A 288,358-nucleotide genomic window follows, 5' to 3' on the forward strand; every position below is an offset into this window, starting at 1 on the left:
CATATTATTTGATTTACATGTTTACATACCTATTCTGATCAGCTATCAAACTGATATTCCTATAACTCAGATCTATCCATGTCACATATATGTGGATATATATTTGTACATATACATGTATATATAGATACTGTGTGTGTGTATAGTATCTAGGTGGCATTGGTACCATAGACAATTGAGTGTTAAACTGGGAACCAGAAAGACCTAAGTCTGAATCCTGTCTTGGACATTTACTAGTTTTTGACCCTGTGTAAGCCATTAAACAGTCTCCATGTTTTCATCTATGAAATGGGAATCATAATAGCAACTACCTCAGAGAGTTATAATATGGATCGAATGAGATAGCACGTGTAAAAGATGGTTTTCAAACCTTAAAGCACTATATAAATGCTTTCCATTATGAATATTTCTGAGTAGGGATTATTGCATTCTTTGTACTTGTATCCCTACTGATTAATCTGACATATCGAAGGCACTTACTAAGTACTTTTTGAGTGATTAATGTAAACCCATGTGCATGTGTGTATCTATGTGTTCCTATAAACACATACATGTGTCTAGATGAGAGTCAGCAAGGAGTAAAGGATACTCAGTTGATCTTGGAATCAAGTTCCATTTCTGATAAACACTGGCTATGAGACCACAGACATGCCCCTTAACTTCTCAATGTCCTCTCTGGGCAACTTTCTAAGATTCTAAGTTACAGAGAAGATTTTGTCTGTCTTGTGAGGGGATATTGATCATGAGGATTCTTAAAAGTGATGAAATCCCAGGACTGTGAGCAAAGGGAAATAGACAGGTGGACAGATGAGTAGCACCACAGAGAGATGACAGAAATAGATTCCTCTCCACATTACATTCCAGATTTCCTCTACCTTGACCCCTCAGTCCATACACTGGAATTTACACATTGCCAGAACCCTCCCACCCTTTGAATTCTCCTTATGATTGGATAGCTCTTTCTAGAACTTTCATATGAGGAAGGCACCTCAACAGACCATTGCTCATCCTTTCCAGGTTGTACTCCAGACTCTTTTTACCACAACTCCACCCCAATACCTTTGTCTTCCTTTCCCTTGTCAATAATGCCTTTGTGTGCTATCTTTCCCAATTTGAATGGAAGTTCCTTGAGGGCTGGAACCATCATTCTTTCTATCTGTATTTGTATTACCAGACTTAGCAAAATTCTTGGCACCTAGCAAGTACTTAATAAATATTTGTCCACTGATAGAGACAGACAGACAGACAGATAGAATAGATAGATAGATAGATAGATAGATAGATAGATAGATAGATAGATAGACAGACAGAGAGAGAGATACATGGATACATAGATATATACATAGATTCATAGATAAGACAGACAAATAGACATAGATAGATAGACAGATAGATAGACAGAGAGATACATAGTTACATAGATATATACATAGATTCATAGATAAGACAGACAAATAGACAGACAGACAGACATAGATAGACAGATAGATAGACAGAGAACATAGATACATAGATACATAGATAGTTGGTTGGTAGATAGATAGATAGATAGATAGATAGATAGATAGATATAGATACATACATACATATATCCATACATTGATACATAAATAGATACATAGATAATACAGACAGACAGACAGATAGATAGATAGATAGATAGATAGATAGATAGATAGATAGATAGATAGATAGATAGATAGATAGACAGATAGTGTGACAAGGAAATCACTTTAAAAGATTGATATATATTAATTTAAGGTCGCCAAGGAATTCAGCTATGTAATTCCTAAATGAAAACTCAAGTCAGCAGTCAACCTTTTATGGAGTTTTTAATTACAAACAGGAGGAAGAAAGGTATTAGAGAGAGAGAGAGAGAGAAAGAGAGAGAGAGAGAGAGAGAGAGAGAGAGAGAGAGAGAGAGAGAGAGAGAGAGAGAGAGAGAGAGAGAGAAGGAATAGGGCTTAAATACCCCCTCTGTTTAGGCTGGGCCAAAAGGCCCAAGTCCTTAGATAGCTGAGGCAAAGAAAAGAGATCAGTCCCTATCACTCACGTGACCAAAATGGAGAAACAGTCTCAGGGGCCTCCACCTCCAGCCTCCTTCAGAGCAAGCTTCTCAGAGCACAACCTCTCAGAGCAAAACCTCTCGACCCCCCCAGTCGTCAGACCCTGCTATCTTTAAGGAAAAAAATCTAAGTTCCCTCCCCTCAGTTCTCACATCTACCAAGCACTGTCCATATCTTCCCTGTCCCAATGGTGGCTCTAGCTTATACTGCCCAGAGGTCTGTGGTTTTGCATATGTATGTTGAAGGTCATATTCTCAAATAATTAAATCTTGATCCTTTGCTGCAGCCCTTCCTAAATCCTTTTACTCTGAGTAGGGTGGAGATTGTATTTTCCAAGACCTGGTTCTGTCATTCCAAGTATCTCTATTGTATTAATTCTAAAATCAATCATGACTCAAAGAATTTCCTGTTCCATGCTTAAGCATAGGTCAAAGCCCTTTCCATTGTTCAGCAAAAGGTTTCTGTCCTAAAGCAGTCCCAAGTAGGGAGGAGAAGGATCCTCCCATGCCAAGGGGGTTCACATTCCAATAGAGTTCTTACTATCAGTAGGAAATTTTTTCCAAGTATGAAACTTTCCAATGGTGAAATTTCCAACATTCACAAGTCTAAGAAATTTCAAGGTTTACAATAGATAGAAACACACAGAAAGATAGGCACAATTTGTAGAGAGAATAGCGAGATTTGTGCTGTATTAAACTCAAAATAAAAATAATTTTATACAAATAAAGTCCTATATGAATAAATAGAGAAGTATTCATTGTTCATGGGTGGACAGAGAAAATTTAAATGATAGTCCTACCCAAACTAATCTACTTATTCAACATGATTCCAATTAAATTACCAAAAAAAATAGTTCTTGAGCTAGAAAAAATAATAAAATTCATTTGAAAAAACAAAAGGCCAAGAATATCAAAGGAATTCATAAGAAATAGAAAGGAAGGGGTTTTATCTGTACCAGATTTTTAACTCTATTTTAAAGCAGTAGTTATCAGAACTATCTGTTCCTGGCTAAGAGATAGAAAGGGAAATTAGTGCAAAGAACAGGTACAGCAAATAGTTGTAAAAGATTTTAGTAAACTTGTATTTGACAAAAGCAAAGATTCAGTTTTTGCAATAAGGATTTACTATTTGGTAAAAATTATTGGAAAAACTGGAAAGCAATCTGGCAAAAACTAGATATAGACCAGTATCTTACACTATTTATCAAGATAAGATCAAAATGTATACGTGACTTATACAAAAAGGGAGATAAGCAAATTAGAACAGGAAACATATTACCTATCATATTTATAGAAAGGAGAATAATTTATGAATAAATAAGATATAGAAAGCTTTGTGAAATATTTAATGGATCATTTTTAATATGTTAAACTGAAGTTTTTGTATAAATAAAGCCAATATAGCCAAGATTGGAAGGAGAGCAGTAAATTGAAGAGAAATTACATAGACAATTTCTCAGATAGAGGTCTTATATGTAAAATATATAGAAGGTGTAGCTAGGTGGATTAGTGGATAAAGATCCAGGGCTAGAGACAGGAGGTCCTGGGTTTAAATCTGGCCTCAGATATTCCTAGCTGGGTGACACTTGGCAAATCACTTGATTCCCATTGCTGATCCTTTACTACTCTTCTGCCTTGGAATTGATAGGACATGAGATAAGAGTTTTTAAAAAATAAAATAGAGAGAACTTTATCAAATGTATAAAAACAGATCTAGTTTTTAGATGAAGAAATGAAAAGTATATGTAACTATATGAAAAATGATCAAAATCATCATTCACTAGAGAAATGCAAATCAAAACAACTCTAAGAAATCATTTCATACCTATCAAATTTGCTAAAAGGATAAAGGGCAAATGACAAATGTTGGAGGGGATGTGGAAAAATGTCAACACTATTATACTCCTGGAGGAACTATGAACTGATCCAACCATTCTGAAGAGCAAACTGGAATTATGTGCTTGTGTATCTTTTGACCCAGAAATATCACTATTAGGTTTATTTCCAAAGGTAATCATGGAAAAAAGGAAAGAACATATATGTTCTAAAATATTTTTAGCAGTTCTCTTTGTGATGGGAAAGAGCCAAAACTTGAAGGGATGCCCATCAATTAGGAACTGACTAACCAAGTCATGGTATTTGATTATGGTACACCATAAAAAATAAAAAATGACAAACCAGTTAATTTTAGAAAAACCTACATGAAATATGAAGAGTGAAACAAGTAGAGCATGAAAAATATTGTTTGAAGAATGACTTGTTTATGTCCACCTCCAGAGAAAAAACTGAAAATAGAAATAAATAAGACACTTTTATGCATACATACATATATCCTTTTTATCAAATGACTTGTCTAATGGGAGCACTGGAAGTAGGAAGAGAATTAACTGGACGTTGAAATGTAGCAAATAAAGAAATAATTTTAAAAATCAATGATAGGAATGTAATCAAGGGCAAGAATGTGAAGCAAGGGTAGAAACCAATGACTACATCTGTTTCACCTAGCCTTTTGCTCTTTAAGCTTTATTTGCATGTTAACCAGGGAGATCTTGGGAATAGGGAAAGCCTCATACCCGCCCCCCCATCCCACTGAATTCCTGTGGGGTTTTAGAGGACAGAGTACAAAATGTTTGGGGGATACACAGTGTAAGTCACATTTAAGAAGAGTTAAAAAGGAATGTATTAAGCCCAACTCAAATTGTTTTCTGGGTCATGAAGTCAGCAGCAAGAGGAAGGTATATCAAAATGCAAGTGTTAACCTTAGTGGACAGCATTTGGTGGTCTTGCTGGCTATTTGGCTAGAAATGTGGCAAATTGTTCTCAGCTTTGCAGTAATAGGACTGTAACTCTTTCAAAGAGAAGCTTTCTCACCACTGCACCCATTAGATGATCATGAAGAGTAGCATTATCAATTAATTGTCCAATCACTGAGTATTTGTGAAGTGTTTACAATATGCCAGATGTCATAATAATAATAATAATGAAAATAACTAGCACTTAGTTAATGCTTTAAAACTTGAAAAGTATTTTACAAATATATCACTTATATTTACAATATATATTATACAATTACTATATATGTATATATATGTGTATATATATATATATATATGCAACACAATATATACAACAAGCCAGGGAAATAAGTGTTATCATTATCCCCATTTTATAGATGAGGAAACTGAATCAGACAGAGAGGTTTAGGGCTTTGCTCAAAATCACATAGCTGGTAAGTGTCTGGATCAGTATTTGAACTTGAGTCTTGATTCTAGATTTAGATCTCTATCCACTATCCCACTTAACTGCCTCTATCCCCAAAACAAGGAGTTTAGATTCTAATAATTATGGCTTTGATGAAGGTAAATGTTCCTGAAAGGACTGAATCTAATTATAAGATAAAGCAGATTTTCTGTAACCATGAGGCACCAGCAGAGACTTCTCCTAAAGATTATGCAGCAGAAATATGATGCCTGGAAGATAGAAGCATAACTACCATAGGGATCTGTTTCCTCTATAGTATCAGCAATGTACCTTATTCTAGCTTTGCATGTGCCAAATGTTTTTAGTTATATGTTTATCCTCTGCATGATCAAATATATCCTTTACATGGGAACCTTCTCCCTCTTGTGTAAATTGTAGGAGGACGGGGTACATGGAAGATCTTTTCTTGCCATTTTATTTACTATGTTCCATGATCAAATACCATTTGTTTTCAACTATCCCATCCTTTAACTGGAAAAAGTAAACATATTAGTGGGAACCCATGATGTATACTTTCCAGTGAATATTAACTAATTGTTTCTTTTTTAACCTATCTACCTAGTCATTCTCCCCATTAGTTGTCCCCTGAATCATGGTCTAGCTCTATAGATCATTCTGTGCTAGGGGTAGGGATGAGTATACCCACTTTACTCTATACCTTGATGCCAGTTCATACCAGGTCATAAGAGCTGATTGCTAAATTTTCAGCAAGATTCTCTTTATAAATTTGCAAATAGTAAAAACAAAGATTTGATTTATCATTTTATTTATTGCCTAGACTTAAGAAATCGATGGAGGAAACACTACAAATCATATAAAATAAAGTATATCATGCAGGGGTAACCAGGTGACTCATGGATAGAGAGTCAGGCTTGAAGTTAGGAGGGTCCTCTGTTCAAATCTGACCTCAGATACTTACTATCTGTGTGACCCTGGGCAAGTCATTTAACTCCAGTTGCCTAGCCTTAATGCTCTTCTGCCTTGGAACCAACACTTAATATTGATTCTAAGACAGAAGATGTTTTTAAAGTAAATCATATGTGCATTTATTTTTTTCACAGAGAAAGTTATTATATATCTGCTAGCATACCATTGACTTCACTTTATGGATGTAGTTACTTGGGAACACTGTTCCTTGGGTTGCTTGAAAATTGGACAAATTTTCACAGAACCTGGAATATAGACGTAGGAATGACCTTAAGTCTGAAATCATAAGCCTCAGAAGGAAGGTGCTTTAAAAGTCATCTAGGAAGACATAGACTAGTGGATCAAAGGAATAGATTAGATAAATAATATACATAGCTAAAGCACCTTAGCAATCTAGCATTTAATAAATCCAAAGACCCCAGCTTTGGGGATAAGAATTCTCTATTTTACAAAAACTACTCAGAAAATTGGGAAAAAGTATTGCAGAAACTAGGTATATAGAACAATATTTCATATCCTATACCAAAATAAGGTAAAAAAGATATATGATTTAGACATAAAGGGTGATATATAAGCAAATTGGGGGAGCATAGAATCGTTTTCCTGTCAGACCTATGGAGAAGGGAAGAATTCATGATCAAACAAGAGATAGAAAACATTATGAGATGTAAAATGAATAACTTTGATTATTAAATTAAAAATATATCATGCAACAAAATCAATATAACCATGTTTAGAAGGAAAACAACAAACTGAAAAAGATTGCAGCAAATTTCTCTAAGTTCTCATTTTTCAAATATATAGAGAATTAAGTAGAATATAAAGAATACAAGTCATTTTGCAATAGACAAATGGTCAGAGGATATAAACAAGCAGCTTTCAGATGAAGAAACCAAAGCCATCAATAATCATATGAAAAAATATTCTAAATCATTCTTGAACCTATCAGATTGGTCAATATGACAGTAAAGGAATATTATAAATGTTGGAAGTGATGTGGAAAAATTGAGATACAAATACATTGTTGGTGGAGTTGTGAATTGATCCCACTATTCTGAAGGGCAATTTAGAACTATGCCCAAAGAGGTATAAAACTGTGCATATCCTTTAATTGAATAATATCATGACTATGTTTGTATCTCAAAGAGATAACAAAGTGGGGGGAGAATTTACCTGTTCAAAAATATTTAGTCACCCTTTTTGTGGTGGCAAAGAATTGGAAATTGAGGGGATGTCCACCAATTGAGCAACAGCTGAACAAATTGTGGTATATGATAGTGGTGTAATACTATTGTGCTTTAAGAAATCATAAGTAGAATGATTTCAGAAAAAGCTGGAAAGACCTACATGAACCGATGCAGAATGAAATAAGCAGAACCAGGAGAACATTAATGGCAGTAACAGCAACATGGTGGAATGATCAACCTCGACAGACTTAGCCATTCTCAGCAATATAATAATGATCCAGGACAATTCTGAGGAACTTATGATAAAGAATGTTGTAACACCAGGGAAAGAACTATTGGTGTCAGAATACAGATCAAAGCATATTATTTCTCACTTTAGCTTATTTGTGTTTTTATTTGGGGGGTTTGATTTTATAAGAGTATTTTATTGCAATAGTGACCAATATGGAAATAAGTTAAGTTTTGCATGATAATACATGTAGAACTCAGATCAAATTGCTTACTATTGCTGGGAGCAGGGAGGGAAGGAAGGTAAAGAGACAATTTGGATTTTATAATTTGGGGAAATGCATGCTGAAAATTGTTACTACAAGAAATGGGGAAAAGAAAATATTTTAAAAGTCATCTAGGTCACCTGAAATTTACAGATGAAGCTAAGAGAAAGGAAGTAACTTGCCCAACACCCCACAGGTGATAGCCTCAAGATTAAAACCCAGACATTTTCTCTCCAAACTTATTCATCTATCACCATGCCATTTTGTGGTTACTACAACACTTTACCAATAGAGGAAATTCTAAGAAACAGATAGTCTCATCACATGCAACTCTTAGCAAAGTTACAAAGGAAAAAAATCTTCCCAGATTTGCTTATATGATTTTTGGAAACACAGTGGAGTTAGGGATTTCTCTATAATATTTTTATTCTCGTAGTCCCAGATTCCCTGAAAATAAAAGTACCCTTGAAAAAAAGATGAAAACCTGTAAAGGAGGAGATGATTTTTCATCTTTCCTGACTTAGGGAGAAAATCTTGTATTCTAGCTATTTCAGATACATATCTACCTCCTATGATACTGTAAGTTCTTTGAAGGCAAGTAACTATGTCTCACTGATTTTTACATCTCCTCAATTTTACTCTGCTACAGCTGATCCTATCAAAGGGTTTGTACTATATCTCCTGAGCAAATAGAATGAGTACCTTTTTGCTACAAGATGGAATCCAGGAAAAGGAAACCATTGTAAAGGGTTTAGATGGATGCATTTGAAATGTTCTCACTCTTCATTTTCAGGTACAAAATGAGATGGTAAATTTGCTTGTCTGAGCATTCCCAAATAGTCTTATGATAATCAAAGAATCTGACAACTTCTTAAGAGGAGGGGAGGATACCTGAATCTGCCCAATTTTACATTTACTCTTCCAGTCTATGAATGGTATTACTGTTAAAAAGCATTAGAATATTATCTTCATAGAAGTAAACTATGTCTGGGGAAAGATGGAATTCATTGCTTGTAAAATACAAATATGTATGATGAAACATAGAGATATCTCTCCTAAAGAGAATTCTCTTTAAAAATGTAATTAAGTGAACACACAATGGTTTGTATTCATTTACTCAGTTGACAAATATTTATCAAGGACTTAGTGTCCTAAGAAATCGAGGGGGTGTAAAAATCAGTGAGACATAGTTCCTTGCCCTCAAAGAGCTTAAAATATCATCGGAGGAAATACAAGATTTTCTTCCTGTTAGATTTTCCTATCATGAAGGATGAAAATTCATCTGCTCCTTTAATATTCAGTGGAATCCCAAATAACTCCATTGCTTACCAGACATGAAAGTATTTGGTAAATTGCGACTCACTGGAAAAAAATTAGGGATTGTTTGAATAATAATGATAATGATTGTCCCAAGATAGGGATGGGGATATTGTTTGTCCCTCATTTCAAAGATAACCAGTACCATCATGGGGTGATGTATTGACTTGCATGTGAACTGGATTTAAGTGAGGAAGACTTGCACAAAGATGACAGCCTCCAACTGTCAAAAAGTCATAGGAGTAAATTCCTTGAATGTAGTGATTAGTTCTTTGTATCTATCCCTAGTTTCTTGCATATGCCAGGGATTTAATAAGTATTTGTTGTTTGATTCAGTGGGAGATGATACTATTAGGAATATTCCAATATCCTTGTCCACAAGTTTCTCCAAATAAGTTTGTGTTTTCTAAGCTATGTTTTCTCTTGGCTTTTTGGTCTCTCATAATTGTAAGACAACTAATTGTTTTCTGAATGTGGCAGGTTGTGTTCTTTTACTGTCCTTTGTGTCATGATGGCTTTGCAGTAGCTGAACTATAGAAAACAAGAGAAATCAGTAAAGGTTCATTCCTTTTTACTATATCCTATTCTTTATCATTATTATCTTTTCTGTAACATGTAGGATATATGGTTTTGTAAAAGTCTTCACTCTCTTCACTTTCATCATTCATATTTGTATTCAGTTTGACTTTCGGTGTATCAAGTTGATGATTTAACTGAACTTATATAGTTGATTTGAAAATTATTCTAATGTTGATAGCTAGCCAATCTTCTTTGTTAAAATATAATTAACTTCATTTTTGTGCTCTTTGATGCTCATTCTATCCAATGGCCTTTTGATTCTCTTCTGGAAGAAATGTTACATAGTCCAGCAGAAAGAATGTTCAATTTGGAGTCAGAGAACCTGAGGACTCAAAGATGATTAACATCTTAAATCTAACTGACTGGGAGAATACTGGTTCTATTAACAAAGAGTTGATTAAGGGGGGTGATGATTACTGATTGTTTCAGTTTCACATGAACATTTAAATAGGAAAAAAAACATACAAAATGCATCAGCCTGACTTTTGGAAAAAATTCAGGGCAAGGATGCTCTCTGGTTCTCTAGGAGTTGTGAAACCTCTACCTCAAGATATGGTGGAGTGGTGACCTGGAATAGAAGATAGTGCACTGTTGTGTTTGGTCAACAAGCAGTAGAAGACTCAGTTGCCTTATTTCTGGTCTATCAGACCTTAGTTGGTAAATTATGAGGATGTCTACTCCAGGCATGTGAAGATTTCTCCCTGCAGAAAGGATTAATGAAAATATTTTGTTCCAAAGTTCATAAAGGCATCAGCCAGTGGATGCAAGCTTTGTGGAACAACTTAAAGCTTGGTTAGCCATAGAAGAAGTCAAGGTCATTCATTGAATCCCAAGCCATCACCATGGATTTTGACTTTTGTCTAGCCATTAGACTTTGATGACTTTGGAAGAGAGAGTAAGGCTTATGACTTCATGCAATTCTGCCTCACTTGAACTCAGTTTATTCATAAGGCAAAAGACATCATCATAGATTTTTTGGTCCTCTGCAAGTATGAAGGACAACAGCCAATCAACCAGGCAAGCACAACCAAAGCAACATGGTTTGATAGAAAGAGGGTTGGGTTTGGAGTTTGAGCATCTGGATTTGAACCTTTATTCCACCAGTTGCTACCTATGGAGGAGAATCACAAAATTTGAAAGTTGGAATGGACCTCACTGTATTGGCCCAAATATAGTGTGACATTCCCCCCCCCCAATATGTACCTTTGATAGTTGCATTCACACTATATTTGAGTACTTCCAGCTTTGAAACCATAAGTTGGAATATGTAACCTTGGCATATGTAAAAAAGTATGTCTATCTCCTGGGACAAATGGGAAATGCCAACCAAACACCTGTTTATTTTGATATTCCATCAAATGTCACCACTAATACTAAAGGCGCCAAATTAATGTTGATTAAAACTACTGGAAATGAGAAAACTAGAATGACTGTGATGCTTGCAATCACAGTTAACAGATGAAAACTGACTCCTTATGTAATTTTAAGCCATAAAACATTACCTAAGGAAAAGTTGCCATGAGGAGTGATCTTTCATGTGCAGGAAAAGGGATGGGTAACTGAAGAACTTGTGTTAGATTGGTTGAATGTCATCTGGGGTAGGCTTCTGGGTGCATTACTGCATCAGGGGAATGTTTGTACTAGATGCATTCAAGGGTCACCTGACTGAAAATGTGAAGAAGGGAATTGCTGAAATGCACAGGGACCTAGTTGTTATTCCGGGAGGAATGATGTCGCAATTACAAGTGTTAGATGTAGTAATTAATAAACCATTCAAAGATCATTTGAGGAAAGAATATAACAAGTGGATGTCATCCAGAAAACCATGAATTTACTCCATTGGGAAAAATAAAGAAAATATCAGTCCCTGTGTTAGGGAATTGGATCAAGACTGCTTGGGACAAAATCTCCACCAAATCCATTGTGTTTGGATTTAAAAAATGTTGTAAGTCAAACAGTATGGATGGTAGTGAAGACGGTGTTTTGTGGGAAGAAGGTGACAGCGATGACTTGAATGATGTTTCCACTTAGGGAGATGAGGAACTAGAAGAGGAAGGAGTATATGATTAAATATTGGAAGGTAGTTTCTCACAAATACCTATAAAAGTAATACGTATTTAATAAAAGTTTTGCTATTAAAAGTTCTTTAACTTTTTTTCAGGACTTTGAAAAAAACTTCAAATATAAAGTGCCTGCATTCTTCACAAGTTAAGAGAAAGTTGTAATTTAAACGGAGAAAATAAAATGGGTGTTTCCTCTTTCTGAGTTATCTTCCAAAATACTTGAGATCACACTAAATTCAGGGTCCTCTTGTTTTTCGGCTAATAAAGCCAGAAACCACTTAGTCCAAGCCATAAATGAAAAAGATGCTTACTTTAATCTATGTGACAAGTGGTCATCCAACCCTCGTTGGAAAATTCCAGTGGTCAACTAGGTGGCTCAGTGAATTGAGAGCCAGACCCAGAGATGGGAGGTCCTGGGTTCAAATCTGGCCTCAGAAACTTCCTAGCTGTGTGATCCTGGGCAAGTCACTTGACCCCCATTGCCTAACCCTTAATGCTCTTCTGCCTTGGAACCAATACATAATATTGATTCTAAGATGGAAGGTAAGGGTTAAAAAAAAAAAGAAAGAAAGAAAACTCCAAAGTTGGTAAACACACCACCTTTCATAGTAACTCATTCCATAGCTCAAATCAATAGAAATATTTTCATGGTAAGTCATAATTTGCTCACTTGGACAATTCATGTGAAAATGAAACAATTAGTAATCATCATACCCCTAAGTCAACTCTTTCCACCATTCATAAATTTAAATGGTTGGACTAGATGGCCTCTAAGGTCCCTTCTAGCCCTAAATTCCTGATCTTAAGGACCTATGGGAATAAACTGTGGAGGAAAACTCTGCTTTTCACCCTACCCTGGCCTCCTGGACCTAGAAGACAATGATCAAAGCTGCCTCACTTAACATGCATCATTGTCATCCCTGATCCTAAACGCCTAAAAGCCATTGCTTGAAGAAAGATAGATTTTTTTTTTTAGAGATAGGATTTACTTTATTAGAAGTTTTTAGCTTTTTTTTTTTGAAAGATAGATTTTTTAATAAATGGACCACACCATTCAACCCTAGTCAGCAGGACAATTTCTGCAGAAGACCAAATCCTGCTACAGAGAGAGAATGCAGAATTAGGGCATTTAACTTTTTACTTTAAAGCAGAGCTTTCCCACACAATCTGGACATGTGTAATCCGATAAAAAGGGCTTAAAATTTCTACAGTGTATTCTGAGGGAACCACTTTACTGTGACAGGCTGGTGTATTACACGCATGAAGCCCTGAAGGTGCTCACCACTACGGATTAGGCAGCTCTTTTGCTAGCTCACTAAACTTTCCTTTTTTTCCCCCCCAAGGTGTCTAGGGGAGGGTGGGGTGCATAAAGACAGATCTAATGGAGTCAAATCATATCCAATCAAATGCTGTGACAGATTGAGGATAGGGAAAAAAAGACAGGGCTAAGAGATTCCAAATCCTTTTTTTTTTTCTTTTTAAATAAGAGAATTCCCTGCTGGAATATAATGTTAAAAATCTCAAATCATGTGAAAACTCCTAAACTGGCATAAGTATGATTTAATATGAGCTGAGCTTCCCGGGTCCCTTTTCTAGGTAAAAGCACTTAAAAGCCAGGAACTAATTAATCTTTACAGGCTTTCCCACGCCACTCCCCCAATCAATTAAGTAAGGATGGGGATTCAGATAAGAGAACGGGGTTTTCAGGTTCTATGCCTCTCTGGGTCTCATTGTTGGGCAAGTAATAAATAGGATTGTAAAGTGCTTTGTAAAAAGGGCCATATAAATGTCAGAAGCCAGTAGGACTTTGGGTGGTAATGATTGAGATAATCATAATAATGATGATAATAAATAGTCCTCTTCTTCCTACCCCTAGCTCTTAAGATGTTGCCTTTCTGCTGAGAGAGTGAAGATAAAAACCACCCAAGGGTGAAATAGGACTGCCCTGAGCCCTTGAAGCTCTGAATTAAGAGACCATTGAGGTTGTACTGATCATGCACACAGAGAAGCAGACAGCCCAGGGGCCCTATTGAGTATCTGGTGAAAAGTTCCCACTGCTACCACTCTTGTTCAGGTCCCTATGACCTCCTACCAAGATGATTGCAATAGTCTCCCAATTGGGCTCCTTGCCTCCAGGCTCATCACCACCACCACTCCAACTGTCATCCATCCAGAACACTAACGTTGATGTCATCTTTCTAAATTCAGCTCTGATTTAATGATCTGCCCAATCCCAGATTTTTAATATCTTTCCAATATCGACAGCATATATTCCAAATCTGACCTCCATAAAAAAAAGGGACCATCATCATAAATGGCTTCAAAATCATCCCATAAGAAGATTGCTTAAAAGAATTAGGAATTATTACCCTGAAGAAGACATAAGGGAGATGTGATGGCTTTTATCAAATATTTGAAGGGTTTCCCTGCCCAAGAATGATTAGAATGACTCTGCTTGGGTCCAGAAGGCAGATTAAGCAGATAGATTTGGGTTTGATATATAGAATTCTAATCATTAGAGCCCTTCAAAAATAGAATGGACTGGTGTACAGTGGGAAAATCTTGAACCCCTAAAACTACATTACCCAGAATGCTTTCCCTTTGTGCACATTTGTGTCTTCATGTAATTGTTTATAAAATCTGTAGCTCCAGCCCCTCTGCTCTCTTCTCTCACGACTGGGCTGGGTTTAGGTAGTTCTTTACTTTGGTTATTATTAATTAATTTTTAAAAATATAATCTTTTTTCTATTAATTTTAATCTTTACACTGGGAAGTCTTTAAGCAAAGGTTAACTATCTGAAGGGGATTTTATATAGATGGTTGCTTGTAGTGTATTTTATTGGTCCTAAGACTTTGGCTATGACATTTCAAGTTTTGTGCATTTAGGTGTTTTCTTCAGGAGGAGACCTGTGGGTTCTTCCTATTTTCACTTTGCCTTCTGGGCTGTTTTCTTATAATATATTCAAATGGGATATTCAAGCTGGACTGGATAGTCTCTAAGGTTCTTTCCAATTCTGTGATTCCACAATATATATGTCTCTATAATATTTAAGTTATGTGTAAATGCTAGGTGGTATTGTGGGAGTATAAAATTAACTGCCTGGTTTTACAGGATTCAGCTGTGATTATTCACTGGTTCTGCCCCTTATTTTATAGCTTCTAGTTTCTTAAATCATCTAGAGTAGGGGTTCTTAAGTTTTGTTTTGTTTTTGTCATTGACCCTTTTCGGAGGTCTGGTGAAGCCAATGGACTCCTCAAAATGTTTTAAAATATAATTCTTATTTTATATAATTTAATTTTATTTATATAATTATTTATATAAGTTTATAAAATATTTATATAAATTTATACAAATAAATTATTTATATAATTTTATGCTTAAAATATAATTCATTAATTACAAAGAAAACCAAAGCACACTAAAATACAGTTACCAAAACATTTTTTAAGCAAGTTTAAGAACTCCAGATTAAAACCCCTGATCTAGAGGTAAGTTGTGAATTGATTTCTCAATTCCACCTCTCCCTACTGGTCATCTTCCTTCCTTTCATGGGTACTGTCATTAAAATGCCAGTAGGCACACATTATTGCCTTAGTAAGCAGTTTGCATTTACTATAAGAGTATAATAAAATATAATCAAAAGACATGTTTATTTCCAAAGTAGATGCACTGGGAGCACCTCACTCTCACTGGATTCCTAATTGAGATATTCTAGATTGAGTTCAGGTATTTAGTGCAAAACTCTCTACTTGCATGAGTATTATCAGCCTGAACTAGAACACAAAATTCTCATTCATCACTATAAAGCTGGCACAAACCTGTCCTCCCTCTCCTCATTGTCTTTCCACTCTGCTCACTAATAAGCCAGGCTGGATGGGATTTTTTTTTCACCTGTATATATCAGGGTCCTGGTCATTCTGTCTTACCTCAATGATGGTAGAGAAAAAAAGGTTTTAACCAGATGAAGAAGCAAATCACTGAGATCTAGAAAGAGACCATCCATGGTACTGGGCTGCCTCATCACTGGCTCACTATCTCTTTCACAGTTACTATATTTATTTTTATTCTCAGTGCTTTCAAATATGACCCACACAACAAGGCTCTATGCCTGCTTCCAGTGGACCATCCTAGTTAAGTACACAAAGACTTGTCACTGGTAGGCTGACCAGAGGATAAAGAATTCTTTTGCCTTGAAAGCCCATGAAACAAAGAAGCATATCAATGACCCTTGGTCCCTCACAGTTAGGAAGGAGCAATAGCAAGTAGAAGGAAAAAAATACAAAGGATATTAATAAATAGGTAGTTTTTAGATAGTCTATAAGTATTAAGAAATAGCAAGTTTCTCCCTCTTCTTCCTTATTCATTTCTAAGTGTATTCTTTTTTACCCTTCCTTTTCTTTATATTATACTCTTAAATCAAACAGAATTAAATCAAATCAAATCAGACTTGATTTCAAAATCAAAACCGAATCTTAAATCAAACAAAACAAAAATCAAAAATACTCTACCAAGGCCCTGAATCAGTCTTTATTTGCACCCTCTTTGACAGGAGAATAGGATTTTGAAGGGCTAATGCTCTATTCTCCCTCTATTAGCATGTAAATATTTGATAATCATTCATTCATTTCACATATTCAAATGTCAAATGTACTTAATTTTGTAGATTCCTCCTGCTTGGTTATATATGTTTATAAGATTCTAATGAGTTTTGTATTTTTCAACACACATTCAAAAAAATCAACAATTTTGTTAAATTCCATAATTTTCCTTTTAAAATTGTACTCACTTTTATGGAATAGATTTTTGAACACCTTTTTCTTTTGCCTTTTGATATGTTATATTCTGAGCTTTTATTCCTTTAAAGTAATTGCTGCAGGATTTTATATGAGCCTGACTAGTTCCTTGGTCCTTGATTTCTTTTTCCCTAGTTACTTATAGCACACTTTGTTTGACCTAGAAGATCTAGACTTTGAAAATGACATTTCTAGGTATGTTCAATTATGTGTTTCCTTCAGGAGGTGACCTATGGATTGTTTTCACTTTGCCTTCTCTTTCTAAATTGTGGGTTGTTTTATTATAGCCTGTGGGGATATTCACCACAAATATGTGAAGAGGTATGAATATTTTTCTGGCCATTTTTTCCTATACAATTTAATTAAATGCCTTTGACTTTAGACTAAAATATTCTCAGATTGGTATAGTAAAAATAAGTCAATGGGCTAAGATGTTGAGTAGCTCTTTACCCACAGGATACTGTCAACCTGGAGAAACTTTTCTGAAGTCCCTTAGGAGTCAGGGGGAGAGAAGAGGAGGAAGTGCAATTCAATGATAGTAAGCATAAGAAAACAACAGGATAATACTCCTATAGCTGGAAGGATCCTTAGATGCCATTTAGTTCAAATCTCTTATTTTCCAGATGAGGAAACTGAGGCATAGGGTGGCTAAGTGATTTATCCAAAGTCACACAAGTAAATGGCTTGCTTCTTCTGTGTGTTATGAGGCTATTCAGGATTGAATCCAATTTTATGTCACAAGGTTGAAAGTCATAAATTTAGCACCTAGTACTGTCCCATGATACCCTTCCTAGAAATCTAAGTCTCAAATGCCTTCTTCTTTATAAGCAGAGACAGATTTTCTCATGACAATGTGTTTCCTTGACTAAATTAAATCTCTAGCATGGGGATGGACGTGAGGTTGCAGGAGGAGGGTCATGTCTTTTTGGACTGTGAGCATCATCATTTCTGCCACATCCTCCCTGTAGCTAGTTCCCTTCCACCATGCACTCCTGTTTTAAGTCTAACTTCTCTGTCATCCACCTGGGATATAACCCAGAATACTGTGTAAAATCTGCCAACTACCTGTTTAACTGAATGCTAAACATTTGTCCCACTCTACTAAAGCAATCTATGAAAATGACCTCAGTAAGGAAACCCCTTGACCTGGAAAGTGATCAGACAAGAAGAATGCCTTTCCTCCTCTAAAGAGCCAGTAGCAAACTCACCTCAAGAAATTTTCTGTGACTTTCTTTTCCTGATTTTTAAACAAATAGTTTTTGACAGCGAAGTTAGTTGATGTTTCCCACCTGAAGTCCATGCCAAAAAAATATTTAACACCTGCGGGGAGAAAGGATGACACAATGAGGCTCTAGACACAAGGTGTCAAAGGATGAGCAACCCTGATTCAGATTCTCCACACCTGTCTCCCCTGGAAAGGGGAACTCTGTGATGGCTTTGGTCTCGGTAAAGGTGAGAGAGCTGACCCTGGAGGGCAGTCTTGTGCTAACCTACCGGACAGCCAAGGTCTTGTTCCATTCAAAGTAATCTCCACTGAGCTCTCCAAGCCTGACTGACTAGAGGGAGCTCAATCCAATTTAATGGATGATTTGACAGTGGAAAATTGAGGGAAGCAAGAAATGATACATGCTAGATCTTGGCCCTGGAGAAACAGAAAGGGTCTGGTGCCAGTCAGTCATTTAATGGGTGGGAAGTGTTCCAATGGAGAAGACTGGATTCATTCCTTCAATTCAATCCAATTTAACTGACAGTTATTCAGCATCTCTTATATCCAAGGCATTAGGATTTTAAAGACAACAAATCAACACATATTTTACTAAAGGAACACATCATGCACAAGAATTATTGATCATGTATTTTCCTGCATGTACTCTACATTCTAGACAATCTGGCCCATTCCATGCAGCAAGGTAGTGCCATAGTGCACAGAGCCCTACATCTGGAGTCAGAAAGACTTTAGTTCATATACTAACTGTGTGATCCTGGGTGAGTCACTTAACTTCTCTCTGCTTCAGGTTCCATATCTGAAAAATGGAGATGATAGCACCTGTGTCAGAGGGTTGTTGTGAGGATCAAATATATAATGTGCTTTGAAAGCCTTAAAGCGCTATATAAAAACTAGCTATCATCCTCATCGTCATCAATCTTTGTACGTGCTATTGAAGTCAATTAATGTCTCTCACTGAACTTCAAGTGGAGGCAGCCAGGTGTGTCACAGTGGACAGTGTTTCAGACATGGTGTCAGGAAAACTTAAGTCTAAATTCTACCTCAGACACCATCTCAGCCTCAGTTTCTTCATCTGTAAAATGGAGATAATATCAACAGCTACCTTCCCTGATCATTGTGAGTATAAAATGGGATAAAAAAAGGGATTTGTACATCTTAAAGTAATTTATAAATGTTAGTTATTATTATTATTGTCATTGTTTTGGTTAATCCTACTCATGTGTCAATGGGTCAATAATTATATTCTTCCTACCTGATGAGAAAACACTTTTTAGTTTTTAACATGCAATAGAAATAGAAGCTGCTGTTATTTAGTCGAGTCTTCTTTTTTTATATACACTTATGTTTAGTAACAAATTAAAAAATCTCAAATTTTAAAATCAACAAATTTAAAACAGATTCCCAAAACCTGTAGGTTACCATTGAATATTGCTCTTTAAAAAAAAATGCTCTCAAACCAGATACCAATTAAAAATAAATAAATAAAACCTCTTAGTTAATAAGACTCCTTTTATAATCACACATCTTTCCTCTTGCTTTCTATCTTCATGCCCTAAAGCAAAAGCTTAGACCTTGGGGGGAGGAGGAGTGCAGGAAACTCAGCCAAATTTCCCCTCCTCCAGATGGTCCACTGTGGTGGTCTTTCTTGCATCCCAAGTAAATTGGCTCCTCGGGATCTTCTCGTACTTAAGTTTTTTATTTGTCATTTGCTTCTTTGGCCATGGAAGGATATTCTGAGACTCTGAGAGACCTGATGAACCTTTGTCAGAGGTGGTAAAAAGACCATGCCCTGACAGCACCCAAAGGGAAGAAGGGAGGTAGCAAGTAGGAAACCTTCCTCTTCACCTCCTACATTCTCAAGCCTGAGGAAATATTCCTAGCGAAGAGGCCAGCCATCAGTGGGTGTTGGCAGCAATGTTGCTTCGAGGCCCCCATAGTTGTGATCTTTATTTCCCTTCATCCTCTTTGGGTAGGTACAAAAGGGATGAGGCCACATTGAGTGGAAAAGACTCTGCATCCCCCACTGAGCTGCAGGCACACCATGCCAGCTTTCTCTAGTCAGTTACTCAGCAGAGGGGTGACAAGACTGAATGTGCGATGGGGCTGCGTTAAAACTGGAGAGGAAAACCAAATGCAGGAAAGTAACCTGCCTCAGGCTGGAGAGAGAGCAAGCATTCCAAAGGAGGGAGAGATTTTGTGATCTCTCCCAGCCTTCTGGACTGCCCTACCCCAATTCCTTCCACAAACCAGAAGTCACATCCCCTTCCTTGAAATTCTCATCACAGTTTGGCTCTGAACTGTATACTTTGGATAATAGGATATGGAACTAGACAGGTTCTCCTACAGATCTCCCAATTCAAACCCTCATTTGTAAAAGTAGCCTAGAGAGGTTAAGTCACTTATCTAATGTCACATAGCAAGTTGCAACTAGTACAGATAAGATTTGAACTCAGGGGTATTTGACTCCCTATCTAACCTTCTTTACACTGTAATAGGTTCTTACCACCTGTTCTATTCTTGTTTTGTTTTTTAAATTCATCTCCTCCATCTTATAATCAATACTGTTTATTGGTTTCAAAGCAAAAGAGAGGTAAAAGCTAGGCAATTGGGGTCAAGTGATTTGCCTAGGGTCCCACAGCCAGGAAGTGATTGTCAAATTTGAATTCAGTTCCTCCTGACTCCAGGATTGGTTCTATATCCACTGAGTCACCTAGCTGCCCCTCACCTACCATATTTTAATTTGTAGTATAGGTATTGTATGAACTCTTGAAGGGAAGAGATTTTCTATGTATCTTTGTATTCTTCACTAGCTTGCAAATCATAGGCATTTCATTTTTTTTTTCATAGAGGGGATTGAATTGATGAATGACAAAGATCCACTCTGGTAGCCATTAGTAGAATCTCAGAATTATAGGATCATAGTTGTCAAGATTCAAAAGACCTTAGAAGCTATCTAGTCTAGCCCTTTCATTTCACAGATGAGAAATCCCGGGTCCAAGAAGGATAAGTGATTTGCTCAAGATCATATAGTATTAAGAGTCAGAACCCAGTTCCTAGTAGATTTACTTGGATGAAGAAAAATGATAAGTTCTGACTTATTTTGGAGTATGGTACTTCTCTATATGACCATAGCACTGGGGAAAGGCACATGAAAGCATGTTTAGGCAGAGTGGCTATCAATGATCTCTACTTGCTGCACAGAGCTTGCTCATGTTCATTTTGGGCCAATATAGAGAAATCTTTTTCTCCAGAAACAGCACAGCCAGAATCTCTTGTAATGGGAGAGAGGACACCATCCAAATCTCATACAATATTAAACCAGAGGGCAGTGAAAGAGAACAGAGGTATGAAAGGAAGCAAACTCTGGACATGGTTGTGTTTTGCTAAAATCTCACTCTTTATTCCACTTGCTAAAGAATGCACACAAAGAGGTGCTTAACAAAGAAAGGAAAATGATAAGGAAGATAATGATCTATATAATGATCTGCCTTCCTTTTTATAGTGATATCTAACATTTAATATTGTGCTTGGCACATGTTGTTATTGTAAACCTTAAAATTTCTTAGACTTATGAATGTTGGAAATTTCACCATTGGGAAATTTCATACTGGAAAAAATTTCCTACTGATAGTAAGAACTCTATTGGAATGTGAAACCCCTTGGCATGGGAGGATCCTTCTCCTCCCTACTTAAGACTACTTTAGGACAGAAACCTTTTACTAAACAATGGAAAGGGCTTTGACCTATGCTTAAGCATAGAACAGGAAGTTCTTTGAGTCATGACTGATTTTAGAATTGATACAATAGAGATACTTGGAATGACAGAACCAGGTCTTGGAAAATACAATCTCCACCCTACTTAGAGTAACAGGATTTAGGAAGGGCTGCAGCAAAGATCAAGATTTAATTATTTGAGAATATGACCTTCAACAGACATGTGCAAAGCCACAGACCTCTAGGCGGTCCTGGGTTAAACTAGAGCCACCATGGGCACAGGGGAGACATCGACAGTGATTGGTAGATGTGAGAACTGAGGGGAGGGAACTTAGATGGTTTCCTTAAAGATAGCGGGGTCTGAGGACAGAGGGAGGAGAGTTTTTTGCTTTGGGAGGTTTTGCTCTGAGCAAGGTGGCTCTGAAGGAGGACTGAGGAGGTTGCTCCATGGGAGGACCAGGAGAGAAGGCTGGCTCTGAAGGAGGAGAATTCTCTGGAAACATTTCTTGAAAGGAGGCTCTCTTGAAGGTGAAGCCTGAGGTTGGCATGAGAAGCCTTACCTAGAGAGATCTTGGGTGAGTGATAAAACCAACTGACTGATTTATTCATTCTTATTTCTTTCTTACTTTCTCTCTTTTTCTATTGATTCATCAGTGTATTATAAATTAAATTTCTCTATAAAACCCAGTTGGCTTGGGCATATTCATAAATTGGGAATATATTCCCTGGCGACCATCTTATATTTATCTAAAACCAAGACACAGTAGAAAACATATTTCAGTGGTCATAATTGATATATATATATTTCCCTTGCTCCCAAACATTTTAATTATCACATTATTCAGTTGTTTTAGTCACGTCTACCTCTTCATGATGCCATTTGGGGTTTTCTTGGCAAAGATACTGGAATGGTTTGCCATTTCCTTCTCCATTTCATTTTACATATAAGGAAACTGAGGCAAACAGTTAAATGACTTGACCAGGATCACTCAGCCCCCAAGCATCTGAAAGCCAAATCTGAATTCAGGAAGATGAATCTTCCTAACTTTAGGTCTATCACTCTATCCATTGTGTCACCCACCACTCTATTCTTGGCACATAATTGATGCTTAATAAAAACTTTTACTGATTCATTCATAGTTTTACAACTGGAAGTCATCAAATCCAATTCTTTTATTTCAAAGATGAGGCAAGCAAGGGCCAAGAGAACTTAATTGATATGGCACAGAGGTTATAAGTAGTTGAGTTAGGATGCCAAGTCAGTGATGATGGTGGGGATGGAAGATGATGATGAAGAAAAGTTAAACATGATGATGAGTGTAATGAGAATGTTTAAATTTCCCAGGAAATGTTGTGTCTTGGTCATTAGCTATGTTAATACTGGAATTCTCCACATATATCATTTACAGAAACTACAAACATTGTTCTTCATATTTAAATGTTGCTTTGGGGTTTTGATTTTCTTTTCCCTTAAGCATTCTTTATTGACCAGATCAAGACCACAGCTAATGTAAATACAGAAAACCAACATCCAAATTATTATAAATACATGAATTGGCCCAGAGTTCTTGATTTAAGTAATCAATAAGTGTTATAAACAAGATGCAAACAAGTATTTAATTAGTTTTAGAGGAATATAATGATTTGATCATTGGAAAAAGGTAGATGACATCACTAAGGAAAAATCTTAGGATTATCTGAAATAATCAGGCATAACTTTGGGCCTGTATATGATAGAGTAAGCCAGGTAGGATTAAACAAATCCAGGAACAAAGTGGTTAAGTTTCTAGCCTCAGAAGCATCTTGAGTAGGTAGACTCTTGTGCCTATATCAGAAAGCATCAAGGGAGATAATTAAGACTGAGCCCAGAGTGAATGTTACACTTTTTTACTCATATACTCCGAGAGAAAGAGACAGACAAATAGACCAACAGAGACAAAGAGACAGAGAGAGAGAGAGAGATCAAATCTAGGGGAAAAAAATATATATATATATTAGTCTCCAAGACACATTGTGGTTAAATTTAGTATTTCCAACAATAAGCAATAACTTCTATAAGCAATCAAGATAAAGACTTTCAAATCTAAAGGAACTTTAATAACACAAGATCATTATGTTCTAACCATAAACTGCAGAAAAGAATGGAATTATGTGCTTAGAGGAATAAATTATCTTTAAATGCACCTAGGGTGGTATGTCCTGCAAATCTAATTTTAATCATCAACTTAAAAAAGATAGATTTTCAATTAAAAAAGAGGAATTTGAAGTATTTCTTTTTAAAAAGGAGATTATTTGATATAAAAATGCTACAAGCAACATAAAGTTAAGAAAGGTAAATAAATATAACAACGAAGGAAAACACAATTAATGAAATCAATTATTCCATTTCTAGAGAATATTAAAAGAAAAAAAAACTAGGAAAAGAAAGCCACATAGAGGGAACACTAAGAGACTTCTTTCTAAAGGTACACAAATGATGAAAAAAAATGAAAGTAGAAGTTAAAGAACTAGAATAAGTGAAGATTAGGGAAAAGGACTAAAATAGGATGAACTTTAGCTCATAAACTCTAACCTCTCCACCAATGAATCAATGTATTTTTTGAGATAAACTGCATAAAAAGGTAAGGGGAAAGTAGAAGGCAGAGGGAAATGTGTGTTTGATCATATTCAAGCAGATGGTAAACAACAAAAGGGGAACTAATTGTAATCTCTAAGCATGAAGAAAAGCTATTGAAGTATGAGTGAGGTAAAAAGGGAGACAATAAAACAAAGAGGAAAAAAGAAGGGGAGAGTTCTAGATTCAGTTGTGGCATTTGACCCTACTGAAAAACACTCCTTTGCATGGAGAGATGGGAACCTTACAGTAAATAAAATTTATGGAGATTTGATGCTCAAAGAGAATGCTTCCTCTGAGAAAGATATGCCTCATTTATGATTTCTGCCTCAAGAAAAGGGAAACAAAGCATCCTGGGGGCAACCAGACATCAGAAATGTAGGAGGAAATGAAACAATGTAGGAGATTCTATAGCAATTAGGAAAGAATCTGATCTTGGGAAGGGCAGAGGGATAGAATTGAACTAATAAATAATTTTATACTCACTTATCTCATGCAGGAATTGATTCTTCTAACAGTTTGGCAAAATAGAAAAAAAAAGGAGAGTTCAAGATGTCTAAGGCAAAATAAGAGAAAAATATTTAAGTAAAAGAAACTCAACATTAGTACTTCAGAAGTTTTAATACTTTGAGGAGCTTTAAAAGACTAAAAAAAGGATTAAATAACTATGAAGTTAAAGACTAAGATCTTAGAATAGACACCTGGAAAAGAAGTGATAAAGAGAAGGTAAGGAAATTATTTTTAGAAAATAATGGAAAGAAATTCTTGAGTTAAATGAGAGGATGACAGGGTAATTTTAACTGACTACTTAAATGAGAGAAAAAAGAGGAGAAGAATTTGATATTTAAAGAAAACTATCAATAAATTAAATAATATTGATGAATTGTGCTGATTTTTTCTTTTTTGGGCTATAAAATACTTTTCTTTGGAATGGCTCTGGGAGAAAAAGGAAGAGTGAAAGAGAAAACTGATCATATAAAAGAAACCAAAAAAAAATGAATTTTTAAAAATTTAAGTTAAGTAAAACTTAAAAACTAGGAGAAAGGGCTACAAATATTAGGACAGGTGGGAGGTGAGGGGACTAAACTGTGAGAATAGGGTGATTTTAAGATAGATCAAGCAAAAAAGACTATTGGAAAAAAGTATCATCTTAAAAGAGGAAGAGGAAGAATAACAACAAATATAGAGGAGGAAATATAAATCTAACTTTTGTAAATGAAATATAAATGCATTAAACAATCTAAGAAAATGAAAGTAACAGATCAAATAAGAAAACAAAATCCCACAATTCATTTCTAAAAGGTATACCAATAAAAAGCAAAAATATCCGCTGAATAAAAATGAGGGACTGGAATAAAAAATTTTTACTATGCATCACGTGAACTCAAAAAACCAGGCAGTAAAATAAAGTAAAAATAAAAATTCAAAATATAAATAGAGAAAAACAAAAAAGTTACATTATGCTGAAAAGAATCATCCACAGCAAGTCAGTATCAATTTTAAAGTTATATTATCTAAATGCATAAAGTAAAAGTTGGCTGAATAGTAACAGACATAGATGGTAACAGAATAATAGTAAGGTACTTTAATGTTTCTCTCTCATATTTGGATAAATTAACAGAAAGATAAACAAAAGAGAAAATGTGGAATTGAACAAATTATTGGATAAAATAGAATCAAAAGAATTATGGTGCTTCTAAGTGGGACACTAAAGCATATGTGCATTTTATAGGAAAGATGAAAAATTGACTATATATTAAGGCAAAAATATTTTTTCAAATGAAAAGAAAAAAGAACAGATAGTAAATACTTTATCAATCAGAATGAAATAAAAATACCAATCAGTTCTGGGAGCACAAATAAAAGAAACAGACTAAAGTGGCAATGTAATAATGAAAGCCCAAATAATAAATGTATCAAAGAACAAATGATAGGAAATATTTATAATTGTGCGAAAAGAGTGAAAATGGGGAAAAACAGCATTCTATAATTTCTTGGAACAGATAGTCTGGGGTAGTGGGAGAAGTTATATCCCTAAATTCATACATTAATAAAATAATTGGCAATTATTTTAATAAACTAAATATAAATTTTGAAAAATCAGAAGTCCAACATATAAAAAAGAAAAAAAAATGAGCAAAAAAGCATAGATCATTGAAATTAGATGAAAAATAAAGTGGCAACCAAAAAAAGAATATTGAAACAATAAGTAAAAGCAAAGATTATCATTTAAAAAGACTAACACAGGGGGCAGCTGGGTGACTCAGTGGATTCAGAGCCAGGCCTAGAGATGGGAGGCCCTGGGTTCAAATCTGGCCTTAGCCACTTCCTAGCTGTGTGACCCTGGGCAAGTCACTTGACCCCCATTGCCTAGCCCTTACCATTCTTCGGTCTTTGAACCAATATACAGTATTGATTCGAAGATGGAAGGTAAGGGTTTTATAAAAAATAATAATAAAATAAAAAAAAAGACTAACACAATTGATGAGCCTTTAGCCAACTTGATTAAGAAGGAAAAAAATCAAATCAACAAAATACCAAATGAATAATATGAAATCATAACAAAACCAGAATAAAAAAGAGAATTATGAAAATCTACTATATTGAAATATCCAAAAAATTCATAGAAAAACAGAAATCTTAAATATTTCACATTCAAAAGAGGAACTAGAAATAGCTATGAAGGAGATACACAAAAAAGGAAACAAATTCTTGGTCTTGACAGATTAACAGTGAAACTTTTCAAGAACAATCTGTATCAATATTCTGCAATTACTTTACAAAGCTAAGAAAGCATTCTACCAGAATTCCTTTCATGAGATAAATATAGTCCTAATACCAAAAACAAGGAAAGAAAAATTACAGAAAGAGAACTGCAGACCAATATTATTAATGAATATAAATTTTAAATTTTCAAAAAAAAAACAAAACCTTGTTACATTACAGCAATTAATCTAATAAGTCATCAAATATGACTAAGTTGGATTTATAACATGTAGGCAAGAATGGTTCAACTCTGGGAGGGGGGGAATCAGCATAATGGAAAAACCAAAAATATCTAAAATAACATAATCTCAATAGAGACATAAAAACCCTTTGAAAAAATACAACATTCATTTATGCTAAAATTGAATAAAACATAAGTGTTAAGGGACTTATACCATAAAAAGTATTTGTCTTAAATAAACAGTAATTATCATATGCAACATGGATACATTAGAAGCTTTCCCAGTAAACACAATAGTAAAGCACCCATGACAACTTTGAGCTGTTATTTGACATATCCCTAGAAGTGTTAGCAATAGTAATAATAAGAGAAACAAATTAATTTCATGAATAGAGGCAAAGAGTAGATATAATTAAATTTACAATTTTATTCTATAATAATAAAACTATCATATGGTGTGACAAGGGAATCACTTTAAAAGACTGATATATATTAATTTAAGGTCGCCAAGGAATTCAGCTATGTAATTCCTAAATGAAAAACTCAAGTCAGCAGTCAACCTTTTTTTTTTTTGAGTTTAATTACAATAGGAGCAAGAAAGGAATTAGAGATAGAGAGAGAGAAAAAAGGGAGAGAAGGGAATAGGGCTTAAATACCTCTTCTGTTTAGGCTGGGCCAAAAGGCCCAAGCCCTTAGATAGCTGAGGCAAAGAAAAGAGATCAGTCCCTATCACTCACATGACCAAAATGGAGAAACAGTCTCAGAGGCCCCCACCTTCAGCTTCCTTCAGCGCAAGCTTCTCCCAGTCCACCGCAATCACCCCGACCAAACTCCTCAACCCCCCTCCTTCAAGTCTCCAGACCCTCCTATCTTTAAGGAAACCCTCCAAGTTCCCCCTCTCAGTTCTCCCATCTACCAATCACTGTTCATCAATTTCCCTGTGCCAATGGAGGCTCTAGCTTAACCCAGGACCGCCCAGAGGTTTCTGGCTTTTGCACATGTCTGTTGAAGGTCATATTTTCAAATGATTAAATCTTTGATCTAGGCTGCAGCCCTTACTCAATCCTGTTAGGACTGAATAGGGTGGAGATTTATTCCTGAATAGGGTGGAGATTTATTCCAAGTATCTCCATTGTATCAATTCTAAAATCAATCATGATTCAAAGAAATTCCTGTTCTATGCTTAAGCATAGGTCAAAGTCCTTTCCATTGTTCAGCAAAAGGTTTCTGTCCTAAAGTAATCTTAAGAAGGGAAGAGAAGGAACCTCCCATGCCAATGGGGTTCCCATTCCAATAGACTATCAGTAAGAAATTTTCCAAGTATGAAATATCCCAATGGTGAAATTTCCAACATTTATAAGTCTAAGGAATTTTGAGGTTTACAATGGATACTTTATATATTTTATATATTATATTACAATTCACTTGGAGAAAAAAGTATCTAAAATATCAAGAGAAATAATGGTTGATAGAAATTAAGAAGCATATGATATAAAACTATGTTATAAAGCAATAATCATTAAAATAAATTGGTTTTTGGAAAAAGATAGAAGTAAATAAAAAGGTAAGGCTAGTTAAGAAAGAATAAAAACAATGAAACTTGATAACTCAATGTTCAACAAATCCCAAAACATTTTCAAGAAATTGGTTTGGCTGAATCTTATATATTTTGAAAGGATGTCTCATCATTATCATTTTCATCAATGAAATTATTCATTGTTTCTATGATTTGTTCTTTAACTGATTCTAGAGAATCATATTATTTAATTTCCAATTAATTTTTGATTTGCCTCTCCATGTTCCCTTACTAATTATTATGTTCATTGCATTGTAGTCTAAGAAGGTTGCATTTATTATTTTTGCTCTTTTGCACTTGTTTGCAATGTTTTTGTGCCCTAGTACATGGTCAATTTTTGTGAATGTACCATGTGCTACTAAAAGAAGGTATGTTCCTTTTTGTCCCTATTTATTTTCCTTCACATATTTACTAACTAATTTTTCTAAGATTTCATTCACTTCTCTTAGCTCTTTCTTATTTATTTTTTGGTTTGATTTATATAGTTCTGCTAAAGTAAGGTTCAGATCTCCCACTAGTATAGTTTTTCTATCTATTTCATCCTTGAGCTACCCTAGTTTCTCCTTTAGAAATTTGGATGCTATGCCATTTGGTGCATACTTTTGAGTACAGATGTTTCCTAATTGTCCATACTGCCTTTTATCAGGATGTAACTACCTTCCCTATCTCTTTTAACTAGATCTATTTTTACTTTGGTTTTGTCAGATATCATGATTGTGACTTATGCCTTCTTTTGATCAGTTGATGCCCCAAAAATAAGAGGCTCCATCCTCTTACTTTTACCCTATGTGTGTCTACCTTCCTCATGTGTGTTTCTTGTAGACAGCATATGGTAAGGTTTTGGTTTCTAATCCACTCTGCTATTTGCTTGCATTTTATGGGTGAGTTGATTCCATTCACATTCAGAATTTTGATTACCAGCTGTGTACTTCCCAGCATTTTGATTTCCACTCCTAGTCCTGCCCTTTCTTCTTTCACTATTTCCTTCTAGACCAGTGTTTTGTTTTAAATCAGTCCCCCTAATTCCCACTCTTATTTTACTTCCCTTTCTACCCCCTCCCTTCTTATTCCCCTCTTATTTCCTTTACAGTCTTTTTAAACTACCCCCTACTCTCTCCCTCCCTTGTATTGCTTCCCTCCCCACCAGTCCATTTGTTACCCTTCTGCTTCCCTATAGGGTTCAAATCAATTCTCTGCCCCAATGTATTTGATTGTTCTTCCCTCTTTGAATCAATTTCAATGCACATAAGAGTTGAGTATTTCCTATCTCCAACCTCTTTACCCTTCCAGTGTGTTGATGTTCTCTCCCCCTCCTGCCATGTGCTTCTTTATGCCATATAAATTTATCCCATTTTGTTTCTTTTCCCATTTCTCTTAGTATTAACCTCTTTTTAACTCTAGTTGTGTATATATATATATATATATATATATGTATTTATGCATACATATATGTATATACATATTTATGGCTTGGCATTTCATCCTATACAGTTTGTCACTGTTCACTCTAAGCATTATTCCTCTAGCTACCCAGGTGATAACAATTTTTAAGAGTTACCAATGACCTCTTTTCTTATAGGGATACATATCATTTTAACTGATTGGGTCTCTTAAAAAAGGGTTTTTTTTTGTTTTGTTTGTTTTGTTTTTCTTTTTTCCCTCTTTCTTAATTATATTTTCATGATTCTCTTGAGTTCAGTGTTTGGGCATCAAGTTTTCTGTTCAGGTCTGACCTTTTCTTTACAAATGCTTGGAATTCTTCTATTTTGTTAAATGTCCATACTTTCCCCTGTAAAAATATAGTCAGTTTTGCTGGGTAGTTGATTCTTAGTTATAGACCTAGTTCCCTTGCTTTCTGGAACATCATATTCCATGCCTTTCAGTCCTTCAGTGTAGATGAAGCCAGATCCTGTGTTATTCTTACTATAGTTCCATGGTATCTGAATGACTTCTTCTTAGCAGCTTGTAATATTTTTTCCTTGGTCTGATAGTTCTTGAATTTGGCTATAACATTCCTGGGTGTTGTCAGTTAGGGATTAAATACAGGAGGTGATCTATGGATTCTTTCAATCTCCACTTTTCCCTCTTGTTCTAGAATATCAGGGCAGTTTTCTTGGATAATTTCCTGTAGTATGATGTCCAGGCTTTTTCCTTTGTCATGGGCTTCTGGTAGACCAATGATTCTTAAGTTGTCTCTCCTAAATCTTCTGTTTTGTGAATGTTTCATATTTTCCTCAATTATTTTCATTCTTTTGATTTTGTTTTATAGTTTCCTGCTGCCTTGTGAAGTCGATTGCTTCTAATTGTTGTATTCTGGTTTTTAAGGACTGAATTTCATCCCTGGATTTTTGGTCATCCTTTTATTTCTGGTCTGATTTTCTTTGGAGGTCCTCTTTCATCTCCTTTGCCTCATTTTCAAACTGATTAATTTTGGCTTTCAAGACACTGTTTTTTGTTTCCAGATGACTTATCTTGCTTTTTAAGTTATTTTCCCAGTTGTCTCCAGACTCTTTTAATTGTTTTTTGAATTTTATATTGAGTTCTTCCGAAGCCTGTATCCAATTTGCTGGAGTTTCTGTTTTTTTGCTTGGTGTTCCTTCAGCCTTCTCTCTTCCATTTGCTCTTTGTTCATTGCCTGGATAGAAGCTGTTGATTATAATTTCTTTTGTCTTTTTCTGTTGTTTGCTCATATTTACTCCTTCTCTGTAGTTGACTGCACTCTTGATCCTTTCATTTTGTGTTGGATCTGTAGTTTGGGGCCTTTATGTCAATCTTCACCCTTGGAGCTTAGTCAGCAAATCTCTCAATGCTGTCTGTGAGGGAGGGTGTTGGAGCTTGAGCTTCCTGCCCCTCTGAGGGCTAGATGAGATTAAGTCCAGCTGAGTGATGGATATGCCCTGAGGCCAAAACCTCTGGAAAGGGTGGGGGCAATATGGAGTGTCTCAGCTGCTGTAACTAGGCTGCCTGTTCTGCCCTTCTTCTCCAACTGCTTTCCCACTGTCATATTTCAATGCTCTGAGCCTGGCACAGCTTTTCCTGCAAGGTACTCCCTCCAGACCAGCACCCTTGCCTGCCCAAAGGTTCCAGCCACCACTGGAGGCTTCGTACTCTAGGTAGGGGAGGTGTCCTGGGACCTTCCTTCTTCCTTCCCCTTTAACCCAGAGTTTTCTTGAATTCAGGTTTTGGGTGGGGGAGGAGGGGCGTACATTTTAAGTTGAGTCCAGCAGGAGGGTTCCTTAACTCTGTCCTGTTGTTAGGTCTAGTTTTCAGTCCCTTGGGGGCATTTAGTTATTAATCAGTATTGAAGGGCCTTCAGAGGTCTGAACTTTCACTGCCTCTAAGCTGCCATCTTGACTGGGTACTCTTTCACTTTGCATCTTTGCATGATTACTCTCTAGCCTAGTTTCCAAAACATCATAGGTGCTTAGTTAATGCTTGGTGACTGATGGATTGATTAATAAATCCGGTCCTCTAATGATGAACTTCTAGAACTTTACCTGAACCAGACCTATAAGACCCCATTCCTCACTAACAATACCTTTGAGAATACAGGTTCACCTTCATGAATTGGTTAGCAATTTGAAAGGTACTTAGTCAAGAGTATTAATTAGTCTTGATGGGAAAACTGGGAAATTAAAAAAATTAACTTACTTCTAATTTGTGAAACAGTTAGTCAACTAGAGGTCTGAACTGTCACATTATTCATGAAGTTTGACACCCTGATACACTTTCAGTACCCAAAAGAGTGTTTTGTACATGGTAGGCATTTAATAAGCAAGGGTTTTTTTAGTTAATTAATTAATTAATCAAAGACAGCTGCCTCTCACACAAAAAACCTGTTCCAATGTTAAACTCCACTTAATAGCAACAATAAGCATTTTCACTAGACTTGATCAGCATCTTTTAAAGAAAACAGCCCATGATTCTTTTTGATTGGGCCAATGAGATTGTGAAGAAAACTCTGAAGATTGTCTGCTGAGTGTCAGTTTTTAATGAATCCCATTTGTCTTTCTTGATTAATTCTGCTATTACCCCCATTTAGTCCTGTCACCAGCCCGTTAGCAAGAATTTTCATATCACTGTTCAGATGAGAAATTGGCCTATGAGAACAGCACTCATCAATCTGTGGGCAGTTTACTTAATATAGGTTACAATTTATGGAGTTCAAGAAACTGTGGCCTCATACTTTTAAAATGGGTAACTGTCCGAGGCAAAGACAATCAAGATTTTCAATTCAATGGACAGGCTTATAGAGATAATATTGAATAGGGGGTAAGAGCATTGAGAAAGCCCAGGATATTATAAGCTTACAGTCCTGTGACTAAGAGGTTTTCTTTAATGATGGGGAAATCCCTAGTGTTTGGAGTAAGGATTCCACTTTGCATTATCCTCTAAACTTTGTAACCTTCGAAGTGAGATAAAATTTTAAAGCTCACACCCATTAATAATAAGTTTTATTCTTGTTTACAACAGCTATGAAAATAAACAATGTAGAATTTCTCTCTTTCCCCTGAAATCACAAAGAACCAAATGCACATGAAATATTTTTTATGCTTGTTTTCATTCAGAAACCACAGCCATATGTTAAAAAGGGAAGTAGAGATGGAACAATCCTCCAATCAATGAGCAATTTTGACAGTCACTCTGAATATTTTAGGTGCGAAAGAAGATTTTGGTTGTGGAGGTAAAAAGGCTGAATAACTCAGCTTCCTGGATTAAATTGATCAAATTAAACAAGTATAATTCAATTTGAATATTTCCATTGGCTATAAATTAGAAACAGAGAGGAACTAAGGGACCATCTAGTCAAATCCAATATGACTTTTCTAGCTAGGGGGCATTATGGGCAGAATACAGGTTCTGAAATTAGGAAAGACCAGAATTCAAACCTGATCTCAGATACTTCCTAGTTATGTGACCCTAGGCAATTCATTTCACCTCAATATAGCTTAATTAACTTAAACATAAAATGAGAAGAATACCTACTTCCCAGGATTGTTGTGAGAAACAAATGAATCAAAAATTTGCAAAGCACTCAACACATTCTCTGGCACATAGTAGGAACTTTAGAAATATATATTCAGTTCCTTCCAAGATCCCACTGGTAATAAATAATTGAGTTGGGATCCAAACCTTAAACCTCTACTTACAAACCTAGTGACCCTCTGCAACACCACTACACCATACTATGTCTCTAGCACGGCAAAAATGCCTAGATCTAGACAGGTGATTCTTGGACTCAGATAATGGGCAAATTCACCGAATTGTTAGTTTACTCAGATCTATAATTTAAAACAGTGACAAGTTGTTTCATCCAAGACTCCTGAATTTTGCCCACAGAAGACATCTTGACTTATGCCCTAACTTCTTTTTTCTAACTAGGAGTAATCCTTATGGACAGAACCTACAGAGTCGATACCTTCCTATACCTCCACCTTCCTTTCATCTCACTATTCTTTGGTATGATTTATGGCTAAGTAAATAAAAACACATCTAACCCATTATAAACCATCCAATCATCCACAATGGCAGAAGAGCCTACTTTGCAAAGGATCTTGCTAACTACCCTTCTTTGTAAAGGTATATCTTTGCCTTCTCTCTCTTGTTGCTCTGGAAACAATATTCAAGTCATTCCTCCCACTGATACTGGACAGGGTCTGACAGTATACAATCCCTGAGTCTGCTTTGCTTAGCTACAATTCTCCTGTGCCTGTTACATTCCCTTATTAGAAATATAAGCCTCTTGAAAACAAGCACTATCTCACTTTTGTTGCTCCCTCTTGAGACTAGCATTTTGGCCAACACATAATGGATCAAGCATTTCTTAAGTTCCAGGGACTGTGCTTAACACTGAGAATACAGAGAAAAGCCAAAAATACAAAATTAGATGGACCCTGCTGTCAAAGAATTCACAGTCTAGTGGAGGAGATAATATGTAAACGTGTGCAAACAAGGGGAAGGAAAAATGGGGGGTTGTCATGGAAGAAAAGCAATAATAAACAGAGGAATTGGGAAAGGCTTCTTTTAGAAGGTGACAGTTAACTAAAGACTTGAAGAAAGCCAGAGAAACCAGAAGGAGGTGATGATAAAGAAGATTATAGTCATGGGGGATAGTGAGTATAATAACTGCATGAAGTGGGGGCAGCTAGGGTGACTCAGTGGATAGAGAGCCAGGTCTGAAGATGGGAAGTTCTGGTTTCAATTTTGACTTGAGACACTTCTCAGTTCTGTGACCCTGGACAAGTCTTTGTTTCAGCTGCCTAGCCCTTACCACTCTTTTGCCTTGGAACCAATTCTTAGTATTGATAATAAGACAGAAGGTAAGGATTTTAAAAATAGAATGCATGGAGTTGAGAGAGAGTGTGTCTTATCCAAGTGCCAGTAAAGAGGTCCATGTCACTGGATCACGTATATGTAGGAGGATATAAGATGTAAAAGGACTAGAAATGTAGAACATAGTCAGGTTATGAAGGATTCTAAAAGGCAAGGAGGGGATTTTATAGTTAATATAAATTTTATATTAATTTAAATTCAAATAAATTTTATATTGGTCCTGGAAGTAATAGAGAGCCATTGGGGTTCATTAAATAAGATGAGGAAGGGGAGATGTGGATTACCTGTTCCCACGTGAGTTTCAGGAAAATCATTTTAACAGTTGAAAAGAGCATCAATTGGAGGGGGTACAGACTTGAGGCAAGGAACCTAATCAGAAAACTTTTTCAATATTCTTCTCATGAAGCAAACAGAATCTACACTAGGACAGTGGCAGTATCAAAGGAGATAAGAACATTTATAAGAATTTATTTATAAGAATTTATAAGAACATTTATAAGAATGTTATAGAAGGTAGAATCAATAAGCCTTAACAACAAATTACATGCTGGGAGGGAAGAAGAGTGGGAGGTCTAGACTAACACTTCTTAGGTTGTGAACCTGAGTGACTGGGAGGAAAGTGGTACCCTCAATGATAATTAGAAAGTTGGGAAAGGGAGAAGACTAGGGGAAAATATAATGAGTTCATTTTTGAACAATGGAATTTAAGATATCTACAGGAAATCTAGTTTAATATTTCTAATAGACAATTGGAAACATAAAATTGGAGGTCAGGAAAAACTTTAAAGTTGAAAGGCAAAATGGTGGAGGACAGGCAGGGACTAACCTGAGCTCTCCAAATTCCCCTACAAATAACCAATGCCTCAAAATGGTGGAGGACAGGCAGGGACTAACCTGAGCTCTCCAAATTCCCCTACAAATAACCAATGCCTCAAAATGAATTCTGAAGTGGCAGAACCAACAAAAAGAGGGGAAAAAACAATTTTCCTGCCCAAGACAACTTAGAAGGTCAAAAGGAAAGATTTGTCCAACTGGAGTGAGAATGGAATGCAAGCCATGGAGGTGATGGAATCAGTGGCAACAGCTTTTTGGAATTTTCAAATTTAGCTTGTCTAAAACAAAAGCCTTTGTCTTTCTCCACAAATCTCTTCTAAACTTTTCTATTGTTGTTTAGGCTACTACCAAATCCAAGTTCACAGATTTATATCTTACTACTGTGAGAATTTACTATTCTGAATGCCTCTTCTTTGGGGGTTGTTATTCAACCCCACATTCTGATTGAGTTAAGAACAAGGCCTGGAACTTATCTCCTCGGTGATGTCACTTTCTCAGTCTCTCTGCTTTGGTGTCTTGACCTCAGTCTACATCAGAGGTTGGTCTTCCAGGCATCAGGAGTCATGTGGGACAAGAGGCACATGTCTTCCAGGTGCCAGAGAGCCCCAAGGCTTCAGGCATCCTCCCAGAGTATGTATGCATCTCCCTTATACTGATAAACCTCAGGCCTTTATTCTTAACTCAATCAGAAGGTAGGATTGAATGGCAATCCCGAAAGAATAGTTCAGAATAGTAAATTCTCATAATCTCCCATCCAATTCATTGGGAGACATACTTCTTACTCCACAATCTACACCCAGGAGACAAAGTAGATATAAAGAACTTTTATCTAAGTAGTGGGACTCAGCCTGCTTGGGAAGGACCCTTCCACAAGTGGCTGACTACTCTCCTACAGTCATCAAAATTGTTTAAAAGGTGCTTGGAATCATTGCTCGCCTGTAAAACTGGCACCATCTTCTGACACTGATTAACTGTATCCTGTGACTTTCATTATATACAACTGTCTGTTTGTCTTTGGTTTTAGTTTTGGTTTTATTTTTCTCCTTATCTTTTTTGTGATTAAGGACTTTATAGGCAAGACTGCCTTTTTGTCTTTGGTTTTAGTTTTGGTTTTAGTTTTCTCCTTATCTTTTTTGTGATAAAGGACTTTATAGGTAAGACTAATTTAGTTTACTCTGTTCAAAAAGAAAAAGAAATGCTACCCTCATTTGGTACTATTTTGTTCTCAGTATTAAACCATATTGAATTTTCTTCTTTTGTTCCTTTTTCTGATGATTGGACTAAGGATAATGCTATTATTAGGGTCCATAGCCAAATAGGATACACTCTACATCAAGACAAGGCTTATTGGGCATTATACATGCTGTGTCTGTTATCAGCTCCATTGGAGCTCTGTTTTATCATGGACATCAATTCCATTCCATCTGAATGGTTGCCAACAACTTATACCTTATCAGGGTCATATATTACCAAACAAGCCATTTGCCCCTTTTGCTTTTACTCTATGCCACTTTGATAGTGACAGGTAGAGCCCATCTACCTGCTCTACCAACGTTGGTCTTTGAGAGATGCACATATTTTCTAATTTTGATTGATTTTAAGGTGTCTTCCAAGATAATTTTCAGATATATGGAGCCCAATACCCACTATCTGACCATTTATCCATCATTGACTTGTGTGTTAAGAGAGATAAGGGGCAATTGGGTAGCAGTTATAGTAGAATTGTACCTGATATTTAGTCTTGAAGGACTGGTTTGCAATGTCTAACAACCCTGACAACACTGTATATCCCAAAGCTTAGACTACTGAAACCTGCACTGGATGATTCAATTTTGTGTAACTAAAATTGATATTTGAGTCTGATTCCAGGTAAACTAAAAAGGAAATGCTAACCAGCCACCAATCTGTGCTAATAAGCTGATAATCATGGACATCCACAACCCCCATACAGATGATTAGGCCAGTGCCACAGTAGCAAGAGCTATCTCAGGGGAGGGCTGGAAAAGCAACTGTTCAGCAAAGACTCTGAGGTAGGACTCTTCTGACAGCCTGTTAGGACTCTGAGAATATTTTCACTTAGCTCTGACTCTGGCTTGCCATCCCTTTGACTTATGTATAGAGTAGAAATCAAAACAGGGAATCACAGTCTTCTTTTCATCAAATTTCTGTTGCTTTTTTTTCCCTTTGATAGGGCAACTTTCTTTAGTCATGGAAGATAGTGTGTAACTGTAATATTTTTTCATCTTACCTACATGCTTATAAGATATAAGCTACCTCCACTAGATCTTGAATAAGTAGTAGAAATGTGTCATAATTGTTATTTATTTATATATTTTTTCTTATTTTTTGAGAAAGATAATGCATATATTATTTGGGTGGCTTACTTAATGCATTCTTAAATGATTAACCTAAACATACTTCCTAAACCTAGTCTATTGTTATTGCAAAAGAATATACACCATGTTAGAACATTATTTTGTGTTTCCATCAACTTATAAATGTGCTCATCTATATATGTGCTCATGTGCTATGTAGGGCTAGATTCTGGGCAGTGTAAGATTTAAATTAATATCCAATAACTCCAAGTATTATATTTTATAAAGTTTATCAATAATCACAAAGATTATTAGTAATCACCATTAATATTAATAATTATTATATTTTATAAAGTTTACTAATAAACTAAAAGAAATAGAAGTTCAAACCTAATTATCTAACAAAAAGAAAAGCATGTGTGTAGATTTTACTGCCTGGCATAAAGCCCCACCTCTACAAACAGTGATCAGAGGAAAAAAGAAAGAGGGGGCAGAGCTACACAAAACTTATATCCTCCCTACATTAACATGTAACACATGGGAAGCTGGGATTTAGAGTCCTGGGGAGAAAAATCTAATTATTCAGCAGTATTTCATCCTCCTGAGGGGGGACTGTGAAGTTATTCTAAAGATCCATAGACTAAGATTTTTTTTAAGTAGTGGGAAAAATATTGCCAGTTACCTGAACCAGGGAAGCTGAATTTTTAAAGAAAATGCTGTGATTGCATGATTGCAGATACATTAAAAGATCACAGCAAGAGAAGCTGTCTCCAGAAATCAGATTCTATATTGTGCGATTCTGAGTGAGTCCTTAGATATAACAAACTGAACTGAGGAGGTTGGGCCCTCCATCTACTTTAGTCCTTCCTGTGTATCACTATTTTATTTTCACTGTAAAAACTTTATGTCAGAAAAGAGGAATGCCCCCAATGGCTCCTTATTGATATATCTATCAATCCATTTTAATATGTTAAGAAATACCCCAAAATAGTTAGACCTTACATGAAATGTATGATGTATTTGGACCCTCATACACATAAAAATTAAAATTAATATACAACAATGTCAAATATTATATTTTATAAGATTTATTAACAATCACTAGAAATAAAGAAATAAAAAGGTAACAAAATAAAATCACATGCCCATGGCTAATTTACCTAGCTTGTTCCACTAATGTCCCGACCCAGGAAGGAAAGAGAGCTAGCCATGGAAGACCACCGTATTTATCTCCTGTCTATATCAGCACATAACAACAGGAAGTCAGTGGGCTCCTGGGAAATTTAGTTCAAAGGCACAAGATTTCCAAATACACAGGGGACAATCCTAAACTATATTGATATATATGGAATGATTCACTAGGGAGACTAAAATGTCTCTCAATAAATCATAGGGGGGAGATTGTGAAAATTTACTATTCTGAACCTCTATTCTTTTGGAGGATTGTTATTTGACCCAACCTCCTGATTGAGTTAAGAACAAGGCTGAGGCTCATCTGAATATGGGAGATGCATGGGCACTCTGGGAGGATGCTGGAGGACTTGTTGCCTCTCTGGAACCTGTAAGACACTTACCTCTTATCCCACATGACTCCTGGTGTCTGGAAGATCAGTCTCTGGCCTGGACTGAGGTCAAGTCCACCAAATCATAGAGACTGAGAAAGTGACAGTGCAGAAGAGATCAGTTTTGGGTTGAGGGAAGGAATGGTCTCTTTCATGCTGGAATTATAGCATCAAGAAGCATCTAGGAAAGTGAAAGTTATGGGGCACTGGCTAGGGGAGTCCTGGTGCACCTGAGGTCTATCTCAGAATCTGACACAACTAGCAGGAGATAGAGGTTTGCAAAGAAAACAGCTTGATGCATGTAACTGGTGCCTTTTCTTTTTCTTTTTTAATTAATTTTAATCTTAACACTGTATTTCATACTCACTCAACCCATATATCCCAATAGTTGCCAAATCAGTTTTAGAATAAAATTGGATGTGTGACTGATAGATAAAATTCTAGCCCTATGTCTTGGATATAGGAGAATGAAGGAGAACTCACCCAGCTAGAGTGGTCCTGGATTCTGCATAATCCTCTGAAAAGGCAGAAATTTCCGTCTTTTTTGGTGCCAAGGGAAGTGTGGAAAGGAAATAAGACTGACAGTTTCTGGGGGAAGGGACTACTGGGAGTGGCATTTGGGTCTTGTGACTAGCACTTCCTTCCTACTGGGAGTGGCAGTTGGGTCTTGTGACTAACACTTCCTTCCTGCCCGGTATAACTTGCTTCCTGGGTCTTGGAGGAGGAAGGAGCTTGTCAGCCCAGTCTGGTGTGGTGTGCCTCTTCTTGGTTCAGCCCAAAGACACAGGCTTCTGAAGGTTAGAATTGTTCTTGTTTGCTTTCTGTCTACTGTTAAGGTTCTAAAAAAACAAAAGAGGACTGATATACAGTAGACGGGAGTGGGAGAACCCTCCGCCAGCCTCTGGGGCCTGGCCTCAGGTCTGAAGCTGAGAAAAAACTCCAATCCCAACTGGCTATTAAACTATATTATTTGAATTCACAGTCAGATAAGTGGACTATCATTTCTGGTCATAGAGGGAGCTGAACTTCAGTTCAGTCATCAAGGCAAAACAGACCTTATTGGTCCCCTGCTGTTTCCTCTCAGCAGGGGGCATCTCCCTCCCTTGCCTCACCAAGCAATATTCCCTCTTTTCCCTCAACCTCCTCCATACCTCATACGAACCTCCCATTTATCTCCAAAACTCCAATCCTATTTCCTTTCCCAATTAATATTACAATAGACCAGATTCAAGATCGGTATCCATTCATGCCATGCATGACCCAGTTGTCTTTAAATCAGAAAGCAACAAATTATATATAGCCTTTACGTTTATATTACGTCTCCCAATAGAAGCCAACCTTCTTGAATGTGGCTTCAATTTTGTCTTCATATCCTCAGTGACTAGTGACTGTTATGGTCACATCAGAGGTCTTGAAAATGCCTATTTGTTGGTTTATTGATTGATACTCAGCATCCCATCAGCTACTGAATTTGTACCAAGGATACCTTTAAACAAATCTTTTTACTTTTTATTATTAATATTTATTTATTTTATTGACTTTAATTTACTTATTTAGTATTAAAAATACTTTTAAACGAAAGTGAACGTAGCTTATGTCCTAATCTCAGCATTATATACAGCATAGTCTAGATGTGCCAGAATGTTCAGTAAGTAGAAATTGCCACTATTTCTGCCACCCCACCCCCACTGAAGGATGCCAAAGCTAGTGTTTTCTTCCCCCCTGAGAAGGGAAAAGGAAGAAAAAGAGGAAGGGAGGAAGGAAGGAAACAAACACTTATGAAGTGCCTACTATGGGTCAGACACTATGCTAAGTACTTTACAAATATTATCTCATTTAATACAACAACCCTTGGAGATAGGCACTATTATTCTCCACATTACCATTGAAGAAACTGAGGCAGACAAGCTTAAGTGACTAGCCTAAGATCACATAGTTAGCATGTATGGGAGGCTGGATTTGCAATCAAGTCTTCCAGGCTCTAAATCTACTCTGGCCCCTGAATGCCTATAGAAGGATCAACAATAATTTCCACCTCCATGTATGCCAAAAGAATAAATATATGCCTTTTGTATACCTATTTTACTAATGCTTATAGTCTCCTTCCCAAAGCAGTTATTTTATGTATTTGGACCTCCGTCTACAGACTATTTATCAAAGAACAATATCAAAATTGCAACTTTTCCCATGACTATTTGTATCTAGAACTGATCAAGGGAAATGAAAATGGTATTTCTATCATAATAATGGACATTTAAATAATTATTAAACATTGACATAGCACTTTACATACATTATCTCTCCTAGGTCTTATAACAAGCCTGTGTATTAAGTACTGTAAACTTTAATCCCCATTTTTAGATGAGAAGACGGAAGCTCAGAAATATTAAAGGACTTGCTCTGAATTACACATCAAGTGTCAGAGACAATCCATCATTTTCATTCTGTAAGATCTCTTTGAAACTGCCTTTATATTATCTGAACCCCAAGACTGAAGAATATTGGCTTAAAATCACCTTATATTTTTCTTCTTTCCAGAATAACAATGCTGAAATCAAAATTGATTCCAGTGTTACAAAGGGATATTTAGTTTCTTCCAGGCAACTGGTTCTTCTCTCATGCTTGAGTAAAAATGTCCAAAACACTCTAATTTCTCCCATAGTGCGATATTCCATTTCTTAAGTAAACAAAAGGCCCACTATGTCTGTGGTCACATTGGGAAAGATTCAAATAGAACAAAGAATAAATAAGTCAACCTGTAATGGAAAATCCATCCTGAAAAGTGATTCATGTCGGCAAAAACACATTTTGACTACAAGAATCCAACATTCTCAATATTTCCTTTTTCCATGCAGAGTGTACAATGCAGGTAAGTTCAGCTTCCCTTTCCTAAGACTTGACAGAATTCAAAGTAAACTTCTTGAAAACAACTCATCGTGTGAACACCAATATATTTAATATTGTCTCCATCTTTTTTTAAAAAACATGGAACAGATTCTTTTAGAGGCTGGAGTCACCATCCCTTGAAGATTACGAATAATGTAAGACTTTCTAATAAGGGGCTAGATTAACTTCCATCCTTTCATTAACACAGTTGCTTATTAAAAGAAAAAAGACTTAACAGCTTAGTGCTTAAAAGCAGTGAATCCAACAAAGGAGATGTTTGGGTGAATTATACAGCAAAGCCAATGGATATATTTAAATAAGCAATTAGATTAATTAATTATTAGGTACAGGCTTGATCTGATCATCCTCATGCTCATTGATTATCAATGAGATATTTTCTTTCTACACAAAAGTCTCAGAAAGGAAATTTTGTTTTCATGGTTAACAGCCAAAGTTAGGAAATATGTGGCCAGAAAAATCAGAGATAATAACAATGTAAAGATAAAAGAGCTGGCTATCTCCTCTGTATAAGCCTGGCACTCATTCCTAAAGGCAAACAACAAATGAACTTGGTTTATACTTGGAAAAGGCATGAGCCCAGGATTTTTTTTCTATGACAATTTTTACTTTGGGGTTTGACTGGCAAAAGCAAGAGCTGTGGATTTAAGGAAAACAATAAGAGGCAGAGACAGCTGTGTAAAGTGAAATCAACCCATGGGGTTGGGATTTAGTATTTCAATTTGTAAAAAAATATAATAATAAAGAAAGCTTTGGCTTAATGTGTCAGAATATGAAAGTACAGCATTTTCTGCATTGGGACAATGTGAAAGAAAGTTTCCTACCATCTCCTAAAGATGACTATGTTATGTTGAAGGACTTTACATTAAAAATAAAGTTCTTCCAGTAGAAATTAACATATTCATATATGTGAATTTGTATGGTTATAATAAGCTTTGAATGCCAAGCAGGGCACTATGAATAACATAGTAAAGAGACCCTGCCTTATTGTCAAGAATACCTAGGTTCAAGTTCCTGTATATGTCCACTGTATGGGTTATTCTGCTCACCTATCAGTACCCCTAGGCAACTCTCTAAGTCAAGATAAGTTTCCAGTTTTCATTGGGAAAGAATTTTGTACTCTGGAGGTTCCTCAAAGCAATGAAGGCATATGTCCATTTAAAAGAATATTTGGTAGAGGGCAGCCAGTTGGTACAGAGGTTAGAGAGCCAGGCCTGGAGTCAGGAAGATCTGTGTTCAAATCTGGCCTCAGATACTTCCTAGTTATGTGACCCTGGGCAAGTCATTTAACTCCCTAAGCCCATTTACCCAGCCCTGGCACATCTGTCTTAGCATTATTATTACTGGGACAGAAGGTAGGTGTTTAAAAAAAGAATATTTGGCTCTCATTTCCCACTCTATGGTTCTATTTCACATGATGGACAAGGCAGAGGGGACAGCAAAGACTCCATTTACTTTCTAACTATCCTCCTGACTCCTTTTTATGATTCAGTTATCTAGCTTAATTATATATTCCCCTTTACATCCTTTCTCTAGTTAATCAGTCCTTGGACATAGCATACATCCCCATCCTACCACTGAAATATCAACACAAGGTATAAATTTCACCATACTTAATGAGTACCATCCTATTTGCATAAAAAGGTCAATATCTCACAATACTAATAAATGAGGATGCGAAATGTGATATTGTCCTGTGCTTTCACAAAGCAAATCATTCCAAATTTATCTAAACAAGAATTAGAAAGAAATGAAAAACAGATTTCAAAAGTCCAAAATGACTGAAGAGGGAGGCTTCTTTTCTTTAAACCTAGCCCCCACTTTTGAGAACAAAGGACTGGCATTTAGAACAGCTGATCACTGATCACATATTCCCTCATGGGCACCATTGCACATCTGCCCAGGTAAGTTCCTGTTTTCCTAATTAACCTTTTCCTAAAGCATTGGGTGCTGTCCAGTGCCAGAGGCAGGTGCCAGACTCGTGATATGAGTTGGCAAATCACATATTCCAGGGCTGAAACCTGCTGTTGCTTTTTTAAAAGCATCCGGGACAATCCTGAGGAACAGGAGATTTTTAGGAAAAAGCAGCACAAACTCACACATAGCAATGAAATCCTGGATATTCCCCAATGTTTGCCTTCTTTTGTTATCAAGTAAACAACAACTTCCTATGACTTGGTTATGAGAAGTTGTTGTCTGTAGGATGCCACAAAACTAGGTTTTGTGTTAGCTAGTGTTTGGCCAGATCTATGGATAGTTACATTTTTCATTGTTCATTGGACTTTCTGGGACTACATAAAGAAATTCCAAAAGAAGAAGAAAAGAGAGGACAGGAGAGAGGACAGGAGAGGATAGGAGAGGAGAGGACAGAGGAGAGGAGAGAGGAAAGGAGAGGACAGAGGAAAGAAGAGGACAGGAGAGGACTGGAGAGGACAGGAGAGGACAGGAGAGGACAGGACAGGACAGGAGAGGATAGGAGAGGACAGGACAGGCAGGACAGGACAGGACAGGACAGGACAGGAGAGGACAGGACAGGAGAGGACAGGAGAGGAGAGGACAGGAGAGGACAGGAGATGAGAGGAGAGGAGAGGACAGAAGAGGAGAGGACAGAGGAGAGGAGAGGACAGAGGAGAAGAGAAGACAGAATAGAGGAGAGGAGATGAGAGGAGAGGACAGGATAGAACAGAGGAGAGGAGAGGACAGGAGAGGACAGGAGAGGAGAGGACAGGAGAGGACAGGACAGAGGAGAGGAGAGGACAGGAGAGGACAGAGGAAAGGAGAGGACAAGAAAGGAGAGGACAGAGGAAAGAAGAGGACAGGAGAGGACTGGAGAGGAGAGGAGAGGAGAGGAAAGAAAAGGACAGGACAGGACAGGACAGGACAGGACAGGACAGGACAGGAGAGGACAGGAGAGGACAGGAGAAGACAGGAGAGGACAGGAGAGAAGAGAGGAGCAAATGTTCAAAGCTTAAACTTTCCAATAACCTTTTCTTTGTAACTTCCATCTATCACTTGTAGAGTAAACTGAAATAAAAAATATTGTATAGAATATTTCATATTGGAACCATTTGAGAAACAATGCTAAACCTATAGTTTTTACTAGAGCAAATCATCAGAGTCTCTATTAAGGCTTCCATCTATAGTCACCTGCAAACAAATACATTTATCTTAATAGAAAACAAGCAAAGTTTAATTGCCTGAGCTAGGTATTTTTGTTCTGTTTTATGTGTGTAGTTGGTAACCAGACCCTTGTGGATAATGTTAAAAGATGGATATTCTTTGCAGTGAGCTTTTTCCACCTTCTTCCTGCAAATTACATCAATTGCTTAGGGGATTGGACAAACCATAACAATAATCAGAATTTCGATGTTGTTTGGTTGTGGTCTAGCTCCCTTTGAAACAGTGGCTGGATAATCGATTCAGTAGAGTCAGCAGGCCATTGCTAGCTGGGTTTGTTTACTGATCTCAATCACTATGGGACTAAATTCACTCGGAGAAAGTCAAAGACTAATAAAATTTGAATCCTTCTCCATAACCAATCAATCAACCAGCATTTATTTGAAGCCTACTATGGGCCATGCACTGTGTTTAGGTGCTTGAGATACAAAGGCAAGAATGAAAGATCCCATTTTCAAGAAACTTACTTTACAGAATATTATATATGTGTGTGTTTACAGATATATATGTGGTTTTGTGTATATATATGTATACATATATATATGCATATATATATATATATATATATATATTCCATTAGTAGAGTGGACAGCACATTTAAAGTGATTGCTGTGTGCAGGCACTCCAGTAATACAAAGACAAAAAGTATAGCCCCTAACCTAGAGGAGGTTATAGGCACATACAGACATTTAAATATCCTGGTTGGTAAGATTAACACCAGGTAATTTTGGAGGGAAGAGGCAGCTGGGAGGGGGAACTCAAGACAGGTCTCCTATAGGAGATAGTGTTTGAGCTGAGCTTTGAAGGAAGCTAGAGGTTCTAAGAGTTGGGAGTCTAGAAGGAGTATATTCTTGGTATAAGGGACAGCCACCTCTGTAACACATAGAAAGGAAAGATAATGGTGCCGAAGAAACGCAAAGGCAGCAGCTATGTGAAAAGAATGACCCAAATGCAATAATTTGAGGACTTGAACCTGGCTCTTATAATTCATTGGTGGCTCTTACAATTAATTAGTTTATCTTTACGCAAGGTGGCTCTCTGTATAGTATTTAAAAAACCAACTTTGAAAAATTCAATTCTGGGGGAGGAGGTACGACCATAGTAATGATAACCCAAGAGGGTAGAGGGCAGGCATGTGCTAGAGATGATCAAATTTTCAGTGTCAGCCTTTTAGATTGTCAGCAATCAGTGGAAACATCAGAAGTAGCCAAATAGCACAAATCAAGCCTTGATTTAAGTGATGGAGAAAAATGTTAATGATTTAGATTAAACTTAAAAGCATGTTGTGTGTATTTCTTTAGACAACTTGTTTTTAAATATTTCCCAGAATACCTCTGGTTTGGGAGAGGGGCTTGTCCAAGGGTAGGGGTGGTGGAGAAGATAAGTACAGTTAATCTGGATGAGGGAAATCTTCTTTCCCACAAAGAGGGGCAAGAGAGGGATACCTTAGTAATGGGGTTATGGTGAGAGAGGCCACAAGGGTATCACCCAGAATGGATGAAGGACCACAATTCTGCTTTATGGCACAGTCTTGTTTAGTTTTGAGGAAGGTCTTCAGAATATTTCAAGAATGATTGGGGGCCCCTGGATAGCTCAGTGGATTGAGAGCCAGGTCTAGAAACAGGAGGTCCTAGGTTCAAATCTGACTTCAGATACTTCCCAGCTCTGTGACCCTGGACAAGTCACTTGACCTCCATTGCCTAGCCCTTACCGCTCTTCTACCTTGGAACCAATACACAGTATTGACTCCAAGACGGAAGGTAAGGGTTTAAAAAATAAATAAATAAAATTAAAAAAAAATGAAATCCCCTGGAAAGAAGATGACCCTCCCTATTTGAGTATAGGGAGTACATAACAAAAGTTCATTGGAACCAAAAACCTCAAAGTCAATGATTGGGAGAAGCCAAAGAAGTGAAAATCATCTTGAGAAACATATCCTTGTTCCAAACTTAGCCAACCAAGTTTCAGATTTACAACCTATCAGTCTCCGCTGAACTCAGCAGGAAGAATGTTTGTTTGTTTGTTTTCCCCTCATGGCCTTTTCTGATCATAGTGGCTTTGAATGGATAGCTTTATTTATTTTTTAAATTTTGACATTATTTCATGACTATGAAATAGTGTCATGATATATGGTGCTAATGATTTTGTTAATTTTTGTGAAACCTCCCTGCGTCAGACTGATTACATATGTGATAAGTTTACCAGCTTTCCGTGGAAAAGAGTTCATCACTTTTTTTTGCTAAGATGTTTCTGTGCTTCCCCAAGATTTAGCTCCCATGTTATAATTTTATTTTCAGCATCAGAAACCCAGTGAGCAAAACTTAAAAAAAAAAAATCCTGACTGTAAGGCTTCTATCTTTTCCCTATAACTTCTTTCATTGCAAATAGGTGAGTGACCTTTTTAGCACCTAACCAAGCAAAAGAACCTTTAGTAATTGATGTTTATGGTTGTGAGTCTGTCTAAGCCAACGAGCTGTCAGAGATGTGATCTACTGTGCCATGCAGAGAGTATGTCTCCTTATGAAGCATGATTCCCACTCATCTTTCCCATTTTCAAAGACTTAACAATGTAGAAAACTTAGGTGAGAAAGGGCAAGGTAGAGAGGCTGCCAAATTTCATTAGCTGAGTTCTCTGAATCAGCCTGACACCAAACAGTAATAGATGCCTCCTTGGCCCCAGGAATTGAATAGACACCCTGATTCTTAGCAATACCAGCAACTGTTGAGGTTCGGTCCAGAGCTGAAAAATAGCCTTTATGCTGGCTTCAGAGAATGGACTGTGGTTGGACTGAATTCAAGAAATGTCTCATGGTTCAACCAAGATTTCTTTTTTATATGAAGAGTAAATCAAGTCTGATACTCCCTATAAAGGGACACAATAGCTCCATCCAGAGTCCTGTTCTCCCATTTGGTGAAGGCTTAATCTGGACCCTCATTTTCATGCTCACTTCACCATCTGTCCAATTCACTCTTTGGACTTTACCTCCTCAAAACCAGTGTGGCTTTAGCTCTACCCCATCCTGTTTTCAATTCCTCTTCATGAGTTGTCTTCTCTCATCATAATATAAGCTCCATGGAAGGAGAAAATATCTTGTTTGTTTGTATTTATGTCCCCAAAGACATAAAGACACTTAATAAATTACCTATCATGTGTCTGTCTATATATCTGATCTATCTAATTATCTATTTATCTCAGAAACTCCAGCCCACACTTATCTATCCCTCTTGGGATCCTCCTGGGTGAAATTTGCACTGTATTGCTTTTTATTATTTTTTAATCTGTTAGCCATTCATTTAGAGCATAATTAGGATGTTAGCCAGATATTTTCAGTATGAACTTCTTGTCTCTCCAATGGGAGTGAAAACTTTGTTTTCATTCCAATACTTCTTGTTTAGCTGATTACATATGCCTGATTCTTCATGTTGGGGTTTTCTTGCCAAGGATACTAATGGGATGTGACATTTCTCCAGTTCATTTTATAGATGAAGAAACTGAGGCAAAAAAGGTTAAGTGACTTTCCCTGAGTTCAAGGTCAAATTTGAACTCAGATCTTTTTGACGACAAGTCCAATACTCAATCTACTGTGCCATCTAGTTATCCCACTCCAATATCTAACACCATGCTAGAGCCAGAGTCCATTAAAGGTACCTAATAATTACTTGGGAAATTAAATTGTAATTATTTCTCTTAAATATATAATATAGGATTTGAAGAATTCATTTTTGTCTTCCCATTATCTATGTAATTTACCTCTTATTATCCTCATTTTATAGATGAGAAGACAGAAAAATAATTTAAGAATATAATTTGGTCATCTAGGCAAAATGCTAGCAAAGACTAAAGGCCTTGGAGTCAAAAGACCTCAGTATATAAGTTCTGGTTCTTACATCTTTTAACCATGTGACCATGGGCAAATCACTCTAATCCTCAATTTCCTCATCTATAAAATGGGGAGACAGATATCTGTAATATATTTCTTGTGAGGAAAAGACTTCGTAAACCTCATAGGACTATGGAAATGACAAGCATAAATATGATAAAGTAATAACTTAGTTTAATTTGTTGGGCCAAAGAAACCAAGACCCAAAAGGATTGCCCATGGTCATAGAAGTCCAAAAGATTAGAGCTGGGATTCACATTTAGATCCTCTAAGACCCCTTCTTGTACTTCTTGCACTTTAGCCTCACAGACTCTATTTGGGCTCTAGGCCAGAGAAGCAATTTCTGCTAAGTATTTCATTCCCTATCCCCTAAAGAATTTTTTTTAAAAAGGAGCTGTTTCTTTGTCTACAAAAATGCTGAGAGTGACCTCTCTTTGTGGAAGAAAAAAAAAAAACCTCTAGAAACTACGGGAATGCCCATCAATTGGTGATTAGCTAAACAAATTATAGTATGCAAACATAATGTAACACTATTGTTCTGTAAGAAATAAGGAGATATATATGTCAAAGAAACATAGAAAGACTTGTATTAACTGGTGTGAAATCAACAAAACTAGAATAATTTGTGTTGTTACATCAATATCATATTAAAAAACAAACACTTTTAAAGACTTATATGAACAGATGAAGAATAAAATTATCAGGATCAGGAGAACACTGTGTACAATAGCAATGACAAGAGTAAAACCAATTTTGAAAGATGCAAGAACTCTTACTGGTGCAATGACTAAAGATTGCAGAGGGCTAGTGATGAAGCTTGCTATCTCAATCCTTACAGAGATGACAAAGCAAATTGCAGAGGGACATACTTTTGTACACAATGAATAAGGGGATTTATTCAGTTTAACTGCACATTTGTTGGAATAAAGGAAGGAAGGAAGGAAGGAAGGAAGGAAGGAAGGAAGGAAGGAAGGAAGGAAGGAAGGAAGGAAGGAAGGAAAGGAGGAAGGGAGGGAGGGAGGAAGGAAAGAAAGAATAGGTGAGAGAAAGAATATGAGCTCACAGGACTGTCTTACTTTTCTATATGTATCCACAGGGCTTAACACAATGTTTTTCATACAGTAAGTGCTTAATAAATGTTTCATTCATTCATTCATTCATCTGAGAACCCTTTCAACTCTGAAATTTTGTGTTTCTGTAAACTAAAGAAGGAAATGGCAAACAACTCCAGCATCTTTGCCAAGAAAACCCAAATAGGGTCATGAAAAGTCAGACTGGACTGAAATGACTAAGCAACAACAAAAATTTATTTTCTGTTTCAGTTTATTATCTATAAAGTTTCTTTTTTTTTAAATTTTTTTTAAACCCTTACCTTCCGTCTTGGAGTCAATACTATGTATTGGCTCCAAGGTAGAAGAGTGGTAAGGGCTAGGCAATGGGGGTCAAGTGACTTGCCCAGGTTCACACAGCTGGGAAGTGTCTGAGGTCAGATTTGAACCTAGGACCTCCCATCTCTAGGCCTGGCTCTCAATCCACTGTGCTACCCAGCTGCCCCCTATAAAGTTTCTTATCTATATGTTAATTACCCTTCCAGTGCCTGACTCACAAGGTTGTTGTGAAACAAAAATAAGAAAATATTTGTTAAATATTTTTCAAACCAGAAGACATTATGTAAGTCATGTATTATTTAATGCCTTTTAAAAGTGTTCTTCAGTTGTTTTATGAGTATAGATTCTGTTTATCTAATTAGGCTATAAGACTCTTGAAGGTAGCAACTATTTTATATAGAGAGACAGATATATCTACATAGATGCTAAACTTAGTTGCTATCTGCAGGAGGCTTACAGTAGAGAGGCAAGGAAAATACACACATACACACATACATCTTTTCTCCCATCTCTACTAAAATGCTCTTCTATTAAATTGGGATTTGATTTATTATTTTGTTTGTTCTCTAGACTCAAAAAAGTTATGGAGAAATTATCAATAATGCATATCAAATTTAAAGGTATGGAGTATCTGGGGGATATTAGGAGAAACTCTCCATTTTATAAATATGAGGATTTATTGAGTAATATTAAAATTTGGGGGTCTATCTTGAAAAGCTCTGACCAACATAAATACCTAATTGATTCAGTTTGTGCCCCCAGTGATGTCTCCATAAGAAGGGTTGGAAGTAAATAGTCAGAAGTCTAAACATAAGAGCTTGGGTGTATCCTCCAAAGTTTCACACAATGCAAATTGAAATGATTGATATCTTAACTGCTGATATAGCATTTTCTAGATTGATATGGCAATGAAGAAAATCTAATGTGGCAGGGTGGAGCCAAAATGGAGGAGTAACTAGGACAGTAGCATGGAATTTCACCACAAAAATCCTCTCTGACCAAAAATAAAATATCACCACATAAAAAATATAGGAGTAAAAGAACCAACAAAGAGACAGAGGGAAACAACCTTCAAAAAAAAAAAAACCTAAAAGGTAGGCAGAGGTCATCTAAGGAACTGATGTGAGAGGGGAGCAAAGCTAGCAGGAGGCATAGCAACATGTGAAGAGCAAGCCAAGAGCAAACCACACCCACTACCACCCCACACATCTGCTCTCACAGATTCCAAACTTAAGTCTGAACTAAGTCAGACCCTAAGATCCTGCTGAGCAAATAGAGGTACAAGCCAACAAACACCCCTTGAAATTGCAAACCTATGGAGAAATCTGGAGTTCCAGCCCAGGGCAATCTGGGGTAAAGGGGGATGATTCAGGTGAGCTAAGAGCAAAGCTGGGAATCCCCGTCTGGTCTTGAGGTGAGGACATAATCCACAGATTGGGGTGAGGACACAGTTCGCAAGGGAAGCCTACCTAGGATCTTTTTGCCAAAAACTAAAAGTGGAACTCCAGGTCAGGGAAGTCAAGTGTGTGACTGACTGAATCAAGAATACCTTGAGACCAAATACCTGAGCCTAAGCCTGGGGCTAGAATCTGATCAGCACCTGGCCTGATCAAGTTCAGACTGAGATAAAAAGTTTATACCTATATACACATATACAAAGATCGACCATATACTATGGCATAGAAATGTTGCAAACAAATATAGCAAAGCAGAAATAATAAATGCCACTTTTTCAGATCATAATGTGGTAAAAATTATAATTAGCGAAGGTCTATGGAAAAACAAATTTAAAGTTAATTGAAAAATGAATAATCTAATTCTTCAAAACAGGTGGGTCAAAGAAGAAATCATAGAAACAATTACAGACTACATTAAAGAGAATGACAATGAGGAGACATCATATCAAAACCTAAGGGATACAGCCAAAGCAGTACTCAGGGGGAAATTTATATCCTTGAGTTCATATATTAACAAATTAGAGAGGGCAGAGGTCAATGAATTGGGTATGCAAATTAAAAAAACTAGAAAGTGAACAAATTAAAAGTCATCAGATGAAGACTAAATTAGAGATCCTAAAAAAAGAAAGGAGAAATTAATGAAATTGAAAGTAAAAGAACTATAAGCTGGTACTTTGAAAAAACAAATAAAATAAAGTACTAGTCAATCTAAAAAAAAAGAAAATCAAATTAATGGCATCAAAAATGAAAGGAGCAATCTCACTTCTAATTAAGAGGAAATTAAGGCAATTATTATGAACTACTATGCTCAATTAAATAGTAATAAATATGACAATCTATGTGAAATGGGTGAATATTTCCAAAAAATATATAAATAGCCTAGAGTAGCAAAAGAGGAAATAGAATTCTTAAAGAGTCCTATCTCAGAAAAAGAAATTGAGCAAGTCCTCAAGGAACTTCCTAAGAAAAAATCCCCAGGGTCAGATGGATTCATTCCCCAATCAACAAATGGTCAAGGGACATGAATAGGCAGTTTTAATAGGATGAAATCAAAACTATCAATATGCACATGAAAAAGTATTCTAAATTCCTTCTGATTAGAGAAATGGAAATTTAAAAAACTCTGAGGTACCACCTCCTACCTAGCAGACTGGTCAATATGGCAGCAAAGGAAAGTAATAAATGTTGGAGGGGTTGTGGCAAAATTGGGATACTAATACACTGCTGGTAGAGATGTAAATTGGTCCAACCAATCTGGAGGGCAATTTGGAATTATGTGCAAAGGGCTTTAAATGAATGCCTACCCTTTGACCCAACCATACCACTGCTAGGTTTGTACCTCAATGAGAAAAAAAGGGAAAAGACTTATACAAAAATGTTTATAGCCTCATTCTTTATGTTGGCCAAAAAATTGAAAAATGAGAGGGTGTCCATAGATTGGGGAATGGCTGAATAAATTAAGGTATATATTGTTGGTGGAATATTATTGTTCTGAAAGGAATAAAGAAATGGAAGAATTCCATGTGAACTGGAACAACATCCAGGATTTGATGCAGAACAAAGGGAGCAGAACCAGGAGAACATTGTACACAGAGACTAAAACATTATGCCACAATCAAATGTAATAGACTTTTCTACCAGTAGCAATGCAATGACCCAGGACAATCCAGAGGAACTTAGCAGAAACAATTCTACCACATCCAGAGAAAGAACTGTGGGAGTAGAAATGCATTAGAAAAATATATGATCAATCATGTAGTACGATAGGGATGTGATTAGGGTTTTGATGTTAAAAGATCACTCTACTGCAAATATGAATAATATGGAAATGGGTTTTGGACAATGACATATGTATAACCCAGTGGAACTGCTTTTTGGCTTTGGGAGGGGGAGAAGAGAAAGGGGTAGGAGGATCATGAATCATGTAACCATGGAAAAATATTCTAAATAAAATTTAAAAAAAAAGAGAAAATCTAATGTGATCTTGGGCTTTATTAAGATAGGCATAGTGTACAGGAGGAAAAGGGGATACTAATTCCATTCAATTATACTCTTCTCAGACCATACCTGACTTGTTCAGACTCATGCTTTTTTTAGTTCTGGTCACCACATTTTAGGCAGGACATTGAGAAACTATAAGAGGGTAACCATGGTACTTTGTAAAGAGGTTCAGGTTTATATCAAATAAGAATTAGTTAAAGAAAATGGGCATGTTTAGCCTGGATTTAGAATAGGAAAGGAAGAGGGAAGTATTAACCATCTTTATGCCATTTGAAAGAGGGAATAGGCTTTACTGCTTGACTTTATGGAACAGAAGTGGGGTCTTTGAGTAGAATTCAGTAAAAGGCAGATTAGACTTCTATTTAGGAAAGTCCCTTCACAATTAGTGTCAGGCCTGGAGGCAGGAAGACCTGAGTTCAAATTTGGCTTCAAATACTTACTAGCTGTGTGACCCTGGACATGGCTTCAGTTTCCTCATCTATCAAATGAGCTGGAGAAGGAAATGGTAATCCCTCTAGGATCTTTGTCAAGAAAACTCTAAATGAGGTGATGAAGAGTTGGGCACAAGTGAAACAACTCAACAACAAAAGTGGAATGGAATGTCTCCAAGTCTTCAAGTAAAGGCTTAATGATCTCTTGTCAAATGTTCTGAAGAACATTCATTTAAAAATATAGCTTCCCAGGATCATAGATTTAGAGTCATAAAGAACTTTAGAAATCATGAAGTCCAAACTGCCCATTTTATAGATGAGAAAGCCAAGGCAAATTAATTTATTTACCTCCAAATAACAAATAATTGCCAAAAGAATTGAGATAACAATAACAACAGCAATAATTATAATAACATAGCTAACATTTATATCATTCTTATTATGTTGTAGGCAATGTACTGAATGCTTTACAAATGTTATTTCATTTCATTTTTAAAACAACCTTGGGTGGTAGGTGCTATTACTATCTTTATTTTGCAGTTGAGGAAATTGAGACAGAGGTTAAGTGATTTATGTAATGTCACATAGCTAGTAAATGTCTGAATCAAGATTTGAACTTGTATCTTTCAGACTCCAGGCCCAGCACTTTATCTACTATGCTGCCTTTGAGGTTTCAAAGCCAAGTCTTCTGACTTAGAAAGTCCAGATCTCTTTCTTCTTCACACTGCTTTCTGAGAATAAAACAATCCCTGGCTTCCTATCATTTGAATCTCAGGCCATTAAGAAGAATAAACTCATTATTTACCATATCTCCTGCCATTGAATAAGGGGATCCTATTAAACAAGAGAAGACAATTGATGGGTGAATTCTTTCTTTAAAATCAAATTCTTTCTGAGGCACTGATCTCATTATTTGTTCACTAGACAAGCTCCCACGAAATCTATTCACAATTAAAAAAAAAAAAACAAAAAACTACCTAGCTAGTAGTATTGAACTGTGCCTTAATTAGGGCAGTCAAGAATGTCTTGTATAATTAACTGGGCTTTGTTTATAATTATTTCCTTGTGGTTAAAACTGTTTTCAGCATGTAACTGGGGCAATACTAATAGTAATCCTAACCTCAGCTTTTTATATGCCAATAATTGAAGGGCAGATAAGACAAACAAAGGCAAATGCTAAAAAGCAAAATTGGGAGGGGGAGCTCAGAATTTCTGTTTCTCATCTGGATTTTCTTGGGAGAAAATATTTCTGAATCTTAAAACAAATGAAGAGCAGCTACCAACACCAAAGTTTAAGTCAATGAGAGGAAAGCATCCCTAAGAATTCAAGGGCTAATCCTCTTTCATTTTATGCAGAGAATTGCAGTAATTATTACTTCCATAGTATTTCCCTTGGGTTCTTTGGAAAGAAATGGGGAGATATAGGTACACGGACAGTTCCTGAGAGAAATGGACTAATTAAGAAAAATAAGTAATAATATCAATTTGATTAGATTTTACAAATACTTATTAAGGATTTCTTATCACCAGATAGCATGTTAGGTGCTATGGAGGCAAAGTCAGAAGTCCCTATCCTCAAGAAGCTAACATTCTGCCTGAAAATATATACCACAGTGTGCTGGTAAGATGAATTAAGTGTGAAACCTGGGCAAGACATTTACTACCTGTGTGATCTTCAGGTGAATATACTTTTCTATATTCTGCAAAATGTTGTTTAGTCATTTTTCAGTCATGGTTGACTCTTCATGACCTCATTTGGAGTTTTCTTAGAAAAAAACACTGATATTCCGGAAGGCAAGGGAACTAGATCTACAACCAAGAATCAAATACCCATCAAAACTGACTATATTCTTACAGGGGGAAATATGGTCATTCAACACAATAGAAGAATTCCAAGCATTCATAAAGAAAAGACCAGACCTGAACAGAAAATTTGATGTCCAAGCACAGAACTCAAGAGAATCATCAAAAAGGTAATTAAAAAAGAGGAAAAAAAGGAAAACAAAACAAAACAACAACAAAAAAATGTTTTAAGAGACTCAATAAGTTAAAATGAGATGTATCCCTATAAGAAAAGAGGTCATTGGTAACTCTTAAAAACTGTTGCTATCACCTGGGTAGCTAGAAGAATTACACTTAGAGGGAATAGTGACAAACTGTATAGGATGAAAGGACAAGACACACACACACACACACACACACACACACACACACACACACACACACATATATATATATATATATATATATATATATATACAACCAGAGCTCAAAAAAAAAAAAAAAGAAGAGGTTAATACTAAAAGAAATGGAAAAAGAAAGAAATGGGGATAAATTTTCATGTCACAAAGAAACTCATGGCGGGAGCGGGGAGAACATTGATACACTAGAAGGGTGAAGAGGTTGGAGATAGGAAATACTCAACTCTTACATGCTTTGAAACTGACCCAAAGAGGGAAGAACAATCCAATCCATTGGGGCAGAGAATAGATTTGAGCCCTTTAGGCGAGTAGAGGGGTAAAAAACAGACTGGTGGGGAGGGAAGCAGTACAAGGAAGGGGGGGGGGGTCAATTTTAAAAAGACTACAGGGGAAAATAAGGGGAGGAATAAGAAGGGAGGGGGTAGAAAGGGAAGTAAAATAAGGGTGGGAACTAAGGGGACTGATTATAAACAAACATTGGTATAGAAGGAAATAGTGAAAGAAGAAAAGTCAGGTCCAGGAGTAGAAATCAAAATGCTGGGAAATACACAGCTAGTAATCATAACTCTGAATGTGAATGGAATGAACTCACCCATAAAACGCAAGCGAATAGCAGAGTGGATTAGAATACAAAACCCTACCATATGCTGTCTGCAAAAAAAACACATGAGGAAGGTTAATACGCATAGATTGAAAGTAAGAGGATGGAGCCAAATTTATTGGGCATCAACTGATAAAAATAAGGCAGGATTTACAATCATGATATCTGACAAAGGCAAAATAAAAATAAATCTAGTTAAAAGAGATAGGGAAGGTAATTATATCCTGATAAAAGGCAGTATGGACAACGAGGAAATATCTGTACTCAATATGTATGCACCAAATGGCATAGCATCCAAATTTCTAAAGGAGAAACTAGAGGATCTCAAGGATGAAATAGACAGAAAAACTATACTAGTGGGAGATCTGAATCTTCCTCTATTTGAATTAGATAAATCAAACCAAAAAATAAATAAGATAGAGGTGAGAGAAGCAAATGAAATCTTAGAAAAATTAGAGTTAGTAGACATGTGGAGAAAAATAAATAGGGACAAAAAGGAATACACCTTCTTTTCAGCAGCACATGGTACATTCAAAAAAATTGACCATGTATTAGGGCACAAAAACATTGCAAACAAGTGCAAAAGGGCAGAAATAATAAATGCAACCGTCTCAGACCACAATGCAATGAAAATAATAATTAGTATGGGTACATGGAGAGATAAATCAAAAATTAATTGGAAAGTAAACAATATGATTCTCCAAAACCAGCTAGTTAAAGAACAAATTACAGAAACAATTAAAAACTTCATTGAAGAAAATGACAATGGTGAGACATCCTTTCAAAACCTATGGGATGCTGCCAAAGCAGTACTCAGGGGGAAATTTATATCCTTGAGTTCATATATAAACAAATTAAGAAGGGCAGAGGTCAATGAATTGGGTATGCAAATTAAAAAGCTAGAAAGTGAACAAATTAAAAATCCTCAGATGAAGACTAAATTAGAGATCCTAAAAATCAAAGGAGAAATCAATAAAATTGAAAGTCAAAGAATTATTGATTTAATAAATAAGATTAAAAGCTGGTACTTTGAAAAAACAAATAAAATAGACAAAGTAATAGTCAGTCTAATTAAAGAAAGGAAAGAAAAAAAAAAACAAATTGACAGTATCCAAGATGAAAAGAGAGACTTCACCTCTAATGAAGAGGAAATTAAGGCAATCATTAAAAACTATTATGCCCAATTATATGGCAACAAATATGGCAATCTAGGTGATATGGATGAATACTTACAAAAATATAAATTGCCTAGACTAAAAGAAGAAGAAATAAATTACCTAAACAACCCCATATCAGAAAAAGAAATTGAACAAGCCATCAAAGAACTCCCTAAGAAAAAATCCCCAGGTCCAGATGGATTCACAAATGAATTCTATCAAACATTCAAAGAACAATTAATCCCAATATTACACAAACTATTTGGCAGAATAAGCCAAGAAGGGGTTCTACCAAATTCTTTTTATGACACAAACATGGTACTGATCCCAAAGCCAGGCAGGTTAAAAACAGAGAAAGAAAACTATAGGCTAATCTCCCTAATGAATATAGATGCAAAAATCTTAAATAGGATATTAGCAAAAAACTCCAGCAAGTCATCACAAAAGTTATCCGCTATGATCAGGTAGGATTCATACCAGGAATGCAAGGATGGTTCAATATTAGGAAAACCATCCACATAATTGACCATATTAACAAGCAAAAAGACAAAAATGACATGATTATCTCAATAGATGCAGAAAAAGCCTTTGATAAAATACAACACCCATTCCTATTGAAAACACTAGAAAGTATAGGAATAGAAGGGCCTTTCCTAAAAATAATAAGCAGTATATATCTAAAACCATCAGCAAACATCATCTGCAATGGGGATAAACTAGAATCCTTCCCAATAAGATCAAGAGTGAAACAAGGATGCCCATTATCCCCTCTATTATTTAACATTGTACAAGAAACACTAGCAGTAGCAATTAGAGAAGAAAAAGAAATTGAAGGTATTAAAATTGGCAATGAGAAGACCAAGCTGTCACTCTTTACAGATGACATGATGATTTACTTAAAGAATCCTAGAGAATCAATCAAAAAGCTAGTCGAAATAATCAACAGCTTTAGCAAAGTTGCAGGGTACAAAATACACCCGCATAAGTCATCAGCATTTCTATATATCTCCAACCCAGTTCAACAGCAAGAATTAGAAAGAGAAATTCCATTTAAAGTCACCCGAGTCAATATAAAATACTTGGGAATCTATCTGCCGAGACAAACACAGGAACTATATGAACACAACTACAAAACACTCTCCACATAATTAAACCTAGATATAAACAATTGGAAAAACATTGATTGCTCATGGGTGGGATGAGCTAACATAATAAAAATGACCATCCTTCCCAAACGTATCTATTTAGTGCCATACCCATTGAACTTTCAAAAAACTTTTACTGAATTAGAGAAAACCATAACAAAGTTCATTTGGAAGAACAAAGGATCAAGGATAGCCAGGGAAATGATGAAAAAAAAATACAAAGTAAGTTGCCCTAGCATTCCCAGATCTCAAACTATATTACAAAGCAGTGGTCATCAAAACAATTTGGTACTGGCTAAGAGACAGAAAGGAGGATACGTGGAATAGACTTGGGGTAAATGACCTCAGCAAGACAGTCTATGACAAACTCAAAGACCCCAGCTTTTGGGACAAAAATCCACTATTTAATAAAAACTGCTGGGAAAATTGGAAGACAGTGTGGGAGAGATTAGGTTTGGATCAACACCTCACACCCTACACCAAGATAAACTCAGAAAGGGTGAATGACTTGAATATAAAGAAGGAAATTATAAGTAAATTCGGTGAACACAGAATAGTATACATGTCAGACCTTTGGGAAGGGAAAGATTTTAAAACCAAGCAAGACTTGGAAAGAGTCGCAAAATGTAAAATAAATAATTTTGACTACATTAAATTAAAAAGACTCTGTACAAACAAAACCAACATAACTAAAATCAGAAGGGAAGCAACAAATTGGGAAACAATCTTAATAACAAAAACCTCTCACAAAGGTCTAATTACTCAAATTTATAAAGAGCTAAACCAGTTGTACAAAAAATCAAGCCATTCTCCAATTAAAAAATGGGCAAGGGACATAAGTAGGCAGTTTTCAGCCAAAGAAATCAAAATTATTAAGCACATGAAAAGGTGTTCTAAATCTCTTATAATCAGAGAGATGCAAATCAAAACAACTTTGAGGTATCACCTCACACCTAGCAGATTGGCTAAAATGACAGCAAAGGAAAGTAGTGAATGCTGGAGGGGATGTGGCAAAGTGGGGACACTAATTCTTTGCTGGTGGAGCTGTGAATTGATCCAACCATTCTGGAGGGCAATTTGGAACTATGCCCAAAGGGCGATAAAAGATTGTCCTTTGATCCAGCCATAGCACTGCTGGGTTTGTACCCCAAAGAGATAATAAGGAAAAAAACTTGAATATTCATTACTGCGCTCTTTGTGGTGGTAAAATTGGAAAATGAGGGGATGCCCTTCAATTGGGGAATGGCTGAACAAATTGTGGTAACTGTTGGTGATGGAATACTATTGTGCTAAAAGGAATAATAAAGTAAAGGAATTCCATGGAGACTGGAACAACCTCCAGGAAGTGATGCAGAGTGAAAGGAGCAGAACCAGGAGAACACTGTACACAGAGATGGATACACTGTGGTACAATTGAACGTAATGGACATCTCCACTAATGGGAATGCAATGTCCCTGAACAATCTGCAGGGATCTATGAGAAAAAACACTATCCTTAAGCAGAGGACAAACTGTGGGAGTAAAAACACTGAGGAAAGGCAACTGCTTGACTACAGGGGTTGAGGGGACATGATTAAGGAGAGACACTAAATGAGCACCCTAATGCAAATACCAACAACAAGGAAATGGGTTCGGAACAAGGACACATGTGATACCCAGTTGAATCACATGTCAGCTAGGGAAGGGATAGTGGGGGGGGGGGGGAGGAAAAGAAAATGATCTCTGTTTCCAATGAATAATGTATGAAAATGGCCAAATAAAATAATTTTTAAAAGAAAGAAAGAAAGAAAGAAAGAAAGAAAGAAAGAAAGAAAGAAAGAAAGAAAGAAAGAAAGAAAGAAAGAAAGAAAGAAAGAAAGAAAGAAAGAAAGAAAGAAAGAAAGAAAGAAAGAAAGAAAGAAAGAAAGAAAGAAAGAAAGAAAGAAAGAAAGAAAGAAAGAAAGAAAGAAAGAAAGAAAGAAAGAAAGAAAGAAAGAAAGAAAGAAAGAAAGAAAGAAAGAAAGAAAGAAAGAAAGAAAGAAAGAAAGAAAGAAAGAAAGAAAGAGAAAGACTGGAGTGGAAAGAAAGAAAGAAAGAAAGAAAGAAAGAAAGAAAGAAAGAAAGAAAGAAAGAAAGAAAGAAAGAAAGAAAGAAAGAAAGAAAGAAAGAAAGAAAGAAAGAAAGAGAAAGACTGGAGTGGTTTGCTATTTCCTTCTCCGGCTCATTTTGCAGGTGAGGAAACTGAGGTCAACATGGTTAAGTGACCTTGCCAGTGTCCAAAACCAGTTAGTGTATGGGGCCAGATTTGAATTCTGGAAGACACTCTATCCACTGCACTATTTATCTGCCCATTCTGTAGTATATGGCGAGTTATATTTCATCAATTTGATTTAAATTGGCACTAATTTTCCCTTGATATTTGGAAATTGCTATAATTTCATTTTTATGTTCTGAGATACTAAATTTCAAAGTCATTAATTCATATTGAGTGATCCACATATCTAGACATAATGATGAATATTTTTATTTTCAATAGGACAAAACTGAAGGAAAGAACGCTCCCAAGAACTTGTAATTTTGTCAGTGCAACAAGAGCTGTAACTATATTGAACTTTGCCCCAGGGTGCAAAACTTAGAGGACACTATTGCACTTTCAGTACTTCAGCATACTAGACTAATCTCCTCCAGACCCTCTACTCTTCCCTTCCCATTGGCTTTCACAGAAGAGATGATTTTGGGGGGTGGGCATTCCTAATGCAATGGCCCAAGCCTTCTACTCTAACTATCCCTGCTTTTGCTCAAATTGCCTCAAAGATAAAAATTACTAGTTATGAGTCTGGGGACCACTTTTTCCAGTGGTGTAAATCTGAACCCCTCTATAGGCTCTAACACTTTCCATAGGCTGGGAAATCCAATCGCTAACCCAGTGATGAGGCTCCCTGAACTCTGGTTATTTTTAGTCCTGGATTGGAAGCCTTTCTTATTCCACCATCTTAATCTTCAAAAATGGAATGAGATTATATTTTTAAAGTGCTTAGCCCAGTGCCTACTATACAGTAGGTTCCATTTAAATAATCTCTCTCTCCCTTCCCAAGAATACAGAATTACCTCCATACATGTGTTCAGTTAAGTTCCTTTCAATTCAATAAATATTATCAGCCCCCCATACACACAATGTCTTATATACTAGGGATAAAATAAATTTAAAATATCACTGAGAATAGTTTGCTTAAATTTGATTGGTGAAGGGGTGTTCTCCTATTCAATTCAGTGCCACAAATCTTTATTAATCATCTACTATGTGAAAGGCACAGTATTAATTACCAGAGATAAAAAGACAAAAACAGAGAGTTCCTGAATCTAAGGAGTTTATCTTCATCTGGGAGGAGAGCACAGAGTTAAATCATGGAGATAGCTAAGGGAATTCGAAGCATTTTGAGGAGGAAGAGATTGGCGTACTACCAACTTGGAGGATTCCAGAAAGGTTTGACGTAGTAGTTGGCACCTAGGCTGATCCTTAAAGGAAACTAAAAGACTGTGGAAGTCAACAAAAGCAAGATATGATAGCATTTTAGGCATAGAAGGTAGAGGGATCAAAGGCTTGGAGGTAAGAGATGGAACGTTCTCTACAATGAATGGCAAATACACCTATTTAGCTAGAATGAGAAAACATAGAAGGGAGAGCATGAAATAACTCTGCAAATCTAGGCCAAATTGTTCAAATATGTAAATGTTTGCTGAGGAGTTTCTCCTAAAGGTAATATAGAATACTAAAAATTATTTTAGCAGTAGAATGACATTTTGGAAACTTCACAAAGGATGGTTTGGAGAAGAAAGAAGCAGAAAACAGGAAGATTAATTGGGAGTCTATTACAATATCCTGATGAGAGTGTAAACTAAGGTGAATTGGGCAAAAAGGGATGGATATAAGAAATGAGGCATTATAGAAGGGCACAGGAGTAGTTTTCTGAAAAAAATAACACAAATTTGGCTAAATAAAGACAGGCAGGTGGTTCAATAGATAGAGTTCTGGGCTTGGAGTCAGGAAGACCTGAGTTCACATATGGCCTCAGCTATATTTGAGCTAAGTGAACATGAGGTAGTCACTCTCAGCCATAGTTTTATCAACTAAAAATTGGGAAGAATAACACCACCCTCCTCCCAGAATTGTTGTGAGAAACAAATAAGATGTATTGGTAAAGCCCAAAGCACAGTAACTAGAACATAGTAGGTATTAAATAAATGTTTTTTTTTTTTCTTTCCTTCCTTCCTTCCTTAAGATTTGGTCCCTGGGGAAAACTAGGTGACTCACCGTTAAGGCATAGAGATAGGATGTTCTGGGTTCAAATCCAGACTCAGATACTTCCTAACTGTATTACCCTGGACAAGTCACTTAATCCCAATTGCCTTAGCCCTTAACATTTTTCTGCCTTGGAACTGATATCTAGTATCAATTCTAAAAGAAAAGGTATGGATAAAAAAAAAAAGTTCATCCCCATCCTCTAGAAAAGCCTTATTAACTGGAATTCCAGTTTTATTAGATAATGGAAAGACCTAGGTTAGCATCTAGATCTTTCATTCAGTCTTTGTGTGACCCTGAGAAAGTGACTTACCCCTCTATACCTCATGTACTACAAGTAAATGATTCTTACAGTGATAATTGCAGCTCCATGAAGAAATATAGGTCAAGTTTGAATGGAGGCAGCTAGTTCACCTATGTGAACTGAAATGGATGATTGGTGGACTAAATGGGTTTTTTTTTAATTTTATGAAAAAATTGAATGGACGAACATAAGTAAGAACAGTTGACCCAATTGCCTCTCCTTCAACATAGCCTTAGGAGGGTTAGCTTTTGAATGCAGGGACATAGACTGTAAGGAAGATAAATGCACTCAACTACTGTAGTCTTGTCTCATGAGGGTTTAGGAATGAATCACAATTCATTCCATGTCAGCTGGTTTAACTTTAGTTAATCTGTTCCATTCTTATTCCTGTGTTTCAAGGACATATGATTATCTGAAACTAAAGGTTAGCACTCAGCAAAAAAAAGATAACAGAAAAGATCATGATACCTAATAGATTTAAAATGATTATTCAGCTTATTTTTGTGAGATTTCAAGAGTGACATCTAAAAATTTAATGATATCAGAATATTTTGAGTGAAATGAATGTTTGAGTTTACATGATTGACTAAATCTGGTTCCTACTAGAGAAAGAAATTGAAAAACTGGATGAATAAATTAATAAAGAAAGCATTTAAGTATTTACTATGTGCTAAGCATAGTACTAGGTGTTGAATAATATATGTATAATATATACAAAAGCAAAGATTTTCCTCATTCTCTATCATAATCTCAAGCATCTTAGAAACTAATGGGGCATACAACATAGAAAAGACGAGGAAGGACTCTTTGGTCCAGGAACTTACAAGGATAATGAATGGGGACATAGAGATTGGCATAGTCAGCAATGTACTGGTAAAGCTTTACAACACTGTCTGCAAATGTTCAATACTGTGTGCATGTACACACACACAACCTAAGCATGGGACACTTTTCAGTTTAATCTGAATTATTAACCTTTTCTCCATCACTTTCTTAAACATTAGTCAATCAACAAAACAAACAATGAAACCCTGATTTATAGCATTTGTCCATTTCTGGAGTGTTCCTACCCACATTGGGAATTTAATAATCACCTCAAGAGCCAACTCTGAGCTGACATCAACACAGTTCAAATGGAACTCAGGAAGACTTGGATTCCACCTCTGATATATACTACTTATTTGACCTTAAGTCACAACTTCTCAGTGCTCTAGGAAACTAAGACTAAACTGCAGAGAAGACATGAAATTACATTAATAGAGAGTCATCATAAAACCAGTCCCTATCCCTATGTTCTAGGTCTTGTGGTGGCTCCAGTACTCCCCTCAATATTCCCTATTCAGAAACACTGATAGAGTTGATTAGATCTTGGTTCATGGCTCTAGAACTGGAGGGTGGAGGGAAAGTGGCAGAATGATGGTTGACAAGGTTATGACGGAGATAGCCAGAAAGAAGAGAGTGAAGAACGTGTGGAGTGTGTAGAGAATATGGGATAGGGGGGTAATGAAGGGGTATATGTCTGTATGTGTATGTATATTTGCATGTGGGTGCATGTATGTTATGTATGTGTCTTACAAGTACATTATCTCCGATATGGAAATGGAAGTATCTAAAAAACGTGGCAAAATCATAGAATTTCAGAGTTGGGAGAGATCTCCGTTATCACCTAAAGTTGCATATGTAAAATGAAAATAATTGCTCCTATAGTATACCCAAAAAGTGATCATCTAGCCTTTAACTGAAGATTTTTTTAATGCCCAGGAGATCATGACTTATGAAAGTAACCTGTCCCACTGTAATTGTTGTTTTTCCCAAAAATTTGCCCTTTACAACTTCCATCCATTGGCTCTTGTTCTTCCCTCTGAACTCAAAAAAGTACAAGACTAATGACTTTTCTGAGTGTCAGCCCCTTAAATGAACGAAGGCACTTTCCATGCCCTGTAAGTCACTTCTTCTCCAGACTAAATACCCCATGTTCGTTTAGCTAAGTATACCATGACCTCAAAGCCCTTCACCATCCTCTTTACTCTCCTCTGAACTATAGTTTATCAGTGACCTTCCTAAACTCTGCTTTCCAGACATACAATACTCCAGATATTCTACAATATCCCATTTATGGTTTAACCAAGCCAGAAGCAGCCATAATCACAAAACCTCTTCAGTTAAAACCAAAAAACCAAGTAGTCTAACTAGGTACAAAGCAAGCTAAGTTCTATTTATTATTAGGAGCTCTCTTTAAATTAAAGTTTAACCAAATTGCTTTCTCTCTTGGGCTATTTCTATATCCAGCCAAATGAGATAGAAAGGATGCATAGCTTTTTCTAATTTCTAATTTCTAATACTGACTATGGTCATATAGCTAATTATGCATTAATGTAAAATTTTCCTTTTAACTACAGATACCTGTTGTGTTAATATACGTATCTTTTCCTAGGGTGAAAATTAATTCAATTCTTGGTGCCAAGACTTTAAAGAATCATTTCTAACATGAGAAAATAATTGACAAAAAATGAGTATCCATATGAAAATGCAGAAGTCAGTATTCATTGAAAGAGCATGAGGACTTCTGGGCTATTAGGATCAGTCATATCACCAATGAGCAGCTACAGACAAAACTTAAGAAACTGCACCTGAACCTTTATAAGGAATGCAAATCAGTTTTTAAGTTGTTCAGGTTCTTTTTATTCCCCCCCCCCAAAAAAAATGTCTTTAGCTATAGAAGATTTCCATAGGATTAGTTTCATAAGAAAATATTTTAATGTTTGTCTGTTCTTGTCTTTGGAGACAAAGACACAGATGAGGAATGGCAGAAACAGGCTTTAACTGAAAATTTTGAAAAAAGAAAAAGCAGGTCAAGCAGTGATCATTGCCCTTTTGGATGAACAATGATAGAAATAATAATCCAAATAAGGCCAATGATAACTCACACCAAAATACCCAACAACAATATATCCAAAGTGGGGTTCATTCACACTATAATCAGGGTGAAAATATCCGTCAGTATGGGGGATCCCAGAGAAATACCAAGGATCCTTATGAAGGTGTGAGGGGGGAAAAGGGCACTGGAATCAGAAAGTGAAACCTTTGATTTCCCAGACCCTGATGTTTTAATGCCAGTCATCTGTAAGGGAAAAAAGGGGGTTAATTATATAACAAGATTGGACTGGATTATATTTAAAATAGAGTCACTAGGAATTTAATTTATTCCAAAGAGATTTATTTACAATTTATTTACAAAATATAGAAAGAATGAAATAGGAAATCAGAGAAAGGATAGGGTAAGATATCTATCTTAAGCACTAAGTAATTTACTCCCGGCCCCTTGCTCAACCAGGGCTGGGAGAGTTAGTCCTTAGGCCTCGGCAAAGATGAGGACCTGGGGAAGTCTCTCTCAAGAGGTAAGTTTCTCCTGAGGCTAGTTTTTCAGAAAATACAGCAGATAAGAGTCAGCTTTTCACTCACCACATGTCAGTAGAAAGGAAGAGATTTTAGAACAGCCTCAGCAGGAACAGGGTCTCGGGTCCAATCAGCAGATTCTCCACCAGCCTCCATTCCAAAGAATGAAGAACTGTCAATAGAATTGCACTCAGGAAGTTGTCACTCCCTTTTAAAGACACTTTCTCTCGTGTCACTTTCTGTGGCTTCCCCTAATTCTACATCTACCAATCACAGTTGAAGTCCAGCTTTAGGACTGCCCAGGAGGCAGTAAGTCAATTCTGATTTGTCACCCACTATCACACACATGGGTCATGGACCTCTCCCACTCAAGTGTGAATGGGGTATTTATACTTTTGGTGATTAAATACAAAAATGGTCAGGGGTTACAATTTAATCTTCATAATCAGGGGAAATTTAATTAATTTCATTTTCACAATCAGGAAAGAGTTAAAGTTTTATCTTCACATATCCCTATCCATCCCTCCTCTTCCATCACATAGTGATGAACCTCACTAACCCTGAAAGTTGGAAATACATATTATGATTGCCTCTTAGACAATGGAGCCTACAGACTGGTACTGATGAATACTCTTGATTATGACTGTGATTCCATTTAGCTCATTAATGCAGTGGGGGGTTTCAGGACCATGTCTAAAGGTCCCATGAGCTTTGCCCTCGAATGATGTCTGTGGGGCCCCTATCAGTAGAACATTCTTTCCTTCTAATGCCTAGCTCCCCTATGAATTTGCTAGGAAGACATCTTTTATGCAAGCTTAGAACCACAATAACTTACTCTCCAGATGGCTCTATGTCACTAGAATTACCTGAGGAATTCTTAAATTTGCTGCCTATACTTCTTTCAGACAGTCAGGAGAAGAAGGAACCTCCCGCCTTTGAAATTCCAACTGATATACCTGAGTGTCTCTGAGCCACATCATCTTCTGATGTTGGCCTACTTAAATCAACTGTTTCTGTTCAAATCAAAACAAGAACGGGGGTAGGGGGGCGCTGGGTAGCTCAGTGGATTGAGAGTCAGGCCTAGAGATGGGAGGTCCTAGATTCAAATCTGGCCTCAGACATTTCCCAGCTGTGTGACCCTGGGCAAGCCAATTAACCCCCATTGCCTAGCCCTGAACACTCTTCTACCTTGGAGCCAATACACAGTATTGACTCCAAGAAGGAAGGTAAGGGTTTAAAAAAAAATACAAGAAGGGGTCTACTTCCTTCAATTCTTCATTATCCTCTATCAAAAGAGGCAATTGAAGGAAATACCCCAGTGATAGATTCATTAATTGAGCAAGGAATAATAACTCCATACAAATCTGAATGTAATACACCCATTCTGCCTGTAAAAAAGCCAAAATTAGGCACCAATGGGAAAACTGCCTATTGATTTGTCCAGAATTTAAGGGCTATAAATAATCGGTTCATTAAGAGATATCCTATGATTCTCAGCCATATCACAATTATCTCCTCTATTCCCAGCACAGTAAAATATTTCACTGTGGTGAATTTGTGTCCAGCTTTCTTCTCAATCCCTATTCATGAGAATTACAAGAATATATTTGCCTTCACCTACAAAGGTTCTATTGGACCTAGGTTCATTTGCCACAAGGGTTTATGGACAGCCCAATGTTGTTCTCAAAGATTTTATAACAAGATTTAGCAAATATTAAGTTTAAGGAAAGCTATTTGATACACTTTGTAGATGATTTGTTCTTGGCCACACTAAATGCCACAGTATTCCAGGAAGATAACAAACATTTCATTTTAGAGCTACATATGAGAGACCACAAAGTCTCAAAGGCAAAGATTCCGTGATGTCTCCCCAAAGTGAAATATTTAGTGTTCATTTTAACTGCTGGTGCCCACTCCATTTCCCCTAAGGGCATTGAAGTTATTCAGAAATTGAGCATACCCTTCACTAAGAAACAGTTGAAATCAATTCTTGGAGCAACAGGGTTTTATAGGCAGTGGATCCCTTGCTATTGGGAAATCACTAAACCCCTTATAGCACTGACAAAAAAAAATCATTCCTTAAACCATTAAATTAGAGGCAGAATACTTGTCAGCTCTTTCTAACTTAAAACAGGGTATCCTGTATGCCCCTACTCTAGGCATCCCAGATTACAAAAAGCCATTTACTTTGTATGTACACAGAGAGGGGTAGCTTTGGGTGTTCCAATTCAAACTCTGGGACCGCTCAGCACCCAGTTGCTTATTATTTGGGCCAGCTGGACCCAGTAGCTTCAGGAGCATCACCATGTAGCTGCCACACCTTGCTAGTAACTAAATCTGCTGATTTAGTATTGGGATGTCCTTTAACCATAATGTGCCCACATGAAGTCAAAGCATTGTTGCTAAGACATAGAACATAAGCATTTTCTGATCAGAGACTTGCAAGATACAAAGTAACCTTTCTGAATTTTAAAACTATTCCACCCTAATCAGACTGTACTTTAGAAGATCTGATTTAGCTATTTCCTGATCAGTAACAATGGAGATACTTGGAATAACAGAATCAGGTCTTAGAAACTCTACATTTCTCCACCCTTCTTAGTTTAATAAGATTAGGAAGGTCTGTATCAAACTCAAGATTTAATTATCTGAGGAAATGGCCTTCAACAGACATGTGCAGAAAAACGGACAGACCCCTGGACTATCCTAAGTCAAGCTAAGCAATCATTGGTACAGATGAGATGCAGCAAAGTGACATAAAACCGTCCATATAAGGCACGTCACTACCTCTCTCTTCCTCTTTCCCTGGAAAGGTGACTCTGACTGAGAGTGTGCTAGGCGTTTCGACATCTTGGAGTGTTGGTGGTGAGTTTTGCCCTTGTACTGATTCAAGTTCGAGCATCTTAGCTGAGCCCCTTTGGAGGTCAGACTGATTCTTTCCTCCTTCACACTCAAAACCTTACTTTCTAGATCTCCTAATCCATTCACAAAAATGGTCACTTTGGTACCCAAGGAATTGTGGACTCTGTTAAAAGAGTATGGTAGCCCCTAGCAATACTACCATTGCCTCTAACGTGTATACAACCTGCCCTACCTGCCAAGCATTCAATCAACACTCCTTTCATGGTAAAGCTTTTGATGGGCATCCTCTGGCTTATACACCTTTTGAAGCCCTTTAAATTGATTTCATCACTATATCTGGACAGTATATATTTTGTCTGGTCATGGTAGATTAGCTGACCAGATGTCCTGAAGTATTTCCTACCTCTTGAGCCATAGAAGCTATTGTTGCCAAAGTGCTCTTAAAAGAGATTATTCCTCACTTTGGCCTGACAGCACATATTGATTCAGACAGGGGAAATCATTTTACCAATTTGGTTTTTTCTCAAATATATTCTTGTTTGGGAATAACTCCCAAATTCCATGAACCATACCATCCCCAGAGCTCAGGCCAAGTTGAAAGAATGAATAGAGATCTTGAAACTATGATTGGCAAATTGTGCATAGAGATGCATTTAATATGGTCTGAAATTCTCCCTGTGGCCCCATTTTATCTTAGAAGCAGGCCCAGAGGAGTTCTAGATATCTCACTATTTGAGATACTTTTTGGATATCTCTCTATGCAGGCTAAAACTTTTTCTCCTGTATACACATCATTACTAGGGGAGACACTTCTACAGGATTTGCAGATCAAATTGCAAGAACTCCATGAATCTGGAGCTGCTAAACAAGCAGGGCCTATATACTTCTTGCCCCATGACTTGTACCCAGGTGACAAAATGTACATAAAGAACTTCTAGCACACTAGGACAACTCAGCCTGCATGGGAAGATTCATTCCAAGTTCTGTTAACCATTCCAACAGCTATCTAAATTGGGAGAAAAGGACTCTTGGATCCATTGCTCACATGTAAAAAGACTACCTTCTATAGATAATGAGTGACTGTATCCTCTCATGCTTATTATATTTGCTGATTGTTTTAAGATTTAATTTTGTTTTTAAGTTTGTATATTAATTTATCTATGATAGTCTATTATACTATATCATTTTCTGTTACTGCATTTTGACTATTAGCCATATGTATTCTGTTGTACTATCTTTATTTGTACCATCCTGTGCTTGGACTGGAGAAAATGTCATAAAAGTCCATAAACTAGTTGGACAAAACTTGTATTAACAACCTTTGGGGAATTTGATGTTTCTTGTTATTTGGAGAATTTTGGTACTTCTTTGAATGTGCATTACCAGCTGTACTACTGTTTTATAAAGCTGTTTTCTTAGTAAAAATTATGTACACTCGCACTGTGGATCATGGCCAAGTTAAAAAGGAAATGGATTTCATTTTGGGGTGAGAAACCTTTGTATTGTGCCTCTCCTTGGGTAACACATTGTGTCACTGGTTGTGAACTATATAGTTTTTATTTTTTTTTTAATTTTTATTGTTTTTTCTTGTATGTGCAATAGAGTATTTGAGTTTTCTTTTTTTATCTCATTTTTTGTACTTGAAGCACATGTTACCAGTATTAATTGTTTTTTTTTTTATTATTTTATGCTAGGGTATCTTTAAAATGTCCATTAGCCGTAATGTCAATGACTACCCAAAAGCTTTAGACTATGGAAACTTATCATTGATTGTTAAATATTATGGGACTTTGATTAATGATTGTGCCTGATTCCAGGAGAAGGGATCACAAAAAAGCCACTGCACAGTGCCAAGGAGCACAAAGTTAACCTGAATAGTACCAAGAAGCCCAAAGTCAAGGAGACCAACCAATCCCAGTGAGATCAATGAGATTCTATGCCAAGACAGGGGACTTGAACTTATTTGGGGGTTTGAGGAAGTGGCTGTTTGCAAAGTCAGACACAGGATTCCCTTGTGCCAGATCCAGACTTCTACCAAATACCTCAGTTTGGCTGCAATTTTGGCTCCCTAAGAGCAAAGGTAAAATCAGACCAGGGAATACAATTTCCTGTCTTCTTCAAAATCTAGTCCCTTTTCTTTCTTTTCTGGTGTGGCAATTTTCTATAGTCCTGGCCACTGATTGGGTAAGTACATAATTTGCTACTACAATCTTTTGGGATATAAATCATTTTAATCAGACCCTTATTCAAGGACCTGTTATAGGTTTATTCTTCCTTACTTCAGAATTTTTATAGATGAGACTTTGATATTTTATAATTCATCCAGAAGTCACTTTTTCTCTTTTATTTGTTTTTTTTTACATTTTTAATTTTTCTTTTGACAATTGATTCATATACCTCATAACTCAGTCATGTATCCCAAGGTGATCCATGTGTTTGTCAACACTTCCTCAGGGGGAGTTGTATTATTATTCTATAATGCAATGTTTAAATTCTTTTGAGAGTAATTTTAGGATAAGAAACTTGCTACCTCCACAAATCAAGAAAGTGAACTCTTCGGAGAAGGTGCCATAAAGATGCCTGCAGAGACCATCTGGTCTTTGGGATGTAATGCAATTGAACTGTGGGGAGCTGAATGCATTTATTTTGAACATACACTCTTTTGCTAAAGAGTACTGCTTCCTAGTTGGCTTTTTGTCAATGTGCCTAGTAATCTTTGGTTTTGTTCTTTCTCTTTTATTTACCTTTTATCCCCAAATTATTATAATTTCCCCTTAGAAAGTGCAATATTGTATGTACCTCTAGTTAAAGATCTTAGAGATATAAGTTGGTTATGTGTACTGATTCCTTGGGGGAACTGATCATGTAAATCTGGGAGATTTCTACATGCTTGTTTTCCAATGGAATCACAGGGGGATTGTATAATCAGAATTTGAACCTCAGGACTCTGAATCCCAGCTTCCCATTTTTGTTTTCATGTTATGTCCTTGCGTTTTGGAGATAAAGTTTGTGTGGGACCCTGCCCCTCTCTCTTTTCCTGCTAATGTGGCTGGGGAAACTTCTCTTTACTCAGGCTTTTACTTTTGTCTTTTTATCTCTTCTACTTCAAGTGATTATTAAAGCTTCCTCAGAGGGGAGAGAAGCTTTAAGGTAGGAAGATAGAGACAGGATGGAAGTTTTAGATGCCACAAGGGGGATGACGGAGTCAAATTAGAGATATGAGGTGGCAGGAATGAGTCTTTATTAATTTTCCATGAACCACAGCTAAGCTCTGATCAAAGGACCCTTCCGTAGGCTTTTACCAGTCCAGAGATCCACATTTAATACCACACAGGTCAGAGAGATGAAAGAGAGATAGAGAAGATTTAAAGATGGAGCTTGGCCCTCCTACCAGGACAGCCATCAGCTCCTGAAAGAGAGAGAGAGAGAGGCGGAGCTTGCTGGGCTACATATACCCTTTGATATGCAAATATACACAGTACATAGGGATGATCCTCATTGGTTAATGACAAGGCATAGGTGTGGTTTCTCTTAACCAGGCGAGCACAAAGAAACCTGTGTTCCCGCCTAACCTGGGGGAAGCTGGGGTCAAGGGTCAGAGGCCTTCCCAGCCATGTGCAATACTGAGCATGCTCAAGAGTGAGCATGCTCTCTTTTAAGGCAATCTGCACATACCAACTGTTCCCCTTGCCCATAGCCAGGGGTGGACTGCTACAATTATTAATAAATCTTATAAAATATACTTGGAGTTATTGAATATTAAATTTAATATTACACTTTGCCATGTGACTTTGTATAAATCACTTTATTTCTTTGGGCCTCCATTTCCTCATCAATTAATTTAAAAAGATTGGATCAAATAAACTATAAGATTCTTTTCAGCTTAAAATCTTCTCTGAGTTTCCTTACAGTTATACATCTTAACGGCATCATACTGGACTTCTTAAGTTTCCTTTCAAATTTCCTTGTCCCAATATTCTGCTGTTAATGCCTTCTGGTCCAGTTAGTATTATAGTACCTGCTTGTGTTTTTACTCAATGGAATGCCATTAACAAGACTGACTTTGACAGAATTTCTCTATTGAATTTATGAGGGAATTCTACCATCAGTATTCATACTATGGATAGATACTGCAAATAGGCAACAAATTGGACCCAGAATTTAACAACAGGGAGAGAAAAGGCCCACTTGATTTGGGGAAATTACAAGAGTCATTTAGAAATTCCAAACTTGTCCACAAACATTCATCCCTTTAATACCAGTTTTCTTCCAGTGGTGCTAATGCCTCTGAGTCATCTAATTTGACAATCTCCAAAGAATTAAAAATGAGGATCACTCTTTGCAGTGCTGGAGATACATGTTGGTTATGAGAAGATTGCAACATGAAGTATAAAAGAAACCATCAAAGAAATATCTGATGGAAAAAGAAGATAAGTTAGTCATGTGACAAGAATAAAGGTCACCTGGACACTTGTGTTCCACAAGCACCCTCAAAATGTCAGTTGGAAGTGATGAGGATTTCAAGAATAATATAAGGATACCCCCTCTGTAGTGAAACTACAAGAGTTATACAGGATGGAAAAGTATGGCTCAGTCATGATCTGCCTGGTAGAGGTAACATCCACCACCAATACATACCTTTAAATTGCTCCATCATTACCCTGCTCTGGGTACCATCCCCTCATCCTCTTTCAGCATGTTGTCTTTTTCCATTAAATTGTAAGCTCTTTGATAGCAAACACTGTCTTTCTTTTTCATATTTGTATCCTCTGAGTTTAATATAGTTCTTAGCACATAATACAAGTTCAATGACTGATTAACTGGTGATATAACAAATACATTAGAGTATTTATGCATTTGTGTATCTGTGAGGGACTTAGAGAGAGATCAATAAAGCAGAGAAGAGTTAGAAATGTAAGAGTACTTGAGGACATCCATTTGAAAAAGCTTCATGTTTTCCTCACTTGGATTTCTTCCATCTCCTTGATTTTTAGTTCTTTTAAAAGCATTTTCATAAAGTGAACACCTCTATATGTAAAAAAATATATATTTATAATAGATCTTTTTTTGTGGTGGCAAAGAACTGAAAATTTAGGGAATGCCCATCAATTGAGGAATGGCTGAACAAATTATGCCAAATGGTTGTGATGTATTATTGCGCTCTAAGAAATTATGAGCAAAATGGGTTAAGAAAAACTTGGGAAGACATCTATGAACTGATGAAAAGGGAGCACAAGCAGAACATTGTACACAGTAATAGTAACATTTTACAATGGTCAGCTATGAATGGCTTTGGGTATTCTCAGCAATATTCTGAAGGATTTTGATTAAAAACTGCTGTTTTGTTTTCATGGAAGCTACCTCCAGTGAAAGAACTGATGGAGTCTGAATGCAGATTGAAGCATATTCTTTCTACTTTATTTATTTTTTTGATTTGTATTTTCTTTTGCAACATGGTAAATATGGAAGTCTTTTGAATGATTCCACATGAATATAATGTACATAAAGTTGCTTTCCTTCTCAAGGAGGAGGAAAAAGTAGTCAGGAGGGAATTCTGAACTCAAAAGATTTTTTTCAGAGTGTTGAAAAATATTTTTAAAGAGTATTAAATGTTTTTACATGTAAATGAGAAAAAATAAAATAAAAAACAACTCTCTAAAAGAAAGTGAATAATCACTATTTCCTTGAGTACCCAAGATCAGGTACTTATGTTCTCAATGCCACTTTTAATTTGTCTTAATGTTTCTTGGAAAAGAAATAGTAGGCATTTGAGGGTTTTAAAAAAAAGCAACAGAGCCAGGTGAAGAGTTTTTTTTCATGAACATGCAAAAGCTAGGGCAAAATGGTGAATGAAAACTGAAATTTACCTCAGAATCATTGAAAATTGTGCATCAAATAAAAATGAATGGTTTTTCAGTGAATTCAGTATACTTCCAAATATATCTTGCAGAAACTCACACTGTTCTCTAGAGGCCAGAGGTATTTAGATAACTACAGAGAGGTAGATTTGGGTTTGGGTTATATACAGTTTATTGAATGGCATCTAAATTATCAAATCTCAGTAAAAGCTATTATTCATTGTAGGACTTTTCTGCTCCTTTCTTTTAGTAAATGCTTCTTCATCTTTGGATCCATGTGGTTCTATAAATGGAGGGAAATTCTGCCATTCAACTTGTTTTTTTGTCTATGATCTGCTATATAATATTTAGACTTTCCCCTATAGATTAAATAATGTGATTGAATGGGTTTGTTCTGGGTTCACACAAATATAGCCCAAATAGAATAAATGGAATGGATTAAATGACTTGATGATCAAGACAGCAAAAAATAGGCAACTTTTTCTTACTCAATCCAGAATGGATTTCTTTCTGAACCTCACTAAGAAGAAACTCTAAGGACTAGTGTTCTTTTTTATAATCCATTGATACTGTGTTTCTGCCTTTGAATTAATATGATAAAAGGACTAGGAAAATCATGAACTGAAAAAACCCTACAATTGAAAATGTTCTATTTGGAATTTTACATTTGGTCTTCCAGCAAGGGAAACTACTGCCACCCCATACCTTGCTGATTTCATTAACAATTTCTAGGTTTTTGAATTGTGGCTAAATTACTCTCAGCTTTCTTTAATGCCTAGTCAATAAGCAGATTAAAACATAAATGCCACTAAATATGCTTTAAATATCAGGTCCATTGAAATACTTCTAAATTCTGTATCCTCTTAAAATAATCCCCATTCAAAATTGAAAGGAAATGTCATCCGTATGAGTTTCTTCAGAGTTTAAGCTCTGATTATACAAGGAATTATGTACTGTAGCTTTGGAGATTGGATAATTAAAAGAAGCACCAGATTCTTGTATTGATGGCATTTTTAAGCCTTAATGTGAGAAAAGTTTTTTTTGTTTGTTTGTTTTAATTTATTTTTTGCAATGAGGCCATGGAATTTCCTTCTCAACTAATCTTAACTATGTTGTATATAATCCTGACCCCAATTAAATCCAACTATCCAAGGAGGGCAATGTGACAAAAGGCAAGGTAACAACTAGAAAGAGATGACCTTGGTTATTTGGTCCTCAGGAGGAGAATGGGGAAAGGGGGGGAAATTTGCCACTAAAATAAAAGAAAAAAAGTCTTGTTTTCAAGAGATTATTGCCCTTTTCTTAAAGGCAAACTGGTACAATGTTAATTTATCTACTTTCTCCAAATGCTTATTGTGACATGACTCAAGATAATTTAATGAGGTCTCTAGCATATTTCTGGATGGCAATTAAAAAAACTTGAGAAAGTGTATTCTCATCTGGTAGAGATATCATAAGTAGGCACCTGTCATTCTTTCTCACTAGAACCTGATAGTTTTCTATAGTTTTAGTTTTAGGAACATGCATTGTTTCTCCATGGAGGAGTTGTGATAAAGAGAACAGAGTATAGGATTAGAAGTCAGGAAGAACTGGATTCAATCCCTTTCAAGATACTAGCTCTGTGATACTGGGCAAATCATTTAACTTCTCTGAGCAAATCACAACCTCTTTGGATCTCAGCTTCCTCATATGTAAAATGTGGGAGTTGGGATGGATAACCTCAGAAGTCCTTTCCAGCTCTAAAGCTATAATCCTGGGATCTTTTCATCAATTTTTCAAAGAATTAGTTGCACTATCCAGAATATGTCTTTTAGATTCCTCAGATTCAGATTTTATAGTTTGCTTGATTTTGGAAACAAGGGGCATTTAATAAATGTTTGTTGAATTTAATTTACTCAGATTTTTAGGTGATGTATACTCGGCTTCAACTTAATAATAATGATGATAATTCTTATATTTTTGTCCCTTTTTGTATAACTAATTTTTTAAAAGTTTCTCCTGCCTTATTTTGAATTGAAATCTGTTTCTCTATATCTTAGGGTTATAGATGAAGAATTGGAAGGGACTTCAATGACTATTTAGTCTAATCCCTTCATTTTATAGATGAGGAAACTGAGATCCAGAAAACTTAAATGATTTGCTCAAGATCATCCACCAGAATTTAAACATCTAAATTACATGAATCCAGAACTGATGATCTTTCCATTATATCCAAATCCCTCCCCTACTCATTCCTCTTAGTTCTGCCTTCTGGAACCAAATGGAATAACAGGACAACCCTAAGGACCTTTCAAGATTAGCACAGTATTGGTCTTGCTCTGTATCTTTTAATCACAGAATCATAAAATAGTTGATCTGGAAAGGACCTTAAGTCTAACTCATTTTGAAAGTGAAAAAGATTAGGAAAAACATGATGATGTGAGTTTCCCAAGTTCACAGAGCTGTAAGCTGGGGATAAAACAACATTCTCCCACCCTAGTTCAGTGCTTTTCCCACTCCTCCCTGGCATACCAGAAAGGATGTGCCTCAGGAGGTATACTATGAATGACAATATTCAGAGACTTCTAAAATTTTAGGGAAATCTCTAAAGGTTTTTAGGAAGATGGGCTATAAATTATAGTAGACTCTTGATCTAGAACTCCTTGTATGAAATCTAAATGCATGATAGGCTTTATTAGTGAACTTTATAAACCACAATCCCAACTACCCCTCTTTCCCATTCCCAATCCTACCCATCTAGTCTAAATACTACTAAATGTGGGTTTATGATATCATTATCGTATATTTATATCATTATATGTAATTATTAAATTAAATATATTAAATTAAATATATTATCATATATTTATACTATTATATTACATATAACTATTAAATTAAATAAATTAAATGTAAATATTATATTTAATTAAATATATTATAATATATTTATATATAATAATATAATAGGGTGTTTATATATATGTAGGTATGTGTATTCCTTTTGAAGAGAGTTCATTTTTGTAATGATAATAATAACAATAGCTTAGCTTTTATATACTACTTAAAATACTGGAGCAGTTAGGTGGTACAGTGGATGGAGTGCTGTGTCCAAAATCAGGACTCATCTTCCTGCATTTAATTCTGTCCTCAGACACTTGTTAGCTGTATGATCCTGGGCAAATCACTTAATCCTATTTGCTTCAATTCCTCGTCTGTAAAATGAACTGGAAAAGGAAATGGCAAACATCTCAGATGATTTTGCATGAGCCCCGGGAGTCTGGTGCTTTCCTTATCCCCATTTTACACATGAAGAAATGAGGCAGACAGAGAATAAGGTACTTGCCTAGGGTCACACTGGTAATATACATCTGAGGTCTTCCTGACTTCAAATTCAGTGCTTTACCCACTGCCCCACCTAACTGTGCATTTATATTGGACTTTAAAGTTTCCAAAGAGCTTTAGAAATATTTTACTTGAGCCTCACATTCAACCTGTGAATGAAATACAATAGGGAGCATCACCTTTTTCTTACTTATGGGGAAACTGAGGACCCTGGACCTCGAGCAACTTGCAATGGTTGAGCAGTTCACAAGTACCAGTGGCAGAATATGAACCCAGTTCTTCTTGACTCCAATTCTAGCAGTCATCCCACTATGCCTTAGCATCAAATTAGGAGGAAGCTTCTATTTGATGCAGACTTCTTTAGCACCCAACATAACACGTTAGAACTATGGAAAGAATGATGAAAAATAATAGTTAGTGTTTATTTGCTCTTGAAAGTTTGCAAAGAGCTTTCCATGTATGATCTCATTTTGTTGTGGGGTGCAGATGTGCACCCCTGGGGTTCGGGAAGGATACCTTTTGCAAGAATTCAAGACTGTAAACAACTTAAAAGTAAAGAGAGATTTATTAGTAATGTAGCATTTTTGGCAAGCAAGACAGCATGAGCAACCTGGGATGCCTCAGTTCTGGGGTTTTTATATTCAGTGGAGACTTGACTCTGGGGCAAGGGGTTGGGGAGGAGTTTTCCCTGAAGGCTTGGGGGTGGTTCTCAAGATTTGGATCAATGGGACAATCAAAGGAGGATAATCCTCTCAGGGTCAGATGTTTTGGGTTGGGAATCAGAGGGTGTAAGGGAGCAAAGAAGTTTCCCTAATAATAGTTTGCCTGAGTTTCTGGGGGTACAATGCCCATGACAATTTGAGGCTCTTCCTGGAGTCAGAGTCATGATAGGACCTTAGAGAAAGTTCCTTGAGAGTACTGAATTTGTGGTACCTAATAACTAAATTGCATGTGAAACTGATAGGATGGAAGAAGAATGATCAGATAGAACCAAAGGAGCCTTTCCCCATTGGCCAATGTCTATTAAGATCTGGTTAAGCATCTGAATTTGGCTTTAGATCTTAAATTGAATAAACATTGAAACTTTTAAAGAACAATCCTGGATAGAACCCTTATCCCAGCAGGATGTAAGTCAGACAGCCAGATAAGAAATTTTGGTGCTAGAATTCCGACTGTTTGGCCTAATATTACTTACATATAGGCATAGTCACACATATATGCAGGATTGTGTGTGTATGTAAACATTCCAGAGTGTTTGGCCAGTTGGCTATGCATCCAATTTCTCTTGGAAGAGATTTGCTTCATATCTAAAGGAATATACGATCTGGTTAAATGTTGCTCCTAGAATGTCTAACGCATGGGTGGATTGAGATTGTGGACAAGTAAAGAATACTAAGGCAAACCATCAGGAAAGAACCTTTGAAGGGAGGCCAGAAAAAAAAAAATCCATTCCAAAGAGAGGGGATATGCATCTATTGTTTCTCCAGTTGGCTAAGCAACAGCAGGAATGTTTCCCACTAAACAGCCTCATTAACATAAGCATAACTACAGGGTAAGTTTTCAGGCTCATTCCAAGTAAATTCAAAGGGTTTGGAGGGAGGAAAGATGCCCGTTAATATGCAAAACTCATGCAGACAATGATATGAAGCTAATTCATTTCATCATATTATCACCATATCATATTAACTTAAAAGAAGTAATAATACAACATGGAAATGTTTGCATATTAGAGAGAATTCTCATTGTACCCTATTAGCACCATATCATATTAGTATTGCATTAGGCTACCATGCTGCAAAGCTAAAATGATGAAATCCCACTGTGAAAACTGATATTGAATTCTTGTAATGTTTCAGAATCATTTTTAGCACTGCATATAAATAATTCATGGGAGCAGATCTAATGAATTGATGGAGGGAAAAAAACATCCCTTGGCATTGTGAGCATATTTGTGAATGTAAAGTCATGAGCAGGAGGATGCTTTCTTGAAGAGATGGGCAGGGACAGAGACCTATAGCAAGTTCTGTTATCTCCGCACTCCAGAATACTTGGTCAAGTCCAGGGCCTCAGAACCCAATGACTACAGAATGGTACTGAAAGAATCATGGCGCAGCATTGGTAGGCATAGGCATGGCTCTGTAATTCCCAGCTCTACCTGCCAATCCCGTGGCAGAAAACACTCTAGTCTCAAGCTAGCAGAAAGTTAAAACCAAGAAAGTGAACTAAGCTAAGCATTTTCTATCTACTTGATGCCAAAACCACCAGCTAAAAAGTCAATCGTTGTGTCAAACTGAGTTTTTGACAATACATAGAGGCAGTTGCTTGGTAGACAGAGTGAAGGACTTGAAATCATGAAGAACTCTGAATCAGTCACTTTAATTTCTGTCTCAATTTCCTCACCTGTAAAATAAGAATAATTATATCATCTTCTTATAGGGTTGTTCCAAGGATAAAACTTGTAGGGTGTTTTGCAAACTTTAATCAGGCATAAATGCTAGTTATTTTTAATGTGGTACATTATTGAGTCATTTAAATAGAACTTGTAGGGACTTCAGTGAAATAATTTCTGACCCTGGGAGTCTAAGGACTTGGTTTCAAGAATCTTGCCTTTAACATGTAATACTTGGGTGACATTGAGCAAAGGAGAGGATAATGTTCTCTAGATTTACTATATGATCTCTGATCTTCAGCTTGAGTCATCTAGAACCCCCCCCCCATCTTATTTTGCCGATAAAGAACTCAGATCCAGAGAAATAAATGTCCAAAGTTACACAGGTGTCAAAGCTAGGGTTTCAATCCTGTTCTTCTGCCTCTAAATCCAGAGATTTTGCTAACACTCTACTCTGGTATATGAGTGTAATGAGATAGTATTAAACTGTATTAAAGGAAATGTTTCATATTAATTATTCAGAGAGGCAAGGGAAGACAGGCACTAATACAGAGTAGGACAAAAGAATAAGCTCAAGATCTACAATCATGTGAATAAAAACAACTGAGAGGCATTCAAACTCTAAAAGATAAATATCTCAGAAAACTGATAGTGAAACATACTACCTTTCTCTCAGTAGAAAGGTAGAGAGCATTGGGTAAGACATATACTGTGTTAGAAATAATTGTACTTGGCTATTTTCCTTAAAAGTTCTTTTTCAATTCAAGGAAGCATCAATAGGAATTTAGATTTATAGCAGGTTAGGGACCTAATTCATTCAACTCTTCTTTTTGTACATGAGGAAACCAAAGTGAAGAGATTTAGTGACTTGCCCAGGATTTGAACTTCCGTCCACCTGATTCCAAGGCCAGTGATGATTGTTCAAATGACTATGATGTAAAAACAAGAAATAAGTTTTTAAAAGATGTTTCATATAAATAAGACCCTTTGAAAATCGTGCATATTTCACGTAGAGACAAAGCCAAATTCTCTGTAATGTCTCCAGATGCCAATGTGTTAAAGAAAAAAAAAGTTTCAACTTGGCTTTTGGTTTCCCAACCCTATACTGCCTCTCTCTCTCTCTCTCTCTCTCTCTCTCTCTCTCTCTCTCTCTCTCTCTCTCTCTTTGTCTGTGTGTGTGTGTGTGTGTGTGTGTGTGTGTGTGTATGTGTAGTTAGTATGCTTGGAAAGAAGGGATCCAACTGCAGTTTTTGTTTCCTAGGATGATGATTCCCTACAAGGAACCTGTGCTGTAAGAAATATATTCCCTTACATAGAAGCATCTCTGGCAGTTTAGAGGATTTCGGGCAGAAGCCAATGACCTGTTTCAGGCTGCCTATGTAGCTGGCTTCTGGGCACCATGCTCCTTTGTTACTGCTCTCTGGAGTTCACTCTGTTTAAGCTCAAGTTCCCTCATGGCCTATTTCCAGTGCTCTGTTCAACTGACAGATTATCTAGAGGGCTTGATTTGGACTCTCTTTCTATAAGAAATGAATTGGAAGAGAAGAACCAAAAGGTTCTCCCAATTAAACTGAGTTTCCTCTTTGTCTGACCTTTAATGGAAGGAGGATATAAAAAAAGCAAGGAACACCCTGATCCTCCCACACTAGCCCCTTCTCTCCAATTTAATCTAGGTCATAAAGGTATAACTAATACATGTCGACCTGGGGGTTGTTTGTGCAAAAATTAAAAGGATGAAAAGTTTATCATACATGTTCCTTCCACAGAGCAAAGAGAGGTGAGGGCATGCATTAATGCAGATATTTGTCCAAAAATGAGGAGGAAAAAAGTTGGGGTTCCAGGAAGCTGTAGGAATAGCAACCAGCAGGATGTTGTCTCCCTCCTTTGTTCTTGCCCTCTGTTTTATAAAGAATCTTCAAATCCACTCTTCTCCAACTATAGGATTTTCTTTTCTCTCTCTGTAAGAAGACCCAATTCTATATCACTGTCCTTCTTCAAACAGTGACCTGCCCTCACTCTCACATCCTCCATTGAAGAACCATGACCATACTGCTAGTTATAACCTCCTACCCTTCTCACACAGTGTATGAAAGAGGAGACTACAAGGGAAGGAGAATGAAACCCCAAATGGTCTATATGGGGGCTAAGTGTACCCTGAGATCTCTTGAAACTCTGAAACTTTAGCCCCTCGTTAAGCTATAGTATCTGATTGGCTTTTCTACTCAAATGACTTTGTAATCATTATTTTCTATATTATTTAAACATCATGAAGGAAAAGGTAAGAGAATACATGCAAAATAAGATCATAAATTTAGAGCTGGAAGAGACATTAGGGGCCATGGAATCTAACCCCTTTATTCTCTAGTAAAGGAAACTGGGGTACAAAGAGAGGTGAGTGACTTGCCCAGAGTCCTACACGTAAGTATCTGAAGCAGGAGCTGAATCCAAGTCTTTCTGACTCCAACTCTAGTTTCTAATCTACTAATCCATGCTGCCTGTCACTGTCATGCTGCCATGTTTATAGTCTACATAAACCAATTGCTATTTATTGCCCTGGGTGGCAATTGCCCTGGGATTGAAATTGCTATTTATAGCTCTGAAGTTACTCCACATTCCTGATGGAAATGGTGCATACCACCCACATAGACAGGGCCCTTTCACCAAAGCTCTGAGAAAGACTTCAATCATCATGTCATCTCCCTATGACTTTATCCCAACTGCCGGAGCTACTCACTGGGAACACACACATCAAAATCAATGGAATTGTGGTTAAAATAAAATGTACCCTGCCTCACTTCAAGTAATTTTGTTAAAAGACAGTCAGCCACAAGGAGAAAGGTAGAGGATTATTTCTTCTGTGTTCATTGTACTTTTCTTGTTTTTATTTTTCAAGTTTTACCAATGTAAAAATGCCCAAAAACAATTGTCTATTTTTTTAAAGTGCCAATTATCAATGGGGAAGAAAGAATTCAAGTTCCTTTTATTATTACTTGATGAATAATAAGATCCTTACTCTACATTCGATTCCTTCATTTCCTTTAATAGCTTCTGCCAAGTAATCAATGGGAAACACCAAAAAAATTGGCTGGGAGGGAATGAGCCCAAAAGAAAATTTGGCATTTATCTTCTTCTGATGAACAGAACCTGCCACAGGTATGCACATGCACCAAAACCTTCCTGGTGAATCAGAGGGACCGCTGACCCTGAAGAAACAAAAATGATGGGCAAGTTGGGGCATCAGTCCTTAAGAAGCAGTTTGTTCTGTGGAGCTAATGGCTGGTTTTAAGTGCCTCTTCAGACCTTTCGTGATTCACAGATCACTGCGGGTAACCTGCTAAAGTCATTTACACAGCTGTAAAATACAGGCCAGTAAAAGCTAATTGCAAGGGTGAAAATGCTTACATTTCCTTCTTTCTCTCAGTATGAATAGGATGACAGTTCTTTATTCCTATATTCTATTTACTGATATTTGTAGACTTTTTAGTTTGCAAAGCTTTTTATATTATTTCCTTTGGTCTTCAAAGAATTTATCATGAAAGGGACCTTAGAGATCTTCTAGAGACTAGATGAACCCACCCATTTTATAGATGAGGACATTGAGACTCAGAGTAGTCATGATTTGTCCAAACAATCCAAACAATGGACACACAGGGAGTAACAGAACTAAAATTTGAACCCAGTTCTTCTGTCTCTACCCAAACACTTTCTATGCTTAATATACTATTTATCCATCCAGGATATCTTGCCATCCAACTTGCCACTGGAAATGAATTCTACTGAAATCTGGTCCCTTAATGCCTGGTACAGATAAATCACTCAGCTTTGGAATTCACTTGTCCTGATACTGAACTGCCTTGATAGAGTGATAATACACTATATCTAGTCACTCTGAGAACTGGCCATGCTTCATATGGCATCCAGAAATCCACCAAGGCCATTTTGCCATAAGCCCTGCACAGCAAAAGTACAGCCATCTCCTCTCCCCTTCTCTAAATTTCCAAATTGTGCTCTGGGCACAGTAATAAAATCTATATTACCATTGTTTCTAAAAAGTGTAGGTCAGTCAGATGTCCTGTAGATCAACTCACCATCCCCGTAGCTTCTCAGACTCAAATCCCTCTCTTGGCCACACTCCTCTATATGTCTGTCTCACTCTATTAGGATTTAATCTCAAATAATAAAATTCATCTGAAAGAACAAGAGGCCAGGAATAGCAAGGGATAAAAATATGTGAAGGAAGGTGACCTAGCTGTGCTGGATCAAAAACTAAATGATAAAATAGCAATCATCAAAACAATCTGCTATTGGCTAAGAAATAAAATGGTGGACCAATGAAATAGATTAGGCATTCAACACACAGTGGGAAATGACCATAGCATCCTAGTGTTTGACAAACCCAAAGATGTAAACGTTTGGAAGAAGAATTCACTATTCAACAAAAATTGCAGGGAAAATTAGAAAACAAAATGGAGAAATTGGACACAGATGAACACCTTATGCTATACAATGAGGTAAAGTCAACATGGATACATGATTTAGATTTTGTTTAAGATTTTTGCATCTATATTCATTAATGAGATTAGTCTATAATTTTCTTTCTGTTTTTTTCCCTTCTTGGGTTAGGTAGCAGCATAATATTTGTTTCATAAAAAGAGTTTGATAAAAAGTCCTTCTTTACCTACTATTTCAAATACCCACCTATATTCTATTACATTTCAGGAAACCAGAAACATCAATTGGTTAACCAATCAGTTCACAAATATTTATTAAGTCCTCAGTATGTTTCAGGTACTTTGTTAAGCAATGATACAAGTGGGGAAAGACTAAGGCAATTCCTGGTTGATCAAAGCTTATAAATCTTAGATGCCATAGTTTACAAAAAATCTTTTTAGTTCTCTTGGAGCCTGAATCTACTGTAGTCCAGGGATCCAGAACAGTCTAGGATGAAAGTGGAGAATTATGAATTGTTGTTCAACTTTATTTGTGTAGAGACAATATTATTTTGTGTAATCAGTGGCACACTTAACTCAGAAAGATCTGATCCTACTTCTGATATTTAATATTTGTGTAGTGATGGTCAAATCAATTAATCTCTGTGAGTCAGTTTTCTCATCTGTAAACTGGGCATAATAATACCTATGTATCTCTAGAACTGCTGTATGTCTCAAACAAAATAATGTATTTAAATGCCAATTCAGAGCTCTATATATCAGATGTTATTATTATTCTGTTCTAAATTGATCTTGATTCAATTCAAATGATCTCTAGAGTACATGAGCTAGTAGGAAGTTCTCTGAGAGACCCCCTGGAGAAATGTAGGGAATTCTATTGGACATTTTAAACATTAGATAACAGGCACTGGGATTTTCTAGTTCTTACTCTCTAGTTTTTTACTAATTGGTACTAGATCAAAGCAACAAATAAAATCGCTGATTCTAGAATATCAGATTTAGGAGGCTCATTAGAAGTCATCTAATAAAAAACATTTGCTTGATCACATGGTTTAATGTGGAGTTTAAATGATCACTATTGAAAATATTAGTAATATGGAAATGGGTCTTCATCAATGATATATGTAAAACCCAGGTGAATTGCTCATTGGCTATGGGAGGTGGGGAAAAGGAGGGGAGAGAAAGAACTTGAATCATGTAGCCATGGAAAAATATTCTAAATTAATTCAATAAATAAATTTTTAAAAAGATTAAACATTCAAAATGCATACTTAACCTCAAATTTAAAATAAACTATTGTAAATGCTTTATAAAAAAGAATTCATCTAATCCATATCATACTAAGAATCTGTTTAATGTTTTCCCCAACTTTGAATCAACAAAGAGTTGGCCTAAATGCATCTCACGTTTTATTTGACTTAAGCCAGTCTGTGATAGTGACCATGAAATGCATTAAAGTGGTCATAGGAGACCTGGGTAGCTTTGAACTGGCAACTCGGTATCATAGGTAATACATTTAGCATGGGGAGGGATCTTAGAGGTCAAGATTAACTCTCTCATTTTATAGATATGGAAACTGAGATATACAATTGTAAAATGCCATGCCCAAATTCAGACAGCATCTAAGTGGCAGAGCTGGGACCAGAACCCAGGTCCTCTTACTCTTGCAGTCTTTGCACTTTGGTACATTCCCTGAGAGCACTGAAGAAATGAGTCAAAGTCAGTCATACAGCCAGCATAATTCAGAAGCAGGTCTTAAACTCATGTCTTCCCAACTCCAAGGCTGGCTTTCTATTTACCTTGCCACAGTGGCTCTCAAAAGAATTTTCTTAATAAAAACTGAATTCAAAGAAGGCAGGAAACCTGCAACATTTCTTTGAGCTCCTAGTCAAGAAACTAAGTTTGGAAAAATCAAGGTGAGGCAGCATAACCTAAACATCATCAGTATTTTTCAGAATATGTCACTTTTCAATAAACAAAGACATATCTAAAATCATCACCGACACAAATCTTGTCTGTAATTGAATGCATGAATCCTAAAATATCTAAAATTGGGAGGGCCTGCTCAGGAATGTTTATATTACCAATAACACTTCCAACTAAATGTCTGCATAAGGATTTCAAATTTGTTTTTTAAGGATGTAATAGGATACATTTCATGGTTAATAATGTATTCATTAATATCCTGGGTTACCATCATGTCATTATTGTATGTAATGATACCTAATTGCAGTAATAAATACCTAATTTGGTAGATTTGTTTATTTTCCAATTAGACATTTTTCACATTTCAAGTTATGTAATTATTCATGAGTAATTATTGTTAGTCACCAGAATTAATATTAAGCCTAAAAAATATCACAAGTAGCTTCTTTCTGAGAGAAAGAATTCAACTTTCCTGCTTTCTTTCTAATTAATTTTTTCCTCATTCTTCAACTTTTTCAGATATAAAAGTAGAATACATTAGAAAAACTTATTTCTAAATATTTTTATAATTATGCACCCACAATAAGAAGAGAGAAGGAAAAAAAGCATAATAACTAATCTATTTTTACATCCCATTCATTCATGCTATAAATATTTAGTCAGCCCAACTTTACCAACAACAACAACAAAAATTCTTTGGACAGCATTGAAGGATGCCATCCTGTCAGAATCTACAAGGTCACTGGCCATATATAGTACTATAAGATGAAAGTAGAACTAATACAGAAAGAATGGATGAGAAAAATAAACACAATACAATCTGAGAACTAGATGGGTCCTCAGAGGCCACCTCATCATCCATCCTACAGCTAAATGAGAATCTCCCTACAACATCACTGGCAAGTAACCAACCAGCCTTTGCTTGAATATCTCTAGACAATGAGCATCCCATATGTTCCAGGATACCACATTCCACTTTGAATAGCTCTAATCCATAGGAAGAATATTTCCCCCTTACCCTGAATTTAACTCTGCCTCCTGATAATTCCTTATTCCATGTAATTCCTATGAATAGCTTTCATGTTACATGTTGTTCTATTTTTGTTGCTCAATTGTATTCTTCTAGCATTCACTTTTTTCCCTTCTCACAAGTTGATCTCTGTGCTTGGAATATACTTTCTCTGTCATGGCTACTTCTGAAGCTTTTGTTTCATTCAACTCAAATTTTATATGCTGGAGGAAGACCCTCCTGATCATCCTACTTTTTATTATTCTCTCTCTCCTCAAACTATCAACTATATACTTATTTATTTGAAAGGTGCATTCCCTGAGTAGAATATAAGTTCTATGAAAAAAGGGACTGTTTGAGTCCTGTTTTTGAATCTCTATCATTCAATACAAAATGATCTACACACAGGAAGAACTTACTTTGTTGTTATTACATTGTTGAATTGGCTAGTTCATAGTTTTTCAATCTCATGCCAAGTAAAAGAGATCTAAACCTTTTCATTTGACTCCAATCTACCTTCCCAGCCTTATTTCGTATTGTGTGTCTTTCCTCCCCTCATAGAACCTATAATTAAACTGAACTAATTTCAAATATATCCTCACTATCCCACCCCTGTGCCTTTGGTTATTCTGTTATCTATGCCCAAAATGTTCTTTTTTATTTTATTTTATTTTATTTTGTTTATTTTATTCCTAAATAAATTTTACCCATCTTAATCCTTAGGTTAAAGTTTAAAATATACATCACTGTATATGATTACACTGATTCTGAGGTTAGAGTTAATGAATCAATGAATAAATTTTAAAACAGCTATTAAGCAACTCATAGAGCAGCTAGGTAGTGCCAGGTGTGGAGTCAGAAAGACCATCTGACTTCAGACACTTTCTAGATGTGTGATCCTAGGTAAGTCATTTAACCATGTTTGCCCTAGTTCTTCCTCTGTAAAATGAACTGGAGATGGAAATGACAAACAACTCCAGTATCTCCCCCAAAAAACTCCAAATGGAGTCATGAAAAGTCAAACAAAACCAAAATGATTGAATTGAAAGCAATTAATACAAGCAAAGCATTGTCTAACTAGAAACAGGAAACCAAGACAGTCTCTGCTCTCAAGAAGCTCATATGGTAATAGAGGAAATCCAATATCTATCAATCAATCATCAGTAAACATTTAAGCACCTCCTTGGTGCCAGGTACTGTATGCTAATTGCTAAGTGTTCATGTATTCAGGAGATTTTAAAGCAAATCAGATCTCATGGTTATTGGATACAATAACAGTAGATGGTAATAAGTTTTCATTAATGTTGCTTTCTTTATATAAATATATATACATATTATATATATTCTTTTATGGTGAATCATTTGAACCTCTGTCCTCTGCTTAAAATCCTGTATCATCTGTAAAGAAAGTAGGTAGGTCTATCCCAATAAGGGAGGCTACTAGCTATAGGAAGCAGAGCCAAAGGTCTGAGGTGGTGTTTCTCTTCCTAGGGCTCTTAAACTTACCTCTCCATTGGTGATAGTTGCCCAGTAGTTGGGAAGGGTGGAAGCAGGGATAGAGGGGTCTCTTTTCCACAGGGGTTGATTACTCAATAATGAGTATTAGGAACAAAGCTCAGAGCAAAACTGATGGTCTAGGGCACAGTGCTATCCCCAGAGCTTTTTGACTCAGAGTCCTGGGTTGTCTGCCATTTTTTTTGTATTAAATTGCTGAGTTTTATTAAAAATAGGTCTGAATAATCCACATATCCTTTTCTGCTATTTGGAGGGGGGTGACAAACTTTGGTCTATCTTTGGTTCACATATATACATCATCCTCACACTTGCCATGTTTATTAACAATATTTATTTATTTGTTAATAATTTAATTTAGATAATTTAAAAATTAAATATTTATTAACAATATTTATAATGTACTGACATCTTTTTGCATTCTCTTTCTTCTGAACTTTAATCATGTCCCCATAATTGGTAACTTCCACATAATATAGATATATTCTATTCTAATTTGTAATTGAAACTGAAAGAAGTGATTATGGATTAATTATGAAATCCTAAACACAGAGAGGTATGAAGGAGATGACAGTGAAGGAGGTGGCAGTGCTTTGACTTGCCTGGCCCATGCCAGGTACAGATAACATCTGAAGTACAGCTCCAAAGTCATTTACCTCTTCCTCTGATCCCTGTAACTGAAAATAATCTCTCCCTAGGATCTTTTATCAAATTTTGTACCCATACAAAGCACTTACAATCGATTTTATTTTACATTTATATCAGTTCAATTCTTATCTCTCCTTGTACTATGAGCTCCTTGAGAGTGAGGACTATGTGTGATCTATACAGAGATGTCCCACAAGTCTTGGTGTAGTTTTAAGCTTTGATAGCTTCCTAGTGGAGATAAGTTTTAACAGCTTAAAACTTCACAGAAATTTTTTGGACCCCAGGTTTCTGTATCTCCCAACTAGCTGAACTAGTTACACCTGGCAGTTTTACTTTGCCTGCTGCTGGTCTGAACAATACTTTTATTTAAATTTTTGAAGCTTTTCTAATTTTATTAATCCTTAACTTGAAATACCATATTTCCTCGTTCCTTGGGTTTTTCCTGACCTCTTATCTCTGAATGCCAAAAAAACATTAGTTGGAAGAGGACAAATCTACAGTTCCCAGTATTCTGTGTGGTCATTCAAATAGAGACTGCATTTCCTATAAGACTTTAGACCCTAAGAGTCAAGCTTTAAGTTGTCATTATCAACAAGTATTTATTAATGATTTACTATGAGCCAGGTTCTATGTTTATAACTGAAGATACTAAGAAAATAGGAAAATGAAGGAAGGAAGGAAGGAAGGAAGGAAGGAAGGAAGGAAGGAAGGAAGGAAGGAAGGAAGGAAGGAAGGAAGGAAGGAAGGAAGGAAAGGAGTGAGGAAATAAAGTTATGATCAGAAAATTTGTGTAAGCACTATTCTGTAAGAAATTATTAAAGAAAATTGCCCCTGGAGCCCAGTGGACTTACGCGTCGGCTATGGGGGGTGAGGGGGGAGGAAAAGAAAATGATCTATGTCTTTAACGAATAATGCTTGGAAATGATCAAATAAAATATATTTAAAAAAAAAGAAATTATTAAAGAAAATTGCCCCTGGAACTAGAAGATAAAGTAGAATTTGAAAGGATTAATTTATTACCACCTATAAGGGAAACCCAACAGGAAAACTCACAGGAACATCATAACTAAGTTTTGTAAATCCCAGGTTAAGGAGAAAATACTGCAAGTGCCTAGAAATAAATTATTTAAATACTGCTGAGAAACAATAAAGATAAGATTTAGCAGATTCTACATTAAAACAATGAAAGGCATGGACTTTTGAAAAGTAAAGGAGTTAGGTTTACAACCAAAAATAACATACCCAGCAAAGCTGAGTATCATCACACAAGAAAAGAAATGGTGTCTTAAAAAATAAAAGACTTCTTGAAGAAAAGGCCAGAACTGAATGGAAAATGTTATATATAAGAACGAGAAGAAACATAAGATAACCTGAAAGATCAATTACGAGAGATTCAATAAAGTCAAATTGTTTACTTTTCATACAAGAAAATGATGTTTAAACCTCAAGAATGACATCATTGAGGAAATCAACTAAAAAGCTGGTGGAAATAATAACCTTAACAAAGTTGCATTGTATAAAATAAACTCACAGGAATTATTAGCATTTCTACATATTTCCAACAAAACCCAGCAGCAAAAGATAGTAAGAGAAACTCCATTCAAAATCACACTAGATAATATAAAATACTTGAGAATTTATTTGCCAAAACAAACTCAGGAGATGGTAAGAAATCTCACATAGATTTATGTAGAAATTATGTAAAACATTTTTCTCTATTAATCTTTTTTTGTGGAAGGCAAATTAAACAAAAGAAATTAAGAAAATGAAAAAAAGTTTGCTTTTCGCTGGATTCAGACTCCATCAGTTCTTTCTATAGAAGCAGATGGATTTTTTTTTATCATGAGTCCTTTGGGATTGTTTTGGATCATTGTATTACTGAAAATAGCTAAGTTATTCACAGTGTTCATCACACAGTATTGCTGTCACTGTGTATGATGTTCTACTGAACTCTGATTCAGTTCCTATGGGTCTTTCTAGGTTTTTCTGAACTCTTTCTGCTCATTTCTTTTAACACAATATACTATTACCTACTCAGTCATTACAATCATATTCTATAACTTACTCAGAAATTCCCTAATTGACGGTTATCCCATCACTTTGCAATTCTTTGCCCCTCAAAAAAGCTTCTTTACATATTTTTGAACATAAAAGTCCTTCCCCTCTTTATCTTTTATCTCTTTGGGATACAAGCCTAGTAATGTTATGGCTAGGTCAAAGGATATGTACTGTTTTATAACCATTTAGGCACAGGTCCAAATTGTTCTCTAGAATGGTTAAATCAGTTCACAAGACCTCAACAAAGCATTAGTGACTCATTTTTTCCACAACCTTTTGAAGTTTTGTCATTTTCTTTTTCTGTTGTAATAGTAAATCAGATAGATATGGAGTGGAACCTCAGAGATGTTTTAATTTTCATTTCTCTAATTATTTAGAGGATTTTTTTCCCATGACTATGGATAACTTTAATTACTTTGTCTAAAAATTGCCTATTCTTATCCATTGACCATTTATCAACTGGGAAATGATTTGTATTCTAACATAGTCAACTCATTTCTCTGTGAAATTGAGAAATGAGACTTTTATTAGAGAGATATAAAAAATTGGGATCTTGGTCAGGAGATGATTGGTGGATTCTTCTGATTTCTATTTTGCCCTCTGGTTCTAGAATATTAGAGCAGTTTTCCTTAATAATTTCTTGAAAGATGATGTCTTTTTTTTATCATGGCTTTCAGATAGTCCAGTAATTCTTAGATTCTCTCTCCTCGATTTATTTTCCAGGTCAGTTGTTTTTTTAATGAGATATTTCACATTTTCTTCTATTTTTTTTTATTCTTTTGACTAATTTTTCCTTGATGTTGCATGAAGTCATTGGCTTCAACTTGCCCAATTCTAATTTTAAGACATGAATTTCTTGAGGTAGCTTTTGTATCTCCTTTTCCATTTGGCCAATTCTACTTTTTACAAAGTTCTTTACCTTAGTGAATTTTTGTACCTCTTTTTCCATGTGGAAAATTCTTTCTTTTGAGAAGTTCTTCTCTTCTCTGAATTTTTGTATGTCTTTTCCCACTTAGCCAATTATGCTTTTTAAGAAGTTCCACTCTTTGCTGAATGTTGTGCCTCTTTTTATCTATTGGCCCATTCTGTTTTTTAAAGAATTAATTCTTCAGTATTTTTTGTGCCTCCTTTACAAAAATGTTGAATTTTTTCATGATTTTCCTATATCATTCTCATTTCTTTTTCCCAATTTTTCTTCTACCTCTCTTATATGATTTTTAAAATCCTTTTTGAACTCTTCCATTAATTCTTTTTGGGATTTGGAATAATTAATATCTTCATGGAGTGTTTGAATGTAGGAATATTGACTTGATTTTCTTCTTCTGAGTTTTTGTTTTGGTCTTCTTTATCACCAAAATAATGGTATATTGAGTTTCTTTTTTTGTTGTTTGCCTATTTTCCTGCCTTTTTTCTTTTCTTGTCATTTAAAATAAATGGTTTAAGTTGGACTCTGTGTCTGTGGTGAAGGGAGCACTAGTCCAAGTTTCAAGTTCTTTGTGTAACTGCCTTCAGCATTAGATGTGGGGATCTATCCGCTTTCAGTTCTTCAAGGCGATATGACATAAAAAGAGATATGTTTAATACTCTCCCAGCCTATGCTCTGATCTGTGAGTCACCACAAGCACTTTTCCCCTTTGGAACTGTGACTGGAGTCTCTTGTTCTTCTATGACCATAACCAAAGGTGTTTATGCTAGGACTGTGACCTGGTTCAGCATATGGGGAATGCAAGAAGAATCTTGTACCCAGAGCCAGAAGAAAGACCCTTATATATTCTTCTAGGCAACTGTCCAACCTTCCCTTACTGTCTGTGGCTGAGAGCTCTAGAAGCCATTACTGCTGATTTGGCTGTGCCAAAGGCATGCTAATGTGACTGGGCCTGCCTTGGAGTATTGTACTCCATTTCTGCTCTGGTGCACTAAATCTTTTGTGCCAGCCTTCTAAGTTGTTTTGGACTAAAAACAATTTTACCCAGTCTTTTGTGGGTTGTGATGCTCCAAAATTCATTTTGAGGTATTATATCATAGTTTTTGAAGGGTAATTTGGTAGAGATCAAGTTGGTCTGTATAACTTATCTGCCATCTTGTTTCTACTCTCTCTTGTGTATGATTTTTGACCCAGTAACTCCACTGTTAGGTTTATTTCCTAAGGTGGTCAGAGAAAGGGAAAGGAAGTTATATGTTCTGGTATATATGCCAGCTCTTTTTGTGGTGTCAAAGAACTAGAAACTGAAAGGATGTACATCAATTGGCGAATGGCTGGGCAGGTTATGGTATATAATTGTGGTGAAATGCTATGGTGCCCTAAGAAATGGCAAACAAGATGATTACCAAAAAATCCTAGATAGACACGTGAAGTGATGCAAAGTGAGGGGAGCAGAACCAGGAGAATATTGTACAGAGGAACAGAAATAATATATGATGATCAATTATGAATAATAATTATCAACCAGGCAAGGATCCAGGACAATTTCAAGAGATTTGTAAAGAAAAAGAATATGCACTTACACGAAAAGAACAGATGGAGCCCAAAATGGATTGAAACATACCATTCTTCCCTTATTTCCTCCATGAATTTTTCTGTAGTGTAAGCGATATATTTCTTGTTTCATAACATGATAAGCAGAGAAATATGTATTGTAGGATAATATATGTGCAACCTATATTATATTACCTGCTTTCTTTGGTAGGTGATAGTTGAAGGGGAAAAAAAGAATGAGGTAGATTTTTAGGCAAAGCTAAGGTAAGAATTTGTTTCTCTTGGATAAATGTATTTATTATAATTTATAACATTTGTAACAAATAATACATATTATATATGTTACAGATTATATTATATATTTATTTAAAAATAAATGGTAGCCCCAAAAAAGGATGGAGTCAAGAGATGGAATGTTGTATGTGACGAATAGCCAGACAGCCAGTCTCCCTGTATGGTAGAATACTTGGATATGAGGAAAGCATAAGAAGACTAGAACACTGTCATGTTGAAAAGGTCAGTAAGAGCCAAAGAAAGGTTTTTATATTTGATCCTGAAAATAATAGAGAGCCAATGGAGTTTACTAAATAGAAATGGGACTGGGGTGTTATGGTCAGACCTATGATTTGGATTTTAGCAATTGAGTGCAAGATGAACTGGAAGGAGAAGACACTTTAATCAGGGAGATCAAGCAGAGGCTATTCCAACAGTCCAGGTGAGGGGGAAGACAGCCTACATCAGAGTAGTAGCTGTGTGAGTTGAAAGAAGGAAACACAAAGATGTTAAATGTTGAGAGGGTTTAAATAATCAGCTATGTTGGGAAACTGTGAGCAAGCAATCAAGGATGACACTGACGTTAGAAAATCTGGGTGTCTGGGAAGATGCCCAGTGATGGAGAAGTTCAGAAAAGAGAAGGATTGGAGGGGTGTTGTGTGAAAGTAATGAGTTTTGCTTTGGACATACTGAGTTGAGTTGTGTATAGGATATCCAATTTAAGATGTCCAAAAGGAAATTAGTAGGAATTTAGCAAATGTTTATTAGAGATTGATTGATTGATTAATGTGTGATCTCCTTTATTAGAATACGAGCTTTTTAAGAACAGAGACTACCTAGGTTTCTACTTTAAATTTGGACATATTAACTGTGCTCAGTTCAGTCACTTCAGTCACTTTAGTCATGTGCTCCCACTTAGAAGGTCTTCTTAGAAGGACACTAGAGCAGTTTCTCATTTCCTTAATACAAAAGTGGAGGTTAAAAAAAGAGATTAGGATTAGGATTAGGATTAGGAAAATAGGGAAGTTCCAGAGAAAGAAGTCAGCTGAGGCATGATGGTGAAATCTGAAGAGTTACAAATAGAGTCAAAAGGGAAAGAAGTGTGGACAGCCTAATCTTTCCCTAGTTGAAGGGAAGAATGGGAAGAAGGGAAGAAACTTCTACTCTGGATTATTCTGGAGAGTATTCATTTCAGAACTGCATGTGGAGAATGTTTTTCTTGTTTCACATTTCATTTTCTGTTATAATTAAATATCTTTAACAATACTAGGCTATAATTTTTCCAAGTTTCTGTCAATATGGTTGTTGAAAATCTAAGTACAAATTGACTCTAGAAATTCCTAGCCTGTAACTAAGTAGGAGTACCAGGCTAGGAAACATGATTTACCAGATAATTCTGCCATAGATAGAATCAATGTTCATGAGGGGCTTATGTTCTCTGGTCCACAGGTAACACTCTACATACAAATTAATCATTATATTTTTAAAACTATTTTATTATTCTTTACTTAACAATTACCAACTGATTTAAACATTCCTTTATTCAAAGGAGAATAGAAAAAAAGAATTATATATGAAATCATTGAATTCTATTATAAACAACTTGCTTTTTGTAAAAATATATAATAATTTTAACATATTTAACATGTCCATTGAGTTCTCTAAGTCTTCCTCCAGACTTTGCAAAGCAAAATTGTTGGTTGTCTCTCGAATCGAGGATGACGATTGTCTTTGTGCGTTTTTGTGCACAAAGACACCTGTGCATGAAGATTTAAGTGGAAAAGTCGATGCACAGAGACAGTCCCACTCTCTCGGCTTTGGAAGCCTGGGTCCATTGGCATGAAAAGTCATTACACCTGGAGACTTCCTCAGCTGCATTGGATGACCGTGTTGTCCTTTGTGCTCCAACATGCCCTAAGCACTCCACAGTGCCTTGCTGCATCGCCATCTCAGCTGTTGAACCTTCTTTGCAAAATACATATCTCATATATATGTCTCCTTTTTACTCACAGAACCACAGTCTCCGTGTAGGTTCCCATCACCTTATTCCTGGACTATTAATAAATGTTTATTAAAGATTGATTGGTTGATTGATTGATGTGTGATCTCCTCTATTAGAATATGAGTTACTTTAGAGCAGACTGTTTTGATTTCTGCTTTACCCTTGGACATAATTAAATGCTATGACAATAGCCTGCTACTAGATCTCCCTAATGATCTCTCCTCATTCTATTCTATCTACCACTTCACTCCAAAAATTACCTTCCTAAAGCATAGATCTAATCATGTCACATGCATATTCCCTTCTAATCCCACACACATACACTCAATGGCTCCCTATTCCTCTCAAAATCAAATATAATAATACCCCCTGTTAGGTTCCTTCACAGTCCTGACCCTTTCCTACTTTTTCCAGTTGTCTATGTACAGCATTCTACCATCTAGCAACACTGAACTTGTAGCTGTTATTCACAGCACTCCATGCCTGATGCAATACCTTTCCCCTGTGTCTAGAAAAACAAGGAACTGAACTAAAGAATCTCAAAGGTCTCTTTGTGCTCTAAATTTATGATTCCAGGATGGAGTGTACATTCCCAAGGAACATATTTGGAAGACAACACACATAGGGACATGTTTGACAAGAGAATGCACATAAAGGAACACATGTAGAGACCATGTGTCCAGAATATACATATGGCCAGAACAACACAAATTCCCAATGCTGCAAGTGTAAGATGACCTCTAGTGATATCATCATCCTGCCTTCTATAGATCTCTGATGGGCATTGTATATCCTTTCTCTCCCTTTCAAGAATGTTGTCTCTGTTCAATATCTGAGGTACTGCTATGTATGTTGTGTTTCTTCTCTCTGTCTAGTCATCTCTTCTGGGCATTTCCACTGGCTTCTGGCTAAACTTCTTTCTGCTACTACATGCTAGATTTAAGTCTTTTGAGTTTATCTTTGGTTTGTTGCAACTATAGCTATGGTTTCATTCTGGAAAAAAGCTCTCCTTTGCAAAAGATTTTTAAGGTCTTTTAAACCACACAACCTCAGGCCATTACACAAGAGTTATGGCAATTGTACCCAGGCAAGCAGCCAACAAGTGCCGATAAAAAGCCCTTAGTCTAGGAATAAGTATAGTTTGGTTTGATTTGGCTTGGTTTTACTACTTCTCTGCTCCAATGTGTTTTCCTCAGTCAGCTATCTGATTTCGAGTTAGAAAATTTATCAAACTTCTTAAGCAATATCCATAATTGTCAATCCATGTCCCCTTATATCACCATCACATTGGGGCCTCTACCCCCCCAAAAAAATTATCAAAGTGCTCTGTGAGACTGAGGCAATGATATTCCATTCCCTCAAATGTTCCTAGTGGCCATCCAAATAAATCAGCAAGGAAACAAGAGTATAAGAGCCACATGAACCTATAAAATGATCAGCTATTGGTATTTGTCAGCCTCTGATTTATATCCTTCATTCTAAATTTCTACCTTTATTGTACCTAAACGTTAACAAAATAAACTAAAAAATTAATTAATTCATAAATCTATGATATTTGCTTAGTATTTCTGCCATCAACAAGTCTTGTTGGTGTTCTTACATCTGGGTGACCAAAAAAAAAAAAAACATGATTCACAATACTTTAGCATTTCAAAGGCATATGAATTCCTGAGTTATGGGCATTGCCACAACTCCCAGGAAATTGAAGAATCAATATGGGCTAAAAGATTGACCTCCATATATCAGATGTTAGTGGTGAATCCTGAATTAAGGAAAGCTGGTCCTCAGATATATTTTTAAATGTATGATTCTATTTTTTATTGAACCTGTGATATCACTTGTATGAGGAATTCCTACTGTGATTGTAGGGGGAAAATCACTACAATTAATGAATATATCAATAAGTATTTATTAAGTGGCAACTATGCGCTTGATACTTGGGCTACAAATTTAGTGAATTAAACTCTTGACAAGCTTAGAATTTAACAAAATAGACAAAAAGGTGCATAAGTACATACAGGAAGAAATACAAAGACAATAAAAGCAAATGAATACAAAGTATTTAAGCCCACAGTAATTTGAGGGAGAACATTAACAACAGTTGAGGAGATCATGAAAGGCTTCATGTAGAAAGTAGTACTTGAATTGTCTTGAAGAAAAGGGATCTTGTGAGGCAAAAACAAAAATAGGTGAATTTCAGGTATAGGCATGGCCAATACAAAAACAGAGCCAGGTGATGTATCACGTGTGCCTATATTGCACAGTGTGAGAGGAGAAGTTGTATACAATTAAGCTAGAAAGATGGGTTGGGACAAGATTGCAAAGGGCTTTAAAAACAGAGGAGTTCCCAGAGGTAATAGGGAGCCATTGGAGAATACTGACTAGGGAAATGAAATAATCACAGCTGTAGTTAAGGAAAATCCCTTCTGTAAAAATGGAACATGGACTGAAGAGAAAAGAAGCTTGAGGCACAGAGTCCAATTGGGAAAAGGTTGAAATAATCTAGGTAAGAGATGATCTAAAGTGGTAGTAGTGTGACTGGAGGGAAGGCATCAAATAGGCAAGATTACACTTGACAATGCAATCATTTTGAAGGGGAGAATGTGTGTGAATAAGAGAGGAGTCAAAGATAATAACACCTAGGTTATAATCTTGGGAGACTGGGAAAATGGCAGTGCCTTCAACAGAAATAGAGAATTTTAGAAGAGAAGTGAATTAGGGTGAAAGATAGATAATGAATTCTATTTTGGACACAAGTTTGAGATGGCTCTGGGACATACAGTTTGATATGTCCAACAGATAATTGGTGATGCCAAATTGAAGTTCAAGGGGATATGATGGTTATAAGTGATTGGTACAGAGAGGTAATTAAAGCCAGGAGAACTGATGAGGTCACCTAGAGTGTAGAGAGAAAAGAGTAGGGGACAATACTGAGCCACATACCTTCTTTGCAATTTATAGTCTTAGAGAGTTGCCTGAGGCATTGCAAGATTAAATGATTTGCCCAGGGTGTACTAGCTAATATGTGTCAGAGAGAGGCAAGCTACCTACTATAGAACATTGCTTCTTATACGTTCTTATTCAGTTCTAAAATCAGCATCATGAATGTTCAAAGGTAAAATGATATGTAATTAAAAGAAATTAGAAAATGGACAGCTTTTGAAAGACACCGTTATTCATTCATTTAATCAATGAACAATTGCTTATCAGGCATATACAACTACAGTACTAATGCTGAACAGGTTTGCTGGAGTATAAACAGATGGGGAAAAGTTGAACATAGCAGGATAAGACCGAGTCCCTGCCTTCCAAGAACTCATTCTGGCTGGAGTGAAAGGCTTGGTCACACTTACAGTGTTGTTCAAGTGTTTTGGTCATGTTTCATTCCTCATGTTCTCATTTGGGGTTTTCTTGGCATAGATATCAGAATGGTTTGCCATTTCCTTCTTCACTCATTTTACAGTTAAGTGAATTGCTTTGGGTCACACATCTGAGTCTAGATTTGAACTCAGGGAGATAAGTTGTCCTGACTCCAGGTCTGGAACTCTATCCACTATGCTAACTAGCTGCCTTACAACTACAATACCATGCTATAAATAGTAAATCTCATATGAGTAGTTTGAGAAAAATGTTCTCTAGGAGAGATGATTTTGGGTAATTAGAAAAGGACTTCATAAAGTGTCTCTGAGTTGACAGAATTTTGCCTTTAGAGTCAGGAAGCCTTAGGTGCAAATTCTGCTTCTAAAACACTGGTTGCATGACTCTGAATGGATCTCTAAATCTTTCTAAATCTCAGTTTCCTCATGTGTAAAAGGAAGAATTAATTGGACCAGATGGACTTAGAAAACCCTTCCAGACATAAATCTATGATCCTATAAATTGGGATTTGAAGTGGTCTTCAAAGGATGAATAAGATTCTAATAAGTGAAAACAAATAAATCTTTCTCCCTAAAACTGGTGTTCCTGCATACTTGCCTATCTCTATTGAAAGCATCACCACTTTTTCTACTTTTTCTATACTCAGTTTTACATACTAGAACTCCTCCTTGGCTCTTCCTTCTTCCTCACTTCCCTGACATATCTATTCAATTGCAAAGTCTTATAGAACCTATCTCCAGTATCATTTTGCACTTTCATCCCTCTCTTCACATATATATTAGTTGCCACCCAAGTTCTGGTTCTATTATCTCTCACCTTTACTTCTATAATAGCTTCCTAACTGGATTTTCTGCTCCTAAGTCTCTCCTTAATCTTATTTTTCTTTTATGCATACTAAAAAATAATAATCTCTCTAACAGAAAGTCTGACCATATCATTCTTCTGCTTCAAAAGTCTCAATGACCTTCCCTTGTTTATACATAAAATACAAATCTCTTCACATTTAAGATTTTTCTCTTCCACAACATAGTTTCCAGACATTTCCCATGAAGTGACTTATGAGTAATACATTATGACCAAAGTATAATACTAGCCATTCCTCACTTCAGAACTTCGTGTTTCACTGTCCTATTCCCATGAACTATTTCTGTGCAATGCCTGGAATGTACTCCTTCCTTACCTCCATCCTTCAAAGTTCTTATCTTCTTTTAAAAAACCATTTGATTACATAAGTCGAGGGGGATATGATTGGGGATGTAGACTCTAAATGATCAACCTGGTGCAAATATCAACAACATGGAAATAGGTTTTGATCAAGGACACATGTAAAACCCAATGGAATTGCACGTCAGCTACCGGAAGGGGTGAAGGGAGGGGAGGGAAAGAATATGATTCTTGTAACCAAGGAATAATGTTCTAAATTGACTAATTAAATAAAATTTTCAAAAAAAATCTAAACTCTGGTACTGCCTTGTCTATGAAGCCTTTCTGTCTCCTCTATTCATTGCTCTCTCCTTGTTTAGTTTTCATTATTTATTACTTCTTTCCATGTGTTTTTCCCCATCAGTAAAATATAAACTTCTTAATGGTAGAGACTTTGGGTCTTTGTATCCATCCTCAGCACCTAGATGCCATAGTAGGCAATTAATGAATAATTGCTAAAAATATGTTAAAGAGAGGCAACTGAGTAGCTCAGTGGATGGAGAGCCAGGCCTAGAGACTGGAGGACCTGGATTCAAATATGCTCTCAGATTTCCTAGCTATGTGACCCCAGGCAAGTCACTTAATCCCAGTTGCCTACCCCTTACCTCTCTTCTGCCTTGGAACTAATATTCAATATTGATTCAGAGACTGAAAGTAAGAGTTAAAAAATTTTTTAAAGAGTCAATGAAAGGGAAATGGTATGAGCAAGAGGAGGAAAATAGTAAAGGGAATAGTGGTAGACTGTCTTACAGATCTTCTTGCTCTTTCATTTGTAATGTCTTTTCCATAATAAACAAAATTTCTTTCAGATTAAAGTTCTTTTTTCCTCACTTTTTTCATATTTTGACACTCACCAAGACCTGGTGGCCTTCTGAAAACACTGAATTAGTGATAGTACTAGTTGCATTTTTATCTATACCCCCAACTCAATGGTTATGTTGAAAGATTCAGAATATTTCTTGCTCCCCACTTCCACTTTCAGACCTCATTTACCACCATTACTTGAATTCATTCAATACAAATTTATCACCCAATCCTGATTCTAATACCTGTTAGGGCATTCTTCTCCCTTTCTCAATGAACTATTATAGTCTTCCTCTCTCCAGCAACTCCTTCTGAAAAAAAGTTAACTTCAAATACATAATTCATGTCACCTTTTCAAGTAGACCTTACTCGTTATCCAATTTTTAGTGCCATCTCTTCTCAAATTACCTTCCATTTATACTTTTCTAGTCTCTATAGTCTGAATTATACATTTTGATTATAATAATAACAGTTAGTGTTTATATAGTGCTATATAGTTTTATATAGTGTTTATATAGTGCTTTATATAGGTTTGCAAAGAGCCTTATGTATATTATCTCATTTGGTCTTTACAGAAACTCTGGGAAGTAGGTGCTATTATAATCCTCATTTTACAGATAAAGAAACTGAGGCATGGAGAAGTTAGAAGACTAATTCAGAGTCACAAAGCCAGTAAGGCTTCCAACTCCTCTTTTCTGATTCCAAGCCCAACCCTCTTCATTGTGCCAACTAGAATGCAAAGTCCCTGAGAGGTGGCATTTTGTTTTCCTTTTCTTTGTATCCCCAGTCCTTTGCACAATGCCTGAAACATTGTAAGTGTGAAATAAATACTGGCCAGCTGATTGATTGATTGACATGCCTGTCCACAACCATCATTTGGGGGGCAGAAATTACTGATTATAGGCAGCAAGTTTAGTAAAATATTCATACCTCCTTTGTGAACAATCTCTGAATCATAATTGAAAGAAACTTGGAAATCCTCTTGGAAACTGGACCTTCATTTTCCAGATAAGGACACTGATATCCTGGGGTGACTTGTCCAAGGTCACACTGCTAGAAAGTAACAGAGTGAATATTCGGACTAAGGCTATTTGACTTCAAATCCAACATTCCTGCCACATCATCAAGTTTCAGACTTTTTCAGCTGTAAACTTTAGAAATGATCTACCTAAGTATGCAGTTTACAGATAATGAAACAGACCCAGACAGAGACCACCCAGACTCACCCCAGGTCACAAGGCTAGGGAGCAACCAAACTCCTATTGGAATCCAGGTGTCCCATCTCCCAGCCTGGCATTGTTTCCAGTACTGTCAGTCCACTCACCAACAGTCCTTTCAGTTTTGCATTTCCCCTCACCCTCCATAATCCCTAGGAGTCAGGCAAGAGATGACTAAAATATGAACTCCCTGCTGGTTCCCATTTTCATTCCCTTGGGCACTGTGTAGGAGAGGTATAACTTCATGAAGGGAGTGATGTCAGGGGGAAAAAATCTCCTAGCTGATCTATTTTAGTTAAAACAGCTTTTCCTTTTTTTTTTTCTCCCCAAGGTCCTGAGAGATTGCCTGTCTGCCAGGGTGTTGGCCCTGAGCAGGAGCTGGGCACTGGGGAAGAGCTTTTTAATGGAGAGAAAAAATAGAAAGAAAAAGGCAGCCAGAGCCACAGGGTGCTTGGGGAGGAAGGGTGGGGAGAGAGAATGCATTGCGGAGGTGTTCTTCATTGCAAATATCTCTGGGCTAAAGAAGAGTACGGGCTTTTCACTGAGCCGCTGGAAAATTAGCATCTCCCACATCCCAGAATTTGTCGAACATTAGCCAAAGCATCACATTGCACACGTCCCCCGGCCATCTATTATTTTTCATGAATTTATGCTGGTTTGAAAATTCAGACTGTTCCCAGAAAGGAGCGGAGGAATCTGAATAACAGATCGTGCATGCATAAATCCACACGCCAAGACCTGGGCACGTCCCTAATGAGCAGAGGCTAATGACGGTGAGTGAGGGCAGCCACCGAACCAGAGGGTACCTAACTGGAGAAAGCCTCTGGGAGAAGGATTCCTGGGCCTCGAAGGAAGGGGACCGGGACCTCTAATCAAGACTGGAAAGGAAAAAAAAAGCCTGAGTAGAAAATAAGGGCAGGAAAATACATGTTAATCATCTTTGGGAAGAAACTCTTCAGAGGCTGAGCTCCCGAGAAATGATTCTTAAGAAGCAAATTCTCCCCGTGTCTAAATGCACTACTTCTCCCAAGTTAGGCGAGAAAAGCTACAGGAACTTAAATGAGTTACTAAAGTTCTCTTTGGTACCTATGGCTTCGCCCTGGATTATCCCTTATTTCTTGAGTAAGAGATTAGCCCAAGGGGATGTAGCTGTACATGCAGGATAAAATCATCTAAGAGATGAGGTCGGAAAGGCTAATGTACCCCCCAAGCATCAATCTGACCAGCAGAGTCATAACTAGGCTGCGACAACTGGGTCTTTGCTCCAGGATACAAAATTTATATAATAGATTTCGGACAGTACTTACATTCCTTCAGCAGCATAAAAAACACCTGAGTTTCACATCTTGTTAACCAGAAGAATTCGTTTAAATAATAGTTTACACACAGTAGGTTTTTAAATAACTATCTGTTTACATGAATTCATTAGGAAACTACCAAAGGGAAGGCTCACTTCCTTCGCTGGTGACCATTATAAAGGTGAGCTCCTCAGAAGACTATTCCTCTCCAATCTCTGCTTCCAACCTTGTGTCACCTCAGTGCCTGGAGTCATTGGTGACATCTGTCCCAAGTATAAAAATGGATAATTGTGGCTTTGCTCTCTGGCCTGCCATCTTGCCTACTGTTCTTGTCTTTAGAAGCATTCTATTGACTAAACAGTCAATCAATAGCCATTTATTAAGGTCCTACTATGTACAATGCACTGTATCAGGAAGAATAGATACAAAACAAAAATGAAACAGTTCTTGCTCTCAAGGAGGCCACATTCTTTCAGGAAAGGCAACATGTACCCACATAGGTATATACCTACAAATAGGTAGCAAGTGCTTTGAGGAGCTAGCACTAACAGCTGGGGGAGAAGGGTTATCAGGAAAGTCTTCATTGTAGAAGGTTGGCTCTTGAAGAAACTAGGGATTCTGGGAAGAGATGAAGCATAATCTATTCAAGGGACACCCAGAAAATTAAGAAGGTATTACCTGGAAAAGGGTCCCTTAATGTGTCAGTGTGTTACCTGGAAGGCATTTCAGTTTCCTCCTCCATCAAAGGAGGGGGCAGTACTGTTTGTTCCCTATAAAAAGCCCTTCTTCACTCTAATATCCTACAATCCAATGAGTAACAAACACCTCCCCCACATGACTCACTAAGATCTTTGCACAGATGTGTTCATCAAACTAGCTGTCACTTTTCAAAAGTGAGAGCCTGACCTTGAAGGACTAGCTCTTCTTTCAGATATTTAAATGAAAGGTGTAAGAGGTCATTTGCTTTGATAACTTTTCAATTTAATCCCACTGGAGTGATTAAATGTTTTAGTGATGTCATTGGTCTCAAAAATCCTACTATTTTCCACTAAAAATAGACCCTCTTGATGGGTGGTAGGCTTAGTACTAGCTCCTGATTCACTTGCTCTTCCATTCCCATAGGAACTATCTCCTCCTTGTCCTGTGGCTCTACAGAAATATATTTGGACAAACTGGGACAGCAAAAAAATTGGCAAATTAAATTATTTTCTTTTAAAGAATAAACCTGTATGTTTCCTTATTTTTCTACCTCATTGCCTATAAAACATTGAGAGACTGGTGAATGGATTTTTATCATTTAGTAATATATTCTTATCCCAATCCTTTATGAGATACAGGAATAAAGAATTAGACAAGGAGAGAATATTTTACCCATTGAGGCATATTCACTCTCAGGTCCTGTAACTCAATTCCAATTGGGTGATATTTAGTCTGTGAGCTCAGGTGTTAAGGGTGGAGGGTGGGGATACCTGAGGGACAGAGCTTCTCAAACTGGAATTAGGGCCAAGCTGGACTGCAAGAGGTCAGAGATGGAGCCTGGCAACCACTAAATAGATTATTAACTGGTCTTGAAAGACTAGGATATAGGACAAGAACCCTGAAACCAAGAGGGAAAATATTTTCAATGATATGACACATCTGGACAAATCACCCTTTTCTTCCCAGTCTAGAATTCTTCCTATCCAATTCTGAAATCCATTTGGAAGGGGGAAAGAATAAGCATGTATTAAGCATCCGTTATTTTCCAGCACTATTTAAGGACTTTAAAAATATTATCTCATTTGGTCCTCAGAACAACCCTGGGAGATAAGTAATATTGTTATCCCCATTTTATAGTTAAAGAAACCATGGCAGACAGGTTAAGTGACTTGTGGCAATTCAACTGACTTTTATAAATTACCTACCACTAACAAACCACTATACCACGGGAATCCATAGATAAAAATCAAATAGTCTCTGCTTCAAAAAGGTAGCTTCCAAAGCTGGAAACATCTATCTCAGTATCAATCTTTGGTCACATATTAGGTAAAAGAAACAAAACAGAAGTCTTGAGAGAGAGTTTCACATCCATTTTTTATTGTTATGTACAAGCAGCAATCATAGCTACTGGGGTGAAATGGGGAGGAGAGAACTGAGGCAGGCAGAGGTTAAGGGATTTGTCCAATGTCACTCAGCTAATAAATGTATGAGGCTGAATTTGAAGTCAGGCCTTCTTGACCCCAGGCCCAATATTTAATCCACTCTGCCACTAAGAAGTATTGTTATAAGTGGGGGCAAAAGTCAATCAAGTACCAGGTTCCATTCTATGTCATAAAGTTAGTGACTAGCACTGAAAGCTCTAAACTCACTCCCTACATGGGATTATTTTTATTTCCATTTCTTCATCAGAAAAAGGTTCCAAACCACCCTGCCAACAAGTCTTTGATTTGGATTAGTGTATTTGCTATCATTAAAGGACTTTGGAGAAATCAAATTTCAAAATAAATGGGAAGAAAAATTTCTTGTACCGAGTATCAGCATTCATACCATTCTGGGTTTAACATATCAGACCTCCCTAGAATATTGTCCTAAGGGCTCGTGCCAATTAACAAGCCACCAGTAAGCAAAGACAATGATAACTAACATTCCATACCAAAAATGCTCTCCCTCCTTAACTCTAACTCCTGAAATCCTCAGCTTCTTTCAAGGTTCAGGAAGCCTTTCCTAATCCCTCTTAGAAGCTAGTTTTACTTGGGCAGTTAGGTAGTTCAGTGGATAGAGAACCAAGCCAAGAGATGAAGATCCTGGGTTCAAATCTGATCTCTGATACTTTCAATCTATGTGACTGGGCAAGTCATTTAACCCCAACTGCCTAGCCTTAAAACCAATATTCAGGGTTAATTCTAAAATGGAAAGTAAGGGTTTTTTTTTAAGTAGTTAATGTTTCCCTTTTCCCTAAAGGAAAAAAAAATCTTGTATTCTTTACTCATACCTATGATTTTATTATTATAGTAAGCTTCCTGGTTAAGACATTCCCTTTAATAGGGCAGGTCTGCAGGTAGGTGGTACAGTGGATAGCATTATATCTGGACTAGAGTTAGGAAGACTCACCTTCCTGAATTAAAATTCAACCTCACATCCTTAGTAGCCATATGCCTCTGGTCAAGGCTATTAATTCTGTTGGTCTCAGTTTCCTTAACTGTCAAATGAGGTAGAGAAGGAAATGGCACATCACTTCAGTATCTGCCAAGAAAATCCTCATAATGGGTCATGAAGAGTGAGATGTGTCTGAAAAGGAAATAATAACAGGGCAGGTCTACGATTTAAAAAAAACAAACTTAAAAATCTTCAAGAACTATTTGGGACTCTAAGGGGTGAAAAACTTTTGCTCAGAGTCACAGAGCCATTATGTGTCAGAAGCAGTCCTTGAACTAAGGTCTTCCTGACTCCAAGATCCAGCTCTCTTTCCATCTAGGGCTACCTATCTTTATTTTTACTTTATATATTTTATACTTATGTATCTCTGGACAGGTTTCCTTCCCTCCAGTTATGAGCTATTCATTTTTTTGGGGGGGGGAAGGGGGGAGACTGTATTCTCAGCTTCCCAGTGTCCCACACATAGTAGGTATTTAATAAAGTCTCACTGAATTTTCCTGAACTGGCTTGAATGGAGCTGTGATGAGCCTGCCTTTTACTGAATCTGGCTCTATGGTGAGGTTCCAGCATAATTGGTTTCTCGAAGTTACACACACTTGAGGGCAAGGAGAACCTGTTAGGATAATCACCTTTGGCAGCCCAGCAGGATCCCTGGCTTCCACATGTGCCTTAACGGCCATGGCAGAGACAGCAGGAGACAAGTATCATTTTGTCAATTAACCTGTTTCAGTTCCTAGTTTATTAGAGCCTAAAAGAATACATTTATTATAGCGAGTATTTTTCTTGACAAGACACTTTCAACATAAGCTACCTGCACTTTCCCCTTCGAAAGACTCAGTTGCACCTCTCCTGGCAAATTGAATCACCCTGTGTCACATTGCATGCGAAAATCCTTTTTAATTTATGGAAGGTCTTGCCTCTAGTTTAACATAATGCACTGTCAGTGTCGGCTTTTCGAAACTCGAGTTTTCACAACCAGGCTGGCATGTGGAAGCCAAAGCTGTGGTGTCCTTCCTGGGAGCACTGGCTGGCTGCCTCACATTCGGGGTTCCTACCATGGCACAAAGGGGTGTTGAAATGGGCACAACATCAGTGTCATGCTGTCAACAGGGAGGACAACCGATCTACCTTCTAGCAGCTGCTGTTGTCTTTCCTGAGGCCAAATTTTCATTCATTTGGAAGAAAATGTAACGTAGACATCAATTCGGCTCATGTTCCACAGCCAGGAGTGCATGGAGAGCCTGTTTCCTTGGTGAGGATTCTTGTACAGGACAAAGAGGGAAATGTGATAGTTCCTGTGAAATGAGATGCAGAAGGGAGTGAAAAGAATGACCTCTAACCAGAAATGGAAAACGCTATAGGAAAATGGGTTCAGCTGGACTTATTTAGAAGGAAATTGGCGACAGGGGACTTGATCCTGGGGAGAGACCCAGTGAATAAGATTTCTCCACGTGTGAGGCATCGGATCCCCAAAGAACATTGGGCTCGAAGAGTTAACTGGATCCATGAGAAACTGACAGGAGGAGGTCAGGTCAACTAGGACACAGTGAAAAGGAGAAGGGACAAGGAACAGAAATTTATAAAATGGGAGCCCTATTTATGGAGAAAACCTTGTTTTCTGGGTGTGACAGAGCCAGGTCTGTAGCATCAAATGTCAGCTAATTCAACAAGTTTTATTTTATAAGTATGGAAACTGATTTGTGGAGAAAAAAAGTCCTTTGCCTAATTTGAGGAAGATTGAGAAAGACCTAGGATTCAAATCTCAGTTCACATATCCAAGTCATTTAACCTCTGCGTCTTATTTTCACACATGTCCCCTCAGCTATCAAATTTCTTAACTTTTCAATGCCTTCACCTCTCAAACAACTTTAAAACTATAGACTTGCACAGGAGGTATTGAACAACAGTGGTAGAGAGTTTCCTTAATAGCAATAAAATCATAGGTCCAGTCCCTTATGAATTTCAGGATTGGAATAATCTGGAAAATGCATGGAGGCAGCAGATGGAGCATTAAATTTGGGGAGTATAAAGTTTTTTAAAGAAAGCAATAGGTGATGTAGTGAACAGAGTACCAGGCCTGGAGGCAGGAAGACCTAAATTCAAATTTGACCTGAAGCCTGGACAAGAAACCTGCGACTAACCTTTCTCCCAGATCAGACATTAAATCCCCAAGTCAATCATTCAAACTAGAACTCAGCTGAAGTCAATCCAAACTTCAATCACATCTTAATTATCCAAGCTCCAGTGAATTCAATTAACCAGTTTAATGCCTGCCTTTTCTATATAAACTCCCTATTTTGGATAGATGATAGATAGATAGATAGATAGATAGATAGATAGATAGATAGATAGATAGATAGATAGATAGATAGATAGATAGATAGATAGATAGATAGATAGATAGATAGATAGATAGATAGATAGATAGATAGATAGATAGATAGATAGATAGATAGATAGTTCATTGAAAATCCCATGACTGGCTGTGTGTGGTTTCCTGCTCTGATTAAAGATCCCTGTTATAACTACTTTGGGAGTTTCAATTTATTTACAGACTTTGTACATTTAAAAGCTGTAGGACCCTAGACAAGTCCCTTAACTCTTTTGCCTCCGTTTCCCCATCTGTAAAATGAGAAGAAAATTATGAACTCCTTCAGTATCTTTGCCAAGAAAATCTCAAATGAGGTTACAAAAGAGTTAGACATAACTGAACAAGTATAAAATGAATGCAGAAAGGGAATCTGGAGTCATATTGTCGAGAGTTTTAAATTCTAATGAAGAAATTTTTGTCTTACCCTCGAAACAATGAGAAGCCACCATAGTTTTTCAATGGGGGAACAGCGTGATCAGATCAAGTATTAAATGCTTAATAATTGTTTAAATGAATTACTAATTATTAAGGGTATGATAGAATTAATTTTTGCAGCATAAACCTCCAAGATTCTTTTAACATGGAAATTCTCTGGATCTATTTTCTGGGCATGTATTCATTAAATACACTTGAAAGATAAATTGATTAATTATTCTGTAGATTCACAAATATTCATTTTAACTCCAATAAAACTCATGGTTTCCTTTATCAAATACAAAGCATTATTTTTCAGCTAAACATTATGGTCAAGGAATTGAGAGACAGCATGATGGCATGGCCAGTCTTTGAGTTAAGAAGACTTGAGTTGACATCCCTCCTCTTAACACTTACCAGCTGTGTGACCATGGAGAAATTACTAACTCTTCATGTTCCAGGGAACTCTCAAATCATAAGCTACAGAGAAGTTGATAATCTGTACTTTCACTAGGAGATTCCACAAGTGGGAATTCCCTATAGGGGTGAAATCATAAGCATTAGAGGGAAGAGGATGGGTGAATGGAAGAAAGAAAAGAGTCACTGTTCTTGTTGTGTTCCACAAACCTCTTGCACAAACATGAAACATAAGATGACTGGATCTATCCTTTCTATGGATTTTTGTTTCCTTACTAGAGCTCATGTATGAGGAGCAGAGCAGAAAAAATATTGAACCTTAAATATATAGTTCAGGTGCCGACGTTCAACACTTTTTTAGTTGTGTGACTACAACTCTTCTCTCTCTGAGCAGCCGGCAGCTCTCTGAGATGGTAAGTTATAAATGAGCTCTGTTTCATTGGAAGGAGTTCCGCATTGCTGAAGTCTTAGGACCTTGATGTATCAAATTTAGTAAAAATCTGGCAGGAAAATATAACTTAGTAAGGAATGCCTTCTCCTTTTCTTTAAAACAATTTGATCAGTCTCATGCTGAGAAAATAAAGGGGGAGACCTGCTATTGTTAGCAATTAAACACAGAGGTCTTTCAATCAATAAACATTTATGATATGCTTCCTGTGCACCTGCTATTGTTCTAGGGCACTAAGATATCAAAGACAAAAATAAAAGGATTGTTGCCCTAGGGTTATGTGTGTGTGTGTATATCTATGCATGCATAAACATATATATATATACATATATATATATATACATATATATATATATATATACTCTTGAGTCTGGCTGGTCTTTGCAACTTCTGAAGCATCAGCTAACCAAGACATTCCCTATATTGAGCTATCTTGACATCACCAGTGATTATGGTAGACAAATAAAAAAGCAAATGGAAAGGCATTTAACATTGAGGTCCACAAGGGGAGAAATCACACAAAAACATTCATGTTTTCCAAATAGACTAATCAGAATGGGAATACAAAAAAATGTACTTTCAAGATTGGAAGATTTATAAACAATGAGATGTAGAAATTGGAAATACAGGAAAGGAGTTTCTGTAAGATCTTAACTCTAGATATTACTGCAAAAATTCTAGTCATCAAGTTGTCATTATTATTATTATTACCTATACTAAACATTTGTTGACTGCCAACAGCATCCTAGACACTGCACCAGAGAGAATTACATACAGTCCCTGCAGAGCAGCTTACAACAGATTATAATTGCAATAGAAAATTATATTAATAGTAACTATATTTTATTAGGAAAATAATAATGTTTTTCTCCTCTCTCTGGGCCCTCTGGTGCCAGAAAGAACACTGATTCTTGGCATAATGGAGCCTAGAAACTGGGTGGCTAATAGTTGGTCAGGAATAATGGGAGTGCTAGTCCTAGAATAATACAAAATGCACCTTTTCGGGACTAGGGTCTGTCAAATACGGGTCAATAATTTATATTTCAAAATGGAGAGATAGTTTGGCGTATTGATCAGACAAGCAGGGATCAGAGAGAGCTACTCAGAGTGGAGGGCTAGGCTGCAGTTTAGTCAAAAGAAAAAGAGCTGAACCAGGGAAATCAGAACAGATGATGAGACTGGGATTGCCCAATGGGAAATGCTAGAAGTCCTTTGCCATAGCAGAAAGAAGAGGAAAGAAGATTATATACAGGGAATGCAAAAAAGTAGAGATGCTAGTAGACCGCCAATGTGCAATTATTAGAATTGTAATACAAGGAAGATAGGTAAGGCTAAGAAGGTCAGAAGCAACAGCAGAAATTGCCCCTAGGGGAGAAAGTTATTACAAATGGATGCTGGCAGCCAAGTGTTACCATTTAAAATGCCCAAAGGATCCCCAGAGCTCAAGAACCATCTTTCTTAGTTTTAAAGAGGAAAAGTCTGTCAAGGGATCTGAATCCATTGGTAGAGTGTCTTTTGGGTCAGAAGACCTTCAAGTCCTATTTAAAGAGCATCATATCCTCTAGGCAGACAGAAGACTCTTTCAGGGTATGAGGACTGAATGGTATTTTGAGTGTCTAGAGTCATTATTTTCTAATTTGTCCCTGCAACCTAGTTCGACATGATTGTTTAAGGGCTCTGACAACTAGTGAAAAAAGTTCTAAAGTCCATTGATGAGAAGATGCCTCCTGAGGTGTTTCTGTGTTTAACAATATACTTTTTAATTTTGAGTTCCAAACTTCCTTCCTCCTTTCCTCTCCTTCCCCCACTCTGAGACAGTGAGCAATCTGATATAGATTTTATATGTACAATCATAGCTTACCAATATTCTAATAATCTCAGATTTAGAAGGCAATGAAGCAGCTACTTTATCTAGCCCTTGTTCCATAAAAAAAAAAAAAAAACAACTTTATTGCAACATCCCTGAGAAGCAATCATCCAGCCTCTGCTTGAAGTTTTCCTATGAGGAAGAATCTACTAGTCAGTAGCCAATAAACACTGATTAAATGCCTACTATGTGTCAAGCAATATGTTGAACACATGAAAAGAAAAGACAACCCTTGTTGTGAAGGAGCTTACAATCTAATGAGGAAAGACTACAAAAAAAAAAGAAAGCTGAAAAGTAGTGGTGGGTGGGGGTGAGAGGAAGGTAGTGAAGTGGTGAAGTTAAAATCCAAAATGAATGCATAACCTCCAAACACGGTCCATTTCACCTGAGGATAGCTTTTTAAAATAATTTATATTAAAGTGAATTAATTTAATTTATCAAAATAAATATTTCATTGTTAAGAAGTATTTCCTGATATGAAACCAAAATTCACACCTTTTTTTAACAACTACCCAATTGCTCTTAATTCCACTCTTAATTCTTAATAATATTAATTAATTAATAACTATATTATATAGTTATATATAAGATATATTATATATATAATAAATAAATAATTGATTGATAACTCAATTCCTTATGGGACTAAATAGGATAAATCTAATCTCCCTTCTACATGAGAGCTCTTGGAAAGTTATAATGTTATCCTGAGTCTTCCCTAGCTTTGTATCACTAGTTCCTTCACTCAGACCATATATGGCACAGACAAAAAGTCCTTCACCTCTTCTGATGCTCTCTAATTCATCAATATCTTTCCTAAATTTCAATGCTCAGAACTGACTAATTGGGTAGTTGTCTGAGTGGGGCAGAGTAGAATGGAGCTACCACCTTTTTCCTGGAAGCTACATGCCTTTTAATGGAACCCAAGGCCATATTAGCTTTTCTTTCTGACTGGCACATTACAATGCTGACTCTTATTGAACTTGCGGGTCTCTAAAAATCCCCCCAGTCTTTTTCAAATTAAAATGTATCTCCTTGTTTCTTTCCTTTGTTCAGTGAAAATACACAAAACCTAGTGAGCTTTTGGATGAAATAAAAGTCACACACTTAACTACTGAGCATCTCACTTGACTATCTCTTTATACTACTGTAATTTTTTTTAAAAAGCACTGGTTAGGCACCTATCGTGTGCATACTACACAAGGGATTCCTTGTAACTACTACCTATAGATTAGCTTACCATCTTAAAGAAAAAACGGTCAATACAAGCTTTCAGATAAGTATTTTTTCTTTAATTTAATCAATTTCAAAGACATCAGGTACAAATGAAGAGACAGTTTGTTTAATTATTATGAGTTTAATCATTATTATTAAAATAATATGATGGAAAGACCACTAAAAAAGGATAAACTTAGCAACTGAAAACTTATAAAAACTTACAAACTAATAATGATTCCAGAAAATAGATAATGAAACAAACCCTGGACCTGGTTTCAAATTCCAATTCTTTGTAAACCTGACCTGGAAATTTATTCTTTCTCGTCTTCAGTTTCCTCAACTAGAAAACAAGGATTCTCTGAGGTTCCTTCTAACCCTACATCTATGATTACATAAAATCAAGAAACATCTACTATGGGTTTCTATGGAAAAACATGACTGCCTTGAGTGAAGTGTACAGTTCAAAGAAGCATTTGATCAGTAGTCTTTTCTTCGCCTTTGTTTCATGAGCCGGCCCCTCTGTTCAGCACATTGGCTTCCTGTGTTCTTTATTGAGCAATGGACAATTCTTTCTTTGAGTATCTTGCTGAAGAGGTAGATAAGGTCTGACATTGTCTTTTTTTCCCTAAACCCTTGCCTTCTGTCTTAGAAATCACGCCGAGTATCAATCAGTTCCAAGGCAGAAGAGCAGTAAGGGCTAGGCAATGGAGAGTAAGTGACTCACCCAGGATCACATATCAAGGAAGTGTCTCAAATCAGATTTGAAACTCAAGATCTCTTGTCTAGAGGCATGGCTCTCTATCCACTGAGCAACCTACCTGTACTGACATTCAGTCTTTACAGTTCAATGCATTATACTGTATTTTAAGAGAAGTTGGTGCATTTCTTGTGCTGAGGAAGTCAAATTCCTTCCTATCTCTTAGAATCCTAGAATTAAAGGACCGTAGATCTAGAGGGGACGGGCCTCAGAGACCATCTTTTCCAGCCCCTCTCCCCATTTTAGAGATGAGCAAACTAAGATGCAGAAGTGATTTGTTTATGGTCACCCAGGTATTTGAGTAGCAAAGGTACCATTTGAATGCAGTTCCTAAGAATGGTTCTTTATTTGTTCTCTGGAACCATTATAAATGTTTCTCAGAATTCACCTTCCTTCTAGTGATCTTTTCACTCAAGTTGTTTTAATCATATGTACGTTATTTTGCTGGCATTCATCATTTATCACAACGCAGTAGTATTCCATTCACATACCACAGTTGTTTGCTTTTTTTCCTGCCATTCCCCAACTGATAAGCACCAGCTTTGTTTCGAGTTCTTTGTTAAAGTTCTCATTATCACTCCTGGCCATTTCCTTCTGTTTTAACCAAAAATTTCATACACTAGGCATTGTGTTTTCATAGATCAACTTTCTCAATAGGGTCTGTTATTATTATTTATCTTTAATAATGGTTATAATATCCTATTCCCCTTTCCCATTACCCAGTAGTTGGCCAGTGATGATCCTTCTCTCCTAATTTCTAGTCCAGCACAGAAGTTAGACCATCTGATTATTGTTATGTCTAATTGTGCATATTATTTTTTTATTTTAAATTTTATTTAAAAAATAAATAAAAATAAAAATTATTTTAAAATAAATTAATTTTACTAGAAAATTTTTATTTAATTAATTAATTTAGAATATTTTCCCATGACTGCATGATTCATGTTCTTTCCCTCCCTCCCCCACAGCTGAGGAGCAATTCTTCTGGGTTTTACATGTGTCATTGCATATCCTTCTTATATACTGTGATGTCCTTGAGAGAATGAGCCACATCTATTTAGTCTTGTTTCTCCTGGGTCACCTAGCACAAGCAACACTATGAACAATTTGTAGATGCTTACTCAGTGGTTTTTCAAGTTAAAGTAGGCTGGATTCTTTTCCTTGGGTGTAAGTTCTTTGTTGCTTTGCAAGCAGAATATAAGTTCCTTGAGGGCAGGAATGATTTCATTTCATATTTGTATCTCTGATGTCTAGCACAATACTTTGCACTTAAATCACTTGGTAAATGCTCATTGGATTCACTTTTGTTTTAGTGGACTCCCAAGATGGAAAACTTATATATACTTTCTCCTGGGTGAGGTTTTATCTCCATAGTCCATAGTGATTAAACTTCAATTGTCTGAGGATACAAAAGCAGTTAGAATGGAGACCAGCAGAGTATATTCAATCTGAAGAATAACTGGCTAATGATAAGATGAGGACCCTCAGACTCATGAATGTGCTGTGTGCTGCTGTTGGGGTGGGGGGCATATATGGATGATGCATTTCTAAATTTTAAATGTCACCTCCTTTTTCCTGAGAATGTGCCCACTTGAGAGTACATGAACAGATTCAGAAAATTTAACAATATAGATTGAAAGTAGTCTGTATATGGAATTAGCCATTTTTTGAAGTGAAGGAAAGATGTCTCATTTTTTTTAAACCTTTACCTTCCATCTTAGAATCAATACTGGGTATTGGTTCTAAGTCAGAAGAGTGTAAAGGGCTAGGCAAAAGGAGTTAAGTGACTCACCCAGGGTCACACAGCTAGGAAGTGTCTGAAGCCAGATTTGAATTCAGGACCTCCCATCTCTGGGTCTGAAATTAAGAATCCTCCCCATTGGGGAATTGAACCCCTGTCTCCTGTGTGACAGGCGGTTATTTTTTTAAATACTATTCAAGAATATATGGCTCATTTTCAACTGTCATGGGAAATAAATATAGCTAGCATTTTCCTGCTTTTCAAATTCTAGAGTTCAAGTTTACTTCTCTCCATTCCCTTGGTCATTCTTCATTCCAAACACCAAACCTGAGTTTGAATACTCTCACAGACAATAGCTAAATGACTTTTTTGCTAATTGATTTTTCTCTCAGTTTCTTCATCTCTAAAATGGGGATCACAATAGAATCTAATATACAGGGTTATCGGAAGGATCAAAGGAAATAACATGTGAAAACATTTTGGCAACCTTATCCTACTTTACATGTAGTTTACATGTTATTTGCTATTATTAATCATCATTACCTTTGAATCTCACATGTTTATTCAGGCTTTCACCCCACTCTTGAAATAGCTTTCTCCCTCACCTCTGTCACAGTCTATCCCAAGACCCAGATCCTTAGCTGAATATCCCATAGCCCTACTTTATATGTACCATCATATTCCAATGAATGTGGAAGGAAGGGGACTAAGTTTTAGGGGCAACAATGTGGTTCAGTGGATTGAGAGCCAAGCCTAGAGTCAAGAGGTCCTGGGTTCAAATTCGGCCTCAGATACTTCCTAGCTGTGTGAACTTGGGCAAGTCACTTGACCCCCATTGCCTGGCCCTTATCACTCTTCTGCCTTGAAGCCAAAATACAGTATTGATCCAAAATAGAAGGTAAAAGTTAAATAAAAATATAAAGAAAGGGACTAAGTTTTTCAAGAGTCTATTAAGCACTCAGTACTTATCTAGTCTGCTATAAATAATAACAATTCTCTGTGCTCTGGCACTATTTCTCTTTTGAGAAATAGAAGTTCATCTGGGGTTATTACTACTCTCTTTGGAGAGTTACCCTGACTGATCTCTTCTTAACATCTCTTTTAGTTCAAAGTATGATATGTGATAGAGTGAAAGCATGGCACTGGTAGATGGTATGATAACTTTGGAATTAGCAAGACCTGAATTAAATTTGGCTTTTGGCAATCACTTGATCCTGGTTCAGCCACCTCACTGCTATGTGTCTCAGACACACTCCTAGGATTCGTCTAAGTCATAAATGGGTTGTGATTTGTTTTGATAGAAAGTGTTTTCATACCAAGGTCTTCCATACTGACAAAACACAAATCCTTCACGTCTGTACACATGACGTATGACACAAGGAATGTTTGTAAGTAAGGTCCATATTGAAAGGAAGTGTGGTTTTTATTTTTGTCACAGGTCCTTGTGCTACTGGATTACTCATCTATACCTCCGTTATCTGGGAGCTCACGGGCAATGTGTGGGAGTGGGACATATTAAATCAAGTATTGTTCCAGCAGAGACCCTGGAGAGCTTCTGACCATCAGAGAGGCAGCAGCAGTTGTTTTATTTTTGGTTGTTTTCGGCTTTCCCTTTTCTATGGTGTTGGGTGATGTTTTATTTCAGGTTCTTTCTTCTTCTCTTTGTTTTGTCTTAATTCTTAAATCTTCTTAATGAGTAGCCAGGGACCACAAACAGAGACAAAGATGAAGAAAGATGGAGTAGCCTCAATCCAGAGCGAAAATGCCGACTGTAGAAGCCTCACCACTGACCTAGGAGACAGCTTGTGACTTTCTTTTGGACAAAGAAAATCACTGTCTTTGATGAATCCTTTGAGGTGGCTTGTGACTTCTGATATTCCCTTCCTCTTAGGCAGCTACTGAAACTGAAGCCTGTAGGGAGAGCTAATGCCTCACCTAATTGATAATACCTACACATTCTAAGCCCATGGACTCCCTGTTTTAATTTAATAACAGCCAGGAAAAAAAATACGAGAAGCTCTAAGTCACTTCAGTATTTAGTATTTTACCTTAAAATGATTATCTCTATGACTTCTCTTTGTAAAAGATAATTTCATCTTTCTAGCAACAGAAAAAGAAGGAAAACAGAGCAACAAGCGGTAAGCGAGTATAACTTTAACGGCAGAGACATGCCTCTCTGTCTCTGGTAGCAAGGAGGGTGGTGGTAGCTCTAGAATTCATTTCTTAGATGCCAGCTCAAGCCAGCTGCTACACATTGCGGCAATACAGATGATAGTAATGATGATCATAAGATTGTAGGTTCAGAGCTGGAAGGGACTTCATATGGACCATCTGTTCATTTGACAGATGAGAAAACTGAGGCTGAGAAAAGTTGTCCTTTGAAATTGAGATGTGTCACAGAGTGTCAGAAATGAGATTCAGTTCCTCTGTTCTCTATTCATTGCCCAACACTGCTTTTGTGGACATATGCACAGAGACCTACAAGAGACCAGATTTAAATTCTCTGCCCTATCCATTGTCCTACCCTGCCTTCATGGGCACATGCACAGAGATGTACAAGTGTCCAGATTCAAAATCTCTGCCTTATCCATTATGCAGCACTGCCTTTGCGGACACACAGAGTTTTGCATGTGTAGATTGGCATGCTCACATACATACATGGTCACTGGCATGCCCTCTCATATAAATGTGTTTATATTGGCAGAAGCATCAACACAGGCATTCCCTCAAAGCTTTACTTTCAATCAAATAAGTCACAGGGTTGGGCTTTGGCATTCTGAGCAAGATTACCCAAATATTATTTAAAAGGCTTTGTGAGGCTTTTCCTCCCAATTGCCTTTTGTCAGCCAGATCTAGAAACCACCTATGGAGTCTGGACCACAGTCTGGTTCCAGTGGGCATCTGTCCAAATTTGCAATCAGTGGCAACATTTGCGCCAATTGCCATCCTGGGCTCCAGCCTTCACCTCCCCACACACCCCAAATAAACTACAAACCAGACCAATAGTGCACAAAGGCACCTGCAAATAATATAACTTGGTCAAATCATTTCACATCTCCTCTTTGGCTTTTTGCAGGCTGGGCTTCACACTGCCTTACCCAGCATGCTAGTTGTGTTCAGCCATTATGCAATGATGTTCTATATTGCCAGCAAACCATGGCTTCCCAACCCTGTTCAGTATAGCAGCTCCATTTAGCTTTATTTATTGGATTTTAAATCTTCTTGTGCAGTAGGTGTTGATCTCTCCTCAAGTTGTGATTACAGCTTTAACTATTGACACTTCTATCACTGCCAATCCCTCAATTCTCCTCACTCATGCTGACATGAAATGGCAGGTCTTCAGAGCCCTCAGCCTCCAGCCCTGTGCACCCTGCCACAGAAACACAACTGAGAGCACATGGAAGCTGATTAGTTGGTTTCCTTAGCAACCCAGAGTTTTCCGATTGTTTTTCTATGCTCATTGGTTCTTTAAGTGGTTCAGAGAAAAATGGAAGTGAGCCTGGCTTAATATAGAGAAAATACTATGAATCCTAACCATAATTTTAATATGCCCCTCTGTTCCTGCTCCAACAATAACAGAAGCAAGAATCTTCTACCACAATCTTCTCGGGACATTTTCTGCTGGACCTTTATAAGGAGAATACCATAACTAACACTTTTTTGGAGAAACATAATTTGACCATTTAATTTATGTCTTTCAAATGATATTTATGCTCATGGTGGCTAGAAAATGGCAAGTCAATGTAGTGAGACCACATAAAGTTTTTTGGGTAACAAGTTGTAGAGCAAGCCTCCCTCTAAGCCTAAATAACCAAAAGGGGCCAATAATTGGAAATTGGAGGTAGGTAGAGGCTGAGAGAATCAGCATAACCCTGGGGAATGACTCCCCTCTGGAAGCAAACTGATATACTGGCTGGTTACTTCCTAAAAAATGATCCCTTCTTCTCTTGTTGAGCTTTTAGTGTATTTTCTCTTGGGGGAGAGGGGGACCATGATCCACTTTTATGTCATTTGGAGCCTTAATAGAGACTGCTTCCTAGAAAGACCCATAAGAGAATCACTGGACCCACTAGTTCCTGATTCTAAGACCAGTGCTTTACCCATTGTACCACCTACCTGCAAGAAATTGATTAGGAGGTTATTAAAACAGTCCAGGAGAGTGGTTCTTACACCCTAAACTAGTGATGGCTATATGAGTGTGAGTATGAAGAAAAATATGTATATAAGAAATGTAAACATAAAAATTATAAGATTTGGGAACTGATGGGTTATATGATATAAGAGAAAAAATTCTAGAATGACGCTGAGGGTGCAAACCAACATTATTAAAAGAATGGTGGTGTTCTTAACAATAATAGAAAAATTCAGAAGAGGGACAGATTTAAGAGAAAAGACAATGAATTTTGTTTTAGAAATGTGTTTGACACAATGTTCAACAGAACATTCAGTTAAAAATATTCAAAAATCAGTTTGGGACTAGAAATCAGAAGTTGAGGCAGGGTGATACCCATATATCTAGACGTCGTTTTTATTGGATAACTGAGCCAATGAGAGGGAAGCGGAGAGTTAACTGGGTGTTTTAATTGAACAAACTGGCAAACAAATTTAAATTTAAAAGAGAGTATAAAGAGAGATAAAAGGAGCTCAGAATAGAATCTTGGGGGATACCCATAAATAGTGAGGCATGACATGGACGAAGAATCAGCAAATGGGAGAGAGGAAGGGAAGGAAGGACTAAGAGAGAGAAAGAGAGCAACACCACAAAAACCCAGAGAGAAGTTGGTCAATAGTACCACATGTTTCAGACTCAAAAGAGAATTGAGAAAAAAATCATTAAATCTCAGAATTTAGAGATCACTAGTAACTTCGGATAGAACAATTTCAACTGAGGAATAACACCAGAAGCCAGATTTTAGAGCATTGACCAGAGAGCAAGGTAAGGGAAAATGGAAGAACTCAGTACAGATAGTTCTTTTAAGAATGTCAGCTGAGAAGAAGTAGGGAGATATAAGGCAATAGCTAGAAAGAATGGAAGGATATAGTCATTTTTTAAAAGATGGAAAATATTTAGGCATATTTGTAGATAACAAAGATTAAATTATTAAAGCAGGAGATAGACGTAGGAAATAGTAATAGGAAGCAGTAGGAAATAGAATTGTGCTTCAGTGGAAATAGTAGTAAAGCAATAGAAAAATCTCTGAGGGGAGAAAACTTTGATGCTAAAACTACGGAGCCAAAGTTATGAGATGTTCATCAGTATGTTCATACTTTTAGTGCATAGATTGAATTAAGGACCTAAACAAAGACCTCATAATTTAGACTCCCTAAACCAGTTAGATTATCTTCTGACACTCTATAATCCTAAGCACTGGACCTAAATGTTTTGAGGGAGTCAGATACTGATCAATAAGTTCAAAAATCTAGTGGGATCCCCAAATGCAAGATGCATACTTCCAAATGTATTTCATTGTTTCAGATATCTTCTGCATTATCTTATTTGGGATTTGAAAAGTCATTGGCCACAGTCAGATTGTCTATCTAGTTCTAAGAAAGCAGGATTTGTTCTATCAATATACTAATGAGCTTCCCAGGCCTTTTTGAAGGACTAATAGTAGAATATTGTGTGACATTTTATTATATAATATTAGTTTAATATTTCCTTTGGTTTGGGATATTGAAGCCTCATTGGAAATAGATTGAGAAAATAAAACACGAGTGGGTAAAGAAGAGAAAGAAGCGTCAAGTATTAGGGCAAGTCGTTAAAAGATAAATGGTTTGCGAGTGGAAAACTTAATTAACAGGTTCCACCAGATATGTTTGTGAAATTGCTCTGATGCATGACAATGTTTTTGTTTACTTAATTTTTCTCAGATTCCAGTTCTGTGTTTTAATTAATTAAATGCAAGCAGCTTGATTTGGTGTTCTTAAGAATTCCAAAGTAACTAATTCCAAAGTAACTAAGAAAAATCAGAGGCTTAAGAAATGTGCTTCAGTGGTGAGACTATAAAACATATTGCTTAAAAAAGTGAATGGGGAAAGAATTAGGAACAGAGTGTCAAGCCAGGCAGTTCCTTTATAAAAAGAAGTAAGGAACAATGACCTTCTAACTGATTTCCTTGCTCCTTGTTGTTCAATTCCATTTCATGTAATATGCATTAATTCTTGCTTAATTCTTAAGGCGGATAAAGTATAGTATTAACCATATTTATCTAAGTTCTGGCCTGAGGAAATCATGGCTTAAGCACAATATTCCAAATCCAGGCTGAACAGGGAAAATAAAGGCGTAGGGAGCAGAATTTCTCCCTCTTTGCTTAGGTAAAGAACCTAAGTTGAGCAAAATTTAAGTGAATATTAAACTGGCATCCCCATACATCTCTACCAAATGCAACCTTCTCAACCAAATACTTCTCATTCCAATACCCAGTCAGTGTCTGGGGAATACTCTGCCCCACATTGTGACTTGGCATCTTACCCACACCCTTCCCTATCCATCAAATTGTTGTGTGTTTCAGAGCTACTTTGTTGATGGTGGTGGTGGTGGTCTTGATCAAAACTTTCATTTAAAGAGTATAATTAATCATAATTTAAAGTTAAAAACAAAATTTTAAATAAAGGTGAGTAGGACATGACGGTACATACCTTTATGTACCAGGTAAACTAAAGATGGTGACTTTTTTGAGATCAAGAGTCTTGAGCTGCAGTAAACTGAAATTAATTGGATATCTACATGAAGTCCAGCACTAAAATGGTGGACCTTTCAGAAGCAGGGAACCAGACTTCTTAAGGAGAGGTAGAAAGCAACCCTGGTTGAGAGAGAAAAAGAAAGAGGGTAAAAAGGGAGGGTGAAAGGAAAGGAGGCAAAGAAGAAGGAAGGAAAGAAGGAACGAATAAACAAACAGTCTTAAATGAATTCACAATAATGTCCAAATAGATAGTCCCTTAAACCTTCTGTATAAGAGGAAATTTTCTCTTCTTTGGACTTAATCATCCAGCATTCTTTCCTCATTCCAAAATTCCCTTTTCTCTTTCTGTTTATGATGGTCCTTTAGTTATGGGTTTTAAGCTGTGGCTAACTCCTCTCTTGTCCTCTTTTCCATGTGGAAAGCTGATGAACTCTCTTGGTTTCTCTAGCCTTTTACTTTCCCTTTGTTTCAAGTTAAATATTAATATATATTATTAAATATAATACTTGGAGTATTGAATATTAATTTTTAAAATTTACACTTCAAAGATACTTGCACTTTTTTAGAGAAATTGTTCCACTAACCCAAATGAATCTTTCATTGATAGAATTTTAGAGTTTATACTTGTTAGAAAATACTGAGGCAAGAGGAATATCTTTGTGGTAAACTTCCTTAAATTTAGAGGCAATACTGTACATTATATCAATGTATATTATATAGCATTTTAGATACAAAAGAATCTCAGAATTCCAGAGTTGGAGGGTAGCCCAGAGGTCATCTACTCTGATGTATATAAGAATGATATCCTCTGCAACATACTTGACACATATAGAGTAGCTACAATATAGAAAGAATGGCAGTAGAGATACATACAAGTTCAGAAGATATTAAAAGAAAGAAATCAGTATCAAAACTGATGGCTTCAGATTTCTAAACAAACAAAAAAGAACAAAATGTAGAGAATAAGCAAGATCTAGAAGAGATCTTAATTTAAGGAGGTGGATCTTCATAATTCTATCTCTATCATGTCCCATTTGACTTGTTTTCCTAGAAGATCCCTCTGCCCCTGCAGCCCCTTCTTTTAATTGGTCAATTCCTTCAGGAACTTCCTTTTCTTAAGGTAGTACCTAGACCAACTAAGCTCCCTCCTTCATTTTCTTCAGGATCCCATCCTGATTCTCTCAGTTTCTTTCTTCCCCATGGCCTCCCTGGTACCCAATCCTCCCTTTTCAGTTTCCTTTAAGTTATCTTCCCTCATTAGAATTACATTTGTATTCCCACTACTTTGCACAGTACCTGGCACACTTTTATTGTTCTGTTGATTGTTCAATTATGTCTGATTCTTTGTGACCTCATTTGGGGGGTTTCTTGGCACAGACAGAGTGGTTTGCCATTTCCTTCTCCAGCTCATTTTACTGTTGCTGAAGAACTGAGCCAAAAAGGGTTAAGTGACTTGCCAGCTAGTAAGTGTCTGGGACCAGATTTGTAATCAGGAAGATGAGTCTTCCTGACTCCAGGCCTGGCACTCTATCCACTGCCCCAACTAGCTGCCCGCCTGACACCTAGAAAGAACTTAAATGCTCATTGACTTGATGTAAGTTTTACCTCACAGGAAGCACTGAGTCTAGGTGATAGGAGACTTAAATTGGGAAGATGGATCTCTAAGAGTCTACTCTCTGGCTCTCATTGTGTTCATATAGATTTTGAACTAAAGTGTCCTTTTTTAACCCCTTCTTTAAAATACTCTATACTTCCTCTTTATCACCATCTCCACTCTTCCCGATTTATTCCAACTCTTGTTACTTTTTTTTCCTTACAAAAGTTGGAAGAGGAAACAGACCACTGGGGGGAAAACAGTACCTCTATCTTTGGTTTTTGTAGGTCATTACAGGTTACCCGTAGCTCTCTTTAGTCACGTAGCCTCCTCACCTCATTCCTCCTGCCCACACTCCTGAATTGTTTTTAGACAAAAACAGAGCTCTCTAGGCCAGTTTAGCTAAATCATGGTCTGGCAAAAATATCTGCTGGCACACAGTCTGACCCCCACTCACCTCCATTCCCCTCTGGGTTCCACATGCCTCTCTCCAATGTCTCTGCCCTATTTTTCCCATTTAGAATAGCTATCTCTGAGATAAGTGAAAGAGAACAAAGAAAAGAAAAAAAAAGAAAGAACTACCCTCAGCATCAAAATAATGCAAGTTGAAGTTCAAAATCCCCCAAGAGCAGACTGTACCTCCTATATAATTGTATGCATAGTACATGTAGATATGCAAAGGCATGTAAATCACATTCACTTTTAATGCAAATACATGCGTGACCTTCTTGATTATCTCTGACACCTAGATGTAACTCTCAGGATAACCCTTGTGAGCTCTGTTGCCCCAGTTGCCTGGGAAAGAATGTGATTTTTAAACTGAATCATGAAGAAAGAAAGTCAGATTCTCTCCTTCCTCACCTCTGCCTCCTGACTTCCCTGCTTTCTTCAAGTCCCAGCTAAAAATCACATCTTTTACAGGAAGTCTTTCCCCTATTTCCTTGAATACTAGTGCCTTCCCTCTGTTCCTCCGCTGATTATTTCAAGTTTATTCTGTTTTTAACTTATGTGTACATAGTTATTTACATATTGTCTCCCTCATTAAAGTGTGAGCTCCCAAGAATAGGGACTTGTCTTTAATCATTGTTTATATCTCCCACATAGTACCTAGCACACAGTAGGTGCTTAATAAATGCTTGTTGATTGATTGGCTTATTGACAGAGACTTTCATCTTCACGATATTTCCATTGAATACTGTGGAATTGAGGATGACTCTTCTCTTACTACCTCTGTGAGTTCTTTTTTCTTATATTGGGTCAGACCCTTCTCTGCAATTCATAGTTTTAGAAAATGACTAAGAGATTAAATGATTTTTGTAGAGTCAAACAGCCAAACTATTCCTGGTGGTATACCTTGAGGCCAATTCTCTATTCATTTTACAATGCTGCCTTTCAATAGTCATTTAATCAGCAAGCATTTATTAAATAGTCACAATGTGCCAGGTGCTCTGCTAAACTTTAGAAATACTTTTTTAGAAAATGCAAAATCAAAGCTCAAATAGCTCACATTCTACTATAGAAGGCATTATGCAAATCACTATGTAAATAGAAGATATAAAGTTGGTTGATTGGTTGTTGTCCTTTGTTCTTGAAGAGGACCAAAATGACATTACTTGTAATGTTTTGATTCGTGCATAAATTGGATTTAATAAGTGAGACAGAGTTGCACAAAGTCATCAGCCTCACTCTCTCTTCCAGATTCATCTAAGCCCAGTGGCAAGATACAAATCAAGACAGCCGATGATGGCTCAGGATGCTGGTGATGATCTTGGCTTCTTCAATGTCTAACCAAGCTCTAAGCACTCTATAGTGCCTGCTTCCATCACCTTCATGACCACTGGAACAAATTCTTCTCTTCCATGCCTTCCACAGGGGGAAGCCTTCGCACGCCTAACTCACTGAGGGATTTGAAGCCTGTTAGTTATCCTCAACCTGGTTTATCCTTCCTGCTAAGACAATTACTTGGATGTAGCCACTGCACATGATGCACATGCTATATAGCTTTTTGGAGCTGCAAGTGAGAACTGGGAGACAAGTGGAGGAAAGAATGCCCAGAAAAGGGCTCTGCAAGCCCTCACACCAGACTTACTCCTATTCCACACAAGACATATGAAAGTGATGAAAGATGACCTCAGCAGGAAGGCATCATACTTTGGAAGAGAAGAGGGAACTGTGAGAGGTTTTCTACAAAGAGTGGGGTTTGAACTGAGTGACATGGCAATAGCATATATAACAAAACTGAATACTATAAACCAAGGCTATAGGTTTGATATAATAAATAATACACGTGGCATTACATATCCTAGTTTGCATACAATAAGCAGACAACTAGATCACAGGGCGTTGTTTAGTTGTTTTAATCACATCTGACTCTTGATGAAACCCCGTTTGGGGTTTTCTTGGCAAAGGCACTGGAGCAATTTGCCATTTCCTTCTCTGGTTCATCTTACAGATGAGGAAACTGAGGCAAATGGACTTACCCAGGATCACCCAATTAAGAAGCGTCTGAGGACAGATTTGAACTCAGGAAGATGAGTTTTCCTGACTCCAGGCATAGCACTCTAACTACTGTACTACCTAATGCTCTGCAATGCCAGCTTCCATCACCTTCATGGTCACTGGAACAAATTGCTCATAAGTCACATGCAGAAACATAAACTACACACATTTGGTAATAGCAAATATAGGAGAAGTTTAGAATGCTTCCAAGAAATATACTGTAGAAAACCACAGGTCATATATAACACAAAGCAGTATATGATGCAGACATGAGCAAAGGATACATTAAATACCCTCCACCAATAAAAAAGGTGACAATATCTGGACCTTCCTCTTCTGTTATTCTGAGAGCAAGTCTAGGATCACAGTTCCCAAGACACAGGACACCGTACTTGCTGTAACAATCATATTTTGGCAGTTGCTTAAGTAATCCCCAGGGTGGTATAGCATCTAGTAGCTGAGAGAGAATTAAAATAATCACTTCTTGAATTGTTGCTTCCCTAACGTGGCAGAATTCTCACTCCACACAAGTTACTCTTACTGGGAGATATTTGGGTGCCACCTCCCAAGTTGTCTCTAATATTTATCATGAAATGGTGAATATGTCACAATTTTTGCTGTAGGTCTATACACTAATAATAGATAAGGTGGAAGGTTAAACAGGAATAGAGAGACAATGAGAACCTAAGCTCAAATTGTTGTCTTTCTTCAGACACTTCATTCATATCCATCAAATATAGCCAGCTGCTGCCCTTGTGGTCATTCTCACCCAACGGGCTTCTGGGGCTTAATTCAGTCCCCATGACCATACGAAAGAAGCGTTAGTAGAACGGTGACAAAAGAAAATCAAACAATGGTCAACTCATGTATTTATACTGAAACTCATGTGATCATGTCAGTAAGGCTCCATTAATGCTCCCCGCATGCTAGGCAGAATTTCTGGGACCTCATTTGGACAATGAGTCCTCTAGGATAAGAAGGATGTCTGGAGAGTTCTTATCCTGCCCATTAGAGAGTGCATCCACATGAGTGCAAACATAATCTCTTTGGAGTATGTGATCAAAATGGTGTAGAGGAAAGAATGAGTGTGGCTGGCCACTACTGGGTAAGCTCCAGGTGGGAGGAAGGCAGAGCTGACTCAGAGGCTGGGGTTTTAAAAGTCCAAACAAAGACTTATCCTCAAACATCATTTTTCCAAGGAGTTGATTTTAGCTCTCTTTAGGATATTGTTTTTGTTTAGACATTTTCAGACACGTACAACTCTTCATAACCCCATTTGGGGTTTTCTTGGCCCATTTGAACTCAGGAAGATGAGTCTTCCTGACTCCAGACCCAGCACTTGCTTTCATTTGGGATAGAGCCAAGTAACTGAGGTGAAAAGTTTTGGAATAAAATCCTAAAATGAAATCTCACTAGGTTATAGTTGGCAAACTACATATGGCCTACAGCCAAAACTGACCCGCCGTCTCTTCTTTTTTCTTTTTCTTTTCTTTTCCTTTCCTTTCCTTTTTTTAAGTCCCAAAGCCAAATATGTTTGTTTCTTTGTTTTTTTTTAAATAAAGTTGTATTATATTTTAAAATGCAAAAATCCCTTTTTAATTGACTGGCCATAAAAAAACAAAACAGGTTATGGACATGATTTGGCCCTTGGTTATAGTTTCCATACCATTGATTTAAGGTACCAACTGGGTCAGTATTATGTAAAGATGGCCATGACTCCCTGTGATGCTGTGCTCATCATATCTTCCCATTTTATACTTAGCCATGCTCAGATTCTAGACTTGATCTTGATCATTTGAAGGTTAGGAAAGTACATGAAATTTTTCTCTTTCCCTAGTTACTGACAGATATTTATTATTACCCATCAAAAGTTAAATCCATTTGAAATTCAGTATCATTCTTTATTCAACTGTCTCTTCCAACTTCATGCCACCCACAGAAAAAGCAAATTAGCAGCTGGTAGAGATGATTGGCCCCATCTCCACAGGAGTTGCTTCTCCAGATGAGGACTGTGAGGCTTGTGCTGGCAGCAGGACCAATGGTCTGAGAGATAAAAAAAAGTTGATTGAGACAAGACAAACTGTCAGAGTTTTAAGAACTAGGTTATTTTTTAAAGAATCCTTACCTTCCATCTTAGAATCAATATTATGTATTGGCTCAAAGGCAGAAGAGTAGTAAGGGCTAGGCAATGGGGATTAAGTGAGTTGACCAGGGTCACACAGCTGGGAAGTGTCTAAAAGCAGTTTTAAACCCAGGACCTCCTGTCTCTAGCCCTGTCTCCCAATCCACTGAGCCACCTAGCTGTGACCATACTAGTCTACTTTTAAAGTGCTTTGTAGATAGTTCTCTTCGAGGTTCATTGTGGATTGATCAAGAGTATGAAGTACATAAAGAAAAAAAATGCTTCAATTTTTGCTAGAGTAATAGCTCCCATAATATTTCACAATAGTGTGGGATAATGTATAGAGAGCTGGACTTGAACCAAGAAGATCTGGATTCAAGTCCTACCTCTGACATATAATGACTATATGATCCTAGGCAAGTCACTTCCCTTTTGGTGATCCAGGCAGCTAAAATTTTCAGTTCTTGACTTTCACTGGTAATTTTGAGTTCTCTATCTCTAAATAGTCCCTATCCCTACTTAGATTCCCATCAAAGAATTTACTGGTAAAGTTCTTAATGTGGCATGTTCTGTTAAAATTAGTAAATAAAATTGTAGACTCTCTGAATGTCTACCAAATACCTCATTCATATCTCTGTTTTCTAACCAGCACCTGCTGGCTAAATATATACATTCAGGGCATTAAAACTTGCTCTTTCTAGTACCACCCACCAAAAAAAAAAAAAAACAGCTCTGTATATTTGTGAAGCATGTTGATTTCCATGTGAGGAAAACCAGGAGACACAAAGAAGGGCAAAACAGGAGCACTTGGGTGAAAGTCAACAAAGACAGAAACAGAAGGAATTTTGTCACTGGCATATTCTATAGAGCAGAGGTATCAAACGTAGATAGAAACAGGGACCACCAAACTATACAATATGCATGTGGCATATTGACTTAGTTTTAAAATGTATCAATCTCTAAGTTTTATTGTATTTTGTTAAATATTTCCTAATTATATTTTAGTCTGGTTTAGGCCACACTCAGTAGTATCATGGGCCACCTATCTGACAGCTTCGCTGTAGACCACTTAGAAAAAATAAATGAGGAATTTGGAAAATATCACAACTCTGACACAGAGGCAAGTTATAATCGTGATGGAGAAGATCAGTTATCCAGATATCTTCAGGAGCTCCCTCTCAATCAAAAGTAGAGCAGCTAATAACTTTTCACTTGTGTTAATAATAATTTCATCCTTCAAGAAGTCAAGAAACCAAGAAGGGAGAATTATATTCTTGATAGGATTCTCATTAACTGAGACAGAGAATGAAAGGAACTCTGGGGGGGAAGTGACCGCTGCCTTTAAGAGTTCGAGATCAAAAAGTAGAAATCCAGGCATGATCTAGCAAATACCCTAGATTTGAGGAAAGAAGATTGTAAAGAGTTCAGAGAAAAAGGACTAGAAAGCTATAAGGGAAATCAGGAGGGATGAAAGATACCCAAGAATGACATTTTGAGAGCTAAATGGAAAGGAAATAATTCCAGTGAGGAAGAAAAAAAGTAAATGTGTCTGAAAAGACGAATGTGGATGCAAAGGGAAGTTACCAGCTAATTTAGATTTTCAAAAGAAGTATTCAGAAGATGGAAGCAAGGGCAGGTATCAGAGGATGAATATGAGCACAGTACTTTTTAATAAAAATAGTAACACATAACTAGTAGTAAGTTAAACTCAAAATGAGCTGAGGCTGGTAAGGGAAACTAAGGAAAACAAAGAGGAATTTTTTGTTATATTGGAAGAAAAAGTTCAAATAAAGAAGATTTTTGATGATAAGGGATGAAGTGATAATAACTAATGAAAGATGATACTCATTTTGTGTTAGATTTTTTGTTTCTTGTGCCAAGGTAACTGATTTTACACTAGAAATGATAGGAAAGAAGTGAGAGGAGAAATTGACATAAGAAAGGAATGGAGATAAGAGAACCAGATGTTCTTCAGGAATTCAAGTTCTCTGTCCCAGAAGAATTACATTCTTGGATTCCAAAAAACAAAAACAAAAACACAACCTAGAGGATGGGATTGCTGCATCACCTTTGGTGGTCTGTAACAACTCAGAAAATGGAAGCAGTTTTGCAAGTTTGGAGAAGGGAAAATATTGCCCAGCCTTCAAAAATGGAAAAGAATTTATTTGCAAAACATATGAATTCAATGCTTGCAAAAATTCTACAATAGATTGTTAAAGAAGGGATTGGCAAACACTTAGAAAGTGAAGTGGTTAGGGCAACTAGGTGAGTCAGTGGCTAGACAGCCAAGCCTGAAGACAGGAGGTCCTAAATTCAAATTTGGTCTTAGATACATCCTAGCTGTGTGACCCTGGGTGAGTCACTTAATCTCAACTGCCTAGCCCTTATCACTCTTCTGCCCTGAAACCAATACTTAGTATCAATTCTAAGACAGAAGGCAAGGATTAAAAAAAAGAAAATGAATTGGTAGTTTCAAAAAGCCATATTTGTCAAGAACAAGTTGGACTAACCTCATTTACTTTTTTAAATAGAATTACTAATCTAGTAGATGAAGGGACTGTAATTATTAATGATTCAGTATCAGTATGGCAGGAGGTCTCCAGGGGAGTGCCCCATAAGTCTGTACTGCTTAACATTTTTTCATTGACTTGTATAAAGGCATGAATGAAATACTCATCAGATTTGCAGATGACACAAAGCTAAGAGGGATAAGCTAACGCATTGACTAGCAGCAGCATCCAAAAAAGATCTTGAAGAGCTGGGGCATTATACTAACTCTAAATCATGAAATTGAGTGACGAAAACAATATAAATTCCTGTGCTTAGATATGAAAAAAATCAACTTCATAAGGAAATATGAGGGAAGTGTTATCTGATTATAATTGTTCTGAAAAATATATGAGGGTGTTAGAGGACTGCAAGCTTAATATGAACTAGTAGTTTGACATAGTGGTCAAAGAGAGCTAATACAATCTTGGTCTACATAGCTTCCAATAATAGAGGAATAATAATCCCTCTGGACTCTGCCCTTGTCAGCCAATATTTAGAATCTTGTGTCTAGTTCTAGGCTCCACAATTTAAGATGAACATTCATAAACTAGATAATAGCCAAAGAAGAGCAAACAAGATGGTGAATGGCCTTGAGTTCTTGTCTCATAAGAATCTTTTTTAGGAAATGGGCATATTTACTCTGGATAAAGGCAGACACAGGAGGGAAGTATATTTGTCTTCAAATATCTGAAGGGCTGTCATCCTAAGAAAGGATTAAACTTGTTCTACTTGGCTTGAGAAGGAAGAACCAAGGTTCTACCATAGGTAGAAGTCACTGAAAGACTAATTTGTCAATATAAGAAACACCTATTAAACCCTTACTAGATTCCAGATGCAGAGTGAAGCACCAGGGATTCAAAGGAAAATTCAAAAAAGTCCTCACCTTTCAGGCTTCACATTAGAAAAAAAACTCAATTAGAACTGTCCAAAGGTGATTTGGTCTGTCTCCAAAAGTGGTAGAATTTGTCCTCCTGAGGGACTGTAAACTGAGGCTGGATGACCACTTGTGAGGTATGCTGTCATGGGAATTGATTGTGTTATGTGTTATGGCCCTTGAGCTCCCTTCCAATTCTCCAATTCTTTGATTCTCTAATTCTATGACTTAAGGTAAAGAAAAGAATCAGTGGCTCTGGTCTAGCTTTAATTTGTAGAATTCAAATCCAAACTACTAATACAGGAAAGATTTGAAGCTTCCTCTCTTTATTCTCCATCTGTCCCTTTTCCTGACTTTCTGGACTTCAAAACCAAGCCTTTTCTACTGCTGGAAATTTCTGAAACTTTCCTAAGCTCCTGGGTCCTCCTTTTTCCTGGAAGAGCCATTCCTATAGCCTTCTCACCCTGGAATATTCATCTGTAAGGCCTGCCTGTCTTCTACCATCAGTGAATTGTTCCTGGACATTCTGTTTTGTGGAAAGGTCCAGTACCTTTATTTTATTCCTAATCCTATTCTTGACTTTCTGGACCTCAAAATCATTGCCTCCACCTCCTTACTCTGACCCCTTTCTTCCTACTTTTTATCTTATCTACCCCCATTTCCATATTTGCTCCTTCCTTCCCTCCTTCCAGTCTTCCCTTTCTTTTATCCCTTTTTTCTTCTATCCTTCCTTCCATCTTTTCTTCCTCCTTTCCTTTATTATTCCTTCCTTTCTTTTGTCTTATTTAGCCTTCCTTCCAATCTCTCCCCTCATTCTTCCTTCTTTCTTTTCTCCATTGATGTCAACAGGACACCAAAAACCTTAGATTTAAAAAAAATACATATATAGAAAAACAATGTGACTTTTATATGTTGTCATGAGTTATTTGTCTATTTACTATTATGAAAGCAACTGTGCTTTCAACATGGGCAAGGCTGATTGAGGTCTCATCCAAAGAACTGATTGATGGCTCAAACTGACTCCATTGTGAAGGAAAAAATGCTTTATTATAAGAGGATATAATAATAATGTGACTATATAAATAGGTAGTCAGCCTGTTAGTAGAGTAAGTAAAGGAAGGTAGGTAAATAAGGTAAACAAAGGTAAAAGTAAGAATAAAAAGTTGATGGGGTTCTCAGGAATGTGTTCTATTTTGATTCATTACAAAGGAAAGGGTCATTTGTTTGGGCAGTTGTTGCTCTGCATCTCCAGGAAACTGATGTCACTCTACCCATAGTCCACTTTAGTCTGTGTGACTTTACCCATGGTTCACTCTGTTTGCCCATTGTGTCTTTGGGAGAGGAGAGGAACAAATTGTAATGTAAATGACATGCTAATGATATGTTAAATACCCTGGGGCAACTATAGGTCAAGTTTTGCTCTTTTCTGTGCAGACCCTAAGAAAGGCAGTGACTATGGAAACTGAGCATTGTTAGAACCTAGTCCTAAGTGCCTGGGAAACTGATTGACTGTTCAGAGACCCCAAACAAGGACCAAGGGTATGTCTAAAGTTTGATGTGAGGAGTTTTCTCATAATTGTGAATCTAAAAAATCCACGTATCTTATCTGAAAAATGACTCCATACTAATCAACTAGTTATTGTTCTTTGGATTATTTACAACTATTTGGGAAGGTTTGTGGGACATTTCAGCCCAAATCCTTTTTAATGAGTATTTTTGTTTTTAATAATGAAACCAAATTTGCAAGTTAGGTAATGACAATGTAGAACAATTACTTGGTCACTCCTCCCAAAGAGAATGGCAGAAACCCTGTTCACCAAGATTGTCTGAGAAGTCTTTTTTTTCCCCTGACTACTGTCTTATTGAGGCCATAACATCACTGTCTCATCTAGATAAATGACTGACTCTCGAGTGGTCAGAATTCTTCCACTCTGGCTGTCCATGCAGGAAGGAGAAGAGAAATGATCAGTTTCATTTCGGGCTGTCAATCTCACAGTTAATACGTTCCATGTGTACGTGTCTGCTAGAGTTCTTGTACCAAGGTCATAAAAATGTGAAGTGTCTCTGTCCATGTATCTGTTCTCACCAATCCACGCAAGTGGATCCACCCTTCAGCAAGCTGCATTCAGACCCTGATCCTCTCCCACGATCTGTCTCAGGAGGAATTTGAAATGGACTCCAAAGAAATGAGTTGAATCCTCCTACTCCTCTGTTATGGCTCCATAGAGTAGCTGGAAGAGAGTGAAACTGCAGTTCCATTGCCAAGCAGATTATAAACTCAATACAAATTTCCTTAGAGATTTACAGATTACCCTTGCCTATCAGTTCCCTGATAACAGCACCATCATTGGAAAGCTGCTAGTGCAGACAGGCAAACAACCGTGAGCCTCAGGGAAAACACCGAAGGTGGGCTAGGGAATACCATTGACTGATGGTGGGCAGCCTGGTGTGCCTCAAAAAATAATAAATCCTTCTCTACTTCTCATTGCTATCTGGGTAAATCTATCTCATTATATGCTGCTATAATGCCATACTAGGAAATAGTTAAATAACAGTTCTCCACCCCTGCCTGGGCATTTACACACTATGAAACCTCCTTTCTATTTGCCACAACTGAGTGTAAAAATGGGGTTTCCAAGGATAAGCTTTGAAAGTAGGAATCTTTTTGCAAACCACCTGGAATCTAACTAGACACTTTGCCAAGGGCTTTGCCCTAGTGAGTTGATGTCCTAAAGAGATTGGTTCAAAGAGGGTAGAATAGCTTCACTTTGAACAGACGTCGCCCATGCCCTATCCCGGAGAGAATGATGAGAATGTGAGAGAGGACGGAATCTGGCAGCTATCACCACTCTCTCTCTCGTTTGCCTTCCATGGAATTATCTGGATACATGTTGCCTTCCTTGAGGTATTTTTAGAAAAGAGGCAATAACTCTGAAATGAAAACATTGACAAAGTGCAAACGTCACCGAGATGATTGCTAATTTAGAAACTCACTTCTAGAAACTCATTTGCTCCTACTGTTTCTAGGCATGGCACCAGCAAGAAATTAATTGCCTGGGAGAAGAGAAGGGAAAAAAAAGTAACTGTGTAAGTAAAATAATATCAAATAAAGTTCAAATATTTCTTCCCTTTTTAAAAAAAAAAAAAGCACATATGGATTTTAACAACTTTTCTAGGGTCTGCTGAGAAGTCAAGCTTCACTTCAGTGATCTGAGACCAACTAGATACATTGAACATATATTTTCTGAGCTATAGCAATGGGTTATACTTGGCAGCTTCCATGAAATATGCACCTCAGTACTCATCGTGAAATGTCTGATTAATGTTCAGTTAATCTTTCTTCTTGCTAATAGACCAAAATATTTCTCATCAAGAAAGGGAGGATCAGATGACTGATACAAGTGACTCTGAAGTCCATTTATAACACTGTACCTGCAGCTTGAAGTTCTCAACCTAAAACATCCCCAAAGCTCTCAAAATGACTGATCTTCCCTTTTTTTCATTCATCCAGCCCCCTCCTTTAAAATTAATTGTTACTGGGTCTGAGCCTATAATTTCACTGGTCTAGGCAGCTATGTGGTAAAGTAGACAGTGCCAACTTTCAAGTCCAGAGATTCTGAGTTCAAACTCTGCCTCAGATACTTACTTGGATGAGTAATCGTGAGTTAATCTGTCCTAGCCTCAGTTTCTTGATCTACAAAACAAGGATAAAAATAGCACCTACTTCACACAGTTCTTATAGGATTAGATAATATATGTAAAGCAGTTTGTTAACTATGAAAGGTTGTATAAATGCTGATTGTTGTTATGTATAATGAAAACTCAGTGAGAAAATGCCTCATATTAATATATATCAGATCCTCTCTGCAATGTATAGTCTTAAAAAATTATCTAGAACTCTAAAAGATTAAATGATTTTCCCCAGGCTCACACAACCAGTATGTTTCAAAGGTTGAACTTGAATTCAGCTCTTCCTGCTTCCAGAGTCAGTTCTCTTTCCACTATTCCATATTGCTACTCAATTTTTATTTTGGAGAGTAATCTGAATTTTTCCCAAAGAGCTATAAAACTGTATATTCTTTGACCTAGTAATACCTATTAGGTCTGTTTCCCAAGGTGACCAGGGAAAATGGAAAAGAACCTTTATGTTCTGAAATATTTATAGCAGCTCTCTTTGTGATGGCAAAGAACTGGAAATTGAGAGGATGCCCATCAATTGGGGAATGACTAAATAAGGTGTGACATATGATTGTGATAGAATACTACTACATGGTAAGAAATGATGAGCAGTCTAATTTAAACAAACAAACATGAAAAGATCTACATGAAATAATGATGAACAAAATGAGGAGATCATTATATACAGCAACAGAAATATTGCTTGAAAAATAACTGTGAATGTCTACCTCCAGAGAAGAAACTTAAAAATAGAAATATACATGGCATCATATATATATATATATATATATATATATATTGTCAAATAATGCCTTTTCCAGTGTGGTGAGGGGAACGAGATACCTGAGAGCTTTGTGACAAAAAAGAAAGGAAGAAATTTTTAAAGTAGGAAAATATTATTATTATTATTATTATTATGTCATAAATACTAACTTTTTAAAATAGGAGTCACCATACCAATATTCCTAACCTTTAAACTGCATGAAGTAAAAAACTCTCTATAAAATATAAAGATGCAGGCAGAAGAAACCCAAACCATTTGGGAATAGGAAGAAGTATATATTATTTCTGCTACCAGAGTTGTCCCCAAAAATACTTTTCTTGAGCCTCCAGGACTTGATCTTACTTCTCAATACTTTTAGTCAGTTACAAAGAACAACTATTTTATTCACCTACAGAAATGGCAGGAAGGTTATCCTTAATGATCCTGAAATTAGTCATCAAAGTATATTATTCAAGTGAAAAAAGGTGCTCCTTTCAGACTCTGACAATTTTGGTGATTGAAAGGAGCAAAAATAAAAACAAATGTGATACTTAGACTGTGAAAACAGCTCAAGAGACAGTGCAATCACCCTAGTCAAAGCCTGCCTCAAAGTTCCCTGTTTCAGTTCCTCTTTATATACGATGGACGATAGAACCCAGGAATCCATATAGGGCAAAGTCTGATTCAGTACTTTTTTATTTAGTTGTCCATTTGCTTATGCAACATGACTGAGCTTTGATGTTATTAATCAGGTAGTAAGTGAACTCCAGAGCGGTTTTATGATTTTTGAACAAATGTGCTTTGCCTGATTATAGTTCAGTTGGCAGAGGTGAGATTTTGGTTACTCATCATAAGGTAGAGTAATGTTCAACAAAATGAAGATCTAGGGGGCAGCTGGGTAGCTCAGTGGATTGAGAACCAGTCCTAGAGACGGGAGGTCCTAGGTTCAAATCTGGCTTCAGCCACTTCCCAGCTGTGTGACCCTGGGCAAGTCACTTGACCCCCATTGCCTAGCCCTTACCACTCTTCTGCCTTGGAGCCAATACACAGTATTGACTCCAAGATGGAAGGTAAGGGTTTAAAAAAAAAAATGAAGATCTATTCTTGAACTAGGGAGGGTATGAAAGTAAAAGTAGGGACTTCAGAGGGATGTGAAGTAAGGCTATACAGCCAGTCCTCTACCAGAAGAACTGATTGGTGATAGAGAGGCTATACGTCTCTGATGCCAGTGTAGGAGCACAATATTTGGAGGAAATAACTTGAGGGAGGAGACAGTAAGAGAAACCTCTGAAGAGAAGGAAGAAGCTGAAGAGATAAGAAGAGGAAAAGATGTCCTTATCTGAACATCTGTTGCCAGGGATGTAATTAAGAAAAACATCAGTCTAGCCTTAGAAAGAGAGAATTGGAGTCTTTTTCTTCGCTTAAGTCTCTGTTCTTTCCATCAGTTGGAGACATTGGCTGAGGCTGAAGCTGGAAATACCAAAGACTCCAGTTGCCCTCAATGACTAAGTAGAAGTAAGCTCTGGTAAGCAGAAGTGCCAAAAATGGAGGTTTGGTGGGGACAGCAAAGCAGTCCTTGTGAGGAGCTAATCTTACACAGCTGTTGTTGAATTGTTTTTCAGCAGTATCTGACACTTCAGTATCCTAATTGTTGTTTTCTTAGCAGAGATACTAGAGTGGTTTGTCTTTTCTTTCTCCAGCTCATTTTACAGATGAGGAAACTAAGGCAAATGGGGTTCAATGACTTGCCCAGGGTCACATAGTCAGGAAATGTCTGAGACCAGATTTGAACTCACAATGAATCTTCCTGACTCTAGATACAATACTCTTTCCACTGGACCATCTAACTGCCCTCCACAACTGTGGAGCAGCCCAATTTAACAATAGAATAATTCATCAAGAGCAAATGCTAGATTCATTAATGAACTTTGAGCAGATAGTTCCCAAGAAAGAGAAAGGCTATCAATGATCACAGTTCCTGGGATAAATTACTTTAGCCTAACACTTGCCTCATTGTTCTGGCAATTTAAGTTTGTGACCACTCTCCTTATCAATAGATTTCTGGGCAGTAGAGGGAAAGCTTGCCCCAGATTTGTGGATAGAATGTTATGTGATTATTGTTTTTGTTTTGCTCTCTGTTTAGTAAAAATGTTGATTAAGAGTTAATTGAATGGGGGCAGCTGCTCAGTGGATTGAGAGCCAGTCCTAGAGACGGGAGGTCCTAGGTTCAAATCTGGCCTCAGACACTTCCCAGCTGTGTGACCCTGGGCAAGTCACTTAACCCCCATTGCCTGGCCTTTTCACTCTTCAGCCTTGGAACCAATACACACTATTAATTCCAAGACGGAAGGTAAGGGTTTTTATTTTTTTAAAAAGAGTTAATGGAATAATCTTGGCTGATTTAATGATGGGAAAATACACTGCTGATGCCTCATGATCTAAATTGCTACTAAAACCCTGTGAGTAGTGAGTTAGAGCAAGCATCCTGACTTTAGAGACTCCCCAATCTGTTGCCAGTGAGGGGGCACATTATTTGGAGGAAATAACTTGAGGGAGGAGACAGTAAGAGAAACCTCTGAAGGGAAGGAAGAACAAAAGTGAGAGAGGGAGAGAAGTCCCATGTGAGGAGATGAGAAATTATGTTCAGAACAAGGTCAAGGCAATGATGGACTGCCCAACACTACATTAAAAAAAAAAGCAAAAAAACTGTTCAACATCACTGTAAGCTGTAAAAATTTAGTACCTCCCAAATACCTAGCAAGGCATGACCTGGTGAATAGAACTATAGATCAGAAACTCAGTACCTTTTATAGACTACCAAATGGTGATTCGCCATACTACAAATATAGAATTCATATTATATTGAAGAAATTAGTCAATAAAGTGTACTAGATTTGAACCATTATCACAAACTGAATCATTTTAAACCCTTACCTTCTCTCTTAGTAACAACTCTAAAACAGAAGGGAAGGGCTAGGCAAACAGGATTAAGTTCCTTGCCTGGGGTCACACAGATAGGAAATGGCTGAGGTTAAATTTGAACCCAGGTCCTCCTGACTCAAGGTCTGGCACTCTATACACTGTGTCACCTAGCTATCCTTCACAAACTAAATTATTGCCCACAATTGCCTAGTCATAACAGTGATCCATAAAAAAATAAGTATAATATTTTTAAAGGTGTTACCATACTAGATACTCAAAATTTCCATGCTATGCGTAATGGAAAGTTTTCAAAATTTAGAGAGCTAGCAGAAGAGGTCAGAATCATACATAAGTCCACAAGGGAATGAATTTATATCCTGACTTATTTTTAGTTCAGCTGTGAAACATCATTTTATTTACCTAAGCAAGAGTTCATAAGCTATGACACATGAAAGAATAATAAAATACTAACTTGTCCCAAGACTGTTTTTATCTGAGGTCCATTTAAAAAGAAAAGAATAAAATAAGATAATTCAGTGTGGCACATAATGCAAAGAATACTGAATGAAGATTCACAATCCCCGAGTTCAACCTTAATCTTTATGGGACTCAGTTTCCTCAAAAATCTCTTCCAACTCTTAGAGTCATACACCAATGCACCCACATTTTTATGGCATATTATGATTTTCACACATAATTTAATTTGAACCTCACAAATGCCCTTTATGGAGACAGATGCTACTAGCACTCTCATTTACAAATGAGAAAACTGAGGCTCAGAAGGTTAGATGATTTTCTCTGGGTCATGTAGCTATTAAATATCTGAGATGAGATTTGAACCAAGACCTTCCTGCCACTAACTTCAATTTTCTATTCTACAATACCTCTCATCAATTAGTTTCCCCTGATCTTGGCAACTGGAAAAAAAAAAAGACAGCAGAGACCCAAGTTTGAAATTCTTGTGTAAGACTGAAAAAGAAATATATAGACTGACTTCAGATTAGCTGAACTGAAGATGAGGATGGAGCTTTGGCATACTTGGCAGCAGCTAACCTTCCTGGGACTCATGTTCTCTCCACAGTAAGACCTGGGTCTCAAAGAAGTCATCAACCTGCAGGGGTCAGTGAAGCCAAACAAAGAAGTAGCCAGTTCACTTTTCTGCTATCAATCTCATTTTTAAAACAGAGATCCCTAAAGTTATCCAGTTCTTTCCCACCCTTTTTATTTGATTGAGGAATGGATTTAAATTTCAAATCATTATTTACTTTATTCCTCCCTGGTTTGTGTGTCAAGACCATGTTTAAACTCAGTCTTTGATAGCCATTGCCCATGTGATTATGTACCTCTCAGTATTTAACCTCTCAGTATCCTAGGCAACTTTCTAAAATTATAGACTTCAGAGAAGGTGCTAATCTGCATTGGTAGATGTAATCTCCTCACCCAGGAGTACTCTGTACTAATGAAATCATTATCACTCTAACTTATTCACTACAAATAGAACTCCTTTGAAATGAATAGTTATAATCAATAAAAATAAATCATATATCAACAAATTAATAAAAATTTTATAAATGAATTTATTAATAAACAAGAGATAGAAAGCATTGAGAAATGTAAAATGGACATTTTAAATGCATTAAATAAAAAAACATTTTGTACAAATAAAAATAATGTAGCCAAGATTAGAAGAAAAGCAATAAGTTGGGGGGGGGGTAACATAGACAGTTTCTCAGATAAAGATCTCATATCTAAAATATGTAGGAAACTTTGTCAAATATATTGAATATGAGTCATTCCCCAACTAATAAATGGTCAAAAGATATGAACAGTTTTGGGATGAAGAAATCAAAGCTATATATATTTTTTTAAATGCCCTAAAACAGTATTGATTAGGGAAATGCACCTCAAAGCAACTCTGAGATATCTCACACATTTAAGATTAGTTAAAATCATAAAAGAGCAAAGTGATAAATTTTTAAGGGCATATAGAAAAATAAGTACACTGATACATTGTTGATGGAACTGTGAAATCTTTCAGCCATTTTGGAGAGCAATCTGGAACTATACTCAAAGAGTGATAAAGCTCTATATACCTTCTGACCCAGTAATACCACTATTAGATTTATTTCCTAAGGTGATCAAGCAAAAAGGAAAAGAACCTATATGTTATAAAATGTTTGTAGCAGCAATTTTTATGGTGGCAAAGAATTGGAAACTAAAAGGATGCCTATCATTTGGAGAATAACTGAACAAGTTGTGGTATATGATTGTAAATGAATACTATTGTGCCACAAGTAATAACAAATAAGATCACCAAAATAAAATCTTTAAAGACATAAAGTAATACAAAGTGAAGAGAGGAGAACCAGGAGAATGTTACAAATTTAAGCATAGATAGTATATATAGATAGGAACAACAATAATGTATGATGATCAATTATGAATAACTATTGTCAAAAAGGCAAGGAAGCAGGAAGATTCCAAGGGACTAGTCATGAAAAAAGGTATCCATAGAAAGAACAGACACTCTAAATGCAGATTGAAATATACGATTCTTCACTTTGTTTCCTCCACAAATTTTTCGTGTACTAGATGTCTTATTTCACAATATGAAGAACAGAGAAATATGTATTATATAATATGTATAACCTATATCATTACCTGCCTTCTTGGAGGAGATGGAAGGGGAGAAAGAAGGGAAGAATGAGACATAGATTTTTGGACATATATTATGCAAAAATTTGTTCCTCTTGGATAAATATATTAATTTGTTTAAAAAAAAAATAAAAAGAAGTGAAAGGAAGGGAATGTACCCCAAAGGGAGGTTTGGGTCCCAAAGTATGGAGAGACAGGGAAATGAGAGGAGAAACCCCCTTTTCCACAAAGTGGTGTTCAGGGGGGGGACAGCAGCTGTAATGGGTTGGCTCAGAGAGAGGAGAGGGGGTTTAAAGATCTTCCCCTTCTGCCTTCCCTCCTTAGCTAATGTTGCTCTCCCCAATTAGCTCTTGTCCCTCTTGTCCCCCCTCCACTACTCAAGACCGAAGGGTCTCCCCTTGATTCTGTTTACTCACACTCAGCTTGGGGAACAGATAACTTTTAATGTTAACTCAATCAAGTGATACAAAAGGAATAATGGGCAGGGAAGAATGGGAAAAGGAAAGTGGGAAAAAGGGGGTCCCTGTCTCTATCTAAATCCTTTTCCTCCTTCCTAGAGTTTGGGAGGGAACTGAGGCCTTGGCAGCCTGAGCCCCCCAAGAGAAAGTCAGGTTGACTCACCCCTGGGCAACAGGAGCTGAGGTAAAGTCTGCTCAGGTTTCTCTTCAGAAAGTCCCTTCAATTTGGAAGTGTTGGGGAGGAAAGATTTCCAGTCACCAGCAGGAAAAATGGGTAACCCTCAGGAGAAAGTCTTTATCCACCTTCTCTCTTTGAAGTCTCAAGATGGAGAGACCCTCACTGCTCTCCTCACCAGAGTCTTCTCTCCTCTGGAAATTCACTCCTTGGACCCCTCCCCCATCGAGGTGATCAATTTCATATACTCTTCAGTCTGGCTCTTTTTCTCTAGTGCCAGCCTCTATCACAAATTATAATTTAGTATATATTTATAATTATATATATAATGTTACCTATCATATCATGTCTATAATGCAAATAAAAATAAATAACTCAAAAAATTAAAAATTAGCAAAAGATAATATTTTTTATCTTTTCTTTCCCTCACCCTCTATTTCTCTTCCCCCCTTCCTTCTGATACATATGCACCCATCAGCTGTCAAGTCGAGTTTATTCTTTCTTCATATTTTGTTTATATTAGTTCCTGCATCTCCTTTACCACTTTAACCACCCTAGTCCAGATCTTCATGTCTTCTTACCTAGACTATTGTCCTTTACCTCGATTTCCTGATTCTGTTCTGCTCTAACCCTTCTCCAGTCCAAACTTCACTCATAACCCAAGTAATCTTCCCAAGTCATCTGTCTCTCTGATCATATCACCCCCTATTAAAAAAAAAACCCTGTGCTGCCTAAAAAATAAAAACTCATAATCCTAGCCATTAATTTACTCTATAATCTTAAACTAAATTTCCTCTTGACTTCGTTTCATATTGTTTCCTTAGTTGTGAGGGAATTCTGCCTTCAAGAAGTCAGTCTAGGGGTAACAAATGGCTCAATGGAAAGCAGCCAAACCTAGAGACAAAAGGTCCTGGGTTCAAATCTGGCCACAAACACGTCCTACTTTTGTGGTCCTGTGGTAGTCACTTTACCCCAATTCCTAGTTTTTACAACTCTTCTGCCTTGAAACCAATACTAAGTATTGATTCTAAGACAGAAGGTAAAAGTTTAAAAAAAAAAAGAAGTCAGTCTAAAGGTAACAGAATCTTGGTATGAGAGTGTGACTGACTGATTAAATCAATCAAATCACACACACACACACACACACACACACACACACACATCCCACTTAAAGTAAATGATAACGTCTTATGCCCTAATACCCTAATCTAGGTGAGAACATGACTCAGTAGGCTAAGAGCAAAAAGCTTTCAAAAACCACTAGATTAATTAGAGTGAAATTGATAGGTAGTCAGTCCTGATTGGTTGAGGGTCTTGGGCATATTCTCAAGGTTTGTGTAAAACCAGGAGCTAGCTCAGAACCCAAGAGACATGAGTTTCTAATGACAGAAAAGAAAAGAAAGAGAAACACCGAAAATATGTTTTAAAAAATTGAATTGCACATCGGCTATGGGAGGGGTGGTGGGAGGGGAGGGAGGGGAAAAAAATGATTTTTGTATCCAAGAAATAATGTTTGAAATGGACAAATAAAAATAATGTTTAAAAAATTTGAAAAAGAATTCTGAAAATCTGAAAAAGAATTGTGGTGAGGGACAGGAAAGTGTTTCAATTTTGGTCTCCCCTCCTCCCCTACCTTGTATAGAGAGGAACTTTGTGAACTTCAGAAGGTGGACTAGAGGATTTGAACTTTTTCATCTGTTTCTTAGCAGTGTACCCTGGGTTAGGGTCCGAGTGGAAGTACCCTGCAAAGGAACATGCAAAGACAATGCAAAGACAGCAGGGAGAGGTTTATTACTAGCGCTAGGACGGTTCCCCAAAAGAACCTGTTGTGGCCTTGTCTGTTTCAGCAGTTGTAGCCTTGGGGAGGAAGTCTTATAGTTTCTCCAGATTATCTGTCTCCACTGTGGCCTTGCAGTTTTTTTCAGGAACTGTTCATTTGGACACAGTGCAACCTCCCCTTCCCTTCACCTGGACAGCAGAGGAATCTCAGCATCAAGAGACAAGAACGCACTGGACAAAATGAGAAAAGCAGAAGGAGGCTCCAAGAAAAGCCCCACATAAAATAATAGCATACCCAAAGACTGAGTTACCCAACAAAAAGGCTTTTCACAACTGTGAGTTATCTCTACATAGCATGCTTTCTCCTTGCCTTGCCCACACATGCTTTAAATTTGAGCCCACTTTCCCTGGAATTTATATATATTTATATATAAATGTGAGAGTATATCACACACTTTTAGAGGGATATTTTATACCATCTATATTGCTGGGATTGCATCCACTTTTAAAAACAAATTCTGAATAATCAATATCAATTGAAAACAATGGGATAACGCATACTGGTGGGGGGGTTATAACCTAGAAAATCAAAAATCCTACCAAAACTCTTCAAGAGGCAGCCCCTAGAAACTTAAGGAGGAGATATAACTAGTCAGTTTTCAAGAGACATGATTTAATCAGAAGTGGGAGTTAAGACAATGACTCCCAGAGTTTTAAAGAATCTACAATAATATCATGTCTAAGGCAAGAATGAAGCTTAGATGCCATATGGCCCACTGTTTTACAAATAAAAAAACTGAGGCCCAAGAGGTTAAGTGGTTTTCCTAAGGTCATATACCTAACAAGTGTCAGAGACAGAATTTAAACCTATGTGAACAACCTTCAGAGAAAATTCCAGTTTTCCTAGCCCTTTATCAGGTATTTTTTGGAGAGTTACTGTCATTGACAAGCTAGATGCTGTTCAATTCTTTTTAGAGGTGGGGGCTTTAATAAATAGGCACAGAGAAGAGGTCTGAGGTTGGGGAGAAGGATAGGGGTCTATTGAGACCTAAGAGTATACAAAAAGTTGTTTTCCTTTCACACCAGCTGCTTTCCTGGACTTCACAATCTTCCTAAATTCATCATTCTACAAAACTAAATTGACTTAGAAACTCATGTCTTTGCAGCAATCCCTGCCCCTCTCCTCTCTCTACTTGGGAAAGGTTGGCGAGCTCCTTTCAGACCATCCACCTATTAGTCCTACTTGAGATGAATTGGGATCCTCATGAAATTCTTCATTTAACAACACTTCCGAATTTTACAAATAGGACCTCAGAGACCAACTAATTAAACTCACAACTGAACAACCCCCTCTGCCATCATCCCTGAGAAATGGCCAGTCCAGTTTTTCTTGAAGACCTCTTGAAGATAAGGTGATTACCTCCTAAGGCAATCTGACCCATTTTGGATTAGATCTAATTTTTCATTCTATCAATGCTAACTTTGCCTCTTTTTAACTACCACTCATTAACTACTACTCATTGCTCCTATTTCTGCCCTTTGGGGCCAAGCAGAACAAGTCCAAATTCTTTTATGTTATAGTTCTTTAAGTCCTAGAAGATAGTTATGATGTCAACCCAAGACTTCTCTTCTCCAGGCTAAACATCCCCAGTTCATTGAATCAACTATATTTGATTTTATCTCAAAGCCCTTCACAATCCTGGTTGTCCTTCTCTGAATCTTTACCAAAGTCCTGCCTAAAAGGCTGGAAGGTACAATGTAGTAGAACTAGAGTCATCTTTCTGGACACTATGCAGAGGTGTGCTGCTGAAACCTGTCTGAGAGAGTCAGTTGTTAAATTTTCATTAACACTTACATGTCAGAAATAAGCAAATGCCATAGATTAGAACTAAATATTATTGCGCTGATTGTCTAGACTTAAAAATGTGAATAATGCTAAAACAACTTAAAAGGGTGTTCTGTCATTTTTTAATTGGAGAGATGGATACCAATCATTTAACATCACATCCCTGACACACATCCCATGCCTCTTTTATACCTCCTAAAATTGCATTAGCTTTTTGTTACCATAATTGTTGAATAATATTGAGTTTGCCGTTTGCTAAAAAAAAAAAAAGCCCAGACCTTTGTCAAATAGATGAATTGCCATACGTGCCTCTCCTCTCTTTATACTTGTGATTTTTAAAAATCTGAATATAGTACTTTGCATCTATACCTTTAATGTTATCTTTTTTGCGAATCAGTTCAGTTTTCTATCCTGTGATTAACTTTTGGCATCTTGAAGAAACAGACTGATATCATGGGAACTTGCCCTCCAAATGACCCCTTAATGGATCCCTTATCCCAAGAACTAAGATTGTCATGTCCTTATTTATGTAGTTTCACAAGGATATGTTATCTCCGGACTTTGTTGTGAATGCAGCAGGTGAGACTGTGTGGGCAGCAGCCTTACCTGAAGGAACCTCAGCCCAAAAAGCTGAGTTGGTTGCCCTAATGCAAGCCCTTAGGAAAGCAGAAGGGAAAAGAGCCACAGTATATATGGACAGCAGGTATGCCTTTGCCACCCTGCATGTACATGCCCCGGCATATCAGGAAAGGGGGTTTGTTACCTCTGGTGGAGCCCCAGTCCATAATCTTCCTGAAATCCAGGATCTCCTATCAGCAGTCTGGGAACCAAAAGTAGTGGCCATGGTATATTTTCCCAGGCATCAAAAGAGAGACTCCTTGGAAGCCCAAGGGAACAAATTGGCAGATTGGGCAGCCAAACAGGCAGCTCGGGGACAAGTCACAATCATCACCACAACTATCATCCTACCACCACCGGATGGGGAACCCCAATATACTGAGGAAGGAAGACCTTGCTTGGATTAAGAACCACCTAGGACAAACAGAATGGGCTTGGTACCATGACCCTGAAGGGAATCTGCTCCTTCCAGAGGCATTAGGGCAGCTCCTTATTACCCACTTGCACCACCTCTGCCATCTAGGAGACCGAAAACTCGCCCAACTCTTGGACAAAGACAAACTCAAGTATAGAGGGAGAAGCCGATTCCTTCGCTGGCTGGTTGACTCTTGCACAGCATACCAAATCCTTTGTGCAGCCAAACCTGACAAACACATGAGGCAGAGAATAAGGGGACAAAGGCCTTGCTAACATTGGGAAATTGACTTTACTGAAATAAAACTGGGAAAGTTTGGGTTTAAATATGTCCTTGTTCTAGTTGATACCTTCTCAGGATGGCCAGAGGCATTTCCGACCTAAGACTGAAACTGCGTTAATAGTTGCAAAGAAGCTTCTTGAAGAAATCATCCCTCGGTATGAGTTACCTGAGACCATACAATGGTCCAGCTTTCATGAGTAAAATTACACAAGGGGTGGCCACAGCTCTGGGGACAAATTGCAAATTGCATTGTGAATATAACCCCCAGAGTTCAGGCCAGGTAGAAAGAATGAATAGAACAATTAAGGAGACCTTAACCAAATTGGTCCTCGAGACTGGCGTAGACTGGATGACCCTCCTTCCCTTGGCCTTGTTCCAAGCCTGGAACACCCTAGGACCTCATCCTTAACCCCTTATGAAATACTGTATGGTTCCCTACCCCCCATTCTTCCCACACTCCCAAACCCTAAGGGAAGAAACATGCCTCCTGAACTATGGCCTATGCTGTTGAGTCTAGCAAATTTTCAGAAGGACCTCTGGCCTTGAGTCAGGGATCTCTTCCAACCTGCCCCTCATGACCCCCACCCTTATCAACCTGGAGACTGGGTGTGGGTTAAAAGACATCAGAAAAGCTCCTTACAGCCCCAGTGGAAGGGTCCCTTTGTAACCCTCTCTGTTACCCCCTCTGCTTTAAAGGTCAGCAGAGTTGGTCCTTGGGTCCACCACTCTCCGTCCACAAGGGGACATGAACTCACTGAATGCCTGGGTAGCCCATAAACATCCGACCAACGCCTTAAAGATTAAGCTGACCCACCACCCATCGCCCTGATCATTTCTCAGATGAGGAAGCTCTACTACTGCGTCTACCTTCTTCCTTGCCTTCCTCCTCACCCCCTGGATTTCCGAAGGATACCAGCCACATGGTCACTCCTTCCACAACCTCCATCAACCCTGGAAATGGTCCCTATGCAGCTGGGACACCTCAACGACAATTACCTCCACTACAACTCCCGGTTCTCCAAGCCTCCTCTTTACACCTTGCCAAGCTTTCACCTCTATTAGCTGTGATGGCCCAGCATTAAGCCTTTTATCCTTTTCGACTATTATCTGTGCCCTGCCTTGGCCGCAGGTTGATCCTATTGTAATTCTCCCAATAAATTTTATTGTGTCTATTGGGGGTGTGAAACTTTGGCTACTGGTTGGCAGGCCTCTGTCCCCGATACCTCATTACTCCTAACCTGGTCCCCTCCAGGATATAATCCTTGTAGTGTGGTTCCCTGGTCCACTGGAAGGGGCCACACCAGCCTGGTAGAGGTGGCTGGGAATTGCCAGTCCCTAAATATAACCATCCTAAATCCCCAGGACCAGGGTTGGCTCCAAGGGAAAACCTGGGGTATTAGGATGTATGTATCAGGAACTGACCTGGGGGACTTATCCTGATCAAAAAAGAACCCCCAAACCTCCCTGTAGCAGTCCACACCTAGCTATGGACAAGGGAAACAGAATGTACAGAGTGGCTTAGAAGATAGCATTCTCAGTCTTGGCTAGTAAAGCCTCTAACCCTTGATCCCAGCTTCCCCCAGGTTAGGCCGGAAAACAGGTTTCTTTGTGTTCACCTGGCTAAGATAAACCACACCTATACCTTGTCATAATTTACAATTACCCAATGGCAATACACTATGTAATTCATCAATATGTATTGGGTACATTTGCATGTCAAAGACATTAAAGGAGCAGCCACAGCAGTCTCCTCCCTCTCTTGGATCTTAGCTCTCACCTATGTCTGTCTTTGCTGGATCTTGGCCTCTGGCCTCTGGCCTCTGGCCAAGCTCCATCTTTAATTTCTTTTCTTCTCTATCTCTCTCACCTGGGACCTGGCCTTCAGCCAGGCACTTTCTTTTCTCTATCATGTCTCCGACCTGTGTAGTATTAAATTTGGATCTCTGAATGGTTACTGTCTTTGGATAGTTCTGAGATTGGAGTATGGCTGCAGCTCCATTGTAATCAATACAGCCTGGTTTCTGACTCATTTCTGACATCTTGAACTTGGCTCCATCACGCCCTTCATGGAATCCTAAACTACTATCCTTTCTCTTTCTTATCTTATGGCTTCTCACTGGTGAGAGGCTACACTCCCCTCACACCCGGTGGGACCCAATCTGGTTCTCTGACCCCCAGCCCCTGCCCCCTCCTTGTCCCCAGCCCTTGCCCCCTCTGCGAAACCTATGCCCCCCTCACCTCCATCATCTTCACCCCCCCTACCCGGGTTAGCCTATCCTACCTCACCCCCCAACCCTGCTCCTATGGACCCCCTATGGCCTCTTCTTGAAGCTGCCTATATGACCCTGAACCACACCTTCCCAAATATGACCACTGATTGCTGGCTCTGTTTAGATTCCCACTATGATGATACTATGATGCTATAGCCCTCAATGCTACTTATAATACTTCCACAGATAACAGCCCTGACATTTGCAATTGGGAGAACAGAAAGGTAGGCCTGACCCTCCAGTCAATCTCAGGCCAAGGTAGTTACATTGGTAATCCCACCCTTATTTCCCTCATGCCTCAATGCCTCCCTTACCAGGATCGAACAGACTCCCCTGCTTGGTATCTTCCCCCTGAAGGGGCCCACTGGGCTTGCACAATTTCGGGTCTTACCCCCTGTGCAGCTGCCACTACCTTAGCTAACAACAAAGAAGTGTGCCTCTTGGTAACAGTTCTGCCCAGGGTCCTATACCACTCAGGAGACCAATTTGTGGCCTACTGGGAGCAATGTGAGCACCCCCACCCTCGGAGGGAGCCTGTCCTGGCATTAAGGCTGGCCACCATACTTGGTCTGACAGGGGTCAGTATGGGCGTAGTCTCCTTGGTTACCTACCGCACTGATCTTAGAACCCTACATGCGGCTGTAATACGGCACATTGAGAAATCTCTCAATGCCCTGGAAAAACCCCTGACATCCATCTCTGAGGTAGTGCTCCAGAATCACCGAGGTCTTGACTTCCTCTGCTTAAAGGAAGGCGGACTATGTGTGGCATTGCAGGAAGAATGCTGTTTCTATACTGACCACATGGGTGTAGTTAGGGAGTCCCTGGCCAAACTTAAAAAGAGCCTAGACCCTAGGAACAAAGTCCTCACTTCCCACGAACCTTGGTACCAGCAAGTCTTCCAGGCATCCCCCTGGCTCACCATCCTGATCTCCACACTTGTAGGACCTTTTACCATTTTCTTTCTCCTTCTGGCTTTTGGGCCTTGTATACTCAATTGCTTGGTCCAGTTTGTGAAAGACCAGATCAACACAGTCCAACTCATGGTCCTAAGACAGCAATATCTACCCTTAAACGACCTCAATGCCCCTATGAGGACCCCATTTCCATAAGTAGGATTCCTCATTTCCCTAAAAAGAAGTAGGGAATGAAGAAACAGACTGATATCATGGGAACTTGCCCTCCAAATGACCCCTTAATGGATCCCTTATCCCAAGAATTAAGATTGGCATGTCCTTATTTATGTAGTTTCACAAGGATATGTTGTCTCAGTACTTCAGGTTTCATAAGGATATGTTATCTCAGGGTTCACTGACCTGACCTAGATTGTCGTAATTTACAATTATATGTTAAACATCTGGGTACCAAAGACTAAGATTGATGTGTCTTCACTTCTGGTGCCTGATTCTCAAGACAACCCCCCACCCCTAGCTCTCTATATAAACCAGTCTCACACAATGCTCAGGGTCTTTCAGTTCTTGTGGAGACCCAGGCTATAGCTTGAATAAAAGTACCTCTTGTGTATTGCATTACCATGCATGTCTTCTCCTTGGAATCTGAACCAGAACTGGACTGAACAATCTCTACTCTGGGTGAAAGATATCCCTCCTCCCATGATATCTGAAAAATTGATAAGCATGCTATCTATGTATTCTTTTAACTAAATCTGATTTAAAAAATGTTAAGGGGACTAGGACCAAGGGCAGATCCCTGGAGCACTCTACTAGAAATCTCTTTCCAAGTCGACCTTGAACCATTAATGACTACTCTTGGGATACAATTGTCCAACCAGTGCCAAGTATATCTTATTATCCTATTTTTTCAAGCAGACATTTTCACTTTTTCCACAAGATGACCACAAGAGATTTTTATCAGTTTTGCTAAAATCTAGAGAAACTCTAGGAAATAGGTGGTACAGTGGATAGATTCCTGGGCTGGGAGTCAGGAAATCTTACCTTCCTGAGTTTAAATCTGGCCTCAGACACTTATTAGCTATGTGACCCTGAGCTCTGTTTGCCTCCATTTTCTCATCTGTAAAATGAGCTGGAGAAGAAAGTGGCAAACAGCCACAGTATCTTTGCTAAGAAAATTCCAAATGGGGAAATGAAGACTCTGACATGACTGGAAAATGACTCAATGAGGGAAATTCTACCAGCAGCATTCATCAAATCTACCAGGCCAAGGACCTGTCAATAAAGGAAATAAGTTGAATTTTCCAGTATTCTATTCTTCATGATTTCTTTATGATCAACATTTCTTCACTTAAAGGGTATCATTTTAGTACTTCTTTTCCAAATTTTTTGTGTGTGCAATTTTTTCCCCAAGGCTTGAAGAAAAAGTAAATCAAAAAGAACACAATGCAACTGAGAAAATATGCACTGAATGGCAGCAAGCAAACTTGCAGAGTGGAGCCAAAGTCCCTGTCTGTGCTCTCAATTCCTTCCAGTGATGCTGTCTCTTAGTGACAGCTCCTGCTTCTTATCATTTGTTCTAATGATTCTCCCCTACTCGCAGAATCTTTTTTGTTTTTTAACTTAAAAACATCTGCACATAAAACCAGGCACTGAACTACCTATCAACAGAAAAAGAAAAGAAGCTTATTGACATGACCCCATTCCCCATTTTATGTAGTATTTCTGAAGTCCATTTTTAATTTATTGAAGTACCAGTAACTTGTCTTTGAAGGTTTATATCCTCCTTCCTGCATTTATTTATTCTTCTTGTTTTTTTGTCTCCTAAAACCAGCCTCTAATGCTTCTTGCTGTGTCTCCCATGCTGTGATTTTATCTGATTTCATGAGCTAATCGGAATTAACTCAGATTAGTATTTGGACAACTTTATCAGGGCTCAGAAAAACAAGTTGTTCCAATTGCTATCAGGACTCTGATAGGATGGGGGCAGGCATGAAGCTTTATCTTAGAGAACCCCCTCAAGAAGCACCTAGAACAAAGGTAACTCTTTCTTCCCTGGATGAAAAGGCTGTTGCCATATTTCATAGTCACACCATCTGGGCCAGAATTTGCAAATACCCAGCTCTGACCCTCTATTTGGCATTCTTCACACAATGTTATCTGGGAGGGAGGGTGGTCGGTAAAGGGGGCTACAAAGAGTGATATTGACAGTTCGAGAAATGAAGATACTTTTTTCCTCTGAATCAGTACAGCATTAATATCCTTGCTTGGTGCCAGAACCATAGAGATTCTGGTATTACTATCTCAAATTTTTTAAAAAATTAATAAACACAAATACTGACCTCATAGGGTAAGGTTTCCCCACTGTTCAGATCTCACTACACTGTAAGAGATAGTGCCATTAGCCATCATGTTTTCTTTTTCTAAGTCATGTCTTGTCCCAAATAGTTATTTGCTATTTTGAATATTCAAATCAAATGGCCATCAGAAGAGAAATTAAATTCAGTTGAATTTAATAACTATTTTGACAGGCAGACAGACAATAAATATTTTTTTAAGTGCTTACTATGTGCCAGCCTGGCACTAAGTGCTGGGGAGATGGTGAAAAGCATAAGACCATCTCTGTCCTCAAGGAGCTCATAATATAATGAGAGAAGGCATAAGGAAAAGTGGAAAATGAGGGAAGGGACAAGAGAAGGAGAGGACTCAGTGTGGTGTAGGGGGCATCACGAAGTCTAGAGAAAAACAGTAGGGTTGGAAATGATGAAATAGATGCCCTGGAGCTTCTCATTCAATGGTGTGTCTGGGGGGAGATCTCCAATAAGCACCTTTCACCCTCACAATCCCAGAAAGGGAAGATGGTACTGACGAGGTCTCAGTTCAGAGCTGATGTGATTTTGCAGGATGGGGAGTTTCTGAAGACCCTGCTGAAGTTCAGAAACCAGGAGGGAAATGTTCCTCTAATACAATACTATGAGTCTACCACAATTCTGCTCACTTCCCAACTGTATTACATAATGAAAGGTACTAATCATACTATATAGTCTTTGTATTGCCAATGCCGAGCACACAATAGGTGCTTCAGTCATTACTGACCTGGGATCAAATCACATTTTGAAATTTACTTCTTGTGTGACCTTGAGCAAATCTCTTGACTTCCCTGGGCATTAGCTTTCTTGTCTACCCAGTGAAGAGGTTGGACTAGATGGTCTTTGAGAACCCTAGGGGAATATTGTGGAATAACAAGATCCTGGATTCGGAAGGAACATCAAAGGTCATCTTAGTACAATAAATTGCATAAACGAGGATTCCCTTTACATAATCCTTGCAAATAATCATTTACTTTCTGTCGAAAGATCATTGATTCAATTCAATGAATGGTTATTAAACAATTTCTACCTACCAATCACTGTGCTATGAGCTATAAAGACAAACAAAATCTTCTGCCTTAATTTTATATTTTACTAAAGGAATATTTACTACCTATGAAGACAAGCCATTTGACTTTTGAATTATGAGTCTAAAAATCACTGTGGATTCTAGTTCTGGCACCTGGAGACATAATCCTCACCCACCCCCATCTAATATTATTTCCACATGATTCAAATATTTGAATACAAATATCAATTAATTAATCAATCAACATTTGGTAAGTGCCTAGCATGTGTCAGGCACTGTATTAAGTACTGAGTATCCAAAAAAAAAAAGGCAAAAGACAATCTTTGCCCTCAGGGAGCTTACAGTCTAATAGAGGAGACAATATGAAAACAAATATATACAAAGCAAATAATATAGAAGACAAATAGAGTGGGCAGCTAAGTGGCTCAGTAGAGAGTGAACCAGGTCTGGAGATGGGAGGTCCTGGGTTCAAATTTGACATCAGACACTTTCTGGCTATATGATCCTGGGCAAGTCACTTGACCCCCCACCCCCAATGTCTAGCCCTTTCTGATTATCTGCCTCGAAGGCAATTTTGATTCTAAGATGGAAGGTAAGGGTTTAAACAAAAGGGAAAATAGGAGGAAATTAACAATGAATTGGAATTAAGAGAGGTTGAAAGAAGGTTTCATGTTTCTCCTACATTCTCTTCTTCAGGTTAAACATGGGTTCCTCCAACTACAACTGTGCCCACTAGAATCCTTTACCCTTAAGGTACAACCCAAGTGCTTCTTCCTCTTCCAGGAAGCCTTCCCTAATTCCCTCTTCCTCACAGAATCTCTCCCTTTTCAAAATCTCTCATATCACTCTGCTTTCTAGCCTTCGCCCTTAACATCACATAACATATGATAATTATCTGTGTAATTATTTGTTTTTCTCCCTCATGGCGCATCAGCTCGTTGAGGGGCAGAGATTGTATTTTGTGTCATTTTTCTCTCTACAGGATATAGCTCAGTTAAGTAACTTCAAATTTCACCAAATTGAATTGAAAAGTCTGGGAATCAGCTAACAAAGAAAAGAGGTACTTAGAAGACTTATGTAACACTCTAGCTGTTGTTTACTACCATGGGTCCCTATAGTGCTCTGCAATAAGACAGTTTAAACCATATAAAAACACATTGTGGTGTCTTGTTCCCAAAGCAAGGGCTAGAGGGAAAAGAGCTTTTGTTTCTTTTAACAGAGGAATTAGATGAAAAGAAAGATGATGACAGAAGCTATAAAACAAACAAAGAGTTAAGGCCAAGCCAATAAAACCAAAAGTGACTTCACACTCCAGGGTCAAGGCAGAGGGGCAACAGGTCTCAACCTAGTTCCTGATAAATGTACAATCAGAACTAGTTTTTTTTTGTTTTTTGTTTCCCACCCTTAGTCTAAAACAATTGATTCAGAGAGGGCAGGGCTTGTGGCTGCAACATAAAAGATAATCTTGATGTAGTGGAATGGGAAAAGAAAATGGCCTTTATCTATGCCCCTATATAGATTGGGGGGCATGGGGTGGTTAAAATGGGCTTCAGAGAGAGGCACCATAATGGCAGGCCTCTGGTAAAAGAAATCGTGCCATTCAATAGTACCAATCTTTGGAGACTTTCAAGGAAAGATATGGGGCCAGTGATGGAAGTATACTATACTAGAGTGAAAGGACAACGTCCTTCTCTATGACAATGACCTAGTAAATGCTAGTCAACATGCCAGTTGCATAGCACCATATATATTTGCTATGTGAGGGGCAATGTGGCTTAGTGGTGAGTGATACTAGCTAACTCTTTCCTGGTGCTTTAAGATTTGCAAAACAATTGGCACACTCATTCTCATAACAGTACTCTCAAATGGGGGCTATAATTATTTCCTTTTTACATATGAGGAAACAGAGGCTAAGAAAGGTTAAATGACTCTGCCTATAGTCACACAGAAAGTAAGTGTCAAAGGCAGGATTCATATTCAAGTTCTTCCTGAGCCACCTAGTTTCCTCAAGAGCATTAGAGCCAGAACAAGAGAACAAAACCAGGTAAGAGAGATTCAAATCCTGCCTCTGACACTCAGTAATTGTGACATTCCATGGGATTCAGTGTTCTTATTTGTGAAATGAAGAATTAAACTAATAATAATAATAGTCAATATTTCCATAGTGCTTTCTATGTGTTGGGCACAGTGCTAAGTGCTTTTACAATTATTATCTCTTTTGATCCTCACAACAATGCTGAGAAATGGCATTATTTTATCCCCATTTGACAGATGAGGAAACTAAGACAACTAGAGCTTTAAGTCACTTGCCCAGGTCACATATCTAGTAAGTGCCTGAGATCACATTTGAACTCAGGGCTTTTTGATTCCATCACCTGTCTAGCTTCATATTAATGATACCATCCTATCTAAGCCTCAGCTTTGTCGTCTAAAAAAAATGGAGATAATGATATCTATAGCATTAACTTTCCAGGGTTTTAGTGAGAATTAAGTGGAATTCTGTATAGAAAGCCTTTTATAAATCTTACAATCACTATATCTGGGCCACAGATTATTATTCAATAGCCAGCTCTTAAAGCTTACTATGAAATCTTGACTCTGAAGATGCAAAGAAAGGCAAAACCATTGTCCCTGCCATTGAAGGGTTCACCTTCTAAAAGGCTTTGAGAAAGCAGGCAAAATAATGGTCAGTGCAAGATATATACAAGTTCAAAAAAAATCTGTCAGGACAGGAGGGAGAGAATATGGGGAGACCAGAAAGGCCTCTTGCCAAAAGTCGGATTTGAGCTGAGTCTCGAAGGAAACATGAGAATCTGGAGGAAGTGGGGAAGGCCAGAAAGGAGAGCATTCCAGGCATGGGAGGTGGCCCGTAAAAGCATAAAGAAGAGAGAAGGCTGCCATATTAAAGGAAGAGCAAGAAGGCCAGTGTTGCTGGAGGGAATGCAAGTAGAAGACTGGAAAGGAAGGAAGAATTGTAAAGAGATGTAGAGTTTCTCATATCAGAGGATTTTTTTAAAAATTTTATTCTGGAGGTGATAACTAGGCAGCCAATGGAATCTCTCGAGCACTGGTTAATGTGACCCGATCTGTGAGTTAAGAAGATCACTACGGTGGCTGTGTGAAGGAGGAACTGGAGTGGGGGGACATTCGAATCACGGAGCCCAGCCCGTTTGCTACCGCAGAAGTTCAGGGGGGGCGGGGAGGCTCCTAGCAGCATATCTGTTTAGAGAGGAGAGAAAGTCGGAAGAGGAGCGCACAGGAGAGAAAGCCTGAAGGTAAGAATGGCGGGACATACCACAGATCGGATCTATGAGCTAAGTGAGGAAGAGGAGCCAGGGACGATCCCAGTTTCACGAGCCAGGGTGACCAGGTTAGCGGAAGAGCAGGCAGAGGAATAGAAGAAAAAGTTTTTTTTTCCTTGCTTTGAGATTTGACTTAGAGGCAGGCCTGCAGATTCTGCTATTGCCTTCCCTACTCCATCCTCACCTCAGGTTCAAGGCTTCCTCAAATGGTTGTTGCAGGGACAGAATCACCTTTAAGTGCTCGATAATCTAACCCATGCCGCTTCTTTCCCAGCGGAAGCTCCTCTAAGTGACATACAAACATTGGTAATGAGACGACATCTGCATGCGCACCGCTTTCAATAGCAGTGAAGCACCCAAGGAGTTCTAAGCCGTCAATCACTTAAGCTGTCCTCAGCCCTGTGTTTATTCAGAAATAATTTTCTAGGCTGCGGGAAGTGTTGCTGCTAACTGATGAGCAAGTTGGAGCACTGCGAATGAAGAATGATTGATGTTCTTTTAGGTAAACTGGGAAACTTCCCGCACTGGCGGTGGCGGCTGCTGATAGAATCTCTGACACTGATAGTGAGTGATGAGTGGGGTGGAGTGTCGACTGGAAATGAGAGGTGAGGAGGGAAAAATGAAGAAGAGACATCAAAACAGGAAGCTGATGCCTCCATCCCTCCTCTCCAACATCTCTATAATCACCTCCATGGACTTACTTACCTGCTAGGTGACTGAAATGTCAGTTTCCAGATTGTTTCCATTTCTAATAAAATAGAAGATGAAACCAAAAGTTCATTCATTAATAAATTCCTGTGCAATATACTAAAATGAATACCTTTGGGATTTTCCTCGTGTAAACATTCAATTTGACATTCTCCATGTTGTCATGGTGGTCAAAACAACTCACTATAGTGAATAGACAATTGGTCCTGGATTCAGAAAGACCACAACTCAAATTCTATCTCAAGGGTTTATTAGCTGTATGACTGGTTGCAAGTCACTTAACCTTTGTTTGCCTCAGTTTCCTCATCTGTAAAAATGGGGCTAATAACATTGAGAGTACTATTCAGGATTGTCATAAGGATCAAATGAGTTAATGGACAGCAGCTAAATTCAGTGAATAGACTATTGCATTTGGAATCAAGAAGACAAATTCAAATCCTGACTCAAACACTTAATGTGACCTCAAAACCTAGTTACTTGACTCCTCAAAACTTATTTTCTGTAAAATGGAAAATAATAACACCTACCATGGGTTTATTATGAAGATCAAATGAGATAACAAAAAAGCACTTTCTAATCCTTAAAATACAAAATAAATTTGAGCTGCTATTATTATTATTGAATAAACTCTTTGCAAACCTTAACATGTTATACATATGTCTTCATGATGAAATTACATGTCTGAGCTGAAAAAATATGTCAGTGGCAATGATAAGGACTCTGATTATTATACCACTAACTGCAATTAAGGTGATGGTCATGGTGGTGCCTTATGTTCAACCAATTCAAGAAATCTGACATTTTTATATAAAATAATTCTATTTGAATCCAGGAAAACTGGGTTTATTTTGAGGGTTATGAAATCCCCACTCCTGAATTGTCCTTCTTCAAGTCTGTTTTCCCTGATCCCATTCTGTGGTTGCAGAATACTCCAAAAGGAAGATTGAAACCAGTGAAGAGTCCTAAAAATGTATGAAATACATTCAGATTCATTTGAGCTCTAACCACAGTACCTTAATCTTTGCATTCATTTCTCAGGAAAAGGCCTCCAGCATACTTTCCTCATCATGGTTTTCCCCCCAGTAATTCTTTTGTCTCCTCAAATGTACAAATTTACACCCTGACTTTTAGCAGATAACTTCATCTCCTCATCTCCTGCTTTCATAGAAAGATTGAGATCATTTGCGATCAACTCCCTCTTAGCTCCTCATCCCTACTTCTGTCCCTTCAGTTTGGCTTCCTGTATCAGAGGAGATGAGTGCATCATTTTCACTGGCAGTAATGGACTCTCATTCTCATTCCTTCATAACTCTCAGGGGCTACATTCCCACATTTTGTCTTCTGCCCCAGCAAATGCAACCATTGAATTTCAAAATGTGAAGAGACCTCCCAGTTCACCTAATTCAATCAAAAACTGAACAAAAAAGTCCTTTTTGGCATGGCTCACTCAGCCTTTGCTTGAAAATGAAAGTGATGGAGAACACAATGCCTGTCAAAATAGCTCATTCCACTTTGCCACCTATTCTTGGTAAAGCCATGATTATTCTTTTTGGTCACACTTTCATTTCACTAACAATCCCTTCATGAATGCACTCTGAGGCACAGCTCGGTGGCTCAGTGTACTGAGAGCCAGGCCTGGAGATGGGAGGTCCTAGGTTCAAATCTAACCTTAGACACTTCCTAGTTGTGTGACCCTGAGCAAGTCACTTAACCCCAATTGCCTAGCCCTTACCACTCTGCTGCCTTGGAACCAATATTGTATTGATTCCAAGCTGGAAGGTAAAAGCTTAAAAAATACATTCTAGAATTTTATAATTTTATATAAAAGATAGAGATGTAGACTAAACAATAATATAGTTAAGTGAATTCAGAACTTGGTAAATGTCCTGGAACATTAATGCTAGCTCAGAAAAAGGTCTCCAGCAACATACTCAAAGAATCTGTGCTTAACTCTGTGCTATCTTTTTTTAATTAGTGACTTGAATAAAGAAACAGAGGCCATGATCCTCAAATTTACTTATCACACAAAGCTAGAATGGATAGCCCAGGCAAGCTTGTTGGACAAGAAAGTTAGGTTTAAAAAATATCTTGGAAAGCTAGAGGTTACATAACATAGATTGAAGTTGAGTTCCCTGGATTATTGTCTTGAATACACTTTTCTCTTCCCTGTAGAGAGGAAAAGTTAGCCTTCAATACTGTAGTATCTCTCCCATTCTCCAGAGTTCTTCAGAAATCACTGAGGGACCCAACAATAAAATCAGTCAGGGGGGCAGCTGGGTAGCTCAGTGGATTGAGAGCCAGGCCTAGAGATGGGAGGTTCTAGGTTCAAATCTGATCTCAGACACTTCCCAACTGTGTGACCCTGGGCAAGTCACTTCATCCCCATTGCCTAGTCCTTACCACTCTTCTGCCTTGGAGCCAATACACAATATTGACTCCAAGATGGAAGGTAAGGGTTTAAAAAAAATAATATCAGTCAGCTCTATCATTACCCTGGGACATAGCTGTGGGTCTCATAATTGAATTCATCAAGAGAAGTGAGGTGGTTCCTTATAATCTCCCTAAATTTTTTATGGTCAGCTCCTCGTTAACCACTCTGGTTCTATTTCTCATATTAAATAAACTTTCCTTGGAAGAGAAAATATAAGCAAAATGAGAATTAAGTAGCCCCACTCAACATTGTTCATTACCATTTACCCATCTAGTCAGAGCAGCAGTCCTATCTCTTATTTAACTATTTCTTCCTCTTTTTTCTAACACAACTTTTAAAAATAGGCATAATGGAGCAGGTAGGTGGCTTGATGAATTGAGACCCAGACCTACAGATGAGAGGTCCTGGATTCAAATCTGGCCTTAGACACTTTCTAGCTATGCAGCTCTGAACAAATCACTTACCCTCCATTGCCTGGCCCTTATCATTCTTTTGTTTTGAAACCAATACACATAATTAATTCTAAAATGGAAGGTAAGGATTGTTTTTTTAAAAAAAAATATGTATAATGGGGCAGCTAAGTGGCAGTGAATAAGGCACCAGGACTGAAGAAGAGTTCAAATCTGGCCTCAGACACTTCCTAGCTGTGTGACTCTGTGCAAGTTACTTAACCCCATTTGCATAGCCCTTGCCCTTCTGTCTTAGAGTTGTTTCAGAAAGGACAAAATATAAGGGTTTTTTTTTTTTCAAAATAAATTTAAGTGGGTATAAGGTAAATTGGGCTTTTGATTGGGAACATAATTATTAGTATAATCAATTCACCAATTTTCTACTACTTGATCAACATTAACTAATGCACAGAGACTTTAGCCATCAAGCCATCTATATTTGTGTGCACTTGCCAGGACACAATTCTTAGCTATTTTGCCCACAATTATGGGATGTCCTTTATCCACATTAAAAGCTGCCTACATTCAGCTGCCTTATAGAGCAACCCACGGCTTACCACTGCCACCCCCATCTAAATGATATTGACTCACTTTAGAGCTAAGTGAAAACAGTCATGAAAATCAATCACTTTGATTTGTCTTCCTGTGGGTAGAGAAAAGTCTGTGATGAGAGGATTTGTCACCGAAATTATTGAGTTAAGCTAGAAGGGAACTTCATAGGTCATCTAGTCCATATTTTCATTGCCAGGCAGCCAGCATCCCACACCAATGGGCATCTAGCCTATTTGGGGATGTTTTCATGGAAGGACATTCCTGAGCAAGCCATTCTCTGGCTGTGTAGCTCTTCTCATTAGAAAGTCTTCCCTCTAAATAGCCCAAATGAGTACCAGTCATTAACTAGAGCTTCCTAATTTTGTCTAGCTAATGATCAAGGACAAAAGCACAAGAAAATCCACCCCAAAAACAGGAAATAACTTGTTTCTAACCTTGAGTTTACAAGGGCATTTAGTAGAGTAAAACACAATAGATTTTTCACAGAGGGCTGCCCCATGGGACTCACCTACAGAGCAGTCTTAGAGAGTCTGGGATAATACTGAGCATCTTTTTCCTGGTCGAGAAATGCATGTAATTTTCTCCAATTATTTGGGAATGATAACAAGTCTTTGGGGGACAGATTATGGCTCAAGAGCTAGGAGAGATCTCATTTACAAAGTGAACCCTTTCATTTTACTTAAGTGATTTGCCCAAAGTCAAACAACTAATATCAGGATCAAAATGTGAACCCACCTTCTTTGAATCTAGTCGGTACTCTTTGCACCATATCAAAGGTTTCTGACTTCCTCTAGCTATAGTGCTTATTTAATGCTTGTTTCTGAATGCTGAAGGAAACAAGCATTAAATAAGCACTATTTTGACCAGGCACTGTGCTTCACAAATAATATCTCTTTGGAGCCTAACAACAACTTTGGCTGGTAGGTGCTCTTGTTATCCCCAGTTTGCTGATGAAGAAACTGAGACAAAGGTGAAGGGACTTACTCAGTGTTCCCCAGATAATTATTATCTATAGCTGGTTTGAATTCAGGTCTTCCTGTCTCTAGACCCAGCATTCTATCTACCATCTATACTCTATCTACTTCATCAACTAGTTGGCCTGTCCCATTCCTTCAACATAAGAATGCTATATTTAATATGTAGACACTTTCTTCCCAACCAAATTGAAATTTTATTAAATTAGATCAAAATCTTACATTTCTGTCTAGCCACAATACTTCACCAGGGCTTTCAAAAGAATAAGCATCCAGGAAGATGAATTTGTTATTGCTGAAGTAGAACATTCATTTAACAATGGACACCCTTTGCAGGCTGTTCCCCTGAAGCTTTCATAAAAGGAACTTTATACCAGAAACTCTCACTACTTAAAGGAGTTGTTTTTTTTTTAATAAATACAAGCCTCGACTTCTGGTCAAGATGGCAGCTTAGAGAAAGCTAAAGTTCAGAGCTCCAGAAACCCTTCCTTACCGATCTCAAACTGAATGCTCCTAGGGCACCGAAATTCAAAACAAACAACAGAATAGACCCCAGAAACACTCCTCCTGGACCTGGATCAAAAGGTACGGCCCCCCAAAAGTCAGAACCTGAGATCACTCGGATCTAAGGGGTAGGCAAAAGGAAGGTCCCAGGACCCATCCCCCCCAACACAGAGCGCTGAATCCGAGGCAGCAGCAGGAATATCAGGGCAGGCAAAAGGGCCTTGGGAGCCAGCTATTGTGAAGGCTGCACCCTGAAAACAACCTGAGCCAGTTGCGGGGACACCCAGACAACAGGGAAACAGAGAGAGATGGGGGGGGGGAGCCTGTAGCCCCCTAACCAGGTCCTTCCATCTGAGTCTCACGGAAGGTCCCTGCCTCAGGGCATACTCAGTCTGAGGTTAATCCTATCACCAGCCCTTGGAACTTCTGGAAGCCACAGCCCCTACCCCTCAGAGTGCAGGCTCCTCTGGCCACCAAAGGCATTGAAATACATCTGAGAGTGTCAAGCTAGGCACAGAGAATAGAAGTAAGGCAACAGAGAAGCATTGGGAGGGAACTGAGGAGGGTAGTAACACCAAAACACCGAAACACCAGCAATTCCGGGCTTCCTGGGGAAGACAGACAATTTGCCTGGGGATAAAGCCACTGAACACCAGACAGATAACAGAAAAGCCAGCCCCCCTCACTCAGATAGAGATGGCACAGAAGCAAAAAAGCCTCAAAACAACAAGAAAAACAAGAAGGGGGCAAATTTGGACACATTTTATGGAGCAAAAATACAAAATACGGAGGAGAAAGAAGAGGAAACACAAGCAAATGTGCAGAAACCTTCCAAAGGAAAGGGAAACTCTCCACAAACTTTTGAAGAATTTGAATCCGAAAGGATCAAAAAGATGGAAGCCTTCTGGTAGGAAAAGTGAGAATTAATGCAAAAGAATTTCATGCAACTACAAAACCAGTTTGACCAAACTGAAAAGGAAAACCAGGCTGTAAAGGTCGGAATTAGGCAACTGGAAGACAACGAGCAGGTAAAAGAGCAAGAATCAATAAAGCAAAGCCAAAAGATCAAGAAATTAGAAGAGAACATAAAATATCTCACTGACAAGGTGACAGACTTGGAAAATAGAGGAAGAAGAGATAATTTAAGAATAATTGGACTACCAGAAAAGCCAGAAATAAACACCAAACTCGGCATTGTAATACAAGATATAATCAAAGAAAATTACCCAGAGATTCTAGAACAAGGGGGCAATACAGCCACTGAAAGAGCTCACAGAATACTCTCTACCCTAAATCCCCAAAAGACAACTCCCAGGAATGTAATTGCCAAATTCCAAAGCTTTCAAGCAAAAGAAAAAATCCTACAAGAAGCCAGAAAAAGACAATTTAGATATAAAGGAATGCCAATCAGGGTCACACAAGACCTTGCAAGTTCCACTCTGAATGATCGTAAGGCATGGAACATGATTTTCAGAAAGGCAAGAGAGCTGGGTCTTCAACCAAGAATCAGCTACCAGCAAAACTGACTATATACTTCCAAGGGAAAGTATGGGCATTCAACAAAATAGAAGATTTCCAACTTTTTGGAAAGAAAAGACCAGAGATCTGTGGAAAGTTCGATATTGAAAAACAAAGAGCATGGAATACCTGAAAAGGTAAATATGAAGGAAAGGGAAAAGGAGAAAATTGTTATCTTTTCATTTATTCAAACTCTCTTCTATAAGGACTACATTTATATCAATCTATATATATTAATATATGGAAAATGTAATGTGAAAATAGGGGAAAAAGAAAAATCGAATAGAATAATCTTTCTCACACAAAGATTCACATGGGAAGAGGAAGGGAAGAAAACTCATAAGAAGAAGAGGAAGAGAATTTTTACTTAAACCTTACTCTCAGGGAAATCAACTCTGAGAGGGAAAAACATCCAGATCCATTGGGATCTTGAATTCTATCTTACCCAACAAGGGTAGGGAGAAGGGAAAACCAAGGGTGGGTGGGGGGGAGGGAAAACAAAAGGGGAGGGAAGGAGAGGGGGGAGGGGAAGGGAGCATAAAAAGGGAGGGGCTAGAAAGGGAAACATATCAAGGAAGGGGACAAGGGGGACTGATTTAAAGTAAATCACTGGATTAAAAGGTTAGAGCTAAAGAAGAAAGGTTATAATTAGGGAAGGATATCAAAATGCCAGAGAATTCACAAGTCACAATCATAACTTTGAATGTGAATGGGATGAACTCACCCGTAAAACATAGATGAATCTCAGAATGGATTAGAATCCAAAACCCTACCATATGTTGTCTTCAAGAAACACACATGAGGCGGGTAGATACCCACAAGGTCAGAATTAAAGGATGGAGTAAGACCTTCTGGGCCTCAACTGATAGAAGGAAGGCAGGAGTTGCAATCATGATATCTGATAAAGCTAAAGCAAAAATAGACCTGATTAAAAGGGATAGGGAAGGTAATTATATTTTGTTAAAAGGGACTTTAGATAATGAGGAAATATCACTAATCAACATGTATGCACCAAATAATATAGCACCCAAATTTCTAATGGAGAAACTAGGAGAATTGAAGGAAGAAATAGACAGTAAAACAATATTAGTGGGAGATTTGAATCAACCATTATCAAATTTAGATAAATCAAATCAAAAAATAAATAAGAAAGAGGTAAAAGAAGTGAATGAAATCTTAGAAAAATTAGAGTTAATAGACATATGGAGAAAAATAAATAGGGACAAAAAGGAATACACCTTCTTCTCAGCACCACATGGCACATTCACAAAGATTGACCATACACTAGGTCACAGAAACATGGCATACAAATGCAGAAAAGCAGAAATAATAAATGCAGCCGTTTCAGATCACAAGGCAATGAAAATAATGATCAGTAATGGTACATGGAAAACCAAATCAAAAATTAATCGGAAATTAAACAATATGATACTCCAAAATCATTTAGTTAGAGAAGAAATCACAGAAACAATTAATAATTTCATCAAGGAAAATGACAACAGCAAGACATCCTTTCAAACCTTTTGGGATGCAGCCAAAGCAGTAATCAGATGTAAATTCATATCCCTGAGTGCATATATTAACAAACTAGGGAGAGCAGAAATCAATCAATTGGAAATGCAAATAAAAAAACTCAAAAGCGATCAAATTAAAAACCCCCAGCAGAAAACCAAACTAGAAATCCTAAAAATTAAGGGAGAAATTAATAAAATCGAAAGTCATAGAACTACTGATTTAATAAACAAGACTAGAAGCTGGTACTTTGAAAAAACAAACAAAATAGACAAAGTACTGGTCAATCTAATTTAAAAAAGGAAAGAAGAAAAGCAAATTAACAGCATCAAAGATGAAAAGGGGGACAGCACCTCCAATAAAGAGGAAATCAAGGCAATCATTAAAAATTACTTTGCCCAATTATATGGCAATAAATACAGCAATCTAGGTGATATGGATGAATATATACAAAAATACAAACTGCCTAGACTAACAGAAGAAGAAATAGAATTCTTAAGTAATCCCATATCAGAAAATGAAATCCAACAGGCCATCAAAGAACTCCCAAAAAAAAATCCCCAGGGCCCAACGGATTCACCAGTGAATTCTACCAAACATTCAGAGAACAGTTAATCCCAATACTATACAAACTAGTTGACATAATGAGCAAAGAGGGAATTCTACCAAACTCCTTTTATGACACAAACATGGTACTGATTCCAAAACCAGGCAGGTCAAAAACAGAGAAAGAAAACTATAGACCAATCTCCCTAATGAATATAGATGCAAAAATCTTAAATAGGATACTAGCAAAAAGACTCCAGCAAGTGATTAGAAGGGTCATCCATCATGATCAAGTAGGATTTATACCAGGGATGCAGGGCTGGTTCAACATTAGGAAAAACATCCACATAATTAACCACATCAATAAACAAACCAACAAGAATCACATGATTATCTCAATAGACACAGAAAAAGCCTTTGATAAAATACAACACCCATTCCTATTGAAAACACTAGAAATCATAGGAATAGGAGGATCATTCCTAAAAATAATAAACAGTATATATCTAAAACCATCAGCCAATATCATCTGCAATGGGGATAAACTAAATGCATTCCCATTAAGATCAGGAGTGAAACAAGGATGCCCATTATCACCTCTATTATTTGACATTGTACTAGAAACACTAGCAGTAGCAATTAGAGAAGAAAAAGAAATTGAAGGCATCAAAATAGGCAAGGAGGAGACTAAGCTATCTCTCTTTGCAGATGACATGATGGTCTACTTAAAGAATCCTAGAGATTCATCCAAAAAGCTAATTGAAATAATCAACAACTTTAGCAAAGTTGCAGGATACAAAATAAACCCGCACAAGTCATCAGCATTTCTATACATCTCAACATAGTTCAGCAGCAAAAACTAGAAAGAGAAATCCCATTCAAAATCACCTTAGACAAAATAAAATACCTAGGAATCTATCTGCCGTGGCAAACACAGGAACTATATGAACACAACTACAAAACACTCTCCACACAACTAAAACTAGACTTGAGCAATTGGAAAAACATTAACTGCTCATGGGTAGGATGAGCCAATATCGTAAAAATGACCATCCTACCCAAACTTATCTATCTATTTAGTGCCATACCCATAGAACTTCCAAAAAATTTGTTTACTGGTTTAGAAAAAACCATAACAAAGTTCATCTGGAATAACAAAGGATAAAGGGTATCCAGGGAAATAATGAAAAAAAAAAACACAAATGAGGGGGGCCTTGCAGTCCCAGATCTCAAACTATATTACAAAGCAGCAGTCATCAAAACAATTTGGTACTGGCTAAGAGACAGAAAGGAGGATCAGTGGAATAGACTGGGGGCAAGTGACCTCAGCAAGACAATATATGATAAATCCAAAGATCCCAGCTTTTGGGTCAAAAATCCACTATTTGATAAAAACTGCTGGGAATACTGGAAGACAGTGTGGGAGACATTAGGATTAGATCAACACCTCATACCCTACACCAAGATAAATTCAAAATGGGTGACTGACATGAACATAAAGAAGGAAACTATAAGTAAATTAGGTAAACACAGAATAGTATACCTGTCAGACCTTTGGGAGGGAAAGACTTTAAAACCAAGCAAGAGATAGAAAGAGTCACAAAATGTAAAATAAATAATTTCGACTACATCAAATTAAAAAGCTTTTGTACAAACAAAACCAATATAACTAAAATCAGAAGGAAAGCAACAAATTGGGATGAAATCTTCATAAAAACCTCTGACAAAGGTTTAATTACTCAAATTTTCAAAGAGCTAAATCAATTGTACAAAAAATCAAGCCATTCTCCAATTGATAAATGGGCAAAGGACATGAACAGTCAGGTCTCAGCCAAAGAAATCAAAACTATTAATAAGCATATGAAGAAGTGTTCTAAATCTCTTATAATCAGAGAGATGCAAATCAAAACAACTCTGAGGTATCACCTCACTCCTAGCAGATTGACTAACATAACAGCAAAGGAAAGTAATGAATGCTGGAGGGGATGCGGCAAAGTAGGGACATTAATTCATTGCTGGTGGAGTTGTGAACTGATCCAACCATTCTGGAGGGCAATTTGGAACTATGCCCAAAGGGCAATAAAAGACTGTCTGCCCTTTGATCCAGCCATAGCACTGCTGGGCTTGTACCCCAAAGAGATAATAAGGAAAAAGACTTGTACAAGAATATTCATAGCTGCGCTCTTTGTGGTGGCCAAAAATTGGAAAATGAGGGGATGCCCTTCAATTGGGGAATGGCTAAACAAATTGTGGTATATGTTGGTGATGGAATACTATTGTGCTAAAAGGAATAATAAAGTGGAGGGATTCCACGGAGACTGGAACAACCTCCAGGAAGTGATGCAGAGCGAAAGGAGCAGAACCAGGAAAACATTGTACACAGAGACTGATACACTCTGGTACAATGGAAGGTAATGGACTCCTCCACTAGGGACAATGCTCTGTCTCTGAACAATCTGCAGCAATCTAAAAAACAGTATCCATAAGCAGAGGATAAACTGTGGGAGTAAAAACACTGATGAAAAGCAACTGCTTGACTACAGGGGCTGAGAGGAAATGACTGAGGAGAGACTCTAAATGAACACTCTAGTGCAAATACCAACAACATGGAAATGGGTTCGAACCAAGAACACATGTGAAACCCAGTGGAATTGTGCGCTGGCTATGGGAGAAGTGGTGGGAGGGGGTGGGGGGGAGAGGAAAAGATAATGATCATTGTTTCCAATGAATAATGTTTATAAATAACCAAATAAAATAATGTTTAAAAAGTAAAAAAAAAAAAGATTAGCTCGGAAACCATTCAGAGAAACTCTTAATGAACATCCTAGTGCAAACATCAACAACATGGAAATAGGTTCTGATGAAGGACACATGTAAAACCCAGTGGAATTGTGCGTCAGCTATGGTAAGGGGTGGGGGGAGGGGCAGGAGGTAAAGAATATGATTTATGTAACCAAAGAATAATGTTCTAAATTGATGAACTAAAATTAAAATTAAAAATAAAATAAATAAATAAGTACCAGCCTCAAAGAATATACCATTGAGAAGAGCTGATGCCAGTAAATCCCACAGTTGGAGTTTTTGTACATTTCAACATTAAATCAAAACAAAGCTACAAGTCTCATTGGGTATGTATGAGGAATTTTCTGGACAGCAAGCTAAAAGTGGGGCATGAAAATCCTTAGAACATGTAAATAAGCCTTCTCAAAACTACATGGTCCTGTAAAGAGACTGGAGGACTGAAATTTTAGAGATTTGAGTAAGAGTTTTAGTTTGTGAATGATCTAGACAGGGGACATACTCCTAAGCTGCATTTTCCTCCATTTTCCAAGATGATAATCAATCCTGCTATCCCCTACCATTTGTTGTGTTGGTCAATCATTTCAGTCACCCTAATAAATAAGATTGCTAGAGAAAAAACAGGAAACCAGATTTATAGAGTGAAAAAAAATTAGAAATGATATGATTTCAGATTTAAAACTAGAAGGAAGCTTTACATTTCCTTTGTTTTACAGGTCAAGAAACTGAGACCCACAGAAATTTAAAAACAAACTCAGGAAATATATGATCACAACCTCAAAATACTTTTCACACAAATGAAGTCAGATCTAAACAAGTGAAAAAAATATTATTTCCTCATGGGTAGACCAAATCAATATAATGAAGAGAACAATTCTATCTAAATTAATTTAATTATCCAGTGTCCTCAGTATCAAACTACCCAAAATTATTTCATAGAACTAGAAAAAAATAATAAAATTCATCTAGAAGAACAAAAGGCCTCTAATATCAGAAGAATTAATGAGATTAGGCAATTTATCCAAAGTCACATAGCTAGAAAGTGATAAAGCCAAGAACATAAGATCAGACTTTTAGCACTATAAGCAACCTGAGAAGCCACTGAGTCCAATCAACTCAATTTATTTATGAGGAAACAGAAACCTGATGGTGAATTATTCAAGGTCACATATTAGAAGTGACATAGTAGCAAAAAACAATATGAAACACAGATTTACTGACTCCAAATCTGGAATTCTCTCCAGTATAATATGTTATTACCTTGCAATGTATGATTTTTCTTTCCTGAGCTTAAATTTCTAGGCTTAACTTCAGATACAAAGGTAATCTATAAGAGTCAACTGTCAAATTTTTAGCATGGGCAGAAATCAACAAATAGTACAAATTATGGTTGATTTATTGTTTTGTTAATTATCTAGATTTAGGAAAGTAGGAGAGAAAATGTTAATGAAGATTAAACTTAAAAGTGTATTGGGTAATATATAATATATATGTACACATACACATATTTACCTGTTATATATGTGGATATATATATATATAGAGAGAGAGAAATATATAATTTTATATACTGTTAAATTTTTTTATGATTTGGACTTAATATATATTTATATTGATGGTCGCCAGGGATTTAATTTCTAAATCCCAAAATGAATTACTAAAGTAAAAAGGAATTTATGGTAGTTTTATTTACAATAGAGGGAAGATATTAAGGAGAGACAGAGAGACAGAGAGACAGAGACAGAGAGAGACAGAGAGAGAGAGAGAGAGAGAGAGAGAGAGAGAAAGAGAGAGAGAGCTTCCTCTGAGTCAGGTAGAAATTCTAAGGACTCAAGATGATGGGCCTTTCTCAGAGGTTCACACCTCCAGAAAGGCAGGGAAACTAAGTCAGCCTTTTACTCACTACAGTGACCGTCTAAAGGGAAAGCAGTCTGAGGTCTCCTGAACGAGCTCCTCCATGGTCGAGTTCCACAGCCAAGTCCAAGTGTCTGTTTTCCTATCTTTCCTCTGAGTGACTCTTCTTCACTCCAAACTCAAGAGACTGATCCTCCAGTCCAACTTCAAGTCAGAGTTCTTTGATCTCTCTATCTCCTGGCCTCTGTAGTCCTCTATTAAAAGATATTTTTCAGACCTCCAGTTAAGATGGTGGCTTAGAGAAAGCTAAAGTTCAGATCTCCGGAAAACCCTTCCCGACCGATCTCAAACTATAAGCTCCTAAGGCGCCGAAATTCAAGACGATCAACAGCACAGACCCTGGGAACCCTCCTCCTGGACCTGGACCCAGATCAAAAGGTACGGCCCCACTCAAAAGCCAGAACCCGAGATCACTCGGACCTCAGGGGTAGGAGCGCAGAGTCCAAGGCTCCGGGAAGCCACAGCCCGCCCGGCTCAGAGAGCAGGGTCCTCGGAACAACAACCCTCAGGGCCTTCTACCAGAGTTCCAGTGAAAGTCACTGCCCCCGGAGCTCCCCCGGCAGAGAGCAGGGTCGAAACAACAGCAACCCTCAGGGTGGACAAGACAGCCTCACGGGCTGGATCCTGCTATCCAAGTCTCAGTGAAAGTCCCTGCCCTCGGAGCTCCAGGAAGCTGCAGCCCATCCCCCCGCAGGCCCACGAAACAGCCTCACGGCCAGCTATTCTGAAGGCAACTTCCGGAAAGCAACCCGACCCAGAGAGCCAGGGGAGAGTGTGGCCTTGTGGTCCGACCCTTCCATTCCAGTTCCAGTGAGGCATACTCAGTTTAACCCAGGGAAAGCTCATAGAACCGACAATCTGCCCAGGACTAAAGCCTCTGAACACCAGACAGAGATAAGAAAAGCTAATCCTCCACATTCAGAGATGGCAAACTCCACAGAAGCACAGAAGCCCCAAAATACCAAGAAAAATAAGAAGAAAGGGGCAACTTTGGACACATTCTATGGAGCCAAAATACAAAATACAGAGCAGATAGAAGATATACAAGAAAATGCTCCAAAACCTTCCAAAGGAAATGGAAACTCTCCACAAACCTATGAAGAATTTGAATCAGAAATGACCAAAAAGATGGAAGCCTTCTGGGAGGAAAAGTTGGAAATAATGCAAAAGAAATTCACGCATCTACAAAACCAATTTGACCAAACTGTAAAAGAAAACCAGGCTTTAAAGCAAGAACTAATAAAGCAAAGCCAAAACACCAAGAAATTAGAAGAGAACATAAAATATCTCATCGACAAGGTGATAGATCTGGAAAATTGAGGGAGAAGAGATAATTTAAGAATAATTGGACTCCCAGAAAAGCCAGAAATAAACACCAAACTGGACATGGTGATACAAGATATAATCAAAGAAAATTGCCCAGAGATTCTAGAACAAGGGGGCAATACAGCCACTGACAGAGCTCACAGAACACCTTCTACACTAAACCCCCAAAAGACAACTCCCAGGAATGTAATTGCCAAATTCCAAAGCTATCAAACAAAAGAAAAAATCCTACAAGAAGCCAGAAAAAGACAATTTAGATATAAAGGAATGCCAATCAGGGTCACACAAGACCTTGCAAATTCTACTCTGAATGATCGTAAGGCATGGAACATGATCTTCAGAAAGGCAAGAGAGCTGGGTCTCCAACCAAGAATCAACTACCCAGCAAAACTGACTATATAATTCCAAGGGAAAGTATGGGCATTCAACAAAATAGAAGATTTCCAACTTTTCGCAAAGAAAAGACCAGAGCTCTGTGGAAAGTTTGATACCGAAAATCAAAGAGCAAGGAATACCTGAAAAGGTAAATATTAAGGAAAGGGGAAAAATGTTATCTTCTTCTTTTACTCAAACTCTCTTCTATAAGGACTACATTTATATCAATCTATGTATACTAACATGTGGGGAAAATGTAATGTATAAATAGGGGGTAAAGAAAGACCAAATAGAATAATCTTTCTCACACAAAGATTCACATGGGAAGGGGAGGGGAAGAAAACTCCTATAAGAAGGAGAGGAAGAGAGGGGTTTTTTTTTACTTAAACCTAAATCTCAGGGAAATCAACTCTGAGAGGGAAAAACATCCAGATCCATTGGGATCTTGAATTCTATCTTACCCAACAAGGGTAGGGAGAAGGGAAAACCAAGGGGGGGGAGGGGGAGAGGGAGAACAAAAAGGGAGGGAAAGAGAGGGGGAAGGGGGAGGGAACAAAAAGGGAGGGACTAAAAAGGGAAACATATCAAGGAAGGGGACAAGGGGGACTGATTTAAAGTAAATCACTGGATTAAAAGGTTAGAGCTAAAGAAGAAAGGTTATAATTAGGGAAGGATATCAAAATGCCAGAGAATTCACAAGTCACAATCATAACTTTGAATGTGAATGGGATGAACTCACCCGTAAAACATAGATGAATCTCAGAATGGATTAGAATCCAAAACCCTACCATATGTTGTCTTCAAGAAACACACATGAGGTGGGTTGACACCCACAAGGTCAGAATTAAAGGATGGAGTAAGACCTTCTGGGCCTCAACTGATAGAAAGAAGGCAGGAGTGGTAATCATGATATCTGATAAAGCCAATGCAAAAATAGACCTGATCAAAAGGGATAGGGAAGGTAATTATATTTTGTTAAAAGGGACTCTAGACAATGAGGAAATATCATTAATCAACATGTATGCACCAAATAATATAGCACCCAAATTTCTAATGGAGAAACTAGGAGAATTGAAGGAAGAAATAGACAATAAAACCATACTAGTGGGAGACTTAAACCAACCATTATCAAATTTAGATAAATCAAATCAAAAAATAAATAAGAAAGAGGTAAAAGAAGTGAATGAAATCTTAGAAAAATTAGAATTAATAGACATATGGAGAAAAATAAATAGGGATAAAAAGGAATACACCTTCTTCTCAGCACCACATGGCACATTGACAAAAATTGACCATACATTAGGTCACAGAAACATAGCACACAAATGCAGAAAAGCAGAAATAATGAATGCAGCCTTCTCAGATCACAAGGCAATAAAAATAATGATTAGTAATGGTACATGGAAAACCAAATCTAAAACCAATTGGAAATTAAACAATATGATACTCCAAAACCGTTTAGTTAAAGAAGAAATCATAGAAACAATTAATAATTTCATCGAGGAAAATGACAATGGCAAAACATCCTTTCAAACCTTTTGGGATGCAGCCAAAGCGGTAATCAGAGGTAAATTCATATCCCTGAATGCTTATATTAACAAACAAGGGAGAGCAGAGATCAATCAATTGGAAATGCAAATGAAAAAACTCGAAAGCGATCAAATTAAAACCCCCCAGCAGAAAACCAAACTAGAAATCCTAAAAATTAAGGGAGAAATTAATAAAATCAAAAGTGCTAGAACTATTGATTTAATAAATAAGACAAGAAGCTGGTACTTTGAAAAAACAAACAAAATAGACAAAGTACTGGTCAATCTAATTAAAAAAAGGAAGGAAGAAAAGCAGATTCATAGCATTAAAGATGAAAAGGGGGACAGCACCTCCAATGAGGAGGAAATCAAGGCAATCATTAGAAATTACTTTGCCCAATTATATGGCAATAAATACAGCAATCTAGGTGATATGGATGAATATATACAAAAATACAAACTGCCTAGACTAACAGAAGAAGAAATAGAATTCTTAAATAATCCCATATCAGAAATTGAAATCCATCAAGCCATCAAAGAACTTCCTAAGAAAAAATCCCCAGGGCCTGATGGATTCACCTGTGAATTCTATCAAACATTCAGAGAACAGTTAATCCCAATACTATACAAACTATTTGACATAATAAGCAAAGAGGGAGTTCTACCAAACTCCTTTTACGACACAAACATGGTACTGATTCCAAAACCAGGCAGGTCAAAAACAGAGAAAGAAAACTATAGGCCAATCTCCCTAATGAATATAGATGCAAAAATCTTAAATAGGATACTAGCAAAAAGACTCCAGCAAGTGATCAGAAGGATCATTCACCATGATCAAGTAGGATTCATACCAGGGATGCAGGGCTGGTTCAACATTAGGAAAACCATTCACATAATTGACCACATCAACAAGCAAACTAGCAAGAACCACATGATTATCTCAATAGATGCAGAAAAAGCCTTTGATAAAATACAACACCCATTCCTATTAAAAACACTAGAAAGCATAGGAATAGAAGGGTCATTCCTAAAAATAATAAACAGTATATATCTAAAACCAACAGCTAATATCATCTGCAATGGGGATAAACTAGATGCATTCCCAATAAGATCAGGAGTGAAACAAGGATGCCCATTATCACCTCTACTATTTGACATTGTACTAGAAACACTAGCAGTAGCAATTAGAGAAGATAAAGGCATTGAAGGCATCAAAATAGGCAAGGAGGAGACCAAGTTATCACTCTTTGCGGATGACATGATGGTCTACTTAAAGAATCCTAGAGATTCAACCAAAAAGCTAATTGAAATAATAACTTTAGCAAAGTTGCAGGATACAAAATAAACCCACATAAATCATCAGCTTTTCTATATATCTCCAACCCAGCTCAGCAGCAAGAACTAGAAAGCGAAATCCCATTCAAAATCACCTTAGATAAAATAAAATACCTAGGAATCTACCTCCCAAGACAAACACAGGAACTATATGAACACAACTACAAAACACTCTCCACACAACTAAAACTAGACTTGAGCAAATGGAAAAACATTAACTGCTCATGGATAGGACGAGCCAATATAATAAAAATGACCATCCTACCCAAACTTATTTATCTATTTAGTGCCATACCCATTGAACTACCAAAATACTTCTTCACTGATTTAGAAAAAACAATAACAAAGTTCATTTGGAAGAACAAAAGATCAAGGATATCCAGGGAAATAATGAAAAAAAAAAACACATATGTTGGGGGCCTTGCAGTCCCTGACCTAAAACTATATTACAAAGCAGCAGTCATCAAAACAATTTGGTACTGGCTAAGAAACTGAAAGGAAGATCAGTGGAATAGACTGGGGGAAAGCGACCTCAGCAAGACAGTATACGATAAACCCAAAGATCCCAGCTTTTGGAACAAAAATCCACTATTCGATAAAAACTGTTGGGAAAATTGGAAGACAGTGTGGGAGAGACTAGGAATAGATCAACACCTCACACCCTACACCAAGATAAATTCAAAATGGGTGAGTGACTTAAACATAAAGAAGGAAACCATAAGTAAATTGGGTAAACACAGAATAGTATACATGTCAGACCTTTGGGAGGGGAAAGGCTTTAAAACCAAGCAAGATATAGAAAGAATCACAAAATGTAAAATAAATAATTTTGAGTACATCAAACTAAAAAGCTTTTGTACAAACAAAACCAATGTAACTAAAATCAGAAGGGAAACAACAAATTGGGAAAAAATCTTCATAGAAACCTCTGACAAAGGTTTAATTACTCATATTTATAATGAGCTAAATCAATTGTACAAAAAATCAAGCCATTCTCCAATTGATAAATGGGCAAGGGAAATGGATAGGCAGTTCTCAGATAAAGAAATCAAAACTATTAATAAGCACATGAAGAAGTGTTCTAAATCTCTTATAATCAGAGAGATGCAAATCAAAACAACTCTGAGGTATCACCTCACACCTAGCAGATTGGCTAACATAACAGCAAAGGAAAGTAATGAGTGCTGGAGGGGATGTGGCAAAGTAGGGACATTAATTCATTGCTGGTGGAGTTGTGAACTGATCCAACCATTCTGGAGGGCAATTTGGAACTATGCCCAAAGGGCAATAAAAGACTGTCTGCCCTTTGACCCAGCCATAGCACTGCTGGGTCTGTACCCCAAAGAGATAATGGACACAAAGACTTGTACAAAAATATTCATAGCTGCGCTCTTTGTGGTGGCCAAAAACTGGAAAACGAGGGGATGCCCATCAATTGGGGAATGGCTGAACAAACTGTGGTATATGTTGGTGATGGAATACTATTGTGCTAAAAGGAATAATAAAGTGGAGGAGTTCCATGGAGACTGGAACAACCTCCAGGAAGTGATGCAGAGCGAGAGGAGCAGAACCAGGAGAACATTGTACACAGAGACTAATACACTGTGGTATAATCGAACGTAATGGACTTCTCCATTAGTGGCGGTGTAATGTCCCTGAACAACTTGCAGGGATCCAGGAGAAAAAAACACCATTCATAAGCAAAGGATAAACTATGGGAGTAGAAACACCGAGGAAAAGCAACTGCCTGAATACAGAGGTTGAGGGGACATGACAGAGGAGAGACTCTAAATGAACACTCTAATGCAAATACTATCAACAAAGCAATGGGTTCAAATCAAGAAAACATCTAATGCCCAGTGGACTTACGCTTCGGCTATGGGGGATGGGGGGGAGGAAAAGAAAATGATTCATGTCTTTAATGAATAATGCTTGGAAATGATCAAATAAAATATAATTAAAAATATATATATACACATACACACACACACACACACAAAAGATATTTTTCTCTTGAGTCACCTCCCCTAAATTTTACATCTACCAATCACAGTAGACACCCTCTCCAGGACTTCCCACTCTTTAGTTCACAACTTTTTTTGGTTAGATTATACCTTGTTTGGTTATATCACACCTTTTGTAGCTAGTTCCCACCTTTAGTGGTTAGTTCCCACCTTTAGTACTTAGTTATTTTGATTAAAATGGGTAGATCTACTTCAAATACTGAGTTAACACTTTTGGGGATTAAAATCTAAAAATAGACTTGGGAATTGCAATTCAATCTTCCCAATAAAGGAAGAGCTAAGTACCTTCATTGTTACAATAAGGGGAATTACAATTTAATCTTCACAATACATAAACCACTGTCCAGATACAATCTGTTCCTTGAAAGAAATGATTAACTCATTCTTTATTTTGTATTCCAACACCTATCATTGTCTATCACATAGTAGGCACTTAATAAAAATATCTTGTTGATTGATTGAGTCTTTGCAGAGGTTGAGGCTATGAACATGACTTAAATATATTGTCAGACTCAGTTGGTAAGCTGTTTGGTTTTCCTGAATCAAATCAATCAATATTTATTAAGTACCAACTATGTGCCTGAAACTACTTTTTTCCCTTCCTTTCTTATCCATTATTTCAAAGGTTGGCTTTCTTGGTAGATAAACATTAAAGAATATTCAGAAAAGATATCAATATAGTGTTTAGTTTGGGATTTGTTTATATTGTTTTTTCTTTAAGCATCAGTTATCAGAGCCCATAGAGATTCTTTAGTCTCAATTCCTGCACAAACAGACTTATTGGTAGACTAAGTCAAATAAGGGAAAGAATGAAATATAGAAGTATCTTCTGCTTTGTACATCTCATTGTTAGTCATTTTTCCTCTTTATGACCCCTTTGGGACTTTCTTGGCAAAGAAAGTAGAATGGTTTGCCATTTTCTTCTCCAAATCATTTTTTTAAACGAGGAACAGAGGCAAACAAGGTTAAGTGACTTGGCCAAGGACACGTAAGCTAAATCTGAACTCAGGAAGAAGAATCTGCCTGAATCTAGGCTTGGCATTTTATCCATTGCACTGCCTAACATCCTTATAATCCTTATAACTGTGGATGGAGAAAAGTCTGGAAAGATTGTAAAGTATTCTTGTCTTTCTCAGAAAGAATGGACTTTCCCTCTCCCTCAAATGTTGAGTGGGATATTTCTTTTCTCTCTCAGATGCAGAGTGGACATTCCCTCAGATGCATTTATTGAGGAAACTGGGTGGCATGTGGATAGAATGCAGGGCTTGGAGTAAAGAAGACCTGAATTCATTCCTGGCTATAAAAGGGAGATTTCTCTGAAGCAGCATAGTTTGCTAAAGAATTCATCCTGGCCCAGAAGTTAGGTGCCAGGGATTATGATGATGACCCGGCCATTGTAACCCTTCTGAGTCTATTCTCTCATTTGTGAGAGAAGTGAACGAGTATTAAACCATATTCAATTCAATTTAATAGGATGAGCATTTATTAAGCATCTGCTATGGATTGCTACTATACCCAGGTAAAACTGAAATAAACTATGCCTTTAAGAAGCTCAGGTTCTTCTGGCAATAGACAAACATGTAAACAGATCATTAAGTAGAGAATATATGCAAAGTAATTTGGGAGAGGTAAGATTAATAATTGTGCAGATAAAGAACTATTTTGTGTAGGAAATAGCACTTGGTCGTGCCTTGAAAGGAATAAGGGACTCTGAGAGGTGTAAAGGAATTATCTGTCAGAGAAGGTTCATTGTATTTTCTCTTCTTGGCAGGAGTAACACCATTTTTAGAATAAGCCTCCATTTCAGGTAGAAATAGGCAATGACATCTTTGCCATAGTTCCTGGGCAAGGCCAATGGAGAAATGAACAGCCAACAGTGCCACAGACTCCTAAAGTCAACAACAAACTAGGATATTAGAAAATCTATTTTCCTTCCAGAAAAAAAAAAACAAAAATCAGTCATAGCTATGTATTTGCTATGTACTAAAAGACACCTGTGGAAAATGGCTCATTTGGAGAAACTTATGTGTCCCATTGAGACATATGCCTGTATAGATCAACCAATTCTTCTCTTCATTCAAATCTGAATAGAATTTTTTATTTAGTAGTATTCAAAATTGTAATAAAGTGTGTTCTCTTGACACAATATGAGGAAGATAAGCATTTATGAAAAAGGAGACAATGTATTGAAGAGAAGATGGATCAGTTTGGCTGAAAGTTAGGGTATGTGAAGAAGAGTAACATTAAATATTATTTAATTAATTCAATAAAACTTAATTATTTAATGACAATGAATTTTAAGAAATTAAATATTATTCCAACTTGAAAATTCTATGACTATTTAGTCATTGTAGTCGGGCCCTAACATTAGCAATACAGTACTATAAAGTTATTCTTCCAATCCACCTGGACATTAGCAGGCCGGTTCTCCTGGGCAAGACTGACTGGTTATTTGCCCCAGGGGATGTTTAAGTGGTGAGGGTTGCTTTTTAATGTTGTAGCTCAAGAGTTCCAAGAGAGATTTCCTTCATAATTCTCATTTGACATCAGTTAAGCAAACTTGATTAGATTTTAGAAAGAAATATATATTCTGGTGGCACAGAAGGAATAGTTGGAATAAGACATCCTCCAAAAAACATTTTGCAATAAGACATTTCCCCCCATCCCCCAAAAAGTCTATGATATTCTGTCCACCAGAATAAACAAAGTCAAGGGGGAAATTAAGAGACTCAAGGTAAGAGGGGAAAAGCTCTAGGTAAGAGAACATATATGGATGGCAACAGATTAACTCCTAGCTCTTTCTTGCTGGAAGGTTTTGGGGGGGTTGGGGATTTTTTTTTGCTACTTTGTGTAGCTCTCATGATGTTCCCCTTCGGTGTGGTATAGTTTTCTACTCCTTGTGGAGTCTTGAAGCTACATTTCCTCAATTTGTGTAGTTTGTTATCAGTTCCCAATGCACACTACCACCATTTCCTGTTATTTCAAGGATGCAGCTATGACACCAGTTTCCTCCATTCCTCCAAAATTCACAAGGTCCTTTTCTGGTCAAAGTTTTGGGGGTAAAGAAGGATACTGAGATTTAGGGCAAAGAAAAGGTTCTTCTCCCTCCATCCCTGAGCAATTCTTTTTCAGATGCTTGCCTGGAATGACACAAAGCTGCCAGACATTCAAGTCTAGTGCCAGTGATTAAATGGTTGATGTATCTGATTACAGATCAGATTTGTAAGCTATATAGCATGTGTATAGAGCGCTGAATATGGAGCATGGAAGACTTGAAGTCAAATCCTACTTCAGAAACTTATTAATTCTATGATTCTGGAGAATTCATTTAATCTCTCTTAGCTTTAGTTTCTCCATCTGTAAATTAGGGATAATAACAGCACCTAACTTCATAGAGCTGTTGTGAAGATAAAAAAAAAATAGTGTATGTAAAGCACTGTAATGTTTGAAATTCTCCAGAGGCAATATTTCTTAAATTTAAATTAATTTATTAATGAGACACTCAAGAAAATATAAAATGGCCAGTAAACTCCCTCCACAATCTAAATGGGTTCCAACAAGAGTGAATGGGGCAAAAGAATAAAGCCCAAGAGAGCATAGCAAAAGAGAGCTCAGCAAAAGAAAAAGCCCATGGGGCCAGAAGAAAGAGACCAGGAATCTCCCAGTCAAGCCTAAATATATCCCTTGTGATCTTGTCACTCAATCCCTACCCTGGACATCCCAAGACATCTTTGATTGGTAAATAGCCACTGAGAAGGTGGTCATAGAGACCCTAAATCCTCTCTCATTACTTTATCAGAGGAAGAGATGGGTCTCAAGGATGCAAATACTACCTTTTCCTCCCCATCATATGGCTAGGACACTGTAGTCCAAAATGGTGTTTAGAGCTCACTGATTCCATTACCAAATCTCTGAAGTGGACCCAGTGTCTGCTTGGCCCTGCCCTAAATTCTATTATTCTTTCAATATCTAAACAAAAGAAGGGAGGGCCCAATCCACAGTTTCATAGCCTATGGAGATGGAGAGAAACTGTTTCAGTCTTCAAATCAAACTATTCTTGGGGAAATTATTTCACAATTCAGTATTAATTGTCCACAGAACTTTGCAAACCTTATAACATTATATATGTGATGGGTTTTATTATTATGCATTATTGATATGGATATTGACATAGTGAATAGAGAGCTAGCCTTGGAGTCAGAATGACCTGGATTCAAATCCTGCTTCTGACCTCATTCTTCCACCAGAAAACTCTCTAAGACTAGAAGTTTCAGAGATTTTAGAAATATGGATTTTATGTTCTTTGTATATCATTGGATTTTCTATTTCTGTTTCCTCAAGCATACTGAATTTCAATGACCTTTTTAAAGCATTGGACACAAGGAAAAGGTTTTATTTTTTCCCCCTTGTTTTCATGCAAGTTAGTGTCATGGAGATTACTTCTTTAGTAGGTCAGCATGCTAAGTGATAATGTGGAATAAACATTTAAGAAATGCAAAGCTGCATGTCAAAACAATTTAATATCATTACTTAGTTTCCTACAAGGAGACCAATGCAATTGGACATCACTGTCAAATAATGTTCCCTAGCCCAGGAAGCAGAGCCAGAATTGATATGAAACACTAGATACTGATTCTGACAGCTCCTTGGAATGGAGAGAGTATTTACTTATGATAAAGATGTATGTTAATTTCCAAAAGGTACCTTGATATTCCACCAAAATGAATACTATTATGTACTCTTGGTTATTAGAGTTCTCTTATGTATTTTTTTTTCATCCCCATGGATCCCATTGTGAACTAGGGCTACAGGGAAATTTAGAGATCTAGTTCCCATTAGCAGTATACCAGAAAAGGCAAATGTGTGACTCATTTTTCACAATGTGTGTGTGTGTTTCTGTATCTCTACTCAGTGCATTAAACAGGCTCCCTTGTGGGTCTGAAAAGAAGCGAAAGAGCACACCATCTACCCTCAACTAGAGAGAATATTCAGCATGACTGTGCTGGCCACATTTGAAGGAAGAGAGCCATGGTGGCATGTTCTGCCTGACAGTGTCATTATCTCTCTGTCTGAGTGGGGTACTAAGGCTGACATGTAATTAACACGAAGAAACTGATTAACTCTCCATCAGGTCAGCACACACACACAAAAGACAAATAGACCTTGATGCAAACTATCAGGTCATTTACTTAATAAACAGAACCACTTGTGACTGCTGGTTGGAAGAGTCCTATACAAAACTAGCTTTGGGTCTCAGCTCTTAGACTGCCAGCTCAAGCTGAGTGGCTACAATACTACATTAAGGGCTGCATAATCAAAACAGATCACTGGAAAACACTTGAGCATTTTCTAATGGACAATTTATCATCCCCAACAGATGCATTCATTAGGAGGAAGGGGGGAAATTACATTCAAATATCAGTAAAATAAATGGGGCCCATTTGGATTTCTTATTTGTGCAACTAGGATAGTCTACACTCTGGAAACAAGTATATAAAAGATGCTTCAGTTCATGATCAGAACATTTGGGGCAGTTTGGTTTATGGTGAAAAGCTATTTGAACAGCTCTAATGCGGTAAATCAAGCAAATATTCAATGTTCAGCTGATCATGTTTTTTTCTGGATCAATTGCTTCTCTCCTGTGTTTCAAAGACAGAACTCATTTTGTTTGTGTTTGACTACCATTGTTATTAAAACTACAACTACAACTCCTGATAATGAGAATTTATTTCCTACTTTCTTTTGCCAAAAAGGCAGCAATAATTTGTCCCAATTCCCCTTTCTTTGGGGAGTAGTGCAGATTTCAAAGGCATCAGAGAAGAGTAACCCCTCCTATATTTCATCCCACATTCTCTTCCACACTCTAATCAATTCTCCACAGCACTACTAAAGAGATATTCTGAAATCATGAGTATGATGAGGTCATCTTTGCTCAATAAAATTCCAAGGATCCTCCACTATTTGACATTTAAAACCCTCAACTTTTTCAAGTCACTTAAACATTACTTTTAATTATATTCTCCAAGATCTATTTGAATCAACATTTCTAGTGTTCTTCACATGTGGTAATCCATTTCCTACCTCCATGTTTTGAACAGATTAAATGTACTTATTTATACCTGGAATGTGTTCCTTCCTTACCTTCACTTGTTCAATGAAAAGATAAGTTCATTGGGAGTAGGAATTCTCTTATTATTTAAACTTTTATCCATGCCATCTAGCATGTAGTAGGTGCTTAATAAACATCTGTTGATTTCAATCCCAAACTTTCTTCCAAAATTCAACTCAAACATTGTCTCATATTATACCTTTCCTAGTCTTCTCCCCCATACCGCCTCAGCTGAAAGTCCCTCACCTCCTGGACTTTTCTTTTATTAACTTCATATATAATTATACATATGCATATTTCTTTTCACTCTCCTCTTCTGCCCCAATATGAAGTAAGTTCCATGATATTAGGTGATAGTTCCTTTTTATCTTTTTATACTAAATGATGAGTCTGGCACTTATAAATATTTAATAAATGCTTGTTAATGGGAACTGCCTTAATTTCCAATTCTTTGCCACTATTCAATTGGAAAGGGGTTGAAGAAACCATGATATATAAATATAACGGAATACTATTATGACATAGGAAATGATGAAAAAATCATTTTAGAGAATCTGACAAGATTCATATAAATTAATGCAAAGAGAAAAATGAGCAGAAACATAAGAACAATTCCTATGATAACAAAAACATTATGAAAACCCAAGAATGTTAACTAATACAATGACCAGCACCAATTTCAAAGGATCAATATTGAATTATGCTATCCCACTTCTGAAACTGAAGTCAGGATACAGAATAAGATATATATTTTTGGATAGGATCAATGCAGGAAATAATTTTGCTTCACTATGTGATATATATTTGTCATAAAATCTTTGTTTATCTTTTTTAAGCGGGGGTGGAGTGATACATGGGATTGAGAAGGACAAGAAAACAGATGTTTATTATTTGAAAAAATTTAATTGAAAATGCTCATTCATTGATAGATTAATTTATTCTCTTCCTAGAGTGAATTCTTTGAACAGATCTCACAGTCAGAATACAGGAAGGATCACTGAATTGCAGCTGGTGACCATAGACACCAGCACCATTACTTTGCTGTGTGACCATGATACTGGCCAGGAACAGCATTGGAAGGATGCACTTGGGTTATGATCATATAGGCAAATGCAGTTAAGCCATCCAGATAACATCTGAATGGGGAGCTGCTCTCTGTGTAGTGACCCCAGAACAATCTATCTGTAGGGAGAAGAGACTAGATTCAGTTGCCAAGGGTTATGCATACAACTTTTAGGCTGAATCTATGAATAATGTAATCCTGCTCAGATTCCCTTTTTGAAATACTCTTTGTTCAGGCCCTGGACACCCAGAGGCCAATGCACACACAGAAACCCAGTGAACACAGATAAACCATAGAAGCTATTGCCTGCCTCATCAGATGGGGTTGGCAGCTGGGTGACACACAGTGAGGCACCAAGGGAAACATGAGAGAGCTCCAGACCACTGTAGCCAAGTTGATTCATTCTACATTTACATGACCATTCTTTTCTCACCAAATATTAACCAGTTTGATGATCATGCACCAGCACTAATCCCATTGGAATTCATCCCATTCTAAACCAGACTTCTGGTACATACTCTGTAACACTTTGAAAGCTATTTAACCACCAGACAGCTCTATAAAACTCAATTTTGGGCAAGTAATTAATCTAGATCAGTAGAGTGAATTTCCATATTGGGAGGATAGGAGTTCTCCACAGAAATGAAGTTATAGATACAGAATTATTATTCTTATTATCATTTTCATAATGATAATGAATTTCATACCTCTCATTTGATCTTCAAAATAATACTATGAGGTGAGTATTAACTAAATAATTTGTGGAAGTCATTTCTGGTAAGTGGTTCCTTACATCCATTGCTTATAAACTCTTGGTGGATTGCTAAGTGGGGTTGTTGCTGGGATACCCTCAAAAAATGAAAACTTCTCTCTGTTACTATTAATCATGTCTCACCAAAATCCAAGGAGACCAGTTAATATTTTTATATTCAGGTGATATTTTATGTGAATATGGAGAAATTTAAGCACAATGAATTACTCGCTACAAATATATGGCAGTTGAGATTGAACTCTTTAAGAACTAGTCCACTGAATCATATTTTCTCTAAATAAGATATTAAAGTATTTTCATTTATTAGCATGATCTGATTTTGTAATTTAGCCACTGACTACATCAGAGTGTTGTGTTATTAAGAAAATACTGGTCATTGAATTAAATTTTCAATAAGAGGATAAAATCTCTTAGTACATTTCATTTAGTCCAAAGCTGACCTAACATTATCCTAGTACTTTAAATGAGATTGGAAACTAGTTTTTTAAAATGCATTCATAAAAATAAATGCATATCCATAGACTTAAACAGAAAATTGTACTTTCTGAGGAGACATCCAATATAGCAACTAATATTTCTAAAACACCTTAAGGTTTGTAAGTGAGACAGTATAAAGTAGTAGATAGAAAGACAAGGAGCTCAAAGACCTTAGTTTAAGAACTATGTTTAGTATGTACTCTGTAACACTGAGAGAGTTATAAATTCACCAGGTACATCTATAATTAAGGTTTAGGTTAATAATCTAAGTCAGTGGAGATCATTTCTACTCTGAGTGAACAGGAGATACCTCATAGAAATGAAATCATAAATTCAGCCATTATTATTATTAATTATCAAAGTGCTTTGCAAATATCTCATTTGATCTTCAAAATAATACTATGTGATAAGTACTAACATTATACCCATTTTACAGATGAGTAAGCTAATGTTTAGGAAGATTAAGTGATTTGTCCATAATCATAAAATTAGTATGTAAAAGATAGAATTTGAAGCCAGGTCTCTCTTCACATAAAGTCTTGAGCTCTTTCTGTTGTATCACCCAGAGCTCTGCCTATTTCCTCTAAAATGTCTCCATTGACAAACTGACTGAAGATATTATGTGTTGTGTGCCCACCATCAAATGGACACATTTACATTTGGCTTCACTCAATTGCCTTGAAATAATAGGAGCCTTTGGAAACTTTTTGGATAGCCCTATGCATTCTTTTAGATACCTAAGGCCCATCACTCATTGGTAATTGAACCTGACAGTCTGCAAATTGAGGTCTCCCTTCAATGTCCATAGTGTCATTGTTAATAAAGTCCAAGGATGTACCAAAGAGAGCTGTCAGTCATTCCAAACCTCAACTTCCAGTTCCTCTGAAAATGCAGAATGGATAACTGGTATGTGCCAGTGTGGGATGAAAAGAACAGAGGTCTTCACTGTCTCTTGAATTAAGTGTGTCTGACAAAGACCGTTGAATGTATGTAGAACTTAAACCCAAAAAACTTCCTTTTTGTTTTAAAAATGAAATTCTATACTCTGAGGTAAGATCATTTGGATCATATATTACTCAATATCACAATATGTTGCCCATTCAAGTCAACATAGATCTTCTTTCCCTCAGGACCATCTTGGCAACCTAAAGCAGCGCAGTGACCAAAATTAAATTCATCTGCACCTAGGGGACTATTCTTGTGATTCCTCAATAGGGAGGCAGGAATCTTTTGGATAAGCTTCAGCCAGTAGTATTGGCGTTTTCCGTAGCTACTGTCTCTGCTGCAAAATGGGATGTTGCCATTCACATATCAAACAAACAGGTAATTGCACAGTCACAAGAATGGTAAGGCATAGGTGAGTTCCAATCTCCATTTTTAAAAGGAATATCTGTGCCTCAGACACTTCTTAGGTATGTGACTTTGGGCAAAGCACTTAAATTTAGTTATCTAGCCCTTACCTCTCTTCTGCCTTCGAAATGATACTTATTATTGATTCAAAGACAGAAGGGAAGGCTTAAAAAGAAGGAATTATCCACTTCAATGATATTACAGATCCCCTGGAATATTTTTTAGTATATTCCAGGCAATATGCTGTAGACATTACCCTCAAGGAGCTTACAAACTGCTGGTGGGGATACAACATTTAAAAGATGGTGAACACAAGATAAATGTAAATTAAATTCAGAGTAATTTGCGTGGATACTAATAATTGGGGTGAGGAGTCAGATTGAGAAAAAGCCTCTTGATGAAGGTGACACTTAATTCTGTGATTTAAATGGATTCTCTAGTACCAGGAGATAGAGGTGAGTTAAGACAGTAATTTAGACAATGGGCTCAACTTGCACAAGACAGAGGGAGAAGATACAGTAAAATAGCATGTAAGACAAAAAAGAAGGTAAGTCATTTTGGCTAAATATGCAATGTGTGAGGAAGAATAATATATAAACAGACTGGGGAGAGAAGCTGAAGGCAGGTATGAGGTTTGTTTGGGGTTTTAGTTTGTAATTTCTGTGTTTCTTTGCTTTTTTTTTGAGATTGAGTTAAAGGAGTGATCTAAACAGATCTATGTTTTAAGAATATCAAAATAGTTTTGCAGTTATATAGAGAACAGATTGGAAAAAAAGAGTGGGAAAAGGGAGTTCTATTAGGAGGCAATTTAAATAGTCCAAGAAAGAGAAATTTAGGGTCTTTGTGGGGAGAATGAGACAGATACAAGAAATATTAAGGAAGTAGAATCAAGAAGAATTGGCATTTGAGTAGAAATGGAGATAAAAGAAAATGTGAAATCAGAATGATTCCAATTTAACTAATCTATGTGACAAATGAATAGTGGTGAAGTTAGGAGGAGGGGTATGTTTAGGGGGAAAGGTCAGGAGTTATATTTCCAATGCATTGTATTATATTGTATTATGTTATATTGTGTTGTACTGTATTATGTTGTTTTTATTACATTATATTGTATTTTATCATATGATATGATATGACATTCATTTTATATATATTGGGCACTTTGGTATATTTGACTAAAATTCAGGAAATCAGTGAGAGCTAGACATGGAATTATTTGGATGGAGATTCCTCACTGAACCGAGGGGAGTTGAAGAAATCACCCATTAATCAATCTACATGGATTTATTAGTAGCTCTAACAATCCCTGGATCTGTGCTAAAGATACATGTACAAAGGATGAAAAAAAATCTCTACTTGCAATGGGGTTACATTCTTATAGGGAAACAAATCCACATAAAACACCATAAATACAAAGTTAATAAATTGATTGTTATCCTTCATACTCAAAGAGGAACAAAATAGCATTACCATGTTAGAGTCAATGTATAGCTTGTCCAACTATGGCTGATCAGATCGATAGGAGCTCAGAAGGCTCTATTACAGGTTGGACTCTATTACAGGTTGGCCAGTCTGAACATATAAGATGGAGATGTCTTTAAATCTGTGGATTTCAATTGTGTTTTGTTCACAGAGCACGGCGCCTTCTTTGATGTGGCCACACCAAGCTGGAGGGTCCTGTGTCCCCCATGTCTCACAACTGATATCAAAGTTCTTCAGAGAGACCTTAAAAGTATTCTTGTATCATTTCTTCTGAGCTCTGTGTGAGTACTTGCCTTGTGTGAGTACTCCATAAAATGGTCTTTCAAGCAAATTAACTAATTAATAAAGTTAATAAATACATATATGTATAAAGTCACCAAATTTTAAGTAGTTTAAGAAGGAGGAAAGTAGCAGTGAGGAAGGGGTTAGAGTTTGGGGGAGATCAGGAAAGGCTTCATGAAGATGATTGTGCCTGAGCTGCATTTTAAAGAACTGTCTGTGTAAAGAAAATGTAGATTTTTTTATTAATTGCTTATGACCTTTTCTCATTCCCAGCTGTTCCAAACTTCCCTTATCTTTTTGTCTTGCCTAGGAGAGTGTGACCTTTGAATTTTAGTGGTTTTCCCTTAAGTCTTCTGTATTCATTCTCAAAGTGTTCAGTTCAGCCCCTCTTGTCTGCTCCCTGCCAATCCCAAAATGCCCCTCTCTGGTAACTAGTTTAGCTTCAGATCAACTAGTTAAAAGACATCTGAAGTGATCCAAATATCATATTGGAATAATAATGTACTTACTCTATGTACGATAGAAACCTATGCCTCTATACCAACATCGACTTTACTGTCTTACTATGTCAATCATGATTTTAATATACATTTGTTAAAAATAACACTTTCATTGGAAATTTCAACCATAGCCACATTTCATATTCATTACTCCAATATTAGACATTACTCATTCTCAGCAGATGAGATTGATCGTCACATTTTTATTGAAAATATTGTCTCATAAATGATATATTGAAAAGATACTCCATTTGCTTCACAGAACCTCTTCATATTCCAAATAACTATTTGACAAAGATTATGTTTTAGGAAACATTACTTCTGGAAAATATAATTTTGGTTATTTCTCTCTTTAACCCTTTAGAGAGTATAAAATAATTAAGTAATTTCATTGTTGTACTTTTTAAAAAGAAACACAAGAGAGTATTGTAAAATAGGAACACTTGAACATTAGATTTGGAAAATGTAGGACAGGATCTTCCTGAACTTTTGTCATTCATTTGGTATTTAATTTAAAACAAATAAATATGCATTTCCCTACTCATTCAAAATTCCGCTTTTCTCTTTTCCAATGAAATCTTCTATGTTAATCATTGTTTGCTAAAAAAGTGATAAATACTATTGAAATAAGGGGAAAGGAAAATATGAGATAAAATTCCTGTCCTCAAAGGGATTATAAATTCATGATACCATATAAACATAGTTGATGCTATAATAAATAGGTAAGACTTTTTCCTTAAAATATTTTAAAAATCCACATTAGTTTATCATTTCAGCCTAAGAAAGTATTTGGAAAATTAGCCCCTTTTGCTTAATAGTAATCATAGATTAATTTTCCTTTAAAGATCCAGTTCATGACTTAAAAAAAATTCTAACTGCCTCAAGTCACAATGACGTTCTCCTACTTTTAAAGAGGAAAACTCTCTTTTGAAGACTTAGTGCCTTAGATGGTGCTAGGAATCATTTTTCTTTTATGTAAAATGTTTCTGCTTGTATTTGACTCAAATGAATACTTTCTGCAGGCAGACAGAGAAAAACTCAAACATTTCTTCAGTGGTTTGGATTATAAATGATGAAATATATTTTGTACTCCTTTTCCTCCTTTACCCAAGGTAGTAGCAATATTAGCCTTCATGTATGAAGATAAAACAACTGGCCCAGTGGAAATTGTTGATTCTTTCTTTGGGCTTGTGATTATTTCATTGAGCCATCCACATTCTATTCACAATATGAACAGTGACTTGAAACTGCAGTTGCAGGACAAGTTGGCCAATGCTCATCATCCTTAATGTTCTAAATAGCCTGTCTCTGCTGCTAAAGTGAAACCCCATGTAAGGGTTGAACCAAATACAGTAATCACTTTTTTTCTGGCATGATGGGAGAAAACAGGCATAACTTCCAAGAATAAAGTGATTGTTCCTCTGTATTCTGCCCAATTCAACCCACATCTAAAATGTTATGTCCAGTTTGGGAGGCTACATTTTATAAAGGTCATCAATAAGCTGGAGAGTTTTCAGAAGAGGGCAACCAAGATAATAAAGATCCTTGAATCCAGATGACAAAAAGTGAGAAATTGGAGATAGAGCCAAGATGGCAGAATAGGACACTTTATCTATAAAACTGATCCAAACAGACAGAAAATGCCCCAGACAGTTCTGATAGGAAAAGCCTGATAAATTCGCCAGCCCTTTGTTTAGGCCAAGTCAGTAGAAGTGAGAAAGACAAAGAGGTCTGTTGACACTGAGAAATGGTGACCTGTTTTCTAGAGCAAGTGTTTGGAAAGGAGCATGCCATATGTAGAGCCCTTTGATACCCAGGAAAAGACTACGCACTAGCATAAGAGGGGGAACCAAACCCATACCACGGAATCCTCATACCCACCCTGGGCCACTGCATCAAGGTTTGATGCCAACTGGCAGTTTTGTCATCCACTACTAAGTTTGAAGTCACAAATTTAAGGCTGACTGAGAAGGGGACTTGCAAATAGGAGTGGCATCCCCTGGTTGGGAGGCCCTGGGTGGCATACCTTAAAAGGAGATGGTTCAGAAGCAAGTAGCAGCAATCTATGAGCAGAACAGTATCTCATTTTCAATATTTAGCCCAGTTTGCAGAGCAATAATCAAGTCTGAATCCTAAACCAAATGAGAGTTATAGTTCTGTTACTGAGCCAGCAAAACTTTCCAGCTGGCCAATTGGGGTTGAGTCTAGTCACATTCTATTGTTGTTTTGACTGAAACCCATGTAAAAGAACACAAACTGTGCCCTGAATCAGATCACATTTGAAGTACTAAAAGCTTGCAGAGCTCTAGCCTGTCCTTGAAATATGGGGAACAACACAACACTCAGTACACTAAGAAAACAGTGGATCTTCCATTCAGAAGAATGGCAGAGTCTTTCCATGATATCAAGTCAAGAGTCAGAAAATAGACTGAAAAATGGACAAAAATAAGAATCCCACCAGACTAAACTATTATATTGGTGGGGACACTCGAAACAGAAATGTAGAAGAAGAAAATGACTCCAAAACATCTACAAGGAATGTCTCAGAGGAAAATCAGCCAGAACATAAACTCAACTAGAATTCTTAAGGATGAAACAAAAAATTTTTAAAAGTGAGTTTTTTTAAATATATATAAATGAAGTGAGAGTACTGAGGATAAAGATGGAAAAAGATATGAGATCTATGGAAGAAATATTTGGAAAGGGAATTAAAAGCTTGGCACAAGAGATGTAATAAAGGATTTTTGTGTGGAAAGAGGAGCAGAGAGAATGGAGTCTTCCCTCCCTCAAGGCAAGAACAAAGGGAGGAGGAGTTGATGTTGGTTTTGGACCAAGAGGTAGAGGAAGATGAGTCTGTTCTTTCCCCCTTTCACTCCTCTCTAGTTATGGCTCCTCACTAAGCCTGCCTGTTCACTCCCCACTGTTTGGCTCTTTCTAAGTAGAGAGAGATCACTTCTCTCCCCACCCCACCCCCAGCTTCTCTTTGCTCAGTTTTGAGTCAGAGTTTGATAACAAGTTTATTCTAAACCATTCTTAACAACAGGGATGAAGGATAAGGTTGAAATGACTGGTAGATTAGGGTCAAGAGGGAAGAGGGAAGAGGAAAAAGGCCACCAAACCTGAGCCCCTTGAGGGGTTCAGAGTGATGAACAATGGCTTTTAGCCCTGCACAGCAGGTGTCTCAAGTCAAGGTGAAAGGGAGATTGTGATAAATCTTCTTGTGGACTCCTTGCTTCTTCAATTCTCTGTCCACTTGTTGGTTTGGGAGGATTATGATCAGGTTCAGGAAAGGAAAGATTTCTTGGATCAGATTCCAGTCAGAGATTGACCCTCTCCTCCAGAAGTCTCAAGTCAAGAGAGAGCATACCAACTGACTCCTTCTGGGTTGTTCCCTTTCCCCAAAGTTCCAAACCTTCTCAGCCCATCCCCACTACTGCTGATGGAATCTTTGAAATCTCTCTAGGCTTTTCCATTTCAAAAGTCTCTATTTCTCTCTCACAGAGATATAGAGCCTTGTCCATGCAATAAACTGTTTGAAAATTAGAATAGACTGAAGAGAAGCAAATGAAACAATAAGGAATATTAAAATAAAATCAAACATTGAAAAAATAGAAGAAAGCATAATCTATCTCATGACAAAAACAACTGACCCCCCCAAAAAAAACAGATGAAAGAGAAAAAAATTAACAGTTATTGGACTGAGTGCTATGATATCTTTAAAAACAGCCTAAAGATCTCATTTTAAGAAATGCAAAAGAAAGAAAACTGCCCAGATATGTTAGAATCAAAGAGCAAAATGTAAGTTAAAATACACTACCCACTTCCTTAAAGAAGCCCCAAATGAAGTCCTCCAGAAACATTAGAGATAAAATCCAGAGTCTCCAAGTCTAAAAAAAATGCAGTAAGGAGACAAAAAAGAAAGAATTCCAGTATAAAGGATCTACAATCCAGATCACACACGATTTAGTAGCCACTACCATACAGGAATAAAGAATTTGGATTATAATATTCCATAAGGCAAAGGATATGCATTTACCACCAAGAAAAACTTACTTAGCAAAAGTTAGAATATTAAAAGGAAGAAATAGTTCTTTAATGAAATAGTTCTTCTAAGAAATGGAATATTTTAGTGCTTCATGCTTGTGAAACTGATGGAAATTAATGACTTACTTCATATACTTAATATCTAAAATGTATAAATGAGTCATTTGATACCAGAATATAAGTTTCAAATCTTCAGTCTTTCTGTACTATACTCATGATATATTAACTTTCTTTAAAGTAAACATTAAGATCCATTAGAACGTTTTTACGTTTGGATTGATAAAAGCTAAGTTTTCATGTAACTTTTTAGAGCATGTTTTGCATAAAGTATTATCAAAATATAACACAGGATTAGTAAACAAATATTTTAACAACAGGGAAAAAATGAAATAATCATTCATGGTGAAAAAATAGAACTGTGTAAAAACTATGAAGTTCAGACTCTACAATAGTAAAGAGAAACTTTAAAAAGTGAATCTGAATAAACAATGATAAAGGACTAAAGAAGGATGAGCTGCCTATATTTGATTCAGGGAAGATGATACATGTGTGGCCTCTAAACTTCGTCATCTTCAGAGTTCAGAGAGGTAGTTTAATTATACAAACCCTGGGAGCAGTTCTGTTATGCCTAAATAATCTTAAGAAAAGAATGGAAATAGAGGGAAGAGAAATACACTGAGTGAAGCTGATAGAGAAAGTAAAGTTAGGGGAAATTATTTCATATAAGTTACATGCCCAACTAGACACTCTTTGAGAGCCAAGCCAGTGGTCTGTCTCTCAGAGAGTGAGGGTCCTCTGTCTAAGTGTGATGGTCTAGTCAAATAGTGGAGTGAGAGACAGTGTGCTCAGGCCCACGTGCACAGGCATCACACAGCATTCTGTCATGGCACAGAGATTCGTTTATTATATAGGTTAGTGAGTACATACTTCTTTGGCACACAATCAATTTTTACATACATATTCCCATGGAACTTAACAACAGATATGAAGTCTAAGGAGATAGTCAACAAAACATTGTTGCTACAACAGAAATAAAGATAAATGTCATAAGTAGGGTGATTTGGAGGTTAGTCTCTCTTGACCCAGGGAGAATCATTATTACTTTTGGTTAGCTTTCACAACCAATCACAATTACTTAGGAGATGGATAACAAAACATTTTGTAGCTAGGTACAAGGTTAGAAGATAATTTGAGACAGACCAGATTTGGTGTTTTCCTCAATTTACAAGTTCTATTTTTATTGTATTACTTTAAAGCACCTGGCAATGTTGCCTGGTTTCTGTCTGCAGTGGAGTATGTCTTGAAGGTAATTGATGTTCTTGGCTTGCCTGGCTTGTAATGGGAGTGAATGTAACTCTGTGGAGAGGGAAAGGAGGGGGGTTAATGGGTAGTGATCTTTAGGTTTTAATTCTGTGAATGTAATAATCTTTTAGGGTAATAATTGGGGGGGATTAAGGTGGGATATATGTTTATTCTATAAGTCTTTGCTCTTATAGAATTTCTTTTATTTTGGAGAGAGAACAATAATAATCCATTATTAAGGGAAGTTAAAGAGAGAGAAGTCACAGAGGTAGATCAGTGGGGGCCTCATTTTCTGGGGGCTGCAAGCCCCCATTTCCCAAACTGTGACTTTGTCAGCCAGTGGGGGGGTATAATGTCCTCCAGCAGACACCTATTCATAGAAAGACATACAATCTGACATTCAAATAAAGGGAACAATTTATACAGCAATGGCAATTTGGTTAAGGCAAATCACTTTGAAAAAATTAGGAACTCTGATCAGTCTAATGACCACACATAATTCTAGAGGGCTCATGATGAAACTCATTCCCCATCTCTTGGTAGAGAGCAGAAAGACTTAAAGAGCAAAATGAAATAAAGTTTGCTTATTTGTCTTCTTAAATGGCCAACATGGAACTCTTCAACTATAAATATTTCTAAAAGAATTTTGTTTTTCTTTAGTTTTCAAGTGGGAAGGTTTAAGGTGGCAAGATAAGAAAGCAGATTTTTTATGAAGACATTTTATTTTTACTAATTACATGTAATAATAAATTTCCACATAAGTTTTCTGAAGCTTTATAATCCAAATTTTCTCCCCCTTTCCCTTCCCTCCCCCATCCCAATGCTGGCAAGCAATTTGATCTGGGTTATACATGTGTTATCATGTAAAACATAATTCCATATTGTTCATTTTTGTAAGAAAATAATCATATAAAATCAAAACCTAAAACAAAAATCCAAATAAACAAGTAAAAAAATCTCATAATTTGATCTGCATTCAGATTCCAACAGTTCTAAGAAAGCAGATTTTTGCTGATTAAAAACACTAATTATTCATATTGAGAAACTGTCATATGAACATTGGTTGAAATAACTTGTATTTCTTAAAAGCTTCTTAACAATGAGAATTGTGCCATAGTGGAAGGGGCTACCTTAGAGATCTTGGGCACCCCCTTTTCAGAGACCTTTAATCAGAGAAAGGATAACCACTTGTCACATATTTTATATGATATAGATTCCTTTTAGGTATGGATTTAACTATTTGGCTACTTCAGTCACTTCCAACTTTAAAATTCTGTAATTCTATAATATCTAGGAGGGATTGAAGGGTCATGAGACTACTTTAAAGATGGAAGATAGTAAAGCATACTTGTAGATAAAATGAAAGAAGCCAATGGATAAGAAGAGATTTAAAATTGAGGGGGGGGTTAAAGAGGAAAACTTCTGGAGGAGATGAAAGAAGACAGCATTAAGGATCTAAATCAGTGATTGTCATTGGCAGAAGGAGGGTCACCTCTTTCTCAGAAACTAAGGCAACTCAGGACAGAACAAGGGATGATATGTAGGTGGTTTTAAATGTTAAGTAGAAGTGGCAGCTCAAAATGGTTGGTCTCAATTTTCCCCTAAAGTATCAGGCAATTATTTCTGGAATGTATATACCCAAGAAACATACACGAGGCAAAACAATTTTAAAAGCATTGAGGGCTTGCTCTAATTTCCTAATTGGCTAGGAGAGGTCACATGACACTCTATCACTAGCTGTCCCATCCATGCTTTACATTCTACCTAGTTACGTTCTTGATATCTGCTCTGCCTCCAATTTCCCTGTCATTTCCCAAAGCATTGCTGCCACTTCCCTATATGTGTTCTCTTTCCCTATTAGAATTTAATTAGGATTGAAGGTGGTCATTGTCTTTCTTTTGTAAGTCTCTAACACTTAGTATAATGTTATCTAGTAAATTTTTATTAAATGATTTTTCTTAATAAGGCAACTTCCTTTTTATGTGCCTGCTCTATTCCAGGCACTATGAAATAAGCAAGCAGTAGAAATAAAAATACAAGAGAAAAATAAAGACATTATTTGTCTTAAAGGAACTTACTCTTTAATGGAAGAAAACAAAACACAAAAGGAGTTGAAAAGAGTAGGAAGAAGAAGTGCCTATGTTGGGGCATGGTGTTGAAACTTAGAAATCAGACTCTGAGCCAGAAAGAAAGTGAAGGCTGACTAGCTTGAGTCTGTCTCCAAAACGGAGCTTCCCAGGAAGAACTCTTCAATAGAAGAAGAAGCTAGTATGGTGGAAGAATGCTCCAGAATGGGAACATTAGGAGCTAATGAATATTCAAGAATGAGGAGGCCCCAGGTGCTGAGGCCGATGAAACCCAATGACAAATTCCAGGAAAGTCAGAAGCAAAGTCTGGAGAGGTAAATGGAAAAGATTCCAGAAGAATGGAAATAAACCACAGATGTTACCACCAATTAAGAGGACATCACTATCCAGAAGCCTATATATCTACATTCTTTTCTCTAAAAGATCATTCTGAGAATTATATACTTGTGGATCAAGGATTCCTGTGATGAAGTTATGAAGAAGAAATGGACAAACTCTTGCAGATGATTTTTAAGAGTTGGAGAACAAAATGTTCAGAGACTTAACTATGACATTGGTCAAGAATATCATCATGGAAGCCCCCTGAGTTAATCCATAGAGACCTCTCTAATCATCCAGGTCTATCAGTACCTGAACAAGAATCCCTTCTACAACATACATGACAAGAAGTCTTCCAGGTTTTGCTTAAAGCTTTCCACTGAAGGACAACCATAGGACAGCTGAATGGCACAGTAGATAGAGCCACTTGATTCAGAATCAGGAAGATCTAAGTTCAAATCTAGTCCTTACCACTTCCTAACTGCTGATACTGGGCAAGTCACCCATCATGTCAGCCTCCATTTCTTCATCTATAAAATGAAGACAATAATAGCACTTGCCTCTTGGGTTTGTTGTGAGGATCAAATGGCATAATAATTATAAAGGGGCTTAGCAGAGTACATGGCACATAGTAAATGACAAATAAATGTTAACTATTGTCATTAATCTATTGTCTCCTGAGATAGCCCATTCTACTTTTATATAGCTCTAAATGTTGGGCAGCTAGCTGCTTGCAGTCAGGAAGACTCATCTTCATGAATTCAAATTTGGCCTCACATATTTACTGTCTATGTGACCTTGGACAAGGCCCTTGACCCTTTTTACCTTAGTTCCTCTTTACAAAAGGAACTGAAAAGGGAAAACCACTCCAGTATCTTTTGCCTAGAAAACTTCAAGTGGGGTCACAAAGATTCAGATACAAATGAAATGACTGAACAAAAACATTTAGAAGTCCTTTCTTCCTTGAGGTCTGAATGTACTTCTTTGTAATATCCATCCATTGATCCTGTTTCTATTTTCTTGGGCCAAACAGAACTATTCTAATTCTTCTCATACATGGCAATCCTTGAAATACTTGAAGACACTCATGCCCCTTCCCATGTCTTTTCTTCTGCAGGATAAACATTTTCAGTTTATTTAATTGGTTTTTTAAAGATAGAAACTGAAGGTCCATCATTTTTATCATTTCCCTCTCTGGAGTCTCTCTAACTTATCAATATCCTTCCAAAAATATGAAACATAGAACTGAACACAAGACGCTCACTATGATATGACTAGGTCAAAGAACAGAGAGATTATCATTTCCTTAACCCTGGAAGTCATGTCTGTTTTTACACAAAGATCACATTATCTCTTTTTTGCCATATGAGTCCTTGTAGTCTCTAAATACTTAATGTCAATTGAACCTCTGAATTCTTGGGACATAAAATAGATTCTTTTTTGATTAAAGGAAGAAAGTTTCAAGAAGAAAGCAGATTTGAATGCTGAATTAGGAGACTCAAGGCAACTGAAGAAAAATATGAGGACTTTGAGTTTGGGGGTAAAAAAGAGATACACTGTGGTAGAGTTGGTTATCTTGGACCAATTTGAACCAAGGTAATACAAATATTAAAATGTTAGCATGAGTTGAAATATTATCACAAGAAGTGAAGTGATAGAATCCAAAAATGGGAATTCCCAAAGTGAATTATGAAGAAAATAACATAGCAATATGCATGCTCCCTAGACACTCTCTACAAGGTATCTGGAGTAAAAAAAATGCCCTTGTTTTATTCCATCATGTAGAGCAATGAAGAAGGAACTCTGTATACCTGTGTGTGTATGTATGTGTGCATGTATATGTGAGTTTAAAGGGATTGAAGGTGGAAAATTTAAGACACTCTGGTCCTGCTCCATCCTTAAGGTAAGGTGGGTATGAATCTTGGCAGTGAGATGAAAGGAAGAGAACCTGATCATTTTTCCCATCTCTCCAGAGTTCTCCTAGGAGAAAAAATCAAAACCATCTGGAAAAACTGCATCCTTACTGAGCAGAGTACCTTCCTACCCTTATTTGGTTTCTCTAAGAAGTGTCATTTGTTTTAAACAAGTCAGTGTAATCACCATTGTATGAAGCTGATTGGGTTCCTTGGACCCATTCCCCAATTTGGAAGTTTTATTCCATGCCAGAGTCAAATCACATATCCACAATTTCTGCATTACATAACAGAGCCAGCTTTGATTTTTCACATCTGAGTTGAAAAAGTTGTCAGAAAACACCACAGATTCAAAACAGCTCTCAAAATGACTTTTGTTCAAGGCAGATTCCTGAACTATTCATCTGTGTTAAAATGCCTTTTGCCTTGAATCATATGTCATGTTGCCAGCAAAGAGTTGTTTCCATGCCAACTCGTTTGCAACACAGGGGAAAAAATCAAAGCTACTAACATCTGGAAGATGTCAGGCCTGATGTAAGCCACTTGCAATGAGAAACCCAGGACTGTAAGTGTCTGCCAAAGACACCCTATGTATGGGGTGGCATCTTATAAACTAATTGCCTAACAATACATTATTCTTCCATCTTGGACTGTGCTCTTGATCTCTTCTCCAGAAAAGGACTGTAGTTAAAGAATCATCAGTGCTCCTCTCTTCCCGCTACATCTTGTAAAGCAATTTTGCTAGCATATATTTTTGGCTGGGGTCTTTAGAAAGCAAAGAGACTGGGATCAGCATCAGGGCTAGGATTTCATTGTTCTAAGAAAATCCCAAATGAGGAAACTCTCTTTTCTAAGTAGTCACAACCTATTGAGAGGTTAAGTGACTTGATCAGAGTCACACAAACATTATATGTCAGTGGCAGAATTCAAACTCAAATCTTCCTGGTTTCAAAGTCAGCTGACTTCTATTTATTATTTCATCAGATCTGTCTTAAGAAAACTCCTTTGCTTTCACCCATATAATAGACTACATTTATATTACACATTAGGGTTTGCAAAGCACTGTACAAATATTGTTCTCAAAACAAACCTGGAATGTAGTGGTATTATTTTCTTCATTTTTCAGATGAGAAAACTGAGGCAGAGAGAGGTGACTTATCCAGGGTTACTCAACTAGTTAAGTATTTGATGTTTCTGACTCTAGATCCAACAAAGTATCCATTGTGTACTGATATAAGAATCTATTTCTTTATCTTCTATTTTTTAAACCTTTATCGTCTGTCTTGAAATTGATACCAGGTATCAGTTCCAAGAAAGCAGAGCACTAAGGGATAGGCAGTTGGAATTAAGTAACTTGCCCAGAGTGACACAGCTAGAAAGTGGCTTTGCTTTCTATACCCCTTTCTATTTGTCTATAGGAGAACAAAGTCCTAATTTTAAAAGACCTAGCTCACTAGTTGAGTTGATTGAAAGAGTAAATAAGGTTTTTTTTATGTCTTTCAAACCTTCTGCAAGTTCTCCATTTTATTCCCAGCCTTCTATTTTCTTTTCTCTACCTTTCCCTTTTCCCCTGTCTAATTGTATTGGTGAGGGGAGACAGGAAATGTCATTCAGTTTATTCCCTGCCAGATCAAAATTATTCTATAGTCATCAATCAGTAAGCATTTATTAATTGCTTACCACGTGCCAGGCACAATTTAAACATTTGGGGGGGGGGCTTTGGGGAGCAAAAGACAAAATTCAAGAGAGGTAAGCCAAGAGCATGAAATAGTAGCAGATGGAGTGATACATTTAGAATCAGAAAATTCACAATTCAAATCCAGCCTCTGCTACTCATCATTCAATTTGCCATGAGCACAAGCCAATCTTTTTGTCTCTTTAAACTTATTTGTAAAACAGTGAGAATAACCCCTTTTGTACTTTCTTTTCATGATTGTAGTTTTAGAACTTGAGGGGATCCTCAGCTTGGATAAGCTCAAGTCCAACCTTTCTCCCACTGGTGCCCCATCAACCATCCTTCACTTCTCTCTCACCTTGACTTACTTAGACTTCTGATTCTCTGGGCTTAGCCACCATGTCTCTATGCAGATACTCCTGTGCCTCCCCCTATCCAACTCCAGCTTTTCAACTTCCTTCTATAAATTATCTTCTCCAATTAGAATGAATGTAAGTTCCTTGAAAGAAAAGGCAGTCTTTTTTTTTTTTTTTGGCTTGTCTTAGTACAGTGACTGGCTCATAATAAGTGCTTCATAAATGGTTGTTAACTGGATGAAAAAACTAAGGCAAATGACTTTTTCAAAACCAAAAGTGACAGAACCAAACCTTGAGGTCCTCTGGATGAAAAACAAATATTCTTTCCATCTTTTTCATCATACAATGAGGGCCTCTGATGTGAGTTGATGACTATTGAATGCTAATTTATATGTTTATTTTTGGTCCATATCTATGATTGCATTTGTGTGAAGGAATTCTTGTCATAAAAATTCCTTCTATCAATGTGGATGAGTAATTCATTTTTTAACTTAAAACTTTTATAATCTTAGAGAATGGCTTGGGACAATAAAAGTAAAATGAACTTCCCAAAGCCATGCAATAGAAATGTATGGTGAAATTGAATCTGAGACCTCCCAACCTTTGATCAACTGCGCATTTATTAGACTATATTGCCTCTGTAAAATTTTATTTAAATCCATCTCTTATTTTACAATTGAGAAAACTAAGGTGGAGTGACTTATCCAAGGTCATATAGCACAGAGCCAGAATTCAAATTCAGATGTCCTTATTCAAAATCCCATTTCCGCTATATAATAGTGTATTTCCTCTTGAGCTAATTGCTTAATAATATTAGTGCAAGACACAGAAACTTTATTACTACTACATGAGAAAGTTAACATAGTCTAAGTTTTTTGAAAAATTAAAAAATAATTCTGGAAATTCTTAGGACATTAGTGATTCATCTGCCTTTTTTTGCTTGGGAATAGTCCATAACTTTTATTTCAAGTACTGAACTCTTAGCCTATAAAATTACCAGAAGCATGTAGTGACAACCTTTGGATAATTCTGTTGAATATGTCCTCCTTCAGCAGAAGCAAACAGAAATACTAAAATCAGAGGAACTTTATATAAGACTGAGTCACACATATTCAAATCTAGGGATAGATACAACTATACTGTAGATGAGTATTTTAAAAAATGTTAATGCCTTAATCAGTGCAATTAGAGGCAATATGGCCTAATGGATAAAGGGATGACCTTAGGGTCAACAGGACCTTGAGTTGAGTCCTTCCTCTGACATATACTAGTTATTTGACCATAATTTGACCATAAACAAGCATTTTAAGTTGCACACCCAGGCAACTTTTCAGTGCTCTAAATTTTAGAGTTGTTAATCTCTAGTAGTAGAGTTTTCAGACCTAGGATTTTCCCATACTAATAAAATAAGAGGATAAAAAATAAATGAGAAGCAACTAAATAACCAATAAAAATATGCCCAATAACTAGAATAATGTTTATGAAAACAACACTAAAATTTCAACTCTGTTAAATAATAATTAATAATTTTAAGCTCAGAGACATGATAGTGAAATCTCTCTCTCTTTTCAGTATAGAAGTAGAACTATAGAGGTAAAATAGAGTCATTATGTTTCATGATTTCTCTTTAATTCATAGAAGCTTAGGATCAGAAACCATCTTTATTGATTTCCAAGTTGACACAAAAGTCATTTCACCAAATGTCTAGCTGAGTTATAAATAATCAATGAGCACTTTTTCTCCCAAAAAAAACAGTTTTAGGAACTCTCATGGGAAGAAAAGTAATTTTTAAAAACTTCAAAAATGTTTAAGTAATTGATTTTAAATTCCCGGAGAAAAGAATTTCATGAATCAAAATGGCTAAATATACTAAATGTCAAGTAAAAGTCAAATAAACTTCATATATAAATAGTGCATGATGAATTATCACATTACTAAGCTCTAGCTAATTAGTGCTTTACTTCCTGCTTATTTCTAAAGTAATTGTTAATAGAAAGGATATCCAAAATACTTTTGGTTACAAAGTTAAAAGAAAGGATATGACTTTCTTTTAAAAAAAAGAAAAGCCCTTACCCCCTTAGCATCAATATTGTGTATTGATTCCAAGGCATAAGAATGGTAAGGGCTAAACAATGAGAGTTAATTGACTTGCCCAGGGTCACATAGCTAGGAAGTGTCCGAAACCATATTTGAACCCAGAATCTTCTATCTGTCCACCTGGCTCTATACATGAAACCACCTAATTGCCCCCAAGATAGGACTTTCAAAAGAAATGCATGTCCTGTTGAGACATATATTCCTTCTTTTTTTGTAAAGAGTTTTTCAAATCTTAAACTACCATATACCATCATTTTCATCAATTATAATACTTCACACTCAGTTTTAGCCTCAAAATATGGCAGATATTTGAGTTGTGATGAATGTGTTAATATGATTTAGTTTTTTGCTATCATATATACATATGTATGTAGATATGTATATGCTGATATACATATATAGCTATAAAGAGAGAGAGAGGGGAGAACAGTAGATCAGCTGGGTTAGTGACAGACCTAAAAACATGATGAAGTTAAAGGACTTGCCAACCTTCATAGATACCAAGCTTCATCAAAAAGGTAGCCAAAAGGAAGTCTATATTGTCTGATAGATGACATCCAGATGATCAACACCATATGGATAACTTTTCTGCATTATGACCTTTGACAAAACTAAGGGTTAAATTTTATAGGCACTCATACTAACTTTGAGGTGGAAGATTGGAACTGTTTTTTTATTCTTTTAACTTATCTTTCATACAAGAGAGTACCACAAGTTTTATATCAGTGGATACGAAAACATAAGAAATTTTTCAGATAGTTTCAGCAATGGTCCATTGAACACAGGGTTCTATTGCTGACAGTGGTTTTAAGGGACATTCTATTGGGTAGTATCTCATCCTCAAAAGCTAGTGATAAACCCCATATATTCCTAACATCACTAGTTGATAATTTATGGATTTTATATAATAGCCTCAAGTTCATTCTATATAAGGATCTGTTTTAAGGATTGGAGAAATTTACTTTGTAGAAGAAAACACCAAGGGGGGCAGGATAGCTGTCTTCAAATATTGAAGAACTTTCATAAGGAAGAGGGATTAGACTTGTTCTGTTTGGTCCCAGAGAGCATAACTAAGAATAATGGATAGAAATTACAAAGAGACTAATTTAAGCTAGAGATAAGGAAAAACTTTCTAACAACTTGAACTACACAAAAATAGAAAGCTGTGCCTTGATGTGGTGGGTTTCCCACACTAGAGGTCTTCAGACAAAGACTAGTTGAATACTTGTAGTGTATATCAAAGAAGGACTTTTTCAAGCTTGGGCTAGACTATAAATGTGCCAAAAGTCATTCTACCTCTAAAAAACTGGGGTTTTATGATTGTGTGCAGTCATGTTCCAAAATTTTATCCCCTAGGATCATGTTATTAATCTGTAATAAAGCTATACCATTCAAGTTTAAAAAGATACTTTGAATTTGGTGAATAAATCTCTTCCAATCCTTACTATACCTAACAGGATTTTATAAACTTTATAAGCCCCTCCTGCCCTTTCTATTTATAGGCTGAAAAGTCCAAACTATTTTATATTTGATCAGAAATTTAAGCCATTGACCTAAGTCATGATTAAAGTAAGGAACGCCTGACCTAATCAAGGGCAAGGCAAATATTGATACAGTCTCAAATAATAATGACCTGGATTGGAAAGTTTAAAAAAAAAATAAGTCCCAAGCTAGAATCTAGATAGAATCAAGAATTAGGGCAACTTAATGAGAGAAAGGGCAGGTTTGAAATCAGCACCATGGATAGCTCTAAAGTTCAACTTGCGTACTAAGAGGAGGCCTTCTATCTGTAGCAACCCAAGTTGGTCTAACCAGTTCTAAGCGCAGCGCTTTTCTTGGTCAAAAAGTGTCAAGACTTCTTAAGTCAGACTAGACTAACTGATGTCAGAAGTAGAGTTCACCCAAGTCCATGTTTGCAAGCAAAGATACAGCATCATGTTCAAAATTTCCCATGGGAAAGACAGGTCCCCTATCAATATTACAGGAGCCATATCAGTCTTACACTGCCTCAAGCTAGAATCTGGAACCATGATGAGAGGGATTAAAGAGAGGATGTTAGTGACAGAACATGTTTTGGAGTCAGAGGACCAGGGTTCAAATCTTGTTCCTCTAATTATCTGTATGCCCTTCAGCAACTCATTTCCTCTCCCTGAATCTTGGTTACCTCATAGGAAAAAATCAGACATGGACTAGATAACCACAAAGATCTCTTTCTGACTTTACATCTATGACCCTATAATCATTTTTGTTGTATTATCTTGAGAAAGTATGAACTATTTCCAGTTTTGTTACATTTTTCTTGAGGTCATAAGATTTATAAATGTATTGTTTAGAGCATGATTGAGTGCCATAATATCAGTTTTTTAATTTCCAGTATTCTTCCTGATGATGACAAGAATTTTTCTAAGGAGGGAGGAGAGTAGTTTTTTGACTATAGATGCTTAGATGACTGAATTTGCATGGGTTGAATCAACAGTGAATCAAAATCTTTACCAATGCAATTCAATAAATATTCATTGAGAACTAATTTCAGAAACATCAGGAGCTAAGAAATTAAATAATTACTCAATGATCAGTTACTAAGGGTTGTCTATACTAAGCACTGAGGATACAAAAGAAAAAGCAAAACAGTCCCTACCCCCAAGGAGATTACATTATAATAGGACAGGCAGCATGTAGATAAATAGGTACATATGATATTTATGCAGAGTAAAGAGAAGTTAACTTTAGATGAGGACATATTAGCAATTAAGGAGATTAGAAAAGACTTCCTTTTCATCCTATAAAAGGTAGAATTTTAAGATTTTTTTTTTAAAAGAAAACCAGAGAATCTAAGAAATGGAGATAGGGAAGAAGAACATTCTAGATATGGCTAAAAGCTAGTGCAAATTCACCAAAATGGGAAACAGAGCATTAAGCATGGGTAGTGATGAAAAGGACCACAAGGCTAAACTTTAGAGTGGGAGGAAAAGAATAATTTGTAAAAAAAAATGAAAATGTAGAAAGAGGTGAGGTGAAGAATTTTATATGTCAAGCAGTAGTTTATATTTGATTATGGAGGTAAGAGAGCCATTGGACTTTATTGAGTAAGAAGACAGATGTGGTCAGATGGCACATATTGGAAACATCACAGTTGTACAAAGGATTAATTGAATTGAGGAATGGCTTGAGGCAAAGGGATCAGTTGGAAAGCTATTTTTTAAGTTATGTATCATATATTTTATGTTAGTTTTAAGTAAGCAACTAGATGTTGAGGGAATGTAAAAGAAGAAGCCATAGTCTCTGCCTCTTATGAGTTTTTGCTTTTGCTCAGGAGACAAGGAAATAAAACAAGTAACTAATAAAACAAAGTAGAATATGATTAAGTACTAAAATACTATATAATACTATATATATATATGCTATATACAAATACTATATATATACTAAAATAAATAATAAATAAATAAATAATATGGAAAAGTACTGGGAAAAGTACTATCAAAGTTAAGAGGAAAGTTGCCATTGACATAAAAATAAATATAATTCAGAGATATATTAATAGAAACTTAACATAGAAAAGCTGGGCAATAAGAAAACAGAAAATAATTTTCTGTGTTCATCTATCTAGAAGAAAGGAACTGGCCTTAAAAACTCTTTAAGATTCTTTATCTGACTTCCACCACTTACAGATGACAATTGCTCTCAAGAGCAATGAGAGTTGTAGAGATGGACATTATCAAATTATGAAGTATTCAGAGGCACTTGAGGGCAAGGCAAGTTGGATACAATGGGCATGATATATACATAGAACAGAACATTTCATGGGGCCAAATTAAAGAAATCTTTGGTTGAATTTAAACCCTTGCTCTCTATGGTAGATAGGAAAAATCTATTTCCCACTAGCCTGCCCCTTGGGGCACTTGGCTTCTTGCTAGCTCCTGTATTCTGTTAATCTTGGTTTTTACCCAGCTTCTACTACAGTTTCCAATTTCTCTCTCTAGCCCTTCAACTTCATGACCTATATCCTGCTTAACAATTTTGACTTTTTTTTTGCACTCTGTCTGATCCTTGCCCTCCTCTGACAGAAATTTCCCTGCCATAGCATTCTATCACTGCAATCTGGGAAGACTTCAACCACCTTCATGGCACTTACTCAGCCATAGGTCTTGACCCCAGTCCAGTTCAGAGGTAAAGCCTTAAAATGAAAAGAAAAGAGGCAGGACACCAAAACCAATGGGGCAAATTCAAATAATTTCAGATTCCAGTATTATCACAGGTAAATGAGGGATAGTTTGACATAGTGAAACAAACCCAGGATTTGAAGTTAAGACGTGGGTTTGAATCCTGTTTCTGACCCTTACTAGCTATGTGCAATTCACTTGTCCTCTCTGTAGCTGTTGAATAGAGATGATTTGGTTATTCCTCCACCATGGTGCATTATAAGGAAGAACCATTGTAAGCCTTAATATGCTGTAAAACATAAGCTATTTTTAATAATTAAATGAGATAATAGAGATGAATTTAACTAGAGAAATATTTCTTCCTCTAGCCCTTCAGAGTTTTTATTGTTCTTTGGATTCAGCAACCTTGTGAAAAATTTAGCTTCCAAATGCTAAGCATTTAATGTTCCCACACCAAAGTATTATAATGGAAATTTTTATCTATGTATTTAGTTTTACTTACTCTTAATTTTTTACCTCTTTTTTAATGCCCAAGCACATTTTTCTAAGTGAGGATACATTATTATAATATGTATGTGTATATATATATATATATATATAATGACTTTTTTCCATATCTAGAATCAAATTCCTGAGACTTGCTCTGGGCTTGGTCACCTACTAACTGGATAATTGGAACCTCTTCCATACCACCTCATTTTATTCCACAACTACCTAGCAGACCAAAACTTTCTCTCTCATTCATTCCTTATCTTAGCTCTTTTTGAATTATCGGATTGACCCTCTGTACTCCTACATCTCATCCTTAGGCAAGGGCACTAAAATAGGACCCACTGGTCCTAGTCCTTCCACTAGGGCTAAGCAGAGCAGATCTTATTTCTTTTCTATATAACAGTCCTTTGAATTCGTGAAAACAGTATCATGATCTCCCTGCTCCAATTCTTCTCTTATTTACATATATTTAAAGGTAGAAAGGATGTCAGAGGTCACCATTCCAACCCATTTATTTTATAGATTGAAAAAAATAAGACCAGGGAGGCAAAATAATTTGTCTAAAATAGCATTGTTGGTAAGTGAAGGCCTGGGTCTTGAGCACAAGATTATAGATGCAGAATTCTTTTCCATTTTGCCAACAGGTTAAATATTTCTAGTTCATTCAACTAATGTTCATAAAATATGATCCTGAAGTCTTTTGCCATACTGATTTTTTTTCTATGTTAACCAATTTATTAATGTCTTCCCTAAAACCTGATTCCCAAAACTGAAAGTAGTATTTCAATTGTACCTCTATTGTGGATTTATCACATCTCTTACTTTGAATATTATTTCTCTACTATTGCAATCAAAGTTGATAATAGCTCTTTGGGGTGCTATGACACAATTCATTCATAAGGAGCTTATAGCCTGTTAAAACCTTCCTTATTTTTTTCAGAAGAGCTGTCATTAATTTTTAATTTTTTATCACTGATTTTTAAAATATTGTTATTTTTCAAATACCATCCTTCAAAAGAACCTACTCTTCTAAGAAGTGCAGTTATGAAAATAAATATATTGATCATGTCTCAGAGCACATGATGCATTCCACACTTGTAGATAGCATTTCTCTACTGAAAGGAGGAAGGTATTCTTTATGATCATTCCTTTAGAATCAATATTGCTTAGCAAATTGACTTAAGTTCTGATGTCTTTTAGTGTTATTTTGGCATTGTGTATATTTTTGTTCTGCTCACTTCTCTCTGCATTAGTTCATACAAATTTTACAAATTTCTCTGACTTTTTCATATGTTCCATTTCTTGTAAGAGTAACATTCCATTACTTTGACATACATAATTTCTTTAGTAATACACCAGTTAATGAGCATCCAATTTACTTCCAATTTCTAGCAACCATAAAAAAATGTTGATCTCGCTATTTGCCTCCTAACAGAAAAGTAAATGGAGATGCAGAATGAAAGCAAGATTTTTGGACATTACCATTGCAAGATTTTAAAAATTTAAATATTCTCATTTGTTTTAAACATTTTCCTTTTCTTCTTCAACTGGAAATGGGGCATATATTGGGAGGAAAGCAAAATAAATGCTTGTTAACTGAAAAAAAAATAGAAATTTTAAATGCTGCTATATAGAGTTTACGACATGAGATTTTTTCTTTGTCTTCACCTCCTTAGGACAAATGCCCAGTAACAATATTATTAGGTCAAATTATATCAACAGTTTAATTAATTTTTAATTACTATAAAAATAATTTGATTAATTCAAAGGTGTTTATCTTCTTTCTTCTCCACCACCATTCTTTTTTATATTTTATCCTCTTTGACACTTGGATGGATAGAGGATAAAAATCCCATAACTGTTTTCACTAGCAATCTCTTTATTAGTGATCTAGAGATTTTTCATGTATTGATAATTGGTATTTCTTATAAAAATTTCACATCTTATAATAATTTAACTATTGTGCAATAAGTAAATTGGTCTTTTATACTTGTGACAATTCCCAAAGTATTTTTATCAGTTACTTTGGAAATAAAGTTTTTCTCAATAGACAATCTTTCCTCATTCTAATTACATTGGTTTTACTTGAACAAAAGGTTTTTTTTTACTTTTATATAATCAAAATTGTCAACTTTGTATTTTGTGAGCTCTTCTATGCATGATTGGTTATGAATTTCCTCCCTTCACAAAAAAAAAAAAACATAAATCTGAAAGGTAGCATCATTGTTATCTAGCCACAATAGTTGTTGCTTTGTTTATAAAGTTCATTTTTGCACACAATTGTATAACTTTATGTTTATTTCCATTAAACTTCATATTACTTGAATCAGTCCATCATTCTGGTCCACTGAGATCTACTTGATCCTGCATGTGTCACACTGTTTTAGCTGTCCCTTCCAGCTTTGTGTTATATGCAACCTTGATAAGAATTCCATCTGTGGCTTAAATCAAATTAATTGAAAATCTTAACTAACTCAGATTTAAAGAGTCATTCAAAAGATACTAAGCTAGAGTATTTCTTTAAGTTTGCATGAATCCATTAAGGAATACTTGGGAGTCCATCTAAATATGTTATTTAATTCACATCACTCCATATCATTCACAAGAATGGCATCAAAGAGTTTTTAAATGCTTTGCTGAAAATATGACGCATATCTATGGTATTCTGTTAATTTTCCTGTCTAATAACTGTCAAAAAAGGAATATGAGATTAGACTAATACAATACATTTTCTTTTTTAAGCCCTTACCTTCTCTTTTAGAATCTATACGCAGTAACAATTCTAAAGCAAGAGTGATAAGGGTTAGGCAGTTGTGCCTAAGCAAAGTGATTTGCTTAGGGTCACACAGCCAGGAAGTGTCTAAGGCCATATTTGACCCCATGTCTTCCCAAATCTAAGCCTGGCACTCTATCTATCCTGCTACATAGCTGCCTCTTAGTGTAATACATTCTCTTTTTTAACCCCTACCATTCATGATAAAATCAATACTATGTATTGATTAATTGCAAAACATTCTTGATGAAGTCATGTTAACTCTTTATGATCACTGTTTCTTTTCCTAGTTGCACACTAGCCATTCTTTTAATAATATGCTCTGGATTTTTTAAAAAATTATAAGTTGTTTACTGGCCTATGCTTTGCAGACTCCATTCTCTTCTAGTTTTTTATTTGAAATACATATTCCTTTCCAGTTCTCTGGCATCTCCCTCCTACCCTGTGATTTTTTTAGCAATCATTAACAGTAGATCAGTATACCAGGGAAGACATGGGTAAGAACTCATGTCAAAAGAAAATATACTTGTAAAACCCAAAAAATGAATCTGTCTTCAGAGTCTTAAGTGGGCATTGTATAAACAGACTAAACTGAAGCTTAATTACAACTATCAGAATTAGTAAAGGACTTTTGACTTTCCCCAAAATCTCACTATATGGACTCTGTAATGACATGAATGTCTTTCTACTCTAAGTCCTGTCTTTCTACACTGTATATGTGTAACTTTATGGAAGTTGGATCATTCTTTTTTATTTCCTGAAACATTTGTATATATATAGTTTAATCAAATTAGCATGTTTATTAATTAGAATGTTTTCTATTATATTCATACATATCATGAGTAATATTGACTGATGGGACTGTTTTTTCATCATGAACTAAAATACACAATTCATTTCTACTTCATGATGGAATTATTCATGATCACCTTAGTAAATTCAACTATTCAGTAGTTAAAGGAAAGCTTTCAGCATGTCATAATAATACATTGACCTTAGAATGATAAAGATACATTTGAGTACAGACTGAGCTATGTGATCATAGGCAAATCATTTAATACTTTGGGCATTAGTTTCCTCATCTGAAAATGGAGATAACAATATCTATGGAATCAAACCCCTAAGACTTTTTTTATTCTAAATTGAAATAAAATAAGTTGTTTTTGTAAACTTTAAAGTTCCAGAGAAATATGATATTTAATAGAAGTAATATAATATGATGTATAGAAAATTACCCAAAAGAAGGCTCAAGTTCAAGTAACACCTGAGATGAATTCTGGTTGTGTAAACCTCAACATTTTGAACCTATGTTGAGTAAATATTTCCAACTAATATCCAAAACAAATACAAGAGTAAAATATCAATTGAGCAAATCAATCAAATTACCCTTATTCCAAGTGTTAAGATTCTTTGCTCTGATACCTTAACCAGATGAAAATACTTCTCTGTTGAACCAATCAATCATGGTCTTCAAACTAAGTTTTTTTTTTAATCCTGAATCAATTCAGGTGCCCTTGAAAGCCACTAGATAAAATGGAGTGACAAAGGGAGTATATACTCATTAGTTAAGCAAATTTAGTCACTCTCTATTCATTGGTTACAAAATAGGAGAATGGTTCCAAGTCCAAGAAACTCCAGCATTTGGTAGCTTAAAGTGGGGGTCTCCAGGTGAGGACCCTGAGAAGGACTTATTTTTGGCGAGGTGAAAGACTGTTCCTGTTCTTGGCATCACTACTCTCCTTTGCCCCTTTGTGAACTTGAGCAGAGCAAAGGGTTTGGGGGCTTTTTGTCACTGTCATAACAGCATCCTCAGGACATCAACAGCTGCACTGAGAGCCAAGGATAGATGAGACACAATGATAAAATGCAGATTCGAGACTCTACAAGGTTCCAAGTGCCTAATCTTAAGCCTGCTTTCAACTGGATTCTGTATGTATTGATGGGAGAATGTCACAGACATTGGGGAAATTTCTACTAATTTTGCACTATAGTAAAACTCAGTTTCTAATTATTCCTGTCTAGCTAATTGATATAATCTGATAATCATTGTTGAGAATATACCTGTTAAAGGTCACGAATTATAGGATTAAAGAAAACAATTTTCTAACCTTTCCCTTTGGGGAAATTTGCATCTGCCTTCTGAGGACTCAGTCTTCCAGTACTAGTAGGTTTTGGAAGAATAACTTCAGAGGATATTCTAATACAGAATTCAATCTCCATTCACTCTGAATGTATCTAAAAGATCCTACTTATTTTTATGTCATCTCCATTAGAATGTAAATTCCTTGTGGGTGGGAGTTGTTTCACATGTTGTTATTTTTGTGATTTTGTACATAGAATTCTTCATGGTTGTTAATATTTTTGTCAAGTTCAGGATAACAAGAAATTAGAATTAAGATCCTGAGAAATAAAATTAGTCAAGTTGCTTATCTTCTCACCCTCCCAAAAATAAGATCCGTATAATCAGAGGTTATTTAATTTTGCCTTTGGATTATATTACAGTGCTCAACACAGAGTAGGCATTTTGTAAATACTTATTGATCAGATAAATTGCTGAGTTTCTCAGGTCCTTGAGCAGCTCTCTACAACTAGATAGAAATTGCAAAAAAGTTACTAATTTGCAATGATAAGAGTTTCCTTACTTGGAGTTTCCAAATAAATAAAATCATAGTTCCAACCAAAACTCATCAAAAAGGGCAATATTTATAGATTTTTAGACTGAAAATTGAAAATGTATTTTAATAAAGACTTAAAGTACAGAAATAAAATTTTAAACAAAATCTATGTATAATAGCTAATATATTACATTTCAAAGTTAATATCCAAAAAGTTTTAATCAACTATGATCATAAAACAAAATATAAATAAATTAAAAATAGAAAACTGGAAACCTTAGCTTTAGGTTAAAAAATATCTTTAGGTTTTTTTTCCCTCTGACAGCATATCTTTATTTTGTTATTTATCCTTTTATAAAACTAGTTGTAGAAACCCAGTTGTCACTCTTAATTCCTTACATATAAAAACCATATACAGAGAGCTCACAAAGCTCTCCATACTGCCAGGATTGGGTAAAGGAAATGGGGCTTGCTAACAGTTGTTGTGAACAATTATCTGAGGTATGTTTAGTAGACAAATTCAAGAAAAGTATTTGCTGACATAATGAGCAAAAAATTTTATAATATGATGTTGGGCTATATTAATAGAGAAATGGCAGTCATAGTTTCCCTGTAGTTCACATAGGAATATCTAACTGGAACTAGTTCAAAAGAAGAAAAACCAGATAGGAAACTGTAAATTCATACAAATAGTTATAGAAGTCAGAGGTATTTACTCTGGAGGAAGACTTAGGAGGAACTTGAGAGCCATGTGAAAAACTGTCACAGGGAAGAGATATTAGACTTAACTATGTGGCTCCAGATGGCAAAACTAGGAATAATGGCTAGAAGTTACAAGGAGATGGATTTCAGTCTAATAGCAAGAACTCCCTAACATAATTGTTCTAAAAAGAATAGTCTGCCTCAGGAAGGAGTAGTAAGTTTGGTAGTAGCTAGGTGGCCCAATGGATAGAGCTCTATATTTGGGATGTCCTGGATTCAACTCTGCCTTGGATATTTCTTAGCTGTGTGATCTTTGGTAAGCCACTTTCCTTCACTCAACCTTAATTTCTTCATCTGTAAAATGGGGATATCAATAGCACATAACCGCTAAGGATCAAATGTGATAATATTTGTAAATGTTTGCAAATCTTAAATATATATGTATATATGCATCTAAGTATATAGATGTATATTATTTATGTGTATAGGTATACATACAAAAACATACACATTATGCTCACTACTATCATTTTATACAAACAAAATAAGAATTAAAAATTTAACATTAAAAGAGTCCACATCTTTTTGATGTTTGAGTACACATGTTTGAGTCTAGATCACCAGTTGGGGAGATTCTTACATCAAGTAAAGGGTTGTCCTTAAATTATTTTAAAGGCTCTATAATAAAATCCTAAGGATTTATAATGTCCTTTCCAATTCAATGATACCAACATTAACCATAACTTACAAACTTTATCTCTCCAGCTAGATTATAAATTCTCAAAGAAGAACAATTCTATGTTTCATCTTCCATAATACATAAGATCATAGGATCAGAGATCTAGAGATAAAAGGGACAAAAAAATTATATCTAACTACATCCCAGACTTTGAACTAGATTGTGGGAGTATAGAGGAGGAAAAAACAATAGAACAGAATAATCCTGACCTTTGTGGAGCTTCTGTTCAGCTGGCATCCTGTTGTTTCAAGATACGATGTCACTTTCAGGTATTCTATCAAGTTTTGATTGATGAATGGAGGTGGCTATAAATTGGGAATTAGGCCACCTCTCATTGAATTTTCTATTATTCATATCACCAATGGTCTCAAAGCTGAGAACTGAGAACAATCTTGAAATCAAAATAATATTAACAGACAATTCTAATTTGAGTTAAATATCACTGAAGCCTTCTATGTAAAACGCAAATCAGGCTGGTCTCTTTACTCACTAGGTATCATGTGGTTGTACTTACATGCCAGTTTCTTTCCAGTTACTTCTTTCTTGATAATTCCTATATTTGCTGACATATTGTCCTCTTTCTACCCTTAGGGTATATTTCATTTGGTTCATATTGAGCTAATTGGAATTTTTACCCTGAGTTGACCTTTTTCTTCATCCTGTCATTAGTTGTAACTCTCTCTCTTAAAACTACAAACTGATTGCTTAATAATCCTGATTTTGCCCACAAAACAGCTTTTGCTTGAGTAATGCTCCCACAAGTCTATCATTAGTTCTGAGTTTTGTATGTGTTGCCCACTATCCCAAAGGAACTGATCACTATTGAATTATCTCAGATTTTTGCTCCTTATTCAGTTTTTAGGTCATTTTTTATTGATGCTGCTAATCAGTTTGATGTTTGGGAGTAACACAATTATACAAGCTCCATTATTATAGGAATTTTGTAGGTTTGAAATCTGCCTCTCCCACTCTCCCATTTATTAGCTTTTTAAAGATAAGTGAGTTAAAACCTCACTATCATTTTCATCATATATAAATAGAAGATAATAATACCTACTTTCATGGATTGTTATGAAGATCAAATAGGTTTGCTGTGGATGAAGAATTTTTTAAACTTTATGTGGCATGATGAATAAAGGGCCAAACCTAAATTCAAAAAGACCAGGGTTCAAATCTAACCTCTGGCAAAAAAAATATTCAATCTCTCAATGCCCCCAGTTTTTTCTTTAGTATAAAATTTTAAATTTCAGGGCAATTGCTGATCTAGTTTTAGTCATGGGAGAGGGGAGTTTATTCCCTTGGAATTTCCCTTAATAATTGGAATAATTGGTCTTGACAAATCATAACTACAAATATTCCTTTTTTCCACCATCCCCCACCTTTAAATTCACCATGATTTATTGTAATTCAGATTAGAAAAAATTATTGCTAAAGGTAGAGATTTTTAACCTGGTATGGAATGACTTCAATAATTTATGTTATTAGAATTACAAGTCCTAGCTCCAAATTCTGTCATAATTTCTAAAACGTTTGATAGTAGGCTTAGAGAAAATTAAAGTAAAGTCATATTTAATTTGAATGGCTTATATAAACTGGTGTAATAGAGAAGTATTCAGCTGAGCTCTCTCCTCATCAAATAACTATAATGTCTCAAATTGAATTCTGCGATGACTGAGCCAGCAAAACTTTGAGGAAAACAATTTTTCATACCAAAACAACAGAGGAGTTCCACAAGAAAAGTTTATCTTACTGGAGTGGTAGTGGATCCTGTATCCTACCACAGACCAGATGGTTGGCCAAGCAGCAGGCCTTGCAAAGTGGCTGTGTTGATGGCAGCAAAAGCTTTGGGAACTCTCAACCCAGGGACAGTAATGGGATAGGACAACCATTCAGAAAGAGACTGCAAAGAACCATTTGCTGGCACTGGTCATGAGACCCTGTTGCATTGTCCATTTGCAATTCTTGGCTTCAATCCTGGGACCAAAAGAAATGATAGCACTTGCAGTCACAAAGGAGTAAGCACCCTGGTCAATCTTCCATGGTAGAGAAGATTGGTTATGGTTGATCTGAGGGTAACAGGGAACCTAATTTCAATTCTAAGACAGAACAGAGCACTAGCAATTATGACTTCAGAAAATCAGGGGCCTGGTTATAGTCCCAAAGACCACTAGCAGCTTTATGGGATAAGGTCACTTCCAGGATAAAGACAAGTGAACAGGCCAAGAGAACAATTACTATAACCTCTCCTTAGATCATACCACCTTGCAAGTACAAAAAAATCCAGAAATGAAACGAAAACCCAAAACAAACTCTGAAAACAGCAACCCAAAACACCTGAAACTTGAGATATTTCTCTCTCCACCAATGAAGCAGATCCCAACTTTAAGGGTCCCAAAAGAAATCCTGGCAAAGCTTATAAAGGATTTTAAAAATCAAAAAGAGAAGTAGAGGGAAAATTTGGGAAAGAAATGAAAGTTATATAAGAAAATTGTGAAAAGAGTCAATAGTTGAGTAAAGGAGGCACCAAAAAAAAAGCTTTAAAAATAAAACTTAGTATAACAGAATGGGACAAATGGTAAAAGAGGCAAAAAATCCGCTGAAGAAAAAGCTTTGTAAAAAGCAGAACTGTCTACATGGAAAAGAAGATACAAAAAGCTCACTAATGAAAATAATTTCTTAAAAATTAGTATTGAGCAAGTGGAAGCCAATGCCTCCATGAGACACAAAAAAAACCCAACAAAACAAAATCAAAAGAATTCTAAAAATAGAAGAAAATATGAAATCTTTCACTGGAAATACAATTGGTCTAGAAAATATATTGAAAAGAGACAATTTAAGAATTATTAGACTACCTAAAACCATGATAAAAAATTAACCTAGATATCATCATTCAAAAAATTATCAAGGAAAATTGCCCTGATATCTTAAAACCAGAGGGTAAAATAGAAATTGAAAACAAAAAAGCTACTTATCACTTCCTAAAAGAAATCCCAAAATGAAAGCTCCCAGGAATATAATAGCCAAATTCCAAAGTTCCTATGTCAAGGAAAAAGCAAGCAACCAGAAAAATCAGTTCAAATATTGTAGAGCCCCAGTCAAGATGACACAAGGTTTAGCATCTTCTATGTTAAAGAATCAGATTATTTAAAATATGATATTCTGAAAGGCAAAAGAGATAGGATTACAATCAAGACCAGCCTATCTTAGAAAATAATATAATCCATCTAGAAAATAAATTGATATTTAGTGAAATAGAGGACTTTCAAAATTCTTGATGTAAAGATGGAATAGAATTTTCAATATATGACTTTTCAATATATGACTCAAAAGAGGCACAAAAAGATAAACACAAAAGAGAATCATAAGGGATTCAATAATAGTAAAATGTTATATTCCTGTACTTTTTCTTGTTCTTCATTTGTTTCAGTCTTGTCTGACTCTTCGTCACATCATTTGGGGTTTTCTTGGCAAAGATACTTGAATGCTGAGCCATTTCCTTTTCCAGTTCATTTTACTGGTGAAGAACTGAGGAAAAAGAAGACCTAGTGACTTACCCAGGTTCACACAGCTAATAGGCATCTAAGGACAGATCAAAACTCAGGAAAATAAATATTCTTGACTTCAGGACCTATTCTTTATTCTCTGTTCCACCTAATTGCCCACACATTCCCATATGAGTAAATGATAATTATATATCCTCAGAATTTCATCATTAGCAAGACAGAAGGAGTATAAATAAATAGAGGGAATAGTTGTGAGATTAATATAATGGGATGATTTTTTTTTAAATTAAGATGATAGAAAGAAGGATACACTGGGAAAAGAGGGAAGGGAGAGAAAAAAATTAAAAGAAGTAGTGGTCAAAAGCAAAACAGATCAAAGGAGGAAAAGGATAAAAAGAGAAATAGGGAAGGATAAAAGAGGGAGGAAACATAATGGAAATAGATAAATTAATTTTTTTAACTGTGAACATGAATGGGATGTACTAACTGTTAAAAAAGAAATGGACAACAGAGCATTATTATTTACCAAAAAAACATATATAAAACTAAGAGACACCCACAGAGTGAAAATAAGGGTCTGGAACAGAATTTATTATTCTTCAGTTGATGTAAAAACCAGGAATAGAAATCATAATCTCAGATAAAGCAAAAGGAAAACTAGATCCAATTAAAAGGGCTAAGTAGGGAAACTTATTTGGCTAAAAAATACCACAAACAATGAAGTAACACCAATATTAATATATAAACTAAATGGCATAGCATCCAATATCTTAAAGGAAAATTTTAATGAGTTATAGAAGGGAAATAATAAAATTATACTAGTAAAGGACCTCAGCTTTCCCTTTCAGAACTAGATAAATCTAACCATAAAATAAAGAAGAAAAAAGTTAAGGAGATGAATAGAATTTTAGGAAAGTTGGAAATGATTGACCTCTGGAGAAAATTGAATGGAAATAGGTGTATACTTTTTCCCAGCCATACATGGCATCTTCACAAAAACTGTTCATGTATGAAAGCATAAAAACCTCACAACCAAATGCAGAAAAGCAGAAATATTAAATGCAAACTTTTTGGATAATAAGGTAATAAAATTATATTTAACAAAGGGCAGTGGAGACAGGTTGAAAATAAATTGGAAACTAAATAATTAAATTCTAAAGAATAAATGTCAAAGAACAAATCATAGAAATGTAAACCTTAAAATTTCTTAGACTTATAAATGTTGGAAATTTCACCATTGGGAAATTTCATACTTGAAAAATTTCCTATTGATAGTGGGTCTTGGCTATTGGAATGTGAACCCCATTGGCATGGGAGGTTCCTCCTCCTCCCTTCTTAAGATTACTTTAGGACAGAAACCTTTTGCTGAACAATGGAAAGGGCTTTGACCTATGCTTAAGCACAGAACAGGAATTTCTTTGAGTTATGATTGATTTTAGAATTGATACAATAGAGATACTTGGAATGACAGAACCAGGTCTTGGAAAATACAATTTCCACCCCACTCAGTCCTAACAGGATTTAGGAAGGGCTGCAGCATAGATCAAAATTTAATTATTCCAATCTCTACCCTACTCAGGGTAACAGGATTTAGGAAGGGCTGTAGCAAAGGATCAAAGATTTAATTATTTGAGAATATGACCTTCAACAGACATGTGCAAAGCCACAGACCTCTGGGCGGTCCTGGGTTAAGCTAGAGCCACCATTGGCACAGGGAAGACATAGACAGTGATTGGTGAGATGTGAGATGTGAGAACTGAGGGGAGGGAACTTGGATGGTTTCCTTAAAGATAGAGGGGTATGAGGACTGAGGGGTGGTTGGTTGGAGAGTTTTGGCTCTGAGTGGTTGGAGAGGTGCTCTGAGAAGCTTGCTCTGAAGGAAGCTGGAGGTGGGGGCCCTGAGACTGTTTCTCCATTTTGGTCACGTGAGTAATAGGGACTGATCTCCTTTCTTTGCCCCAGCTATCTAAGGGCTTGGGCCTTTTGGCCCAGCCTAAACAGAAGGGGTATTTAAGCCCTATTCCCTTCTCTCCCCTTTCTCTCTCCCTCTCTCTCTCTATCTCTAATTCCTTTCTTCCTCCTGTTTGTAATTAAACTCTATAAAAGGTTGAAGGCTGACTTGAGTTTTCATTTAGGAATTACATAGCTGAATTCCTTTATGACCTTAAATTAATATATATCAGTCTTTTAAAGTGATTTCCTTGTCACAAAACAATAATTTCATTAAATAAAATGACAACCATAAGACAACATACCAAAATTTATGAGATACAGTCAAGGCAGTACTTGAACAAAAATGTTTGTCTCTAAATGTTTACATGAGCAACAAGTGTTAGAAAGAGAAATTTATTTCATAGAACTTGAAAAAATAATAATAAAATTCATCTGGAAGAATAAAAGGTTAAGAAGATCCAGGGAACTAATGAAAAAAAAATGTGAAGGATGGTGGCCTGGCAGTACCAGATCTCAAACTGTACTGTAAAGCAGAAATTATCAAAACAATCTAGTAATGGCTAAAAAAATGGAATGGTGGATCAATGGAGTAGATTAAATACACAATTTACAGGAATAAATGAGCTTAGCAACTTATTGTCTGATAAACCCAAAGATACAAGCTTTTGGAATAAGAACTTATTATTTAACAAAAACTACCTGGAAATGGGAAAACAATAAGGCAGAAGCTAGATATGGACCAATATTTCACATCTGATACCAAGGTAAAGTCAAAATGTATATATGATTTAGATATAAAGAGTGATACTGTAACTAAATTAGGTGAACACAGAATAGTTTACCTGACAGATCTTTGCATAAGGGATAAATTTATGACTAAAAAAGAGTTAAGAGATAGAGAATATTAAAAGATGTAAAAGGAATAATTTTGCTTATATTAAATTAAAAAGCTTTTGTACAAACAAAACTAATCTAACCAAGATTAGAAGAGAAACAGCAAAGTGAGGGAGGGGGATTTATAACAAATGTCTCTGAAAAAGGTCTATTTTCTAAAATTTATAGAGAACTAATTCAAATTTGTAAGAATACAAGCCATTACCCAATTGACAAATCATCAAAAGATATGAACAAGCAATTTTAAATTGAAGAAATAAAAGCCATCAATAATCACATAAAAAATATTCTAAATCCCTCCTGATTAGAGAAATACAAATTAAAACAAAGCTGAGGTACCACCTCAAACCTATCAAGTTGGCCAATATGGCAGTAAAGGAAAGTAGTAAATGTTGGAGGGAATGTAAAAAAATTGAGACACTAATGCATTATTGGTGGAGTTGTGAACTGACCCAACTATTCTAGAGGGCAATTTGGAACTATACCCAAAGGGCTATAAAACTGTTCATATCCTTTGATCTGGTAATACCACTACTGAGTCTGTATTCCAAAGCAATAATGAAAAAGTGGAAATGGTCTACTTGTACAAAAATATTTATAGTAGCTTTTATTTTAGTGGCAAAGAATTGGAAATTGAGGTAATGTCCATCAATTAGGGAATGGCTGAATGAATTATGGTACATGTTGTTGATGGAATACTATTGTACTATAAGAAGTGATAAGCAAAATGATTTAAGAAAAAAACTAGAAAGATCTTCAGGAACTGACGCAAAGTGAAATAAGCAGAACTGGGATAACATTGTACACAATAACAGTAATATTTTATGATAATTATCTGTGAAAACTTGGCTACTCTCAGCAATGCAATGATGTGGGACAATCCTAAAAGTCTTATGATGGGACTTGCTATCCATCTCCAGAGAAAGTACTATTGGAGTTCTCTTTCACATCAGAGTATGTATGGTTTTATTTGGGGGGTTTTAGTTATGTATGAGTTTGTTCTTCCAGCAATGACCAATTTGGAAATATGTTTACATGACAATAAACATAATTTTAAAAGTATTAAAAATTTTACTATACATAATTGAGAAAAAAATAAATATAAAAACATTGAACATCTCAAAGGATTATGGTAGGGGAAAATTTCTATTTAACTTCATCTTCCTGATAATTGTGGGTTTGACTATGAATCGATCACTCAACTTATGAAATGCTTGCTAGGTTCCAGGCACGATGCTGAGCACTAGAGACATGAAAGAAAAATGAAAAAAGTCCTTTCATAAAGAAAGTTTTATTCTAATATTGGAAGCAACATGTATGTGATTAAGTAAATATAAAGTACATTACAATAGAATGGATGCTAGATAATCTTAGAAAAGAAGGAACTAGCATCAAGGGAAAGAGAAAGACATCATAGTGGTAGTCATTGTTCACAAGCACTTATTAATGCACCAGATGCATCAAATACCAGGTACACTGTAGACTCACTTCTACTTAAAACCATGGTTCACAAATCCTCAGCAAGGTTTTTTACTCTCACTCATTAATACTATAATAATAAAATAATAAATATTGAATGCATTTGGCTCATAGACAACATATGATGAAATAGTTCAGTAAGATAACTAGTATAAGAATATTCTCCTTGTGGCACCATCTCCCACAAATGCATAGACTATCAGCAAAAGGAGTGGATACATACATATTGGGATTATATGTGAGAGACACATATCAACATCCTCTTGTGAAAAGGCACACACATAGAAAATGTGTTATGTGTCACACACACATAGAGGGACAACTCATATCTGTCTGATATTGCAAGTTAGTCATTGACTTCTGATGATGTCAATGAATTTGTTTCTCAGTGGGTACTATACTCTGCTATTCCTTCTTCCTCTGAAATATGGCATTTCCATTTTCTCTGCTTGATCATTGTGCCATATTTCTAATGTTCGCTATCTCTCTTTCTGTTACCACCCACTGGACTTCAGTTATAGTCTTCAGCTGAGGTCCAACTGGTTCCCCATAAAAGAGGGAATGATTTGGGCATTTTGTCTATTAATTTAGTACCTAGTAATTAAGATTTGCTCTTTGAGAAAGACAAGACCCTGACAAACTCAGAAATTTGGACTAAGGTAAGAGGTTTGTTGATTCCCAAACCTCACCTTTTGGGATTAATCATTATGAGAATACAGAATAGTCAACTGCTTAGAGACCCCAGTATTTTCATCTATTCTTTGAAGTCTTTCTTCTCATAGTACATTTAATATCTCTCTTCTAAGCTTCTGTCTGACTTAGAATGTTCTTATAACTTCCATCTATTTCCTCTCCAGATCTTGTATCCTCAGAACTCTGCAAATTAAACTACCAGAGAGAGCTATTCAGAGTGAAATTTTAAAATGTCTACTTTTCCCCCCCATGATCTTCTTTGAGCTGGTATTTAAATTAATTTTAAAAAGAACAAAATTAAGTGATGATGGCAGAGTTGTTCTCCTGATCCACATTCCCATCTTTAATATATGGCAGGTAACAGACATCACAGACTACAGATGCCTATATTTGTTATTTTTGCCTATTATAGATACTTTCTAACTTGTGAACATCCTTATACCCATAAAAATTGTAAAAAAGGGAATCTTATTCTCTCTCCTAGCAGAAGCTTCTGGAAATATCAATATAATGAACAGGGAACTGGCATTTATAGGGAGTGTGGAGTCCAGGGAAGGGAAAGAACATTCCCCAAGACTATCAAGAGCTAGCATTGATGAATCAACACTCCCTTTCCAAGATCATAGACAAAATCAAGGAAGGAAGAAAAGGATGGAGCAAAAATCCTTCAGCTCCCAAAACATGCACGCACGCACACACACACGCACACAGAAAGAGAGGGGGAAAGAAGAAAGAGAAAGTCTGTATCCTTACTTATTCCATTTCCTCTTTGCTCCTAAGTCAGTCAAAATCTGGGGACTCTTGGGCTCTGCTGAGAATTAGATCATCCTGTACCAAAAGAATTTGTTCAACAGTTGTTGAAAGTCTACAATTTCCTTTGACTTTAATATTCCTCAATAACTCCTCTTGCTTTAAAAGAACCAATTCTACCAAGGAGAAAAGTTGTTATTCTTTCATTGAATTGGAATTCATAGCCCTCTTTTCAATTTTTTGTTGACTGTGCCATCTTTCTGATTTAGACTGCAGTATGTTTTCCCCCTACCAGTGTCCTTGCCTAGTGAATTCAAGACATTTTTTTGTTAAGATAGACTGATGGAACTCAAGATAATTTCTCTTGCTCCTATTCTCAAGTTACATTTATGTATCCTTGTCTTTTTCATCTTTTTCATTTTGTTCTTTTCCCCTGGTCCCAGAGGATGCTCTCTATGCTCTTATCATAGAGGTCAGACTGGCTACTTGTCTTTCTGACCCTGTTCCTTTGGGTTTTTCTTCATACACATCTTTCTTTTTCCTTTCTCATACTATAACTAATAATATTTAATCTTTACTGATTTCTGTGATCTTTCTGATTTTAATCTTGTTTTTGTCACCTCTATTTTATAAAAAGAAAAATAAAAGACCTTCCCTTGACTTTAAATTTAATGCCATTGGCTTAATCTGTTGTTACTATTTTTATCCAAGCCACTGTAATTAAATGTTCAGACTCTGATTCGTCTGTGTCCTTAGATCAACAACTTAAGGCCCCTTCCCACAACATTTCGATCAGGATTTTTAAACTGGTCATTCAAAAATAAAATTATGGCAATTTCTTAGAGAATATTTGGAAACAAGACTGGATTGTTACTCATCTATTCTTAGCTGACTTCTCCTAATAAGAAAAATATTCATTTTGATGAGATATTTTCCCAGAATTCCAGGGAGTAACAATGAGAATCACTCTTTCTCTTAGCATCTAAGGACTGTTTTCTTAATTTTATGAAGTTATCCTATCCTCATAATCCTATTTAGAGTTTATTTTAGGGTTACATGTTCTCTATTAAAGCCAAGAGGACCTGTTGGTGTTCTTGTTCATGAATCTCATGGTTTTAATTACCACATATTCTACTCACATTGAATTCATGTCTCCTTCCTATTATTTCCAGATGTCCCACTAAATTCAAATACTAGCAAATGCAATGATTCTCTTTTGTCATTTTGATTTTCTATGTTCTATTACTAATTCTCAAATTCTTGTGCAATTTTCTCTTTACACTCGTATTTTAAAAATATTTAAATCAGTTTTATTGAAGTCTCTTGTTTTCATATTACTGCAATTTCTGGATATGCCTACACACACCTTCTGTCTCAGAACTGAACCCTCCCCTGTAAAAATAAATGAATAAAAACAATTCAGCATAAACAATCAATACAGTTGCACTGCATGACAATGTAGTGACAATGTTTGAAACATTGCAACCTCATAATCCCAACCTCTTTACTGAACTGAAAGAAATGTTTCTTTTCCAGTTCTCCTAGACCTCATTTTTTTTTCAAGTAGTAAGTAATTGGCTTCCTTTAAGTGATCTTTTCATTCACAAGTTGTTGTTGGTATTATTGAACTTGTACATCATGTCAGTATTAGTTATTAATTAATCTTCTGAACTCTCAAAAGAGTTAAAAATATTGATACAAGTCATTCAAGTTGAAGTAATTAGACTTCATATGATTCAAACCTAAATCCTAGTCATAGATAGGGAAAATAAAGGAAAAAGGAAGGAAGGAAGGAAGGAAGGAAGAAAGGAAGGAAGGAAGGAAGGAAGGAAGGAAGGAAGGAAGGAAGGAAGGAAGGAAGGAAGGAAGGAAGGAAGGAAGGAAGGAAGGAAGGAAGGAAGGAAGGAAGGAAGGAAGGAAGGAAGGAAGGATAAGAATGGAAAATATAGAAAAGAAGGGAAGGGAAGAAGAAAAGAAAAGGAAGGAAGGGCCATTTGAGGACTTTGTATGTGTGAAGAAATAAGTTAATAAAGATACAAATACAAAATCAAAGACAGTCCTTACTCTCAAGGAGCTTATATTTTTTTAACCTTTACCTTTTGTCTTAGAGTCAATATAAGTATCACTCGCAAGACATAAGAGCAAAAACGGCTAGGTAATTGAGGTGAAGTGACTTACGCAGGATCACACAGATAGGAAAACTCTGAGCATAAATTTGGACCCAGATTCTCCTGACTTCAGCCCTGGCAAGGGAGCTTTTATTCAATAAAGGGAAGAAAACATATAGGAAATTGGTGGCCTGAGAGGGAAATTTAGATGAGAAAAAAGACAAGGATAGTAATTGGAGTCATAGGCGAGAAGAATGGCTTATCTTTCTTAGAGGAATGTCAAATATCAAAATGTCAAAGTTGATTTGATTATGGTTCAAGAATTAGAAAGAGATGTATTTTCATAGAGGTAAAGTAATTGTTAAGAAGCTGGTCAGTTGCTGAAACGCAGCACAGAGAGAATGAGTTTAGAAGGCAACTATAGTTCCAGAATGGGAAACTCAAGTGCAAACAAGTCAACAAGCATTTATTAAGTGTTTTCTATGTGCCATGCACTCAAATAAAAGTGGTTAAAGACTTTAAGTCTTCAGTGGCATGGTCTCTACTTCCTAAAGCATGATGGCTGTGGAGAAAGTAAACGTAGTTTTGTAGATAGTTCCACTTTGAATTCTTTAGGTGAGCTTTCTTTAAGTGATCAAATTGACTGAATAATAGCTTAACTCTCCAATTCATTTAACCTATAGAAGGCACACATACACCTGCAAAGTAAAAGGGCAACAGAACAGTGGATATTTGTGCTTTGGCCCATTAATGACTTACATAGATCACGGTGCAATAATTAAGGTCAGAGCCATCAGGGATGACAAAGAAGATGTCTGAAATGAACTAATCAGCTATGCCAGGGTTGGTTATATGGACAGATGTGGGTCACAGAGCACAGCTTTTCCAACAAAAGCACCATTCAAATACTCCTGGAATATGTGCATGAGCTTCTCAGGGAACTAAGAATAGGGAGGGAAGCGCCTTATTAATATTATTATTATCATCATCATCATCATCATCGTTATTATTATTGTTGTTGTTGTTGTTGTTTTTAAATCTTTTCATATTTAGACTTGATCATTTTTATGGTCTGGTTTCAGCTTAAATTTCTGCTTTTGACTTAACAGTCTGTCTCTATTCTTGATTATGCTGTCTTTGTCTTCTGCAGAAATGTAGGTACATTATATATAGGATCTCTGTCTATTTAGCATCACTGAGAGGTTCCAATAATTATGCCTTATGTCAAAGTACAGTCCTTTTGTTCATCTAATAAAAGCTTCAATATATTTTCTGTTGTCCCCCCAACCCGTAATATTCCACAATACCTTCATATTGGTGAAAGAAGCTTCATAAATCAATCAATAACAATTAATAAGTCCTTGACTGTGACATATGCTGAATATGACAGAGTCCCAGAGGGTGACTTGTACAGTATGTTAAAAGTCTGCCAAAATATGTACAATTTATGTATGTAAATATAAGATCATCATCTATCTTCATTTAAAGAAATCACAGATTTGTAGAACAAACTAAGGCAACATTCCTCATTACTTCTGTCATTAGCAACATCTTTCTCTGTTTCATGGTGTCCTGGAATCCTCGGGTTAATAGGTTTAGCAAGAAAACTAACTAACAATTTTTCATATAAGTAAATATAACCTTGGGGATTGGAAAGCGTGGGGATGAAAAGGAGAATGGTCTTTGTCTCATGATTTTTACACTGTTCTCTGTTCAAAACACTGGGCCAAGAATCAGAGTGAAAAGGTGGATTGAGGATCCACTGGCAAATTTGAGTGGGTCTGTTTTCCAATGTAAAGTGCATGGAGTCTAAACATTTGAAACTACTCTGCATGTTTTAATTAGTGATATTTGATAGTCTTCATTATTGTAAATTATTTCAGCTATAATGTTAAGACAAAGATGCAACACACAAAGCAAAATTGAACAAAGGTTCAAATGGGATATTATTAAAATGTCAAAGTGAGTAGCAGATGGAGTTTGCATGGCTCAGTGGATTAGTCACCAGGCCCCATTACCTTGGGGACTCCAGTAAAATCTAGTTCTCAGTAGAATGATCAGAAGGTAAAAATAAAAGAGTACATGCAGAACTGAATACATCATCTCACTCCTGTCCCACAGCACTAAAACTCAGAGGTTTTGTTTTGTTTTTTTAAGATCAGAATGTAGATGAATATTGGAGTGTATATATGGAGGGAGGAGAGCTTTTGGAACACAGATTCTTAATCCAGACTCTGTAGTATTTTTGTGATATTTTTTAGTGTTTTGATAAATGTATTTCATTAGTAATCCAATAAATTTTCTTTTATGCATTTAAAAATATCCTTCTGGGAAGAGGTGTACCAATAGGCTTCACCAAAAGGATCCACAACACAAAACAATTTAAGAGTACATGGATTTATTTATTTTTCCCTAGCATATCTTATATAATACTATATATTACTAGATACATTATATTCATAATTATACTAACTGCATTAATATCTAATGGTACTATAATTTATCTAATATATGGATATCCTTTTCATAGATTTTCCTACCAAGATGATGAGAAGAAAAAAGCAAAGAGAATGATAACTCATATTTATATGTTACTTTAAGATTTACAAACACATCACATGCATCAGCTCATTAAAATAACCCTAAGAGACAGGTAAAATTATTATCCCCATTTTACAGATGTGATGGGAAAGATGATTTATTAAGAACTTATCATGTTCAAGACATTATGCTAAACACTTTACAAATATTTTCTCATTTAATCTTCACAACCACCCTGGAAGACAGATGCTTTATCATTATAGACATTTACAGGTGAGGAAACTGAGGCAAACAGAGTTTAAGTGACTTGTTTATAAGTGAGCCCAGATTTGAATTCAGTTCTTCCCGACTCTAGTTGCAATGCTCTAGCCACTGTGTCACAGCTGCCTCTAGGAAGAATATGTAGATATTCAACGGAGTATTGTTTAGTATAAAAGATCAGGAAGGAAAAATACCCTCAAAATTCGAATGCACATTCAAGTTAGTTTCAGATGCCATTGGAAGGGATACATGCAAGACTAGTAGTTTTATAACAACCACAAAAAAATACAGTAAAAAATGTGACTTTCTCATCAAGGACAGCTTTCTCAATCTATTAAAAAAAACTAGAAATATGGAAGATAAGCTCCTCAAGGGAAAGACCTCCTTCTTGGGGGTCTTTCAGTCCTTCACACTCAGCAGGACAATGTCTCAGTTCTTCTGGTTTTTGTGTTTAGTTTTAATCTGTAATATTATTGATGAGGGGAACTCACATTATAAAAACTCATTTCAATTCCAGTTCAATTCATTCTGCACTTAGGAAGAGCTTTCCATTCACCACTCTCAAGAATCTCATAGTGAGAGAATCTGGAGACCCCAAAAACAAAAGCTGAACCAGCTCCTGTCATCCAGAAATGAGCATCTCTAATTTAGTCTTAGAGAGGTGGTTGGGGGCTTTGAGGTGTTCAGTGATTTGTCAAACATCACATAATTGTCGTCTTCTAGACTTCCAGACAAGTTCTGCTAACCATTGAACCACATTGCTTTCACCTAGCATGTAGTAGATGTTTAATATTTTGTTCACTGGAATTGAATTCAAATGTAGTCAATTTGTTTCCTCCATAATGTTGAGTGATATATTTGATTTTTATAGTACCTACACATTGGGTCCTGGCACCTGAGATGGCAGATTAAGATATAACATAAAATTAGTGGAGAAAAGGTGGCAGAGTGGATGTGGAGAAAGGAAAACCTCAAGTTGCATCCTGCCTCAGACTCTAAATAGCTGTATGACCACTTAACCTCTGCCTGCTCCAGTTTCCTTAGGGGTAAGATAGAGATAATAATTGCATCTCCCTCTCAGAGTTATTGAAAGAATCAAATGAGATAACATGGAAAGTATTTTGCCAACCTTAAAGTGCTTTACAAATACAAGATGCTATTGTTATTTGTATACTCGGTTCTCTATTGTTATTCTTATTAATAACATTGTATATTGCTATTCTAATCGATATTTCTGATCATTGATATTTGTGATCAAGTAAAAGCTTTGAAAAGTTGCTCCCAAGCATGAAAAAAAGATGGTGCTTTGTATAGATGATCTTGTAGTATATGCTTTATACAAATGACTTTTTGATACCAAGCACAGAACTCTTTGTATGACACTTTAATACTTAAAATAAACCATCCTGGGCTGCACACAGCTCCCCATACTAAACAGTGCTGGGGCTGGCAGCTGCCCTGGCAATACCGAACTTTCCTCAACATGGAGATAGAAGCCAATGTGTCGTAGTGTAAAGGGAAGAAAAAGCAGTGGCACAGTGGGATCTAGTCTTGTATTATGTTGATTTTTGAAATGTAGAGACACCTGCTCCTTTGAAAAGTTTAGCTTGGTTCTTGAGAACCTTCTTAGAGCCCATTAGCACTAAAAAAAAATCCACTGTCAAGAAATTGCAATAAAGGACCAAATTGAAAGTAGAACAGGAGTCTCTTATTGCTACATGGTGCCAATTATATTACCACATTGTTTCTTCACTGCAAGACTGATAAGAATCTACAAGCGCCCAGAGCCCAAGGGACTTGAACATGTCTGGTGAAAATTGGAAATCAATAGGAGTCTATAATCACAAGCAAACGGCATCATTTTCATTGGGGTAAAAAGATGACAGGCATCACGGGGCTGCTGTGGAAGCTGCCGCATACAGGGTGTTTGTGGAAACCTTCTCATCATCCTGAGGACAGCACTGCCGGGTAATGGAAACACCTGGCTTGCTATTAACAGTGCTCTTGCTCCAATGAGCAAATGCATCATTCTGAAGGCAACAAAGAGAAGACCGGAGCACATTTGTTTCAGAACTTGGGTAAATTTCTTTAATGAATTTTTTCTAAATTAATGGGTAAGAAGAGGATTCATTTTCTGCATCTGGCATCTGTATTTATCTGTAATCCTGGTACCAAGTGGGCAAATATTTCCAAGCTTTCTGTCAATACACCACAAATTCATCTCAATTTTGGCTTGAAGCAAACTCCATTTCCAAAGCTACGAGGTAATTTTGTCTCCAGGGTCATTCAGTCCTGGCTCTTGCTTAAGCAAAGCCTACCAATTCAATGTGACAATGAGAATTATCCACTAGGGGCCAAACGAAAACCACCAAACATTTAATTTCATTGCAAGTGCCTATTTTCCCCCTCGCTGAAATTACATGTCTTTCCCCCCCCCCTTCTCTTGATTTTTCGCCTATTACATGATGTGTTCAATTCAAAGCTGTCCTTGAGCTCTCCAAGTCTCAGGCTGAGACGGAAAGCTACAGTTCAGCAGTACAAATACGTAGCAATTATGAAAGCCATGAATGCATATATCCATAGAGCAGGCAGGTAGAACACTAAATGTCAGCCTGCCCAAGATAAACATGAAAAGAGATGTCACTCTTCAGACAACCATGTCTTTTGAAGAGTTGCAGAATGTAAACCAAGGTTAGCTTAGCCACATCTATAGCTGGGCTGCCCACCTTCCCGAACAGAAGAGGGTGTGCTGAATTTGACAGGTGCATCTAGGGCCGTTCTCTGTAGACATGAACTGTCTGGGTGCCAATTTCTTTTTAACGTTTCAGGAAATAGAAGATGTTTTGAGATCCTGGTATCAATGAGAGGAAATTGGGGAAGGACTCCAAGCTTTCAGGTATGTTAGGATGAATAAGTGATTGTTCTCAGGGAGATTTTTAAGACTAAAATAAGGGTCTGAACTTTGAGCTACGAGAGACCAAATAGCAGCAGATGCTGTTGGGAAGATAGGCATTAACTCTTTGAATGAAATTTCAGAACAAAACTAGAGAGCATCCAGTCAGGATGGTAGAAGGCTTCAAGTTCATGCCAAATTAAGATCATTCAAAGAAACCAAGAATGTTTAGCCTGGAAGAGGAAAGGTGTGAGCTGGGAATCAGAGAGATAAACAACACTGCTTTATAATATTTGAAAAGCTGTCACACAGAAGAGGGATTGTATCTGTTCCACTTGGCCCCAGAGGCAGAACAGGACACAAAAACATTAATAAAGAGGAAAATTTGGTTTCAATATTGGAAAAAATTTCCTAACAATTAGAACAGTCAGCAGTGGTTTGAGACACCTTAGGAGGCAGGAAGCTCTCCTTCCCTGGAAGTTTTCCATTCATTTCCATTCCTCAAGCCTTTGTTAAGTTCCTACAGCTGTGCCACAACCCATATTCAAGCAGAAACTATGGCCACTTCTTGGGGGTATTACCTATCGGAGAGATGGTTTTCATTTAGAGATCAGGCTCAATGTCTCTTCAAATTCTGAAATTCCAGGATTCTGAGATTAATGGTTTGCAATTCCTTATAAACCATAGAGTGAATTCAAAAGATGATTTTCTCCATACTTTGCCTTTTTCTTGTCTCCTTGGCCTCCAATATCCTTCTTTTAACTCTATGATTAGTTTGCTAGCTGGATAATAAAGAACAAAGACGGGAATAATATGTAATAAGACTGACAAAGGAGGAAGGGGCCAGGTCAGTTTATGAAGGGCTTTAATTTGCCAAAGGACTATATATTTGTTCATGGGGCTAATAGGGATCCAATGGAGTTTGTTGCTCTGGGAAGGAATTTTAAGAAGCATGGTGGGGAAAAAGGCTTTAAATTTTAAAATTACTGGATTCATTTCAGAATGTATTCTTTGGAGACCTTTAGCAGCTCTGCAGAACTGCACCCTTGTCACATTCAATTTCAAATTGTCAAACAATTATTAAGCATCAACTATGTTCCAAGTTAGGTTTGAGACTTTTTGTGATTTCCCCAGTTATTGCTCCCTCCCTCTTAAAGTCTCTTTGTATTATCTAAATACAGTGTGTATCCTCTTAGTAAAACATAAACAAAATAAAATATGAAAAATAAACTAAAAAGGACTTTATTTTTCTGAGGTTTTTTCCACATCCAACATGTGGCTTACATAGAGTTAATGTTGACGTGTTTGTTGAAATTAATTGCATTGACATTTCTTTCGTCTATAAGTTTGTTTTCATTCCTTTGGCTACTTGGGCATACAGTTTTCCTTTATATACTTGGTGCAACCTCCAGTCCAGAGTAAGTGGACACCAGTGGAGGATAGTAGAGTTGATGCTAAGGACAAGCCAAGAAATGAAAGCTGAATGGAAGGGAGCAAGGAAAACCATGTTGGTCCATATAACACCCCGGCTACCCCCCTGTTATTCCTTTCTTGTGATCTGCTTCATAATACTATTCTAAGCCTTTTCTCTGCATCAATAGTGAATCTTAGCTATCTCCTTACACCTGATATCCAGCAGAATCAGGGACCACATACCCTCATAGTGCCAAGAAGAAGAGAGCAAGAACTAAACATACTAACTACCACATATAAGAGTCAAAACTCAAGAACCCCACTTTCCAGAGTTCTTAAGGTCACCCTAACCTATTTGATTTGCAAGAGCTCAACAAATGATAAAATAAGCCATCAGACAAGTTCCAGCTTGTGATGAAGTGTAATTAAAAGGTGTCACACATTTACCAACTGGCTCACCTGTAGCCAAGCATATGGGACTAGAAAAATGCTTCACAGCTCGGAAAGATTCTAGCTGCCTGCAGAGCAAAATCATGTCAGCCTGACAGAGCTTGATTTAATTATTTTAAAGTCAAAATAATTAATAAGTTCCTCATTTTCCAACAGGAAAGCATTAAATGTGTCTCAATAAAATAATTCATAGCCTACATGGATTGCCGCAGTGAAAGGGAGGTTTTTTCATAGTCAATCTGGGCAGAAATGACTGCTATATATCTGGAATGTTATTTCCTTGCTGGGCTTCCCCCTGGAGTGAGAGTTCTGAATGCTACATTTCCTCCAGCCAATACAGCTTGTCTTGAATGCACCAGGGAGAGACTGCCTCTTCCTCCTGTTCCCCCCAACCAATCCACCTGAGTGATGTGCTTCGTTGTAAATGGCCCAATCCAACTTGGGGAACCTTTCAGCTCCAAAACTTAAATGTTTGCTTACAGTAAAATGCACAAGGGGAGGGAATGTCTTGGAAAGCACAGTATTCCAGAGAGCAGCAGAAAGGCAGATGGCAAGTGAAGCCAAGGAAAGGAATTCTTTTAGGAAAATAGCAGTGAAGAGTGTGGCAAGTGAGAGTTTGTTCACATCCTTCTATTCACAAACATTCATATGCTTCTTACGCATGGGCTATCTGTAGTTACACAAGATAAGGGCAAAGAACATGGAAGACAAAAGGGAGAGTCAACAAAGCATATATTTAGATCTGGAATGGACCTTAGAAGACATTGAGTCCAACTCTGTCATTTTGCACATGAGGAAACTGGAGCAGAAAAGTTAAGACACTTGCCCAAGGTCACTTAGCTAATAAATGAGGCATTATTTGAAGCCATAACTTACTGACTTCAAATAAGCCAGAGTATGATTGGGAAACAGTGGTCAGATAAAAATATTTTACACACAATATGTGTATGATCATTATTCTTGGGATAAGGATTATACAATCACATACTCTTCGGAAACCTTGAAAGGCTAGAGTTTCTCAAAAGTAGCATTCAGGAACCTGGGTTCTAATGTCATTTTTGACCACTGTGGTTCAGTTAAAAAAAAACCTACTTAGGTATGGAATCAATGAAATTGATTCTGACTCTGTTACCATTTACTTATGGTATAACTATGTGACTCACTTTGTGACTTTATTCAAGATTTTAAACCAATATCACAGTTTCTGAAATTTTGAAGTAGGGAAAATTGGATTAAATTACCTGTAAAGTCCCTTCTATTTCCCAATCTATGTTCATGAGATCTTCTAGACATGTGACCTTGGACAAATAACTCCTCTCAGGGTCCTGGTTTCCTCATCTATAAAATGGTCTGACCTATTTATATCCTCAGCACCTACAACAATGTATGGAATATACATATTCAATACTTAATGAATGTTTGTTGATTGATTGATCTCCAAAGTCTGTTCCATCCCTAGGTTTGTACAATCCATGATTCCCAACAACTACTTTGGAAACTTTCAAAATCAGATTCTCTCACAATGGTTGTTCCATCGTTTTTTTTTATCATATCAGGCTATTTGTGACCTTCATTTGATATTCTTTTATCAAAAAATACTGTAGTAGTTTGCCATTTCTTTCTCCAACTCATTTTAAAGAAGAGCAAACTGAGGCAACCAAGGGAAAATGTTTTTCCCAAGGTCTCAGAGCTAATAATATCTGATCATATTTGAACTCAGATCTTCCTGATTCCAGGTCTAGTGCTTTATCCAATGTGCCTTCTAGCTGTTCATTTTCTCACCATAAATGAGATAATTTTCCTAGATGTTATGGAAAATCAAAACAAAGAGAAGAAAATTATAGACCAATTTCCCTAATGAACATTAAGGCTAACATTTTAAATAAAATACTAGCAAGGAAATTACAGCAATATAACCCAAAGGTCATATACCATGACCAGGAATGCAGGACTGTTTCAATATTGGGAATTCTATCAGAATAATTGAGCATATAAATAACAAATAACAAAAAAATAACAAAACTGATAAAAGTCATCATCACAATTTTAATAAGTTAGTAAGATGTGAAAGTAACCCACATAATTATGCTTTCTTTATATTACCAACAAAACCCAGCAGAAAGAGATAGAAAGGAAATTTCTATTTAAAATAAGTGTAGAAAATATAAAATACTTAAGTCTCCTACCAAGAAAAACCTAGAAACTATATGAGCACAATTAAAAAAAAAAACACCAATCACACAGATAAAGTCATATCTAAACAATTAGAAAAATATTTATTGTTCATGTGTATGTCAAGCCAATATAATAGAAATGAGTCAGTTCTATGTAAATTAATTTACTTATTTAATGTCATACCAATCAAATTGTCAAAAAATATTTTATAGAGCTAGACAAAGTAATAGCAAAGTTCCACTAGAAGAAGAAAAGGTCAAGAATACCAAGGAAATCAATGGAAAAAGAAGTAAAAGTACATGTACCACAACTCAAATTATATTAAAAAGCATTAATCATCAAAACAATCTAGTACTAGTTAAGAAATAGAATGATGGATCAGTGGAATAGATTACAACCACAATACATAATAGTAAATGACAATAATATTCTAGTGTTTGATAAACCCAAAGGTCCAAGTTTGGGGGACAAGAAATTACTATTTGACAAAAATTGCTGGGAAAACTGGAAAGCAGTTTAGCAGAAACTAGAAATAGACCAACATCTCACACTGTATACTGAGATAAGGTCAAAATGGATACATGATTTGTACAAAAGGGAAATATCATAAACAAATATGGGGAACATAGAATGTTTCCTTCAGATTTTCAGATAAGAAAAATATTTATAATTAAATAAGAGAGAGCATTATGGGATATAAAATAAATAATTTTAATTAGATCAAAATTTAAAAGTTTTGCACAAACAAAAACAATATAGTCAAGATTACAAGGAAAACAGAAAACTGGAGGAAAATGTATAAGTTTCTCTGATAAAAGCTTTTGTCAAATATATAGAGAACTTAATCAAATTTATAAGACTTTTAGTCAATTGATAAATTGTCAAAAGAGATAAATGGCAATTTTTGGAAGAAGAAATAAAAGTTATATATAGTCATATAAAAATGGTCTAGATCACTATTGATTAGAGAAATGGAAATTTAACTCTGAAATACCACCTCATACCTATCAGATTTATTAAAATGAAAGAAAAGGGAAATTGTAGGTGTGGGAGGGCATGTAAAAAACTGGAGACAGTAATGCTCTCTTGATGGAATTGTGAACAGATCCAACCATTCTGGAGAGTAATTTGGAACTATGGTCAAAGGGCAATAAAAACTGTGTATAACCTTTGCCCCAACAATAACACTCCAGGTCTGTATGCCAGAGCTATGTTTTTAAAAAGGAAAATGTTCTACACGTACAAAAATATTTAAGTAGCTCTCTTCTTGGTGTCAAAGAACTGGAATTTTAGGGAATGCTCAGCAAATAAGCAATGCTGAACAAGTTGTGGTATACAATGATGATGGAATATTACTGTGCTATAAAAAATAATGAGAAGGATGCTTTCAGAAAAATCATGAAATATTTACATGAACTGATGTAAAGTGAAATTGCACAGAACCAGAAGAATATTGTACACAGTAACAATAATATTGTAGATGATCAACTGTACATGACAGCTATTCTCAGCAATACAGTAATTCAAGAGCAATCCAAAGAATTTCTGATGAAAAATGCTATCCACCTCCAGAGAAAGAACTGATGGACTCTAAATGCAGATCAAAGCATATTTTACCTTTTTTCTTGGGAGTTTCTTTTAGTCAACATTTTCTTTCACAACATAACTAATATAAAATATTTTGCATGACTACACATGTATAAAGGCTTTGTCTAATTGCTTGCCTTCTCAGTGAGTGAGGAAAAAAGGGAGAAATGAAGAATTTTTGGAACTGAATGTTTTAAATTAGTATTAAACATTGTTTTTACATATAATCTGAAAAAAGTAAAATATTTTTAAAGGAAAAGGACCATGGAGGCCATCTACTCCAAACTATCTGACCAAAAAATGTCTCTACTACATATCTGACAAGAGATCCTCAGACTCCTGCGAGGGAACCCATTGTCCACCAAAGTGGATCATTCTACTTTGATGTAGCTCCAGTTGTTAGCATAATGAGGACTAGGGAAGACATAGAATATATCAACATACTGGACTCATTCTTAGAGTTCCAAATTCAACCAGAGTGATACTGTCAAATTGAAGGGTTTGTAGAGACTTGAGCATGGATACACATTGTATAAATGCCTCCAGTTTGCTAAGCACATTGTTTAAAAAAGGTTATATATTGTCTACATCAATCAATAGGTCAATAAACATTTACAATGGGACCTAGTTTTACAGGACCAATATATTCCAAGACCCTTCCTGTAAGTTGAAAATCATGCAAGCATTTTTACACAAACATACCTAGACACTTTACAACTTTTTTAAGACTTATCAGAGCTATAGCATCACTAACTTTAGACTCTGAGGCCATTATTAATAACTAAAAAGCATTCATGAAACAAAGAAAAACATTTCTCTGACAGACAAGACTTGTCACAAGGAAGAACTCCAGACAAAGATTGATGTAGGAGCTATTTCTTGGTGCAAAACATTATAATGATTCACACTAACACAGACCATGTTGCCAGCTCGGGTTCTTGCTTTAAGAGTTGTTTGGAAAGTTTTGAACTGGGGTTCCCCAGCAGCCCTTGCTTTTGATTCTTACTTTTCTGTAATCTGCCATCCCCTGAGACCCAAATTTCTGCCACCTTCTGCCCTCAGGACGAACCAACCCCTTCCTTTGCTTCCAGTGCCATAAGTTCCACCTCCCAGATTCACCAAAACTACTCCCTGAAGGCCAATTAAAATTTGTTATTTTATGCATTTTTCTGCCTTTTTATTTCCAATTGTGTATACCTGAATCTGCATTTGTTGTATTTGTGTAATATGAGGTCCTATTCTATTAAGCACCTCTAATATTCCTTTCATTGTGCTAAGAATTGTGCTAAGAATATAAAAAGATGCAAAAAGGCAGTCACTCCTCTCAATGAGCTCCTAATCTAAGGAGAAAGACAAAAGAAAACAAATTTATACAAAATAAACCATATACTGGAAAAAAATAGGAAATAATAGAAAAAAAGGCACTAGAATTAAGAGGACTTGGAAAAGGCTTCCTATAAAACATAGGAATTCTGATTAGGACTTAAAGGAAGGCAGGGAAGTCAGTAGTACACTTGAGCAGAAAGAGCATTCCATACCTGGGGGACAAAGAAAATAGCCAGAGCTGAGAGATGGAATGTCTTGTTCATGGAAGAGGCAAGAGGCCGGTATCAGTGGATGAAAGAGTTTAGGTCTGGGAGTAAGAAGCAAAAAGACTGGAAGGATGAGAGAAGGGTAGGTCATGAAGGGCTTTGACTACCAAGTGGAGCATTTTGTATTTGAACCTGGAGACTATAGGAAGCCACTTGAGTTTAATGAATGGGAGTGGCATATCAGACCTGAGCTTTAAGAAAATCATTTTGGTGGCTGAACAGAAGATGGATTGGACAAGGGAGAGACTGGAGGCAGGCAGACCCACCAGTAGACTCTTGCAGTAATCCAGGCATGAGATGATGAGTTGCTGCACCAGAGAGACAGTGACAGAGGAAAGAAGGAGGCAAATTCAAAATATGTTATAGAGGTTATGTCAATAAACCTTGGCAACAAGTTGGGTGGGGGTGAGAGCAGGAGAGAAATACTGAAGGACCCAAAATAACACGTAGATGGTGAACTTGAAAGACCAGAAGAATGATGTTGCCCTCTATAGTAACAAAGAAGGTTTGGAGGATGGGAGAGATCATATTAAAAGAGAAGAAATAATGAGCTCAGTTTGCGATATGTTTAGTTTAAGATGGCTACTGGAATGCTCACTTCTGTAGCACATACACTAAAATTGGAACAATACAGAGAAGATTAGCCTGATTCCTCCGTAAAGATGGCATGAACATTATGAAGTGTTCTATATTTTTTGCTTGCCTTCTCAAGGAATGGAGAGAGAAGAGAAGGAGGGAGGGAATTTGAAACTGAATTTTTTAAAGAACATTTTTTAAATGTACATGTAATTTAGAAAAATAAAATAAGAGAGGGGGAAAAGGGAACATACAGGTGATAGTAAAAAAGACTAGTTTTGAGCCAGGGCACTCCTGAAGGACTTATGGAAAAGAATGCTAACCATATTGAGGTAGAACTATGGGAGTAGAAATGCAAAAGAAAAACATATGACATCACTTATCACATGTATATATGGGTATGTGATTTGGGATTTAGGCTTTAAAAGATTTCTCTATAGCAAAAATGAATAATACAAAAATAGGTATCAAGAGACAACATTTGTACAACCCACTGGAATTCCTGGTCAGCTATGGAAGCGGGGAGGGAAGAGGGGAGTGAAAGAAAATGAATCATGTAAGCATGAAAAAAACATTTTAAAATAAAACTTTTTTAAAAGAGGCTAGTTTTTAAATCTCAGATTTCTGCCTCTTATTCATTTGACTGTTTTCTCATCTCTTTACCTGCCTTGGCCTCTATTTCCTCAACTATAGAATAAGGCAGTTGGACTTCAGGCTCTAAAGTCCTTTAATGCTCTCTAAAGGTGATACTTTCATATACATTACCTATTTTTATTCTAACATTCCTAGGAGTCAGACAGAGCAAATACTACTCTCTTATATAAAGACAAGTGGTAACCATCACGACATAGTGGATAGAAGAATAGATGTGGAGTTACTAAGATTTTGGTTCAATCTTTTTTGCCTTTGACACTTACTACTCAAGAGACCTTGGAAAAATCACTTAATATCTCTGAAATTCAAGCAAATTCCTTTGTGAAGGGAGCTCCCATACAATGAAATCTCCAGCCCCTGATATATTACAAAGATGTAGAAAATGAAGTTCAAAGAAATTTAGTAGCTTGCCTAAAACCCTATAACTAGTAAGAAATACATATAGAAATCCTGTCCCTGAACTTCTGACTCCAAGTTTGGTGATGCTTCTACTCAACTACATTGCTTCCTCTGGGTAGATTGTTTGTCTCTGATCAAATGGAGCATGCATTTAATAGCCAATAGATATTATTACAAAGGTAGAAAGCCAAAATAGCCTTTGTTCTCAGGGAATTTCTGGTATACTTGAATGATTCATATTGATAATTAGATACATATTTGGTTTTTGGAAGAGGGAGAAAGTACTAACTACCTAAGCTGAATGTTCCTAGAATGTTATGCCTAATTTCTCAGCTATCAATTTCTTGGTCTAATATTTATAGATTTTAAAAAGAAATTTGTCTTTCCTTCTCCTCTCAGCTCTTACTTCTTACTGTTGTCAGTATGTATAGATCTAGTAAAGACCCTCTTCACCCTCTCCTGGCTATCTGTTGGAATTTTCTGCTTTATATAATTATTAATTAGGATATTGGGAAACAGATTTTTTTAATGATGAGAAAAAATATTTCTAATGTAATATCAACATAGTAAACACTAAAAAAATTGAGACTTACAAAGTCTGAACAATTTAATAACCACTCATGATTTCAGAGGATCCAAGATGGACATGACCTGCTGCCTGATGAAGAGGTGATATAGTGGGTAACATTCTTCTTTAGACACGGCAAATGAAGGAATTTGTTTTACTGACAATGCTTATTCATTACAAAAGTTTTGTATTTGTTTTTGTTTCTTTGAGAGGGAGATGCAATTGGGAAGGAGAAAAATAAATGCTTGGAATTTTAAAAACTATATGTCTACGGGACATCCAGTCTGAGATGTCTGAAGGATATTTGGAGATGTAAGATTAGAGGTTATCAGAGAGGTTGGTGCAGGAACAGTAGATTTGAGAATCATCAGCATGGATATTGTAATTAAATCCATGGGCACTGATGACATCATCAAGTGAAGTAGTATAAAGGGAGAAAAGAAGAGAGCAGGGGACAGAAATCTGAGGGGCACCCATTCCACATAGATGGACTTCTTAATTCAGTGTAGTAACCTGGAAGCCAATATGGACAAAACCACTGCAAGGAAGTTGCTTAAGCTTTAGCCCTCTGAAACAATCAAGTCTAAAGAATCATGTCCTTGACTTTTAGATAAAGAATTACCCTAAACTAAATGTGGAGGGAAGAGAAAAATACATGATCCTATCACAACCAAAAAAGTAAAGTAACATATTCAAAGTCCTATAGAAAAGATGTGAGACATTGTCTCAAATCTGCTTCAGTCCTTTTCCCTTAACCAAGTTGCCTTAATCCAAAATAAGGCTAAGCCTACCTTTAGCATAATTTAAATAGTTTCTACAAAATTTACAAATTCAAGTTGACTTAGTTTAAAATGAGAAACAATGGCAGATACCTCAATAAATCTTGCTACATAAGTATTAGGCATAATTATATGATATATGGTATAGAAAAATCAATCCATAAAGAAAAGTCACATTGGAAAAATTATGAGAAACATTTATGCCATTTCACCATTTCCTGGTTGAAAATAGTATAAAGTCATATAATAATAAATTGTGACCCCAATTTAGAAAATATAGATTCCTTCCTTTGTGTGTATGTTGGGGGGAGGGCTGGGGAAAAGGAGATACAAGATATGGGTATAGAATATTAAACCTGCTGTCAGACTGAGAACTGAGACTGTTCTAATGTTTAATTGGTTTCACTGAACCCTTTTTTTTCTCTTTTAAAAAGTCTTTGTTTCAAGGAATTGTTTGCTGGAGCCAGAAGAAAGGTTTGGAAATGAAAGCATTATTATAAACAAAAGATATCAATAAAAATTGTTTTAAAGAGAAAAAAATCACTGAAAGGTGGTGGTAGGAAACATGGAAAAAGCAAATCCAACTGAGAACAGATCAGAATTCAGTGGCTAATTACAGAAGGGAAAATGAGTACATGGGCAAAACAGCATAGGGAACCCTAAACTAATAATATCATATCTGTAACCTGAAGTATCCAGTGGCTAATAAGTAATGAAAATAAAATGGTATATCATGAATATTGGATATGAACATGTTATATACCTTTTTTAATTTTTTAAACCCTTACCTGCCATCTTGGAGTCAATACTGTGTATTGGCTCCAAGGCAGAAGAGTGGTAAGGGCTAGGCCATGGGGATTAAGTGACTTGCCCAGGGTCACACAGCTGGGAAGTGTCTGAGGCCAGATTTGAACCTAGGACCTCCTGACTCCAAGTCTGACTCTTAATCCACTGAGCCACCCAGCTGCCCCCTACCTTTTTTTTAATTTTTAAGATGAAAAATAGAAAATAATTTCAATTTAATTCACACAGTTCCTATCCTCAACAAGTTATATTAAAAGAAATTTTAAGAAATTTAGTCTGAAATATGACAAATGTTGTTTGTTTTCCCAAATGCTGCTTCCTAGAGTTTTAAGAAATAGCAATTCCTTAGCTAATGACTCATCTAAATGGGGGACCAAGAAAATATACTGAGTCTCTGATTGGTTCCCATTACAATTGCCTTCATATTAAAAGCACTATGTTTACTTCTATGAGTGACATTTGTATTTTATCATTTTAAAGAATTGCTTGGAGTGCTGAGAGATTGTGTCTTGTTGCTGGCCATGAAGTGAGTACTTAGTGGTCCAGATCTTCCTGGGTTCCTATATGTATCCTGTTGTTTCTCAAGCCTTTGATTAGAGGAACATAATTTAATGATCCCTTCCAGTGAGAGAGTTAGAATGTATGTTGGTTGTGATGAATATGGCGCTTCTGAAAGCAGCCACTGAAATGTCAGCAACATCAAGAGACTTAACAAAAGTACAAGGTTAGCTCAAGCAAAGGGAAAAAACTGTACTTCCCATAAATTCAGGATACCTCTTAGTGTTGCTGTGATTTGGGTGAGAATTGAGGGAGAACTAAAATGAAGTTTAAAAAACTCAAAGTGTATGTATTTATTAAGGTCTGGTGTGTCCATGCCATACTATAATGAGCCTAACTATCCCTGGGATCCATCCTTCTAATTTGTACCAACTTCAGAAGCTGGTTCTTGACTAAGTCCCATATTCAGAAATGAGCTTTTCCTCAAAGATTCCAGTGTGCATGATTAGAATTCAGATTAATACTTTTTTATCCCTTAAAACAATGCAGACCTTCTATTAATTGCACTGGGAAATTGTGCCCAAGTTTCCTTCTGTGCTCAGTGAGTCTGCGAATTAATTCATCCTCTTGTTAAAATTCCAGCTTCTGTTATCACCTGCTGCTTTGAAGGCTCAGGGTTGCATTTCCAGCCCTTCTCTGTCAGCTGCCAACTACATTAGCTGGAGGCAGCTAAGAAGCGAATCCTTGAGCAGAGAAAATCCACCTAGGGGAGGAGAGGCAGCTTTGACTTGCAAACAGCATCCAGGAACCCAGCAGAGATATCTGGAGAACCACCTGAATCATCGATCCGGAAAGCCATCATGAAAGGCGATGCCTCTTCCAGCCCAGATCAGAGCAGAGACTTAGATGGAAAGCTGCCGGGAAAGAAAGCCTTGTTCTCCGAATGCCCGCAATATTAAGGGCTCGCTCAATCTGGCCCTTATCACGATGCTATCTCGTGCAAACTCTTACCTGCAAATGGTAGCACGCTTAGCAGTCGCCGTCCCCTATAAGCCTTCCTGAAATAGATGTGACTTACACACTTAAAGGTTTAATGTTACCTTTGAGGAAATAAGCCGGGATCGCTGATTAAAAGAATATTTATTTTCTACCAGCTCCTCCATAAGCCTCATACATTTTCCTGCCTGCCAAGCTATAATTAATTTGCCGATGTGCCTTGCCTATCCCAGGACTTCTGCTGCACAACACGGGTATTTCTCATTAAAATGAATCCTGGAGGCACTTTGTTATTGTTTAGTCCATAAGAAATATTGACAGTGGGTGGTTTTTTTTTTCTCTTTTTCCCCTCTGTGTGTTTTATAAATGTTAAATGTAAAAGAATTGGGGTGTGGGTGTGTGTGGATATTTATTTGAGTGTACATCTTTGAACTAATCCTTATCAATAATGCATTTGGAAATCACAAAGAGAGCAGAAGCACTGGGCAGCTGAGGCAGCCTCTATTTGGGGGAATGGAATCTGCCTCTAAATCTTCAGATGCCAAGGTTCCAGGTGCCTCGTGAAGGATGCTGAGAGAAGCCCACACCCATCTCTCCTCCCGTGGTATTCATCTGGGCACTATAACTGTGTTTTGTTTTGTTTTGGGGGGGAGGAGGCGAAACTGCTCAGATGACAGGGCCAGTGAAGAGGAACAGCACTCTCAGTCCTATATTTGTTTATTTAAATGCTGCCCAAAATGTAAGAACACTTACACATTGTTTTAGACATTATCTCTGTGTTAGCAGTAATTATCTATTAATATCTGGGTCTTGTTTGCCTTACCTAGATCCCAGGCCCACTGGGAAGTGATCATTCCTTCTCTGTGATAGTCTATACAATGCCAGACTTATTGCTGGTTTAAATAAATGCTAAATAAGTAGAAGAATATCCTGGCAGCCAACAAGAAGAGTTCTCGCAAGAGCAAGAGAAGGAAGTAATAACCTATACCATTCTCCCTAGAGATGCCCTTGTAGGAGCATGGGGGAGTGGGGAGTGGGGGATAGAAAGTCATTTGCTCCATTTTTCTTTTAGCATCAAATGAAAAGGCAATTCTGTCTAATTTCTTTATTTCAAGTCACAGGTAAAAATAGCCATTATCTCTTCTGTGAAGACCTTCTCATACTCTTTTAATTAATTAGGAATTTAATAATTCCAATGGCTTTCTAAACAGTTGCATGACAGAGCTGAATTGTTGGGTTTTATTGGCAGGATTTACAGGTATGCTCTCATACAAATAACAAAATGGGAGATAAAGTCCCAAAATCTATTTGTCCTCTTAGATGAATGGAGAGGGAGAAAGGGAGATAATTTGGATCATATAACTTTGGAAAAGTTAGGAGAAAATTTTTTTATTACCTTTATCATAAGAAAATTGTATTGTTTATCAAAATGTGTTCATGATGTTATGTAAGTGGTAAATATAAATGAATCAATAAAATAAGTATATAATTCAGAAAAAAAAAGATGGAGGCCATAGGGAGACTCAGCCCTTCCTGTTGACTATGAAACTTATGATATTTGCTTTAGTACCCAGACCCTAGCACCATGTTCTACACACAGTAGGTGTTCAATAATCACTTGAAAATGAATAACAATCTCAATATTCTCCCAACAGTTTAGATGATCAAGATGGCCATCGCTGTGTCTGGGGGTTTTTACTTGTCTATAAACTTGCAAATCTATCTACATTAGCTAAAAAAAGATGAGAGCTCCAAGTTGGAAGGGTAAAAGTGGATGGAGCATGTCATCAAAATCTATAAAACTGCAAACTACAGGCATAAAATAAAGACAGACTACTAGAAGGCTCTCAAAATACTTGAAATCTGCAGCTTTAGGACCCCTTCATTCCCAGGTTATCTTTCTCCTCCACCCAAATTATAGCCATTTGCTACAATGCTTTGCTCGTTTCTCTTGTCCTTGTACTCTGCACTCTCTATTTGTATACCTTCTCTGCTACTTCTAGATGAATGACTCCCAAATCATTACCTGAAGCCCTCAACTCCCCCCTGAACTCTAGATCCACTTCTTTAGCCACGTGGACAATCTGCAGATTCCTCAGATCACCATGTCCTAAAGTGGGGAAGAAAAGGGAATAAGCATTTATATAGCACCTACTATGTGTCAGGCACTGGGATAAGCACTTTTACAAATACTATCTCATTTGATCATCACAACTCTGGGAGGTAGACGCTATTATTGTCATCATTTCACAATTGGAAAAATGGGCAAAAACGTTTAAGTGACTTACCCAGAGTCACACAGTTAGTATGTGTCTAAGGCTAAATTTAAATTTAAATTCAGAACTTCTTGATTCCAGGCCCAGCACTCTATTCACTATACCACAGAATCCTCCTTCAACCTGACCATCCTATTGCTATTTATTTTAATGATTTTACTATTTTTAAAAGTGGAAAAGTATAATGAGAGAAAGACCAGGGCAGTAACTTTAAAAAAAATTCAAGTGTTTTGATGGAGTTCAAGATTAATCGTATGTGGGGGGGGGGGGCAGCTGGATAGTACAGTGGATTTAAAGTCAGGTGTGGAGGCGGGAGGTCCTGGGTTCAAATCTTACCTCAGACACTTCCCAGACCCTGGACAAGTCACTTAACCTCCATTGCCTAGTCCTTACCACTCTTCTGCCTTGGAACCAATACTGATTCCAAGACGGAAGGTAAGGGTTTAAAAAAAGATTAATAGTGTGATGTGACAACTAAGAAAAGAAATAAGATCTTTTATTCCTAGGAAAAAGAATCAGCTTCTTTGAGGCAAAACATCCAAGAATAAAGAAGTATTCAGGAGCATTACATTGTTCTGTATAGTATATATCAGCAGAGCCATAAGCAGGAGAGTATCAAAAGGAAAGAAACCAACCAATATATAAATATTTCTGAAGTGCCATTATTTGCCAGACATTGCACTAGATGCTAGGGATACAAAAGGGATTGAAAAAAAAGGCAAAAGACAGTCCCTGACCTCAAGGATCTCATCATGTCATGAGGGAGACAACATGCAAACAAATATATACAAAGCAAGTGAAATACAAGATAAATGAGGAAAAAAACAGAAAGAAGGTTCTGGAATTAAGAGGGGTTAGAAAAGACTTCCTGTAAAGCAGTGACAGGGCTGCTAATTAATACCTGTTTCTACAGCCTTCATAAGTTTAAGTCCCACTGGGTGGACATGGGACCTCTTCTTGTCCCAGTCTACAATTCTGGTCCTTTTTCAGTCCTTGTGCTGTAATGGCTCAGCAAAGCCATTCTTAGCCAGATCCTATCCCCAGAGTTTGCAAACCTCTTTTTTGTCTCCCTTCATCAACCTGGGCTGAAAATATAACTTCATGGTGTTGTTGTTTTTTTTTATTTCCCAAATAAGACTGAATCTGGTACATTTTCTAGATGTCTGTCAATGAACTATCAGATAGGCAGAAAAGCACAATGGAAAGAGCTTAGACTCTAGAATCAGAGAACTGAAGATTTCATCTTGCCTCTGACACTTAGAGCCTCTTAACTTTGGATAAGTCACTTAACCTCACTGGGTCTCCAATGCTTAATACAATCCTGACACATAGGAGGTATTTAATAAATGTTTATTCATTGATTGATTTTTTTTCTTCATCTATAACAAGATGGGAGTCTCTTTGAGCATTATAGCATAATCTTATGATGTGTTCTAACCCAGTATAGCCTTTCTTATGTTCAGAAGTTATATAGGATCTCATTTCTCTGTAACAATAATATAATTATAATAATAATAATTTTAACCTTATTAAAAAAAGTCTTTTGGTCATTGCTTAGAGCTACAAGAACTAAATCACTTTTCAAAGGCAATTGATAAAGACAATAAATTCGATAGAAGTCAGCCTGGCTGCTTTGGAGGAGCAAGGATAGGGTGAGGAAAGAACTTCCTAGGAAGAACTGGGCATTACATAATGTGCCGTATTACAATACATGACAGTTTCCATTTCCTTAATTTACCAAGATTCAAAGGAGCATTTGTGGAAGCTTGAATTTAGTATTCAGTTACATTTTGAGCTGGAATATTTGGATCCTTTACTAGACATGTGCTGAAGGATGCTACCAATCCAAAAACTTGTCAAAGAGAATAATAAGGGATATGAATATTTTCAGGAAACTTCTAGGATTAGCAAGTGCTGAAGTTCAAAACATCTGTTCTCCAAAGCCCACTTCATTTTCATGCTCTGAATGGATAAATGAGGTTTTCTTTTTTTTAATTAGATGTAAAAATCATATTTAACAGTAGTAATTCACACTAAAATGATCCCTTAAGGAATAAATCTGCTTTTCTCATAACAGTCCAGTGAGGCTTAGAGTATATGTATCTGAAATAAGTGCCTGGGGACTATGCCATAAACTCATGCAAAGGTGGGATCCCCCAGAGGATTACTACCCTATGTTCAAGACTCTGTGTGTTAGTAATCCTAAAACTATAGCTTTTTAAATGCTTTGATGTATTTACCTTTTTTAAATGCAATGTTTGAGAGAGAGAGAGAGAGAGAGAGAGAGAGAGAGAGAATGAATGAATGAATGTGGGACACTGTCTCAAGCCACTGACCTAAGACAAATGCCCCCCCCCGAGGATTTACAGAAAAAATGTGGGGCCCTGACTCAAGTCATTGACCCAACACAGAATGCCCCTGTATTTACCTTTAATAGTCAACTAGAACTAGACATAACAAACACAGGACTTTCCAGTCATATCATAACCTGCAACACTCCCATTTGCTTAAACCAAATTGAAATATAATTAGGAAATACTTAACAAAATAAATAAAAATGCAGTAGAATATAGATCGTTTTAATACGTGATTTTCTAAGTTCTCTGGATCAGTGATGTCAAACTCAAATAGAAATGGGGCCCACAGGGAACATTTAGTGGCCCCCATTTCTATTTGAGTTCCACTCCACTGATCCAGAATTCATAATTAGCTCAAAGCAAAGGCATTTACTATAACAATATAGTAAACAAACATTCTTCCTGTAATCCTGGATAACATATGTGAAAAGTGCTTAGTATGGTACCTGGCTCATATTAGGCACTTAATAAATGCTTAATTCCTCATTCCCCTCATTCTCTTCATCCTCCATGGAGGACTTCCTTCTCACCTGCCATGGATGATGCTTCTCTTTGTCCTAGCTTTTTTTAAGGCACTGGAGGAATTGACTAAGCCTTCAATTACCAAAAAAATAAAAAAGGCTAACAGAACTTCACACTTCTTAAACCTTTATACTGACCCACTGAAGTTTGAAAAGGAATGAACCCTTTTCAAGGTACAAATGCACCCTGAGTTTCCTACCCTTTATAATCCGCTAAAAAAGTCATTCAAAGTGTGAATCTCTCAATAATCCAGTCCTTTACAATCTCTGAATTTAAACACTCTAAATCTGAAAGGACTCAACCTTAATACCTCATTGTCTCTGTTACCTCCCCCTTATTTTCTGTAATTTCATAAGGTGGTTTTGTCCAGTCATTTTCAGTCATGTCTGACTTTTTATTATCCCATTTGGGGGTTTTTTGGTAGAGATACTGAATTGGTACGCCATTTCCTTCCCCAAAAGCTGGGTATGGAGAACATAAATTGATCAGGACACTCCTAATCAATTCTACTGCAAATCATGCCCCCAGATAAAGGCACTGAAGTTCAGAGAAATCAATTAGACATACAGTCACATAAGAGTTAGTGGCAAATTTGAGGTTCAAATTCTGGTGCTCTTACTCCAGAGTCAATGGTCATTCCACTCTATCAGGACCCTCAGATTCCAAGACCAGATCTCTAGTCTCTCTGCAAGAGTTCTCACTGTGGTATCATAGAACTAAAAAAAAAATATTTTGATGAACTACGTTTAAGTATAAGTGGTTTGCTTTTTAATTTTATATTTTTTATCAAGTGTATCCTAAAACATTATTCTGAGAAAAAGGTATACAGGCTTCACTAGACTGCCAGAGGGATCCATGGCACAAAAACAGGTTCAGAATCCTTTTTTGTTTTGCTATCACCGCTATTTCCTGACAACCCCCCACCTTTACTGCACCCTTACTTGTAGCCAAAACAAAAATGAGAAAAATTGACCCCATAACAACCATGCCTCTCCAAGCCATATTGCTCACCCATAGTGCCTTGACCTTTGATAGAGGACTTGTACTTCATCATCTGTTCCTCAGAGCTTTGATGAATCATTAGTTATTAGTGTTCTACTGCCTTTTAGTACTGTTTTCATTTTCATTAGTGCAGTTTGGGGGTACTTAGTTCTTCCAATCCAGCTTACTTCCTTTTGTATTAGTTTATATAAATCTGAGTTTCTCTGAGCACTTCATATTCACAATTGCTTACCCAAGAGAACTTAAAATCTAAATTATTTTAGCAAGCAAATATGCTCCTGCTGCTACTGTGACTCTTCCTCTTCACCCTAATTCAGGTTACCTATTGCTTTTTAGCTTCCTTTTGTATGTTGTCTTCCCATTAAACTAAAAGCTACCATCTTCCGTTTTCTTTTTTGTATTCTCAGGACTGGCCCATAGGAGAAACATGAAGAATAAGAACAAGAACCAGAAGAAGTAATATAACGTTTATATAGCGCCTACTGTTTATATAGTAGACACTGTAATAAGTACTTTACAAATATTCTCTCATTTGACCCTTGACAGAGACAGGCTAAGACTTGGGGTCTAGAAAACTAGGCAAAGGTCCAAGTCATGCAGATAATGTCCCGGGTCTAAGGACAAAGGTTGGAACTGATCATCTCCCCTACTTTAGTAGGCAAAATATCTTGGGAAGTAGACAGAGATGGTGGAAAAACAGTCTTGAGAAGAATATTTTTCTACTCATTTAACCAGGAACTTGCTGAACCCCACATGTACTCACGCTCCCCTCCCCTCATTCTTGTGTTTTTTTTTCCTTTATAAACCCTGCCACTATTCAATAAAATTTGCTTGCAGTGGCCATCAGCTCTGCAGCCCTTCTGAACCCCAAAAGTTATTTTCTCTTGTCTTTATTTCTCACTCCTACCTAAAGGACCCTTGGCCCCTGGTCTGAGCCTTTGGGACTCTTCTCCCCCTGGGCTCTAACAAACCCTCATTACAATCCTAACAGATAGGTGCTATAATTGCCTCTATTTTATAGCTAAGAAAACTGAAATAAACAATTAAATTAATTTCTCAGGAACACACAGCTAATTAGTGCCTGAATTTGAACTTGGGTCTTCCATACCACCTAGCAAAAATGTGGCTAGGCAAGAACATTATAACAATCTTGGCCATCTGGTCTTGGCTTTGTCTCTGCATCTTCCTACCTCCCCGTTTCCCTCTCATCTAAAACTAATAGATTGGGGGTCTGGATCCCAGACCTCTGGCACTTTTTTGGGAAGGCAGCCTCTAAAATAAAGACTGATAGATACCTTCTTCTAAGCATTGAAGATAAAGCCTTGGATTTTAAAGCTGAAAAAGCATCAAAGAGGACACCATCCTTATGAGTAGGAGATAGGACTATGGCCAAGGTCTCAGACTGCATCTAGAAGCTAGAGGCAGGGAAGCCCCATACCATTTATCCAATAAATCAGTACCTCAAAGAAGCTATTTTTCCATTGGAACAACATATGGAATGAACTACATGTCTGGAAGAAAGCATCTTGTAGGGGCTAAGAATCTAGTGAAGCAGGAACCAGCAGAACCTGGACATCCAGGGAAGTACCATCTAGCAGAGACAATGTGCCCAGATGAGACTGGCAGGAACAGTACGATGACACTACTAGAAGGTATCAGTGGTCTTCTGGCAGCTGGACTATGAGTTGCCTCTTTGTGTCCTTCAATGTATTCACCTTGGCCATATCTGTTCTTTCATATTTATCCTTTCAAATATGACTTCTGAGAACACATTTCCTTTTATACTATAATTGTCCTTGTACATGTATGTCTTATCCATACATGTTGCTCTTATGTATATGCCTTCATACATGTCTACTGGCCAAAATACCCTGGCATATGTCTCTTTCCACATGGTTGTATTGGCCAAACACATTCATGCATGTGTACCTCTCTATGCATATATCCTATGTGCACCCACTTTTCCCGTTGATAGCATGTGTATTTTGGGGAAATGGTGCCCTAAAAAAATAATGGAAAATATTTTACTTATATTTTCCTCATTAGAAAATTTTGTTAAATGCCTTTGATTTGAACTAATTTTTTTCATATGTCTGACTACTAAAGGTAAACATATCAGAAGGGGCTCAAGAGTTAAGGTTTTGAGTACATGTACATTGAAAAATTACCTTTAATCTGGATTTAAGTCAAGGGATGGTCCCAATTGCTAACTTAAAGTACTGTGATATTCCATTATGTGCACATACTCATTATTTATTCAGCCACTTTGTTTCTAGTTGTTTGTTACCTCCCAAAAGCACTACTACAAAAAATTCATTATTTATAGACGTCCGATGTTTTAATTTGTTATATTTACTAATATTGCGTGAAAGAACATTTCAGTTCAGAGATTTCAACTGCTCTGTGCAATCTCCGAGAACATCAGCCCACTGAAAAGAGTGTCGGCTAGCCATTGCCTGCAAAGCCATTTTATGAAAATGGTTTTAAGTTGTATTGTTGAAGTCCTGTGTGGATCTCACTATTCTTTGAGCTGGGAAGATTATTTTCTTTATATTTGCTGTTTATTAGTTTTCTGATGGAATTGCCCTATAGTATTTCACTAAAACATCAGGCTTAGAGTAGTTACCTTAGATTTCTGTCTTTCCCATGTGTTTTTTCCACATACACAGCTCAAAAGCCAAAATTACTCTGTTAAGGCTGAAATGCTTGGGGGCTTATGTCTGCAAAAATATAGGTTTAGAAACCATTTTTCTAAAACTCAAAAAAGGAATGCATGTACCAAAAGCATCTGAAAGGGATTTTTTTCATATTTTTATCATCGTGACTAACCAATGAAAATCCAGAGTGTCTCAAAATTGACTAGATTTACTGAACTGTGTCTTCAAAGAGAAGGTTGTTTTATGAAGGAAAAAGAGCTGGTATGTTTTTTCTGATCAGAAGATTATCTAGTTTGAAGTGAACTGTTATTTCAAAATAAATGAGAAGCAGCAATAGTAGCTAAGTGAAATCCCAGGAGACAATTCTGGCTTTGAACTAAAAGTGGAAGGGAATATTACACAAATGTGTAAATTTCTGGCAAGACCGAGGTTTCCTTCAGAGCAATGAAGCATAATAAATCCTCAGCCTGTTTGATAGCCATCAGGACTTCCAAAAGGAAATGTGTTTTCAAATGCCCTGGAGTGTAGTTGATGTCCTTAATTTCGCAGGGACCCCCCAGAAATATAAATTGGGTAAAAGTTCCTTTTCTCCTCTCTCCTTTCAATTCTATACTACAATTCCATTGCTCACATCCATCTCCCAGTAAATGAAAGGACTGACTATTCTCAGCAAGAGGAAAAGTGGGATAAGCAGGAAATGACTGAAAGAGATTTCTTAAACAAACAAATGAGAATGAAAGACAGTTACAACCTGATTTTGAAGACACTCCTTTTTCCTTTTCCCAAAAATCATTTTTTGGGAAAAATTGATTCTGCTTTCAAAGACATTCCAACTCAGTTATTCTATGACAATGAGAAGGGGAGAAATACAATTTTAGAATTTCTTATATTGATGATAGACTTACTCACAAGGTCCTACTCCTATACTCTCTGATGCCAAGATGGTGGCACAGGATTAACAAAGGTCATGTCACTGAAGGACAAGCTATGGCAAGTTTTATCATGCTGAAAACACAAGAAAAGATCTATCACCTGACCAAATCTGTTTTCTGAGAATCAGCTAAGAAAAATGTAGAGTAAGTCGATTCCAGAAAGCTAAACCCTGGCAATGAATTCTGCAGCCTGGCAACCCATGGAACAAAATAAAATACAAAATGACCCTCACTCTTTGTGTCTGGTCTAACTCTTTCATTTCTGCAATAACAGTGGCAAAGTATCAGGAAAGAGATTAGAGTGGGCTAAATGTCATGGTTTTTAGACAACTTATCCACCTGTCTGTCTATCTCTCTGTAAATAGACAGAGATAGAGGCATATTACATAGTTATTAGTACACTAAAAGTGAGATTCTTTCTGAATGATCAATGAGTGAATACATTATCAAAACTAGATCATAGGAATCTTGACACTCTCCCTATAAATGAACAGGAAAAGGAAATTGTAGCTAAATGGAAGGATGCTTCACTGGTTCTCTTTGGTGGAACAAATAAAATAATTAATAGAGTTGGTTTTATCATGTTGTGAGTAAAAGCAACAAAAATATATTTGTGGGACATTTGATCACTTTGTATTGAAATTTTCATGGTATGTATTTGTTTTAAAAAATTGAAGACTACCATGAAAATAAAGAAGGGAGTGGCCAACCATTCCAATAGCTTTGCCAAGAAAATCCCAGGGACAGCAATGGCATGGTATGGTATATGGGATCACAAAGAGTTGGATACAGACTGAATGACTAAACAATGATGGAAATCATCACTGCTTATGCAGCAATGATTGCTTAGGTGCAGAGGAAGGTAGGCAAATTCCACAGAAAAGTCAATAAAATCTTCTACATCAAGTCAAAATATTCTCTGACACTTGATGGCTCCCATGAAACAATGGTAATAGGCAATGTGGTGAGAAATAAACTGGAATGTATGGAATAAGAATGAATGAGGTCAGAGATTTAGAGACTACATAGAAGTTTCATGCCTATATATTATGAATATTTTCTTTTCATCAGGCAAAGAATTTAAAGCACAGGACATGATGCACATGGAATAACAGCACAATAAATGGAATTGAGAAAGCAACATTTTACTAATGAGGGAGACCTTCTCAAGTTAGCTATCAGTATATAGTCAGACCCCTAACTGCTTAGGGCAGAGATCAAAATTGGCACCATTGAGTCTGTGTCCCAAAAAGATCAGAGATGGGAAAAAGTATCTACTTGCTCAAAAATATTTTAGCATCTTTTTTTATATAGTAAAGAATTGGAAACTGAGAGGTTGTCAATCAACTGGGGGATGGCTAAATGAGCTATGGTACATGGTTGCAATGGAAAATTATTGTGCTATAAGAAATGATGAACAGTATAAGTTCATAAAAACCTGGAAAATTTTATATGAATTGATGCAAAATGAAGTGAGCAGAACCAGGAGAGTGGTGAATACAGTAATAACAGCAATATTGGACAATGATCAACTGTCAGCAAAATAAGGTTCCAAGATAACCCCTAAGGACTCATGATAAAAAAAAGTTTTTAATTAAAAAAAAAACCATTATCCACAGCCAAAGACAGAAATGTTGGGATTTGATTACAGATCAAAGCATTCCATCCTTCACTTTATTTCCTTCATGAATTTTTTTATTGCATATGTGATATGTATTTTCAGTTGCAACATGGAGAACATGGAAATACATATTACATAAAAACATTGGTATAACCTATATCAGACTATTTATAGACTCAGGGAGAGAGAAGAGGAAGAAGACAGAGAGAAAATATCAATTGCAAAATGGAAAAATTTGTCAAAAATTATTTCTCCTTGTAATTAAAAAAATAAAATTTAATTTAAAAATTTTAAATGAGTATAACTCAGAGAGCAATGGAGAGTTGTATAATGTATATTATAGTTTCACATTGGATAACAAATAAGAACCTTTTAAGAATAAAATACATCCATAGGAAAATGTATTATTAAAAAAGAAGATGGACTGGCCACTTGGTTAAAGTGAAGGAAAATCATTTGACAGTCTGCATGCTCCACTAGTATCCTTACAATGTTAGAAAAAACATTTTTAAAAAGGATTTCAATAGTTTGAGTCAACCCACTACTGTGAAATTATGGGAAAACATTCACAATAGTCTCAAAGGAGAACCTAGATGGGCCAAAATATGTGATTTTAGATAGAATGCCCACATTTATGAGACCTGGGATCCATTTGTGTATTTGAATGAACCTATTTGGGAAGATTTGGATTTACCAAACCTCATAGCTGAATAAGTATAGCTATTACTAAAGGTGGGGAAAACAGAGACACAGAAAGGCCAAGAAGGATAAGTCTGGGGTGGGAGGTGAGGGGTGGGGGAACTTATGTATTACTCTTCTTCGTGTTTTTTAAGCAAAGAATTTCCGCAAGATAAATCATATTGGTACACAAGACATTTAGACTTGCCAAATTTTCTCCTTTTTTTAGGCCAATAGACCAACAAAAAGAAATCCTGTCATTATATTCCCAAACCAAAGTAAATATCCTGAATCAAGGAATAATATATAGCCAAAATCTAAAAAAATATTATTTGGAAATATTCTGAAATAGCTTCTTAAATAATATTAGAAATGTGGATTTCTCATGTCTTTCTCAAGTGAAAGTGAATTCTTTCTACTCAGAGAAAGGAGCTAAGAGATTAAACCAATTTGATTTGGACCCCCAACATTATTTTGCTCTCAAGAAATAATTTGTTAAAAGGTGGAAAAGACAATATCTCTGAAACATGAGCATTTAAATCTGATTACTAAAAATAGCGCCTCTGGTGAGAGTTTCTAAAATAAGCATCAAAGGTGACTATTGAGCAGAGCTGCTGTATAAGGCAGTTTTAAGCTCTTAATTGGGCTATTTCCACAAGAAATGAGTTAGTAGTAAAGCAACATAATCTAATAAACTTCTGAAGAGGGCAGGGAAATGTGATCACAATTTTTTTCACTTTAAAAAAATTTCCCCAATATATTTCATTTATTTCATTAAATATTTAAATTACATTTAAAACAATTTTAACATTCATTTTTTAAATTTGAGTTCCAAATTTTTTCTTTTCCTCTCTTCTTTCATCCCTCCTTGAAAAGGCAAGCAATTTGACATAGATGTCATATATACATGTGAAGTCATGCAAAATATATTTTATTTATAAACCATGTTGCAAAAGAAAACACAGGCCAAAAAAATTTTTTTAATTAATATAGGTTTTCATCCACATTCAGAATCCAACAGTTCTTGGTCTAGATAGCATTTTTCATCAAAAGTCCTTTAGAATTGTCTTGAATCACTTTATTTCTGAGAATAACTAAGTCATTCATAGCTGATCATCATGTAATATTTTTTAAAAACTCTTACCTTCCATCTTGTAATCAATACTGGGTATTGGTTCCAAGGCAGAAGAGTGGTGAGGGCTAGGCAATGGGGGTTAAGTGACTTGCCCAGGGTCACAAAGCTAGAAAGTAACTGAGGACCTCCCATCTCTGGGCTTGGCTCTCAATCTATTGAGCTACCCAGCTGCCTCCATCATCATGTAATATTGGTGTTACTATGTACAATGTTCTTCTGGTTGAGCACACTTCACTTTACTCCAATTCTTACAAGTATTTATAATTTTTTAGTGAAACTATCCTATCCTGATCAACATTTCTTATAGCACAATAGTATTTCATCACAATTATATACCATAATTCAGTTATTCCTCAATTGATGGACATTCCTTCAATTTCCAATTCTTTGCCATCACAAAAAAGAGCCGCCATAAATATTTTAAGATGTATGTACACATATGTGTGTACATATATATATGCTGTATATATATATAAATATAATATATATTTTCACATCTCACACTCATCATTGACCATACTTATAGAGCACTTTAAAATATATTCTCATTGGATCCTTCCAACAACCTGGTGAGATAGGTGCTATTTGTTAACTTTAATTTGCAGATGAGAAAACTGAAGCTGGGACACTTGAAATATATATATATATATAATATATTATAATATTAATATAATTTCCAAATATATATATATATATCCTTTTCCTTTCAAAAAAATCTCTTTGGGATACAGCGCTAGTAATGGCATTACTGGGTCAAAGGTCAAAAACACAGTTTTATAGCCTTTTGAGCATGGTTCCAGTTTGCTCCCTAGAATGGTCACAATTCCACTAACAGTGAATTAGTGTCCCAATTTTTCCACATTCCTTCCAGTAAATCTAACGTCTCTCAGCGATAGTGATTTAAAAGGGCCTGCTAGGTGGCCCAGTGGATAGAATGAACGGTGGGTCCAGAGTCAGAAAGATTCATCTTCCTGAGTGCACGTCTGAGCTCAGACACTTAGCAGCTGGGTGATCCTGAACAAGTCATGTAATCCCTTTTGCCTTATAAAAAAAAATTTTAAGTGATTCAGAATATTTTTCCCCTATGGTTATCGATAGTTTTGATTTCATCTTGTTAAAAGGGAATTCCAAAAAAATAATTAAATAAAATTAAAAAAAATAAAATAAAATAAAATACCAATGAAAAAATAAATAAAAGGGAATTCTGGAGAATCCCTGGGAAGGAGGGATTGAGGTTAGTTTGATTGTGTAAGTGAACAATCCCTCCTCAAGGGCTGATGGCTTGCCCTCTGCACCCTTGCTAATATGATGATGACACAGATACGCAGAGGGCTTTGCCAGATTTGGCACACTACAGGAATGGAGATTGACTGATGATTAGGATTTTGTGAAACCTAATCTTCCTGGGAAATACCACTCTGATAAACCCCCTACTAGAGGAAAACCAATATGGCTGGAATCAGGACTTTTGCTTTATGCCTGATTCTCTCTTAGAGATCTTCCTCTTAAGCCAAATTACACCCTCCAACCCTCTTTCTTCACTTAAACGTTCTGACTGCTGTTGTTTGAACAAACACCTATTATTTGGGAGAGGATTATTGTGATGGGGTTAAACAGGAGTCCCTACTGGAAATGTCCAGTCTGGAAATGAGTCCCCCAGCTTTGGGCCAAGAGCTGGGACTAGTCTAGAAACCTATTTTTCCTTGTCTCTTATCCTGGCTATCCTGAATTAATGTTGAAGTAGTAGCATCAGTCCTTAAGGAAAGCTGACACAGGAAGAATTTCTTCTGCTTGACTCTACACATTTGTAGTAGAGATTTTGTTTTTCTTGCTTTCTCAATGGGGAAGGGAAGAGGGAAGGAATAGGGGAAGAAGGCAGATTTTCATTTTTTTAATTTAATCTTCAGGACTGACACACAGCCCACCCTCCAGGGAAAATAGCTCTTGGGCCAAGCTGAAATGTCCAGTCAGTCCACTGAGATCTTGATATGATAAGGATCAGGAACTGTTCACAGACACTAAGGCATGAAGGTCAATTGGGAAAACTTCAGGGAAATGGATGGGATTCAAAATCCGGATCTCAGGAAAAGATGTTTACCCTCCAAGGCTCAGAATCGAACTCCCATCCATTAGTAAGCCTTCCCAGAACTCCCCTCTCTCCAAAGTTCCAACTCCCTGTCTGTCAATCATGCCTCTTGCAGTTTTCCATTTCCACTCTGTATTAAAATCTCTTAACATTCTTTATAAACTGACTATTCATAGCCTTTGACCATTTATTAATTAGGGTATCCAAATCCTTCACTACATGTTTATTCACCAGACTTTATTAAAATAAAATAAAATTTTCTTTTTTTTCTTTTATTGAACAATTTCTGCTAAAAAAATTTAAGTCAGTTTAGTAGTTTAAAGTAATTTAAAGATGTTGTGAAACTCTTAAAGTTGGGGTTTTATTAGCAGATTGATTGTAAATATCATAAGAAAGGGAAAATATTGTCTGTACCCAAGAAATCAAGAAAAAAGGAAAAGGAGAGAGAGACAGATAGACAGACAGAGACAGAGACCGAGACAGAGAGAGAGAGAGAGAGAGAGAGAGAGAGAGAGAGAGAGAGAGAGAGAGAGAGAGAGCAACTTTTTATTATAGTAGCAAAGAATTGGAAGATGAGGAGGTTCCCATTATTTAGGAAATGGCTAAACAAAATATGGTATGAATGTGTGATGGAATACTATTGTGCCATAAGAAATGTTGTGCCATAAGAAATTTATGGTGATGGCTTTAGAGCAACTTGGAAAGATTTGTATGAATTGATGCATACCAAGAAAACAATGTATATAATAAAAACAATATTTTGAAGACAGACAAATTTAAAAGAGTTAGGAATTCTATCAGTGTAATGACCAATCACCATTCTAGAGGATTCATTTATGAAATTTTATCTAACTCTGAAATAGAGAAGTAATTGTTTCAAAATACATGTTAAGGCATATATTATTTTTGTCATGTTTCATGTGAGAATTTCTTTTGCTTGACTCTACACATCTGTAGTAGAGATTTTGTTTTTCTTGCTTTCTCAATGGAGAAGGGAGGAGGGAAAGAATAAGGAAAGAAGGCAGATTTTCATTTTTAATTTAACTTAAAACATGTATTGACTGTATAATTTTGAATCAGAGTCATAACTAAGGTATAGTGATTGACTGAAGCTTTGACTTCTAATAGCAAATGCTGAAGTTGTTAGAAGCACAGAAAAAGAAAACAGATTATACCCAGTTGGTGAGACTAATAGTTTAAAATAGTACAGTAGGAGAATTTGGTGGCATCTTCCACAGAAAGAGAAAAGTTAAGAAGCAATTTGATTAGCCATATCCAGTGACAATTTATTACATTTGAAGACAGCCCTAATTTTGGAGTTTCTTGAAATTAAGGCAAAGTCTGCTTAATTAAAAATTATACTTAATGTAGTATTTTTCATTAGATAGTTCCCAATAAAAAAACTGAAATAGATTTTTTTGTCAAAAATTTTCAGGACCCAGAATATGAACAGAATGAGGAATAAGGTCTTCGGGTAGGTCCAGGGTTTCAATCAAAGGATTAAGAAATAAATAATTTAGAGGCAGACATCACATCTCAAGAAGTGAGCAGCATGATCAAGCTGTTGGAGAGGGGAAGTGCTCCTGGGCCCAATGACCTTCTGGCTAAGATTTCAAAAAACTATCTGAGCAAAACTTTGGCAGTTTTTTTTTTCAATGGCCTGTGCAATAGAAAAAAATTAAATTGACCAGCACATTGAAACAAAGGACATTTAACACTGATATTTTTAAAGGAAAAGATAGTAAATTTTTCTCAGGATTCTGCAAAGGCAGACAGGAAGAGGAGATGGGAAAATATATAACACATAAGCATGCCAATCCAGGAATGGATTGAAAATATCCAGAATGCAAACAAAAGGGTTTGAAGTGATGAGCCTATGAAACACTGCAGAGCAAACAATGAAGGGATGGAGGGAGTATATTTAATAATACTAGAACAGGAATAAGTTTTCATCAGATAATATTTTTCTTTTGGAACAAGGACATGGACAGACTAATTAAATATAGGGGACAATATAGGCTAATATAATCAATGAATCAACAAGCATATTGTTAAGCATTGAGAGTACAAAGAAAGATGAAAAGTTTCTGTCCTCAAGGAGCTCATATTGGAAAGGAATAGAACCAACAATCTTCTAGTCAGTGAATCATAGAGCAAGTACTTAAGATCATTATGGAAATAAGTCCAAAGTACCTGTGTAGATCCTCCCTATATGTGTAGTCAGTGTGGTCAGTTATTGTCCTCCATATTCAAATAGGATCATAATTTTATCACTGGGGATGCCTTTTGACTTGAGCATAAATTAGATTTAAGTGAGGCAGAGTTGTACAAAATCATCAGCCTCACCCTCCCTTCCAGAGACACGAAATCCAATGGCAAGACAAAAGACTATTGGTGAGACTCGGGAGGCAGTGAATGACTTGACTTCTTTGATGCCTGACCAAGCTCTAAGCTCAGAGTTCATGGGATGTTCAGGGAAAACTAGTACCTCTGGTATGAGGACATGCTGAGCCCTTTTCAGGGCTACTTTCCTCCTTTATAATGAGTGTTCCCCCATTCATGAGAAAAAAGCATGCCAGGCATAAAGAGAAATAGCCTTCACGAAAGAAAAAGGAGCACTGATAGATAGGGAGGGCAACTTTATAAATAGAATAGGATAAATAAAATTAAAAGATGGAACAGGGAGAATTTTCAGTGCACCTTTTGAAGGGCAAAAGAAGGAAGGAAGGAAGGAAGGAAGGAAGGAAGGAAAGAAGGAAGGAAGGAAGGAAGGAAGGAAGGAAGGAAGGAAGGAAGGAAGGAAGGAAGGAAGGAAGGAAGGAAGGAAGGAAGGGAGGGAGGGAGGAAGGAAGGGAGGGAGGGAGGGAGGGAGGGAGGGAGGGAGGGAGGGAGGAAGGGAGGGAGGGAGGGAGGGAGGGAGGGAGGGAGGGAGGAAGAAAGGAAGGAAGGAAGGAAGGAAGGAAGGAAGGAAGGAAGGAAGGAAGGAAGGAAGGAAGGAAGGAAGGAAGGAAGGAAGGAAGGAAGGAAGGAAGGAAGGAAGGAAGGAAGGAAGGAAGGAAGGAAGGAAGGAAGGAAGGAAGGAAGGAAGGAAGGAAAAGAGGGAAAGGAGGGAGGGAGATAAAAATAAAGTGATAGGTAGCTATGGAGAGATAAAGCATTTAATTAATACTTAATATGTACCAGACCTAGAGAAGGAAATGGCAAACCATTCCATTATTTTTGCCAAGAAAACACCAAATGAGGTCATAGAGTCAGACAGAACTAAATAGCAACAAAAAATATGTCAGGCATTGTATGTGTATGTATGTATGTATATATATATATATATATATATACATGTATATATATAGTTATGTGTATCTATGTTTGTGTAAGAATACATAAACTGATAAGAAACCAGTGAGTATATAACAAATAGAGACTATTCATAAAATAAAAACTTAGAGATTGAGGGATGGGGATTTTTTTAATGCCTTAAAGATCCATAGGAAATGGAAGACCAAGGGTAAAGGAAAGCTACCCAAAGAACATTTAACTTAATAAATTCATTTTTAAAACTAATCTAAAGGTACCAGACTAGAAAAGAAAACATCTGCCCAAGAGAAAGATATGGGCAAAAACCACAATAATGCCTGGCCTCTGAGTGAGCTATGATGAAAGTCTTTTAAATCCACCTGGGAAAAAGTTATAGGAGAGGAAGAGTGGATAAGCTATGGCCATAAAGAAAGGATTTGGACAGAAGGATAAAACACACTTAAGAAATGAGAATGGAGAAACAAGAAAATGGAAAAGAAGGAATGCTTGCAAAACTTCTCTGGTTTGATGGGGAATTATAAATATGTAAAACATGTAAATGAATTTTATAATTAAAAAGCCCCTAGAGTCTCTGTCTCTGTAGCTTTTTAAGGAAAGGACTAAGTTATCTTTCTAGGAGGATTTGAAAGTATTTGTGCCTGCAAGGAAGAAAATGGAGTTACTAAATAGCTTCAGACTGTAGTCACACTAGATCTGGGTTTGAGTCTTGAATTCTGCTCTCTGCTGCCTAGGGGGCTGGGGCAGGGATTTGTGCTAGTCACATTCCTTGATCTTAGTTACTTCATATGTAAAATGAAAGGGCAAGAATAGATCATTGTAGGTGACTTTCAGTTCTAACTCCAAAAATCTTTCCATTTTATGATAGTAATTCTTAATAAAATTAAGTTGAATTCAGCTATCAGAAGAAATCAGGAAGAAAGCATATTGAGGTTTGTTGAAAAAATTAGAACATTTCTAAGTCTACATATGTCACAGACATTCTAGAAGAAGCATTCCAGCAAATGCTTTGAGAGTTCATCTTTAGGAGCATTTTGAGGGGACAATATTCCCACTTTTCCTCCCCCAGTAATCATGTCTTCAAAGAGCCTAGAATATTTTAGAAAAATGCTTCTTGTCCAGGAGTTGAGAAAAATTAAAATAGACATGCTAAGAAAAGGCAGATTTGGAGACTGTGAGTCTTTGGGAGAAGCATAGCTTCAGGACTGTAAATGTGCATGAACCTTCAGGATCCAACAGAAAGTGCTGCACACATCATAAATAACTTCATAAGAATTTCAGGAATAGAAAACAGGACTACCTTACAGTCAGTTGCTCTGAATTCTTCCTTTGGCATATTTCCTGGACTCTATATGTATTTGTAGGGTAGTGCTTTGGTAAGGAAGGTTTTGTAAACAATTATTCTGACTATACCCCTTAACTCTAAACTAACTAACTCTGTCAGGATATTTGCTATCAATTAGATAATCCATGGGAAGCACACCAGTAGAGGAGGGGCCCCAAGCATGGCACTAATCAAAACCACTAAAACTCCATCAGACTTGTCCCTAGAACTCTTGAGTAGAGAATTAATAGGCTGCCCTCTGAAGATCTGAGTGAGAGTTGGGAAAGTAGCCCATAGGCTATGTTCCACCATCTTGCCTCATTCAAATAATAAGTCTTGAGTAAATAAGGGACTTGAAAATATTTTCTTTTTATTTACATAGTTCTGAAGCCCACAGCACACTTTAAAATGAATGTTTATTTGTGCCAGAGAAAAGTTAGAGCAGAAGGATTGCAGATGGAGGTAAGAATACCTATGAATATCCTTTTACTACAATTCTAGGCAGAGCTTTAAAAAGTTTAACTTTTTTCCATTTTTCCATTTTCAGAATCAGATATATGACTATTTTACCTACTAGATTGAGAGTGAGGGTGGGGTGGAGTGGGAAAATAGAAATATGGTTAGACATGATTTAGAAAGGTCTAAAAAAAGCAAAGTAAGGTTTATGCCCCAAAGTTAGAAAATTTAATTTAACTCAAATCAATCAAAGTTATTAAAACAGTCCAATCTGATTAACTCTATTCACAATATCTTTAAGTATAAGTATAAGGAATCCAAAGAAGAAAATAAAAGTGTATTGTGGAAACTATTGGTTTATGATCTGATGCCCCCAATATTTAGCATAGGTTATTAGCTCTGAAAGGGCAAAATGGTATTGCTGGCATCTTAGCAGAGTTCCTGGAATAAAAGTACTTAATAAATATTTGCTGAATGACTAAAAGAATAGCATTAAATGCATCATGTACATTATAGACAAACTGACCTCCTTCTTGTTCCCCCTATACAACATTCTCTACTCCTTCCATGCCTTTTCACAGGCTGCTGTCCATGACTTGAAATGGATCTTCTCTTCCCATTTTTGCTTCCCAAAATCCTAAGCTCCCTTCAAGGCTCAGCTCAAGTGCTACCTCTTATAAAGTTCTTTCCTTTTTTTACTCTGTATTTAGTAACCACCACAAACAACAAAAAACATTTAAATAAATGCATTAAAATTATGTGCAATGCCACCAACTCCACATTTTTTACAATTTATTTAAAAATATGAAAATTATATACATATGTGCTAACATCATCTGCTTTTGAATTTGGTTTGGATTTGTTTTACTTTGATACTTTTTTCTTTTGATTATATGACTGTTATTTTCTTATTCTCTTTTCTTCTCTTTTTTCTCTCTTCATATATGTCACTTATTTTCTTTATGTTTCTGATATTTTTCATTTCTAGTAACATATTACAATCCATTACATTCAAATATCACAATCTATTCAGTTATTTCTCCCATTCATTGTATTTGTATTATTTCTGCCTATTTTGTTATTACAAACAAAACTTCTGTCAATGTTTTCATTCATACACAGCTTTTTACCCTCTCAATAATGCCCAGTAGAACCTAATCCTAGTAATGTGATCCCTAGGTCAATAATCATGAAGAGCTTTACAACTCTTCATGTATATTTCCATCTTGTTTTCTAAAAAAAAAAATTCATAGCTGCTCTAGCAATGTAATGTTAGTTCTGTTTCTCCATATTCCTATCAGCATTTAATTTGGTCAACTAACCTATCTGGTCCTCAGTTAACATACATTACCAGGGCCATATTTAATAATATTAGTCTTTAGGCAGCAGTAATAATCTGTTGTTAGGATCATACTCTTTCCAAAACAAAGTCTTTCCAGCTTAGACATATCCAGTGGAACTTTTGTTCCAAAGGCACAGGAATGCAGAATTATCTCCACAGTGTGATGAGTAAGCCTTTTGTAGAATATTTAGGCTCTTTAGAACATTGTTATCCCACTAGAAACTATGTTCAAATTATGTGAATGCTTAGGTTTAGATCTGCTACTAGCCTCATGTAGGTGTGTGGGAGCTCTCCAGATATCTAAAATATTAGCTTATCTTGGGAGGGATTAAAGTCCCCTGCTATTACTATTTTGTTATCTATTCCATCTGTATCTCATTTAATTTGTCCTTTAGAAATCTGGATGCTATGACTTTTGCTGTATATGAGTCCAATATTGATGATGCTTCATTATCTATAATACTCCTCAGCATAATACAGTTTACCCTGATTATCTCTTCCAATTATATCCATTTTCACCCAAACCCTGCTGGAGATCATGATTACTACCCCTGCCTTCACTGGACCAGCTGAGGCATAGTCTGCTCTAGTCCTTCACCTTCACTGTGTGAGTGTCTTTCATTTTCAGCATGTTTATTGTAAACAACACCTTGTTAGGTTCTGGTTTTTTTTTTTATCATTCTCCTATCCATTTTCTTCCCATGGGTGAATTCATCCCAATTACACTTAGGGTCATAGTTACTAACTATGCATATCCATCTTCTCCAATTCTCCTCACTGTTTGTCTCCCTCTTCCTTTTTTCCCCACTATATCCCTCCTAGATGTCCAATTTCCTTTGACCAATTCCTCTCCAATTCTCATCCCTTCTCCCAAATCCTCTATTATCCTCTCCCCTTGTCCCCCTATTTCCAAATTGACTCACCTTTCCATAGGTCCTTCCTTGTCCTTTCCTTATTATATTTTAATTCTTATTCTATCCACCTTCCCATAAATCCCTTCCTTATCCCCTAAACCATGCCCTTCTACTTATTGGTATTCGTTGGATTCTAAAAATCCCTCCTCAATCTTGTCCTAAGAGTACCTTCCTTAACCCCTCTTCCCACCCTACCTCTTGATGTGTCCTTCTCTCTAAGTATCCTTCCTTTCCCTCCCTTTGCTTATCCTCTTGCCCTCCTTTCTCTTAACCCATCCTTCCCTCTTATATTTCTTCAGTTCCTCAAGTCCCTCCCTTATTCCATCTTCTTACCTTCTTGTTTCTCTGTATGTTAAGAATATTTTTTTCCTTCTAATTTTGTATGTTCTCTCTTTGTCCCTGGTTTGTTGAGAGAGAGGGTTCTATGTGCAGGTTTTTCATAATTCCAAAGGTAGTTAGCCCTTCCCTACTATCCCCACAAAAATTACTTTATGTTTGAATTGCAAATAGTTTGTATTTACTTGCCTGTGTTCATGTTCTGACACTCCCTTAAGCTCCTCAAGGACTGAGAGTATTCTTCATTTTTTACCTTTGTTTTCCCAGGGCCTAAAATACATTTTTGTTATTCAATTTTTTCAGCCATGTCTGACTCTTCATAACTCCAATTAGTGGTTGCTTGGCAAAGGTTTAAATCGGCTGGAGTGGTTTGCTATTTCCTGCTCTAGTTTATTTTACAGATGAGGAAATGGAGGGGGGGGAAAGGGTTAAGTGACTTTCCCAGAGTCAAACTTGGGAAATATCTAAGGCTAGATCTGAACTTGGATCTTCCTGATTCTAGGTTTGATCTATGTACATTAATACATTAAATACACCTGTCACAACTTAATAAGTAGTTGTCAATTGTATTTCAAGCCCTTCACAAGGTTAAAAATTATTAGGGAAAATAGAGAAAACCCATGAAATAAATCAAACCTGATTTTGTCAAATAAGTCTGACAAGTGTATGTCAGTATAGTGACAATTGGTGTAGCAAGTAAAAGTGGGCATTCAGTCATAAATGGACAAAGCATAAACATCCTATTAAAATGGGGTTGCACTCTGATTTCTTTTTTCTGAATTAGAAATCACTTTTTAAAAAACTTAAGGAGGGTCAGCTAGGTAGATCAATGGATAGAGAGCCATGCCTAGAGACAGAAGGTCCTGGATTCAAATCTGACCTCAGATACTACCTAGCTATTGTGACCCTGGGCAAGTCACTTAACTTCCATTGCCTAGCCCTTACCACTCTTCTGCCTTGGAACCAATTCTTAGTATCAATTCTAAGACAGAAGGTAAGGGCTTAAAAAAAATTCAAGGACTTGGATTTACTCCTTAAAGTTAAGCCACTCTTTGGCACTGGAAAGAAGAACCACTGATGTTATATGAAAAATTCCACCACCCATATTCACCACCGCCAAATTTATTTTCCAACTCCCCAAATTAAGACAATCTCTAAAGAAATGTTCATTTATTAGCAACTTGTATTTGACAGTTTATTTCATGTCAGCCTCCAGCTTTCCTTGGCAAGTTGATTTGCATAATGTGTTATTATGTCTAAATGGGAAACTGAATGCCTCCATGTGGTCTTTAAATGACAAGTGCTTGTCAGCTTTATGCAATATTCAGAAGTAATAGATCCAAATCACAACAGCACTCACTGAGATGTTAAAAAAAACTTGTTGTGTATCCTTCCTTGACAAATTTACACTTTGGTACAGAATTGTCAATTAGACACTCCGTGTGTTAAACAGTTTAGTTCAACTGTGAAGGAATTTACTATAGCTTTATTCTACAATGCTCTGAGTAATTACAATTCACATTACCATTCTCCCCCCGCCCCCAGCCCCTTTCAAACAATGCAGCTCAGGGAATAATCTTCAGATGACCTTGGCAAGATATCTCCAAGAACTTCTGTTTTAATTATTTTAGGAAACGTGAAGGTTTTATGATAATGGCTGCAAGAGCTCTGAGAAATCCATTGTGAGCTTCACATTTTCAAAAGTCCTTGGGCTTGATATTTTAGGACAGTGAAATGAGGCTGCCTGAACAGTATTTAAATCTAAAGTCGCACTGTTTTAAAGGATACCTTTCCCCCATTATGTGGATTTCCACATTTCCTCGTAATGGCTCTCATCTTGTTTTAACATCCTCACCTCAAGCACATCAGCATCAGCAATGAAGATAGAATTCATGAAACTTCCATTACATGACCAAATGACAAGAATACAAAGCCACTTGTCTCAAGTGTCTTTTCAGCTGTAGGCTGACAAGGAAGAGACTATTTCTAGACAAATAGTCATTCATATGGCTTCAGTTTGCTCTTCACCCTCTTCCTAGTAGAAATTTCATTACCCCACTAGAGGCTAGTCTAGTTATAGGATTAGCCTAGAGTTGTATATCAAGTACAGTGGTTTAGGTCACTCTAAGTCTAGAGAACCATAAAAAAATTATTAAGTTGGGGGACAGGGAGGTGACTCAGTGGACAGAGAGCCAGTCCTAGAAATGTGAGGTCCTGGGTTCAAATATGCCCCCAGATACAACTTAGCTATGTGGCCCTATGAAAGTCACTTAATCCCAATTGCCTAGCCCTTACTGCTATTCTGCCTTGGAATAAATACTTTCTTTCAACTCTAAGACAGAAGATAAGAGTTTTTAAGAATATATTAAGTAGGTTCTGTGTCCATCATTTCAAAAGAGACAGAGCCATGAATAATACAAGACTTACAGAGCTATGGACTAGGACACATTGTTCTTTGAAGTGCCCATTCTTGCCCCATGCTTCATAATCATCAACAACACCCCCTCCAAGGGTCCTGTTGCTATGTTATCCCTGTCCTTGGCTTACCTTTCCTTTCCCATCTCACATCCATAGTTTTCATTCAGGCAAGACCAGACTATTACTTGTTAGGGAAAAGTCAGGTATATTAGTTGGAATGTTCACTGTACTATTTTTTATTTGTGCCATTCTCCCACCCATCCCACTCCTCAAACTCCTACCTAACAGTTATGTTTTCCCAAATAAAAGAATCTTTAATTATAATTCTAGGAGAACTGCAGTAGTCTTGAACTCAACTAATCCTCAGGTCTGTTTAAATAGACTTGAGCCCCTAGAACTGAGTTAAAATCAGTGGTATCCAAGACACTAGAAATTCCAGGACCTGGTTTAATTTCTATGCATCTCATAGACTCTTTCCATAAGTTGAATAGCCGGAAACCAAATGTGAGAGCTATCAAAGTGAATGATTTCTTTCCTGAGTGGATCCCTTAGGACTTAGTGAAGTGATCGTCCTTTAGAGTAAGGACTTTGAGTGATGAGAAACTGCAAACCAAATGCTAGTTGGTAGGAAATGGGCTTTTAGGGATGATTGTCCCTGACCTTGGTCCTGACCCTGTTGAATGATAATGTGTTTCACAGGTTTTGTTTGGAAAGTCTGGAGACTAGTGATGGATGGCAAAAGAGTGGGCAAAAGCTAACTCCAGCATAATGACAAGGGTCCAGTGAAACTGGATAACAGCTTATAGAGGGGAAGCATGAGAGTAGAATCCCGAGAGACTATCAAAATGTAGAGAAATAAGAGAATGCAGGGAAGTGTGACAGAAATTAAGTAGCTTTTTAAAGAATGAAATTAAACACTGGCTTCACCTGAGCTGTAGCAAATAAAGAATATTAACTCTCAAAGAAACCAATGGAGATCATCGTGTCCAATATTCTCATCTCACAGAGTAGAAAACTTGGACCTTAAGAACTTAAGAGACTGGACCAAGGACATAGACTTAAAGGAAAAATCAAGATTTTAACTTGTCTTTTATTTTTTAGTTCAATTCAATTAAAAAAATTACTCACTGAGCACATTATTTATAAGACTGTACTAAGCACTGGGGACACAAAGACAAAAAATAAATAGTCTCTGCTCTCAGGGAACTTATATTTTATTGGGGGGATAGGAGGATTCATTCTACTCTATTGTACCATTTATGTTCCATTTGAGAAATATTAACTGATTTGGAGTCTGACACTCTTAAAAAAAGCTGAGACAACAAAATAAAATTTTCCAGTAGATAAGTATTGGGTTTCTCTATGTTTTGTTCATTTCACTCTTGGAATATGATAAAAATGTTGTCATTGCTAACGAGCCTCATTAAATCAATATGATGATAATATCCATTATTGCCATTTGATGGACTATGTGCTTTATGTTGATAAAATTAGCACAGACCTAATCTTATTGATAAGAAAGGAATGAATTTCTAACTTTGGGAACTTCCTTTGGCTCTCTACAAACATATGATTGTGTGAAGCACACTTTGAGAGAAATACATGTCATATACACAAATATACTAAAATCAGTTTGTCCATTTATATGAATTTATTAGACTTTCCTTATATGTAAAGAATTTCCTCATAAATACATGGCTAATAAGTTGGGCAATTTGTATTTTTGCAGATATATTTTATAAATATTATAATGATTTAGAGGAATTTTAGCCACAGAGGGTGAAGGGAAGGGAACAAACATCTATCAAGTGACTACTATGTGTTAGGCACTGTGCTAAATGCTTTACTAATATAGCATTCTTATTTGATCCTCAAAAGAGTCTTGGAAGTTGTGTTGTTTTTGTCACTATTTTAGAATGGAATAAACTGAGACAGACAGAGGTAAAATTATTTTCCAGGAGTGAGTATATGGGTTATAATTTGAACTCAGGTCTTCTTGATACAGTGCTCTATCCACTGTGCCACCATAGAAGTGCTCTAGGGAGGTAATGCGAATTATAAAGGGATCTTGGAGTGGCAGCTAGGTGGCACAGTACATAAAAAGCCAGACCTGGACTCCAAAGGATCTGGGTTCAAATCTGAAATTTCCTATCTGTGTGACCCTGGGTACATCACTTAACCCAAAATTCTCTAGCCCTTGCTGCTCTTCTGCCTTAGAATCAGTACTAAGACAGAAGGTAAAGGTTTTTGTTCATTTTTCAAAAAAGACAAGGAGTCTTCAAGTCAGAAGATCTATTTTCAAAACCTTGGTCTGACATTTATTACTCATGTGACCCTAGGCAAGTCATATAAACTCTCTGAGGCTTGAAATATGAACCAGGGCTTGATGGGATGGCTAGTTTTGCTGAATTGAGATTTTTTTCCTCTTTCTTTTTCAAACCTTGAAAGCTTACTCTTATCTCTTCTGTATTTTCCACCTTGCTGCCTCCATCTGTTGTCATTTCTTAATCCTTTTCTCTTCTTACACTATACCTTCTTCCTAGGAAATCTCATCCCCTATCACTATTTCAACAGCCACTGCTAAATCTGTATCTAAATCCTTGATCTCTAGTAGGGCAATTCTACCTGATGCCAGATTTCACCTGGATTCCACATCACAGAAGGGAATAGACATTTATAAAGTGCTTACTGCATGCCAGGGTCTGCACTAAACATTTGACATCCATCTGATTGGCACAGTAACCATTGAAGGTAGAAGCTAATTATCCCAATTTTATATTTGAGGAGACTGACACAGACAGAGGTTATGTGACTTACCATGGGTCATACGGTTACTAAGGATCTTCTGTCATATTTGAACTCAGGTCTTCCTGATTCAACCCTTAGTGCTTTATCCACTCTCAAAGTCAACATATTCAAAAAAACAACAACAAAAAAAAAACTCTTACTCCAACTCTTTTCCTTCCTATTCATGCTACTTCTGTTATTGGCAAATACCACAATACTGGTCACCTCATCTAGAAAGCTTTGTGCCATCTTTAATTCCCTTCTATCCTTTATCTATACTTTCCTATCATGAAATACTGTAAGTTCTGCCTTCCAAGAATCACTTTCATTCTTCTCCTCCCTTCCATTTCCTTTGGCACTAATCTAATCCAAACTTTAATTATCTTTCACCTGGTTTATTGGAATAATCTATGAACTGATTTCTCCTTCATTCTCACCTCTGTTGCTTCTTAAATGCTACATAATGATGCCACTTAGAAACACTAGAAACATAAATAATATCAAAACAAAAGATGTCAATAATTTTTAAAATAAATATCCTTTGGCTAGATTTACATACACATTATCTATGTACATATTTCTTAACAAGACATATAGGTGTGTGTGTAGATACATAAACATATACTGACACACATACTATATTCCATTTAGACTAAACTATTTTCCATTCTCCAATTACACCTTGTATTTCTTTACTTATGAATCTATTTGCTTTTTTTTCCTCTACTTGGAATAACCTCCCCACCATCTCTATCTAAAGAAATCCTGTTCATTAATGAGCCAAAATAGTATTCTTTCACATTAATGATGCCCCCAAAATAATCTCTCCTTGCTTCATATTACCTTCACCCTTAGTTTGAACCCCTTCTTTAGCATCAATCCCATCCTGTCTATATAATAATTGTTTCAGATTCTTGACTGTAAGTTCCTTGTGGAAAATGATGCTGTGTAACTCATATCTGCATCTCATGCTTTGCTTAGTATAGCATCTTAGAAATAGTAGGTGCCCAACAAGTGGCTTTTTAAGTATTGTTTTCTTCAATTGGGAAATAGCTAAATAAACTGTGATACCTTAATATAATGAGCTATTACTGCATCATAAAAATTACAAATATGAAAAATGCAGAGAAGCACAAAAAGGCTTATGTGAACTGATACAAAGTGAAATAAGGAGAATGAAGAAAGCAATAAACATGTTAGCCACAACAGTATAAATACAAAGAACATGATGAATAACATGATCAAAACTGTATAACATGTAATTATAATTACCAAGCTTAGGTCCAAAGAATTTAATGTAAAAGTGCTTCCCCACATTCTTTGCAGAGATGGGAAATTATATGTAGGAGACACTGAATTAGGATCAGAATTTTTTTACCTTATGTCAGTTAGTTTTGCAGAAATTATTTCTCTATTTTTTATTCTAGGTTATAAGGGAAGTGCTTAGGAAGAATCAAAGGAAAACACTGGAAAGGTGGGTAACATCAAATCAAAAGATATCAATATTTTTAAAATAAATGTTTGTTGACTAGATTGATCATAGCCCATTAAGCCTCCTATGCTACATATGCAAGAGGCTAGTCAATACAGCCATCTGGATTTTCTCTTAATGGCCCATGGAACCTGGTTGGAATTAGTCCAGCCTGGTTGAAAAAAGAAATGATGGGGTTTGCTATTTACCAAAAGGGATACTGATTTATGTGTATAACTACTTCAGTATCAAAAAAAAAGTAGATGAAACCCCAGGATGTCTGAAGCTAACAGCAATAAAAAGCTTTCTAATGTAACTGTACATAATCTACCAACTCGATTTAATTATCTGAAGAGATGACAATCAGAAGCCTTCTCAAGGTAAAAGAAAAGTGAATGACAATATGAAATCTCATAAATACCATTATTCATTTTCTATTCTATTACAGAAAGTGGGGAGAGAACAAACACAATCCTTTACCCTTTTAGGGCATTCTTATTTGGGAATAATTATATGTGGAGGCTCTGCTACCACATTTTCAGGCAACTAGGTAGAGAATTTCAGTAGCTGATAAGGTCCAGTGATGATAAAATGAAGCAGGACCCTCCAGCCAACTTTGTTGGAGGTAGGTGGGCAATTATGGCCCATTACTGTGGGAATCTCACTCTGTGATTAAACTGGGAAGAGGCATTTTGAATCAATGTTTTGAAAAGGGGGCTGATCAGCATTTGTACTATGCATTTTGGTAATCAGAAATCATTATCAAAAATGCTACATTAAATGAAAGAATAAAACAGTTTTCCATGCACTAAATAAGCTAACTTTTTTAAAATTGACTTTATTTCTTAAAATAATTAACATTCCTTCTTTTGTGTGCGTGTGTGTATGTGTTTTTGCCTACAGAGAATTAATACTGGATTGAAGACTTCTATATACCACTACAGTTCTCTAAGAATTATCACAGAGAACACTGGATGGCAAAATATTCAACTGTGTAGCTTATGGGAGTGTTTTTTATTTAAATTTTGATATTTTAGACCTATTTCTGCTAGGAGCTTTTCTTGCTTTATTCTTAAAACAAGCCAGATGGTGGATTAAACTAGCCAGAGGTGGAAACATCAGATTTGAAATTCCTGAATTATCTCAACTAAATTAGGTCAGAATTCAAGAAGCTTCTTACAGAGGCGTCTGGAAGATTTTTCTTTCTATAAAATATTAATGGGCCTGCAATCTGCTGATACAATATTTTTCTGGCATATTTTGACACTTGATCTAATGGTACTTCAATGGATTTGGAGCTCCCCATTGTATTAAGGTCTTAAACAATCTCATTTCACCATTTTTGGTCTCTGAATTTCAATGATTTTTTTCACATTTATGTATGTACATAAACACTAAAAAATTCTTTTGTAGTCAAATCATTTTGTGATCACTTTATCCACCCCCTAATATTCAAATCCATCTGATTTAATTGTAAAGGTCCCTTTGAAAAATGCTAAAAATGAATGGGAAAAGTATAACTAGGCAGGGATGTAAAAAATGTTTGATAATTTTTTTTATCAGTGGAAACCTCAAACTAATTATATGACCATTCCTCCATATAGCTATAGGTCAAGAAGATCCTAGAAATGACCAAATCCAATTCTTCTATTTTTTTAGATGCAGAAACTGAGGACTGGGAGGTAAAATACCTTGCCCAAAGTCACACAGCGAGTAACAGAATCTGATTTTAAACACAGTAAGTCAGCATGCATTTACAAAGCACCTACTAGGTGTCAAGACACTGTACTAAGTACAAGGAATACAATGAGAGGCAAAGTCAGTATGTGCTCTTGGAGTGCTCACAATCTAATAGAGGAGATAACATGCAAACTGTGAATAAGCAAGGGAAGTCTAGAATAAATAGGAAATAATCTCAGAGGGAAAACATTAGTATTAGGGAGATGAGGAAAGGTTTCTCCAAGAAGATGGTATTTTAGCTTGGACTTGAAGGAAGCCCAGGGAGCTAGGAAATAGTGATGAGGAAGGAAAGAATTCAAGCATGAGGGACAGAGAGACATCTATCTAGCTTTTTTCTTTTCACATCATGCCTTAAGGCTCTGTCATATGTGACTGAAGTAAAGTTTAATTTCCATCCCCCAATTAAAGTAAGTTAAAATAACACAATCATTATTGCAATATTGTCAAATGCTTCTTCTCCTCCCTCTGCCAAGACATTTAGATTGATTAACAGAAGATCTAATGTCAGATAATAATAAAGCAATTTCCGTTTATTTCAGAGTATATTAGACAATGGCTAAATAAGGAACTTTGTTAACATTTGTTATAATAAGATCTGAATTTAATGGTTAACTTCCATATTCCCTTGTGTTAACTACTGGTACCTCTAACATTAAAGTCAACACAAGGCTATTTTCATTTAAATGGATACAGCACCATATACAACTTTGAAATAATTAAAATATGTGGTCTTTTGAAGAGAAAGATGATGGTGCTAATTCACCATCAGTAGGTCATGTACTCTGAGTCTTTTTCCAGGAAAAAAAATACTCTCTGATGCAATCATGTTCCTTTACTCAGATACTTTTGTCAAGACTGACAAACTTTTGCAAGGAATTGGAGTGGAAAAGGATGAGAGGGGTTAGGATGGTATAAGATACAGTCCACATACAGAGATAAAATACAGCCATGGAAAGCAGATGAAGGTAAAACTTTTAGAAAATATTTCACAGAAAAACCAGGTCAATACCTTTTTAGATGTCAGAGAAGTGAAAAGAAAGGGCATTCCAGGTAGAGGGACCACTAAGTCACAAAGAGAACCAATGTCACAAGGTAGAGCCTAGAGGAAAGCTTGGTTAGGGTGAATGACAGGAGTGGAGAGTTGGGGTCAAGTAATGTGAAATCTGTCTAGAAAGATAGACTGGAGCCAAATAGTAAAGGGCTTTAAATGCCAAACAGGGCATTTTTAGTTTATTTAATTTTATTTTTTAATTTAACCTTATATTTATATTATATATTATATATAATTTAAATTTAACCTTAGAAACAATTGGGAGTGCCTAAAATTTCATTAATAGGGGACTAAGATGATCTGACCTGTGCTTTCATATTTCATTTTGGAAACTCTGTGGTGGAAAATTAGACAGGGGAGAACCTCAGGATAAGAGGTCAATTAGGAGATCATTGCAATGGCCCAAACAAGAAGTGACAAGTCCCAGAACTAAGGTGGTGACCCTGGAGAAAAGAAGGAAAAGAATTTAAGAGCTTTTGCTGGGATTAAGGAACAAGATTTGGGTAGCATATAAAATATGAAAGTGAAAGAAAGCAAAGAGTAAAGGATGACTACAAGGTGTTAAATCAGTGAAAGGAAGCATATCCTGATGAAAAATATTCAATAGATATTTGTTTGATGAATGCATATTGTTGCCAAGAGACAAAGACAAAATGGCATAATGGAGAAAGCACTGGATTTGGAATCAGAGTACTTGGATTTGGACTCTAACTGTCACTTTCTACCTATGGCCTGAGCAAATTGCCTATGAGTTTCAATTTTATTATCTATAAAATGAGATAGTTAGATTAAGTGATCTCTCAAATTTTCTTCCAACTCTAAATTTGTGATTAATTCAATTCAATTTTATACATAGGATCAGAGGTGTATCTGTCTTAGGTTTTAATACATTAAAGAATTGGGACTGAATATACCTGACTTAATCCCTGTAGCTCTTAACATTTGACAATTATTTAAGATGATAGTCAAGCAATCAGTAAATATTTATAAAATGTCTACTATGTGCTCAGACCTATGTAGTAGTAGGTGATGAAAAAGAAAAACATTACTCTTTCTCTTTAAGAATTTGCAGTATAGCTGAAGAAACAAGAATAAGCCATAAGGAACAGTGAATAATACAAAATAGCATATAATTGAATGCAAAATTATCTAGTAGAGATGATAAGTGATGAAGGAGTTCAGAGGAGACAGAGGTCAATGAGGGCTTGTGATGATGATGTTAATGATGATGATGATGATAAGTATATTTAATATAGAATAGAAAAATCAAATCAGCTCCAATTTGGAGCTTCTTTTAAATGAGACACCACCCAATGCTTGGTAATGGGATAATTAGTTAAATCATTATAGATAATGAAAGCTCACTTGGAACTAGAGCAATAAGAAATCCTTGAGTATAATCTTTTTATGTTTTATACATTTAACCTACATTTTATTTGGCAAAATGTAGCAGAATGAAAGCTAGTATGTGTTATGGCAGAGTGGAAGCACTGGTTTCAGAGACAAAGAATTGGGATTCAATTTCTAATGGTATAACAGTGGCCAAGTCATTTAACCTCCCTGAGCCTCAGGTTCAAATATCTACAAAATGAAGGGGTTGTGTCAGGTGCTTTCCAAGGTCTTTTCTTGCTCTAGCTTTTTTATCTTCAAACTATGGGTATGTAGCACAAATAGCTTCTGAGTTCATTCTCCCAACCCAAACTCCTCTAGCAGGTTGGGTGTCCAGAGCAAGTTTATTGTTCCATCTCCTCTCTGGGCTCTAGAGGTACCACTGAGAAGCTATGAGGAGAGGTGTGAGGAAGAGGGAGAGTCATGAGCCCACTCCTATAATATAATTCCTCAATATCAACCATTAATCTCCTTGATATCATCTAACCAGTCCTTTGCACCCCAATATGAATTTAGCAAAATAATTTCTTCTGAATATCATTGTTGTATATATATACATATATATATTATAAATTAGTTTTTATGAGCATATTTATATATGATAAGAATGAAAGTACAAACATTCCCCTGAACACTGTTTTCTCTATACCTCGGTCCCTGGGAAAAGTAGATCTTACTTAAATTAGTGGCTACCATAAAACATTCCTCCCACTAAGCTCATAGATAAACAAGTTTCTCTGGGGCTTGCAGTTGTGGTAAAATGGCAGATGAGACTTCTCTGGGTAATGTCTGCATCAAAATTCATCCCTGCCATAGACTCCCATCCCTGGATCTTTTGTGGCTCTTTCAATCTTTCAAAATTCTTCAAATGGACCATTTCTGGGTATTTTCATGTCTAGGATTTAAAAAAAATGAAATACAACAGGAACAGAAGAAAGAAAAGTACCATGTATTTGACGCCACATTTCAGGGTGGGAGATGGATGTGAGGATAATAAAGCTGGCAACAATAGTCAGCTCCAATCACCACTTTTGTCTCTTTCTAGACCAAAACAATTCTTAGTTTGTTTGCCACCACTAAGAGAGAGAAAACTTACCTTCCTCCCCTCAAGACTTTTGTATGCACACTGAGAAGTGGATCAGCAACAAATTAAAAATATTTTCCAAAGCACTCAGTAAATACACAGGAAACAATTGAAGAATACCTGCATGTGTTCCAAAGTGGAGGGCGGGGCTCCTTCATTATACATTTCTGGAAGCAGACTCACCAAGTCCCCATATGGGATGGCAGCAGGGAAAAAAATATTATACATGCTTGAAGAACTGGGACCTGATTGGCTAGTCTCCCATTACAAGTGTATGCATGCATTCCATATGATAATTTATATATTTTTATACAAAAACTATCATTTTTGACATTTAGACATTATAAATCAAAGCATTTCTGATGAACAGAATCTGGGTTCATTTAGATTGACTTATACTAGACAGAACTGATTTGGCTTTTTTATTCTATATTAAATATATTCATCATCAACAGTCCCAACACCATTATCACTTCTACAATATCTCTAATTTATTATTAACCTCTCAAAGAAAAATATGGGATGGGATCAAAAGTGAATTATCTTTTTTCCAGAGGTGGTTGTAATTGATTCATTGTATTGAAGGGAATTGCTTTTACCTGCTTCATTTCAACTTGAACCCTTTCCATATTACTTTAAAGGAAAAAAAGTTAATTGGTAGCTAACTTGATCTTCCATGAAAGTCTTACTCTAAGACCTCATTGTGGAATGACCAACAACCAAAATGGGAAATGATCTGAGTAGGTGAGAGTTTCAGAGTCGATTTCACTTTCAGAATGATGAGTTTCTGGCAATCACAAAGTCCAGGGAAACAGTGGGATGGGAAATTATGAGGTGAATTCCCTGGGTACCTTCTTTAAATGATGGATGATTTGAGAGCTCTCAAATAATTATCTTCCACCTGCTGCAACCAGAGGAAGGGTGGGGTCACCAGGGCCGGGGGTATTGAGGAGATGTCAGTTTTGTAGTTGTTTTCTTCTTGCAGAATGTTGAATTTCTGGAGATTATAAAGTCCAGAAAAGCAGTTGGGTTGGAAATGGTAGATTCATATCAATGATTTTCATCCTTAAATTCATGTCTAAGACCAGATTCCTTTTATTTCTCTTCCATGAATAGCATTCTTTCTCTTTATTATCCTTCTCTACCCCATTACCTTATCTATCCTATTTTCTACTTAAACATTCATCAATCCTTCAATTATAACTATGTGTCCTACCAAGCAAAGGTCAGGGAGAGAATAACACCCCTTGTAGTTTCCCTAATTATTCAGAAGTTTTTCCTTAAGTCGCATCAATCTAAACCTGGCACCTTGCAACTTCCACTCATCATTCCTACTTCTAACAACCAGAGATGAGTGAAATAAATCTAGTTTCTCATCAACATGTTAGCTATTCAAATATTTGAAGAAAGCTACCATATATCATCCCTCCCCACCCAAGTCATCTTTTCTCAAAACCAAACATCCCCAGTTCCTTTTAATGATGTATATATGGTATGATTTTAAAGCCTTTCACTGGACACTTTCTACTTTGTCTATATAATTCCTAAAATGATTTACCAATCTGAATCTGACAACTCTGTCAAGTAAGAAAATAAGATTGTTCTGGAATTATATATTTACACAGAAACCTCTCAGTATCTTGTACTGTACCATCCTTTTCTAGATATTTATGTGTCATCTCTAATTATACAATTCAGAATTTTCTAAGTCAAGCTTAGTGTCCTGTTGAATAAATGACATTTATAAAGCCATAAGCTGAAAATATACCCTGAAAATACAAAAACAAAAGCATCTTTGCCTTTAAAATTTTTATATTTTACTAATAGGAAATAATATTAAATATACATATATATGCAGGTAGGAGAGAATTTGAAGGCTTCCCACCCTCTTAACTATTTGAAAATAAGGACAAATGTTGCCCTCTTTCAGTCTTGAGGCATTGTCATCATCTACAGGCTTCAAAGATCACTGATGGTAGTTAAACCACCAGTTATATCTATTGATATAACTGGTGGTTTATGGGATGCAGTTGTTGGCCCAAACTCCTTGCTAGGTACATTCTTAGTATCTACTTTTTGATCTAGAATTTTCATTCTCTATTAGTCATTTTTGTTCCATATTTCTATATTCAAAGATATAGATCTTAGATCTTCTTTTTGAAAAGAAAATAGAAGTAAAATAAGAGTTGAATAATTCTGCCTTCACTTCATGAATGATTATCATTATCCTACCTATCCAGAACAACCGTCATCCCTTTTTGACCCTTTTCTTTTCCTAAATATAGATATCTTAACTTATTCTCCTGTAGTAAGCTCCTTCAGATTCTTTTCTTTGTATATGATATTGTTTTGATTGTATCAAGTCAGCAACTTTTCAAAGCCTCCTGGAAGAAATCTGTAAAAAACTCAAATGATTTTGGCCCAACAGTGTGAATCAGAATAATAAAATGAATGAAGAATATGTTATTCATATTACATATACTTGAATGGATGACCTATATAGCTTGACTATCAGAATGTATAACTGGAATAAGCTGTACAGATGAATAATATATTAAACCAGGAGTGAAGAAAAGGAAGAAAAAAAGTTGGATTGCCCTCAAAAAATTAAGAAGTTCCAAAGTTTTCCATGGTAACAAAGGTCTATCTTTTTTTAATGTTTTACCAGTATTTTTGCTCATAAGAGAATTTTTAAATGGCTTTGTAAAGTCAGAGATAATATCATTATTAATTTGGTCCAGAGGTAGGAAATTAAAGGATAAAGAAGGGAAGAGAGGGCAATCTGGCATAAAAGGGGAGCCAAGGGTAATGGAAGTAAGGACAATTGGTAGTTCCCTCAGGAGGACCAAAAATCATGCTACTCCAAAGTGTGCCAATTCACCCAAGTTTACTCATGCAAGTCATTAAACTTATTAGAATTCATTTAATCATTCTAAACTATCAATAAAAGATATTTTGCTAGCATAGCTCTACAGCAAATAGTTCATTTAAAAGCTATTGCCTTGAACCTCATACTTGGGTTTCTTTGTTTGTTTACATATTACCCTGAGCATCATCTCCATCTCATAAAGACATACATCCAAAAGGAAAGAACTTTTAAAGTATAATCAGAGAAAGAAGTTTTGAAATACCCATAAAAGAAAGTAATTTTATTGACTACCTACACATTCATAATATGGACTTAGCAGCTGAAGTAGTTAATTACACATGGCAGAACGCTGGAAGATGATTTATAACTCTGCAACTTCTTTATGTCTCTGCTGCAAAGATATGGGGGAAAATTCTATTTAGGCAACAATTCCACAAACATTTACATTTTTGTACAGTGTGTGTTGCCTATTCTAATCTCGTTTTCATGGCCCCTGTACTTTATATTCCCAAAAGAGAGGAGTTCTTGATTTGTTACAGGACCATCTGCTTTCCTGCTATGGTAAGATGTGTCCTAAGGAAATGAGAAGAGTTATTATCCTTTGGAAGTGACACTGGTCAGTACTATAATCTAGAGGGTCATCCTAGAGATCATATTTAACCTTGTTTTCCACCTCCTTCTACCAACAGATTAAGTCAAAGCTGTTTGCATAAGGTTGACAACATGTGATCTTTGCAGAATTTAGGATAAATTGAAATTTCAAGTTATTTATCTCAAGTTAGAAATGTAATAAAATCTTTACTCTGGCCAAAATATAAATTCTTAATTTTTTTTATTTTTCTGAGGTACAATAGGACCTGAGCTTGTAATCTCTAGGAACAATTGAACAGAAGAATCATTAACTTACAAGATCCTATCATCAATGAAAAAAATATCCATGAGTATGAACACTGTACCTGCTATAGAGAAATCAATTTAACTCCAAGTGATGAAAAACTACCCAATCAATAGTCCCAATGGAGACTTCCTTATTCCTACAACCTCTAGTACTTTACTGAGCTCTTTAAGCATTCTTCAAGTTCTCACCTTCTAGGACTCAATAAATAGGAAAATGTCAGCTATTCTCTTGGAAATTGTCACTCAGGGGAGACTCGGTTCCAAAATGTTATGCCGAAGAAGATTTTTAAAAACATATATCATAGAATTTAAACAGAAACAACCCTAGAGAACATCTTGCCTGATGTCCTCATTTGTAAAATGAGAAAACTGAGGTCGAATTAACCATAATAACAAAGATAGTAAGTGGAAGAAAGGTTTTGATTCCACATCAAGTCTTCTTTTCACCATTCAAATACTTAAATGGATCTATGGTTTGATTTGGAAGCTACTTCTTTTTTATTATTCAAAGATATATTGTTTTCCCAATTACATGTAATAACAATTTTCATCATACATTTTCTAAACTTATATGATCCAAATTGTCTCCTTTGCTCCCTTTCCCCCTCCTCCCTCTCAGATATGGCAAATAATTTGATCTGGCATATATATATATATATATATATATGTGTGTATGTATACATACATATAAACATATATACATACACATAAAGCATACTTTCATATTTGTCATTGTTGCAAAACCCCAAAATAAAATCATATATAAACTATGTGAAAGGTGGAGTGCTTTGATCTGCATCTGACTCCAACAGTTCTTTCTCAGGAGGTGGATAGCATTCTTCATCATGAATCCTTCAAAATTGTCCCTTATCATTGTATTGCTAAGACTACCTAAGTCTTTCACAATTGATCATCATACAATAGTGCTGTTATTGTGTACAAAGTTCTCCTGTGTCTGCTTATTTCACTTTGCATCAGTTCATGTAGATCTTTCCAGATTTGTCTGAAATCATCTTGCTTTTCATGTCTTACAGCACAATGGTACTCAATAACCAACATATGTCACAATTTGTTCAGCCATTACCCATTTGATAGACAGCCCCCCTCAATTTCTAATTCTTTCCCACCACAAAAAGAGCTGCTACAAATATTTTCTATAAGTAGCAGAAGCTACTTCTAAATGAAAATCTCAATCCATAAATGCCTGCCTATCCTGTGCAAATGTTGTCCATGCACTATCATAAGGTTGTCAGAACAATTCAATCAACATTGACACTTTCTCTTGACATGACAAAAGTACAATTGTAACACTCTATTTGTTCAGCTTTCATCCCTTAACCTCAATT

General features: G+C 36.6%; 1 non-coding gene across 1 annotated transcript; it reads left to right on the forward strand.

Annotated features, from left to right (window-relative positions):
- The first annotated feature begins 243,672 nt into the window (after positions 1-243,672).
- LOC130457692 (U6 spliceosomal RNA) lies at positions 243,673-243,778 on the forward strand. The gene has a single exon (XR_008916981.1). It is a non-coding gene; the product is annotated as a U6 spliceosomal RNA (small nuclear RNA).
- The last annotated feature ends 44,580 nt before the right edge of the window (positions 243,779-288,358 follow it).

The sequence above is a fragment of the Monodelphis domestica genome, chromosome 2 (assembly GCF_027887165.1).
Source record: "Monodelphis domestica isolate mMonDom1 chromosome 2, mMonDom1.pri, whole genome shotgun sequence".
Taxonomy (NCBI): domain Eukaryota; kingdom Metazoa; phylum Chordata; class Mammalia; order Didelphimorphia; family Didelphidae; genus Monodelphis; species Monodelphis domestica.